Consider the following 247,146-nt stretch of genomic DNA (forward strand, 5'->3'; position numbering starts at 1 on the left):
CAAACACTTGGTGTAAAAAGCAGATGCACCCCTGTTGGTGTGCAAGCCCCCGTTTGCAGGTAATTAATTCACAGTGTGGCGGCCCCTTTTCAAGCTCCCTCTGCAAGCCGCGCCGGCCTCCTCCCTCTCGAGTGGGGTCAAATCACTTAGTTTATTTCACCCGCTGGCACTTTCTTCCCTGTCACGAATTCAGCCTGGCTTCCTTTGGCCTGAGACAGCGTCTTCAGGCGGGTCGGCTCGGACCTGCCCAGTGGGGCGCCCACCCGCACCCGCATCCGCACCCGCACCCGCGGGAAGGGGCGGCGCTGGCCGGGGTCTCTCGGGTGGACTCGCGGAGCGGCGGCGGCGGTGGCAGACTGCAAGTCACGTGCGACAGAGGAGGCGGAGCCCGGCGGCCGGGTGGGTGGAGAAAACAAAGCCCCCAGCTGTCAGCAGAGGAAGGAGGCGACAGCGCCGGAGCAGGTGAGTCAAGTGCATTTAAAGCGGTACCGCCCTGGCGCACCCCGACACCCCCTGCCCTGAAGCAGTCCCTCCCAGGCCAAGGGCTGGCTGCGCCTCCTCCGGCCGCTGAGGTCTGCCGCCCGCGGGGCTCGGAGCAAGCGGAACCGGGGGTCCAGAGTCTAGCAAGAAGTTGTGCAAGGGTCGGCTAGGCGGTCTCCGGGTGTGCACCCCGCCGCTCTCCCGCGGGCCACATCTCTGGTTCGGTGCCCCAGCTCTGTGCACCCCAGGAAAGGGGAGGGAGGGAGTTGGGGCTGCCACGCTGGCAGAAGCGAAGTGGACTGGTTCTGAGGGGTGAGGCTGGGGCTGTCCAGGGTAGGAAGACGGCGTTGGTGAAGGAGGGGGGCTCGCGATTACGCGACCGCGGCGCACGACCCTCCAGGCTCTAGTTGGGGCGCCGGGACTGAGAGAGCTGGGGGCGCTGGCAGGGGCTGCGTGCTTGGAGGCAGATCAGGAAGTGCAGCGCGCTGGCGCTCGCCCGCTTGGGAGCATCCCCTGGACCCCGGGCACTTCCCCTTCGGCAGCCACCACTCTACCACTCCGACGCCGGCCACCATCCGCGCTCCCGGGACTCAGGAGCCGGGTGGGTGCAAAAGGAAGCGGGTTGTTATTCTGCGCCCAAGCGTCTCTTCTGCAGGGAGCCCCGGGAGCGCAGGGCGAAGGCTACTCAGCGACTTCGCACTGGGCTTAGTGGGAAATTCTTCGGTCTGCCCTTAGAAGGGCTGTGCGGAAGCCAGAAATCCCACAAAGAGCCGGGAGAGGGGTGGACGCGGAAAGCCGTCCCCTCTGAACCTGGGTCGCTCGATAAAGCTGACTTTCAGACCCCAAAAGGGCTAGTGGGTTTGGTCACTCCTCCAGTGACTTCGTCAATCCAGTGCTAAGGGCAGAGCCGTAACCTCGGAGAAGGGGCGCTGCAGCCATTTGATCAGGAGAAGCCTTTGTCTTAACCCCCAAGCCCCTCCTGCTAGTCCTCGCTGGGTCAGTAGCGCTGGGAGTAATTAATATTACGAACATTAGCCTTTCCTTCACCTCCGCACCAGCCAACACTGCTGTCCCCTCCCTGAGTGTGTTCTCTATCACTTGCTCACATCTCCTTTTCCAAAAAAAGAACAAAAGGAAAATAGTGTAGACCCGCTAGGCAGGAAGAGGTCACTAAAAATACTATCGTGCTGTCAATGTAGAATGAAGGGTTAAGCGCTCAAACCCGCGCCCGCGCGCACCGAAACGGAAGAACTTCCTTGATTAGCATAGTATCGACCCTGGGGCCGCGCTGCGAGGCGGAGGTTCGGTCCCAGCTGGGGTGAAGTGTGCAGACCGGTCGCGATTGTGGTCAGACGAAGCACCTACTTCTAATCTGAGGACCCGCGATTTACACCTTTGCTGAATAGGACACTGTGGAATGAAACAGAACAGAGATCAAAAGGTAATCTGAAGAATGGCAACATTTCCCCTGCTTCTCCTGAACGCTAAATTTGGCCAAATTTTTATCAAGCAAAAAGGGGTATGGTTCTTGATTAGCCAGTGTCCCCTCTGGAAATGAAATGCTTCCTTACTTTGCTTTCGTTCTTTTCTGCCAAACTGATTAAAGACATCAGTTAGGGGTAAGATAAGAGGTCCGGGAGCTCACCGAGTGATTGGTAGATAAGCTTAACTGGTAAATTTTCCTTGCGTGGGTAGAGCTATGCTTCTTCAAAGCACTGGTTCTCAAATTTTGCTGCATAGTGGAATCATCTGGGGAGCTTTGAGAACTCCTGATGTCCTGATCACATCCCAAACTATTTAAATCAGGTTGTTTGGGAGTGAGAAATAGGCATAGTATTCAAAAGCAAAAACAACTCCAGGTAACTTCATTGTGCAGCCAAGTTGGGGAAACTCTGTAGCAAAGGAAGATTTCAGCGGCCAGCAGCAGCAGGCATTGCAAGACAAGATGCCACTTTAACTACTTGAGTGGGTGAGAGGAAAAGACGCTGAAACTGGAGTGCGGATGACTAACACCCTGGGGCGGGGAACTGTCATCTAGCAGCCTAGCTGGTGGTGACACCTACCACATCATTTTTCCCTTCCCTGGCTAGGGTCTGATTGGAAAGATCGAAGCTTACTTCAATGCCTGGTTTCTGCACTGTTGTTAAGGGAGACGGATAGAAACTTCCATTCCTGTGATGACTCATGTGTAGCAGGCAGTAGGGAAACCCAGCAGAAACATACTCCAGCAGCCTGGTGAGTCAGCAGGCTGCACTGCGATCCCAGTGAATAGGAAGTAATTACAGCGAGTAGTTTGTTGACATGCACAAACTGCACTCCTTTGAAAGCGTATTTTAATATCTGATGAGGATCTACTTGCTTGCAGGAGCCACTCCCTTTGTGGCACCCCATTCTGCCTGTTTCATATAATGCTCTCTTCTGTTAGAAGGGGAAACACAAAGCTAACTAGACATCCTGTAACTTCCTTGGTGGGAAGCATATAAAAAAAATTGTTGGGAAAGTGTAAACTGGTTTGGGTTATTTCAGTTATGTGAAGTAGAAAGGTTGAATATGTAACACATAAATTTTGCATACAGAAAAGTCAAGTACTACTTGATTATACATCCAGGAGTGAATTAAATGATCTATTTAAATAGAAATGGTTACACTTAACATTTTACATAAAACTTCATGTTGGCTATTAACCAAAGGTTTCCTGCCTTTAAAAAAGTCATCCCGAAAGGATTACTCCAGGATAACCTGTTATCTCTGGTTCTCTGGATCTTTAAACAGGTTATCTTAGAGTCATCAAAAAACAAACTTTCTCTTTCTTCTTTCAGTTTTAATACCTCTTCACTATTTTTAATGTCACTATCACTCTCTGTACTGTTATCTAAATGCTTTCTTCCCCATCCTCAATTTCTTTTTCTTTCTTTTTTTTTTTTTTTTTTGAGACGGAGTCTCACTCTGTTGCCCAGGCTGGCATGATTTCGGCTCACTGCAAACTCCGCCTCCGGGTTCAAGTGATTCTCCTGCCTCAGCCTCCTGAGTAGCTGGGGTTACAGGCACACACCGTCATGCCCAGCTAATTTTTGTATTTTTATAGAGATGGGGTTTCGCCATGTTCGCCAGGCCGGTCTTGAACTCCTGACCTGAGGTGATCCACCCGCCTCGGCCTCCCAAAGTGCTGGGATTACAGGCGTGAGCCATCGCACCGGCCCTCGATTTCTTTAAGGAGGAACAACAGTGTCTTGCACACAGCAAGCACTCAATATTTTTGGCCGTTGAAATTTATCTGAACCTCTCTTAGAGCATCTATTGTAGCTTGCTTGGTATTCTATTTTCTCATAGGGGCCTTAGTGTCTGTAGCCCCCAAAGCAGGGACACAGACTCTGTGAGTTATTGATACTGCTTGTTCGTACTGAAGAGTATCAAAAGATGGGGAGAATATTGAAAACCAAAGCATCCTGAGTACATTCAGTTTGTTGTTTTCCAAGACAGACATTCCAGATATATAGAAGCCAAAGTCCTGTTACAATTCTTACTTGCTATGATAGCTTATTTGTTCACTTACATTTTATACCCAACAATTTAGCATTTTGAGCATAACTAATAATTGTTATCACATTTAACCACACTCTGATGGGCCAAAAAGCACTTCACAAAATTTCACTCTCTACCCTTTATTATGAAAAAGTACATATGAATTTATTGAGCTAGGAGAAACATTATAGAATAGATTAATAGTTAAGTAGCTTTTATTTTCACCTGTGTATTGCCCATTAAAATAGCATAAGTACATTTAAATAGCCACCATATTAAAAGTAAGAAGTTGGATGTATTTTATGATAAGTACAACCAAAACTAAATGTTAATAAGAATTTCCAAAGGCCAAAATGATATAAATACATTCATTCTCACTTCTTTGCAGCTTAGAAAAAGAATGGGGGAGGCACTTCTGAAATGTCAACACCTTTTTGGGAGGCATAAGAGATAAAGTAGTTTAGAAAAATAGAATTAACTTTGGGAGGCCCAGGCAGGTGAATCACCTGAGGTCAGGAGTTCAAGACCAGCCTGGCCAAACATGGTGTAATCCCGTCTCTACTAAAAATATGAAAATTACCCAGGCATGGTGGCACACACCTGTAGTCCCAGCTACTCGGGAGGCTGAGGTGAGAGGATCGCTTGAACCTGGGGAGGCAGCAGAAGTTGCAGTGATCCAAGATTGCACCACTGCACTCCAGCCCAGGGGACAGAGAGGGAGATGCCATCTAAAGAAAAAAAAAAAAGGCTAATCGGATTACTCCATATTAATCAGAAACTATTTCTCAGAGTATGATATATACCTAGCTCTGTAATATTTACAAGTAGGCTAAAAGAGGTAGAGTAGAAGAAAGTGTGTCATCTCAATTTTATAAGCTCTAAACTGTCTGAGAACAGACGAGAACCACCCAGTCTTATTACCTTGAATTTATACAGCCCTTTGGTCTTACTAACATATCAGGGCTTAAACATAATTGGGTAAATGGTATTCCCAGGTGCCAAATTACACAAGTGAATCCAACAAGTTAGGTGATCCTGGCAATGCCAAGGCATTGACTCCTGGATTATTGACTCCTTTTCCAGTGTTCATTGCATCATACAGGTTTTGATGTAGTCTTGCCTGGAGGCTTTGGCTACACAAGACTTGTTTGAATTAACTCCTTCCTCCTTAAAAAGTAGAAACTTCACATACATCATTCTCTCAGCGACTTTATTCTTCTTTTTTTTTTGGTGGGGGGGTGGGGGGGCACGGAGTCTCGCTCTGTCGCCCAGGCTGGAGTGCAGTGGCGACATCTCGGCTCACTGCAAGCTCCGCCTCCCGGGTTCACTCTATTCTCCTGCCTCAGCCTCCCGAGTAGCTGGGACTACAGGCGCCCGCCACCACACCCGGCTAATTTTTTGTATTTTTAGTAGAGACGGGGTTTCACCGTTTTAGCCAGGATGATCTCGATCTCCTGACCTCCTAATCCGCCCACCTCGGCCTCCCAGAGTGCTGGGATTACAGGCATGAGCCACTGCACCCAGCCAACTTTATTCTTGAATAATTAACATTTGGAATTAACCAACCCCAAACATGTTGAGCCATCTTTAGCTTTTTATCTAGGTAACCAAAATAATAAGTTCTTCAAATCTTTTTCCAAGTCATAGAAGCATAAACTTCACTAGAGACCCTTAGAGATTAGTTCCACTGCCCATAGAAATCTTAAATGCCTTGTGCTTCTTCACTAAGGAGTCCTCCAACTTATGCTTGACTGTCTCCCTCAAAGCACATTCCCATCTCTCCTTGCAGCATTCACCTATCGGAGGCCACAAAGAATAAATCCAACTCTACATAATTCACCCACAACCATCTTAGACATTGAAAGAGAATTTATACTCTTTAATCTGAGATAAGGAAAAGTCTGGCTTTGGTATTTCAAATCTCTTAATTTCACAAAATTTTTGTTCCAAATTTGCAAGATTTGAGAAGTATCCAAAATTGTGTTTCTTAAACCAGAGCTTTATAGAATAGAATTAATTGGTAAATTTGCTTCCAATAAACCTAATCTAGTAATCTATCACTTCTAAAATCACTGACAAACTTCATACAATTACATTAAGCTGTGTTGAGATAAAACTCACGACTCCATCTGTTTCTAGAATCAGCAAACTATGACCCATTGCTTGTTTTGTATGACCTTGAAGCCAAGATTGGTTTTTATATTTTTTCAGTCATGGAAAAATATCCAAAGAAGAAAACACTTGAGAACACTTGAAAATTATATGAAATTCAAATTTCTGTGTCCAAAATAAAGTTTTATTGGACTGCAGCCATACTTATTTGTTTACATCTTGTCTGTGGCTGTGGCAGCATGGAATTGTTGAACCAAAGACTGTATGCCCACAAAACCTAAAATATTTACAGCAAAACTGCAGACCTCTGATTTACCCCAGTTTAACATACTTCAAATTTTAAATAAAAATTTGTTCACTTAATGCCTTAGTCTTTTTTGTTTTTGTTTTTGTTTCCCTTAGAAAAGGTTAAGAAAAAAAGTAGTTACCAACCATAGGTCAACTAATCACTAAAAATAAAAGAGAGTTTATTTTCATAATTTTCTTGTGTATGTACTTTGTGAAAAGCAGTATATTTCTAAATATATGAATTTTAGTGATATGGTCAACCATAAAACTTCTGAATCCAAACAAGCCCAAATAGTGCAATACTAACTAGTAATAGTTTCCAGAGCTCTAGAAAATGTGAAAACATGTCCTTAAGAGCAATCCCAGTGTGAACAGTTGCCTTAACTCTTTAGTCAATGTTTTTCCAACCTATGAGGGCCTTCGTATGCTTGTTTTAGTATATGAAGACATAATTTGGAAATTTATTCAGATTTAGAAACTTTTTATTGACTGTCACTTCAAACACTTAACATGATGTGGAAACTTGCTGTTTTTGGAAATAGCTCTACTATTTTATTTCTTTTCGTTTAATTTCATTTATTTTGAGACAGTCTCATTCTGTCTCCCAGGCTAGAGTGCAATGGTACTGTCTCGGCTCACTGCAACCTCCACCTCCCAGGTTCAAGTGATTCTCATGCCTCAGCCTCCCAAGTAGCTGGGATTACAGGCACATGCCACCATATCCAGCTAATTTTTATGTTTTTAGTAGAGATGAGGTTTCACCATGTTGGCCAGGTTGGTCTCAAACTCCTGACTTCAAGTGATTCACCCGCCTCAGCCCCCTTAAGTGCTGGGATTACAGGCATAAGCCACAGTGTCTGGCCTGGAAATAGCACTCCTTTTCTAAAACATGCATTTAATGTAAATTGCTTGCTACTTGTAATGGCAAGGATTACTAAATACGAAAAAGATATACACGGTTACTAACACTGCTAAAGCTGACATTATGCTGCGGACAATTTTGTTTAAAATTTCCAAATTCAAAAGTAGACCAGATTATAATCCAGAAATTCAAATTTCATCTTAAATTATTTCCAGTCAGCTCAAAGCTGGAAAGATTACTATTAAGATTCTAGAAAGGATATTTGAAAATAATAACTACATTAATGAGAACTAGTCTCAATTTTTTATTGTAAGTGTTGCTTGTCATAAAACTTCCTTCAGCTAAAAGAACTTCCTCCTTTTGATGAATTGTTAATGCCACAGAATGGGAGTTTGCTATGAGTTTCACTTAGATAATAGAGCAACTTTAAGAGTTATATATAACTGGTGTTCTCTTCACCCCGTCCAGAATCAGCTGCAATTTATAGACTGAAAAGACAAAGGGATTCCTTTTTCACCAAATTAAAAAACACATTATAATTAATATAAGTTTTGAGGTACCTAACGTCAGCTAAATTATTTCTAAAAGCAAAAACTTGCAATTGTATTTAATCCCACCCTAACACTATTGATAGTAATGGCATGTTAGGTCACTAACTTCCACGTTAACCCCTAGTGCATCTGATGGGGGAAAGGAGGAAAGGGATGGCTGGAGATTGATATATAACTCCCATGCTGACTGGGTAAGGAACCAATCCAAGTAAAATTAACTGCCCTCGTTTATCATAATCTACATTCACATTTTAATAATGTATTAATATATACAATATATATTTATAATATATTATTTAATATATAGTTATATATTATATAATGTATAATATATAAAAATATATAAAATATATTATATAATATATAAAATATATTATACAATATATAAAATATATAATATAAAATATATAAAATATAATATATAATATATATAATATATAAACTATAAACTATAATATATTATACATAAATATAATAATTAATATATAACATATAAATATATAATAATATAATCTATAATATATAAATATATATTATATAATGTATAAAATATAAAATATATTATATAATATATAATATAATAAATAAATATATATTTTATAATATATTATATAATATGTAATATATAAATATATATTATATAATATGTAATATATAAATATATTATATAATATGTAATATATAAATATATATCATATATTTGTTTAATACCTTGTTGAAATAATCCTTAATAAGCTGTCTCTTTTAACCCCCTAGAAGAGAGGTAAAGTATCTTCCAGGTATGAAATATATAGCCTATTCTATACATGTAGCACTAATAGTTCTCTCCAAATTAATTTCTATAATTAGAAAATAGTTAGGCTTACTATATTTTTACTAGAGCAGGGACTTCGTAATTATCAATTGCTTAAACAGAGGCAAATATCCAAAAGTCTTCTGCTAACAGGCAAATCTTGGTCCCAACTTATTATAAACATCATGGCAGGAATGACTATCGGTATTTGAAGTAGGTAGGAGGTGGGTAAATACACAAGAAAAGGTACCTAGAAATGAGTAGATTCCTTTGTTTTGCTGAAGTACCTGAAACTATTTACTGCACATCATACATAAAAATGAAATGAGATGATTAGCTTGCCCCTTTAAAAGCTGGTAAAGGCTTTCAAAAACCGGTAAGAGATAACAGGGCCTGAAACCACCTTGTACATTCCTTCCTTCTTTCAAAGATCATCTTAAATCTGATCAATTTAACAACACTTGATATTAAGAAGAAAAACCTTTCATGATTCTTACCAAGAAACTACTATCTTAGCTTTCCCACTGAGCTGCTTCAGCTCTCCATAAAGTGGAAAAAAACAGAGATCTTACAAGAAAGACCTTGCTGGTTTTGCTCCACCTGGTTCTTCCTGGGAAAGAAGCTATTGATATAAGTAAGGCTCTTCGGTAGTTTCACTTCCAGCTTGCCCTCTATTGTGATTTTTTTAAAAGTGTGGTCTCCTGGGCACAGATCCCCTAAAAGGAGCTTCCACAAATTAGCAGCAGTAATAACCAAGTGTGTGATGTAGTATTGGCAAATCCAGAAGCAAGTCCCTCTACAGTTGAAATGTTTAGGCAACACGGTCAGTGGGTCTGTTAATTCTCCATCCCAGCACCTGACCTTCAGCACTTCAAGATAAATTACAATCTGGAGATATGCTTTTCTCTAGGGTTGCCAGGTAAAATACAGGATAACCAGTTAAATTTGATTTTAGATAAGATTTGTTTTAGTGTATCTGAATTTGAATTAACCAAGCATTTCATTTTTCTGTTATTTGGTTTTTAATTTTTATTTTTGCTAAATTCAGCAATCCTACTTTTATGATACAATAGATTTCAAAATGACTAGCTTTCCTGGTCTGTAAAAGATCTGAGGTTATATTTATGAGATAATGAATTAAAAATGTCTTAGCTGCCTTCACTTACTAAAGGAAAAAAAGCCATTAACTGAAGTTTTTTTGCACAATTTACTAGATTGAGAGGAAATAAAAAGTAAAACAAGAACTAGAGAATTAGCAATCTTTTTAATTTTGTAAGATATTTTAAAGTACTTTCTATTCTTTCACCAATTTTTTAATAGAATAAATACTTCAGTAGGTATACAGTTCAAGTAGGGCTAACATGAGAAATCCATCAACGATGTCAACAGTATGTTCCTAATCAAAGTGAGATTCCAAGTGGTTGCAATGATGCCTTGCTACCTAGATGAGGCATCAGCATCACCTAGGAGTGTCTTAAAATGCAGAATGTGAGACTCCATTCCAGACTTCCTCAATCAGAATCTTCATGTTAACAAATGAATACAGGTGAATCATATGCATGTTGAAGTTTGAGAAGCCCTGAACTAGAGGATTCACTTTTTCCACACATTAAATTGGTATTTTTGTTTAATACCTTGTTGAATAATCCTTAATAAGCTGTCTGTTTTAACCCCCTAGAAGATAGATAAAATATCTTCCAGGTATGAAATCATTGTATTTCTATTTTATTCATACAAAATTCCTAAATGGCCATTTATAATATTATGAATCAATGTGAAAAAATATTTTTTTTTTGAGACAGGCTCTCTCTCTGTTGCCCAGGCTGGAGTGCAGTGGTACAATCACCATTCACTGCAGCCTCCACCTCCCAGGCTCAAGTGATCCTCCCACCTCAGCCTCTTGAGTAGCTGGGACTATAGCCGCATGCTGCTATGCCCAGCTAATTTGTGTATTTTTTGTAGAGACGGGGTTTCACCATGTTGCCCAGGCTGGTCTCAAACTCCTGGGAACAAACAATCCACCCACCTCGGCCTCCCAAAGTGTTGGGATTACAGGCGTGAGCCACCACGCCTGGCCTACAAGTCAACTTTTTCAAAGACCTCATGGAATAAATGAACAACCTAATATATAATTCTGGATTGTCCTTGATTAACCTGTAAATTAGGTGGATCACAATTCCTGGCACTCAGATCACCAGCAAATCTCTTTTGTTTTTCATTTTATTATTGTAACTTACAGAACAGTATTTATATACCAATACCACATATTCATATACTTGTATCTCCAGATTCCTCTAAAACTGGACAAAAGGAGATCCACTTGGGTCTATGGGAGATTCCAAACTATTCTTGTGAAATTTAAAGTTTTTAAAAGTAACAAAAAGAGTCCATAGATAATCCTTTTTGAGTTCTAAAACCTCACTTCTTTATGCCTGCTTTCCTGTCTTTTAGAAATTATGGTATTGTATCATAGAATGAATTCTGAAATTGGAGCAAGAATGCCAAGTAGCTTGAGTTTTAAAACTGATTCTGCTGCTAACTGGGTAACTTTAGAGGTGTTATTAACATCCTTCATCAACATCCTTCAAATTGAGTTTTTTCATCTGTCAAATAGAGAAAGCGAAGTCTGACAAGAGTTACAAGATCAGATAACATCTGTGTACATCTTTATGACTGTAGGATGTACAGTGATGTCCTAAGACTTGTTTAATGATCTGCTTCATATAGGGCTGGCAGTTGACTATTATAGGATGTGGTTTCCTGCAACATGCCTGATTTTGAAGAAGGGTGATGTTCATTTAACTGTTCCATCTACACACTGGGAACAAAGCCACAGAGCATGTATCTTACATGTAGCTGCTGGCTATATATGTCCATGTCAGCCACACACTCCCTTCTGCTCCTCAGAACCTTAAAGTTCTCCTCATGGCTGGGGAACAGTGATGTGCTCCAGGGCACCAAGCAATGGATTCCTCAGCAGACATTGCTCTGTGAAATCAAAAGACAGGTTTTCTTTTGTTTTGTTTTTTTTCTTCTAGAATTCTGTATAATCTTGCCTGCACTCTCTCTCAGGAAATGATTATTACCACATTATTACATAATTGTGATTAGTTATTCAGTAGCTTTTTATCTTATCCAATCATACAACCCCAAATTGGAAGAGCCTGAACAGTCATTTTCTTAAAACATCCCAGGGCAGAATTTCCACCACTAGCACACAAAGGAGAAATCTATTTATCCTTTTGTTGTTTTAATAAACATAGATTCATTAGTGAGAGCTCAAACCAAAAAAGGAAGGAGGGGTGTGGGAGGAAGTACTCCTAATGTTAACCACCCTCATGCAACTATTACAAAAACTATTTTTATTATTGTGTAAAGTTCTTCTTGTCTGTACTTACATTCAACAATGTCTTACGTAAAATGTTCCCTTAGCATTTTTAATGTTCCCTTTATCCAGCTTAATGTCTCTAGCTTTGGGGTCTTTGCCTGTGCCTTCTCTCGCTCTTCTGTCTTGGATGTCTTAGTTGATTCAAGCTTGGACTTTGTCTTATCTCAGGTTCTTGGTATGCAAAATGTGTGGTTCACCTGTGTGTGGTGGCTCATGCCTATAATGCCAGCATTTTGGGAGGCTCAGGCAGGAGGATTTATTGAGGTTAGAAATTCAAGACCAGCCTGGGCAACATAGTGAGACCCTATGTTTACCAAAAAATTTTGAAAAAATTGCCAGGCATGGTGCTGTGCTTATAATCCCAGATGCTTGGAAGGCTGAGGCAGGAGGATCACTTGAACCTGGGAGTTTAAGGCAGCAGGGAGCTATGATCACGCTACTGCACTACAGCTCGGGAAACAGAGTGAGACATCCCCTCTCTGTCTCTCTTTTTTTTTTTAATTGCGGTCCACTGACCAGTGGCATCAGCATCACCTGGGAGCATCTCATAAATGCAGAACCTCAGGGTCTTCTACAGACATTCTCATTCAGAATCTGAACTTTAGGAGGATCCCCAGGTAATCTGTTGTTTGGTATTAATATCTGAGAAACATTGATATGGAAAGCCTTTCCTAACCTCCTAACCATGGTCTCCACCCATCTCAATGGGGTGAGTTAGGTGGCCCATATTTGGTTTGCTTTTCATCCCCCCTGCATGTCAATCCATTGAAGATTGCAATAAACTTGCATTCATCTCCACATCCCCAGATTCCAGCACAGTGCTTGATACAAGATTTTAACTTTGGGAATTGTTTCATTTTCCAATACAATGATTTATAGATGAAGAATTGCAATGAGAATCTTCTTGTGCACTCAGAAAGGGTGCTCTCCACCATGGGACTGCTGTTTGTTAGAGGGTCCCCTTTCACTGCAGTCTTTCTTATAAAAAACATGCTTGGTGGAGAATGCTTCTCTGTGAATAATTTCTGGAAATCCACTGCCAAAATTTCATTTCTTCTGTTTTGTTAAATACTAATACCTCTGGGAGGTATGGCATTTGAGGCTTGGTGTGAGGGTTGACCAATTTGCAGGTTTTGGTAAGTGTTTAGAAGGAACAGAATGCTTATCTGACAGGAGAGGGTAAGGAACACTAGGAAAGATATATGGTGGACTCTTGGAGAATTGATTTCTAACTCTGACAGGTGTTGGGATATTTTTGTCTGGAATCTTAATGTAGGTCATTTTTTTCATTTAGAAAAACCCACATTTCTTATCTAAAAATCTCAGATGTGACTTTTTTCTCCAATCCTGACTCTCATCTATGACAAATTTCATCCGGCGCTACATTCAATGTAAACCACTGATGCCCTAGGGAATTTTTTTAGATGTTTGTTTTAAAATTTTAGACAGTCAAAAGCACGGTACTTCTACACTGATGTTTCTAAGTTATATTAAGATTTATCAGGCTGGGCATGGTGACTCATGCCTATAATCCCAACACTTTGGCAGGACAAGGCAGAAGGATCACTTGAGGCCAGGAAATCAAGGCCAGCCTGGACAATATACTGAGACTCCATCTGTATAAAAAGAAACACACAAAAAATTAAGCAATAACTGAACTATAGGGAGCTTTCACTGTATCCATGGATCCCTTGGTCTTTTCATTGTGGAAGGAATGTTTTGTGAACTTGGGGACAGATAATCTGATGTGGGGAGGATCAGCTCCTGAGCCTCTGCTTTTTGTTTTTCAACTTCTATTTTAGATTCAGAGGGGCACCTGCAGATTTGTTATAATGGTATATTGCATATGCTGAGGTTTGGGGTACAGCTGAACACATCATCCTGGTAATGAGCATAGTACTCAACAGGTAGTTTTTCAACCCTTGTCCACCTCCTCCTCCCTCTTTCCTCCCCTCTCTTCCTCTTCTCTCTCTCTCCCAATTCCCTTTTGTAGTCCCCAGTGTCCATTGTTCTCATCTTTACGTCTATGTATACCCAGTGTTTAGCTCCTACTTCTAAGTGACAGCATGCATCATTTGGTTTTCTGTTTCTGTGTTCGTTCCCTGAGCCTGTTTTGAGTAACAGGAGAGACCGAGTAGAGCTTTGGAACCAAGTTGTGCTCAGAAACAAGAAACGTCTGTCCTACAGAACTATTATTTGCCTTATTTGAAAGGAACGAGAGGCTCCTGGTACTGCTTACCCACAACTCTCACAATTAGCCACACAGACTGCAAGACTAAAAGGAGTATAATTATATTCCAGAATGTGTGGCCTTTTTTCTCCTCTTGGGAGTCTACCACTATATTATACTTACCCATCACCATGGACACAGCTCCAGGCGAGTTGTGAATTGGAGGTAGGTTCATCTCTTTAGTGGAAGAGTATGTCAGGCTGTCTTTCTGGAATCTCTTATCTGAGTGTCTGTGATGATGCTATTCATGGTAATTTGCCCAGACCTGGGACCTTGGGTGGGGTTTGTTAGGAGTCATCTGGCACCTTTAGAGTATAACTTGTTGAGCAATCTGATGCAGGTAAGCCATGCGGGATAGGTGAAACAATTGTTGTGTTCTGTGCTCTATAATATCAAGTCATATTTTGAGTCATATTTTCCCATGGGGTTTGTGGCCCATCCCAATGGGAAGAGATTTTTAACATTATGTTCTTGTGAGGCCTAGTGGTGTTTTAAGGGTTGCTATTGGAATCTGAAAGCTGTGTGAATTTTTTTGTTTTTTATATTTTGGGTTTTCTTTTAACATTAAAGAATGATTCATAGCCCTGAGCTTTGTTACCACCCTGTTAATAATTTTGTGTGACTTTGGTTGAGTGACTTTTGGACTCTGATTTCTCTAGCTGAAAAATTATGTAAATATTGTTACTAATCATGAGTAGAGGCTCTAGAGATTAAAAAAATTAAAACAGCAAAAGTATTACAGACAAGTAAAATTAGAGAAATGATAAAGTGGAGGCAGCAATAGCTACTAAAATATTCAAAAGAAAACATGAAGTAAGACAAAGAATGGTTGTCTCTAACTACCCCTCTTAGTTCAAAGTCTGTGCAATGATCTTCACTCAAAACTTTTGCAAGTTGAGCACAACATCATTCTTATTGTTCTTTATTATATGAACAATAAGTTAATTTGAACTGATTGTCAAGGGACCTAGTTCTTGCCCCAGCTGTGCTTAAAGTACAATCTAAGCCAACTCAATTCACTTTTGTGACCTCTGGTCTCATAATAAAATGAAAGCATCCTACATAACTTTACCCATCCTCTCTCCACAAAATATCCCAGTGCTTGGAAAGGTGTTTGTTAATTCATTTTCTTATAATAAAATATAATAGAAAATAGAGTGGGAACTATATTTTTTTCCTTTGGGGAATCCATAAATTACATTTTAAACGTGAGGAAAACATGCAGTTTTGATAGTCCATTAGCACATTGAATTCTTTAAATTGGAATAGGCAGATGCAGTGATAAGTTTAAATATCCATTTAACATATGGAGAATGCCATTATAGCTGTTCAAAATACGAAAGCGGTGTGATTTCCGGCAGATCAGACACATTTTAAAAAGCACCCACTCAGAAAACTTCCTGAGCTCACGTTTCCCTGTGCATGTGGTTTTTAGTGTTGGGTTGTCTCTCCCTCAGTTGGTCTAGGCTGACAAATAAAGAGTCCATATATCATATCCCATTAGAGATAAGGGAAGACATGGAAAAAGCAGAACCACTGATCGAGTCCAGGAGTGAGTTGGATTGTGCTGCCTCAAAATACAGGTCAAGACACTAAGGCCTGAATCTTGTGATTTTGTGCTACTGCACAATTACTGGACACTGATTTATTTATAAATGAATGAATGAGTGAGACAGGATCTCACTCTTGCTCACATTGGAGTGCAGTGATACAGACATAGCTCACTGCAGCTTCAAACTCCCGGGCCCAAGTGACCCTCCCAAGTAACTGGCAATATAGGCATACACCACCATTCCTGGCTTTTTTTTTTTTTTTTTTACTTTTAATAGAGACAAGGTCATGTTTTGTTGCCCAGGGTGGTCTAGATCTCCTCGGCTCAAGGGATTTTCCTGCCTCTGCCTTCCAAAGTGTTGGGATTACAGGCATGAGCCATTGTGCCTGTCCCGGGCACTGATACAGCACCTGCCTGAGGCACTAGAGCAAGCAAGAACAAGAAGAAAATAGACTTAAAACACAGGGAGTGAACCAACTATAACAACCTTTTCTTTGAGCCTAATCAAAGGGACTTCCCCTTTTTAAGACTGTAGTTGTGTCATGCTAGTGAGTACAGAAAGACCATACATCAACAGTTGTGAACAGAAGTGGGAATCATTTCTTCTCTTATGGCCCTGGCACCTAAAAATTAATGCCAAATGATGCCCAAAGAGGGATCTGTGATGAGCAAAGCCTTCTCCTGGCCAGGCCGTGTTGTTACTGTACTCTGGACCAGAGGTACAGCTCCACGACACTTTCTCACTCCTGATGGGAACAAATGAAGCTAGTTGTGTTTCTACCCATCTTGAATGTCTGGTATAATCAGAGGGTTGACAGAGAGGGTCTCACAAAATCAGTACGTAACTCTTGAAGTATACACCCTTCATTATTTATGCCGAATAACAAATTAAATGAATCATGGTGTTTTAGAGCTGAGAGCAACCTTGGAGATGATCTCATTTAATGCCATTTTATAGATGAAAAACTGAGGCATGGATTTTCTTTTCTTTTTTTTTTTTTTTTTACTAAAACCACTAGTAATTGCAAAGTTTTAAACGTTTATAGCACATCATTTGCTTTTGACAGTGCTTTGCAGATCATCTGAGCTGCTTCCTGGCTCTCCAGTACATTGTACTAACTGGGAGCATGGGGAGACATTTGCTGTCCCCATGGGGAATGAAAAAGGAAACCATGTGGGATGGGCAGGGGCAAGAAAGAAGAAAAACAAGCTCCTCTACGCTCCAAAAAATTTGAAGGAAATAAAGATATTAAGAACCGTGTTAGATGAAGTGATAGCTACAAAACATGTAATCCGTATAACAATCTTATGACACTATTCAACATTAAGCTAACAGAAGAAGTCTCAGTTGTGGTCAAAAGGTAGTTTTGTTTTTTGGCTTCTGTTTTTTGCTTTTTTCTTTCTTTTCCTAGGCTGCCAACCTTAGAGAGATGATGGTCAAACTGGGGCTGCCAAGGTCATGTATTACAGAAGAGGCAGCAAAAAAGGCCTTGGCAGGGCCAGAAAGGCCAGAGAAGGTCCTGTTCCAAGGATTTCTTGGAGCCCTTTTCATCGAGTCCACATCCACATGATCCCTGAAGATAGGTATTCCCTCCCATTCTGTTTAAGCTGTTAGTTTTCCCTAGATTTGATTCTATTTTAATATTTTATGTCCCTATAATCAAGTCCAAGGAGATATTTTCAAATTCAATAATAATAATGATAAATTTAATAAGTATTTTCCATGTACATAGAAATTTATAGTTGCTAAAGATTTTTATATGTAGCAGCAGCTCTTTAAGGAGCTGTACTTTACAGAAAACTGTAAAAACTGGGTCCCAGAGTTTAAGTGGCATGCCCAAAGTCACATAATTGGGAAAACCTCAAACCCAGGGAATGATACCCCAAGTCCCAATGCTGTTTATACCAGGCAGCTTTACAAATGATAGTTGAATTCTCAGGGTAGCCCTCAAAGATCCCTTTAACCCATAAAAGTATTAACTTATACCAGTATCTTAACCTCTGACCAACTCATATTTCCATAGAAACAGGCATAGGGTTTTAAAAACTTAGGTAAATACATTTTCTGGACACATCTCCCTGTGGATGAGGACTCCTGATATTCTAGCATCAGTGGTCACTTCTTTTCCCTCAGTTTGAAAATGCAAGTGCACCAAGAGAGGAATGTTATTATAAAGTGCAGACAATCTCAAAAGTCATTTTGAGCCTGACACTTTTAGGCAGAATAATGGTCCCAGTACGTTATACAGTTGTGGAATCAAGTAATGCAAAGTTTTTAAGTTTTTTAGCTCATTGTTTGCTATTCACAGAATTTGGCAGGACATCCAAGCATCTTCCTATCTCTCAAGCACTCTGGATATATGTGTGGCAGCTTCATCTGATCCAATTGCCTACACAAAAAAATAACAGTGGCTTCACTGAGGGTGCTCATGTAACAAGATCCAGAGACAGCCATTTGAGTCAGCAGAGAAAAAATAACAAATTTTTGCTAAAACACTCTCTAATGCATTTGCACAAACTAGTTAATCAATTTGATACATATCATCTTCAAAAGGGGAGAACTTCCCTAAGAACCTGGAACTCTGGCTGAGTATGTTACCACTGGGGGCTAGGAATAAATACAGGAAGGAGGAGCAAGAAGAAAGTGGTGTGCACCAAGGATGGACTTCACAACCTTAGTTTTGCTTGCTTGGTGGTAAGGTCTAAGCTGTATGTTTGTGTCCATTGTTTGGTAGTAAGGTCTAAGCTCTACATTAGTTTATCTCAGTTGGGATCATGTGAGTGAATGGCTCCTTTACCAAGCGCATGTTAATCTGTCACCATAGCAGATTTTAGAAACAGCCTGAAGCACAGAGAGTGTGTGTGTGTCTTGCAACTCAAGGTGTGGTCTTTAGACCAGCAGCATCACCTAGAAGATTTTAGAAAGGCGGATTCTCATACCCCTCAACCCCTAGACGTACTGAATCATAACCTGCATTGTAACAAAATTCCCAGGTGATTCATAAAGTCAGGAAAACGCTGTCACAGATGAACCTGATAGTTAAAATGCTTGTTTTCCTCAAATTTTCAGAATGAGAAAAACAAATGATCTTCAAACTCTATATGCTCCCCAAGAAAACAGCAGTCAGGAATTTTTCCACCCCTGCTGTCAATATCATTGCATTCACAGCCCTGTGATATGATTATTTTGTGTTTATTACCTCGGTGGTCCTCAACCTTTTTGGCACTAGGGACTAGTTTCGTGGAAGACAATTTTTCCATAGACTAGGGGTGGGGTGGAGGATGAGGGATGGTTTCGGGATGAAACTGTTCCACCTCAGATCATCAAGCATTAGATTCTCATAAGGAGCGCGCAACCTAGATCCCTCATGTACACAGTTCACAATAGTGTTTGCGCTCCTATGAGAATCTAATGCTGCAGCTGATCTGACAGGAGGCAGAGCTTAGGTGGTTACCCAACTAGACTTAAGTCCTGGGTGCCTGTTCTGTGTCTTGTTCACCCTTAGAATCCCAGCACCCAACATGGTACCTGGAATCTAATAGGTGTGTATGGTGGTACTCAAGAGTCCCGGCTTCAAAGTACAACAAACATGGGTTGGAAGCCTCAGTTCATGCATCTATGAGATGGGATAAAGAATAACACCTCTTATAGGGTTATTGGGAGGAGTAAATGAGCTGATGCATGTGACATAGCAGAGCCCCTGGTGTTTTGTAGCTACTCATAAGTGGCTAATATGTTGAACAAATGAAAGAATAGAAATCTTGTATACAAAGTCTTCAGAGGTCTGTTGCTTCAAATATATGAAATTGAATTTAAAAACAATATGCAAAGGAAGCCTGATAAACATAAGAAAACGGTAGAATAGATCCATGAGAAAAGCCTGTGATTTGGAATCACAAGACCAGTGTTTGGGTTTCAACTCTCTCCTTTACTAGCTGTGTGATCTCATGCAAGAAACAAGCTTCCTGAGCCTCAGTTTCTTCACCTAAAGGGTGGAGTTAATAATCCTCTTCTTTTCATGGCGTTATGCTTAAAAAAGGGGGGTGGGAGGTTTACAACTTGCAACATTCATTCATTATTCATTTTTGTATCCCTTATTCATTTTTGTATCCTCCTTATTCATTTTTGTATCCTCCTTATTCATTTTTGTATCCCTACCTCTCCTGACAAATAGCGATGCTTGATAATGCCTGTTTGCTCGAATGGATTACAGCATAAACTCTCAAGGGGAATGAAAATTGGATATTGCAATGGCTTGTGGCCTCCAAAGGTTAAACTTCATGGACAAAATCTTATTCCACAGCATTTAGGGGATCCTAAAGGATTTCTTAGCATCCTTAGGGGATACAAAGTCTCCTTGTGAGTGGGGAGGAGGAGTGAGGAAGATGATTTTTAAAAACTTTGAGAAGCACAATTAGAGCTCTGACTCTTCAGCTTGGTACCACATGAGAGCTCTTCAGGAAAAAGCATAAGGAGAGAAAAGCAGCTAACTAAAAGGCAAGCAGAGTGAACCTCTAGAAGAAGTAATAAAAGAATTACCATTTCAGCTGGGCACGGTGGCTTACACCTGTAATCCCAGCACTTTGGGAGGCCGAGGTGGGCAGATCCTCTGAGGTCAAGAGTTCAAGACTAGCCTGGCCAACATGGTGAAACCCCATCTCTACTAAAAATACAAAAATTAGCCTGGCATGGTGGCAGGCACCTGTAATCCCAGCTATTCAGGAGGCTGAGGCAGGAGAATCTCTTGAACCCAGAAGGCTGAGGTTGCAGTGAGCTGAAATCGCACCACTGCACTCCAGGCTGGGCTACAAGAGTGAGACTCCGTCTCAAACAAATAAACAATCAAAATGAATTACACTTTCAAGATCTGGGTGATGTGATATATATAAAATAATTTTGCAAAACTAAGAGTTATAAACAAGTATAATTACTAAAGGAAAAGCCTTTAAGAAATATTTTCAAGTTGTATATGTTACCTGGATTTATTTCCATTAATATATTGATTTCCCCAGTAGTTGTTTTATCCCTGACAGTATAATTGGGGTATCTGCTCCACAACTTCACCGGGATATTTCCCAGTGGAGTGGAATTTAGCATGAATTTTTTTTCTATCAAGGAATTTAGTTACTGATGTGGCCCCCAAACCTTTTGAAAGTAGATTCCTTTGTAAGGCAGACCCCATAGCAGGGACCCCAAGAGCAAAGCTGTTTGTTGTTATATCAGCATCCTGGGGTCTTCACATTGGCTCAAACAGGCAACTTATGGACGGAGGCTATGCAAACATTCCCACAGGTCTCTACAAGTCCCATTCACTGAACAGCATTTTTCTTTTTTTTTCTTTTCTTTTTTTTTTTTTTTTTTTTTTTGAGACGGAGTCTCACTCTGTCGCCCAGGCTAGAGTGCAGTGGTGCCATCTCGGCTCACTGCAAGCTCTGCCTCCCAGGTTCACGCCATTCTCCTGCCTCAGCCTCCCGAGTAGCTGGGACTTCAAGTGCCTGCCACCACACCCCGCTAATTTCTTTATATTTTTAGTAGAGACAGGGTTTCACCATGTTAACCAGGATGGTCTCGATCTCCTGACCTCATGATCTGCCCGCCTCAGCCTCCCAAAGTGCTGGGATTACAGGTGTGAGCCACTGTGCCTGGCCTAATTTTTTTATTTTTAGTAGAGACGGGGTTTCTCCATGTTGGCCAGGCTAGTCTCGAACTCTTGACCTCAGAGGATCCGTCCAACTCGGCCTCCGAAAGTGCTGGGATTACAGACATGAGCCACTGAGCCTGGCCAAGGCCGAAGTTGCAATTCTTTTTCTTTTTTTTTTTTTTTTAGACAGAGTCTCACTCCAGACTTGGCCAAAAATGCTAAAATATAATTTGAAAAGATTTCCACAGAGCACAATACAGCGCAAAAGGTCACAGTAGCCCTTGATACCCAATGTCTTTTCAGCCCTTTTGCTACTGTCAGTCTTACTTAGATTTCACATGTAACTCTTAGTATGTTACTGTGTTCCTTCTTTGCATGGTCAAAGGAATTACAGACTATAAAGACGGCAAGCATGGAAAGCAGGGCTTTAGTTTCCACTATGACCCAAACACTAAACTTGAACCCTGAGCTCTGAAATCGAACCTCTCTCTGTGCTACTTTGACACATAACATGCATTCTGCCACGTAACATGCATTCTGCCACATTTCATTATTAATTGCACACATGAGGAGAGGAGCTATTCTATGCTTACGACTCTATTTTCAAAAATATCTGATTAAAAATGGATAAAAGGATAAGTGAAAATAATGTAATTATAGAAACACTTTACGGAACTATAATATATGTGTTATTTCCCATATATGTAGTTTTGTCTCATGTAATTTTTTGAAAGAATTTTACTTTTGTACATTGAACACTATAAATATTCTATTCTAAAATAGAAAGGGCAATCTTAAAAAATATTTTAATTCTGATTCACATGGAAAGTACCAGATGGATAAATGATGATTCCAAGAAGAAAGGGCTCGGCTACATTTGTATGAAAAGAACTGAATTTTTATTTTATTGTAGCTATCATTTTAGGTATTTTCTGGGGATTATCTTTTATTTTTATAGAAACCTAAATCATATGACCATCAGTTTATAACATCATTACCATTCTTAATATATACCACCAAAATCCATTTAGCAGTGAACTGTAATTTTTTTGATGTCCTTAAATATACAATATGGGTCATTTGGTAGTTTGTCTTTCTTAAGGAGAAGAATGAGTTGTACCAGACTTAACCCAAGATTCAGTGTAATCTGACCTCCTTTACTTGCCAGATACGCTCATTTGGTTTTTGGTTTCCCTGATGTGTGCTCAGCTCTGTGCTTCCTGGCAGTCTTGCCCTGGGGGAGTTGCACAGGAGAGGGGAGGGAGTCTGGGCTTCCCCTCTGCTGCCCCTAGAGAAGGCCCTGAGCCCAACCCAAGACCATTAATTGAGGCAGTGCGTGGCGGAGGCAGAGCTCTCTGAAAGATTAATATCTAGTAGGCTCCACCTCAGGATTAATGGCCTGTGACCTTCTGCTAATGCTGCAAGCTGCTTTATTCCTAGAAAGCTATGGACCTCCCACACTAAAGAATGTGATCTACAACTGAAGGGATTCAATATCTCAAAGTGGCCATGGGGAGTTTGGAATTCAGGATACAGCTTATTCTGGAGATCCAAAGACAGCTTAGTAAACTCCCTAGACGAAAACTTGGGCTCAGGCCCCAGTAATGTTCTCTTCTTGGAAAAGCTGTGAACAGCTGGGGAGGTGGTAATGCTGTCTCTTTGTGAGAAGATGCTTTAACCTTGTGTTGACCAGAAGCCTCACTGGTTAAACACATAGCAATGAAGAAAGAATGAAATCTTCTTTCAATGGCATGGCATGATTCGAAATATTTTTACAAACATGTTTCTCATTCTGATATATCTTTCATGTTCCCGTAGTTTTTGTGGCCAGACATGAAAGTAGTAGTCTTTGCCAGAGGATGGGGGGACTCCCTAGCTAGGATAGAGGTTCTGCTGCTATGCCTTGGACATGGGATGCTGGAATTCTGGATTTGTTTGTCAAAGAAAGAGGATTTGACATTTCTAGAGGATGGGGAAAATGGACCTTTGTAGAAACAGAGAATGTGCTTTGTTAAAGAGTCATGACTCTTATCCTAACAAAGATATTTGGTCTTTTCAATGAAAACAAAACCAACAAACAAGCAGAGCCATAAGCCAGAGAAAGCAGTTGGCTTATGGCTGCTCATTTCTGAGGAGCTGCCCTAATGCTCAGAATGGCTAAAGAATAAAAGTCAGTATGATCTTTCCAAACGTGAAGGGGGATTTTGCAAGTTCCTCTGTGTGTGTTGGCGATTAAAATTCTGTCGTTATTTAGTGTATGGTCCAGTTTTGAATACAGAACACCTGCCTTGTCATCCATAAAATAGTACCACAAAGGATAAAATTCCACTCCATACACGTACCTGTAGTCCCAGTGACTTGAGATCGATCTGGAGGCAGGTGGATCACTTGAGCCCAGGAGGTTGAGGGTGCAGTACATTGTGATTGTGCCTGTGAATAGCCTCTTGTACTCTAGCTTGGGCATCACTGCAAGACCCCATTTGTAAAAATAAATGTTAAATATTCCATTTCTATGCAAATAAGATGTGGACATTTTATAAGATTTTGAAAATTCCTAGATAGTGTGAACTTAAGGGTATGAGTGATAAGTTAAAAAATACAGGATTTATCAGCTGGGTGCCATGGCTCACACCTGTTATCCCAGCACTTTGGGAGGCCGAGGCAGGCAGCCTCACTTAAGGCCAGGAGTTCAAGATCAGCCTGGCCAACATGGTGAAACCCCATCACTACTAAAAAAATACAAAAATTAGTGGGGTATGGTGGCACATGCCTGTAATTCCAGCTACGCGGGAGGTTGAGGCATGAGAATCGCTTGAACCCAGGAGATGGAAGTTGCCGTCAGCAGAGATGGAGCCATTGCACTCCAGCCTGGGCAACAGAGCCAGACTTTGTCTCAAAAAAAAAAAAAAAAAAAAAAGATACATGAAGTATCAAGCTGCTATTTCAAACTCACTTCTTGTTTTGAATATGTGTATTGTGAATTTTAATGGATTAAGAAGGTACATGAGGGAGAAAGGGGAATAACAGCAAAGAAAATTCCAACATAGGCAAGATTGGATAGCAGAACATTGGCAGTGGTTTCTGAATGCTAAGTTAGTGTGGGTGATTTTTTTTTTCTTGGATCTGTGCAAAATGGAGCAAACTCCTGGTCCATCTTGCCCACTGCTTTGGAGCTTTTGCTTTTCTTTGAAAAGGTAAGAAAATAAAACCAATGTATCTTGCTCAATTCTAGTTCCTGTACAATTACCTGATTTAAAAATATATACATTTTGAGATAATTGTACATTAAGATGTAATTGTAAGAAATAATATAGAGAGAACCCATATATTCTTTATCCAATCTGCCATGGTAGCATCTTGCAAACTTACAGCACAATGTCACAACCAGGATATTGATGTCAATACAGTCAAGGTTCAGAACATTTCCATCACCACAAAAATATTTGTGTTGCCTTTTATAATCACACTCATTTCCCTCCAGCCCTCACCCACTCCTCTTAACCCCTGGCAACCACTAATCTGTGCTCCATTTCTATAGTTTTCCCATTTTAAAAATGTTAGATAAATGGAATTATGCAGTATATAACATTTAAGGACTTTCTTTTTTCACTCAACCTAATTCTCTGGAGATTCATTCAGGTTGTTACTTTCTATCAATAGTTGGTTCCTTCTTATTGCTGGGTGGTATTCTGAAGTTTGGATGTAGCACAGTTTGTTTAACCATTAACCAGTTGAAAAATATCTGGGTGGTTTCCAGTTTGGGGCTACTATGTATAAAACTGCTATAAACAAGTTTTCATTTCTGTGGGGTATATGCCAAAGTGAGCAATTGCTGGGTGATATGGTAGTTGCATGTTTAGCTTTTAAAACTACAAAACTGTTTTCCACAGTAGCTCTACCATTTTGCATTCTCAGAAGCATTGTATGAGTGATCTAGTTTCTTCAAACCCTCACCAACATTTGGTGTTGTCGCTATTTTTTATTTTAGCCATTCTGATAGGTATGTTGTGATGTCTCATGTAGTTTTAATTTTCTTTTATCTATAGGCTAATAGTGTTGTATATCATTTAATATTATTTGCTCTCTGTATATCTATATCCTCTTCAGTTAAATGTCTGTTCATGTCTTTTTCCCATTTTCCGACTAAGTTGGTTTATTTGGTTGCATTTTGAGAGTTCTTTATTTTAGACACTAGTTCTTTGTCAGATATTGGGCTTGCAAATACTTTCTTCTAATTTATATCTTGTATTTATATCTGCTTCACATGGGCAAAAGTTTTTAATTTTGATGAAGTCGAATTTACCAATTTTTCCTCTTACAGACTGTGTTTTTGGTGTCAAGGCTGAGAACACTTTGCCAGCCCCAATACTAAAGATTTTCTCCTGTTTTTTGTTTTTTTTCTACAAGTTTTGTAGTCTTACATTTTACATTTATGCCATGATCCATTTTGAGTTCCTTTTTATGTAAAGTGTGAGACTTGCAGACAATAAGAGCTCTACTCCTACCAAACACAGCAGGAGCAAGCTTTGCCTCACTCCTATCCCCACTAGCAAAGGCTGCATGGGAAGGCTAGACCTCTATCCTTGCAAGGCTGGGACTTCTTGAGCACCTACCGTATGCTAGGTCCTGAACTTATGATGGTGGAGCGAAAGCTCTCCAGGTATTTCTAATCTACGTCAAATGACTGCTATTAAGGTATTTTAGTGTGGACATACAGATGAAAGAGAAAGGAGATAGATACTGGTCTGCCAGACTCAATTAAGATCTATCCCTTTCTAGCTGCATGATATTGGGCAAATTGCCCCACTACTCTGAGCCTCTGTTTCTTCATTTATAATAAGATAGTTTTGAGGATTAAATTAGATAAAATATGTGAAATGACTGGTGCATAAGGTGTTCAATAAATAATGTCATTCTTCTCCAAACTGATCCATTGCGGCTGCTGAAAAACTAGCAATGGATCATTGTCAGAAAATAGAAAAAGGCCAGTTGTATACAGACAATTCTGAATTTACTAAGGGCTAATTATCTGCTTTATAGATAAACTAGAAACCTTATATTCCTGCTTCGTATCTTGGTGGCCAGTGGCTTGCACAGCTACTGGGTACTATTAAATAAAGTAGATAAATGAAAATTTCATTCTGATTCAGTTGAAATTTCTGAAAAATTGAAGGACTTAAGAATAGAAACTGACATGGATGGGAACCAATATTGTTAAAATCTGAATTTAGGTTTATCAACTATCATTCAATTATAGAAAGATATAAAGTATTCATAAAATTAAATTCTGCCGCAAAATATGTAAGGAAATTCAACTTCTTGTATCTGAAGGAAAAACTTAGATTGTAGTCAATATATCTAGATTTAGATATTGACACTATGTACACTATTCATGTTAAGTTTTCTGATTTTTAAACAAGCCCAAGTTTATTAATTATTTTTGAGATCCTTCACTGAGTAGTATAACAATTCAGTTGTCACCTTTACTTTTATTCTCTTGACTCTTGCCATTTTGTTTTTTGCCTTTTTTTAACTAAACATCTCCTTTTTCCCTTAGAGAAAAACTATAAAATGCCACCTCCTCCCTTTTAATTAAAAAAAATAATAATTCTACCAGCAACATCTCCAGAACTGTGTCTGGGAATAATCACATCGTGTTGGATCTATCAGAAATATTTTATTTTTACACAATTGATTTTAAGCTAAATAAACACCAAGTCATTTCTGAAATGGTCATAGAAAACACAGAAGAGCAATGTAGGGCTTAGGTGGAAAGTGGGGAAGAGAGTTAAGGCTCATATGTATATGCAAGTCAGGTCATTTATAGCAGCATCCGATTAAAACATAGCAACCTCCTCTGTAACCGTTCATCCCCCAAACACTGGATTCTCAAAGCAAACTCAGACTCCTGCATTTCTTAGCCTCCAGAATTGGATTTGTCCCTCATCAGTTTACTGTCTTACTGCCTCATTTAGTCAAAGCATATTTTGAAAATAAATAGCTAATTCATATAAAGAAAGTCAATTGGCCGTGCACGGTGGCTTACGCCTGTAATCCCAGCACTTTGGGAAGCCAAGGCAGGCGGATCACGAGGTCAGGAAATCGAGACCACCCTGGCTAACACGGTGAAACACCGTCTATACTAAAAATACAAAAAAATTAGCCGGGCGTGGTGGCGGGCGCCTGTAGTCCCAACTACTCGGGAGGCTGAGGCAGGAGAATGGCATGTGCCCAGGAGGCGGAGCTTGCAGGGAGCCGAGATCGCGCCACTGCACTCCAGCTTGGGTGACAGAGCGAGACTCCATCTCCAAAAAAAAAAGAAAGTAAATTACTGAATTACTGCTTATTGGTATGTACATTTTAAAGTCGTTTATAATGCTTATCCTGTCGAAATTAAAAATCTTTTCGACTAGAAAAAGCCTGTGTTGATACTAAATATAAAACCTGGATAAACCTAAGTTTGGGGAATTCAGTACTTTAATTGATGTTGGTATTTGATACCCCACTAAAGGCACTGCTCCTTGGGGTTATCCGCCGACATGATTCCCGTCACATCAGACTATCAGGGCAGGAGAAAAACAAAAGAAAAATTATTTTCATAGGACTGACATTATACTAAATTTTTATCAACTGTTAATCAATATAAGAAATGATCTAATAATATATATTGAGAGTATAATTCTATTGTCTGGCTGACTTAATCGCTTTCGTATGGTAAGATCGATTGACTTTTGGATATTTGGCATGTATTTTTTCTTTATTTTTTTTCCATTGCTGGCCACACACACTAAACTAAATTATAACTCTTTGCTTCCATATTTTCATCATATTAAATGCTTGCACTCTTTTTTTTCTTCCATTTTTACTATCCCAGTGTCCTGTTTCCCAGAGGAACAGTTCATTTCAACAGCCAGGGAGAAAGCCTGGATGCTCAAGGTAAGGCTTATATAAATTACATTGCATGACTCCTTGCTTAAAAATTAATTTAAAGTGAGTAGTAATATTGTTATTGTAACAAATTTATTTTCAAAATTCCAGTACACAATTAAAGCCAATATCTGAGTAAATATGCTCTTTTAAAACACTATTTTTCAAACCAAATTCCATTTCCCAAGTGTACGAAGGGCTAATTAATTGCTATTAGCAATTCCTCCAAAAATGGTCAAGCCAATTAATTAAAGTTTAATTTTGAAAAATCTTATGATAGGTGGGGAGGATAAAATATCAAGATATGGTCAAAATGAACTCATGACATCGCTATTTATAAATAAATGATTTTTATTTGGTATTGTTAAGAATCAAGAAAGCCACTCCGTTGGCTTTGAGAGGCAGAAAGAGTGAGAGTGTGCGAGCGTGCTTCTGACAGAGATGAGGAACCTGGAAAGCCTCATTTTTTTCAGTTTGGGATTTGTCTTTGAGATGCAATCATTTTGACCCTTAGTTATTTCGAACTAAGACTCTAAGTCTCTGTAAGTAATGTCTTCAAGAGTCACCTCCAGGAGCCCTTAGAACAAAGGAACAATTAACTGAAATTCCACCAGATGGCAATATTTGGAAAGCCATTCAGAGAGGTCCCAAAGCTACAAGCTATTATTGTTCACACAGAATAGTCTCACAAAGTGTGGTGTAACATCCTATATTTCATCAAAGGTACTCTAAACATCTTTTGTTTTACTCCTATTTCTCCACAGCATCAAACATTTTTACTTAAAAAAAAATGTGTGGGGGCATATGTGTTTTCTTCTTTTAAAAAAAAATTCTGGAATGATTAGAAACCTCATTCTTGAATAGTAATTCTCTAAACAGTAATAGTGACTATTAAAAGCTCAAATCATGAATAATATACCATATTTGTTTTGGGGCCTCATTGTAATAAATGCTGTGACTGGTGGTAATTTTTTAAATATTTGAGAAGAGAAACTGAAATTCTTCCACTTAAGAATAGCATTTTAAGAAGTTGTCTTGATATTAAAATTTGCAGGTATAAAATTCACTGTATTGACTTGGAATAATTAGTTTATTTAGTGTGGAAGAATAGGTGTTTTCTCCTGTTGCTCTAGTGAAAGTGGAAATATGGAGCACTTTTGTAGGCTGAGGTGGGCAGATCACCACAAGTTAGGAGTTCAAGACCACTCTGGCCAACATGGCAAAACCCTGTCTCTACTAAAAATATAAAAATTAGCTGGCATTGTGGCGCATGCCTGTAATCCCAGCTACTTGGGTGGCTGAGGCACAAGAATCACTTGAACCCAGGAGGCAGAGGTTGCAGTGAGCCAAGATCGTGCCACTGCACTCCAGCTTGGGTGACAGAGCAAGACTCCATCTAAAAAAAACAAACAAACAAAGTGGAGATATGGTACCCTGTATGATGTCCCAACAGCTGGAATATTCTGGGGCCAGAGCAGGCTCTAGGACAGAGTTGGGACAGGGCTCAGTGGAAAGGTACCTGAGGGCATTAGAAATAGGAAGAACCAGGAAGAGAAACCACCTAAGCTTTCTGTGTCTATAGCCACAGATCATAAGTGCCCTTTGAAAACTGATCTTGTACTGCTAGCCCTTATAGTAGATGATCCATATGTTGGGTTTGTATGGGACAATCCTGGTTCAAGTCTGTGTTCCCGGAAAATAGTCTAGTTAGTACTGCCTTTCACCCTCAAAACGTTTCATTTTGGATGATAAATCATATGATCAACTATCTTCCAGGCTGGTGAAGAAAAAGTAACAGGAAAAGGTGGCCCATTATCTAAATAGGGTGTTGCTTTATAAATCTCCTTATATATGGGGGTATGGGACAAATGTGTCTTTAAAGAGCCAAATTGTAAATATTTTTTGGCTTGCTGGTCATACAAGTCTCAGTCAAAACTGTTCAACTCATTGTAGTGTGAAAACAGCCAAAGATAATACATAAAGAAATGGCCTTGGCTGTGTTCAGTAAAGCTGTTTACAAAAACAGGCAATGGACTATACTTGGCCTGCAGGCCATCATTTGCACATCCCTGATAGATAACAGAGATGAGTTAAGGTGGTAGGAGATGGCAGAGAACCAAAGAGACAACCATCATTAGTCCCTCTCCCTTCTCTCTATATCCCTTCTGGGTTGCACCCTCCTTTATTTAACCCTTTCAGGAGCTAGTACAGTTGACCCTTGGACAGCATGGGTTTGAACTGCACGGGCTTACTTATAAGTGATTTTTTTTTCAATAAATGCAGCCGAACTTCCATATCCGTGGATTCCAGATCCGCAACCAAAAGTAAACTGAAAATACAGTATTTATGGTACATGAAATCAAAGGCAACCAGCTTTTCATATCGCTGGATTCAGTGGGCCAATTGGGGGACTTGGGCATGAATGGATTATTGTGGGGGAAGGAAGGTTCTGAAACCAATCCCCTAGGGAAAGCTGTATTGATCATTTCCTTGAATGAGTAATCCTATCTGCTATTAAGTGGTTCCTGAGATTCCTTTACTGGGTGTCACTTCTTGTTTCTCATCCAAATCTGTTCCTGCACCACACACAACATGCTTGTACTTTATACCTCGTGATGTATAAGACTCAGGTGACACCTGAGTCTTAGTGTTAAATACTGAAGCAATAGCTCATTAGTAGGCAACTTCATTTTATGCTTTGATCCTCACTAAACAGTTATCTTTGGGAAATATAATCAGTCACATTAAGGAAAAGTTCATGTTGACTATACCAAATTTTTTATTATATTAATGAAAAGTAACATAATACATTTAAAGAAAACCTTGAGGAGAAAATCACCCATAACAACACCATCCTAAAATAACTATTTTTCTATTTTTGCATATTTGGTCTTCTCACAGGCATTCCTAATTTTCCACAGTGCATATCATAATGAGTGTGAACTTTGTATTTTACTTACTGTGAGTCACAGCGTCTTTTACTTTCATGGGTCATCAGAACTATCATTGGAATAGCAGTATAATGTTATATCAACATGCCATAGTATATGCTTTAATTCTTACTATCTTCCCATTTTCACTATAAAAAATGCTATGCTAAATTTTTATACAGATCTTCTTGTTGGTTTGATTTGGTTTGTGTCTATTCATCTATTTTCTAAGGTCACAATCCCAGAAGTGGGATTATTTGTCAAGGATAGACCATTTTTATGACTTTTAATCTAGTTTACTACAGAGATTTGGAATAATTTACAAACATTTATAGTTTTAGGGTACTAGTTTCGCCATAACATTTTCAGAAAGCATTTAATTTATTCAATAGCATTCACTGAATGACTACTAACTGTAAAGCATTGTGCTGAGTTGAGTGTTTTGGGGTGTGTGTGTGTGCACGTGTGTGTGTGTGTACATATTATATGTATATATATATGAATGATGTGCTCATTCTACATTTATTTTGTGCCTACTATCAGCTAGGTATTATAGTTTTTCAATGGTGAGCAAGAGATAGCTTCTATCTCAGAGCATTTGACTTTACTGGGGAACTAAGATATATGTAAATGACTGTAATAAGAAAATAAGATGCACCATAGGAGAAATACAGTTACAATATAATGGGAGTTTGGGGAGGGGGAGGTACAGGTGACATCTGAGCTGAGCCATGAAGGTCAGTTGGTGTGGAATACTCAGGGATGGTGAGATTAGCTATTCATTCCATAAACATGTATTGATCACCAACTCTATGCCAAGTTTTATGGTAAAAGCTAGGGATATAGAGGTGACCAAGGCAGAGCTCTTAAAGCATACCGTCTAATGGAGTAAAGCATATTTTTAAAAAAATCATTATAAGGGTGATAAGCAGGCTAGCTTGCCTGGCAGAAGATACACAAGGTTAGGGACGAATGCGAGTTTCCCCTGGAATGAAACTTTTCCATGGTTTCTCTTTTGAAAGGCATAGCCTTCTTCATCAGTTATTGTGTCAGAATCTGTGGGAGCATCTGCTTCTGGAAGTTTGAAGGTTCTTGTAATTGCACTTGTACTGACCAACATTCCAACTAAAGTTGGCCTGCATTGACAGTCCCCCAAATGAGTACATTTACTGAGAATGCACAGAGGATAGGCCTGGGATCAGTGAGACCTACAACTTCGCCCTCACCAGATGATGATGGAAGTAAATCACTAAGAATTGTAGGTTTCATTTGTGTTTTGTCTTTAAAACAGCTGGAAGGAACCTCATTGATAATCTAATCCAACATCTCATTTTACAGGTGAACGTTCCTGAGTGAGGAGAGTTTGAGTGACTTTTCTAGGGATAGACAGTGGCATTACCACAGCACCAGAACCTTTGCTTCTGATTCTTCTTGTTCTATGGTCACTGCTTTAATTAGCCCTGCCTCATCTATACCATAGAGGTAGTAAGAATTAGGACTAGATTAACCTAAGCATCCCTTATATAATAAAAGCAATAAGATAAATTTTACCCATCTCATACCACAGTAAAAATTTTTTAATTTACAATTTTTAATTAAAATTTTAATTTAGACCAGGCATGGTGGATCACGCCTGTAATCCCAACACTTTTGGAGGCTGACGCTGGAGGATCATTTGAGGCCAGGGGTTCAAGACCAGCCTGGGCAATATAGCAAGACCTCATCTCTCTACAAAAAAAAAAAAAAATTAAAAATTAAAAACAATTAGCCAGTGTGGTGGCCCGTGTCTCTAGTTGCAGCTATTCAGGAGGCTGAAGCAGGCAGATCCCTTGAATCCAAGAGTTCAAGGCTACAGTGAGCCGTGATCGTACCACTGCATACCAGCTTGTGAGCTGGACAAATAGCTTGACCTCACTAAGCTCCACTCTCATCTTAAAAGTAGAGATATAATACATCTTGTTTGTTGTGAGAATAATTAGAGGTAACATAATTGTTGGGTGCATCATGGACACTCAGAAAATACTGAAATATTGATTTTCTTTCCCCTTCCCTCCTAGAGCTACAGGTTCTTCATGGGATTCCTTTTGTTTATTAATCAAGTTGCCTTATAAGACTTCTGAGAATTAAATGATGGAATGAGGGTACATTTATAAACTGTGGTGCAGAGACTAACGTTCTCATTTCTGAGTTTTACTTAACTAGGCTTAAGTAGAGGTTTAGAGATTTTCTTTATGGTTCCTTTTCCTCCTTTTCTTCAGTAGCTTATCTTACGTGTTGTATGCATGTGTTGGTAAGACTTAAGAATTCACTTGTTTTCTCTGTGCTTTACCTTAAAATAATGTGTCAAATAAATATAGAGAGGTAGATGGTTAGATAAAGAAAATATGGCTAAATGTTAACAATTGCTGAATATAGCTGGTGGGTATGAATGTCTGTTATACTATTATAAGATTTTTTTTACCCTTCTGGAGATTTGAAATGTCTCAAGCAAAATTTTTTAAAGCATTATGTATCAGGTATTAAGCTTCTACCATGGCTGCATCACTGTTCAGAGGCAGAGGGTAGATTTTGTGTGAGACAGTCAGAGTTCTCAGCCCTGATGGAGATATGGCCCACTGTAGGGAATGTTAATGAAATAGGCAGTTCCATTCCAGAGTGCTGAGTGCTGTGGTGGGAGAAGTACAGGATACTGTGGGAGTCCTCAGCGCAAAAGCTAAGCCAGAACTGGTGTGCAGAGGCCAGACAAGGCTTCCAAGTTTTGAGGCGTCTAATCTGAGACCCGAAGGTAAAGGAAGAGCTAGCCAAGTGTTGGGGAGAGGAGGACTTCAGAGAAAGGGAAATTGTTTGGGCAGAAAGAGTAGCAGCTTCAGAGATATGGAGGGAAAATAAGAGAAGCATTTGGTATATTAATGAAATTGGAAGAAGTTAGGTAACGAGCTGCGGCATTGAGGGAATAGTGACAGGTAGGGCTGGAAAGACAGATCAGGAAGGGCCTTGCCAGGCTAAAGAAGAACTCTGGGTTGTATCGTAAAAGATGTTGAAGTCCTTGAAGCGTAGAGGTAAGACTACCTGTTTTATATCTTCGAATGGTCACTCTGATGGCTGTGTAAAGGAAAGATCAGGAAGGACATGATCAGACAGCAGACAGACCAGGTGGAAGATGATTAGCATCTGGCTATGGTGGTGACAGCTGTGGTAGAGGTTAATGGGTGGATTTGAGTACTATTTAGGTGGCAAAAAAAGGAAAAAAACCACAGTTACTTTTGCACCAACCTAATAGAAAGGATTGGGGAAGGAAGACGTCAAGGAGTTATTCATTCATCTAGCAAACGCATAATGAGTACTTGCTATGTGTTAAACGCTGTTTCAGTGCTATGAAGAGAAGTAAAGAAAGGGGGACAGGAATACAGCCTGGGGAGGCGCTATTTTATGTAGGGGGAAGTAATGGAGAGGGATTTTCTAGAGGAGAACACATTGACCTTTAAGGACCCTCTTAAGGGATGGCAAAGTGAGAAGTAGTCACCTAAAGATCTTGGGGTTCAGTGGGATCCCTGGGAGCTCCACAAGTGGCAGTGCTGTGGTTGGCAGAAGATAGTGCCCAGTGTCTGGCATGAGTAAGTGGGGGCTTTGGTGAGTGTTATTTACTGAGACAGGACACATTGTAAATGTGAGGACAAGAATCAGAAGCCCAGTATTGCCCATGTTGTGCTTAGGGTGCCTGTGACATTAAAAAAGATATAGATATAGATATCTTTATATATATATATGGATTTGAGACCTGAACTCTAGAAGAAAAAGAAATGAATTACAGCTTTGAGAGTCACTAGCATGTAAGCAGTAAGCCACAAGTATAGATAAAATTGCCCAAGGAGAGTATAGAATGAGAAAGGGAGTCCAGAGTAGAACCTTGAAAATCACCAATATTTAAAATGTAGATTAAGAAAAAGAGAGAGTACACCTATGTTCACAGCAGCAGCATTCACAGTCACCAAAAGGTGGAAACAACCCAATTGTCCATTTAGAGATGAATGGATAAACAAAATGTGGTATATGCATACAATGGAATATTGTTCAACCATAGATAGGAAATTCTGACTCGTGCTACAACATGGGTGAATCTTGAGGCCAATGCGTTAAGTGAAATACACCAGTCACAAAAAGACAAATACTGTATGATTCCACTTATGTGAGCTATCTAGAGTAGTCAAATTCGTGGAGACAGAAAGTGGAATGGTGGTTGTCAGGGGCTGACAGGAGGGGGAAATGGAGAGATAGTTATGGAGTTTCAGTTTAGGGGAATGAAAACGTTCTGGAGAAGGATGGTGGTGATGGTTGAATGAGAATGTTAATATATGTAATGCCACCAAACTGTACACTTAAAAATGGTTAAATTGGTAAAATTTTGTTACATGCATTTTACCACAATTTGAAAGTGAGAGAGACGAAGATTAGCCAGAAACACAAGAGAAAGACCAGTTGAGTATGCTATCTTGGAAGCCAAGGGAAAACAGCATTTCAAGAATAGCAGGGTCGGGAAATACACATGCCCATAAAGGTTATATAAAATAATAAGGACTAAAAATGCCTATTGCTTTAGCAACAAAGAGGTTGTTAGTGATCTTGGTGAGAATAATTTCAATGGCATGATCAGAATGGGAGCCAGATGCAAGAAGTTGAGGAGTGAGGGAGAAATTGAGAAGTGGAAAGGGCAGGTTTAGATAACCCTTAAGATATTGACTATAAAGATGGAGACAGAAAGCAGGACCTGTGGGGAAGAAGAGTTGATTTAAGGTAGAAGAGACCTGAGTGATTTAAACACTACCTGGAGGCAGCCAGTGGACAGGGCATAGGAGAAGCTGGTAGAAAGTTACAAACTAGAGCTTTTTAATTTTGTTAATTGACAAATAGTACTTGTACATATTCATGGGGTACATAGTGATGTTTTGATATGTATAATGTAAATAATTACATCAGGGCACTTAGCATATCCATCATGTCAAATATTTATCATTTCTTTCTGTTAGGAACATTTAATATTTTCGTTCTAGCTATTTGAAACTATATGTTATTGTCAACAATAGTCGACCTACAGTGGTATGGAACCCTAGAACCTATCCCTCCTGTCTAGCTGTAATTTTGTATCCTTTAACAAATCTCTCCCTAACCTTTCCTTCCCCAACCCTTCCCAGCCTCTAGTATCCTCTCTTCTACTTCTTACTTCTATGAAATCAACTTTTGTTTAATAATAGCTTTCGCATATTAGTGAGAATATGCAGTGTTCAACTTTCTGCTCTTGGCTTATCTCACTTAATATAATGACCTCCAGTTCCATCCATGTTGCTGTGAAAGACAGGATTTTGTTCTTTTTCATGGCATTGTGTGTATATACTACATTTTCTTTATTCATTCATCTGTTATTGGACAGCTAGTTTGATTTAATATCTTGACTATTGTAAACAATGCCACAATAAACATGGGGGTACAGATCTCTTTGACATAATGATTTACTTTCTGATTTAAATATACCAGGGCTTTGAAAAGGCAGGAGGCAAGAGGGGAGGACATAGCCCTTTATTGCAACAAGCAAGAATCTGAATAGGATGACAGTCCTTTAGGTAAATATGTAGGTTTGGGGACAGAAAAGTTAAATTCTGGTCTAATGGCTTCAATACCTTCTGCAAAGTCAGATGCAGGGCCATCTGCTGAGGGAGGTGAAGGTGGTAGGGTCAGAGATATAAGAACACTGAAAAAGTATCTGGTTTATGAATAATGACAGAACCCAAACTAGGGAAACAGAAGGGTGATTTAGAAGCATTGAGACCCACTGGGTTTGGAGGCCATCAGTTTACAGTTGTGCTAGTCTCCTAGGCAGGGTGATTTTTTTTTTTTTTTTTTTTTTGGTCCCAGCAGGTCTCGGCAGTCCATATAAGGCATATGTACCTGGCAGATAAAAATAGTATAAAAGCTCTTCTTTGGGGAAACGTGAAAATTGATCATGAGGGTGATACATTTATTTTTAAATGGACTAATGCTTTATTTCTTTCTCTTTACAATGTTGTAAGAGCCAAATGACTGGGTTAAGAGTTGCAAATTGTTTGGTTTATAATGAGTTTGTTATTGGTACAGAGATTGTAACTAACTCTCCAGGGCCCTCTGTTGACTACAGAGATAATTGGAGACCAACCTTAATTATCAATTGATCACTGATCAGAGTGAAACTTTGAACAACTTACTGAGTAGTTTGACGGTGTTACATCCCCCCTCACAAACTTGTATTCTCTTTTAAGGGTACTGTGGCCCCAGAGACAAGCACTGTGTTGCATATACAAATACCTCTGCACTCTGCTTAGTGCACCTTTACCAAGTTGTAAATCTATGGCATTGCCATAGATTTTTGCCTTTTGCATCGAGTACCAGGATCTAGTTAAGTAATAGTCATTTTTGCTAGCAAAAATGTCACTAAAATTACTCTGAAGTTGACATGTCTTATCAAAATTTTCTGTACAAGTAGGCTGTGGTATGTGGAAAGAATGCTACTGCTGTCTCACAGGCCAGTGCCTAGAATGCTTGTATATATTCAGACCCCTAATCAAGAAATGTGTTTCCTCTACCCCCCTTCACTTTCTGACTTTACTTTCCTGGCCAGAGAGTCACTAAAAATAACAAGTCCTGCCATCAACAAGTTGATGATAGCCTAGGGATTCTGGTCCTGGTGAGGGTGAGTACAGGGGAAGGAGAAAGATCTGTAAACAATCCACCAAGCCAAGGTGGATTCACCTTCATTTCCTAAACTGTGTAATACCTGAACACCAGACCCCTGTATATAGGGGAAAACATGTGGGAGAATAAACTTTATTTGATGCCTACGGTGTACCAGATACTCTGCTAGCAACTTATCCTCATATGTTCTACATGAAACTTTGTTATTGCTTTTTGCAAATGAGGAAATTGTTTCAGAGAGGTTACTGACTTGTTCAAGGCATATAGTTAGCAAGTGGTAGAGCCAAGATTAGGACCCAAGCTGGTGTGAATGCAAATTTGTTATCTACCCTAACAAATCACATTTTTTTTTCCTTCTAGTCCTCATTCACATAATTTTACACAGTTGGTGGGTGTGTATAGGGGTGGCAGTGTGTGTGTGTGTGTGTGTGTGTGTGTGTGTGTGTGTGTATTTTTGCCTTTAAGCCCTGGTCGGGAAGAATTTTTTCCTTTCTACAGTTGTCAGATCATGAACAAAAATTCAGAACAAACCCCAGTAAATTGCAGAAACACTAACTAAAATCAAATGCTATTTTTTACAGTTGTACTTTTATTTTAGATTCATGGGGTACACGTGCAGGTTTATTACCTGGGTATATTGCACGATGCTGACGTTTGGGGTATAACTGATCCTGCCACTTGTGTACTAAGCAAAGCACCCAGTAGTTTTTCAACCCTTGCCCCCTTCCTTCTGCACTCTAGTAGTCCCCAGTTTCTATTGTTGCCATCTTTATGTCCATAAGTACCCAATGTTCAGTTCCCACTTATGAGAATATGTGGTATTGGTTTTCTATATCTGTGTTAATTTGCCCAGGATAATGGCCTCCAGCTGCATCCATGTTGCTGTAAGGGACATGATTTCATTCATTTTTACGGCTGCATAGTATTTTATGGTATATATGTACCACATTTTCTTTACCCAGTCCACTGTGGATAGACTCCTAGGCAGATTCCACATCTTCACTATTGTGAATAGTGCTGCAATGAAGGTACAAGTGTATGTGTCTTTTTGGTAGAATGATTTATTTTCCTTTGATATATATATATATATCTCCAGTAACGGGATACCTGGGTTGAACGTAGTTCTGTTTAAGTTCTTTGAGAAATCTACAAACTGCTTCCAACAGTGGCTGAACTAATTTACATTCCCACCAACTATGCATAAGCATTCCCTTTTCTCGACATCCTTGTCAGCATCTGTTGTTGGTTAACGTTTTAATAATAGCTATTTTGATTGGTGTGAGATGGCATCTTATTGTGGTTTTGATTTGCATTTCTCTAATTAGTGATGTGGAGCATTTTTCATAAGTTTGTTTGCCACTTGTATGTCTTCTTTTAAGCAATGTCTGTTCATGTTTTTGCCTATTTTTTGATGAGGTTATTTGTTTTTTGCTTGTTCCGTTGTTTAATTTCCTCAAAGACTCTGGATATTAGACCTTTGTTGGATGCATACTTTGTGAATATTTTCTCCCATTCTGTAGCTTATCTGTTTACTTTGTTGATAGTTTCTTCTGCTGTGCAGAAGCTCTTTCATCTAATTTGGTCCCCTTATCAATTTTTGTTTTTGTTGCATTTGACTTTAAGAATTTAGTCATAAATTATTCCTCAAGGTCAATGTCCAGAATGGTGTTTCCTAGTTTTTTTCTAGGATTCTTACAAAGTCTTCACTTAAATCTTTAATCCATCTTAAGTTAATTTTTGTATATAGTGAAAGGTAAGGGTCCAGTTTTATTATTCTGCTGCATATGGCTAGCTAGCTATCACAGTATCATTTATTGAATAGGAAGACCTTTCCCCATTGCTTATTTTTGTCAATTTTGTTGAAGATCAGGTGGCTGTGTCCCTTTATTTCTGAGTTCTCTACTCTGTTCTGTTAGCCTGTGTGTCTGTTTTTGTACATGTACCATGTTCCTTTGGTCTGTATATACAGCCTTATAGTTTAAAGTCAAGTAATGTGACACCTCTGGTTTTGTTTTGTTTTTTTTTGCATAGGATTGCTTTGACTATTTGAGCTCTTTTTTGGTTCCATATGGAATTTTATATATATTTTTTCTAGTTCTTTGAAAAAAATGATGTTGGTAGTTTGATAGGTATAGCATTTAATCTGTAGATTGCTTTGGGCAGTGTGGCCATTTTAACAATATTGATTCTTCCAATCCATGAGCATGGAAAGTTTTCCATTTGTTTGTGTCATCTCTGATTTCTTTCAGCAGTGTTTTGTAGTTCTCCTTGTAGAGATATTTCAACTTCTTGTTTAGATGTATCCGTAGGTTTTTTTCTTTTGTTTTTTGGTGTTTTTTTTTTACAGCCACTTTAAATGGGATTTCAACCTTGATTTGAGTCTCAGTTTGAACATTATTGGTGAATGGAAATGTTACTTATTTTTGTACATTAATTTTATATTCTGAAACTTTATTGAAGTTGTTTATCTGTTCCAGCAGTATTTTGGTGGAGTCTTTAGGATTTTCTAGGTGTAGAATTTTATTATTCATGAAGAGAGATAGTTTGACTTATTTTCCTATTTGGATGCCTTTTATTTCTTTCTCTTGCCTGATTGTTCTGGGTAGCACTTCCAGTACTACGTTAAATAGGAGTGGTGAGAGTGGGCATCTTTGTCTTGTTCCAGTTCTCAATGTGAATGCATCCAGTTTTTGCCCATTCAGTATGCTGTTGGCTGTGGGTTTGTCATAGATGGCTCTTATTATTATGAGGTATGTTCCTTGAAGGTTTTTATCATAAAAGGATGTTGGATTTTTATCAAAAGCTTTTTTCTACATCTATTGAGATGATCACAGGGTCTTTGTTTTTAATTCTGTTTATGTGGTGAATCACATTTATTGACTTGCATATGTTGAATCAGCCTTGCATCCTGGGAACGAAGCCTACTTGATCGTGGTGGGTTAACTTTTTGATATGCTTTTGGATTCAACTTGCTAGTATTTTGGTGAGGATTCTTGCATCTATGTTTGTTAGGGATATTGGCATGTAGTTTTCTTTTTTTATTGTGTCTTTGCCAGGTTTGGGTATCAGGTTGATGCCTGATAAAATGAGTTAGGGAAGAGGTCTTCTTCCTCGATTTTTAAAAATACTTTCAGCAGAATTGATACCAGTTCTTCTTTGTATATCTGCTAGAATTTGACTGTGAATCCATCTGGCCCAGGGCAATTTTTGGTTGGTAGGGTGTTGTTTTGGTCTTTTTTTTTTTTTAATTACTGATTCAATTTTGGAACTTGATATTGGTCTGCTCAGGGTTTCAATTTCTTCCTGATTCAATCTTGGGAGACTGTGTATTTCCAGGAATTTATCTATTTCCTCTAGATTTTCTAGTTTGTGTGCATAGAGATGTTCATAATAGCCTCTGAGGATCTTTTGTATTTCTCTGGGGTCAGTTGTAACGTCACCTTTGTCACTTCCAATTGTACTTATTTTGATCTTCTCTCTTTTTTTCTGTGTTAATATAGCTAGCAGCTATTGATCTTGTTTATCTTTTCAAAAAACTACCTTTAGGTTTCACTGATTCTTTGTATGGATTTTTGGGTCTCAATTTTATTCAGTTCTGCTAGATTTTAATTTATTTATATTCTTCTGCTAGCTTTGGGGTTAGTTTGTTCTTGTTTCTCTGCTTCCCTTTGGTATGATGTTAGATCATTAATGTAAGGTCCTTCTTTTTGAGGTAGGCATTTAGCACTATAGACTTTCCTCCTAACACTGCATTTGCTGGATCCCAGAGATTTTGGTATGTTGCATGCCTGTTTTCATTTATTTCAAAGAATTTTTTTAGAATTTTTTTTATTTCTGCCTTAATTTTATTGTTTACCCAAAAGTTATTAGGGAGCAAGTTGTTTAACTTCCATGTTATGTACCTTTGAGGAGTCTTCTTGGTATTGATTTCTATTTTTATTCCACTGTGGTCCAACAGTATGTTTGGTATGATTTTGATTTTCTTTTAATTTATTGAGACACTTTATGGCTGAGCATGTGGTTGATATTGGAGTATGTTCCATGTGCAGATGAGAAGAATGTATATTCTGTGGTTGATGAGTGGAGTATTCTGTAGCTGTCTATTAGGTCCAATCGTTGAATTTGAGTCCAGAATTTCTTTGTCAATTGTGTATTCTGTGGTTGGTGGAGTATTCTGTAGATGTCTATTAGGTCCAAGTGTTGAATTTGAGTCCAGAATTTGTCAGTTTTCTGCCTCAATGATCTATCTAATGCTGTCAGTGGGATGTTAAAGTCCCCCACTATTATCATGTGGCTAGTTTTATACAGTTGTAACCAGGCCTTGTCATATTTCATTTTCTTCTTTTTACTTTATGTCATAAGCAGTTTTCCATGCTACAGTACATATTCATGATTGTAGACATGTTTTAATGTCTGTCAAATACTCTGTACAGTTGACCATTATTTATCCAACTTGCCATTGTTTGCCATATGGAGTGTGTTTCAAAGTTAACTTTGGTGTGCCTGAAACTTATAGATCATAACTGGTTAAATAATACTCTGAGTGGCAATCTCATACCTATGTGTCCCCATATCCCTGTGAACATAACATGTTTTCTATTATAGCATGGAATTCCTGATTGGATATTACCTCAGATTTTTAAAACCTTTTTCACATGTATAATTTTTGCTTTCCGAATAATAATATTCTTAAGAACAATGGATGAGGCATTCTAGTTTACTTATCTCCCCAGACATTAGATACTTAATACATACTTCTGAGTTCTGTGTAGTCTATAAAATCAGCTTGGCCTCAGGTTGCCTGGCTACTTGTACTGTGGATGACACAGATTTTCAGCACCCCTTACCTCAACTATCATTCTGCTTAAAATGTGTGCATGACGTGTTTGTCTCTGTTCTAAAATTAGCTGTGCTTCAGTCTTCAAGAAAGCAATTCAGATGAATCACAGATTATCAGGATAACATCAAACTACAGAAGGAAAAATGAATAATACAGGTCAAGATAAGCCCCAGAGTGCCTCCCTAAAGAACTCGATTCTAGGCCATGAGAATATTTTATTCTCCAGCTGAACTCTAAATCCTACTTTGGATGCTGATTTGTTATTGTTATGATTTTTCAAGGCAATGACTATGCTTTATATTTGCTTGATAGTTTCTCTCATGGAATTCTTTAGCTTTATTTTCGCCCTTGGTAAGTGCCATGTTCAAACCTGTGTCAGGTAATGCCATTCATGCAACATTACTTCGGTTTATAAGCTGGCCTGAACCATTTGCACCCTCTTTTAGTGAGTGCTTAGCTTACAGAAAAGCTTTCCTTGGCTTGTCAAAAAAAAAAAATGCGCAGTGAGTGCTTAGAACATTTGTATACTGATATTATTGCCTCTGACCAGAAGCAACCTATTTCTGTAAAGGTGTCTTCGAATAAGACTATCTAACCACTCTTGCCTCCTACTCAAGAAAACATATCCCCTCAATTATAAAATAAAAATTTCCTGGGTCAAGAACACTACTTTATTTAAAAAGCTGTGTCCATAAATTTGATATTTTCATTGTATAGTGAGACATAAAAACATGAAGCATTTGCTTTTAAAATTTCATTTAGGTAAAATGATTTTAGATTGTATACTAAAAATGGCAGAGAAGAAAATTCTGGTTGGAAAAATTGCCATTGCTGGCACAAGAAACAGAATTATCTGGATGGAACTCAATACATATTTTTAACTGATACAGAATTAGAGGTATCCTGGAATGTTCAAAAAGACTTCAGAAGATGTGGTCTTTGAGCTGAGCCTACCTGTGTAAAATGGTAGATGAAAGGAAAAAGGACATTCTAGGCGAGAAATGAAATGTAGGCCATCTCAAGGGGGCAGAGAGAACCTGATACTTTAATGTGAATAATGGAGGATTAAGGAAGAAAGATGCTAGGGTCAAACTGTGCAGAGTCCCAAATACCAGACCATTACTTAAGCTTTATATTTTAGACAATGAGGGAAATATTGAACATGATGCAAGTATATTCTAGAAAAATTCGTGAGTTTTAAGATGACAGTCTAAATACAGTTTTGCTCCCATCTTCCCAGCTCTTCAACTGAAATAACAAAACTTAAAAAGGAGAGCAAATCCATGACACTTATGGAAACATGAATGGGGACCAGAAATGTACAAAGTTCTGGAAGATGGAAAGGGCATAGGATTATATTACCAGCTAAATAAGAGCAAAAACTGAAAAAAAAAATAAAATAGCTAATTTAGATGAAGTAATTCAGAGAATAGAAGAGAACATTTAATAAATATCCTTAAACAGACAAAAAGTATTGCATCCCTTAAACTTCATGGCCCCACTCCTCCCAGAAAAAAAGAGTTGCTATGAATAAGAGGCGATCAGAAAGTGCAAGAGCTTTGGCGAATTAAAAATATAATTAAATCAAAAATCAGTTGGACTTAGTGTGGCTCAGAGTATCACAGGGTACAAAGCAAAAGATGAAAAGACAGAAAATACTAGAAAAGTATTAGAGAAATAGAAGAATGATCTAAATGGCCCGGCATTCTTTATGAAGAGTTTCAAGAAGACATTGAAGACAAAGAAATAAAGGCATAAAGATTCAGATTAAAAGAGGCTACTGAATGTTGACCACGATGAATTAAAAAACCCAAACCTAGGTCCACCCTCATGAAATTTCAGAATAAAAGAGACGTTAGAGCTTGAGGGTCAGACAGAAGAGTGATTACATACAGAAGAGTGATCACCTGAATGTTATAGACGTCAATATGCAATTCTGAAGCCTCAGAAACAGTGGAACCGTGCTTTCAAAGTTCTGAGGGAAGTGATTTTGGACATTTCAACTATCAATAAAATATAAAAACAAATAGATAACTTCTAACATGAAAAGGCTTGAAAACTTTACCTCTCTGTATCTCTCAAAAAATAATTTCTAGATGGACTCCAGCAAAGTAAAAGAGAAAAAATAAAGAATAACATAACATCTAAAAAACTATGAAACTAATGAAAGAATCCAATTACAAGAAGTATAAGAAATACCAGGATGCTAGCAGGGATATCAAAGCAATTTGTTCAAATTAGTAAGTTTCATGAAGAATGTTTTGAAGAAAAACCCAGATTCTATGGTTTATACTTAGACCTAGAATCTGAGTATTTTTTATCATAAGATAATGGTATATGCTTCTTCTGTCAATAAAAAAGTAGTTAAGAGCTCTAGAAAAAAATATATGTTAAGATTCAAGTTTAATCTTAAATTGAATCATGCTTTTGAACAATAAATGGCATGTGAAAAAAATCCATTTGACTTTGATGTTTTCATTGGAATATTCTTCGGGTTGCAAGATTTAATGAGAGGATTATATTGCCTTCTCTATGGAGGTAATACCACTTGATTCTGGAGAGGATAAGAAATTACATAATCATAAATCCTCTTTACTAGATTTCAAGCTTAGAAGCAATCTGTGTCAAAACAGGGAAGATAACCATAGTCACAGAACATAATCTAGATGCTAGTCATTTTTATAAAGAAAACACGATGAGAAAACCATACAAATTAAAAGTAGGAAAGGCTGCAAGAAAACATAGTAGAGAGTCAATAGGTACTGTGCCTTGGAATCAGCCAAGAAATGTAATTTTAAGAATTTTACTTAAAGGTTGTAAAAGTAACCACTAGAATAATTAAAACTATTACCAATAAAATTCAGAGGGGAGGTGAGAAGTAATTAAAATGTGTAATAGAAGCACTATCAATTTCTTTTATAATACAAAATAGATACTATGTTGATAAGAATAGAATATACCTGAATTTTTAGAGTGACACTCATAAGCTCAGAAAAACTAAAAGCAGAAATAATTTTAAAAACATTAACTCTTTAAAATGGGATTGGGTAAAGGCAAAGGATAATAGTTAAGAAAGATGTTCACTTTTCATATTATACATTCTGTTCCTCAATTTTTAACATGTGTCTGTCTTATTAAAAATATAAATTGTTGGCCGGGTGCGGTGGCTTACACCTGTAATCCCAGCACTTTGGGAGGCTGAGGCGGGCAGATCACGAGGTCAGGAGATCGAGACCATCCTGGCGAACACTGTGAAACCCCGTCTCTACTAAAAATACAAAAAAATTAGCCGGGTGTGGTGGCAGGCACCTGTAGTCCCAGCTACTCGGGGGGCTGAGGCAGGAGAATGGCGTGAACCCAGGGGACAGAGCTTGCAGTGAGCAGAGATCTCGCCACTGCACTCCAGCCTGGGCAACAGAGCGAGACTCTGTCGCAAAAAAAAAAAAAAAAAATATATATATATATATATATATATAAATTGTTTACATATATTAATGGATTGGAAGGAAGGGGAATAGAAGTAGAGAGATTCTTGGAAGTTATTGCAGTTGTCTACATTTCAGGTAATATGAATCTGTTGGAAATGAAAGATTGAGAGAGGCAATTGGAGAAGAATTGGTAAGATTTTGTAGTCCAGTAGATGTTCTAAAGAGGACAGGTTAAAAAATGAATATGAAGCAGAGATGAATAATATTTTTAGATTCATTAAAGAGATAACTGAAACTGAAGCCACTGACAAAATGATGCCCAGGATAATTCTTAATTTTTTTATTTACTGATGCCTTGCTGTTTTTCAGAGTACTATGTCTCCAGGATAGCTGAGAAATCAAAATATAACCATTTTACTATATTGTCAAATACTGTCAAGTATGTACCGTAATAAGAATATGATAACCTAAATTTGTTTTTTATTTAATCACAAGTGTCAGATATACTACAATAAAGAACCACCATAGGGCACAGTAAAAAAATAATTTAAATAACATAATTTTTTGGTCATAATGTTCATATAAACAAAGCGTTGATGCTTCAGGCTAACAGTGTATGCTGGCTCTATCAGACACCTTTCAATGATTTGGTTTGTAGCAGGGGGAAAGTGCTCAAGTGTTATTGCATTAGAAGCAGTCAGAGTTCTGGGGCTATCTTGTTCTGGTACCATGAGCTGGGATTTTTAGGAACTTTCAGGTCTTTGTCCTCATTCCTAAAAACCTAAAGGTTTTTAAACTCCTAACTTGAAACTAGGAGGAATAGAGATTTTCTCCAACCCCTCTGTAAATGATGAACTGTGTGTCCCTCTCCCTTTTATTCATGCCCCGACAGCATCCTTTACTCATGAAGTATCTTTTGCAATAGTTGCTGAAAGTCTTTTGACTATAAATGCTGTTTTCTTCAGACTGAAGTAGAACAAAGCATTTTATGCAAATGAACCTATTTCAGTTCTATTGATAACGATATAACTTGCTTTTCTTCAGTAAATGAAGAAGAGAATCTGAAGATGAATAAAATTTACTAAGAATATCTGCAGTTCAGGATCTGAAAGTTAATTTAACCTTCATTTCCCATTTTGGAGAGAATTATAATCATGCAAAAATTTGGTTCTTACATTTGCCTGGCTGATATTCAAGAGGAATTTGGAAATAGACCTTTTCAGTAAATTTAGTATTGGCCTTTATATCATAGACAATATTAAGGATGGCAACATTTCTCATTGCTATAGGACATTCTCTTTTGTCAGATAAACTAGTGTTAACCTCTGAGGGGACCGATTCTTTAATTTGTTGCTGCTTGTTTTCTTTCTCCATGTTGTGCATAGCTATTAATACTATGATGAATTTGCTTGGAGGGTGAGTGAGAAAAACATAAAAAAATACAGGTTAACTATAAATTTTAGAATTATATAATTGGGAAACACTAGAGGGTTATTCTGAAGTCTTTTTAGTGAAATCCAGCTTCTCACCTTGATTAGTACTAGCAAAGCCATTTTTCTGCTCTTGATCAAATGTGTCCTTTATAGAGTATTTGTACAAAGCATGACATAAGCATGGATTTGCAGCTGTTTCATAACCACTGTGAAGTTTCTTGGCTCCGCTCCACAGCACTGTGTCCAAGTTTCAGGAACTCTTCTCAAGTACTGTGAATGTGGAAGGAGGCCACTTGTGGAATGATTTACTTTACCCAGAGTTGAGTGTTTTGCGTGCAGAATGTGAAGCTGCTGTTCAGCTGGTTGTGTCCAAATGTAAATGACTGGCCAAAGAAACTTTTTTTGGAGCTTGTCATCCAGCCTCAAAACTTACCCTCTGTGGATCTTTGCATGTTCTAACCATCAATAGGAAATAGCAATGCTATAACTTTTCATTTCTTCCAGCCAATAATCCCCTATGAATTTTTAGCTGATATTTTAATGAGCTTAAAACATTGTGATTCTGACTTTAATGATGTACTCAATTGTAATTAAAGCAGTTATAAAGATGATACAGTCGCGGCTGAATGTTCCCAACTCTATGTCCTCTTCACCCTAGGAGGACAGGAACCCAGCGGTAACAACTCAGATACTGTTAACATTTACATTTACATCATCAGAATTCATTTCACTAAATTGCCATCCTCTCTGTAGCTTTTTAATAAAGCAAGCTGAAGTTATTTTCAACAGTAGCTTAGAAGTCTAGCAGTTCCACTGAACATAGTCCAATGGAATAATCAGATGTAGTAATAGATTCTTCCAAGAGCATTTATGAAGGATTCCAAATAGGAATGTTTACAGGTTCTTCTCTTTGTTTACCAAGTACAGAGGAAGCTTTGCTTATGCTGATACCAGGTGGCAAAACTAACATTCCAGGTTAGGCCGAAACCAAATTCAATCTTACTCTTTCTATACATGGTGGGGAATAAGTTTCTAAAGGTAGTTAGTTTTATAGTGCCAAAAGAAAAACTTAGAATTTTTGTCTTGAAATGATAGGGAACCCCTGAAGACTTCTAAAAATGAAAGGAGGGAAGATAGAGCTGGTGGTGAGATGTGAATTGATTGTGAAGCAAGGAAACCTCTCCAGAGAGACTCATGAGGTAGGTGAGAGGAAGGAGCGTGTCTGAAGCAGGGTGTGAGCAGCGGGAGAGGAATGGGTGGGACATACGTGTCCCCCTGTGAAATGAACAGGTATGATGTCTGAATCAGACAGATGGGTAGAGAGGGAAAAACATTCTGAGGATTCAAAACTAAGTGCTGGCTATCAGTTTAGTTCAAGCAGGAGATCTGGAGAGGGAGCCAAGTAGGAGAGAAGCTTCCTCGTTAAATGTACTGTGTATTGTCTAAACCAATGGCCGCAACCTAATTTCTGTGCATGCCTCTGACCTGCTTATTCAGTAAGTGAGAGAATGCAGCGATGAATATAGACACCACACCACAGTCTCACATTTTTACAAGGTGCTTCTGGAAACCTGAATGGAGATTTGCCTTTTTTTTTTTTAGTTGCTTCCATGGCAACCCTCCCCATGGAAAACAGGCACAGTCTGCAGAGGCCTGTTCTTTTCTGTTGATGTTTGTCACTACCACATGGGGTCAGGTTTGTTCTTTCTCCCTCCCCAAAAATATTTGCTAGCTCTGCGGAAAAATTGCTCTTGCCCTAAACAGTTTACCTGAATCTGTACCCCCCTGTTCCTGTGCCAAGGTGACTAGGGACCTTCTGTGTGGCTTTGGCATCCCTCAGGGTTCCAGATATAAAGCAGAGGACAGGTTCCCTCTACCTTCAAATTCCCATGCCAACTTGGGGCATGGCTGGGGATAGGAGAGCAGGCAGAGTCCCTCTTCAAGGACACTCACCAGCTCCTAACCCAACATCTCTAACCAGTCATGTAGTCTCGTGGCTTATAGTACGAACTTTAGGTTCTGAGTCTTTGAAAGATCTTAAGCTTTTGATACTTGAAAATCAGACTCTGGGCTCATAAATATTTCTTCAGGGTTTTTTTCTCTGCCATGGGCTTACAAGTTGATTTTGAAACTGGGAAGTTGAACATTGATTCTTTTCTTCCTCTCTTGCATTCCTGCCCCATGCTGAGAACTCAGCGACTAAAGAAGGTTCAGCAGGTGTGTGTGACAGGTTTTCCAAAGTGGGTTACTACAATCTCTCCCATCCCACAAGGTTTTCTTGCAGTGTGAGATTGACATTCCTCCTAGTTATGTTACCAGTGGTGTTGATAGCCCTTCCTCTTGAATCTGGGTGGACCTTTGTGGCAGCCCTGACCAGCAAAATACAATGGAAGTGATGCTCTGTGACTTCCAAGACTAGGTTTTAAAACTGCCATGCCCTTCTGCCTGCTCATTAGGGATGATTGTGTTAGGAACCCAGCCACCATGTTGTAAGGAGCCCAGGCCACATGGGGAAGCCTTGCATAGGTATTCCAACCAGAGCCCCAGCTGAGGCCCCAACTAAAAGGCAACATCAGCCACCAGTCATGAGACTGAGGAAGCCTTTATGATGACTTCAACAGTTAGTCACCTTCCAACCATAGCTACATGAGAGACCATGGGTGACAACCACCTAGCCAAGCCCAGTCAACCTCCAGAATGACAAGAGATAATAAGAAAATGATTATTGCTATTTTAATCCACCAAGTTTAGAGTCACAGTAGAGAACCAACACGGTTTTTCTGTTATCTGTTAATGCATAACAGCCTACCACAAAACTTACTAACTTAAAATAACCATTTGTCATACATTATGGTTTTGTGGACCAGGAGTTCAGGAAGGTCTTGGCTAGGTGGGTCCTCTCTAATCCATATATCCATATAGTGTCAGCTGTGTTGGGTGAAGATGCAGGATGCTTCTTCAGTCACATATTTGGAGCCTTGGTACTCTTTGTGGTCTCTCCTCTCTTACCCTCCCTCTCCATGTGTCCCATCCTCTGGGCCTCTCTACATGGTTGGTACTTCCCCCAGAGTAGCTGGACTTCTCACAGGGCAGCAGACCTGCCTTCTTACAGAGCAGCATGGTAGTCCCAGGATAGCTGAACTTCTCACAGGGCAGCTGACCTTTAAGAGACTAAGGCAAAAGCTGCCTGTCATTGTAAGGTCTAGGTCAAGAACTGGTTGGCATCATTTCTACCAAAATCTATTGATCAAAGCTGCCGTGGTGATTCAAAGGGAGGAGAAATAAATCCAACCTCTAGAATGGAAGAGTAAGAAAAAATTATGGCCACAGGGGGCAAAGCAGGAACCTAGGTTTATATCTCAAACTGTTACCTTGCAAATCTTATTATACCTGTTTTATGGGTGAAGAAGCTGAAGCTAGAGGAGTTAAGTAATTTGGCCAAGGTTACACAACTTGTAAGCACCTGGATTCAAATCCAAAGCATATGCATCGAAACCATGAACTCTGAATTTTGCTATTCTTCTCTGCAAAATATAGTAAATATATAATGTATACTATATTTTCTTAATTCCCCAGTACTAACTTTTATAAGTAAGATACCATCCCCCAACCCCCCAAACACATACACATTACAGCTCTGATTTTAGAAAAACCTAGAGAACTATTCTAAATGACCTGATTTGGGTCATAGGCCTATTTCTGAATCAATCCTCAGGGTCTGGACGATGGAATAATTATATTTGGCAAGCTCTGCTACAACACAAGGTTTGAAGAAATAATTTCCCGAAAGAGGGAGGAGCAAACAAAATAATGTTCACTGTGCATGCTCTTTATACTACAAGGCATTATTTCTCATTCATGATTTCACTGCATCATTGAAGGCAGATAGGATCTGTCCCAACAAGACTGGAATCGTGGGCTGGTGGGAATGGCGTGAAGACAGGCTGTGTAGAGAAGTTCATTCCAAGCATTGATTCTAGATCTATCAGCTAACTATTAACTCATTATGTCTCACATATTAAGACTAAGACCTCTGGTTTTTCCTAGGGGGCTCATTCCTTTATGTAGAAGTTAAATGGAGGCTTCTTAAAGGAGGCCCATTATGTTTTCATGTGCTACACTATGCAGTTGGACCCTTCATTTCTACTTTCTGTACATGTTGAGTCAATGTGAATTGAGAACAGGAAGATGCTTGGTGTCTAAGCACTTGAGGAAACAAAACATAAGCTCTAATTAAAACATTTCTGATGGAAACTTAGTCTTACTTCATGATTTCCAGTTGCATTTTTTTTCCTAATGAAATAAGCTGCTTTAATTTTCTTTTTTAAAATTTTATTTGGATGAGGTCAGAAAATGAGGAATTTCTCTTCCATTACTCACACTGCTTTCCAGCTGCCGGCCTCATGTTCCCTTGACACACTGTCAAGGAGCCATCCACAAGCCATAGCTCCGCCGTGGACTTGACAGAGAAGTTCCAGGCTCAGGAAGACACTTCCTTCCAATGTCCCTGGTTGCCACTTGATGGCCTGAGTTCTGAGTAGCTCTGGAACTCTGGAAGTCCCTGGTACCTGATGGAATGACCATTTCCCCACTTTCTCCTGACTTCCTTTGTATGTATATTAAGGAGTTGCCACTCAGCTTGCACTCTTTAATATCAAAGTCACAAATAAAGCCCAGTGAGTTAGTTGATTTTTAAGAACCCTAAGGAAATCTTCTCTGGGAAGCTTCTGAATCATCTGCAAGATAATTTATTTGTTAGCAGTACTTGGAGTCTCTTCATTTCTCTTGCCACCCAACTGAGCCCAAGGTGCCTTTTAATCCCTTTTAGCTGTCCTACCCAGTCACTTCAACAAGATGCATTTTATTTTAAGATGGAAATAAAATAGAGAAAGAAAATAGAGGAATTTCATAAAATTGGACATAGACACATTTTAACGAGAGCACTCAAATAGATATGTCTGTAGCTGGATGGTTGAATTATAACAGTCTTGGCATAGTGAAAATGAAAGCAGATTGTAGCTTTGAATACAAATACCAAAAAAATGCCTGCGGTTTCCTTTCCCTCCAGAAGGTATCAAAGAAATGGACATTGCTAGCTGAGGCTTACTGAGAAATAAAATAGCTAATCACTATATAAGGATAAGAAAATTATTTTTTTCTTTATCAATCACATATACTGCTAACCCCAAATCCTAGCATTTCTTCCTCCTTCCCCCTCCTGTTTTCTTAACCATAATTTACAGCTCCTCTCCCTCCATTTCTTCCAATCTCTCACTTTCATGGACACTGCTATCCTGTACAGCCTCCCATCCCTGGGTGCTTTTTATTCTCTCTGTCTGTCAGCCCTTGTATGGTTTTATTTCCTTGCTTCCTACACGGAAGTGCCGTTTTACGGCAGCAGTCTCTTCCCTCTGCAACCATCTGCTATCTCATCCCTGCCACTCCCCACCCTGGATTCTGCATTCTTCCTTCCAGGTTAATCAGACCTTAGTGGAAGGTAGACAGAGCTAGGGAAGAAGAATGACATGTTTGACATCTGGCAAGTGTGTTTGTGCTCAGCTCTGCCACTTCCTGTCTGGTTCTCTGGCTAAGTTATTGAACTAGTTACCTCCTGTGACAATTGGGACTTAGAATAGCCCCTTTCTTGTGAGAATAAAGTACCCCCTCATTGTTAAGCATAGCACTTGGCCCATAAAAAGTATTCAAATATTAGGTGTTGCTATTAATGTGATTAGAGAATATTCCACATCTCTGTTGCCACTACTAACACTCCTGCAAATGCCTGGTTTCTAACTTTAGTTTTAAGCCAAGGTCTTTACAATAGACTTTAAAAGCCCTGAACATTCTGGTTTCTCTGTGATCTTTCTGACCTTATCTTCTACAGTTATCTCTCCCATCCCCACAATATGCACACATTCACACTCACTGTGCTACATACATGTGACCTGACTTCCTTAATGTTTCTTGAACAAATCATGCTCCTACCTCAGGGCCTTTGCACTTTCTGTTGGCTCTACCTGAAATGTTCTTCTGATATCACAGGTCTATGTCCCTCACCTCTCTCAGGTCGTCGATTAAAGATTATCTTTTCAGGAATGTCTACCCTGGTCACCCCATTTAAAATTACAACACCCTTCCTCTGCAGTCCAAGTCCTCCTTCCTTGCTTTAGTTGTCTCTATAGCATTTGCCACCATCTGACACGCTACATATTTTACTTATGTATTGTCTGTCTCCTGACCCTACCACATACACTTGCTCATACACTCAAGTGTAAGTTCAGGGAATTTTGTCTACAAATTTCTGCATCTCTGATGTCTAGAATTGTTCCTAGCACACAGTAAGTGCTCAATAAATATTTGTAGAATGAATGATTGAGGCCTAATTAAAATATTACTATCTTAGTGAAGCTTTTCTAGTATCCCCAGGCCTGGTTACTTTCTTTCTATATTCCTAATACTTAATACTCTTTTCTATCATAACTTTTATCACATTGTATTTTTATGGAAAACATATTTAAAGCTCTTAAATTTAGCCAGATGGTATAATTCAAAAGTACATTTTTATTTAATAGACTGAACCCTCACATTGTACAGATTTGATTGAATGATTACAGAAATCATAATGCTCTGAGTGTTTTTAAATTGCATTCACATCATGTTCTATGAGTTATTCTACAAAATTAAATCCAAGCTTGAGAAAATCTAAGAAAAAGCAAATTAGAAATAAATTCCAACACAGAGAGAAATCTTATCTCATGCAATGGCATGTTCTGTGTTTTCACATCATGGACACCTTACTATTTTGCTAGCAAGTAGGAAACTTAAAAATTCTGCCTTTTGAGCATAAATAATCTGCAAAGACAAGAAATCTCAAAAGTCAATTCTAGAGGAGCATACCTGTGCATGTTGGTTTTGAAGAGGGCTTTCTTCATCTGGAGGAAAATATTATTCACCAATTTTTCTTAAATAAAATGCTATTACTTAAGGCCAGGAGGTATTTGCATGTCGTGGAAATCTCACCAGATCCAGAAGAACTAATAAAATCTTCCTATGCCTCTGGGTTAAAGGTAGTGAGGAAGAACCAATCTCAAATACATTCTGTGACACCAGTAAAATTTCAGTGCTGGTACCACTGGCCGGCCAATCATATACTTTTTCACTGCTATCATTTTGGCTGTGGAGCATGTATTTCAGCCATTGATAACTACTATACCTGCCATTCCCTATTGGAAAATATCTTAAAATATACACATGGGAGAAATGGCTTGTCCTGAGCCAGCAGAGGTGACTGCTAAGTGGAATCTTCTGTCTGTATTTGAGGTGATAATCATCTAAGGAAGCCCCGATCTAAGGTGATGTGACAGCTGTGAATGCCTTTGACAGCAGTGATTATCAGCTTCAGCGAACACATTTTTAACCTGAAAAAAGGCATTCATGTGATGAGTAGGTGTTTCTGGGATTGAGTCAACATTAACATTCATTCCTGGCTAGTGAATTCATGTCTTCTCTGCTATCATAGTTGAGAATTCCTCAAGTCCAAGGCAATGCAAAAATCCCTGTTCTAGATGAACCATATGTGTTAGAGAAGTGGAGGGATGGAGGGATGATGATTTCTATCAATACAGAACTATTTGTACTCTCTGGCCTAAGTTCTAAGAGAAACATGATTGCGCTATAAGCTAGGGACTCAAAATTAAAATTCGAGTTAATGCCGGGGTTCAGTCTTCCTCGATTGCACCTGTGTGGTGGGACCTCTTGCTGGGTTTTTTTTGGTTCCCTGTTCTCATGCTTCCAGCTCTGTATCCTCTGGGTCCATTTTAGAAATCCAGCTCTTCAAACAGGCACTTTAAACATTTGTTTGTTTGTTTGTTTTTTATTTTTGGTGGATCTAGACCTCAAGAGGGGCCTGAAAGTAGGATCAATTCATCTGATGCCTAACAGTTGGTCATTAATTAACATATCCTTACTGTATTGCTGGGAGCTTTTTAGTACAGATACTTGCTGATTCCCATTAATTGCAGATACATTAGATACACCCTTGATTTAGTATATCTCTTCCTGGAATATCTTGCTTCAGTCATAAAATTCATGTTTTTATGAAAAATTGCAGTGCCTCCCACCTGTTGAAAGATTTCATTATTTTCTTCAGTAGTTATTGATGTGTCTGACCTGAAACCCAGCCTCTTAAAAATATCTTTAAGAACATCTTATCAAATCTTGTAAACATATCTCTTTCCTTATCTGATTCATACTCTCTGTGACGTTTGACCTTAGAGACCTCTCCCTCCTTTGTGAGACCTGCTTCTCCTATAGGCCCACTGAAATCACTCCTTCCTGTGATTTGCCCTACTAGGTAAAACCCTTCACAGTCTCTTTTTGCAGGTTTCTCTTTTATCATCAGCCTTTAAAGAGTTTCATCTTGGGTCTTCTCTTTCTCCCTGAATGAGAGCGCTCACAGCTGTAATGACCACCTCTTACATAACTTCCTCCAAATAATATGTGTCTCCAAGTCAAACACATCTCATCACATTAAGACCTATATATTCCCTTATTCAACAAATACTTAGTGAACACCCACACTACATGCTAGTATTGACCACTAGCATGTTCTAGAGGTACTTCTCTATGTCCAAAACGCATTATGAGAACCTTTCTTGCAAAAGAACAATTTAATCTGTATTCCTTAGCTTGATAAATGGTACTGTTATCTACTTGGCCACTCAAGCCATACACTTGGGATTCATTTGAGATGTCTCTTCCTCCTTCATTACCCACTCTTAACTCCCACCAACAATTGCATCCACATCCAATTAGTCACCAAATCCTGAGTTATACCCTATGAATTTTACAACACCTTGCCTCTGTCTTAGTTTAGGTCTTCAAAATGAGTCAAAGAGTGATGAAGACCTAAACTGCTTCTTCAGTATATCCACCATACTACTGTCAACATCAGACTTTTTTGTTATGATGCAAGTGTCACCATAAATTTCCCTTCCTACAGCACTTTGTGGTTCCAGGTCACCTTCAGAATTAAGATCGAGCTCCTTAGCTTGGCCATAAGACCTTTCTGCACCTTCATCCTTGCCCCATCTCCTGCCACTGTGTTCTCTGTCCATACTAAACAGCCTGCTGTTTCCCAGAGATGTTATAACTTTTCCTACCTCTGTATGTAGGAATAGTTGCATGAAAAGCCCTTTATCTTCCCTCTACACTGCCATTCCTCTTTTAAATGACAATATAGCCTAATGGATAAGCATGTGAACTTTTGGGCTAAGAAAACCTAATATCCAATCCTGAATGAGTTGCTTCTCTTTGAACTTAATGTTTTCTCATTAGGGTTGTTGTGAGAATCAAATCAAATGATATTTGTTGAATAAATGAATTGATTATATATTCATTGAGTGCCTACTATCTGCCAGGTCCTGTTCTAGGAACTGCAGATAGAGCAGTGAACAAAACTCCTGAAGCCCTTGCTCTAAGGGATCTCACATTCTGTCTGGTGCATAGAAAATGAACTATAAAGAAAAAGGTTACTATTACTATTACTCATCCAAGATTTTAGGTGTACTTTTCGGACCTACTTCCAAGTTTCCATTCTGACTTAGGTGCTCACCTTTGACGGTCCCATCCCACCCTATGTTGCACCATTGCTATAGCACTTGTGTTGTAATCATAATTGACAATTATTTTTACCCTTGCTCACCTACAACACTGGGAGTTCCTTGAAGTGAAAGCCTGAGACTTTTCTTTTTTTTTTTTTTTACCAGCTCCTAGTATACAAGGAAGCCAGTTTTAAGTTTCAAATGGATGAATGAATGTTTTAGGATAGGCCTAACATATTACTTAAAAATTACATTTACCACTAAGAGCATTTGCTATATAGCCACTGGGTTAAGTGCTTTAAATACGTTATATAATTTAATCTCCATCTCCACAGCAGCACTATGAAGAAACCAGCATTATTACCCTACTTTAAGGATGAGGAAACTAAATGTTAGAGATACAAAGTAACTTGCCAAGGTCATAGAACCTGCACCTGGTGAAGTCAAGCCCAGGACCCAGGCCCCCTCTTTAATGCTGATGCTTGGTGACAGGAGTTATTTTCCAATAGGCAGTTGGAGATGAAGGGCAATGGTCAGCACATGCTTTATTTTAGATATGCCCGTGTACATAAGACAAAACCTAAATCCACAGTCATATGTACAAACACATTTTAGATTAGTTTTTTTTTTTTTTCCTTAGGATGACCTGGATAGTTCTCCCTACCCTGCTGGGTAGTGGGGAACTGGAAATAGTCTTAAACTTGCTAGTTCACAGTATTACAGCCTCTTCCATTTTAGACCATCTTTGGATGGATGGCTTCATCTCTTGGGTGACTATTCGGTCTCTATATATCTTTCCTTTCCCCAGCCCCTCTGCAGGTTGGTGTCTGTAGGAATAGGTGAGTGGGGCTTATAGGAGCACAACAGGGTTGGGAGAGTAGGGGCTCCTAGTCTCACACTGGTTCTTGGGCTTGTAATATCTGAGTCTGCTGAGGAGTCACTGGTCTGACCTCATCCATGGGCATCCTGCTGGTAGTCTATGCTGACCCCTACAGCTGTAGTATCTCTCTGTCTACAGGTGTGGCCCTTGCCCCTGTGTAGATTCCTCAGGGGTAGCTATTTCTCCTATTTGGGCTCTGCCTTAAATGTTCCATCCTGTGGACCTACTTAAATATCACTTCACCTCTGCTGTAAAGACACTCCCTCCTGACACCCTCTACCACCACCACCATCACAAACTCAGCTCTCTGATAGCAACATCTCCTCCACTTCCTGATTATCCTCTTACAGGATGGACAGAAACTTCTAGATACCTTCTACATTGCATGCTAGCAAAAGAAGAGTCTGAGAGTGAAATTTAAGCCTACCCTTTCCTTAACCATACTAAGCCACTGATTTTAGTCTTTACTGTGATGAAGCTACACCTTGCTTGGTGTTGGGGAGACCCTCTTTATGGTAGTGGTTTCCTAGAGTATCAAATGGGAAATGATGCAAAAGGAAGTCCCTTAGGTTTAGGCTTTGCCTTTAGCCTATCCAATGTCTCTCTTCTGGGATTTGAGCCTGGAGACCTGAATCTGGGAGGCCCTTCCTTGTTCTGCCTTCATCCATTCTTTCTACCCTCACTTGGGGCTGGAAAGAGTGAGTTCTTCCCTCATCCTTCCTGAATTTTCTGTACTTTCCCTATATCATACCATTCTGCTTCCCAAAGTGGAATTTGCCCTCCCTTTTCCCTAGGGCTCAGCTGGAAAATGGCTGCCAGGTAACCTGATTTATGAGGAGAGGAACAAAAACACATCTGTTTAATATTTTCAAATTATTACCCCTGTTACCCCTGCATCTCAGAGGGTAATCACTGGTCTCTGGAGTTCTGTGGGTCCCTTTATAGTAGTGTGGCTCAGAGCAGTCTTAGAGGAAGATTTACAGGGCCCTTAGGGCCCTTCACCTGACTCACAGACCCTCCCTTTTTAGACCATCAGCCCAAATTCTTGGCCATCATCCCATCCCTTCCTTCATGAGCAGACTAGAAACAAAGTGGGTGTGTTCTCTCCACAAAATTAGTTGGTATGATCAATGAACTATGCATTCAAATTCTGACAAATTTAGTCCCCACAATGACACAAATTATGTTTTACATACTACTTAAATATGGGATCATGGAAAAGTGATCTGTACTAAAGAACCCAGATTGAGAACATACTCTGAGGACATTAAATATTTGATTTGTAGACTGTGCCTTTCAATTTCAGACTGTCCCCCCAAAAAGGGGAAGTTTTGTGAAAGGAAGCAAATTAGTAAGGAAATTGACAGCAGCAGGTCAAGTAACAGAAACAGTAAGAGGAAGCATGGGTCTTTGCAAGAATGACTACACTCTCATACCCCTTTAGCTCGTAGTGCAATGTGAAGCTTGGTGTGTGTCTTTGGTACTTAGATATTCATCTGTGTACCTTGTAAATCTTAGGTCAGAATTGGATCTGATTGTAAAAGAAAAAAAATCTTATGTAAAGTGAGATGTGGACGAAGGAATCAACTTGTGCACTGTGGACTAACTGGAGAAGCAAAAGATAAAATTATTAAAATAATAGCCCAAGAGGAAAGTATAAAATAGGAAGAAAAAAAGTAGAGCCCCTTGTTTGAGATTATCATTACCATCTGGGTTGTAAAACATTTGATTCTAATTCCAGAAACTTGATACCAGAAATAATTTATTACCAGGGACATATGCTGAAGAATTGTCAGGAATGACAAAGTGTTTACTTGTTTTTAATATCTGTATCACAAAATGATAAAGCTGATAAACCATACAGTGATGTGAAGGAGTGAGTCATAGCTTAATACTTTATGACACATATATTTATGCTGTATCTTTTACACCCCAATTCTTCCCTTTTCATCCTATAAAAGGTCAGAGACCACTGCTGATAAGCAAAGAATCCTTCAAAATCTCTCCTGGCTGGGCATGGTGGCTCATGCCTGTAATCCCAGCACTTTGGGAGGCCAAGGCGGGTGGACTGCCTGAGCTCAGGAGTTCGAGACCAGCCTGAGCAACTCGGTGAAACCCTGTCTCTACTGAAATACAAAAATTAGCTGGGTGTGGCGGTGTGCACCTGTTATCCCAGCTACTCAGGAGGCTGAGGCAGGAGAATTACTAAAACCCAGGAGGCAGAGGTTGCCGTGAGCTGAGATTGTGCCACTACACTCCAGCCTGGGTGACAGAGTGAGACTCCGCCTCTAAAAAATAATAATAAAAAAAAACATCTCCTCTCTGGAGGACAGTAATGAACATATGCAGGGTCTTTTGAGTTTATAATCTAATCCGTAGACTGCACAGTGCTAGCAATTCTGTTCACAGTTATCTTTTCACAACAGTCATCTTGGAAGTACTTGATTCTTACCTTGATTTATAATATTTATTGAGCTCACATTACAGATCATTACTGTCCAGTCACATTGATAAAAGCATGTCACTTGGAAGCTCCAGTTCACCACTCCTAGCTGTGTGACCTTATGCAATTTACTTAATCTTACTAGTTTACTCATCTTTAAAATGCGAATAATAATAGTATCTGTCACATAGCGAATATATTTGAAAGCTGCATTGCAAGGATATAGAACAGCTTGAATGTTAAGCACTTTCAAATACTAAGTGAGGTGATCACTTGTGTAATTCAAATGGAAATAGAATAAATGGCAACAATTAATGATCTGTATCAGGAGGCAGCATAAAGAATTTGAATTGGAGGGTTTTGGGTAACTGGTAAAATGGTGGTTATCTTTTTTTAAAAGAAAAACCCTCTTTGAGGATTCCTTTGTACAGATGATCCCTTAATTTGCCATCTTTAATCCTCACATTATTAAAGGCTACATTGATTAGAAGAAAATACAGCTTCCTTGTAGGTTTTTAGCTTTTTGGCTTGTTTTGGGGGAGATGGTTGCTGCTATTTGGAGAAAGGGAGAAAGGCAGAAATTTTAACCTCTTAGTCTGATACCTTTTCTACAAGCTGGCCACCAGGTCCTTTTTAGGTTTTTCTGAAACCTGACCAAGTTTAATTGTCATGGCATAAAAACTCGGTATTGAAGGAGTTAAAGGGTCTCCCACACCCCTTTGCATGAATCGTTCTTTTGTGTACACAGCTGCAGTTGGAGCACGGGTCGGAAAGGAAATGGTTAGAGGAAGAGCTGGTTTTCAGACAAGGAGAGTCTGCGAGGGGGGCTGCAGGGTGGCCTGGGGTTTTACATGCCAGATGTAGGCCTGCCCCGGTGCCTGCCTGGAGCTGCTGGCGTGGTCACGCCGCGGCCCTGTGCGAATTGAGGCGAGGTGATGAGTTAGCGGGTTGCCATGGCGACAGGCCGGCCACGTGACCAGGGTGCTGCTGCCGGCGCTCTGACGTCAGCTGCCAGAGGGCGGGGCCGCAGGAGGGCGGGGCGCGAGCGAGAGCTGGGAGAAGGCAGTGAGCGAGCAGGCGGCAGGCACGGTCCGTGCGGAGCAGGCGAGCGAGCGGGAAGACGCAGCCACCTTCCTCACCAGCCAGCCAACAGCAGTTTGTTCCCCTTCTCGGGAGTGCGCCAATGCCTGGGCCGACCCAAACCCTGTCCCCAAATGGCGAGAACAACAACGACATCATCCAGGATAATAACGGGACCATCATTCCTTTCCGGAAGCACACAGTGCGCGGGGAGCGTTCCTACAGGTAATGGGGCTGGCACGAGAGCAGCGCCGGGGACCGCCGTGAGGGCGCGCGGAAATCCAGCCCGTTATATAATGGAGCAGACACTGCCTGCGACCCCTGCTGCAGGCATGCATTTGTGAAGGCGGTTGTGATTATTTGGTATCTGTTTCCATGTGTCATGTTGGGTTTGCATTGAGGCTCCGCGACTGCAGATGGAAAGCATTTTGTGAATAGGTTTGCTGCCTTCGAGGGGTCTCCCTCCATCTCTTTCCTTCCACACTGATAAAAATGCATGCTGTTTTCCCCCGCTGTCCAAAGGGAGACAGGCAATAGCACTTCCTTTCCTCCTTCCCTTTTAGATTTTAAAGGAGCCGTTAGGTAGCAGTGCCAAAAGGCAGAAAACGGGAGGATGGGGAGAAAAACGTTTGCGCTTAACCTGGAGAGTGTGCAGGAAAGATGGAATCCTCTAGATTAAGCTGCAGTCTGTGATGTTAAACCGCCAGATTGATGGAGCTTTGTAAGAATTCTGCTCGCTGATTGGTGCAGGGATTGACAGCAGAGGTCATAGTGTCAGACATTCACCAAAATTTTCTCCATAGAACCCTAGGTTTATTAGAAAGAGACTGGACTGCAAAGGACTTGAAAAAAACTGGGCGCTGTTATGCATTTTCTAAGGAGTTTATGGCCACCGCTTGGGTGGGGGAGCCTTTCCTTCTTATTTACAGTAGGAAGGTGATTCCTGGTCTTTTGCCGAGGTCTGTTTTGAGGATGGGACTGATCTTGGTCATTGTATTGTGAGCCTTTTGATTAATGAGTTGGCCTGTACGGTTGGCATCATTTTTACATTAACATATCTGGCAATATGTTCCAGTAGATAAGCTCATTAAAATTGTTTGCATTGTTTGATAAGGATAACAATGTAATGGAGAATGCAGCTAGAGTCTTATGCAGCTCAAGGCCAGACTTGAAGGGAGAGTGATAGCTTCGGTCATATTTCCCCTGAAGTTCTTTTGTACTGGGGAAGTTATTTTTAAATGTTACCTTGATAAATGCTAACAATGCTTTTGCTTTGAGGCAGAGCACACATACCTCTAAAGCGCATCCTCTCAGCTAATGAGCAACAGGAAATAACTCTTTTTTTCCTTTTTAGAGCCGTCATCTAAACATTCAGATGGTATTATGGGTAGAATATTGTGTGTGTAAATGTTGCATATCACCAAATAGGACCAGAAAGTACCCTACTTCCTTTATCTTTGGCCAAAGAAATGCACTATTTGTTGACTCAAAAAAAAAAAAATTATAAGCAACCTTTGCCCTGTCATCTCTGGCAGTTATATAAATACTTGGAGTTGATTTTGGCTGTGCCCATGAGGGCACCAAAATCTCATGCCTTATGGTTCCAGCTAATGTGTTGATATGGCATTCTTACAGATTTCAAGTGCTTGTTATTCTCTTAATATAAATCAAAATTGGTCCACAACTTCTGGGGCTCTCCTTTCAGAGACCCTGTGATTGGAAATTTGGGCCTCTTCTCTTCTTACTCCTCCACCTTTTTCCTCTGTGACCATCCCAAAGCCTAAAAATAGAATTTAAAAACAAACAACTTGAAGTGATTTTAAATCTCACTAGTTTGAACTTTTTTTATAGAAAATAAATTTGAAGCCTTCATTTTCTAAATGATTTAATCCCTGCTGTATAGGTAGCAGTTGCTTTTAAGACAGAATTCGAATTTTACCCCATGGGCCAAAGGAAGTTGCCTGGTTGGGTTTTATTACTCATGTAAACTAACTTGAAATGGCAATGGAAAATCATTTGACAGAAAGGTTAAATGTTACGTTTTGGTGACAGATTATTGCTTTAAAATGAAATTTTATTTACCTCTTTAATTCAACCCAGGCTCTTATTTGCATTTCCTAAATTATTTCCAGTTTGCTTTCTGAGTCCCTATAATGGCATTCAAAATTACGTTTAAAAAAAACTGAATTTTAATAAAGATCTTACTGAACAAATTCTTAAGTCCCTAAGAGCATCACTGCATTTGTATTTGATATAATAGGATTACTGGATGATATAGTGAGAGGTGTCATAGGCTAAATGAAGAAGGAAGCCTCTCAAATTGCATTTATCTTGTGTTATACAAAGGGTGCACATGGAGACAGACACATTCGATGTTTTCCTTCGTCTGTTTTTCTTTCAAAGTGGATGTCCAGTGTAATAATTACCACTTATTTTTTTGGAGGGGCATAGGAAAAGGAAAAATGTGACACATTTTTCTATCCAGGAAGCATTCCATCATTATTTTGGCATCCCAAGACTGGAATAATATAGCCATTTAATTGCTGAGGAAACTTGGAAGGCAATTTGAAAGTGAGAGTAGAGATTTAACCAAATAAAAGTTTTGCTTTGGCTATAGGTTTGGTATAGCCCTCAACAAGGAAGATGTGCCTGGAAGTTCTGGATGGAGTCCCTTATGGTGGGGTTGGGGTTGAGTGAGCCCAGTTCCCTGGCAAGATCAGAGGGAATTCTCTCCCTGGATCCTTTACTGACTTCTAGGTAGGCCCCCCACGCCGCCCCCCACAGGTCTTTATCTTAGGCTTTCTTTTCTTTTCTTTTCTTTTGTTTTTTTGTTTTTTTGTTTTTTTGAGATAGAATTTTGCTCTTGTTGCCCAGGCTGGCATGCAATAGCGCAATCTCTGCTCACTGCAACCTCCGCCTCCCAGGTTCAAGAGATTCTCCTGCCTCAGCCTCATGAGTAGCTGGGGTTACAGGCATGCGCCACCACGACCAGCTGATTTTGTATTTTTAGTAGAGACGGGGTTTCACCATGTTGGTCAGGCTGGTCTGTAACTCCTGGCCTCAAGTGATCCACCTGCCTTGGCCTCCCAAAGAGCTGGGATTACAGGCGTGCGCCACTGCGCCCAGCCTTAGGCTTTATTTTCTACCTTTGCCTGTTATATATAAAAATATCTAGCCCCCATTCTTAGAGAGATATTGTGAGGCTAAACTCAATATTTAAAACAAATAATTTCCTAAAAGAGCTATGTAACATAAGAATACTGTTGTTACTGAAAAAGGGCTCTTGCAGGGGCTCTTGGACAAGAACACGTCTCACCTTGCTGGCAGCACAGGTGAGAAGAGGAGAGAACACCTAGAGGATAGGGTGGCTCTCCTGAGCATTGTTAATGGGCAAGCAGTCACTCTTTGGAGAAGGAGACATTACTGTTATAGCATTTGCACCATATTGTTCATAAGTAAGTCAAATTTGGTTCCTGACCCACATCTCTTAACCCAGGTATCTGATAGTGTAAACAAAGCCCATTTTCACAGCATGGAACAGAGTGGGCGGCAGCTCATTATTGAAACTAGCGTGCACCTTGATTAGAAAAGCAAGTTTCCTTTAGAAAATTACCCCTGGATTAGTAATTCCAATTGAAAAGAGTAAGTACAAAAATGGCTTAGCAGACTCATAGAGACATGTTTTCACTCCTGTGTGATCTCCTTCTCAGCCTCAGCTTCCTCACTGTGTTTATGAATGCTAGAAATCTATGTATTTTAAGAGCTGCTTAAAAAATAAATGTGGTGTGGGCCATCTGAGGTGACATTGTTTAATTCACAGAGCGAATGAGTCGTGCTCTGGATCTCCCTGGAGAGGATACTCCCTATAGCTCTGTTTCATGCAGATGCTAGTCGGAAATGAGATTTATTAACTGGCTCTCTGCCCACTGCATCTTTGTTTGTATACTCCAGGCTTTTAAGAATGAATGTATAAGTCTAGAGGACTATTTCCACATGGGTGTTTTGAGCATGCGACTACAGTAGCACATGTTTCTGAATACTTAAAAAAAAAAATTACTTGGCCCCAGGAAATGGATTGCAAAGAAAAGCAAAACTAAAATTTAAGCCTAAAGCATTGGCCATAACATCCAGCTTTGCCAGTTTTAAAAAACATACTGTTGTTAAGAAAAACAAAGAGAAATATCATAATATCGTGCATGTGTGTGTGTTTTTTTGTGCATGTGTGTGTATAAAAGAGTTGTGAAAGTGTGTTCCATTCAGTAGAGGCTATTGTAACATGGCTCACTTTTATCAGAACATAGGCTTCACATCACATTCCCCAAAACAGCAGTTATAGATTGCAAAAGTCTACGTTCATGTCTTTATTATGTATTTATTAGTATCATCTAGGTTTAATACTGTCAAAGGAGGTTTTCCAAAAATAAAGATTTTTGTCCTTACTATTTTTCTTAGTGTTTGTAAAAATCAGAAGATTACTTGATGCTTTAGTACATGCCCAACTCTGGAACTTCTTTTACGGATTTTCAGAGCTTCTGTTAATGGGATGGTCTTCCGGGTGCTCTTGCTTTGGGGAGAGGCTCACGCCTGCTCTGTAGCTGGTATCTGTTGACAGTGCATTATCTTAGAGCAGTGCTGTGAGATTGTCCTCTGGAATTCAGAAGGTGATTTCCTTATGCAGCATCTTTTCTTTATTTATAGGGACCTCTTGAAGCTGCAGTGAATAATTCTAAGATTAATTGGAAGTGGAAATTTGGAACTAATTTAAATATTCTGTTTGGTTTAGAGAATTAATTAATTGTACAAATATTTGAAAGTCTGCTCTGGCCAAGGTCTGTGCTAGATGCCCCTTGAAGGATCTTGAGTCCTAGTAAAGTCCGATGGAAAACCGCTCATTTTGTAAAAGACTTACAGTGTTGTCGGTATTTTGCTTAGTCTGATAGCGAAAGTGGTTTGCATTTCCTGAACCCCCAGTGACCCAAAGGGGGAAAAAAGTTTCTCTGAAGTCCAGTATGCTGTAGGAAGCTAAAAGACACTGTGAGAAACCAGAAATTTTGCTGAAAAGAATGTAGGCTTTAGGATCAGGCAGAATTTTCATGGGCCTGGCCAGGTGTGTTGGGCAGTGGTAGAAAATAAAAGCATTGAAAAGCAGGCGGGGTAGTTGGAACTTGGAAATAAGAAGCTACTGAAAGTTTATTGATTGAAGATAGTGTAATGAAAACAGATGCCTACTGCAGTGGATCTTCAGTATTGAAATGAGAGCTGAAAAGAAAATGGGGTCCACCAATGCCCCACTGTGTGGGTCTAGAATCACTAGAAAATACTTAATGCCATGCGAGAGCTTGAGCCCCCTAATGTGCAGAGATCAGGACAAGGTAGATGTTCTCTGGCTCAGGATGTCTTTCCTTGAGTAGAAGCAATGAATGCAGCTTTGTTCCATAATGAGACTGGTACTTAGCTCAGACAGTGGCTTTTATATTTGCAGATGCCCACTTCATAGCTATCAGTCTAACTTTTAGGAGTGGCAAGTGTGGAGAGCTTCCACTATTCTGATCTTCCCAAACAATGAACCAGGTTTCTGGTTCATTATGAAGCATCTTCCCTTGGCATTTAATGCTGTAAAAAGTACAGATGTGGCTGATGAAACTGCTCAGAGCAGTCCCTGTGACTTTGGGGCCAATTCCTCTGACAGTTAGAAGGTTATCACCTTGGTGGCAGACTCTAGAGTGGATGGAGTTTACCCTAAATAGTGTGTGTGTGTTTACTTCTTATTTTAGTCTGTTTCACTTTAAAGGAAAAATTGATTTTCTTCTCTCCTATGAGAAGTATCTTTCTTCTACAGTGAATTAAGTTAGAATATATATCTAAGACCAGTTTTATTCTTCCTGACTTCAGGCCATCTTTCAGCCATCTGCCTCTGTAATAGTACATTGAGTATGTCAAACTTAGCCAATATCTGAAGCACTATTCCAACAGCCCTTTTTCTTTCTAACACTCCACACACATCCCATTGGTATCATACAAACCTTGTTTCTTAGCTTATTTTAAAATTCTGATTGTTTATCTTAGTGTTTCTGGCCCTTGGTCTTTATTATTAGATTGAGAGAATTCTCTCAAAGTGGAAACCTGCAATTCACATAGGCAAGAAATTATGCAACATTTGCCTTATAGCATAAATCAAAGAAATTTCTCCTAAATATGTTTTTATAAAATGCCTCTCCAAAGATGATCATTTACTTTAATGAAAATAAATCATTAGCAAGGTAAAGACTAAACAGAGTTTTATAGGCCACCAATAAATAATTTCTTAGTAGGTTACTTAAAAAAAAAAAAAAAAAAAAAAAAAACCCTGTGTTTTCAGTGTCAAATCTCCCCAAGTGAATTAAGATTTTACTCACTTGAACCAGGACAGAGTTTCTTAAAGAATTACTGTCTTTTCTAAAGGAGCAGAAGTTTGTGATAAATACATGAAATGATCAAGTTGACAGCTTTGAGTGATGGTGTCCTCTAATGCTTATCTAGTTAAGAAAATATGGCAAAAACTCAAACTTTCTGTAATTTCTAGGCCTCTCTTGGTTCCAGCAGGTAGAATGACCATGCTGGAAGAATCTGATTTTAGCAATGACTTTGGAACAGAAAGACAACATGGCAAGAGGTTTAACTGGCTTACAGTTCTGCAGGCTGTATAGGAAGCTGGCACCAGCATCTGCTCAGCTTCTGGGGTGGCCTCAGGGAGCTTTCACTCATGGCGGAAGGCGAAGCGGGAGCAGGCATGTCTCATGGCCAGAGCAGAAGCAAGAGAGAGGGAGTGGAGGGGGAGGTGCCACACACTTTTAAGCAACCATCTCATGTGAGAAGTCACTCAGTATCATGAGGACGGCATTGAGCTATGAGGGACCCGACTCCATGACCCAAACACCTCCTACCAGGCCCCACCTCCAACACTGGGGATTTTAATTCAACACAAGATTTAGAGGGGACAACATCCAAACTATATCATATATTTATATAGTATTAACACATATACTATATATATGTGTGTGTGTGTATTTATACATATGTACACTATAGAAAGTATATATACACATACATATATACTTTTAGAAAGTATAATTATATATGTTACATATAGTATTAACACATATACTACATATACATATACTATATTCACACATATAGTAGTAACATATATGTATTATATATGTGTGTATGTATACTACATACACATAATATTTATAGTATTAACACATATACTATATGTGTATATGTGTGTTTATAGTATATGTATTAATACTATACATACACTATACACTATACTATGTGTATATACTATTATATTTAGTGTGTATATAGTATATATGTTAATACTATAACACAGTAATGGTGAGAACTGGGCATATATAGTATGTGTTAATACTATATATAACACATATATATGTATATATTATTATACTTTCTAAAATTATACCTCCTAAAGGCGTTTTGGCTATCCATAAAAATTTATGCAGCAGAAAATACAAATTTTTATAGAAATTCAAATTTTAATTGCACACAGAATCGATCCTGAAGTTTATGGCCAATGTTTGTTGTTGTGTATGACTAAAAAGATGGTGCTGTTGATTTGAGACACCCTTTAGATTTCTGCGATCCTATTTCATTTTTCATAGAAGTAACACTTGTTTTTGTTTTGTTTTGCTTTAAAGACATTAATTTTTTGTTCTTTATTTAGTGTCAGACTACCCTGGCAAAGCCCTGATAGGTAATTTGTCAAAAATGCCAGGTAATTTGTCAAAAAACATCTCTGGGAGGCTTTCTTATGTTCACAGCTATAGTTTGATTATAAACAGTGGTATCCCTCATTGAAGGGCCCTCTGTGATTCCCTGCGAGGTCTTCATTTGGTGCTGTGCAAATCAGGAGAAAGTGAAGCTAAGTGAGCTCCTTCCCCCACTCCCTCACGCCATCTACTTCCTTTTTATCATTTTGGAATGCCAGAAAGTGTTTTCAGGTTCTAATAATGTCATTTTAAAAATCCCCACTCTTGGGTTTTTACACAATTATTGTTACATCAAAGTTTAAGCCAAATATCCTTCTTTCAGTAGACTTACCGAGTTCCTTTAATGTGCCAACCTTCCTCCATGCTGGGCCCTTGGAATACAAAGATAAATATTGCACAGCCCACCCTTGATAAGAGCCTCCATGGGCCTGGACAGTGGGCGAGAGTACGTGGTGGGAGGGATGTGAGATGGAGAGGTTCCCACACCTGACCCCAGAGTATACACAGGGTGTGTTTTGTTTTTTGCTGAGGTGTGGCTGTCATTGGTTCAGAAGTCTTCCTGATACTTGTCTGAATAAAAGTAATTTTGTGATTATTGTGTTGATACTTGGGAAGGGCAAAATTATCACTCCTATAATTTTCAAAAGCTTTCAGAAATGGAGCGTGTAAGTAAAAATGTGTGTGTGCCTTACTATGACCTCTATATTTGTCTTACGAACATAGCCTTGAGGCACAAGCTTGGGCATTATTGAGTGATTTTTGTGGCAGGAAGTTCATTTCTGCTTTTCAAAAAGTCGAGGAAAAGTAAAAGGCTTATTTATCTGTTTTGCACCTCCAATTTTTACATTTGTATTGGTCATCACTAGGTTAAAAATATTTCAGTATGCTATTACAAAAAAGTGAAAATGAGATCATATATTCATACTTTATTCATAGAGAAACTGAAAGGATATAAACTAATAATGGTAAGAACTGGGAAGATTAATCACTGTGTACGTTTTTATGTTTTTTTTCTAAACTGAAACTAAATGCATTACCTCATCAATCAGTGATGTTTCAATTAACCCTTTAATAGCATAGTTTTTTTAAATTAAATAAGTTTCAGTTTGAACTTAATGAGGTTTACATGTTGAAATATGTTAGGAAACATCTCATAGATACTCATGGACTTACCGAAGTCACATGGATGACAGTAAAGATTTGCTTAATGCAAGTACCATTCTTACATTAAACATCAGTAGTCACAAATGAAATGTGCTCCTATAGCATCTGCCTCATTTAGCCCTTTGAGGTTTCACACATAGCAATCCATAGTGGAGATTTTGTTTCATTTTCTCCAGAGTACATTGAAGCTGCCTGTGTGTTTTGTGATGTGTCCAGCCTGTTTAGTATGCTCTGTGAATCTTACACTAACTGCAAAATAATACTCTGTGAGGATTATTTTAAAATATCCTCTTTGCATTTTTGTTTTCTTCTCATTTATCAAGCTCCTGCCATTTATCAAGTAACAGCAAGGGGCCCTAAAGGTGAGATTGCAGGTAATTGCCAATTTTTTGGCCACTCTGAGTGTAGTCCTCTGTCCTCCTCCAACGCAGCCTAACCTCCCACCTTAGGGAACTTAATTGGGCAATATCTGGCCTTCATGTGACCCCTGTATGTGATGATGGCCAGGAAACAAGCCATCTGCATTCACCATGCATTTCTGTTTCAGCCCCCTCACCCAGGAGTCTGGGTGAAGACTGAGAGAACCCCCAGGGAGACTGACCAATTAAGAAAAAACAAAGAAGAACAAAGCTTTGAATATATTATCCTCAATATAGGGACCTGCTCACTGTCAGCAACTCTGAATTAAAAAAGCTTGTGGAACTTAAGAGCTGAATGTCTCTGCTAGAAAAGGAGGAAGCAGAAGACAGGATCATTGGGAGATGGAGTGTAATGGGAAGTGAGTGCAGCATGGAGGAGGGTGAGGGTTTCTTGGGGTGAACATGCCAGCCTCTAGAGAGAGTTTAGTTCTCTGCCTCCCTACTCCTACCCCATCTCTCTCCTGCTCTTTTCAAGGGCAGAGTAAACCTTCCCTTCAATACTTGTTCTCCAAGGACAGAAGAAAATGAAGAGCTCTGTGTTAGCCTAGGTAGGGGTCTGGCAGCAGAAGGGAAACAGGACCAACAAGTCTCTTCCAAGGCCCTTAATGGGGCCTGGAATACACAGTAAATTGTTAAGTTTGAGTTTGGGAAGCCAATTTGGGAAGCCAAATTGATAAGTTTGGGTTTGGGAAGCCAATTTCTTTCCCCTGAAATTTTTGACAGGCAGATAGCATTGTCATAACAATGACTTTAAGATGTCAGCATGTACCTATTTCCAGCCTGTATGATAAGTGTGTCACTGCTACCTCTACTCCAGTTCAAAATTTGGTCTGTACCGAAAACGGAACCTGGATTGTCCCCTACCTCCTTTCCTAACCTCCAGGAGGACCAGTTGGGGTCCTCAAAGTGCACAGCTAGGAAGTTGCTTGAAGAGGCAGTGAGGTGTAGTGGGCAAAGCTTGGCTCTGGTGTGAGACTTTTATTTTCTGTCCCAGCTCCATCCCTTTCTAGGGCAAAATTTTTTTAGCCTTTCTAAGCCTCATTTTCTTACCGTGCATATGGAAATAATAGTAGCACCAATTTCCCAGGGTTCTTATGCAGATTAAATGTGTTACAGAACGTAAGGTGTGCCAAACGGTGCCTGGTGCAAAGTAAATGCCTCAAAGAATGTTAGCTAGTATTATTGCTTGCAACTTAAATCTACTCTTTTACCCTGTATTGATAAAAATCTATAATCTTTTTGTTCTAAGTACCCTGTACAATACTTTGCACATAGCAGATGTTCATTAAAAGTTCAAATTGAACCTGGAAAAAAGTCAAACAAATGATGCTATAGTCTTTTTTCCCCCTCATCAACTTTATTAAGAATTTATGTACAATAAACTGCAGCCATTTAAAGTGTCTGATTCAGAGTTTTGGCAGTGTGTCCACCCTGAAGCCATCACCACAGTCAAGATGCAGAACATTTCCATCACCCCCAAAAGACTCCTTGTACCCTTTGCAGTCCAAATCTTCTCTGCCCAAAGCCCCAGGAGCCAGTGATCTGCTTTCTGTCACCACAGATTAGATTACATTTTATATAAATGGGATCACAGAGAATGTACTCATTAGTGTCTGGCTACTTTGACTCAGCACAATGATTTTAAGATTCATCCATATGGGGTGTCTCAGCAGTTCATCACTCTATTGCTGAGTATTTCATTGTATGGCTATACCATGTTTTGTTTATCTGCTCACCAGTTGATGAACATTTATATTGTTTCCAGTTTTCAGGAATTATGAAGGAAGTTTCTATGAATATTGTTATACAGGTCTTTGTGGAGGTGTTTTCATTTCTCTGGGGAAAATACTTAGGAGTGGAGTGATTGGGTCATATGGCTGGTGTTTAACTTTTTAAGAAACTGTTTGGCAAACAGTTGTCCAAAATGGTTGTACCATTTTACATTCCTAGCAGCACAGTATGAGAGTTCTGATTGTTTCACATCCTTGGCAACACTTACTATCAGTCTCTTAAATTTTGGCCATCCTTTTGGATGTAGAATGGTATCTCATTGAGATTTTAATTTCTATTTTCATGATGACTAATGATGGGTATGTTTTCATGTGCTTATTGGCCATTTGTGTGTCTTCTGTAGTAAAGTGTTCAAATCTTTTTCCATTTAAAAAAGTAGGTTATCTTTTTAAATAGAATTATACACATATTCTGCATAATAATACAGAATTATATTTTAATATGTACAGGTCTTATATTCTTAACTTGAATATAAAGTCCCCCACACACACACACACACAAAAAGACCTAGTCTTTGTTCACAATGACTTTTACAGCAATTAGGTACATGGCCCATCCTCAGTAAGTACATATTAAATGAGTCTATTTAGGCCAGGCACTGTGGCTCACGCCTGTAATCCCAGCACTTTGGGAGGCTGAGGTGGGTGGGTCACTTGAGGTCAGGAGTTTGAGATCAGCCTGGCCAACATGGTGAAACCCCATCTCTACTAAAAATACAAAAAATAGCTGGGAGTGGTGGCACTTACCTGTAATCCCAGCTACCTGTTAGGCTGAGGCAGGAGAATCACTTGAACCCAGGAGGTGAAGGTTGCAGTGAGCCAAGATCACGCCACTGCACTCCAGGCTAGGCAACAGAGCGAGACTCCATCTCATAAAAAATAAAATAAAAATAAAAAAACAGTATTTAATATGTAAATAGAGGGTAAAATAGTGACAGAATAATTATTTTAGCTGAGAAAAAAAAAAAAAACACTGAATCTACCTTAGAAGTTTTATATGAACATGTTACATTTGGGAGGTAGTCTTGGTAGATAGGAGATGCTCTTCTAGTTCTGTGGAGAAGAACCCTATAATTAAGATATTCTTTTCTTTGTATTGTGTGTCCCCTTCTTGCTAGATTCCCCTATTAAATTTAAGAGGAAAATGTGCATAGAAAAATTTTTTTCTTTAATTGTAACAAGGATACCATATGTTCTCACTTACAAGTGGCAGCTAAATGATGAGAACTAATGAACACAAAGAAGAGAACAACAGACATCGGGGTCTACTTGAGAGGAGAAGGTAGGAGGAGAGAGAGGAGCAGAAAAAATAACTAATGGTTACTGGGCTTAATACCTGGGTGACGAAATAATCTGTACAGCAAACCCCCATGACATGAATTTACCTATATAACAAACCTTCACATGTACCCCCAGACCTAAAATAAACATTTTAAAAACCAAGTAAATAAAAAGAGGGAGGAAAAACAAATGTAACAAGGAGCCATTTGCATGCTTCCAAAATTTTGCCAAGAATAGCCAAAGCATTGGATACCCCCCTTTTAAAAAATTACGTGGTGAAGATCCCCAAACTTGACCTTGTTCCATTCCCATTCCATCTAATTTGGCAGTTTTGTTGTTGTTTCGCTCCTGACTTCTCTAACTCCCTAAGAAGAAATTGTCTCAAGTAAAATTTAGAGACTGGGAAACAAAAGCTTAGTAAGGTCATAGGTTTGCCTAAAAGGATCGACTGAGGGACCTCGTTTTGGAGAAGATGAGGATCCTTGGCTCCCAGAATCTGTTCAGAAATTTTTCCAGCTAAAAGCCAGTTTCTTAACTATATATGTTTCAAAATCCAAAAATGCGAAGTATAAGTTCACTAATGATTTCACAAATGTCCTAGGCCTATTACTAGATTTCGTGGGTGCCACTTATTTCATTTAACATTTATTCATTTTATTGCCAAAAGGTTCAGGCCGAATTTCAGGTGAGTCGCTGCCTCCATGATGGCAGCAGTCAGATGATTCTCTGTGTTCTCGTTGGGACTGAGTGGACCACAGCCACTCAAGGATCCCTTGAGAGTTGCAAGTGTTCTTTTTGATTTGAGGATGTGCCATGAACGGAAGCCAAATACTAATAGAGAGGACATCCTGTGATTCCCTTAGTTTACGATGGCCGAGGATATGTGGGGTTTTTTTGTTTGTTTGTTTCTTTTTTTTAATAAGATGATTACTTGCTTTTTTTCCTGTTAACAAGGGAGCCCAGATGATGATGTCCATTTGGCTTTTAGGACTCTAACTAGCAAACAACTAAGCCCCTGCAAAATCACGTGAAGACGTTGGAGAATCTTTTTATGTAAGACAGAGATGATTTGGTCATAGTTCACAATGAAGTGACCGTCAGTTCTATTGGCTTGAAATAATAATGAACCAAAGAGGGGAAATGACCGAAGTCGAAGTTCTTGAAATTAAGGATGTTAAAATAAAATACTGAAACCTAGTATACTGTGGTATACCTATACAGTTAAGTATTATGCAAATATTACATGTGAAGAAAATATGAAAAAAGTTCACAAATGTACAAATGTTAACAGAAGCAAGATGATTATTACAAACGTTTATATGGATTATATTAGTTTTCCAGGGCTCCCGTAACAAATTACCACAAACCGGGTGGCTTAAAATTGATCCTCTCACAGTTGTGATGCGGGAGGCTAGAAGTCTAAAACCAAGGTGTTAGTAAGGCCATGCTCCCTCCAACAGCTCTGGGAGACCCTTCCTTGTCTCTTCCGGCTTCTTTTGGCCCCCATGTGCTCCTTGGTTCGCAGCTTCATCACGCCCATCTCTGCCTTTCATTATCACCCGGCCTTCTTCATCTGTGTTTTTTACGTGGTCGTCTTTTAAGGAACCAGTCATTAGATTTAGGGCCCACCTTAATCCAGTATATCCTCACTTTAACTAATTATATCTGCAAAGACCTTTTTCCAAATAAACTTATAATCTGAGGTTCCAGGTGGATATGAATCTTGCGGGGACACTATTCAGTTCTCTCTCTCTCTCTGTGTGTGTGTGTGTGTGTGTGTGTGTGTGTATACATATGAACCTATTTTTATAAATAACTGTATGTGTGAAACACATACACATGTACCCCTCACCAGACACACATAAAAGATGTTTAGGGCCAGATGTGGTGGCTCACTCCTGTAATCCTAGCACTTTGGTACGCCGAGGTGGGCGGATTATGAGGTTAGCAGTTCAAGACCAGCCAGCCTGGCCAACATGGTGAAACCTTGTCTCTACTAAGAATACAAAAATTAGCCAGGTGTGGTGGCGCGAGCCTGTAATCCTACCTACTGGGGAGGCTGGGGCAGGAGAATCACTTAAATCCAGGAGGCAGAAGTTGCAGTGAGCCAAGATCATGCAACTGCACTGCAGCCTGGGTGACGCAGCAAGACTCTGTCTCAGAAAAAAAAAAAAAAAAAGATGTTTAGGAAAATATGAATATGAGTGTTATAACTGGGTGATGGAACAATGGAAATTTTAATTTCATTTTTTAACTGTATTTTCTGCATTAGTGAAAATGGACAGATTTTTTTAATAGAAAAATCTGGCTTTTTGAATAAACAATAGGACTTTGACATCTTAAAAAAATTGTAGATTTTTATTTTTACTAGCATCCTACTTTAAGTTTGTTGTTACTTTGCCTCATCCAACTTTAATGAAATATTTTAACTTTAAATAATTAATCCTTTGTAGCATGTATACATATATAAATATACATAATGAACCATTAATATATTTGTGATATTAAATGTTTATTATGCTTATTATTGTAACAATAGCTAAAGCTGAAATAATATAAAGTAAAATAGGTCTTTGAGACATTGAATCAACCAGTGTGATTGTCAGGTTTTTGGTTTAGGTTTGGAAAGCCAAAAAAAGAAAAGAAAACTTATAATTCTTACTCAATTGCTGAACTCAAACCTTTTTTTCCTTAAAAATGTTTTTAAAGTCTCTAACCCTAGGAACCTAGAAACTCGGTATGGAGGCAGAATGGGGAGGCACTTTACCAAATTTTTAAATTTCATCTGTTCAAATTGGCTCAAATACTGGGTAACTTTTAACACATGTATCTACTCTAGAACTACTTCATCCACTGACACTTCTTATTTAGACATTTTTGCCTATAGTAACATCTCTAGTTATTTAGTCAAAAAGTTTACTAGGTCTTGTGGTAATTTCCTTTTTCTTAATTATCTTTGAATGCTTATTAACTAATTGTTATTGTTCTGTCTTTATCCCAAGTTTAACAAAACATTCTCAATTCAGTAGTGACCCCTATCCCTAACATTTGTTAAACTACTGCAGTATACTGTATTAAAAATTTTGTCTTTTGCTCCTGTAAGTCCTCATAGCATAGCACTGCAGAATCTAAAGAGGAGACTGCAGTTCAAAAAGCTTCCCTGCTTCCACTGTCCTTCCCAAACCCATGGTCTTACCATGTATCTGCCCCTCTGTTTTTTTTGTTTGTTTGTTTTGTTTTGAGACAGAGTTTTGTTGCCCAGGCTGGTGTGCAATGGCGCGATCTTAGCTCACTGCATCCTCCACCCCCCTGGTTCAAGGTATTCTCCTGCCTCAGCCTCCCAAGTAACTGGGATTACAGACATGTGCCAACACATCTGGCTCATTTTTGTATTTTTAGTAGAGATGGGGTTTCTCCACGTTGGCCAGGCTGGTCTTGAACTCCTGACCTCAGGTGATCCACCCACCTCAGCCTCCCAAAGCACTAGGATTACAGGCATGAGCCACCATGCCCTCTGTTATTTCTATACCTGATTTGGTTCAAACATGGCACAATTTTTATCTGCTTTTTACTGGAATGCTCAGTTTCTGTACTTCCCTTTGAAAATCGTAGTGATATTACACTGATGCTAGAAATGTTGTAACTTTACGTATGACCTGTGACAAGGTAGTAGAGGAGAGCAGAGAGATACTGCGAGGAGTGTGTGCGTGTGTGTGTCTGTGTGTGTGTATGTGTGTGTGTGTGTAAACTGATTTTTGTCAGGGGCTGCTAGGTACTTCTAATGCAAAAGTCTGTCAGTTCATTCTTTATTCCAGTAAATAAGTAGAGATGTTTATTGATTTAAAAAATTCTTCTTCTGTTCCATATACGATATATACAATGATGGTACCTGATTGCCCAAACAAGAGTACCAGAAGAATAGGGAAGGGAAAAGAAGGATGAACTCTGATCCTGGGATGGAATTTTAAGAAGATATGGGGAAGTCCATTCTCTGGCTGAAATGAGAGAATCATTTCACACGGGAAAAGAAGTTTTGGGGACGATGCCCTAGGGAGCTGGTAGTGAAATAATGCTCCTAGTTTTGATAGTATTTCCCCACTGCTCCACCAACTTAGCTGAACATCGTTTATCTTAGCTCAGCTGTAGCAATGACCAAAATTTCCATTTGCTACTCCTCATAAAGTGCAAGAGAGATCCTGTCTTGTATGTAATTCGCAGTTTCTTCTTTGGGGTTGGAGCATGGGTTTGATGTAGAAACAGATCAGTACCTTGCCAACTGAACCCAAGGAGTTAAGTTTAATGTTGTGCTATTTCCCAATTTGAAGTTTTCAATTTTGTTTCTGTGTCAGAGTCTACTATGGAAATAATTAAGAAGAGTATATAAGCACAAATATAGCTGGGGGCATAAGGATGTCTTTTGGAGTCAGATTCACTGGAATATTTTTTGCCACTGGCCTGTACTTTGCTCGTCCTGTTAATAAGCTTAATTTTATTGGTACTTCATTTTCCATTTTCATTTCAAAATGTTCTCATGAGTTTAAAAATCAATTTTACCATAATGTAAATAGAGACCTTTGGATAGGCACCAATCTCTAAGAGTAGAATACTGAGAGGCTTGTCTATTTTTTTTAAGGAATAGATTTTTCTAAACACATAGTCAAGATACCAATCTGAAGTCTTTCATTAGCTTTGAAAAATTATAAGCAGTATAATGTACATGGTCTCTGTCCATTTTGACTAATTTACCACAAGAAGCAAATTGAGAGGCTTGAACCCCAAATCTGTAGTAACTAGAAATGTACGATGTGATGATTCCTACGATATTAACATAGCTTATATGTTACAGCTGGCAGATTTGCCAGCCAAAAATTCATTCCCAGCGATAAACTGAGTAACTACCCACCCAAATCTCTACATTTTGAGCTTTTCTTCACAGAAACTTAAAATCATCTTGGTAAAAGTGAAAATGTAAAATGAGATCTTAGTAGAATTTAAAAAGACAAAATGGCTTTATTAAAGACCACAATTGTGTCCTCACTTGGAATTATTTTTTCTTCGTGCTTAATCTCATGACATAAACACAAGAGCAGGGAGAGTCTTAATTAAAAGCAAGAATCCTGGAATTCGTCCTAGGTCCAAATCCCTGCTATTCCGCTTAATAATTGTGACTAGACAAGTCACTAAACCTCTCTGAGTCTGTATCTTTTCCTATATAACATAAAAGCAGCAGGGATCACATGGCATTGTTGCAAAGATTAAATGAGAAAATTCCTGTTTTACTCTTTCATTAGGCATGTGGAAAGTTTTCAATAAATATTAGTTATTGTAACTTCTAATCTAGTTCCCCTTCTTTACTAGTGAAGAAAAGGAGATCCCAAAGAGTTGAGACACATGTGCTCACATTTATCCAACTGGTTGATAGTTCTGAAACTAGAAGCTGCTGCCCCTGATGCCTAGAACAGAGCTCTCATTAAGCTGCAGGGCAGCTAGGGAGCTTTTGGTATCTGTGTTCCAGACATTTCCCTACTCACCTTTAAAAAAAAATACCTAGAAGACAGGGTCCTTTACTCACCTTTAAAAAAAAAAAATACCTAGAAGACAGGGTCCTTTAATTCACTCAACCCTAGTCTGTTCCTAGCCATCTCACATAGCACTAGGGGCACATATTAATAATTGCCTTTTGTATGATTTGGCACAACTTTGTTTGCATTCATTCAGCATTTATTTATTGTGTACCTACTGTGTGCCACACACAGTTCCAGACACAGGAGATAAAGCTGTAAACAAAACATATTCTATAAAGTTTCTGCCTTCATAGAGCTTACATCCTGGGGGCAAGAGGAGTGGACAGATGGTAAACAAACAAGATAATTACCAATGGTGTTAGTATCACCGAGGGCAGAGTAGAGAGATGTGGGAGTAACTGGAAGCGGCTATTTCAGAAGTGGGCATGGAGGGCTCACTGGGGAGTTGACATTTGAGCCAAACCTGAAGCATGAGATGCAGCCAACCTTGCCAAGTGCTGGAACAAGCTGCTCTTCCGTTGCATGAGGTCTTGAGCCCCAGTTATCCCTAAGGATGAAACTTGAGGCTGTGGTCTGTCATTTTTTTCTTATTATGAGAAGGTTTAGAAAAAGCAGACACTGAAGTACCTGACAAGGAACTAGCACCACCAAGAGTACAAGAGAGCTCAGAACCAGGAGGTGGGGACCACTCCTACAAAATGAGTGCACCACAGGACTTTGCCTAGTGGCAGCATGATTGTTTGATGACCGCATACGCTTCTGCTATATCGCATGCACCTGATTTTATGCAGTGGACTAACAACTGAGCATGACCACCCACTATGGTACCAGCAGCACCCATGTCCCGAAAGGTTGACCCAGGGCCCTGCTGGTTGGGGGCAGCGTGGGCATGACTGGAAAAGACTTGGGATCATGGGAAAGAGCTAAGGTCAGGGTAAGAGGGAACGAGGCCAAGTAGGGCTGGGAAAGTAAACAGAAGGCATATGGTCAAGAAGGAGTGCATGTGCTGGGAGCTGAGTTGGCGGGGGAGGGGGTACTGAGAAAAGTTGGTGCCCTGAGGAGACCAGCCAAGCCCTGTGGCATGGGAATGAGCTCTGGGTCATTGAAATTATTTTCAGAGCATGGATGAAGCCACCCACTGCTAGAAACAGATGGACATTTAGGCAAATATAATCAGCTGCATTTCTGACCATATGAAGAAGCGTATGTCTATGTGGGGCAGGGAAGGGTTAGCCTTTTACTCTGTCATTGTACATGTCAAGTTTCATTCACATCCATGGACATTATGAATGCCACAAAGAACTTTTTTAGAATTCCAAAATTTCGTCATACCCTGGATAAGAGCCAAATTTCCAAGTCATTTCAGGGCTGTAGCTATTGACTTGTTAAGTCTGAGTTTAGAAAACAAAACAAAAATCCACCCGTATATGCTGTTTTGAAAGTTTGTCTTTTTTGTTTAGTTACCATAGGGTGGCTAGCCAAACTAAGCTCTGTGTGCAAGGAGCTGCCTAATGAATAGTAGTGGATGAGGTTAATGCAGATAAATAACAATGAGGCTGTTAAAAATTGAGTTGATTTTCAAGGTGACTTATGGAATGTCCTATTGTAGGCAGTTGGAGACATCTGCGTTTTAATGATATGCTGTTGTTTTTTTTTTAAATCGTTTGTAGAATACTTCGTGATATGGCAAGAAAGAGCTTAATCTCCGTGTTTTGAAAAGTAATCATTAATGGTAAAAGAGATGGGCACCCTGAAAAAGAGTATTATTTTTCTGTTCATTCTCTCTCGGAGGTGGCAGTTATTAGCTGTCGTTAGGAGTTCTGATTGTCAGACTAAATGGAACTTTGTATGCACATTAAAAGCATTATCATTAAGCAGTGACTGATAATGAAGAGCACATTCATATTGGAATGATAGGCAGCCTGGAAAACCCTGCAGTAGAGAGCAGGCACCTCAACCCTGATAAAACTCACATTTATCTCATCTTCCTCTAAACAGCATAGTTTTCAAGATTCTTACATTGGTTTTCTTCACTAGTTCTAAACCATCAATGCCTAATTTTGAGAGAAAAAAATAGTATATTTCAGTGTCTATATTTTAATAAAGTATGTGTATGTTGTCATATGGTCAGTGTCCTGATGTTTCTCCATCATCCTTGTGTGAAGTCAGTTCCGTGCTCACACCCCTGCCACATGGAGAGGCCTGGCTGCAGGGAGGGTCTGTGCCTGGAGGAGTTGGTCTTGCATTGTCTGTCTAATCCCATCACAGTCATAGAGCCCCGTAAAAATAAAATACGTGCAGGTCTGCCCACAGCAGCTTATGTGTGCTATTACCTGGAGACAATAAATGACTTCTTAAATTCCCATTCCAGCCCTAGAATCCATGCATACGGCAGTTAGTCCACAAGTTAAACAGAAGCTTTAATACCCAGTTTTAGGCGAAACTCCATAGTTGCTGTAATCTCTCTCCAGGAGATTTTATCCTGTCAAGGTTTGTCTTTCAGAGACACCCTCTTTGACTCCCTCTTTGCTCCATCCTGATCTCCCTCCTCAAATACTTTCTCTGTGCCCCACATTGCAGGTCACAAATGAAGAGAAAGTGATGAATCTAGAATGATCTGGTGATATTCTTTCCTTGGGTGAAATGTTTAAATCCTGCCTCTCGAGGTATTGAGCCTAGAGAATGAATTATGCGCAGATGAAAAGCGGGATGTTTCTGGTTCAGGAGACACATTTACACTGTCCCTCCCTGTGGAAGCCCAGTTCATTATTAGGGGAGGCTGTGGGAGATTTAACATCAGCCTTTTGTGGTGAGGACGCTGGGAAGGAGGCACACAGGCAGGATCTGTGTTTACAAGGCTTTTCAGAGGAAAAGACGTTTGGGGGGATGTCTGTGATGGGACTGAATTTCTTCATTCCCCTCGGGAGGATAACATATATTCTAATGCAGAAGTAGTCTTTGAGAAAAACTTTTGAGGTTTCTTCCTTTGGCTAAGTATTTAATCTGTGGGCATGAATGTACAATTTGCAGGTTATTTTAGAAAGATGCCACTTCTAAGAGAAGAAAATATTGGAGATTGATAAATCTCTTTTTAAATTCTCATAATATTTGCAGATACTTAGAAATGTTTACAAAATGGCTATTTCTGTTAGAATAACACAAAATTCTTCTAAGTAAAATGCCTTCTTTACAAGTGCATTTGAAATAATGCACCTCACTTTACCTGCTACGCTGGAACAGGCCAACTTTGACAATCCTAAAACCTTTAACCAGGGAACAACTCTGTGAAATGAGAGCTGACAGTGTAGCCTTGACCTGGACTGAACGAAAGTCCAGTGACTGGCAAAGAAAGCCATTCTTTTGGATCACAGGTCCTTCTCCCCTGTTGGCATGTGTGGAAACACTTTGAAAGGATCTCAAACACTTGGTCAGTTGGACTTAATTTCCAAGGAAGCATCGATATTTCTAACCATTACCTTAATAAACCGCTTGGGTTATAAGAAATTCAGAAATCATTATATGCTCAAGCCCAAAGAAATAAGTTTCTTAGGTGAAAGGAAAATATACTTTTTCTTTATATCTCTCATCTAGTCTGCTCGTTGTTTCATTTATGTGAAACTGGGTGAAGAATGCACTGCATGTATTTACCCTAAACTGTTGGTAGTGGATTACTTTCCCCAGTGATGGGAGAACATGTTGAAAATAGAGATTGTTATGAGAGAAAAGAAAGACAGTCACACATATCACACATATGGGTATGGTTGTCGCTGCAACATGTGTGAACAGAGTACATTGACATGCGGTGGGCTGAACTTTCAGAACTTTTTTTTTTTTTTTTTTGAGACGGAGTCTCAGTCTGTTGCCCAGGCTGGAGTGCAGTGGCGTGATCTCGACTCACTGCAAGCTCCGCCTCCTGGGTTCACGCCATTCTCCTGCCTCAGCCTCCTGAGTAGCTGGGACTACAGGCGCCTGCCACCATGCCCAGCTAATTTTTTTTTGTATTTTTAGTAGAGATGGGGTTTTACCATGTTAGCCAGGATGGTCTCGATCTCCTGACCTCGTGATCCGCCCACCTTGGCCTCCCAAAGTGCTGGGATTACAGGCGTGAGCCACCGCACCCGGCCTCAGAACATTTTATGTTGAACATGAAGTTTCCAGTTGAATGTGGACTCCTTTAAGGAGTGACATAAAGAAGGTAACTTAAAAAAAAAAAAGAAGGAGAAGAAGGTAGCTTAAATCCAAAAGGCCCTTTAAAGGCTCAGCCTCCAAGTGGGTTTGGTGTAAGTAAATCCAGGCCAAACGGGGTCTTCTTGCAGAGCAGCAGATAGCAGTCAACCACTTATGGAGGCTGTTCTTCTGCAGATGAGCTTGCCTGAATTTGGGAAGTTTGGTAAACTCAGACTTTAGATGATATAAAAACAAAAAAGTCAGGCTGGGTACTATGGCTCATGCCTGTAATCCTAGCACTTTGGGAGCCCAAGATGGAAGGATTACTTTTTGAGCCCAGGAGATTGAGCCTGCAGTGAGCTATGATGGCTCACTGTAGAGAGACCCCTGTCTCTACAAAAAAATGAAAAGTAAGCCGGGAGTGGTGGTACACGCCTGTAGTCGCAGCTACTTGAGAGGCTGAGCTGAGAGGATCGCTTTAGCCCAGGAGATTGAGCCTGCAGTGAGCTATGATGGCACCACTGCACTCCAGCCTGGACAGCTGAGTGAGACCCTGTCTCTTTAAAAAAAAAAAAAAAAAAAAAAAATTTGGCCGGCGTGATGGTTCACACCTGTGGTCCCAGCTACTCAGGGATGCTGATACAGTAGGATTGCTTGGGCCCAGGAGGCAGAGGTTGTGAGCCAAGATCTCACCACTGCATTCCAGCCTGGACTGCACTCCAGCCTGAACAACAGAGCAAAACCTCATCTCAAAAAAAAAAAAAAAAAAAAAATCAAAATAGGTTCCACATTAAACCCTTTTCCTTATAGCCACACACCTCAAATGGGACCAGAGCCAGATCCCGGGACAACAATTGGCCTATCATGAACCCTGCTGGAAAAAATATACATATATGTATATATACTGTTTTGTCCTCCAAAATGAGTGATCAGTGAAAGTGTGAAAAGAGAAAATGAGGACAGGCAGCCCCCTCCCCTGAAGTATGGCTGATAGTATGTTTGCAAGGGGTGGGGCAGGGCAGAGAGACAAAATGAATTACATAGGAAATAATTTCAGTTAACACTCATAAATGCCAGCTAGCACATTTTATATATTTGCTTAATTTGGAAGAGCCACTTCTCTGGAATAATTCACAAACCTTGCCAAATTTGTTCTTGAACAAAATTGTTGAATATTTTGTAGTTAAGTTTTGGGTGCAGAACTGGTAAAGGTGGTAGAATTCATATTTTGCTCAGTAGGCTAAAACTCAGGTCTCATTGACTCACATAAAACTCCGTTTATTTTAGTAAGCAGAAATACAGTGTCTAATGTGTCTGATTCAATCACTACTGCAAAGCATAACCTTGCTGTACCTCTCCACCCAACACCACTGCCAAATAGCAAAATCTACACATTGGCCCTCAGCCAGAGGCTGTCCTTTTTCTAAAGTCATGTGTATCAGTGGTCACTATCCACAGACAAGCTAGAATCGTGACTTTGCCTGCTAGAGGTCTGAAGGGATTTTTGTTTTTTCTGTGTGTTTTTCTCTCTTCTGTTTGCAAAACAAAACAAAAAACCGGCTGGGTGTGGTGGCTCACGCCTGTAATCCCAGCACTTTGGGAGGCCAAGGTGGGCAGATTGCCTGAGGTCAGGAGTTCCAGACCAGTCTGGCCAACATGGTGAAACCCCGTCTGTACTAAAAATACCAAAAAAATTAGCTGGGTGTGGTGGCATGTGCCTGCAATCCCAGCTATTTGGGAGGCTGAGGCAGGGGAATTGCTTGAACCAGGGAGGTAGACGTTGCGGTGAGCCAAGGTTGCACTGCTGCACTCCAGCCTGGGCGACAGAGTAGGACTCTGTCTCCAAAAAAAAAAAAAAAAAAAAAAAAAAAAGCGTATTTCCACCTTCCAAGAAAGATATTCTAATATTCATGTAAAAAGTGTGTAACTATATTGTGATTATTAGTTTATTTTCAAGTAGGGGCAATAAATGCAAATTTGTTTTAAAATAAAATTTAAATACAATATTAAAGTATGGTGACCCAGGGACTGCAGTGCTAGGAAAGTGTTCCTCCCTTATCTCCTACTTGCTGTGCTGTTGCACTGACCAGATCTTTATTTTTATTGATTTATTTTTTTTTGAGACGGAGTTTCACTCTGTCACCCAGGCTGGAGTGCAGTGGCCCAATCTCAACTCACTGCAAACTCTGCCTACCGGGTTCAAGCGATTCTCCTGCCTCAGCCTCCCTAGTAGCTGGGACTACAGGTGCATGCCACCAAACCTGGCTAATTTTTGTATTTTTAGTAGAGACAGGGTTTCGCCATGTTGGCCAGGCTGGTCTCGAACTTCGGACTTCAGGTGATCCACCCGCCTTGGCCTCCCAAAGTGCTGGGATTACAGGCATGAGCCACCGCGCCCGGCCTGCACTGACCAGATCTTAAACAACACAGTGATCCGGTTGAGATTCCAATTGAAAGCCACAAAGTGGGAGACAGTGCTTTGACTTTCTCCTTTGCAAGGATGGGACAGAGAGATGCTTGTGTCCCAGAGGCCATGTGGCAAGTCACCTAAGAATAAACTGTTGTTTCCATGTAAAAGACATGCTGAAGATTCAAACATGAGAATAAACCCCACACAGTGAGTTGCTCCTTGTTCTGTAATAGTTAGTATGACCTTACCTTTCATAACCATTTATCTTTCTTGACTGAGTCTTTGGGAAGTACTCAGAACTCTCAGGCCTAAAATCGGAAAAGCTGGCTTGTTTGGGTTGGGGGCAAACAATGGGAGCAAAGACAGCCACAGAGTGAAGTGCGTTTAGAAGTACCTTGCTGAAATTTGGGAAGAGGAAGATCGATTATAAGAATATTCCCATCAGCAGGGGTGTTAAATAGAAATTAACTATATTGACTTCATTGCTATTAATTTGAAGTAGGTATTGAAGTCTACTCATTTAATGTGTTATTATTTTATTTTAGGAAATGGTGAAAAATTTCTCACCTTCGTTGGTTCACTTATTCTTAATCTGTCTTCTAAACTAGATATCCCACAGGTCCCTTAACACATGGTAGCCCCTGCCACAGGGCTTGTGGGGACTACAGCTGTGTTGGCTAGCAATGGTGGAGATTTGAGTGGTATGCCTGGTAACTAAGTACCCAGAATTTTTCTAAAGCCCAGATCTGGTGCTGTTTTCATTGTTTATCTGATCATCTTAATGAACTGCTTGAAGGCAAATAGTGCTTTGACTTGCCTTTGTGAGCTGAATGTCTGTTTACATTATGAAAGGACAATTGTTGTCCTTAAGTGAATGTTATCAACAAAGACCTGGAGGAAAGTGTGATTTATTGACAAACTGCAGCAAATGACTTGCTTCCTTGTTTATATGGATTTTTAAAAAGTTGTCATTACTCTTCTACCTGTACTTCTATTGTATATTACTTTCTCTTATGTAATCACAGAACGTTTTTACTCACTTGCATATGGGTTATTTTTCTAAAACACAGATCTGTTTGTGTCTTTTCTGCTTTGCATTTAGATTTTTTTAAAATCATCTTGATTAAAAATTTCGTCTCAATTTGGTTTGGTGCCATCTAGCATAACCCTGGGCCTCGACACCACATCCTCCATCAGTACATTGCCCGGTAATGCAGAAGCTTTCCATTACTGCCTGAAGAAGAAATCGCTAGAAAAGCCCATCAGCTGCCAAAAGTTATGCCAGTATATGATCATTTCATCAGTCCAAAATATTTTAAATTTTGTATTATTTACCCTAAGATTATACATAATTCACATAGGTGATTTTAAAAATTGACTACATTTAAAAAGCAAATGGTTTCGTTTAATAAATGATAGACTAAAGAAAACAGTGGAAGTTATTAACCAAAAAGTAAAAAACCTTTAATAATAGTGTAGAAAGCAGTAATTATGGTCACACTATCTGAGATTCCAATGCTGTGAGACTTTTCAGATCTTTACGAGAAGACAATTTAGAGAAAAGGGTGCTTCTGGGAATGGAGGGATAGATATTTATTTTTACATTTATTTCTAAATAAAACCTTCATTTAGCACTTTAAAGTAGAAAGCAGATTTTTATTGCTTTCATGAACATAAATAGGAACTCCAAGCACAACTATTTCATAAAATATAGATTTTTGTCTAAAACCTATATACTATAGATTTTGCTATTATATCTAGTCATGTTTAAAAATATTACTTCTATATCTCTAAATACCATTTTTCACTAAAAGGAATCAGGAGCCCTTGGAGAAATTACTGGTTTTAGGTCTGAGGCAAGAAATACACAAGTTGGGCTTGGAACATCTCGTCATATTGGAAAAGAAGAAGATTATCAAAGACCACTAAGACTGTGTCAAAAGAACTTAGAAGCTAGCTTAAATAAGCTCTTGCAAGCTTTTATCAATAAAGGTATAATTTCAATGGATTGAAACATATCAAATATGTTTAAGTCTGTGGATTCATAATTATACTTCAAAATATAAGAACAAAAACTTCGTTGGTCATGTTTGGAGGATATTAGTGAACTACTCATCACTTTGAAAACTGGCAAATAGAGAAAAAGAGTTAGGCACCTCTCCTGCCTTTCCTCGATGACCTGTATCTCAGGGTACCTCAGAGGGAAATTTCTCTTTGTAGAATTATTCCAGCTAATAAATCAGGGATGAATAATAGAATATCACTTTGAAGTTTTAGTGAATTATTGGATTTAGGCAAATATCAGAGCTAAAAATATCATGGAAGCAGGCTGTCAGAGGTAATAGTTATCTGCCTTCTAATGGAAGTTCAAACAAACATGGCATGAAGTAGTCTGTTTGATGTAATTGTCATATACTGGCATAACCTTTGGCAGCTGATGGGCTGTTCTATTGGTTTCTTCTTCAGGCAGTAATGGAAAGCTTTTGCATTACCAGGCAGTGTATTGATGGAGGATTAGGTGTCAAAGCCCAGAGTTGTGCTAGATGGCATCAAATCCCCATCCCATTAGAACTTGAATAAGATCAAGGCTCTAGATGGAATTATCAGTCTATAGGTATGCAGAGGGCAGAGGAACATGTTAAACCACAGCAGTGTGATACAATGAGAAAAATCCAGAATGTGGAAACTATCAGACAACCCAGTTCCTTCAACAACAACTTTTTTTTAATTGCAAGGAAAGATTAGAAATAGAGAAGAAATTTTATAAAGAAATTTAAAGAACATATCAAAGAATCGTAACGTATGAACCTTATATGAATCCAGATTCAAGCAATCTGAAGTTAAATTTGTATTATAATATATTGAAATGCGTATTTGATATAAGTAATTATTTTCATTTTTAGGTGTGATAATATTGTGTTTTTTAAAAAAATTGTTTTTCAGAGACACACTAAAACACTTATAGGTGAAATTATGTGATGATTGGCACTTACTCCAAAATAATCTGGCTTGGTAGGCTAGGATGGGATTGACACAAGGGGAGTTGATAGGAGTATAAATCAAACAAGATGGTCAAGTATTGATAATTCTTGAATCCAAGGGGTAAACCTAACTGGTTATTCTCTGGAATAACAAACCAGAGAATAACTGGTTTGTTATTATCTTCTCTCTCCTTTTACATGTATTTGAAAGTTTCCAAAATAGAAGTTAATACATAGCTACAATATATACATATACATACATATACAATATATCAATATATATATATTCCACAAACTAGGTAAAATTGCGAAGTTTCATCCGGGTTTAAATATTAAAAAAAGAATCCTTTATCACTGCACACCTACTAGAATGGCCAAACCCCAAAACACTAACGTTTCCAAGTCTTTGTAGTGTATGAAACTAGCAGATTACTCTGGCGTATACTGCTACAAACCTGGTAACTTTTTAATATCACACGTAGACTTACAGTCAAAAGGGAGACTCTAAATTGTGTTATAAATTAGGAATCTCAGAACCTGAAGAACATTTGGATTTAGTTGGAGAGATATAAAATGGTACTGCATGAAAAATATGTGAAATTTAATAATTTTAATGCAAATATGTAAAATAGAAAAAGATGCTAAAGGGCTTAGCCAGAGCAGGACTTTTACGTGCCCTGGAGTCCTGCCAGGATCTTGACCTCGAATGGGTATCTTTTGTGTTTCTGAGTTAATTTCCTTGTTGGTAAAGAAACTTCTTTGTTTTTTTCTAGTTGGGGCATGGCGGTCAATGTGTATTCTACCTCGATAACCCAAGAGACTATGAGCAGACATGACATCATTGCATGGGTTAATGACATAGTATCTTTAAACTACACAAAAGTGGAACAGCTTTGTTCAGGTAAGACATATTCTTTTAAGTGTTTACCTAAATGTTTACAGTCTGTCACGTGGAATGTGATTTTATGAACCACAGCTGCTATATTTTGGGTAGGAAAAAGTATATATTGCTATTGGCATGTAATTAAAGGGGGAAAAGCTCAGATATAACTAAAGAACATATTGGGAAAAGTGTTTATGAGCATCCGGGAGCACAAGCACAGCCACGTGGACACGTATTGGAAAGGTCTCTTGCTTGAGCTTCGTAATGCGTCTCACTGGCTCCTAGCCTCTTCTCTGTCATCCCATCTGCCATCACACTTGCCTCCTGAAAACACCAATTGGTTCTTACAACACTCCTCCTTTAAAATCTCCAGGGCTCCACGTTGTCCTCACTACAGGATAAACTTCAAACTCTTTTCATAGACTAATGAGGTCCTTATTAGTCTCAATTCCACCCTCCACATCTCTCTCCCTTATACCTCAGACCCACAAAATAATCTTTGTTCCCTAAAGACTCTTTCCCTTTTGTATCCCATAGCTTTTTTCATGGTTCCTTTGCTGAGATCTTTCCCCTTCTTTTCATTTGTGGGAAAATCTTGCTCACACTTTAAAATCTGGCTCACCCGCCACCTGCTCTGGGAAGCATTCCCCAGCCTCCCAGGCTCCATGGTGTTCCTGAAACACTGTGCTCATCCTCCAAAATGAAACTTGCCACGCCGTGTTAGGATGTCTGACTCCTTCTAGCCCAGAAGGTGCTGAGAGTCCTTGAGGACAGGACTGCATTTTGTTCTTTGTCGAATGCCTGTAGTTGCCTCTACTTGGTATGAGGTAGGTCTGCAGGGAATATATATTGAGTTAAACTTGTTTAAAAAATAAAAATATTTGACTTCAATGACAAAATAGGAGGATGTTTTAAAAAATGTGCTGCTAGGCCAGGTGTGGTGACTTATGCCTGTAATCCTAGCACTTTGGGAGGCCAAAATGGGAGGATCGCTTGAGCCCAGGAGTTCGAGGCTGTGGTGAGCTATGATTGTGCCACTGCACAAGAGCCTAGGTGACACAGTGAGACCCTGTCTCTAAAACAAAACAAAACAAAAAATATGCTGCTAGTAAATTAATCCATTCTTAGGTCTGAGTATTTATGAAAGAAATAAGCAGTCCTCCTTTGGAAACGGAATGTTTCCTTCCAGTAAACAAATAGATAAGAGATTTCTTCTTTCCCTTTGGCTTCAACATGAAAATGGTATTAGAAAATACCACTGAAATGTATTTGTGTGAAATTTCATGAGTCAGAATAGGTATGAAGAAGTCAACATTGCTCTTTTTCCCAGAGGGTCAAGTATAAAGATTTTATACAGTGCAGTTAGAATTTCAAAAGCCCCCAGTAGTCACTTTCAGATGTTGTCTGAGTCCAACACCCACCAGTGTAAATATTCTCCCTTCACCAGGTCTGGATTTGATCAGAATACTCCTAGAGAACTAACTTTGAGTATGATTGACATCTCTTTCCCTGGGATCATTTTTCCCACGAGGAAGACAGTAAGGTTGGCCAGAACTTAGGCGTTGCCTCACTCACAAATCTGTGCCTAGGTCTCAGACATGAAGTCTTGTGATTTATGAGGTCAGTAGTGGGTGCTAGCTAACCACTCCTTTGCCCTTCAATTCAAGATAGAGAAAAGCTGACTTAGACTACGATAATGATGTACGAGGCATATATATTGTTGATCTACTGAAATGTCTCTAAAAGTTACTTTCAGAAACAACTTGTATTGCAACTTATGCAACTTCAGATCTCTACATACCCAAATATTACTGTGCTGTTCTTGCTGTGCATTCTTGAGCTCTCTAATATTTTATTTTTAACTTGCTGCCAAAAAAGAAGCCAAAAACAGTTTCTGTTATTAGCAGTCACTTTGTTGATAACACATACCCGTTTGTATTGTAATTGTGAAATTGTCTGTTTCTTCACAATGTCTAACACATGGTTTTTCCTCAGAAATACTTATTTTGGAGATGAATGAACTGCAATTTGCAACTGCTAAGGGGCAAAGACAAAAATGTGTATCTTACCCACAAAGTGGGTATATGTGCATTTGGATAAGGGAAACAAGGTTGGTTATCAAGAAAAAGAGACATAGGAAGGAAGGGGATAAGGAAAAGGCTCACAGAGAAAATCCCCAGGCATGAGTCTTAAATGTTAAAGGAAACCGTGAGGAACTTCCTATGCTGAAATACACTTGGAGAGTTTTTGGTAGCAAATGAAATAAGAACAAATTGTAATTTTTAGATACTGTAGTAAATGTATTTATAAGCAATATACATAATCTTTGCAGATCTTTGAAATTTCTCATAAAGCAAATTCAACAAAATTTTAAGGGACGTTTGTAAAGGATTCATATATGGTGATCTTAAAGCATTGGTATACATTTACAGCCTTTGTAGCTACACTGCCATCAAGTGTGGCTTGATTTAAAAACACAAAAAACCTGTAGAAGCAATTTTGATCACTATTAAACAGATACACATAATTACCATTAGGATAACTTACTGGCTGCCTAAAATTACAGGATTGATGGTTCAGAAGAATGAAGTAGATTTAAAGTTTCCTTTCTGCTCTGAAATATGTTTCTTGCTAGAAAAAAAAAGGAAGTTAATCTCCATAGTAGAGAAACAGGTCTTTTATTTTAGGTAGCAGTTTTCTCAAGGTATAAACTATAGACTCTAGGCTTTTATAATTTCCTGGGGAGCTGCTGAAAAAAAGCAGATGACCTTCTAAATCAGTACCTCTGAGTATAGCCTAGAAATCTGAGTTTAACAAGTACAAGTTTAAGTACTTTTGTGCTGCAGCCTAGAGCTTGCAGTACATTTTACCCCAAACCAACAAAAATGAGGTTAAATTATCCAAAACGTCCTTGGAAGTTTCCTTGTTCATAATTTAATCTGTGACTTTAGTCTTTAGCAGGAGGAAGCTATCCTTCTATTTATTTATTTATGAAATTATTTATTTATACCCTTCATTGTTCTAGAAAATATTTAAGGCAGCTAGGACAGTGCTATTAGGATAGGAACAAAGCCAAGTATTATTGACTTAAGTGACTTATAATTCCTCTTACTTATGAGTAGTCAGATTTTTTAGGTAATGTTTTTCTTCAATGTTTATTTTAATTTTTTTAGTTTACTGTGTGGGGTTTTATTTTAGCAGTAGGCCCAGGAAAAACATACAGGAAATACTTTCTCATATTTAAAATGATTTAAAATGTCAACATCATTTCTTACTCTCTTTCCTGAAGACTTACGCTCCAATCCTGGTGGTTCCCATTTTGAATTTTTTTCCTATTGCATTATTTCCTATTTCTGTTTTTAAAATTTTCCAGCTAAGAGATCTCCCTCCAGCTCAATATTAAAACTAACACCAGCTTTTCTTTAATTCATGAAGAGCTGAAAGATTGCCTCACATTGGTGTTGTGTTTTACTCGGTATTTTCTGCCTTTATATAACATCTAATTTGCTTCCCTGTAGGCATTTTTAAAAGCTCTTTAAAGGAAAGATGGTGTGAGAAAGTAGAACACTTGGAAATATGTTTGTAGTAAGTTGCAAAACAATGAAAATGACTCACTGTTATCTCCTGTTATTTTATCCCAAGAATATAACCTCATGAAAATTTTCTTTGAACATTAAATCTGGGTCATGTAATTATATGTGTATCTGGTTTTCATTTATTTCTTGTGACAAACAACCTTTAACTTTCAAGTAAAAAGGTAAGCTATATAAATGGAGAGTGGGCTATCAATGAATGTGAATACTACCTATAATAATTCAGCAATCTGTTGCTCACCTAAATCTATTTTGAAATGAATAATTGTAGATTTTCCATGGTGGAGTGAGAAGGTTGAACCACATGTAATATCAGATTGGTTCAGCTTATAAATATTTCATATTTTAATTCAATTGCTTTATAAAAGTTATAGAGCTTCAGGGGAGGTGATAGGGAACTTTTTTTTTTTTTTTTTTTGCTTTAGTACTAGCTCAAACTAATTCACTAAATCTTTTGTAAGGTAGGATGAGGGTGAATGGACAGCATGGTGCTAACTTTAGATACATTTAGCAACTTTAGATACATTAGTGGAGGTGATAGAGAAGATAGGGGACTTAGAGGGGAAGAAAAGGAAATGAGGAGGGAGGAGTAGGGTGGAGTGGGAGAAAGTGCCTCTTTTCCTTCTTTTCCTCTCCCTCACTCCTCACCTCAAGCCTCCTTTGAGACTTCTTTGTGACATTAATTTTCTGTGTCCTGATCCTCTGCCCTAGGCTGGAGCTAAGCAGCAAAGTCACTGAGTCCAATGCTGGGTCATCCTTGCTGCTTGGCAGACTGAGCGCCTGCCTTGACTCCCATCCTCACAAGGCTAGTGCAGCCTGCCCTTTTCTCCTTGTGCACCTTCCCTCCCTCCTCCCCACCCCTCCACTAGCCGAGCAGACACCTGACTTGGGGCAAATGCTAGATACAGTCTGCATGTAGGGCTGGCACTGCCTGGACTGTCACTATATCCTGGACTGTCACTGTCTGTCACTGAGAGCTGTTATTTTCCTGAGCATTTGAGTATTTTAATAAAATGTCATTTGAATTAAACCATTTTTAGATGGAAAATTGAGATATTTTCTTGACTTGCTTTAAAAAAAAGAGAAAATGATCAGGATTTGATTCAGTTTCAATTTGTGCTTCAACAAATTGGTGCAAGCTTTGTCTTGGATCAAGTCACTGGTATTTTGTTCTTCCAGGAGAGCTTCTGAATTTGGCTAATGATGTTGTAGTCACATTTGCAATTCTGGTTACGTGATGGCTGTGTGGAAGGAGCTGGTATTTAGAGTACACTCTGGGATTCACACGGTTGTAGCCATCAGATGGCCCTGGGACCTGTGGTGCAGGTGCTCCGGGCCCCACCCTGATGGCCGTCATTCCTGAGCCCAGCAGAGTGTTCTTTGTGACCATTTTTGGCCGCATATTTGTGCCTGTTAAATAGGTTGATCCCAGCCTCGTGTGTTGTCCCTGTGCCTCCTCTCTTCCATCCACAGAGACCTCTGTCAGGACAGGTTACTGATGAAATCAGCTCAGAGTCTAAATTTAGTAGGGCTTCTCTTATTGGCTCTCTGGTATTGAAACCAAGTAAGGATATTCTGTCAGTGTCTGTAAGCATAAGAGTTTACTTAGCTTTATAAAATCATTGACTGTTATTTGCTGTAAGAAAGTTAGGTCATCTTAGATTATATTACTACTGTTAGGGAGGTAATTGTAATGGAATATTATTCATACTTGTGATATATTACATAGAGTCTTTTTGGTTTTTTTGTTGACAGTTTTTTTCTCTAATTATTTGACTTACACTAATTTTAAAAGTTTACATGGTCTCAGCATATCAACTAATTGGAGAAGGGAACAAAAAAAAAGAGTTGGATAATGGTGGGGAGGGGTCCAGCCTCATGTTCAGTTGCTTCAGGCAGTAATATATGGTAATATACTCTAGTGTCTCCACTAATGCACTGGTTGAAAGGGAGTTTATTTTTAGAGCAGGATAGATAATACAGTAGGTTTTTTTTCCCTCTGAATTTGTTCATTTACGTCTTGACACTTTGCTCCTGAAGATGAATGTAAATTGATGTTTCTATTTTTCTTGGGACTTTTTGTTTGTTTACTGTCTTTTGTAATGCTGAATACCATGGTAGTGAAAAGTGTGTATGCATTCACCTTCATTTACCAAACTGCTCTATGATTTTTTTTACACATATGGAAGATATATCTTTGAAAGCAACCAGCCACATCTTCGTTTATGTCCTTACTACATTCAATTCTGATAATCAATTTAGTTTTATTTAACAGGCATATTTTGAGCCTTTCTTTGGACTAGGCCCTGGGGACCCAGTGATAAATAAAACATAGTCATTGCCCTCAAATAGCTCAGTACAGCAGAGTACTGTCCTACAAAAGACCAGAGACCACACTGTGGTAAGTGCTGGTTTGCAAGTGCTTTCAGCATACAAAGAAGGAAGTAAATGAAGGGAGGTAGGGACATAGGGAGTCAGTAGAGAGATTTACTCAGATTCTTTGGGAGTGGCTGGGTGCTTCTGGATGACTTAGAATGGCCATCGTTTGGGAAACACCTCAGAAATGCCGTCCTCCCTCTTGAGTCAGATGGAGTGATGAGTGTGTATGTAGGATAATGTGTGGGGTACTTAAAGTTTAATCTACCCTGACAGACTCCCCAGGCTAGGGTGGCCTTTGTCTTATGACACAGGGACTCTAGTCAGTAAAATGCATATGCTTTAGTAGGTACAGCCCTTAAGTACATGAAGCATATTGTCATCTCTAAAGAAATATAAAGGATTTTCTTGATGATCTCATCACATGAGTATGTGAGAATTGTTTTTACTCTACTTGTTTGAAGGAACTAGGCATGCGTGTGGGATATTCTCAGGAAACCATAGAATTGGCCACTTCTTTGGGAGGAATGCACCAGATACTTTTAAATACTAAAGCCAAACCTCAGTGATAACTGCTTGGGTCTCTAACTGGATAGATGTCATGTGACTGCATTAGTATTTATCACAGGAACAGACCTACAGATACATTCCTACATCCTATTACCCATTTCTGCTCGAGCCTCTCCTGGTTAGTGATGAACACCATAAATGAGGGGAAATTAGAAAAACAGGCTTAAGGAAAAATAGATCACCTGGAATGCCATTATTTTATTGAAGACTAACAATATATATACTGAACAAAAAATCAAGGAACATGTGATCACAATTAACTTTATATAGTGCCTTAACAGGAATAAGCGAATCAGTGACATATTAGAAACAGGATTAGTAATTGCCTTTGAGAAGTCTCAATAAGTTCTCTCTCTCTCTCTCTCTCTCACACACACACACACACACACAATTTGTACAAAGCAGTACCATTAGTGGGAATCTCATATTTTTTCCCCCATATGTGGGAAAATTCCCAGATGTCATAGTTGAGTGCAGTCTTCGAGGTTCTTATTGATTGTATCACTAATTCACAAACGCTGTTGTATCTACCCTACTATAGTAAGACCCTGCTGAGATTTACCTGCCCCAAAACTATGAATAGGTGGGTTGTTGTGAGCCTAGAGATGAAAACTGTTGTACCAAGGGATGGGTCATCAAAAGAAATCTAAGTTGGATACAGTTGATGAGTGATACTGACCATAGTACTAAGGAGTCTCTAAAGCCTCGTCATTGATTTCATTAACTTCAGTGACTAGACCCCTAACTCCATAGCCCCAAGGATCTTGGCAAAGGTTGTGAGAAACCTTGCTGGAGTCCAAGGACATGACAGGTTTTAAGACTCATTTATAATTCATAATTCTAATTACAGAAACCTTTAGAGCCCTTTCTCTTCTGATTTTGTCTCTGTTATATGATAAGTTGCCTTCTTTTAAAGTACATAATGATATGCTTATTTTGAAATCATTCACCAAGATCAATAAAAACCAGTATCTTAACAAGAAAAAGATTTATCTTTCAACATATTGAAAATTATTTTGAATTTTTAAAAACATGTTAGTCACTTTATATGATGGATATGTTCCTTATAAAACACTGTTTTGTATTTACTATGCTACTTTTTCTTTTTCTTTTCTCCCTTTCAGTTTAAATTATCTAAAGACTTTAACAGGAAGAGTGTAAATTTGGGGAAAAATAGTCATTTCCTTTTATAAATGAATTAATGATTACTTAAGCACCTCATATGTTTATCTGAGGAAAGACTTAAGAATTACAGAAACCCTCAAATGTTTTTCCACAGATGAACTGGAGGATCTTAGAAATGTGTTCATACCCTTTCTTGTCTGGTAGGAAGCCAAGGACCTCATTTTATTCTTTGGTTCCTTGTCCTTTGAATCTAAAACATGCATTTTGGAGATTCATGTTTTGTATCTGAGACAGTCTAGTTCAAGCCCATTCATTTTTATAGCTCTGATTATTTTAACCAGTTACATACTATATAGTTTCATACATTAGGGGTATAATGATGTCATAATGCCTCAGCTTTTATTTCTCTCTCTCTGCCATTTTCAGTGTGTTTTTATATGTATTATTTCTTTTAATTCATATAACAACCCCATGAGGAAGAATAGGAATATTTTATTCCTGTTTTATGAGGCTGAAAGCTCCAAGAAGCCATGTTCACAGCTGATAATGAGAATTGAGGTGTCCTTGGATCATAGCCCAGTACTCTCATTGCTGTATGTGTGGCAGCTGTGGATGCAACGAAGGGTTCACTGTATGTTTGCCCATGTGGATGTGTTTCTGATTCTTTCCATGTCCATTTAGCAGAAGTCCTTTAAGCATCTCCTCTAGGAAAAGAAAGAAAGTCTTTGTCTCCATCCTTTACATTCTACTTGAAGAAATGAGACATATCTGTTAATTCTACTAATAACAAGGATGTGTCCCAATGGTATCATCATTAAGAACTTTCTTACCAAAAGTAGCAAGACAGAGACATTTGCTCCTAGTCTTATGAAATTCTTCCTTCTCCACCTGCTGCAAGTAGAGTGGGGAAAGAGCCGCCTGTTCTCTCTGATTGTTCTCCTTGTTCCTTTTCTTCCTCTAACTTCTTTTCCTCCAAGCAAGATGAGGTGGCTCTGAAATTTTTCCACCTGCCCTGGAGGAACTTTGCAGCTCTCTCAGAATAATTCTTGGCCAGTGAAACAACAACCAGGATGATGCCTCCTTAGACATTTGCATGTGCACATCTCTGCACTGTCTACATTTGAATCCCAAGAATATGGTCCTTTTCTTATTTTTATCCCAGGCTAGCTTTTGAACAAGCTTGTACCTGAGAGGACTACACATCCTTATTTCCTCCTTCCTATGCTATTGAGGAAATTACAACATCTCCTAGGATAATTTTCTTACAAGCTTGGTTCCCACAAAGGATTTACTTATCAAGTTATCACTGTTTTCCATGTATTTAATCCAGTTCAATAAACCTGTATTGCAGTAGCCATGCTAAGAGGCTCCATCAGTACTCCTCCAACCCCTTCTTTAATATGAAAAGTTGATGGTTTCTTAGTCTTATCTAAAAGGACTTACTAATCCAACATTTAAGAGTAGACACCGATTTCCCATCCAGCTCTATCCCTTCCTTCCCGTGTCTGGTTTCCCAACTCCAGCCAGATTGTAGCTCCTGAACTTTTTCCATATAGCCATTCTAGATCTGCCAGTGGGTATGGTAGCAGACACTGTGCTAGTGAAGTAGAAAGATGAATTGAACACCATCCCCAGTCTTAAAGATTTACTCACCAGTTAGCCAGGAGAGATAACTAATTAAAATGTAAGTCAAATCCCTGTTAGATTTCTGTATCCAGTATAGTGAAACAATTCTGTGTTGGAAACAGGAAAGCTTCGTAGAGGAGGTGATGTTTTGACTAAGCTTTTAAGAATGAGAAGTTATTCAAGTATAAAAGAGGACAAAAGGACATTTTAGACAAAAAGTTTGATCAAGGCAAAAAGAAGTTGCAGTGTTTTGTGCATGTACATTGCATGTGTAAGATATCTGTAACATATTAAAATTCAAGGCAGCAAAAGAGGGACAGTAATGCTTCAAGTAATAAGTGCTGTATTCAAAGAAAGGAAAGATTATTTCCATCTAGAAAAGCTTTTTGTCTTACCCTTGTTTGGGTCTTTGGCCAAACAGTCATTCAAATTTAGTGGATGGTCAATAAATATTTATGAAGTTGAATTGAATTGAAATGCTATTCAAACTAGGATTTTAATATGGATAGGATTCAGACGGAGAAGAAGATGGTGATTTTGAGGGAAGTTACCATTTAGATATCATTTTGATATTCTGCACATTGCTTTATTTATTCCTGCCGTCAGCAGATATTTTTTGAGTACCTGCGATGTGTCAGGTGGTGGATTAGGATTGGAGGATACACCACTATACAAAACACAACACAGATCATATCCAGTTAGGACCTATCCCTTTACTACCAAAGTTCTCCCTGACAGGTCTTTTCAGAGAGAGCAAATTCCTTTTTCTCAGCTTACCTGAGTACGAAGCAAAGGCAGAGAAAGGCCCCTGGAGAAAGGTGGACGTCCAGCCTGTCTCGCCATTGTTCAGTGTAGGACACGAATAGGCAGTCTGTACATGGGAACATCTGAAATATTAGCAGGCATCTGGTTTCTACACAGTTAAGATAATCAAGCCAAACATCTCCAAATTCTTCTGCTCTTCAAAAGAAAACTTTTTTCCTAACCAATTTTTTCTCAATTGTGTTTTTAAATTTCTAGTTTATCAGACATGTAGACACTATTAAAAAGGAGTGTCAGAAATCACTGTCAAATGTTTGGGCATGTTAGAATTGCATACCTGGAAACAGAATAATGAAATTGCTTGGCGACTCGTAAAGTCACCATCATTTTTCAGATTGGGTTTTTTTTCCACCCTGAAACCATTACGTAATTCTGACAAATAGCAAATTACCTCTGTTTATCCCCTCCCTCCCAAGGGTGTGTTCTTACCCAAATATTAATACTCATAAGCTTTTTATAACCAAATTATTTGACATGAGAAGCATATAAACGTGAAACTAATGCCAGTCCTGTTTCCTGCAGTTTCTCTTCGCGTTCTGCATGAGGAGGATTGTTCTCCATTTTCATTTCTTCTAGATTATATTTGTATGACAGCTCATGGAAGAACTTTACAAAACTGTAGAAGGAGCCAAATTTTAATGAAAAGATGTATATCAACTTTAAAATTGCACAGAATTGTGTTAAAATCCACTATTTAAAAACCTCACAGAAATCCTTTCCTGCTTCTTTTTTTTTCCAAAAATTATTCCATTCTTTTATTTCTACTGTGGTCATATGATTGAATCCCTGAAGTAAATACTGTACATTCTTCATACTGATTTGGGATCCTTCTGATACTAGAGTGTACCTAGAAAGCAAAGTATATTTTGGGATTAACCTGGGAAATATAAAGAAAGCAACTCATGAAGAACAATATTCTGTTATGTATCACAGTCTGCATGAATGTTATGTGGTGCCTGAATGTGAGTTCCTCTCTCTCTGTAATTGCTGGAGGCTTCCTTTGGTGCCACACCTGGCCTTCTGGGCTTTCTCTAGTCAGGACTCTTCTCAGGGAGCTGCGGGGGAAGGAGCACCCTCCTCTGGAAAGTGGTAATAGGGGATATTATTGGTGTAGATGAAAGCTAGCGGACTGGACTGGGGAGAGTGGCCATACTTATGGAGTTCTCACCTGCAAGTCTTGGGGAGAGGGTGAAATGGCTGAGATCTGGGGAAGAATCCTGGAACTTCTAGTCTCTAGTCCCAGGGATAGTGACCTCAGCCTCAAAATGAGCAACTTGAGAAAAGGGCGCATTGTGTAGACGTGGACCATGGGTTTGCGCTGGTCCACTCATACCAGTATATTTTACCTTATACTAAAAGCCTCTCTGTGGGCTACCATACATAGAGTTCATGTAGTGGCCTGGCCTGTATAACTGTTGATAGTATGATGTGGGTAATGGTCCAGTAGAAATTCTCTGAGAAAATGGGGAAAAGTGATCAGCCTTAGGTTTCTTACTTGTAATTTAATTTGACCTAAAAATACATATGTTCTGAAAATTAGAACTTAAAAATGGCATTCTCTAAAGACGTTTGTGCCCAGAAATCAGCATTGGTTTGCCTACCAAATTAGTTAAGCTTCTTCTTTTCCTGGCATTTAAAGCCTTGAGCCAATCTAGCTGTATTCCACCTTTCCAACATTTATCCCCACAGCCTCCCTACCCATAACCTATATTTCCTCAAACACACGTTTCTCTTATGTGCCCTGATTCGCTGTCTTTGCTTGGAGTATCTCCTTTGAAATTCATATCAAATGCAACTTTGCCCTATTCTTCCTGATCACATTCAACAAAATGTGAGCTCTCTCTCTCTTTTCAATGATCAGACCTTTACAAAGCCTTAGGCTCATTGAGTACTTGTTTTAAGTCTTCAGCATTGGGAGTTAAGCTCCTTGGGGACTGAAATGATCATGCAAGTTTGGCTTGATTTTATCTGTTTGATAATACTGATTACTCTTTGTTGTTTTTTTATTGGGCAAACTTTGAACTAACTGTATGGCCTAGATACTAATATTTATATATCTATATTTATAAATATTACTAATATTTATGTATCTAGGCCATACAGTTTAGCACTTATAGTTGTTTTGTATTTTTGCTGTTTTTCCATGTGTATTTCTCAAGACTAAGTTACTTGGTTCTTATTAAGACTAAGGTCATATTCCTCAATAAATATTTGCTGGTTTGTTTTACATTGCTAAATAAACAAAGTGACATCTCTCCATGCCACCTACAGATGGGCATTTCTTTAGAGGTGACCTATAACTACAAAAATTAGGTAAGATCTCATATTTTTTCAGATTCTTACCTTCTACTCAAGCTCTTCTTAAGTCTTACCTTAAATTTGACCTTACATATTTAATCAATACTTTAAAAAAAAAAACACCTTTTTGTCCATTAAAGTAGAAAGGTAATACAAGTGTGTGAGAATATGTGAGTGAACATGTGGAGAAGCTATATCCCATGATATTACAGCCTTATGAAACTTTCTATTTTCATGACCCTAATGAGAAAACTGACTTCTTCAGAATGGGTTTCATATGTAACTTTCGAACTTGTTTTTCATTTGTAATAAAAGCTTTTATTGTCCCCTTTGCTCCTCTATCTGGAATGTCAAATTCTAACTTTAGCTCCACTCTCAGACTGTAGCCTGTGAGACATCACACTGCCAGTTTCAATATCAGCCTCCCTGGAAGCCAATGACATTTTGTTCTGCACACCATTCCTGCCGTGTGCTCCCAGTGCCTCTCCTACTTCTTCTTTCTTGGCTCCTCTGGAGAAGCCAAATCATATTTTACCAAGTCAGACACCTTATTTTGTTAAAATTTGATGAGCACATTATCCTACAAGAAATCACTGGTATTAGAATCTAGGCATGAAACTGAGCACTGGCCACTGGACCATTAATCAGCAGATGAAAAGAAGTCTTTGAAACCAATGAGATATTTTACTTGCCAGTAAAATCTCTATTTTTCTAAAATTTACTTTTTAATAAAAATATTGGTACCTAAATCTTAATCAAGGGCTATTTGTTATATAGGTTTTTACTCCATTGAAATTCCTTTTGAAAGATAGAAGAAAATATTCTTTATTCTTCATGATGTTTCTATGAAGAAGCACTTTTAAAGTCAATTTGTTACAGTAATATTAATATCTGATCAGTGTTCTCTACAGCAGGCCTAACATTTAATGTAGTTCTGCAGGCTTCTTAATAAAATTCAGATTTAAACATAACATTACTTTTTGGTGAAACCCTCTCTCTACTAAACATACAAAAATTAGTCAGGTGTGGTGGCACACACCTGTAATCCCAGCTACTTGGGAGGCTGAGGCAGGAGGATCACTTGAATCTGGGAGGTGGAGGTTGCAGTGAGGCAAGATTGTGCCACTGCACTCCAGCCTGGGTGACAGAGTGAGACTCCACCTCAAAAAAAATAATAAAATAAAATAAAATAACATTACTTTTAAAAAAGTATTCTTGGTTCTTGTTGAAAGCAGGTTATAAATAGAGGATACTGGCACCTTTAACTGCAGTTTGGTGCAGCCTTATAAGATTCTTAAAAAGGTTTTAAGATCATATGAGTTAATGAAAAACTGAGGGCATTTATGGGATAAAAGACCAATCACATGGTTTGACAAGGCCTTTTAATTAATCTGCTGATACTCTTAAAAATCTGCCTCTCTGCCTGAATGATTATTGCTAGCTTATTTCTTTTCCTGTACAAGAAAAGAGATGAAAATGTCCTTCGACAGTTTATTCTGTGTGTTCAAGGGAAAAGATGGGGTGCTTTTCAGCACTCTCTTCAGTTCACATAAGCCGCCTCTGTGTCTGCAGGAGTTGAAATCTTCCTGCTGGCTATTACTCCTTTTCCTCTACATGGGATCGGTTTGAAAGCTACTTGTCTTTGGACTTATTTGCAATAGGAATAAAAAGTTTCTAACAATGTCAGGCAGTGGAGAGAAGCAGGAAGCTCAGCTGAGGACCATGGGAATTCAAAGGAGCAGTCTCAGTTGAAACCGCATTTCTGAACTCTTGATCTTTATTTTTGCATTTGTGGGTCGGGGCAGGTGAGGTAAACAGTGTCCAAAGTTCCCCTTAACAGACCGAAATAATACTGTGGTAACTGAAGCTATCAAGCTGCTCCTCCATGCCAGGAATGTGAAGGATGCCTGTGAAAACAACAAAAAGCCACTACTAATTTAATCAGATTTTTGTTAGATTAGAACAATACAGTTGAACTTTGGGATTTTAAATTCCTTTAAAATGTTAATATTTCAAAGCATTATTTCACAATTGCCATTAAACTCCTTACACCATGTATTTCTGTAGGTAGAGAGATTTCTGCTGATGTGCTGGAAATATGTAACCTTGTATTTTGCAGCCTCACTCTCCTCTTTAGTAAAGCCCTGACTTCCCAAAGGGGAATGCTTCCTTCAACACGAGGTTTGGGCTTAGGTAATAGTTGCAGTTCTGCAGGAACATCAGTTCAAGGAATGATGAGCTGAATGCCAAAATGAAGCTGGGATTACTTTATGATTATTGCATATGAACAATATTCTAATATGAAGGAGATTTTTCATTGCTAATATTCAACTATTGGACAGAAAATATGGCTATGTTACTGAGTTTGTTAATGTCAAGATCTCAAAGAGAAGTACATGGAAGATAGGGTCACCAGAACTGAATCTGGAAAGGGTGTGTGTGCCCCCAGGAATATTCCACCAGAGGCAGCAGTGTTATTAGTAAGTCTCCTCTTATGTTAACTATGACAAAAGCCAGTGATGGCTAGAAGCAAGAGCACTGGCAAACATCTTGGTCATATGAAGATGAGCATCATTGTCTCCTAATTAGCAGAAATATCAAGTATCCCTTAAAAGAGAACTTGGTGACAGACTGAGAATTAGAAAATCATCTAATTTTAGAGACCAGAGATCAGTCCAACACTGACGTTTTGCAGATAAGAATACTGTTGGCTTAGCAGAGTATGACGACATGTCACCGTTCATTCAGATGAGAAGGCTCAGATCCAAAGGCCAACATAGTTTTCTGTTTCCCGCCTCCCCATTCTTTGTTGATACTAGCTTGAGATAATAAGCTTTTTTACAAATCATTTACCTGTAATGATTCACATCAAGAAGAGTATGATCACATGGATGTGTCCAGTTAATTGAGGTTGTTGTGCTTTTCTTCTAACCCTTCATCAGTACCAGATAAGATTATGGAAAGTGAAAAGTTGTAACTAAATCCCTCAGTGATATAGGCATCTCTGTATAATAGTTCCTTGGCCTGTGAGGAAATCAGATGGGCAATTTGAGTGGCTGTTTGTGGCAGAACCCAATCTGGCTTGATGTGTTTTCCACAGATTGTGTTGCATTTCTGGAAAAGTGCTGTAGGACTTTTTTTGACAGCAATAAGATATATACATACATGTATATATGAGATACATATATAGATATGTATCTCATATATATGGGCGATCAATAAGATTATATATAGAGATGACATTTATTTTTATATACACATTGTATATATGTAAAATGAAATTCTTATTTGTATATATACTGAAATGGAAAGTCATGACATTGGAGCAGATTAATGATCTATCAAGCCCAAGATTCTACTAATAGGAAAGGTATAGCTGATACTCCTAACACCAGTCCAAAAGATTTATATGTTCTCTTGCATTGTCCTTTATATTTCCTTTTAGAATTATCTATAAAAATCTATAAAAATTTCTAAAACTTAATCTATAAAAATTTCCAAACACTCTTTGAACCTTTTAACTTTTACATATAATTTCCTAAAAGCAGCATAGAAAAAAGGAATGTTTTTCTTAAAAAGAAAAATGAAGTTCAGATCAGAGTTTAAATTCCACTCTGCAGTTTCTTAGCTGGGTGACTTTCTGAGCCTTATTCCCATACCTGTAAAATATGGGAATGATAATAAAAATACTTACCTCTTAAGGATACTATGGGATTCACAATGTTTAAAATACATATGAAAACGCTAACAGATTTTACACAAATGTGGGTGTTTTTATGTCTTACATTTCTTGCATAATATATTCCATAAATTTAATTTCCACTTTAAAAATGTCCATTTATTCTGATATTACTCTATGGTTGAAATTCTGGGATCTGGTGAAAATGAGATTGTCTTATGCTTTTCATGATTTTATAGACATAAATCATACACTCCTGAATCCTTTGAGTATGAATGTTCATTTTTGAGCTCTGCCATCTTCATACAGCCTCCCAGCTGTTCATTTTTTATTCCTGTCCCCACACTTGTCAGCTTCATTATGTCACTTTTGATGTATAACAACTGAAACCAATCTTAGGGCTATGGGGTACAGACAATGTAGAAAGACAGAATAGTTTTTTTCCCCCTACTTATTTCCAGGTCATTTCAGAATCTTGTAGGCCTTCATAATTGCAGCAGCACCATGAGCTTATGGGCTCAGAGTATATCCCATCATAATTAACCTCTTGGTAAGCGCAACATCCTACAATTTAGGTTGTGTTACTTGAATGTGTTACCCTATGCTTAGCTTTTAAAGCTTATCTTTCACTTCTCTGCAGACTTGGTCTCTAGGGTCATTCTTATTTTATTTAAGTGGCTTTAAAAATTTTTATTTATACCTCATCAATTCTTAAAAGAATTTTTAGCAACTCTTCTCATAATATCTCTTTGGGGAGTTTGGCAACATAAGAATTTTACTGTTTACCAGCCCTTGTTGTGGTTCAACTAGTATGCAGATCTTCATTCATTAGCCAGATATTTATTGAAACCCACTTATGCCAGGTACTGTATTAAATAAATGTTTAGATATATAGGGGACCAAGACAAATAAGGCACAAGTATTCTTGAAACTTACATTGCAGTGATGGAAAAAAATAAGCCACAAACTCTCTTAGTCTGTTTTATGCTGCTATAACAGAATACTTCAAACTGGGTAATTTATAATGAACAGTTATTTATTGTCTTCCTCTTCTGGAGGCTAAGAAGTCCAAGATCAGGGAACCAGCATCTGACAAGGGTCTTCATGCTGTGTCATTCCATGGCAGAAATGCAAGAGAGAATAGGGGAGAGAACAAGAGCCAAATCTGTCCTTTTATAATGAATCTGCTGTCCCAAGAATGGCATTCATCCATTCAGGAGGGCCAAACCCTCATGGACTGCTTACCTCTTAGTGGTCCCACCTCTTAATTACCATCACAATGGCAAATAAATTTCAACATGCATTTTGGAGGGGATATCCAAACCATAGCACCAACATGTGAGTTAATACAATGCCAACATAAGAGTTAATAAAACAGGATGAGGTGAAAAAGAGTGACTAGAAGGCTACTTCATATGGCATAGTAAGGGAGGACCTCTCTGAGGAGATGACATATAAGCCTTCATCTGAATGTCAAGAAGATCACTATGTCAAGTTCTAGATGAAACTGTGTAAAGGTCCTAATTCAGGAGCAAATCTAAAGTGTTCTAGGAACAGCAAGGAAGCCAGCATGAAGGGAGCTTCCTAGAAGGAAGTTAGACAAGGGAGAAATAGACAGAGGCCTGATAACAGGGTATTTTAAGCCAGGGAAGGAATTTGGATTTTATGATGGTTTCGTAGAAAACCACTGTGATATTCTTAGCAGGAGAGGGATGTGATCTGAATAATGGTAGCCTTGGCATAATGAGATAAAAGTGGGTTTATTCAAGATGTATGTCACATTATTGCAAGGGTAGTTAAATGGTACAAAAGTCTGTATATCTATTGATGAGGAACATTCTGATTTGTGGCTGGGTAAGACTTCCAGGACACTGGCAATGATTCCTGAATTTTTCAGTTTGTTGACATCTATTTTTATCTGATTAAAGAAGAAAATATAGAATTTCAAGAGCAAGAGAGGTGGTCAATAAGGCCAAATACTATTAAGAGGTTGAGTAGGATGCAGAAAGAAAAACAACTGTTTGATTTGATAGCAGAGAAGCTTTTGATGACCTTGACCAGAACATGGTGAGGTTGGAAGACAATTGAATTTGTACTAAATTGAATTGGATGTCAGACAAAACAATGAAAACAGGGACAGTTTGAAGTTTTACTGTGAAGAGGAGGAGATAAATGGTACAATAGCTCAAGGATGATGTGGGATCAAGAAACTTTGGTTTTATTTTGTCAAAGTTGAATGATACTGGAGCATATTTGCAGGATTTAGGAATAACATATGCAGGAAGAAATGTGCATTGCAGGAGAGAATGAGTATAGCAGCAGGAATGACTCAGTGAGTAAGAGGAGATGTGACCCAGAGCACAAGTAGAGAGTTGACCTTTGATAGGAACTATGCAGTTTCTAAAAGAAAGTGAAGTATAAATCGTCATGACCTTGGATTATACAGTGGTTTTTGGTTATAACAACAAAAGCACAAGTGACAAAAGAATAGCTAAATTGCATTTTATTAAAATGTAAAACATTTGTGCTTCAAATGATACCATCAAGAGAGTGAAAAAACAGTCCACAGAATGGGAGAAAATATTTACAAATCATATATCTGATAAGGAAATTATATCTAGAATATAGAAAGGATTCTTACAACTCAACAATAAAAAAGCAACCCAGTTAAGAAACAAGCAAAGAATGTGCATAGACATTCCTCCAAAGAAAACATACAAATGGCCAAAAAGCACAAGGAAAAGATGCTCTATGTCATTAGTCATTAGGGAAATCAAAGCAAAACCACAGTGACATACCACTTCACATCCACTAGGATGGTTAGAATCAAAATGACAGACAAGTGATGATGAAGATGTGGAGCCCTCATCTGTTGCTGGTAGAAATATAAAATAGTACACCTGCTTTGGAAAACAGTTTGATAGTTTTTCAAATTGTTAAACAGAGGTACCACATGACCCAGCAATTCCACTCCTAGGTATATTGCCAAGAGAATTGAAAACATGTCCATGAAAAACCTTGTACACAACTGTTTGTAGCATCATTACTCAAAATAGTCCAAAAGTGAAAGCAATCTAGATATTCATTAATGAATGGATCAGTAAAATGTGGTAATTCATAAAATGGAATATTATTTGCTGTAAAGAAAAAAAAATGAAGTTCTGATACATGAAACAACACGGATAAACCTTGAGAAGATTTTGCTGAGTGAAAGAAACCAGACACAAAGGCCACATGTTATATGATTCCATTTATATGAATTGTTCAGAATAGTCAGATCCATAGAAACAGAAAATAGATTAGTGGTTGCCAGGGCCTGGAGGGAGGAGATCATAGAGAGCGACTGCTAATGAGTAAGAAGGGTTTTTTTTGGCAGTAATAAATATCTGCTGGAATTAAATAGTGGCAATGGATGTACAATTCTGCGAGTATGTTAAAAACCACTGAATTTTACATTTCAAAAGGTTGAACTTTAGGGTATATGAATTATATCCTAGCTTTACTAGGATAAGATCTGGAACAAGACAAGGATGTCCATTTTAACCACTTCTAGTCAACATTGTTCTGGAAGTCCTAGCCAGAGTAATTAGACAGGAGAAAGAAATGAAAGGCATCCAAATTAGAAAGGAGGAACTCAGGGCCGGGCATGGTGGCTCACGCGTGTAATCCCAGCAGTTTGGGAGTCCAAGGCAGGAAGATCACCTGAGGTCAGGAGTTTGAGACCAGCCTGGCCAACATGGTGAAACCCTGTCTCCAGTAAAAATACAAAAATTAGCCAGGCATGGTGGTGGGTGCCTGTAGTCCCAGCTACTCAGGAGGCTGAGGCAGGAGAATCGCTTTAGCCCGGGAGGCAGAGGTTGCAGTGAGCCAAGATCGCGCCACTGCACTCCATCCAGCCTGGGAGACAGAGCGAGACTCGGTCTCAAAAAAAAAGAAAAAAAATAGAAAGGAGGAAGTCAAATTGTTTGCAGACAGCATGATTATATATTTATATCCCTAAAAACTCAATTTAAAAAAAGCTGTTAGAACTAATAAACAAATTTGGTTGCAGGATACAAAATCAACGTAACAAAAGTCAGCAGCGTTTCTATATGCTGATACCAAACTATCTGAAAAAGAAATTAAGAAAGCAATCCCACTTACAATCACTACCAAAAAAGTGAGACACGTAGGAATAAACTTAGCGAAGGAGGTGAAAGATTTCTACAATGGAAACATATAAAACATTGATGAAAGAAATTGAAGAGGACATAAATAAATGGGAAGTCATGCCATGTTTATGGATTGGAAAAATCAATATTGTTAAAAAGTCCATACAGGTTGAGCATCTCTAATCCAAAAATCATAATGCTTCAAGATCTGAAATTGTTTTAGTTCTGACATACCACAAGTGAAAAATCCACACCTAATCTCACGTGACAGATCACAGGCAAAACGCATTCAAACTTGTTTTATGCACAAAATTATTAAAAATACTGTATAAAATTACCTTCAGGGTATGTGTATAAGGTGTATATGAAGCATAAACAATTTTCATGTTTAGACTTGGGTCCTGTCTCCTAGATATCTCATTATATGTATGCAGATATTCCCAGATCTTAAAGTATCTGAAATCTGAAAACACTTCTAGTCCAAAGCATTTTGGATAAGGTGTACTTAACCTATACTACCCAAAGCCATCTATAGATCCAGTGCAATTCCTGCAAAAATACCAATGGCATTCTTCACAGAAATAGAAAAAGATAATTTTAAAGTTCACATGGAACCACAAAAGACCCTGAATAGCCAAAGCGATACTGAACAAAAAGAACAATGCTGGAGGGGACTGCAGCAGACGGGTGGGCTCCTTTGACTCCACTTTGCTTCCTTGGCAATGAGTGGGCTATCCCACTCTCCCACGGCATCTGTATTTAAAAAAAAAAAAATACCGAGGCATCACATCGCCTGACTTCAAAATACACTACAGAGCTATAGTAGCCAAAATAGCATCATACTGGCATGATGTATTAGCCTATTCTTGCATTGCTATAAAGAAATATCTGAGACTGGGTAATGTATTAATATTAAGAAAAGAGGCTTAATTAGCTCACAGTTCTGCAGGCTGTACATATTGGCTTCTGCTTCTGGGGAGGCCTCAGCAAGCTTCCAGTCATGGCAGAAGGCCAAGGGAAAGCAGGCACATCTTACGTGGCTGGAGCAGGAGCAAGAGAGGGATGAGGGAGTTGCTTCACACTTGCTACACACTTTAAAACAACCAGATTTCACGAGAACTCACTGCTTACTCACTATCATAAGACAGCACTGAGGGGTTGGTGCTCAACCATTCATGAGAAACTGGCCCCATGACCCAGTCACCTCCCACCAGGCCCCACCTCCAAAACTGGGGATTACAATTGAACATGAGATGTGGGTGGGGACGCAGATCCAAACCATATCACCTGAAAATAGATACATAGAACAATCCAACAGAATAGAGCACACAGAAATAAATCCACATGTTTGTAGCCAACTGATTTTTGACCATGGTGTCAGGAACATAGGGAAAGGACAGTCTCTTCATAAATGATGCTAAGAAACTTGGCTATCCATGTGCAGAAGAATTAAACTAGATCCCTATCTCTTACCACATACAAAAATCAACTCAAAATGGGCCAAAGACTTAAGTGAAAGACTTAAAATGATAAAACTACTAGAAGAAAACATAGGGGAAATACTTCATGACATTGATCTGGGCAAAGATTTTTTGGATAAGACCTTAAAAGCACAGCTAACAAAAGCAAAAATAGACAAATAGGATTATATCGAACAAAAAAAACTCCTTCACGTGAAAGGAAACAATCAGCAGAGTGAAAAGAACCTACAGAATGGAAGAAAATATGTGCAAACTATTCATTAGCAAGGGGCTAATATAAGGAACTCAACTCAGTAGAAAAAAGAACTAAATAAAACTTAGTTAGACATTTCTAAGACTTGGTTAGACATTTCTCAAAAGAAAACGTACAAATGGCCACAGGTATAGGAGAAAATGTTCAACATCACTAATCATCAAGGAAATACAATGGGAACCACAGTGAGACATCACCTCACCCTGATTAGAATGGCTATTATCAAAAAGAGGCCAGGTGCAGTGGCTCATGCCTGTAATCCCAGCACTTTGGGAGGCTGAGGTGGGCAGATCACTTGAGGTCAGTAGTTCAAGACCAGCCTGGCTAACATGGTAAAACCCCATCTCTTCTACAAATACAAAAATTACCTGGGCATGGTGGCGGGTGCCTGTAGTCCCAGCTAATGGGAAGGTTGAGGCATGAGAATCACTTGAACCTGGGAGGTGGACATTGCAGTGAGCTGAGATCATGCCACTGCACTCCAGCCTGGGAGACAGAGCAAGACCCTGTCTCAAAAAAAAAAAAAGAAAGAAAAGGAATGGCTATTATCAAAAAGGCAAAAAAAAAAATTGTTGGCATGGATTTGGAGAAAGGAGAACTCTCATACACTATTGGTAGAAATGTGAATTAGTACAGCCATTATAAAAAACAATATGGAGGCTCCTCAAAACATTAAAAATAGAACTACCGTATGATCCAGCAATTCCACGACTGGATATATAGCCAAAGGAAATTAAATCAGTATGCCCAAGAGATATCTGCACTCATGTTTATTGTAGCACTGTTGACAATAACCAAGAAATGGAATCAACCTTAGTGTCCATCAGTATGATTAATAGATTTTTTAAAAGTGGTATAAATACACAACAAAATACTGTTTAGTCATATAAAAAAATGAAATCTTGTCATTCGTGGCCACATGGATGAACGTGGAGGATGTTATGTTCAGTGAAATAAGACAGGCACAGAAAGACAAATACTGCATGATCTTCCTCATGTGGAATCTGAAAGAGTTGATCTCATAAAAATAGAGAGTAGAATAATGATTTCCAGAGACTGGAAAGGGGAAAGCAGAGGGAGGAATGGAGAGAGATTGGTCAGTGGGTACAAAGTTACAGTTAGGTAGGAGGAATAAGCTCTGGCATTCTATTATACAGTATGGTGACTACGGTTAACAATATTGTGTTGTATATTTCATATTCCCCTTGTCTTCAAATCCCAGGAGTGTACCCTATTTAGAGCCAACATCTCCCTGACCTATGTTGACCTTTCTCAAGACAAGAGTTTTTCAAATCATAGCATTATTTATAATTGAGAAAAATTGGAAAACAAGCACAAGGTTAAATAAGCAATGGTGAAATACCAAGTAAAATATTTTGCAGCCACTTGGGAAAAAAATAGCGACTTTGAATGTTCTCACCACAAAGAAATGATAAATGTATGAGGTGATGGATATGCCAGATACCCTGATTTGATCATTACACAATGTATATATGCATTAAAACAACACACTGGTACCCCACAATGTATATAATTATTTATCAAAAACAAAATACAAATTAATAAGTTACCTATTTTTTGAAAGCTATTATTTTTATATGCCATGAATAACAAATTCAAAAATATAATGGAAAGAATAAATGGCATGATAAAATTTAGGAAAATTTTGAGAATAAGAGGAGGGGAAATTATTCTATAGATAGTAATACATGTTATAGAATTTTAAATAAGAATGTGGAACTGCCATGGAGACAAAAAAGGCAATTTAAAGTCTAGAAAGAGATCTAAGTGCATGTATTAGGAAGGCAATATATAGTAAAAATAGTGCTTCTCATTGGTGGGGAAAGAATAGATTATTACATTGTGATGTTCAACACCTAGCTAACTTTATCAGTTAGTGGTTTAGGTTGAAAATAGTAGTTAATCCTGGCAGGTGTTAAGTAGAAGAATAATCTATAGGAAAAATGTTGGGTAGCTCAGAGTCAATGGAAAGCTGAGCTCAGAAGATGGACAGGAACCAAAGGATGCTAAGGAGCTGGGAACACAGCCTCCCTTGTGTCACAAGAATAGGATGGCACTGTGCTGCTTTTGCTGCTCAGGACGCTAGACCCCACCACTCTGCCACCACAACTGAAGTCTAATGGTCCCTGTGTGTTTATATCATTCCCTCAACTCAGAGACTGAGGCAGGATTCAAACACAGAGCCTAGGTCATGGGCCTGCATCCTTATTGCTATGAGAGAAAGGGATGCCTGGCCACTTTCAGCTTCTGTGGTGGGAGGCAGGGCACTATAGCATCTCCCCAGGTAGTAGGTGTCCAAATCCTGGGGAGCCAAAAATGACAGATTTCCACCAACATTTGGAATGACTAAAATTAGAACCATACTTTATATCATAGACAAAAATAAATTCCACATGGATTCAGAATTTAAATGTAAAACTTGAGACCATACGGAAATATGCATGAATATTTATGTATTCTTGGTTCTAGAAAGTTGATAAGCAAGATATAAAAATAAGAAAGCCATTAAAAATATTGATAGAGCATATTAAATGACTCAGAAAGAGAATTATGGTCTGTTGAGTTTCAGAAAGTTTACATTAAAAATGGGTATAATGTGATTACATTTTTAAAACAGGATCACATTTTTAAGAAAACACACACATACACACACACACACACACACACACACACACACACTCTCCCTTCCAAAGAGGATTAGAATGGCATACACCAGAATATTTCAAGTGGTTATCCCTGGATGATGACACTAAAGATTATTTTTCCTTCCTTCCCTCACTATATGGAAGAGCGTTTTTTTTTTTTTCAAAAGCTGTTATTTCTTTTTAAATCTGAAACATGAGGAATTTGGTTGGTTGGTTTGTAAGAGTATATAGTATCTGGGTCTCCATAGATAAATTTTATGCTAAACTCTACAAAAGCGAAAATAACGTCTAAGACCAGGTAATGAGGCAGTTGTGTTTCAACAATCCCATCCATATAAAAATAATGTTAAAGTGGCAATTGGAATTTGCTCCATCTGGTGGCCCTTCAAAAGAAAGAACTGGATAGTGGGTGATGACTCAAAGAATACCCTCCAGATCATGATGTTTCTCTTACCTCCCCCAGTGTCTTTTTTTTTTTCCTTTGATTTGTTTTATTTTGTCTTCTTTTTAAGAGAACCCATCTGCTTGACTAGGAACTTACTAGTTAGTATTCAGCGTATGTTATCTAAAGGGACGCCAGATGCAGAGACTCTAGAGATATTTGTTATGGCCTATGTTTCATCACTTTACGCTCTTACCTACAAAATAGGAGTTGCCCGAACATTTCATGTTTTAACAACCCTTAGATTCCTGATGTCTTGTTCTCTCTTATCTCAGATTCCTGTCTCAGTAAAGGATGCCTAACCTTTATTTCATATAAGAGACAAAGCAGGTCTTCCTTCCTAAACTGAGTCACCCAAGTAGAAGGACTGGCTCTTCACAGAAGTCTTGGTAGTGTAAAGGATGAGGGGAGGCACTTCATGTTCCAGAAATACTGATCATGAGCACATCATAGAAATAGACCAAGAGATCTGGAGATAGCAAAGAAAGAACGAACCTAAAAATGGTGGCTTGTTCCTATTCTTGCCACTTGGTTTTCTTTCTTGTAAAAGAAAAGGAATCATTCTGGCTTCCAGTTTATTTTCCTAAATGCCATTAGCCTATATTAGTAAGAAGATATGAATCAGTAAACACAGCTTGCCAGAATTTCCCAGTTGTAGTGGTCATGTTCTAAGAGCTCTTCATATATTTTTTTAAAAGTCCCCTTTTTCTATGATCATTTCCCCAGGGGGCTCATTGGACATTTCTGTCATGTTTCTTAGTCATAAAAAACATGACTCTGAACTTCTATAGCTTTCAGTATCCATGTTTTCATACTTCATGTTAATATGGAAACCCTATTGCTCTGGACTGGAATTACATTAGTATTAATTTGGCTTATAACAAAATTTAACAATTAAATTTACCAATTTAATACTTAATGATTAATAAGTAGAAGTAATAGTTAATAAGTATAAGTAATAATAGTTAATAAGTATAAGTAATACTTATAAGTAATGTTTAATACTTAGTAATACTTAATACTTAAATTGGTGTTAATTGGCTTGTAGTTTTCACCTGGGTGGGGGTTTGTAGTTTTCACCTGTGTGGTATTTTGTAAATACCACAGCTATAGATAGAAAACAGCTTGAGCATATGTGTATTTTTTGAGCTACACATTTCATGAGAACTTTTGTAGTCTCTCATGTTTTCCTCTTAACTTTATTTTGATGACTTGGAGCAGGTGGTAGCCAGGTGGAAGAAAATGTATATTTCTTTTCTCTGGTAGAAGCTAGAAAGATCTCCTCTTACCCTGGTTTCCTTGGCTTTATAGTGTGAGGTTCTGTTTGTTGATTGGGGAACCTGGTGATATTCTGATGCGTGCAGTACAATACACAGAGTTTAGGGTTGGGAAGTGGCAGGTGCTGTGTTGTTGAGGTACAGTCCCTTCCCTCTAGCTCCCAGATCCTGTGGACAAGGAGATATAAGTGCATTGGCAAGAAGGATGCACTCTGCTCTGAGTGATGATGGTGCCTGTAAGCACAATCCCCTTCCAGCCTAGCAGTCCTCTACCACATCTGGGTACAGTGAGACTCACTCCAGTACTGTTCTTGTTTCTTTCCAGGAGCGGCCTATTGCCAGTTCATGGACATGCTCTTCCCTGGCTGCATTAGTTTGAAGAAAGTAAAATTTCAAGCAAAGCTGGAACATGAGTATATTCACAATTTTAAACTTCTGCAAGCATCATTTAAGCGAATGAACGTTGATAAGGTAGGAGACTTGTACCTCCAGAAAATGTGTTGTTTTTTCTTAAAATTGTTTTTGTGCATAAATGCAAAAGTCCAGGAGCGTAGCAATGGGATATATCTTGATGTCTCAACAGTAGGCTGGGGTCTGTACCTAGCATAAAGCATTGCCCTAAGTTCTTGTATTTTTATGAGGTTTTCATTTCAGATTTTCTAAACTTGTAGCCAGCAAACTAAAAACTAACAGGGCTCACAAATGTTAAAGTGTTATTAGTTAAATTTAGCATTGCAGATGAGAAACTTTTAATGTTTGCCAGATGCCAGTGTGGTTCTTTGTATTTTGTTCTTTTGGAGAAACATCATGTCATGGCAGAAACAGTATGGTTTTGAATCCCAGCTTCATGACTTGAGCAAGTTATTTAAATTCTGAGTCTCAGTTTACCCATCTGTACAATGGGACTAAAAACCCCTTATTCATGGTTGTGAAGTTGACATGAGAAAACAGTGTCCAGTATAGTGTGTGTGCTCAGATTCTCAATGTCCGTAATTTGCCCTTTTTTTCTCCCATGAATTATACTTTCGTCCTAGAGTGGTACAAATGGCCTGGAGTACTTTTTCTCTCAATAAGGGATTATTGCTAAAACTCAGTCTCTTTCTGCATGTTTACTGCTATTTAAATACATACTTAATCTATATTCCTTATTTAGGATATATCTCTTAGCATGAATGAGCTTGGAAAGAAATGAATTTTGAATAAGGGAAAAGAGATAAACCAGCAGGGGAGAAATGGAAAACTGTTCTTTGCATAAACAAAGGTAATAAATAGGCTATGGAAATGAAAAATAAAATACCAGGTTATAAAAGATAGAGATTAAAGGGAAGTTTGATAAACTATGTATTTTGTAAGCTAAGGCAATTAATGTCTTCTTTGCATTCTTATCAATATATTAAGAAAATCCTGACTTCCATTGTCTTGGAATTTTTATTTCAAAACATACATTCTCTTCAACATCTTAGCCCTTTGGATTATTTCCAACTTTATGTCCTTTGTCATGGTTAATTTCCAATTAGCTCTTTCCATATGTATTTAAAACTAGGGATATATAGGTTCTCCTTACTTTTATAATACCTCTTGTGTCTTTGTCATTCATTTCTCTATACATGCTTCTAGATTAGAAAGAAAAGAAGCACCTTGTCATATGTTTATTGATGGAACTTGTTATACATCAAATTAGTGGGCTCCATATCTCTCTAGAAGTATATACACACAGAATGGATAAGCAGTTGTTAAGAATGTTGAAGAAAAAAATTACTGCAGTGGAAGGAGACTGGCCATGATGGCCTTCGTTAGCCTTTCTAGCTTTAGTATGCAGTGATTTGATCCAAAAGTACGGTGAGAGACAGCATTAAGTACCCTCATTCATGTGTGTCATAGCCTGATGGCACGATGGAAAGTTGTATGCTTTTGCTTGCCACCTAGGATTTTGAACTTTTGCCCTGAAGCTTTCATGTTGATAGGGAATGCAAAATTAAGTCAACAGAAGTAAATGCCTTCTTTTAACAGCTAATGTACCACCAGTGTCTAAAACTATTTACAAATTTTCATGTCTGGCAATAGACAAAATATAGTAGTTTGTTAGTTAAAAGCTTTTTATGCTCTAAAAAGCCTTTAAAAAGTTGATTTCTAACAATCAATATCAGCATAAACAAAAATTTTAAACTCAGAAGACATAAAATTGATTAAATAATACAATTAAAAGTCAATTGAGGCTGAGTGCAGTGGCTCACACCTGTAATCCCAACACTTTGGGAGGCCAAGGTGGGAGGATCACTTGAGGCCAGGAGTTCCAGACCAGCCTGGTCAACATTGTGAGACCCCATCTCTACAAAATTTTTTTTTAATTGCCAGGTGCAGTGGCACATACCTGTAGGCTCAGCTACTTGGGAGGCTGAGGCAGGAGGATCTCTTGAGCCTAGGAGTTAGAGGCTGCAGTGAGGTATGGTCGTACCACTGCACTCCAGCCTGGGCAACAGAGTGACACTCTGTCTCTGAAATAAAAAATAAAAATTTTAAAGCAATTGAGTTTACATGTGGCAGGAATTCTTCCTTGTAAGCAGACTTCACTGAAGTTTGGGGGAAGTGAGAGAAGAGCAACATATCACCACCAAAGTCTATTACCCAAAGAATCTTCATGAAAACTATGGTATCTTCCAAAAGATTCTCTTCTCTTTTTTTGCTCTGTACTTGGTTTAGTTTCTATTTTAGCTGCATAAAAAACATTTGTGCAAAATTTATTGCTAATTATTTAGTTTAATGCATGTTTCAGTTGCTTTTTTCTTCCAAGTTTTCATTGATATGTAAGGTCTTTCTACATTTTCTAAAGTGGTCTTATTGATACATTTTAGGATATCAATGATGTATAGCTCCCATAGTGGCAAAGCCTTGTTCAAAGTTTAATTTCTATAGCTTCCATTCATATTGTCACATAGCAAAGCTGTGAGCTGTGTGCTTGTCTGAATCACATGCTCACACACTCACACACATTCACACACTCACACACACAATCTGACTCACACTCTAGCTTTGTAACTATCTTGTGATTCACATTCAGCTAGTATTCCCACCCGAAGATGTAAAAGGTAAGAATCCAGTGATAATATAATTCACATAGCTAGATATCTTTCCATTTTCTTTAAAAAAACAGCGAATTACACCAGTCAGAATGGCTATTACTAAAAAGTCAAAAAATAACAGATGCTGGTGAGGTTATAGAGAAAAGGGAATGCTTATACACCATTGGTAGGAGTGTAAATTAGTTCATTGTGGAAAGCAATGTGGCGATTCCTCAAATAACTAAAAACAACTACCATTCGACCCAGCAATCCCATTGTTGGGTATATACCCAAAAGAATAGAAATCGTTCTACCTTAAAGACATATGCATGTGAATGTTCATTGCAGCACTATTCACAACAGCAAAGACATGGAATCAACCTAAATGCCCATCAATGACAAATTGGATAAAGAAAATGTGACACATATACACCATGGAATACTATGAAGCCATAAAAAGTATCTATTTTATTGATTTAAATCTTATTCATCCCCACTCTCTAGTAACTATAATCTTTATATGAGTTTATCTCAACACAACTGGGCTACATATTACAAAGAAATTTAGAAAGTTTATCGGCCAGGCACAGTGGCTCACACCTGTAATCCCAGCACTTTGGGAGGCCGAGGCGGGTGGATCACCTGAGGTCAGGAGTTCAAGTCCAGTCTGGCCAACATGTGAAACCCCGTCTCTACTAATAAACAAAAATTAGCCAGGCATGGTGGTGCATGCCTGTAATCCCAGCTACTCGGGAGGCTGAAGCAGGAGAATTGCTTGAACCCAGGAGGCAGAGGTTGCAGTGAGCCGAGATCGTGCCATTGCACTCAATCCTGGGCGACAAGAGTGAAACTCTGTCTCAAAAATAAATAAAATAAAAATAAAAAGCTTATCAGTCTTGAAATAGCACAACATCTCAGGCCTCTGTTTTTCCAGAGAGATGTTTTGATGATAAATGTACTATGAGTGGGACCAGCCCCTCTTGACAACTAAGGATATTCCTATTGTCTGGCTTGTTCAGAAGTACCAAATATTCCAAGAAAACCAATAATGATGTTTTGATTTAGTTCTTTTTTTTATTTTTAATTTTTGTGTGTACATAGTAGGTGTGTATATTTATGGGGTACCTGAGGCATTTTGATACAGGCATGCAATATGAAAGAAGCACATCATGGAGAATCGGTTATCCATTCCCTCAAGCATTTATCCTTTGAGTTACAAACAATCCAAGTATACTCCTTAAGTTATTTTAAAATGTACAATTAAGTTATTATTGACTATAATCACCCTGTTGCGCTATCAAATAGTAGGTTTTATTCATTCTTTCTAACTTTTTTGTACCCAATCACCATCCCCAACTCCCCCTTTCCAGCCACTAGTAACGGTCCTTCTACTCTCCATGCCTATGAATTCACTTGTTTTGATTTTTAGATCCCACAAATAAGTGAAAATGTGTGATGTTTGTATTTCCGTGCCTGGCTTATTTCACTTAGCATAATGATCTCCAGCTTCATCCATGTTGTTGCAAATGACTGTGACTCATTCTTTTTATGGCTGAATAGTACTCTATTGTGTATATGTACCACATTTTCTTTATCCACTCATCTGTTGATGGACACTTAAGTTGCTTCCAAATCTTAGCTATTATAAACGGTGCTGCCACAAACTTACAAGTGCAGATATCTTTTTGAGATACTGATTTCCTTCCTTTTGGGTATATACCCAAACATGAGGTTTGTAACTCACATAGTGATTTTTTATTGCAGGTAATTCCAGTGGAGAAGCTAGTGAAAGGACGTTTCCAGGACAACCTGGATTTTATTCAATGGTTTAAGAAATTCTATGATGCTAACTACGATGGGAAGGAGTATGATCCTGTAGAGGCACGACAAGGGCAAGATGCAATTCCTCCTCCTGACCCTGGTGAACAGATCTTCAACCTGCCAAAAAAGTCTCACCATGCAAACTCCCCCACAGCAGGTATTGTCACAATGAGATTGCGGGAGTTGCTTTCATCTTAGAGAATGGCTCAGACCCTTCTGTGCTTTACCGTGTGTTTCTGATTGATTCTTCTCAGCAGTCAATATTTTAATGCCTTCGGATGGTTTCTACTATTGTCTGTTTCACCACATTTATCTTCCTGTGACCCATTTGTCATTAGTCTAACCATCTTCGTTTAAACTATTAAAAAGGCAGAGCTATTTGCATTGTATCACTGAAGCTGGTAGTGAAAATAATGCTCCCAGGATAGATTTCTTTTTCCTTTTAGTTTTTCGAGAAATTTCAAGTAGCCTGTTTAGATTTTGACTGAAGTATTTTTACTGCTTAATTGCTGGCAGTACAGACCAGCATATGTACTGAACTCTGTTGTTAAATATGGATCATCATCTCTAACCCTTCAAAGGAAATTCATGAACTGTACATCCTACCTCCTCTGTAGGCAGTGGCAATTTTTATGCAGTAACATTCAGCAATACCCTATTTATCCAGCTGTGTCCAAAAGTGAAGTCGTTGAGGAAAAATATCTGGAACATTAAAACTTTTAAAACTTCTGTGGATAAAAAAAAAAACACTTTCTAAAATATATTATAAACATCCTTGCCATAAACAGCAGACTTTACCAAGCAGAATGTATTCTTATAAAATTGGGTCATTATTAGAAACACAGTTGGGTACTGCACAATTAAGCATGAAATCATCCAAAATCATGTTTCCATCTCAGTTGTGGAACCCAGTGTTCAAACTTGTTAAATCAGTAATTAATTTTGTAAATAAAACAAATTTCTTATTTATGCTCAAACTACAATCAGAATGAAGTAGAAATGGTTAACAGGACCACGTAGGTGGTAATAGCTTTGAAATCACAGTTTTGCTTACTGTTAAACAGCATTTTTATCATCTTATTTCTGGATTTATGGCTTTATTCCAGGTAGACTGAAACCATTGGAAAACTGGCATTACTTTTTGAAATTTTTTTAATATTTAAAAATAAATATTTTAAAAATATTTTTAAGGATAACATGAATACTCATACTCACTAGTATGAATTAGATGAATTCTTCATCTGCCTTAAAATAGTACTCATGTAGATGAAGAGGAATGAACAACTCTGGGAGAGTTGTTAGGAGGCAAAATAGACTGGATGTTGGTAATGGCTGAATACTGGGATAAAAGAGAAGATGTTAAACATGACTTCTTGTACAACTGGAAGGATTTGGGGTTTTGTTCAAGAAGTGCTGAAAGAGAATCAGATTTGGGAAGAAATCTTGAGTTTGTTTTGAACATACTAAGCTTGAGATTCTTTTGTGACGTTTAAGAGAAGATCTACATAGGCAATTTTTGTGTTGGGGGTGGTGCACATGTGTGTCTGGAGCTCAAAGGAGTTATAGGCTAAAGATAAACATTTGTGATTCTTCCATATATTGATGTAATGGAAGCTGGAAGCAAATACTGAGTGATAAAGGGTAGAGTGTCTTGAGAAACTTGGACATTTACTGGTTGAGTAGAAGAGGAAGGGCTTGCATAGGAAGCAGGGAAGGTGCCAGAAAGAATGAAGAAAACTAGGAAGTGATGTGTCAGAGAAGCAGAAGGTAGGGAGCATAATGGTCAACAATGTCTACATCTGCTGAGAAGTCAAGTTAAATGAGGCCTGAAAGAGTTCATTAGATTTCTCAACTTGAATGATTTCTCCATTCAGTAGAATGGTAGAGCCAGGAAAAAGTTGGAGGAAGGAAATTGAGACAGTGGAAAGATCCAACTTTGGAGCCATAATGGGTGAGCCTATATAGAATAAAGAAAACTAAGCACAGGTCTTTGGAAATACATACATTTAAGGGGGAGGAGGAAGAAGAGGAAGCTGCAAAAAAGATGAACATCAGGAAGAAAACCAGGAGAGCTCAGCATTGGAGAACAAAAACAGTAGGAAATTTGTAGAAAGAGGGGTCACCAACAGTGCCAAATATTAATTGTGGCAGCATCAAATAGGATGAAGCCTGAAAAATAGGCCAAAGTCTGACTCTTAGGAGGTGATTAATAGTCCCTCAGAGAATTGGTCCATTAAAATACTGAGGGCATAGGCCTAGATTGGAGCAATTTAACGAGGGCTTGTGGAAATGGAGGCAGTAAGAGTAGATTCAACCTTTAACAAAGTGTCAGGAAAAAAATGGAGGAAAATAAAAACATTTGGTTTGTGTAGGGAAAAGAGTGATGTAGCTTCAGGAGATAAGATTGGAAGGAAGATGGTATTCTTTTTCAACTGTTCTTGTTTGCTTTTAGGATAAGGCAATATAAGCAGATTTGTAAGATGGGAGACATGTCTGTGGAGAAGGAATCATGGAACATAGAAAAAGAGGGGAAACTGGAGTATGACGCTAAAGCTGAAGGGAAAAGATGAGATGTCAAGGGCATAGATAAAGGGTTAGAAAGGAAAAGAGAGGATATTTATTTTCTTGGAGCCAAAGCAATAGGAGAGGCTGGGTAAAAATTAAGCCACAAAGAGTTTGGGAAGCAAACATTGATGGCAGTTCAAATAGGCCTTCAACTTTTGTCAGCAATTTTCATCAGTCTAGGAGCTGGGGTGAAGAAAAGGAGGATGTTGTGCACTCTCCAAAGTCTGGGATTCAGGAGGTATGTGGGGTGGGAGGACAAAAAGGTAAGAAAATCAAGGGTGTCTGATATTTCTCATCTTAATGTCATTTTCTACAGCTGTGAATGATGGATAGCTTGGACTCAAAACTCAACTGCCATTTTTTCAAGTTTTCGATAGTGAGATTGGACAGAAATCAGAATATTTTCTTCCACAATCATAACCTGTCCTTAATTTTTTTCCCATTGGTACCAGTATTCCTCCACCCCCAAATAGCACTGTTACTATGCTACCTTAGCCTCGTTTTCTAGGAATTCCCTCATCTGTCTTTCACAAAAGCTGCAGATAAACGTGTGCCATTTTGATAGAATGTCCATGAACCTGAAAGAGAAATACATATTTTCTAGAGCTTAACCTCTTGGGTGACAATGCTCTGGAAACCCATTAAAGTCAACAGATAATAAATTTTATTTTTAATGTTCTGGAAGGCAGTAATTTCCTGAGACTATGTTCCTGATACCTTGACCATGTTTACGTTATTGGTCTTAATCAGGGAGAAATGATATTTTCAGAAGTCAAACAGCCATTCCCTTTTTAATAAAATATGTTCTGATTTTTGGGCATTGTGGGGTAGTAAAACTATACTGGGGGTGTATCACATATAGAGTGTTATTATTAAAAGCCATGATAGGAGAAAGGCTCCTATAAATGCATTAAGACCTCATTTTTTCTAGAAGTCATATATCCAGTTATTGGGAATACAGCCAAGATAATATAAGCCAAAATGTCTTCTAAGAGTCAGAATAGGTGCTATAAAATGTATGCACTTTAGTCTTCATTCATGAGAGTTTCTGAGGTACTTACCCAGAGTGTGTTTGCTCTTTCTTAATTTAGACATAATTGTAATAAAGATGGGGATGTGGTTTCTTAGCACATAGTTCATTAGGGCAAGGAATATACAGGTATCAATAGAAAGTACAAACCTCAGTTAAAAAAAAAAAAACTTAACAAAACCGTACTAAAGAGCCTCATAGTATCTTGGGATCTTTATTACAAAATCAAATCATTCCATTGCCTCTCAGTAGTCTTTAGTATATGTATGACACCAGCAGGCAGTCATCAATACTCTCATAGGTCCCTTACATTTCTTAGAATTGTCATAATTCTCTGTAATATTGACCCTGATTTATTTCCCTCATGAACTCTATTTTTACATTATCTAAACTGGCGCCCCTGCTTCTGGGAGTCACTCAAAGCCGTTCTCTTTATACACAGTCTGTTTTTGTTCATCTGAAATTTAGAGCAAATGAAAGGTGATGGTCAGCAGTCTGGAAAATTCACATATCTGTATCACATTTATCTCACAGTGTTACGAGGTCACTAACATATAGCAGTAATTTTGTTCCCACCTCTAAGCCTTGGTCATTTCTTAATTATCTGCATTAGTGGACATAAGCAGTGCTGGTATCATTAAAAACAGGTGATAGTCCTTAATTTTTTTTTATTTTGAGTTTGGAATACTTCATTTATTTTTTTAGTGGACTTATCTGTCTCCCAAAATTTCCTTAGGCCAATATTAAAATTAGCTTGCATGTCCTAACTATTATACAGTAAGAGCAGTAAGTGGCAGCTCCCAAACATTTTGTATGACAGAGGGACCAGATTAGAGTGGAAAAAGTGATCCTGGAGTAGATTGTCACCATGAAAGGGCTCAGTCTACATTAGCAAGAAAAAAAAAATTGTGCTTTTACATTGTACAGACTACTTATATAAGCATGCACCAGAGATTGCTTATGTATGAAATAGATATATTCTAAATACTTGGTGCATCCTGTTTTTGTAAGAACATGCTAGATTTTTCAACCATTTTGATACAGATAAAAGCTTTTCTTTATGATTGAGAGAAGCCTTAGAATAGTTTGGCTGTGGCTTCTCTGTGTGTCGTTGGGGACTTTACTGTAACAACCTTACTGTATAAGCAGAGGCTATCACCTAAGGGTAAATGGCTGCTTGGTAAGTTTTATTGTCTACTTTCTGAGGAGTTGCATCTTGAATTGGTTTTAATCTACCAACCAGGGGCATGTATTAAAATACACATTTTCACAATGATAGATATATAAGTACATGCTTCATTGTGAATCATGATGTTTGTAAATTTATTGCTATGAGCCATATCTGCACCTGAAGATAGCTGTTGGTGGGGATTGCTTTTTATGTGTGAACACTTACTAAACATAAAAGGAAATTCAAAGTTATGTAGTTACTATAGCAACGACAGCTAAGACACATTGCAGATTCACATACATTCATGTATTTAAATCAAACGCCCATATATAAATATAGTGTGATAGATTTAGAGTTGCTATGGAAATTGAGTTTGAGCTTTCTGCTTTCCTTAGGGACTTCAGTGTTTTAGCCTTAAAATCAGATTAATAGGAATGCTAGAAAAGTGGTTTCAAAAGGAAGCAACCTAAGTAGAATAGAATAAAGTATTTGAACAATCATAATTAAATCCCTAAATGTAGATTTGAATAAATCCTAAAGTGTTTTTCAAGAACATTGTTGAATATTTGAATATTCTCACTCAACAATTACCTTTAATGTTGGGTTTTCTACGGCTGTTTGTATGACTGTAAAATGTAATCATGTTTATTCATTTGTTTAGCAATGTATGAGCATTTGTTGAGCACCTGTCATCTTAAGTACTCATCACCTCTCACCTTCTTTTGGGAAATAAGAATTGCTTTACTTTGTTGGGTTTTTTGTTTGTTTGCTTTGCTTTTTACGAGAAGTAGTAAAAAATAGCAGTAAGGAGTGGTTTTTATCCTTGTTCTGATCTTGGCTTTGTGGCCCAGAATATAGTCTTTTTTGGTCAACGGACCACATGCACTTGAAAAGAATGTGTATTCTGCAGTAATTGGTTGTATAGTGTTTTAGAAATATCAATTAGATCAAGGTGTTTGATGGTATTATTCGGATCTTCTGTGTGCATTTTTTCACTCACCTAATACCAGCGTCAGAGTAAACAGATCTGTATTTTATGGATTTTTTTGTTGTCCAGTTCTAACATTTGCTGCAGAGTCTGTTGAATTTTCCTGCATTGATCATGGAATTGTCCATTTTTCCCTTTACTTCTCTCCATTTTTGTTTCTTGTATTTTAGTGCTCTATTACTAGATGTATATGTATTTACGAGTGTTAAGTCATCCTGTTGAATTGACCTTTTTTGTCTTTTTTTCTTCTAAAAAAAAAAAAAGGGATATATGTGCAGAACGTACAGGTTTGTTACATAGGTATATGTGTGCCATGATGGTTTGCTGCACCTATTAACCAGTCCTCTAAGTTCCCTCCCCTCACCCACAACACCCAAACAGGCCCCAGTGTATGATGTTCCCCTCCCTGTGTCCATGTGTTCTCATTTTTACCTCCCACTTTGAGTGAGAACATACAGTGTTTGGTTTTCTGTTCCTGTGTTAGTTCGCTGAGGAAGATGGCTTCCATCTTTATCCACATCCCTGCAAAGGACATGATCTCATTCCTTTTTATGGCTGCGTAGTGTTCCATGATATATATGTACCACATTTTCTTTATCCAGTCTGTCATTGATGGGCATTTGGGTTGGTTCCATGTCTTTGCTATTGTAAATAGTGCTGCAATAAACATATGTGTGCATGTGTCTTTATAGTAGAGTGATTTATATTCCTTTGGGTATATACTCAGTAATGGGATTGCTGGGTCAAATGGTATTTCTGATTCTAGATCCTTCAGGAATCATCATACTGTCCTCCACAATGGTTAAGTAATTTACATTCCCACCAACAGTGTAAAAACATTCCTATTTCTCCACAGCCTCGCCAGCATCTATTGTTTCCTGACTTCTTAATAATCACTATTCTGACTGGTGTGAGATGGCATCTCATTGTGGTTTTGATTTGCATTTCTCTAATGATCAGTGATGTTGAGCTTTTTTTTTTTCATATGTTTGTTGGCTGCGTAAATGTCTTCTTTTGAGAAGTATCTGTTCATATTCTTTGCCCACTTTCTAATGGGGTTTTTTTTTTTCTTGTAAATATGTTTAAGTTCCTTGTAAATTCTGAATATTAGACCTTTGTCAGATGGGTAGATTGCAAAAATGTTCTCCCATTCTGTAGGTTGCCTGTTCACTCTGATGATAGTTCCTTTTACTCTGCAGAAGCTCTTTAGTTTAATTAGATCCCTTTTATCAATTTTGGCTTTTGTTGCATTGTTTTTGGCGTTTTTGTCATGTAGTCTTTGCCCATGCCTATGTCCTGTATGGTATTGCCTAGGTTTTCTTCTAGGGTTTGGGTTTTACGTTTAAGTCTTTAATCCATCTTGAGTTAATTTTTGTATAAGGTGTAAGGAAGGGGTTCAGTTTCAGTTTTCTGCATATGGCTTGCCAGTTTTCCCAGTACCATTTACTGAATAGGAGATCCTTTCCCCATTGCTTGTTTTTGTCAGGTTTGTCAAAGATCAGATAGTTGTAGATGTGTGGTGTTATTTCTGAGGTCTGCTCCATTGGTCTATATGTCTGTTTTGGTACCAGTACCATGTTGTTTTGGTTACTGCAGCCTTGTAGTATAGTTTGAAGTCAGGTAGTGTGATGCCTCCAGCATTGTTCTTTTTGCCTAGAACTATCTTGGCTATACAGGGTCTTCAATTCCATATGAAATTTAAAATAGTTTTTTACTAATTCTGTGAAGAATGTCAATGGTAGTTTGATGGAAATAGCTTTGAATCTATAAGTTATTTTGGGCAGTATGGCCTTTTTATTGTATGAAGTGTTCCTCTTTGATAATATTCTTTGTCTTGAAATCTATTTTATCTGACATTAATCTAGCTACTCCAGCTTTTATATGCTTACTGTTGCATGGCATCATCTTTCTCCATGATAAGTTAAATTTATACCTGTCTTTGTCTTTATAAAGTGTGACAGCATGTAGTCACGTCTTGCTTTTTTATTCATTCTGATAATCTTTACTGTTTAATTGGAGTGTCCAGCCCATTTACATTTCATATAATTATGTAATTATTGCTTTGGTTGGATTTAGATCTACCGCATTATCATTTGTTTTCTGTTTGTCCCCTCTGTTTCTTGTTTTGTTGTTTCTCCCTTCGTGTCATCTTCTGGATTTTTAAAGTATTTTTTAGAATTCTATTTTAATTTACTTACCGCCTTTTAAACTACACCTCTTTGCACTAATTTTTTAGGGGTTGCTCTAAGGATTACAATATATATTCTTGTTTTTTCACACTGTCCTTTAAATTAATACTGTACACCTTTATGTAAAATGTGGAAACCTTGCAGCCACCCCTCCCCTTTGTTCTTTGTTATAGTTGTCATATGTATTACATTTACATACATTATGAACCTCACAAGATAATGTTATAACTTTTGCTTTAAACCTACACTGTCTAATACACGTTGGCTTTTGAACATTTGAAATGTGCTTATTCATCATTAAAATGTGCTGTGCGTATAAAATGCATGCTGAATTTAGAAGACTTAATATGAGAAACAGAATGTAAAACATCTAATAATTTTTGTATTGATTACATGTAGAAATTATATTTCATATATGTTGTATATATTTTGTATATGTTAAAATCAGTGGAGTTTTTTTACCTTTTTGATGCAGCTACTAGAAAACTTATGTGGTTCACATATTTCTATTAGACGGTTATGCTTTAAACAGTCATATCTATTGTAAAGAAATTACAGGAAAAGTTGTTTGTTTCATATTTTTACTATTTTCGATGTTCTTCATTTCTGAACACCCAAGTTCCCTAGCGGTTTCATTTCTCTTTAGCCTGAAGGACTTTCGTTAACGATTTCTTATACTGCAGGTCCAGTGGCAAAAATTATTTTAGATTGTCTTTTTCTGTAAATGTCTTTATTTTACCTTCATTCTTAAAGAATATTTTCACTTGATAAAGGATTCAAGCTGGGTTTTGTTTTTCCTTTTGTTTTATTTTTTGCCTGTAAGCACTTTAAAGATGTTATTCCACTGCATGTGGCCTCCAAAGATAAGAAGTGCATACTCATTCTACCCTGTATGTAATACATAGTTTTTCTCTGAGTGCAGTCAAAATTTTCTCCTTATCTTTGGTTTTGAGTAGTGTGACTATGATGTGCCTAATTATGGTTCTGTTTGAATTTATCTTGTTTCGGAGTTCATTATGCTTCCTGAATCTGTGAATTTATGTCTTTGGGAAGATTCCAAGCATTATTTTTTCAAATATTTTTTTCAGCTCCATTCTTTCTCCTATCCTTCTGGGACTTCATTTGTCCATATGTTAGAGCTTTTGAAATTATAGCACAAGTCCCTGAGGCACAGTTGATTTTCTTCCCAGTACTTATTTTCTCTCTTCTTTAGATTAGATGGTTTCTGTTGATGTAAATTCAAGTTTACCCTCTCTTTCCTCTGTCATCTTCATTCTACTGTTGTAGAAGTCTTCATTTTTAAATTTCAGCTATTGTATTTTTCTGTTTACTTTTTTTTCTTTCTCTGCTGGGTTTGCCTACCTTTTCATTCATTATGAACATATTTCCTTTACTTCACTAAACATGCTTATGGTAGCTGCTTTGAAAGTTTTTGTCTGCTAATTCCATTATTCTGGCCATCTCACAGTTGACATCTGTTGATTTTATTTTTCTTTGAGAATATGTCACATTTTCCTGGCTCTTTATATGTCAAATAATTTTGGGTTATGTCTTAGTTATTGTGAATTTTAGTGCTCTGTAGACTGGATTTTGTTATATTGCTGCAAAGAGGGTTGATGCTTGTGAGTTAACGGCACTTAACTCAATTAGAGTCCAAGGGAAAAATACTCAGGAAGTTAACTCCCATTCAAGGGGATCTTTAAGGGGATCTAACCTTGGCCTCAGGCCTGTGCCTTTATGCAAGACTTCTTTTTCCTTATTATCGCAAAGTTGCGCTAAATCTTCATTTACCTTTTGAGAAGCTCCTTAATTTAACCACAAATGTTGGTCTTTCCCTAAAGCCATTATTTACTCTAAGAAATTCACTTTAGGACAGTCTATGAAGGCATTTGACTTCCCGGAGCCCTGTAGGGTGGGCACAGGTACTCTTCTTGTCCCTTGATGGTCTCGCCATCAAGATGAGTCATGCCTGTTTATTCTTACAATTTTCCAGTGGATGCCTGCTTGATACTGCTATTTTACAGTCCCCAGTCACTTATCCACATACCATCCTACCCAAGTACCTTACATGTGTCTTTAAGGATCAAATATTAATTTTAGAAATCATGTAATAATACAAGGAAAAGATGCATTTTTCTTACTAGCCCCATAATTAGCAAGACTTCTCTTCAAATAGATGTTAGTAATTCTCATTATTATGTAGAACACTGTTTCTTTCTTTCTTTCCTTCCTTTTTTTTTTTTTTTTTTATGGACTGAGTTTCACTCTTATTGCCCAGGCTGGAGTGCAATGGTGCAACCTCCGCCTCCTGGGTTCAATCAAGCAATTCTGCTGTCTCAGCCTCCCGAGTAGCTGGGATTACAGGCATATGCCACCATGCTTGGCTAATTTTGTATTTTTAGTAGAGATGGGGTTTCTCCATGTTGGTCAGGCTGGTTTTGAACTCTCAACCTCAGGTGATCCACGCGCCTCAGCCTCCCAAAGTGCTGGGATTACAGGCGTGAGCCACCATGCCCAGCAGAACATTGTTTCTTTTACCCAACCCCTACCCCATATTAGCATTGCATCCTTTTGACCTGTTCATATTAAGAAACTATCCCATTGCTAAGCTGCATACCATTTAATGCCTACTCCCTTAGCTACATCAAGACTTGGAGCAAATAGAAAGAAATATTCTAACGGCCCAACTAATTAAATTATTGTAGGAGATCCTCTACTCCCTGGAAGAAGAGAGGTAGCAGTGGTTTTGTTCTTCTGGTTACATATGTAAGATGTATAAAAGACACTGCTAGACTTTTCTCCTCAAAGAATAACTGAAACTGCATTTCCCTACATTTTAGTCTGTTCAGGCTTCTATAACAAAATGCCATAAACTAGGTAGCTTTGTATAAACAACAGAAATGTATTTCTCACAGTTCTGGGGACTGGGAAGTCCAAGACCAAGGCACCAGCAGATTCAGTGTCTGGTGAGAACTTGGTCCACATACATGGTGCCTTCTCATTGTTTCCTCAGATGGCAGAAGAGGCAAGCCCCCTTAGGCCTGTTTTATAAGGGCATTGATCTCATTCATGAGGGATCTGCCCTCACAACCTAATTACCTCCCAAAGGCCCCACCTCTTAATACTACTTTGTTGGGGATTAGGTTTCAACGTATAGATCTGGGGGGGAGCACAAACATTCAGACCATAGCACCTACCTCTTATGATGATAAAAACTCCAGCATAAAATATGAGCAGTGCTCTGCCTTGCCAGGACACTGAATATTTCTGAGTTTAAAATATTGAGCAGAGAGAAGAGCAGAAAATTATGAAGAATTCTGGAGTTTCAAATAGGAATCTCCTGGCAGTGTCTGTAGAAAAGCTCAAGGGCTTCTTCCTAGGAAGAGCTATACATTTTTCATTGCCATCCTAATTTCTTTGCTTACTGAGGTAGCATTTTTGACAGATGATTTACTAATTCACTTTGCAATTTTTAATTATTTTGGCTTTCTGGGTCAAAGTATGTACACTGTTTTGTTTTGTTTTGTTTTGTTTTTTAAACTAGAGTGTTTTAAAGCTTAGAGATCAAAACCTACAGAATGTTGTGATACTATTACTTTGTAATTCAGAATCTGAATCTTAATATGAATAGAATTTTTCATGAAAGTTAAGGAAAATGAAAACAGTTAAAATGTAGAAGGAAGGCCAGGCACATGCCTGTAGTCCCAGCTCTTTGGAAGGCCAAGATGAGAGGATTGCTTCAGCTCAGGAGTTTGAGAACAGCCTGGGCAACATGGCAAAACCCCATCTTTACAAAAAATACAAAAATTAGCCAAGCATGGTGGCACACACCTGTAGTCCCAGCTACTCAGGAGGCTGAGGTGGGAGGATCACTTGAGCCTGGGGTTCAAGGCTGCAATGAGCCATGTTCATGCCACTACACTCCAACCTGAGCAACAAAGTGGAACCCTGTCCCAAAAAAATAAAATATAGAAGGAGTCATCAGTAATATTAGCAAATATTTATTGAGCACATATTAAGTGTCAGCTATTATCCTAAGAACTTAATATGTATTCAGCGATTCTAAAAGACAGATCATATTATTACCCTCCACTTTAAAGTTGAGGAAACTGAGGCACGGAGAGGTTTAGTAACTTGCCAGGGTCACACACTAGAAGGAGAGGACTTAAGATTTAAGGCCTGACTCTTTGATTCCAGAATCCATGCTCTTTCATCATTATATTATATTGCGTCTCTCCTGTGTCATGGATGTGGTCTTGTTTTCTCCTCTTACCTCCTCCCCACACTATACTGAACCACAGTAAATTTCACAACCAAATTCAAATTACATGGTGTATGGAGGATATAAAAAGCTCTGCAATGTTGCTTAGGCTTGAGACAACAGAACACATGCTGTTCTATTGCGATGACATTTATTTTTTTTATCGTGTTTTTTCAAAAGTTCAAAAACATTTCCTTTCATCCTTACAGTAGGTTCTAGGGTGAGAGAGAGTTACTATACTGTAGAGTTACTGTCTACATTTATAGATGCAGGAAATGTTAAAACCATTTGTTCCAGGCCTCTTATTAGCTCAAAAGCAGAAGTGTATAGAAAGCCAAGAATATTGAGCCCTAGATTAGTAGAATTACTAATCTCTGATTTCTTAATCCTTCAAGTCAATTAGCTCTCTGTGTGAATGGTCTGGGTGATTTGAAAGTGAAGAACAGATGCGATTGGCATGTATTTGGACACACAGAGTCTGTTCCTTCGCACAGAGCTCTGCAGAGGAGGGCGAGGGTCTCCATTGTTGTCCTCCCTGCACTGGAAGGCAGACCATCCTAGCCCTTTTTAAAACAGCATTGGGTCATTAATCTTATATAGCTGTTCCTGATATGTGTTGAAATATTAATTCTATAACTAAACCCCATGTGCTTATCTGATGGATCATTCCTTTTCTCTCCATAGGAATAATATCAGATTTTACTTCTCAGCCTAGCTGTAAACCTCGCCAGGCCACACAAGACAGTGACTTAGCATTCATTCTTAGTTTCCACAGCAGCATATCATAGATTGTCTGTGAACCTATTTTTCTTTATTATTGATACTTTTTTGTTGTTACTTAGTATATTGGGCAGGAATAGAAAACAGCTTTGACTTACAGAATTTTCTAGAATCCCTTTGAATTGGGTGAACTACACTATAACTCAACTCTGTCTTGTTCAATCATTGTTCCCCCTTGCCTGCCTGTAGAAGGTCCTCATATAATTATTGAGTTGATGAGTTTAAGTTGAATCATTGCAGCATTCATCTGGATCAAGGAAGATGTAGTACTCAGTCAACACATGGCGGTTTTTGAAGGGCTCTCCAGTCATTTCCATCACCTGAGAAGTCCCTTACACTGTAACTTAGAAAGTATGCTAGCACACTACACAGTAGCTCAGAAAATGTTTCCTTTTGAAATTTTATTTCAATAGTTTTTGGGGTACAGATGGTTTTTGGTTATATGGGTAAGTCGTTTTATGGAGATTTCTGAGATTTTAGTGCACCCATCACCTGAGCAGTATACACTGTACCCAATATGTGGTCTTTTATCCCACACTCAGCCCCCAACCTTCCCCACCCCCAAGTCCCCAAAGTCTATCATATCACTCTTATGCCTTTGCATCCTCATAGCTTAGCTCCCACTTAGAAATGAGAATATGCACTATTTGATTTTTCATTCCTGAGTTATTTCACTTAGAATAATGGCCTCCAGCTCCATCCAAGTTGCTGCAAAATATATTATTTCATTCCTTTTTATGGCTGAGTAGTATTCCATGATGTATATATACCACATTCTCTTTATCCACTCATTGGTTGATGGGCACTTAGGTTGGTTCCATATCTTTGCTATTGTGAATTGTGCTGCTATAAACGTGTGTGCATGTGTCTTTTTCATATAATTACTTCTAGAAAATGTTTCTTACCAGTTCCTACTTTTTGGATTCCTTGCTCTTTTTGTGAAAGCTTTACCTGAATTCTCATTCATTCTTTTTTACTAATTGATTTAGTTTGTCAAGGAATGTTTGTTGATGCACTGTAAGAGATTCTGGAGATACACAGTGATTCTGACAAGACCCCTGTTTTCAAGGAAATTACATCCTAGTGGGAAAATCTGACAATAAATAGGCAATAATAATAAAGAGAGGCGAGTTCCCTCCGCATATATAGGAAGAACACCTGGGCTAGTCTTAAACATCTTCTATAAAGGTTTCTGAAAAAAGTAAAGTTCAAGCAAAACTTAATGTATAAGTAGATGTTAGCCAAATGGAGGTGTGTTGAAAAGCATTCCAGGCAGAAAGACAAGGATGCTGAAGTCGAAAGAATGTACTCCATTCAGTAAAGTGCATGTCGTTCGGTGTGGATGTTGAGATATGAGACTGCAGAGGGAAGCAGGGCTCTTCTTATTGCTACAAAAATAAAATCACAAACGTAGCAGCTTAAAACAACACTTATGCATTATTTCACAGATTGTAAAGTCCAGGCACAACTTAGCTGGGTTCTCTGTTTTAGGATCTCACCAGACTATAATCCAGGTATCCGCTAGGGTGGTGGTCTCATGAAAGGCTCAACTGGGGAAAGATTTGTTTCCAAGCCCCCTCAAGTTGTTGACAGTTTCCTTGAGGCTGCAGGACCAAGGCTTCAGTTTCTTGCTGAAAGCCACCCTCAGTTCCTAGAGGCTACTTGCACCTCCATGCCTTATGGGCTTTTCCAACAAAGATGCTTACTTCATGGCAACTACTTCTTCAGGGCAGTAGGGGAAGTCTCTCTGGTGTGTTTGCCAGCAAGACAGTCATGTAGTAACATAATGGTAAGAGTGACTCCCATTACCTTTGCCATGTTCTGTGGGTTAGAGTCAGGTCACGGGTCTTACATACACTCAAGGGGAGGCTATCATACAAAAGCATGAACACGAGGAGGTGGAGATCATTAGGGTAAGGGGATTACTGTAGGATTTGTTTGTCACACCGAGGTTACACTTTATGGTAGGGAGTCATGGAAAAGTTTAAGCAGAAGTGTGCTTTGTATTATAGAAAACACATTAGAGAGGGCACAGTTAGAATGTCATAAACCAGCTAAGAGGCTTTGCAGCAAACCACGTGGGAGAAGACAGTGGCCTTAATGAAGGTAGTAGCCATGTGGGTGATGGAGACCGTAAGATGATACAGTCAGCAAAATTGGTTGATTAATGGGTTATGGGAAGTAAAGCAGAGGAGGAAATCGGGGATAAATGTTACACACATTTCTGACTTAGTAGTCGGTTGATAGAAGCAGAGATCCCTGGACCAGGAGCCTGGTGAGCATGGGGCTCACCTCGGAGTTCTCCCTTCCCTGAGCTCCAGCCTGCCCTGTGGCCTCAGACTATGTCTCTCTTAGCAGGAGAGTCTGGATAAGATGGTGTTAATGGAGCACAACAGGCTGGCCACCATCAGAAAAACAACCGCAAACACTGGTCTTGCTAGTTATTGGTCAACAGGGGCTCTGACTGGAGTCTAAAGGACAAGACATTATAAACTTAGTACTTATGTTCCCCCAAAATGACCATCCTAGTGTATAAGCTTTTTGGTTAAATGACTGCTGCGTACCAGGAGTGCAGTAGCACCCTCGATGTAGTTGTTGTGGTAACACCTGTGTGTCGTCTGCCCAGTGGGCTGGCTCAGTGTGCTGGGCTCTGTCACCATCTTCCCCTGTTACTGCAGTAAACAGGCGAAGGGGTACTCCTCTAAATTATTGTTGGGATGTGGTGTGTGTGGTTTTCACTGGGGTAAGTGAGCCTCACCATTTCTGTTGCTCTGAGAATGATCAAAAAATAATATTTTAAATGAAGATAGTGATTGGATGTGATACCTAATGTGTTTTAAAGGACACTTAATATTGTACCAAGATGTGAGGTGTGAAAAGTCAGTAGTTTATCGAAAGAAATAGCATGTTGAAATAACTATTTAAAAGAGAATTTTTAATACTTGAGCCATTTTAAGATGCAGAACGCTTTCCTGCATTTTCCCCCTGTGAAAAATTCTCTGAAACCAGAGTGACTCAAGCAGAGCCTGGAAAATACTGGAGAATCACATGATGGCTAAAAATAAGCACATCATCTCTAGCAGGGACAGTAAGCAGCAGGGCAGAAGTAACTCAGTATGTGAAGGCTCACACTCACTGGACATGCTCAGGAGAGTCAGTCCCTCTGTCCTTGGCAGGGGCAGGCTTTGAGACCACCAGTCAGCGAAGAGAGGTCCTCAGGTGCTGGCCACTCTGTGCCACAGCAGCCATGCCCTCGGCAAGCCCCCGACCTGCAGCGCGCCTCACTCGTATGCTCTCCCAGGGGCAGAGCCATTTATTTTACACTGTAATGACCCCTAAACAGTGGATTGGGAGGGAAACAGGCTGACTCATAGCTCTTGTTACTGCCCGTTTTCTCTTAAGCCCTCCCCTTAGAATCAATAGCACATGCCATTGATCACAGAATGTCTTTTGTTGCTGTTAACATTGCAAAACATAGGTTTTGTGAAATCGCTGGACATTTGGCGACTGTTCTGTAGGGTATAGAATAGGGTTTCCTAAACTATAGCATTGCAAGTACTTTACCAAAAACACAACAAATCTTGTCTTGGGCACTCACTGCTCATACCCAGGAAAATTACTGCAATAGCCACCTAGCTGGCCTTTCTGCATCTCCCCTCAGCCTCCCTGGTCTGTTCTCAACACAGCAGGCAGAGTGAGCCTTTTGAAAGCAAAGCTAGATCGTGTCACTCTGTTCAGGATCCTGCAGTGGCTTCCCTTTTCCCTTGCGAGGTCCTTTGCGACCTGCCCTTCCAGTACATCTCTGACCTTCTGTCTACCTACAGTATCCCATTCTTACCCTGCCCCACCCACCTGACCTGGCTCCTGAGTGGAGAAGGCAGGGCCTTTGCACCCCCATTCAGCATTTCCTCTGCCTGGCCTGCTCTGCTCCTGGCTGTCCAGACGGCCACCTTCCTCTCCTGCCTCAGGTCTTGGCTCAGGTCTCACACTCACTGTGAGAGACCTTGAAGAAGGAAGGGTTACTCCTGCAACTGGCATGTTCCCTGCAGGGAACCTGGAAGTTGTGACTATGGAGTTTGTTACAAGAGCTGTTGGCTTCTGTGAAGAATGAGACTTTTGAGCCACGGTGACCCCACACAGGAGGTTCTCGCCTCCTGTGTCTGTGCCAGACTGCTGCAGAACTCCCAGTAAGAGGGGCACCTGGCGCTGCCCTGCTGGTGCTTGGTGTTCTGACCTCTGTTCTTCTGGGTGGCCTTGGTGTGAGTGTGGCCCATGAAAGTACCATGGGTCTGAGTTGAAAAACTGAAACTGGAGGAAGACCCGTAGTGGATGCTTAGGCCTTCCATGAAATTCCTATTTAAAATTGCTACTCACCCACCCCCAGCCCAGCTCTCTCTACCCAACCCTGCTCTGCTTTTCTCTTGTTCATAGCACTTATTTTCTAGTTTATTCTATCACTTACTAATTTATGTTATTATTTATTGTCTAGTTCCCCTGTTAGAATGTTAATTCCACAAGGACAAGCATCTTGTGTGTTTCATTCATTGTTTGATCTCAACTGCCTGTTAGCTTCCCAGGTACATAATAGGGTTATGGCTCAATAAAAATTTGCACAAATGAATGAATTAGGATAATTTAGAAGAAGCACAGACGAAGATAGATAGGGAGTGCATGGAATGGAAGGAACCTATGCCTTGGAGCCCATTGGTGGGTTATGGGTTAATCACATTTTTTGTTTCTAAAAACAAATTTATTGAAGCTGAGCATATTTACATGATGCAGTTGTGCATCTTTATACAGTAGTTGTTCACTGTGTAAAAACTGGGTTAATCAATTTTTATAAAAATGTTCTTTAAATAAAAATAAGCCTTATTTTCTTAGTATTTCAGCTGTTTTTAGTAGTATCTAGAAATGGGAAACAAGTGCACTTTTGCATCGTTAGTTGAATCAGGTCTCATTTGCTGAGTAATAATAGTAATGTAAGCTACCATTTATTGAGCACATACTATGTGCCAGACCCTTATGTAAGCATTTTCCATGTATTAAGTCATGTACCCCTCCCAACTCTGAGAAGTTGGCACTGCTCCTCCTTTCTTAAATGTAAAGCAAGCAAGGTGGCCACAAAGCCACACCAGTCAGGAAGTAGTGGAGCTGGGGCCCCTAAGAAGGCTCTCTGGCTGTAGAGCCCCCACTCTTGAACACTGCACTCACTCCCTCCCTAGAGGCAGGTGAAGGATGTCCAATTCCATACCAGGTCTTCATTCCCACGAGATTGGTGTGGCTAGTGCCTGCTGTGTGGAGCTGCCCCTAGCTGCTGAAGGAGGACTGCCCACTCTTAAGAGCCTCCACTGAAAAGGAAGAGCTGCAAACCTCACCACTGGCTGCATTGGTCAGAACAGAAGTCATAAGGGCTGTAAACTGCCAATTTCAGAATTAAAAAACCAGCCTCCTAGTGATCTCATGAGACAGAGCATCCCAGAACCCTGTTAAAGTTTCATTTAGATGGAAATCTCTCCACTGAGATGCTTTTCTGCCCTCAGCTCAGAGCAAATTACAGAATCTACAAAGTGACAGTATGGAGGCAGTTTTGAAGGAAAGACCAGGTCAATATACCTTGAATTTGCAGTAATCAGAATTCTGTAGGGACTGGCAACCCTATTGCAGTATGAGGGCTGTGGTGTCAGTTCAGTTACTGAGGAAGTCCTCTTCCTATGGAATTCACTCTCCTCATCAGTCGCTATAGCCCATACCCTTTCTCCAGCAATGACATTACTTTTTTTTTTAACCAAGCTCATTATCTGTTAAAAAATATAATCTCTTTGCCAAGGTGCAGGGGATAAGAAAGTAATATCAGATCCATCCACAATGAATCAATACAGATGCAGTGTATCTTCTGCCATAGTTGTTCAGCTCTGGGTTTTCTTCAATTGAGTGAGAAGGGCTGGGGGGATGGTTTGGGAGGGGAAGGGGCTGTCAAAGTAGAGAAAAATTGGGAATGACCATGACCAGAAGAGTGGTGGCTGCCTGCATGTGTGTGTGCACACGCTCATGTTTTTAATGTCTCTTATCAACAGTATTAATGTCATATTTTTAGCTCCTCTGTTTATGATTTTGGCAAAAGGAATAATATGGCAGATTATGTGAAAAGAATTTCTAAATTCCAGCACAGTCTTGGCCATGAAGGATAGAGCCAAGTCCAGTGCTTTGATTTGCTTCATCCTTCTGAATCCATTGGGCCTCATATGCCCAACATGTTGCAGCATTTTCCATAAACATTAAGCAAGCTGCTAGTTATTGACATTAGACACGGCAATGCCCTGGCTTCACTAAGGCAGTGAATCCGACCACTCCGAATTTTTTTACAACTATGGTTAAAATGTCTTAGAATCATATTTATACCCCCAAATCCTAAAGGCATTAATTAAGACACAACTGCTCAAAGACTAGCATTGTAAATCATGTCCGGTGAGCAAATTCAGAGAATTACAGGGACTTGGACAGAATTTATGCTTATTTTCCTCTGCTTCTGAGATTCCTTTTTATTTTGAAAGGTAAAATTAGGGAGGTAGAAAAGCTTGAGGGCAAAATGGTTACTTGTAAACAGGGCCACTACTAATTATGTTCTCAGGACATCATCAAATGCAGCTTGAAAAAAAATTTGAAATGTTTGAATCAGCTGCAAGAAAAAAAATCTATATCTGTATTACAGCCAAAGTAGGTGCACTCTCTGTGAAAGCTATTATGTAAATGTTTTCCACATAAGCATCATTGAGCCAAGAGGCTTGGTAAAGGTACAGAAGTCAAATCACTGATGGAGTGGGGCATTCTGGGAAGCAAGAAGATAGCTATTGAGGACTTCAGTATCTAAAACCAGGATTGGATGCTGTCAGAGACATGTTTGGAGCAGTTTATGAGGTTGGAATACAGATGGTAGCTCACATAAAAGTATTCTATCAATGTTAAGTTTATGACATTGATAACTGTGCAGTTTTGTGAGAACATTCTTGTTATAGTGCCCAGGTAAGGGGGAAAGAGTATCTGGCAGCCCCAGAAACTTTAGAGTGTGGTTGTTAGAAGACAGCGAGACCTAGAAAGCAAATAAACAAAAACAAGTTCTTAACTCTAAAAAGTTACGCTATATGTTAGGATATTGTCTATTATTTATTCTGAAAAGGAAAACATGAAATCATTGAATATAATGAGGACAAAAGGTTTCATTTTTATTTTTATACATTTAGTATTTCTGAATCATGTGACAGCTGTGAGGAGTAAATTACTTCCGTTTCAAATTGCAGCTTGTGATGATTTAATGAGCCCACTTTACATTTATTTGAAAACGAGCTTTTAGTTTAACTGTTAATTATGGGGTGTTTTTGTTGTTGTTTTACCCAAACCTCGAAAGATACTAAGATCTTTCCCATGCCTTTCCTGTTCTTTAATTTCTTCACATTTATTCATTTGAAGGTAAAAATGTAGTTAAGTAGGCCTGATCTCACATATCCTCATGCATCATTTATTTTCCTGTTATCAGTTTTTCTCTGAACAATAGAATTTCGAGATCCCTCTCATTTTAAATATCAAATACTAATTACCTAAGTGATTGATTATTAAATGTTTAGAATTTTTTTTCCATTTCTTCCTTCACTCAGCCTGCACTGTGTCCCCGTTAGTGAGGCTTAACCGTGGGGCAGAAATGGTGCTTCCATCCCACATGTGTGTAGGTGGTGGAGCAGCAGAGTTTGCCAAGCCTGATTTTCATCGCCTGTACCTCTCTCATCTCAAAGGGATCCAGGAGGTGCACGTGTGTGTGCCAGTGGGAAAGCCCTGGGGCCCTAGGCCACCACCTGACCTTTGCCCGATTCGTGAGCACAGATGCCATTTTAGGGCTGAGACTGCTGAACCACAGCTTGGTGCGTCCAAGCCACACAGGCAGGTTGAAGTTGGGCTCTGTTAACAGCAAGGGATATTTCCTCAAGGGAAGAAAACAAAACAAAACCTGTTTCCCCAAGTGGCTGTGTGTGGCTAGAAGAGGGAGAGCATCAGTAACTGCAGCAGCTGTGCCCTGCCTCCCTGCCATGAGCCATGCTGAGCGCCTCCCGCGGCCGGGGATTCTCCCTGCGTGTCTCGCTGCTCTCCTGGCCAGTGTCCTCTACTTCTTCATAGTTGCTCTTCCCTGATAATGTGTCTTTGCCCAGGAGTTTGGCTTGCCACGACCCGTTCTACATATTATCAAACATTTCAGTTTTTTTTTCAAGCTCTATTTGATAATACCCTGAGAATATAATTAGTGGTAGCCCTGTATTGTAAGCAATCAGCTTCTGTTTCTTCCATGATTTTTTCTTTTTAAATTGACATCAGACTGGATAAGGCCAGATACCAGAACATGAGTGTGTCTGATGATCCTAGCTCAGTTACTGTAACCACTTTGTTATTGCTGACCTGCCTATGAAAGACTGCCAGGGTGGGTGGGTCATCACATGCTATCTAGGGAAGCCCCCTCTGCAAGGCTGTGTCCCTCAGGAGGGGCCAGTGACCATGGCACAGGCTTAGACAGCCCAGCATAGACCACTCAGAGTTAAGCATATACTGACTGAGTTTACTCCACCTCTCCTGATTGTGTAGGTAAGGAGCCTAATTAATTTACAGAAGGTAATCTTGAGAGGAAACCAAAGAGGAGCTCTCTGTCTGGGAGGCTGATGGTTTTTATTTGGTTTCCTTCTTGTCTTGCTGGTTCTTTGTGTCTGTGACTTTGACATTGGCATCAGCTCCTCAAGCTTCCCCCAGTGTCCTTACCCTGGAGAGATGCCTCTGCTAGGTCTTATATAATGAATTATAAAAACTATTATTGAATTTCTCTGGGTTAGGCACTGTGATTGGTGGTGAGAGCATAAGGTGACTAAAACAGATGAAACACCTATGTCCTGGGGTTTATGCTCATGGGAGAAGTAGGCATTAAAGAAATAACTGTACCACAACAGTGGAAAGTGTTCAGGGCACTGTGGCCTCCCAGACAAAGTGACATCTGAGCTGAGACTGGCAGGGTGGTAGACCTACTTGCTCAGAGGAGGTAGGGGACAGGAAGGAGGCAGAGAGAATACAGCCTGAACTGCATGGTGTATTAGTTCTTACAGTGCCATAAAGAACTGCCCAAGATGGGATAATTTATAAAGAAAAGAGATTTAATTGACTCACAGTTTCTCAGGGCTGGGGAGGCCTCAGAAAACTTAAAATCATGACTGAAGGGGAAGCAAACATGTCCCTCTTCACACGGCAGCAGGAAGGAGGAAGTGCCAAGCAAAGAGGGAAAAAGCCCCTTATAAAACCATCAGATCTCGTGAGAGCTCACTCAATATCACGAGAACAACATGGAGGTAACCACCCCCCCATGCTTCAATTACCTGCCACAGCGTCCCTCCCACAACATGTGGGGATTATGGGAACTACAATTCAAGATGAGATTTGGGTGGGGACATAGCCAAACCACATCACATGGGATGGTCATGGAGTCATAGAACCCTGGCTTATTCCTGAGAACATTGAAGGTGCCATACCGGAAATTCTTAGATAGCTGTTCCTCTATGTGAGACTGAGCTGGAGAACAAAGACTGCATCTTAGGCATTTTTAGGGGCCTCCAGTGCATGGCCCATGGCAGGCACTTAACAAATATGTGTGTAAGGGGTGTTGATCATAGGTAGTCTTCGCACTGCTTTCTGTTAGACTTCCTTTATATTAAAATATGAGGTATTGCTTATAAAAAGATCTGAAAGAACTTGATATTTCCGAGCTGTCTCCCCAGCTGTTAGGCTGGTGGCTGCCTCCGAGAAGATTCTTTGCCAGATCAGGTGTCCTCACCCTGCCTCCCCTGCCTGCTTGTCTACATTGTTTTCTTTACCCAGTTGGTTTGCCTTTGGGTTAAAGAACTTGGTCAGCGGGACATGGAAGTAGTGTTCCAGTAGTGTTTTATATGGGCTTCAACAGAGATGAAGCCCACATACCAGTCACATATACCAGTCACAAAGCAAAACGCCAGCTCTCTAGAACCCTTGGGAAGCTCTTCTGCACAGGTGAGTTTTCCAGGGATCTGCAGATTTACCCTGAGAATATTCAAACTATTTTAAGTCTTTCCCAATTTAACCATTCTCATTTTAAAGTATATTAGGCACCTCCCTGTGTTTTTAAAGAAGTTTATTTTTTAAAAATTTTTAACAGAAAGGCTTATATTTAAAGGCTGTAATGCTGTCAGTGCTTCTAGGGGGTGTGACTTGCATCCGGAGCTAATGACCCCAGGCACCTGAAGACACAAATATAAATTTTATGGTCTTTCTGTTTGCTACTTTGTAATTAGGATGTTGGTTGAAACTTGTAACTGCTGTCACATACCTGTCTTTATAACCCTTCGGCTCTTGCTAATATGTTGGTACTAATAAACTGTGAAGTTGGAAATAAACTGTAAAATTGGAAACCGCATCACTAAAAGTTTTATTTACTTGTTTATATAGTTAGTTAGACTTTTGCTCTTTAACCAAATACATGTTCAGCTGAGCATTGTGCTACGCACTGGGGTTACAAAGATGAATAAGATGTGTTTCTTGCTCTAAATAAGAGCAGGGGTTGGGGGATTAGGCCAGTGGGAGCACAGAGAAGGAACACCTACACCAGACTGAAGGGGTAGTAGAAAACAGAGATGCCACTTCACAGGGACTGTGTTCAGAGGAAAAGGGAATGGGCGGGCCCCCGGTAGTGGCTTGGAATTTCATAATCCATGAAGTACATTGCGTATACATTGGGACTTCTATTTTGGCCGCAGAGGCCATTCTTGTGTCTGTGCATTGTTCTAGGTAGTGAGAGTCTGTTGTGACCTGAGCTCCAGATAGGCGAGGTCTTACCTGAAACCAGTGGTTTTTCTTTTTTCCACTTCACAACATTATTAGTGATGCTAAGTGGATCACTTCCTTAAGGTGCTGACTCTCAGATCTCCCCATTGTAAGGGTGTGTTTTCCCCTTTAGAGTAACACATGTAAATATCTTGTTCCCCAAAACCCTCTCACCTAAAGTTTACATGTCCAATGATGAGCCCTTTGTGAATCGCTTATTAGTTACGGATGTTGCAAAATTGTGATTTATTTTCTAGTTCCAGCATTTCTTGCACATTTAGTGGCTGCCAGTGTTCCTTAAAAAGGATTGAAAAGATCTTTATATTCTTTTCTCTTCTCTCTCCTTCTCCCTGTCTTCCAGCCCATCTCTTTTTCAGTCATTATAGATTAATAGATTTTTATTTATCCAGTGCATTACAATAAATGAAGCTGTTATTCTTCCTGATATTCAACTGTCCCAAGTGTGACTAGTTGGGAGCCCCTTCAAGCTCTTGATATAAATCCTGGAGCACATCCTTGCTTTTTGACACAAGATTTCCTAAGCTTACCCTGAACATTCCCTGCACCATCCCTAGAATCAGCCATTTCTCAAGAAGCCCTTTTATTGCAGAATAACATTTAGAAACCAAAGTTTGGGCATCAGGAGTGCCCACTGCTATGGAGATGTCATTGCTCTTAGGTACTTTAGTGGCTAAAGCTAGGAAATGTTTTAAAAGAGAAAAAAATACATTTGGATTGATATTTCTTCTGAAGTATTAATTGATTATAAGATCTTTTCTCTTGTTTGTTAGAAATTCAATTAGGGTGATGCTTTTAAGTTTATCTAAAAACCTTTCCTCTTAAAAATCTTAAAATCCCTTTGTTCTCTTACATCTCCAGAAGGAGAAGGGACAATGTCATTAACCTCATGTTACTTGGGGAAAAAAAAAACAGCACTCACAAAGGTGAGATAAGTTGCCCAAAACAACCGTACTTTAACTGTGTACACTCCTGCTGAAATATTTATACTCCTTCTGTATGGGAAGGGATCACTGGAGGTATCTCTTATATGTTGTTGTAAGCTCCTTTTATATCATTCATTTTCTATGTATCTAAAACATACTTTTAATGTTGCCAGTATTTATCATTTATTCTGATTGCTTTCAGGTGCAGCTAAATCAAGTCCCGCAGCTAAACCAGGATCCACACCTTCTCGACCCTCATCAGCCAAAAGGGCTTCTTCCAGCGGCTCAGCATCCAGATCTGATAAAGATTTAGAAACGCAGGTCATACAGCTTAATGAACAGGTAATGCATCAGCTCTGGCCACGCCTCTAGGAGCAGTGACGTGTGTAAGAGGTAGGGGGCCTAGGATCCCCTAGGACTGGGGTAAGGGAGGGAAGGTAAGGAAGAATCCTTGGTTTCAAGTAAGAAAGAATAAAAAGAATTGTTCTAAGACAAAATCAGTAGCCCATGATGAATGAAAAGTGTTAGTCACAAATCTCAAAGCTGTACATTAAGATGGGGCAGATGGCTCAGCCTTGCTGCAGACTTCAGGCTACCTTCCCCTCCCCTGCTCCTCAGGGCTGTCATGAGCTCCAGGCTAGACCGTAGCCCATCCTGCCCACTTCTGGCCATTCTAGATAGTGCTGCATTAGGGTGAGTCTGTCTCCCTCTCTCTCCCTCCCTCTCTTTTTAAAGGCTGGGTCAGGGTTAGTCTGTCTCCCTCCCACTCTCTTCTTTTTTCCCTTCTTCCTTCCTTTCTTCAGCTATTAGTAGTTGAGCTTATTCTATATGAAAGATATTACGCTTAATTCTGGTAATATAATGGTAGTAAACTGGATACCTTTCCTTCCTTCATAGAACTTGGAGATAGCAGTTGCACACAGTAAGTTATTACACAAGCAAAACAAAAAACCTGATACTTCCCACAATGGCAGAAGTTGGGTGCTGCAGGAGCACCGAACCCAATATTTGGGGGATCTGAAAGGCCACAATTGTGTTTTAAGTAGAAGAGCTTTCCTTTTAATTTAATATTCCTCACAGTTATGGTAAAATCTAACTAGCTCCACTGTCTTTGAAATTTTCATTATAAAATCTTAGGTACTGCTCATCTTTCCTAAGATTATATGTAGCTTAAAAGTAATAAAAGCAACGGGTAGTTGGAGGGCCCATCGAGGAGAGCCTTTTATCCTGGCTACCCTGCCGCTATGAGAGGAGCCTTTACTTCAGGGCCCCAGGCTGTTCCCAGCCGCTCACTGGGCCCGTCGTGGTGATTAATCTTATTCTTGATGAGCCAGCAAGAGTTTAAAAACAGCTTTTGTGATAATTGTATATTTGTAATCAAGAATCTAGTTTAATGTAGGCAGTTTCTTAGCTAGGGTGTTTCTTTACAATTCTGATCACTTTATGGAAAAAGGTATAAAAACAAGCCATCCAGCAGGTAGGACTTGGATTTGGAAACTAGAATGTTCTAATTACCTGCTGATTCTCAGTTTGAGCTCTGTTTCCAATAATGACTTCTTCTCAATTAAAAGGCAGTAAGGACAGTCATAATGAACCTTGGTCCACATGCCTCAGGCTCCAAGAAAATCAGAGTAGACCTAAAGGCTGTAATGCCTTGGACCTAAAGTTGGTCCTCCCATATCCATGGGTTACCACATCTGTACATTCAAGCAACCAAGTATTGCAAATATTCAAAATAAAAAATAGCAATACAAACATAAAAACTAATACAAATTAAAAACAATACATCATAACTTTACATTGTATTAGGTATTATAAGTAATGTAGAGATAATTTAAAGTATACAGGAGTATGTGCATAGGTTGTATGCAAATACGATGCCATCTTGTATCGTCTTATATCAGGGACTTCAGCATCCATGGGTTTTCATATCTGAGGGACATCCTGGAATCAGTTCCTCTCAGATACCAAGGCACAACTGTAGAACTCTTTTTCCTTAAGGAACCCAAAATCTTTTGGTATCTTTCTTATCTTGTATTTCTTCATGACTCCTCCCTCTCTTCCCCATCTGCCACACCCAGTGTCCCACCTCTCTACCCAAAATATAACCACATGGAAACCTTGAGGTTCTCTCCCCCTTATAGCCTGAACCGCCCAGCCCCACTTCCCCTCCTTGGGGCTGGCTCTAGGCTCCCGCTAGCTCTCCAGATCACACACAGAGCCCCATCCCCAGGGAACTCAGACCTCTAAAATGCCTCCACTAAACCATCCTACTATCCACAATGCCACTCAGAGAACTGAGTGAGAAGAGAGAGGAATGGTCCAGTGCCGCCTTCCTGTTATAATCCTTTCATTACTTCCAAAAGGCCTCCCTCCCCGTTTCTGCCCCCGACACCTTCACACCGAGGAATGTGCCTGCCCCTGTCTGTCCCTCAGAAGGAAGACACACCCTGAATTGTGAGTCCTTCAATCAGTATTACTGAGCACTTACTCCAAATTTATATCCGTGGTTCACTGTTGCCGTTCCCTCCTTTTTCTGTCTTGGAGCCAACAGGATGCCCCCCGAGCCTGGTAGGTGGCCCCACAGGCATCATGGTGTTGGAACAAAGAACACTCGGGTGAGGAGAGGCTGAGGGGAGACCCTGATGCTGAGGGGAGACCCTGATGCTGAAGGGTGAAGCACAGTCATCATTGAGAAAGAGACAAGTGCCATAAACTTAGAGGAGTCTCATTTGCTTGGCCTCCTGCATTTTCTCAGGCAATTTCCCATGATGCACTAAAGAAGTACCACTATGCTAGACCATTCCCATGATAGAAACGAATCAAAAGATTTAGGAAAAGTCATAAAGAAAATAATTAGGAACTCATTCTGTACAGTGGGTTAGCCAACCAGAAGTGGGTTGGAGTCAGTGGATTAGCCAACTGGAAGTAGGTTGGTCATTGCTCAGGGAGGGCGGGTGGGGCTGGGGATGGGTGTCGGTTAGCCCAGGCAGAGACTATAGCCATGACTGAAACAGCAAGGCCTGCAGGAACCTGCAGTCTATGGTCACACTGGGGGGAGTTGGAAGAATCGTAAGAAGAGTGCTGCTTCTCGTTTTCTAAGATCGATCTACAGCATCTCCTTCATCGCTTAAGCATCTGCCACAACACAAGAGGGATGAGGCTGGCATTGGTCTTTGTGAGGGGGACTATGACAGTGGAATTTTGCTTGCCAATTGATCTTTCATCATGTAAGTTAGCTAGTGTTGGTTTTTACTAGGGAATGTTGGTAGTGGCAGCTGTTACCTAATGCATGTGGAATATCACTGAAGCCTGATTTGCACTAAAGGCTTGTCTGGAAAAGCCTCAGCTATTTGTTCATTGTGCAGAACAAAGCCCTAGGGAGCCAGACAGACCTAGTTTTCGTGGGTTGGATATGTCCTTGCCTGGTACAGGGGGCTGGGGGGTGGTGGCACATCTAAGCTGCCACAGATCCATCTGCTGGCACTAGCACAGGGTTGAGATAGATTTTGTGTCCAAACCTGGGGAGAGGTTGGTTTGTTTTAAAGCAGGAAAGGATTTCTAGAATAAGATTTTTCTTTTTTCTGGAATTTAAGCTGGTCGCCTTCAGTTTTTTGTACATCTTACAAATGTGCAAGCTGTAGTATTGATAGAAATGAGTTAAAAGCAGACTGGTTCTCCCCTGCTTTGCAAGCAGCCACATGGGGGCGTCAGTGAGGGTAACCCTGAATCTACAGGATGGATATGGTTTGCCAGGTGCACAGGAAGAGTAGGGATGCTGCATGGGCTCAGTGTGTGTTTGAATGAATCAGTAATTCCAGATGGATAAAGCATACACAAAGGCCCAGAATTAGAAGGAGAGAGGAGGGAATTTTGCATTCCACATATAATTTTTTGAAATTCTATTGGGGTGATTTTTAAGATCATGACAGAGATTTTACCTAAGGAGGGCTATGAAAGACTTAATTTACCACCTGAAGCATATACCCTACATACAAATAAACAAAGGGTTTAAATAAATGGGGATCCTCAGAGACCAGGAACGGGGTAATAGTTTGGGCCTGAGTGTAGCTGCTGTGCCTGTAGGACTATGGTAGATTGAGATTTGAAAACAGATCTAGTCACAACCCCGTCAGGGTTTCTTTAGCTCTGGGTGTCCGAGTTCTTGGACCCTCTTTTGACCATTGCCTCCTCCCTTCACTTGGACTGTTCTGTAGCCACCCTGAGAAGCTGCACAGCCCTGGAAACTCTGTGAACCAGGATCGAGGGGAAGAAAGAGGAATGAGGGCTACTGTGGTGAGGGAATAGGCCTTCCTTGCCCTCCTGCCTTCCCAGTGACGTACCCAAAGCCTGAACTAGAGAAATTGAGACAGATCCACTCAGCCAGGCTTTGGGTCTCACCCAGTTTTCCTCGTGTCACGAACCCTGTTTCTCCCTGGAGAGTGTTTGTGTAATGTGGCTCAGTATCATTTGTGAAAGGGTCTAGCTAAGGGTGGCTTCCATGTAAGTGATCTAAGGGAGGGAGAGTCCTCAACATAAATCTAAATAGCCGTGCTTACAGCCTCTCTCTTCTGCTTCTCTTTCCTCTTCCCATTCTCCATTTCCTGCAGAAGATGAACAAGTATTTCAGTCTGTTCAGGCCGCTAGAGCAGAGTACTGTAGACAGGGTGGCTTATAAACAACAGAAATTTACTCCTCACAATTCTGGAGACTGGGATGTCCAAGATCAAGGCGCCAGTAGATTCAGCGTCTGCTTGAGGCCCCATTCTTCATAGATGGCACCTTCTCACTGTCTTCACATGCTGAAAGGATGAATGAGCTCGCTTGGGCCTCTTATCAGGGCACTCATCCTATTCATAAGGGCTCTACCCCCATGACAGCCACCTCCCAAAGGCCCCATCTCCTAACACCATCACCTTAGGTGTTAGGATTTCAACATACACATTTTGAGGAGATACAAACTTCCAGACCATAGTAACAAGTTAGAGGAAAGATATGTTCCAGCCTATGTTAGCAGGAGACGAAAGCTCACTCCCAGCCTGCAGGGAACCGCACAAGCAGAAGGACCACTCTGTCCCTGGTTAATAAACGCTCAGTTGCCTGAAGGGAATGACCAGAGTGCTGTGGAGAATTGGACGTTTTGGCCCAGGGTCAAGCTCCAGACAACAGCCCTGTTGTTTCTCCCTCAGACTTACACATTGGTTATATCTGCTTCTCTCTCTCTCTCTCTCGGGTTTTATTCACAGGAATTGCTGGTCACTTCTTATACTATATTTTGGGTGGTTTTTTTTTCTTCATTCTCACCCCCTTGCAGGTACATTCATTAAAACTTGCCCTTGAAGGCGTGGAAAAGGAAAGGGATTTCTACTTTGGGAAGTTGAGAGAGATCGAGCTACTCTGCCAAGAACACGGGCAGGAAAATGATGACCTCGTGCAGCGACTAATGGACGTCCTGTATGCTTCAGAAGAACACGTAAGTGTGAGGAGCATGTGACTCCTGTGTTCTAAAATGACTCTCTTGGTCAAAGCACAGTAGATCAGCACGCCTTAGAATACTTCCCCAGGACCTCAATGGGAATTACTGCTCTGCCAAGTGCACTTGATAGTCCCAAAGGAATAAACATCATTATCGTCATGATCCATTGACCCATGCCTGTGGGACAGGCAGTCATAAATTAATCTGGGAAGAGATGGGTGGGGTGGGGATGGCTTTGACAGAAAAATATGCTTATGCAGCCAAACTGCAAGTGGTCTGCAGCTCTCTGAGAAAATGAGCATTAAGAATTTGTATTCGGATTCCTCCTTCTTCATGCAAATACAGAGTGTAGTTAAAGGAGAAAATAATCTAGATGCTTTTCCCATCCCCAGAAGCCCCATAATTGACTGTTTTTAGTTCGTGGCTGGTTGTCTTGGTTGCTCATTGCCAGGACAGACCAGAGCTGTGGGACAGCCACATGCACACCTCCTTTATGGGGAGGACCTGCCACCAGAGTTGCTATTCACAAGTGCTGATGGAGACCCAGGATGTGGCTGTGTCAGGGTGATGAAAAGCAGATGTGAGAAACGGAGGAGGAATAAGAATCTAGGAGGCAAGGAGAGAAAGGGGGGCAGGATGCATGGCAGAGACTGAGGCAAGGCACCCTGGGTCTGCCAGTGCCAGGAGAGAGAGGCCCAGCAGCCAGAGGTGGAGGTGGGAGCCCGATGTGGCTTCACCTTCCACAGAGCCAAGTTGAGGGGTTGGGGTGTCCAGCTTCTCTTATGCCAGGCTGATGCTAGTGGAAGTGTCCCAGTCTCTGGGTGTTCTGAGCCTGTGATGTTCTGAGGGCCTCCAGTGGAGTTGTATGTGTTGATATTTCTATAGGACGTAGCAAGCCATCAGCAAGTTTACTCTCTTATTCCAGCTGAATCCCAGGCAAATGTTTACTCCATTTATGCCTCAAAATACTAGCAGTGAAATTCTCCTAAACTGTAAGGCACTGTATCTGGTTTGGAAGCTCTCTACCACTTTTTTTTTTTCATTTCTTCCAAATATTTTGGTTTAAATTATTTATTGGTTATCAATAGCTCAGAATTTGAAGCCCTGATAATCCACCTGGTTTCCATGATGGCTTCATAAAATATGGTTCTCAGTATTTTCAGATCTGATGGAAGAAACCAGAGACTGATTTGTAGTATGTCTGCAGCTGCCACAGTGTCACATATATGACGTCCTGTGTGTACAGAGTGCTTGCCCTCTGTAAGCACTAGATGGACTATGGTTATTCTCTTCACAAGCTTATTTGAGGCTAAATCAGCTGAGATCTCCACAGCACCGTGAGACTGAGCGAATGGCGCTGCTGTCTGCGATAACGCCTGCTAGTGGGAATAAGGCCGGCGTGCAGGATCAAATCTTCCCAGCCCTGCACTTCAAATGGGGAAACCCTGAGTCTAACCTCATGCCAGATTTTGTCCCAAGAGGGAGTCTATGTGCAGGAGCACTGTCCGACAGTGAACTCCAAATGAAGTGTTGGAGAGGTCCATTGAATTCCCGGCCAAGGATAGGTGGACAGCCTCAGGCAAGAGCTCTTGCCTCCTGGGTGTGATTTCCAGGGGGTCTACCTAGATGACCGCACTCAGTTTCTGTTCTGCCATACCCATCACCACCCGACCCCACACACACATACATCCCACCACCACCTTGCCACCATCTGGATTCAGAGAGCCATTCCTGCAATGTACATGCAACTAAAATGCAGGCACCCCAAGAAGAAATAACACTTTAAGCCCTCATCATTCATTAAGACTAAATAATAAGTTTAGCAGACACCTCTTCTGAGACACCTGGGTTGGGGTTTGAGGTAGAAGGGGTCTAGGACTTGACGTGTATTAGCTTATTAGCTCTTATAATTCTCTAGAGAATCCTGTTAGGTAGCTATTGTTGTCATCCCATTGTACAGATGAGGGACACTAAGGCAGCAGAGAGGCTGAATAACTTTCCCAAGTCTAGGAGCAGCATAATTTCCATTTGAATCCTGAAATCTGAATCCTGAGTTTATGTTCTCCCTTCTCCAAGTCTGAGCCACCTTTTAAGTGGTATTGTGACAGTAGTAATGGCTAATACTGATGGAGCATGTAGCATGTGCTAGGGATTGTGTTCATGTACTACGTAGATTTCTGACCTTAACCACATCCCTGTGAGGTGAGTAATTACTTATCTACATTTTACAGATGAAATTACTCACCCAATGGCTCATAGTTAATAAGCTCCAGCACTAGGATTTGAACCCAGGTTTATCTAACTCAGAGGCTAAAATCATCAGGACTGAGTTACCTCCCTCGCCGAGTACTGGGTACCATGGAGCAGGGAGGAAACGAACATAGTACCAGTTGGGGAAAGCCTCAAGATTAACTGTCTACTTGACAGTCTTCAGTTGAACACGCCCTGTGTGTGAAGAAGAAAGTTTCCAAATTTTTATGTGGGTTTTCTCTAAATAACTCCCCTTACCTCGTTTTGTTGATTTTCACCTTCAAAAGCCTGGTTGTGGCCTCTTTTTCTGGGCATTCATCTGATTTTAAATCAGCATCCACAAAGAACTTCAGTTTTCTTCTAGCCAGTTTGTAACTTTTTTAAACCCATTTTGTTGTTGTATCTCTGGCACTGTGCTGACATCATCAAATAGATTTAAGGAAAGGAAGAGAGAGGGAAAGAGACAGAGGCATTGCCCTGTAAGTATATGCAGGGGAGTACCCAAAATTCAAGAAGAGAATTACTCAGAGTAACCAGGCAGTTGAATCTGGCAGAGAAAACAGCCTTAACATAAATTGCATGTGTGGGTTACCAGAGCAAGATGTTCAAATGCAGTTGCTGGCTTAATTTTTCTAGTTCCAGGATATTTTTATTGCAACTTTGTGTCTGTAAAACTCCAAAAGAGACACATCAGGCTATACTGAGTTTTCTACAGAGAGTAAGCCGTTGGATGTGGAATATGCCAGGTGTCCTTGTTTGGAATGTGACAAGACCCATTTGTTTAAACCTTGGTTTTTATGCAGAAAGAAAAGGAAGACTGCAGTGGGCCTGGACGCCGTGCTGGGTGCTTTCCATATCCTGTGCACGCATGACTCTGCCAAGAGGCTCAGGAGCAGCTAGATACTCTCCTTTCTGCCCCCTAGCACTCCACCTCCCAGAGGTCCAAGAAATCATCCTAGATACCTTAAAGCCTCCAAGCATTTTCGTTTCTTCCGGAGAATATGGAATCTGGTTTCTCTGGAACCACCCAGAAGCACATAGCCAGTCCTACACTGGGGGGAGTGAGCCTTCCTAAAGCTGTACCCTTGCCTGCCTTCCCCTATGTCTATGGTCTGGACAAGCATCAGTTTTGAAAAGAAATGTGCTTAGTGGTTACGATGCCACCATACACCACTGCCCCCATCTCTGGGAATCCTGCTTTTGTCCCACTGTGCTTTCCCCTGACATTGTGTCCTGTTTTCTGGCCAGCCCCACACTTGTGTGATGGGTAGATTTGCACCCATGTGCAGGGATGATGTGGATGGTGTCTGGGAGGAAGTGCCAGCACTTTGTTCATGATGCTGTTGGTACAGCTGTGTGTACAGAGCTGAGATGGCACAGATGCCTGGTGGTCTGCCTTTCCCAGAGCCCTCCTGGAGCTAGAAGGCCAGGTTGCAGCATGTGCTGTTCAGCTAAACATAGATGGACATGCTTTGCTTTGACATTTGAGGTAGGAGTATTTGCTGGGGAGATCTCTTCCCCTGAGTGATTACTTAACACTCTTATTTGGTGATGACTGGCCTCTGATTCTTATATTTAAGCCATCCCAGAATATGATGTTTGGAAGATGTGAAAATCCAGGTGGGAGTTTTGAGCAGAAAATCAACAGAGGTGGTTCAATTCCCAGTTGTAGAAACCTAATGGAAGTTTCCAGAGCAGATACTTATTCTCATTATGTTTTCCCCTGATACTTAACTTGGAGCCACAGGAGTCTGGGCTGAGGCATTGGCTACCTGCTCCCTGTGGATTCTGTCAGCTGAAGGGCACCAGCTTATGAACAGTTACTTGTTGCCTGCAGGGACAGGCTGTGCTTCTGTCACTGGAGGGCCTCTTGTCACTGGACTAAGTGCTGGCTATAGAAAAAGACCCAACCCTACCTCAGAGGAGCTCCCAGTCCCAGTAATGGAGACAGACAGGGACATGACTAACTGGAATATGTGTCAGATGATGACAAATGTGATAATGGAGACATAAATAAACTTGCGTGGGGAGCAGATAAAAGCTGCCTGGAGGACCACGCAGAGACTTCATAGCGAAGATGGCATTTGTGTTGGATGTTACAGGGTGACTGGGAACATCAACAACTATAGAGCTAAGGTAGGGAGAAACTGCATGAGCAAAGCAGAGAAGAAAGACCAGCAGCCACAGCTGGCATGGTGGCAGGAGACAAGGCTGCAGGGTGGTGCCTTCCACAGCTAGGAAGCCAGGAGCTGTTGGAGCTTCCTGATGGGCCTTCCTCTCTCCTTTGCCCCCATTTTCCTCCCACAGTGGCCTAGATCCTTCTTCAATACCATCTTCCAGTTTGCCTATCTAATGATTATAAGGAAACTAAAGAATGATAGTTTTTTACAGTCACTCACAGCTAAACGGAAGGATGGGAATAGATTGATACGCACATATTAGAACTATTAGGTGATGCTCTGGTGCATTAGTCTCATATTTGGTATAGGTTTCGCCCGGCCTCCTACTTAGACATGGGTTTAAGTTCTTCATTCTCGTATAAGGCATAGAAAAAGATTGTTTTTTCCTGTGAGCCTGCAATAGCATTGTGTGGGCTGTGAGCTCTCAGTTGTGATTTGTAACACCCCAGAATTACAGATGTGTTCTGCCAGACTCTCAGACTGCCTTAACTTGCAGGCCAAGCATGAGCAATCCATTGATAAATTGGGAGCTTTGCTGGTATTTCCCGGTGAGAGTTGTCTGGGGTCCACAGTTCCTGCAGATGCATGACATCACAGAGGGGTCCTGTGACTGAGACTTAAGCTGGATGTGCATGAGGAGCAGCTGCCCTGGGCATCTGGAAGCCTCAGAGCCATAGACGAGGCCAGCAAACCTGCTGCCTTGTTGGATGTGTTTGGAAAGGAGGCCTAGCCTAGTGGCTTCCTGGCCCTCTAGTTTATTACAGGCTCAATGATTACTTGAATCTAGGTCTTTCAACTTTAGCTCCATTAGCCCACAATAAACTCCCAGTTGTGACGTGAGCAAATGAGAATTTCTGCAAAATGTAAAACAGATCCTCATTTCTGAAATCTTCTTTTCAGCAGTCTAACATGCACAGAAACAATTATATAAAGAAAAGCATACTTTAGACCAGCTGAAGTTTGAGCAATACAATATGGAAGACACCACACTCACGTTCAAGAGTTAGGATGCTGAATAAAACAACATAACTCACCGTGGGGGGCTCAGAGCCCGGCTGGAGAGACAGATGTGTAGCCACCCAGCAAGAACACACGCGGGACTGTGGTGCACCCTCCCACGGAAGCAGAAACTGAGGATAGGAAGCTTGGAGAGGGAAGCCATTATCTCGGGGCTGCAGGCAGTGAGAGAGGCTTCAGGGAGGAGTGACTTTCTCATAATTTAGAGGAGCATGTGGCGGGACAGACAGCTGGGAGTTCCCAGCCCACCATTCTTGTTAAACTCCCATGAATGTTAGTTTCATTCTTCTCCCCTGGATGAGAGGAGAGCACTGGCTTAGGAAGGCCAGTAACTGTTTCTTGTCCTGCGCTGGCCCAAGAAGAAGTTCTCTCCTGCTCTCCTGAGCATGTATGGCCACACTGTCGGTGAGGCACTGACTCTGAGCTGAGAGGACCAGCCTCACGTGTGCCAGGCAGAAGGCAAAGCAGTGTGCAGAGGAAGTGCCAAGAGCACAGCTGCTGTGATGCCCAGGGGTCTGGGGTCGATCTGGCAGAAGGGGAATAAAGAGGGGATCAGGGCTCTGAGATCTCCCTGAGGTCAAAGAGCACCTGCAATTAAGGAATTCGGGAGTGCAAGCGTCAGGAAGACACATGATGTGATCAGAGAGAGCAAGAGATCGGGCCTAACATTCCAGAGGTGGATCCAGTTCCAGGTGGTGAACACAGGGTGGCCATGGGATAGGGAGAGCTCAGATTTGCTGAATAAGGGGCCTGTTGGCACGGTAAGAGACAATGCCAGATTTTTTCCCGAGTTTTCAACACAATGTCACTGTCTACTGTTGGTTGACACAGAAAGGGTTACTTTTTTAAAAAAATTGCTTGCACTTCTAGAATATATTCCAGAGTTCTCCCACTAAGGAATAATAATCACAGCTCACATTTCTATTTGCCATGTGCCAAACACTCTTCTAGGCACTTTACCTATTTTAACTCATTAACTCCTCTGTTGGATTTGAGGAGTCCTTTGATTCATTGACTAATGAAATGCATTGAAAATGCTCCTACATGGATACTCTTATCCCCAACTTTACAGATGCGGAAACTGGGACCCAGAGCAGTTAAGTTCTAGACCCAAACCCACACAGCCTGTAAATAACAGAGCTGGGATGTGAACTGGAGTCCATATTGTAACCTTGACATTCTACTTACTGCCTCTCAGAAAATAAGTGGCTTGTGACCTTAGCTGATAGTCTGATAGTCTCAGTCATTCATTCTTGAATCCACTGCAATTTGTTCCTCTCAACATAACACGGACTGAGTCTTACATAAGAAAGATGTGGCACCTATCCCTGACCTCAGTAACCTCAGCATCCAGTGGGTGGGGCCAAAAGGGTCAAGACAAGATTCCAATCAGTGTCATAGCAGAGGAAGAAAACAAATGCTGCAGGAGAAGAGAGAAGGAATTCTGGCTCAGTGATCATGCCATATTTGAATTGGCTAAAGATGGGTTTGTCCTAAGCTCCAAGGAAGAGGGGCCCGACAGACAGGGAAGGGCTTGGGCAGTTCAGTGCTCAGGAGCCAGCGTGCCAGGTGTGGGCACTTCCGTATGTCCCAGCACATGCTCCAGACTGCATCACAGAAGCTGTGTGCCCTTACTGAGGGAACAGGGAACGCCTTTGATTAGCCATGCTCCCTCAGCTTGGGTAAAAAACAGCAAATATTTTGTGTGAGTTCAGAAAATGAATGAATGTGCAGATACGGCTGACTGAGGCTAGTGCTCCCTGGAGTTGGTGTTCATGCCATGCTTCACTGGTTTAGATAAAGGAATAAATAGGGCTGTTTATTTCTAAATAGTGGGAAGAACAATTCACCTATCTGATCCTCAGTTGATAAACATAACCTAAGCCAAAAGGGCCCCAAGCAGTCTAAGTAGATGTCCCAAAGTCCCTGAGCTAAAGCTCCTGAGCTCCCTCATTGGGAGGGGCCTCTTTGCCTGGGGCAACCCATGAAATGTGGCTGCTGTCCTTTCCTTAGCCTGGGAACTTCTAACACTGCTGCTCTGGTATCTAAGCCTACATCAGGTTAGTAACATAACAAAGGGTCTCCTTCAGGCTGACACTACCGAGCAAGAAGAATGACAGCGAGGGAGGGACTAGGAAATGGAGCAAAAGCCCACATCCCTATCCATTAGTGAGGAGTGACACCCCCCACCAACATACCACGGAGGCCAGGGGTGCTGCTTTTATATTACAGCAGCTTTACTCATGGTTGTCATGATGCTCTTGGGTCATTGTGTTTGGTTTACTCTTTTACAAAAGTTAGGAAAGTATGCCATGTAGTCTAAGAAGATTTCTTTCCAAAACAAAACAGTTGGGTGCCTTGGGTGCCTAAAGCCTGATGACTGTGCTTTCTAGAATGATCTGTTCTTTGATCGCATGGGGAAGCTAAGGCGCCCCTGCACATGTATTGGACACCGGAAGCTAGGAGACGTTTGCATGGCGAGTTGTGCCTAACTAAGCCTGGTGCCCTCCACAGCCTTGAGACGCCATGCCGGCAGTGGCGGTGGGCTGGGACGCTGCAGAGCCCCATTCCCAGTCAATTATCTCAGCTGAAACTTCTCCTTTGCCCACAGGAGGGCCACACAGAAGAGCCGGAAGCAGAGGAGCAAGCCCACGAACAGCAGCCCCCGCAGCAGGAAGAGTACTGACCCACTCCGGCTGCTCTTGACACTTCCATTGTGCGTGGGAACGTTTCTTCTGGAGAATTGGAACATGTGTGGCCCCAAGCTCAACAGAAACCAGTTGTTCCCAATCTGCCGTTACCATCAACGCACTGTTGCATATGCCAGCCACTGCGCTTGGTTCCCATTTTCTTTGCCAAGGTATATTAGCGGACGGCCCTCTGGCCGCCTACCCGAGAGATCGTAAGGTCACATACATCCAACTTCACCACTTGGCTGCTTGAGATTGGTTCTGCTCTTTTCTTCATTTCTTTCCAGAACAACTCTTTCCCACCCCAACACCACTGCCACCACCCCTCTTTCTATCCTGGTGTGAAACAATGGTAATTTGATATATGGTATTTATATTGGCATTTTTCAACCCAGTGTCACTAGATGTCACACACATTTGTGGTGCTTTGATGTTTGCAAGTCTAACCTCTGAACATAAATTTGGTCAAATAATTGGAACAAAGGGAAACAGATACTTGATATGAAAGCCATAATGACGGTGACTTGTGTCGTGGGGGAAAACATAAGGTCAGTTTCTCCCTCTACTCACAATGCTAAAGGGAAAAAATGGATTCAAAGCTAGGATTTCCGGGCCCAGCAGTGTTCCTCCATCAGCATGTTAGACAACTACACAGTATGTTGTTAGTTTTGAAAGACATTCACTCAAGGAAAACACCATCTCAACTTTGCCCTCTCACCGTGTCCCTTGCCCCCATGTAGCTCATTTCCCAGGTTACGCTGTTTTCTTTCTCAGGGTCCTCTTTGGTGGGCAGCCACTCCCCGAGATGTTGCCATCAGTTTTCTGCAGTCCAAAGAGGGTCTGGTTAGGTACAGGTCTTCCTGCCTCATTCCTCTTCCTCTTTGTGTAGGTTTCAGTCACAAAACTGTCATTCACTCTAGGGGACCCCTACTAAATGGTAACTTCAGGTGTGCAGCCCTGAGCTCCAAGGCTCTGCACCATGCCACACACTTGCTGTAAAGCTAGAAGTGAAGACCTTATTAATAGGAGCATAATTGCAAGGGAGAATCATGGTTCTGCAGTCTGGTGTAGACACTGGACTAACAGCACAGAAAAATCTATGACTCCCAGTATCTTCTAGAATAAAGAATTTTCCCCCTTTAACACAAGGGCCCTCCTTGTCATTGACCTTAGCTAAACCATGGCAATTCATAAATAGAGGAAACATTAATGAATTAAAAGCATTCCTTATTTTTTTAACTAATATTTGCACATTTTCTTAGTCTCTTTCCAAGTCTTTGCCTCTTTTTTTTCTTTATTTTTATTTTTTCCTTTGACAGATGGTATCCCTTCCTGGATCATTCATTTCACCTTGGTTTCTAACTTTAGGTTTACTTTCACTTGTTATTTGACTTAGCAGGTGCAACAAAAACAAGAAACAAATGTGCCCACCCCACTTTCCGCTTAACTGAAAAGCTTAAAATAAATTTCTGAATTACGTATCCTGAAGCTTTGAAATTTCTTTATTAATCGATGAAATATGAATTCTAAATTCTAGCATTGAAGCTTTTCACCAAAAGAAGTCTCTCCAAAATAAATCTTTTGCAGCAAAGTGATATTTATTGAGTTATGTGGAAAAGATGATGGCTTGTATTTTTGAGATTATTACAACACACTGTGCAGAATTGGACAGATGTTCCGTGGTGTTTGGTTTCCCTTTCTTCTCTCTCCTGCTCACTCTGCATTATAGCGGCAGCTTATTTCTCTAAGGCTGGACAGCCTGGCTCTCGGCAGTGACGTCCTCCCACACCTGGTCACAAGTAGTAGTGGCTGTGCTATACACAGCATCATGCTTAACAGCGTGTTGCCCTTCTGAGCCTGTTGTACTCACTGATCTCTTTAAAAAAAAAAATAGCTCTTGTAAAAGGTCACAATAACTCTATGCAGCTGATACTGCAGTGGTTCCTAGGCCATTCTTCATCTGCTCTGGACATCTCAGTCATACCCAATGCTCAGTGGATCATGACCAAACTCCTGTCATGTGGATGCATGTGAATGGGTAGCAGGGAGTCAGGATCCTGCCTTCTCCAGCAACCCCTTACTGCTGTATAACTTGCATAAGCCTCCCTGGTGACTCTTGCAGGAACCACTCCATTGCCCTCCGGCTCCGCAGCCTTCTCAGTTATAAACATGCTGGCCAGATCTCTTAGCCTGCAAAGAGAACTTTCCCCAGTCACTATAGACCATTCTCCTTCCTGAAGGCTTGGGGCAGACCATTCGTTTATTTAGAGAAGAGCTATACATTCTTCTTTCTGGTCCCATCTTACACGTCTTCTGTTGTGCTGCACCCCAGATGGTGTCTCCGATGCTTTGGGGAATCTTTAACAGCTGAATTTGAGTCAATCCTCTTAGGCTGCACCTCCAGCCTCTGTGCAGACCCCCGCTCATTTCCCATGGATGGTGGGACCCCATCATTCTCTCATCTCGGCATTCAGGGAACACTTTCCTTGGCGGCCCCTGGTCACATGTCATCGGGCTGGGCAGGAAGCGTCCCTGGGTGCGTGCTCTGCTCCTCCCTCTCAGGAAGCCCAGTTTCATCCTTAGTCCCCGCTCATGCCCGCTGTCAGCTGGTTATAGCACTTCCACTGCTACTGGCAGGAAGTGATCGAAGCAGGGGGCAAAGAGAAAGCCCATACTTGTTCTAAGCAGAAAAGCAGGGAAAAAAAAAAAGAAAGAAAAACACCTGTTGACCTGAGAGAAGTAAATTCCAGAAGGGAACCAAGAACTCTTCCCTTCCCTGGTGAGTATTTCCATTATTCCGTTAAGGTTTAATATGCATTCAGATTACTTTTACTAAATAGTACACCATAAAGCTTTTGTTATATATTAAATGTAAACTGAAAGGAATGTAAACATATGTATTGTTAATTATAAATATAGATAAGTAATGACATAATAGATGAAAAAGTCTTATTCAGATGTATCACATTCATTTTACATTACCCACCTATTGTCGCATGGTAGAATAGTTTTTTGTCTCTGAATATGTGAATAACTTGACTTGCATTGATCTTTTTACATATTTAATAAAAAAAAAGTATATGTTAAAATCTGCCTGGAGTTACAGATTCTTAAATTTTTATGCTGAAGCTTCCCTTTTCAGTCAGCATGTGAATAGGACTAGATATGTGTGGATTTACACATCTACCCACATTTTATTATGATTTCCCCAGGGTGGGGGTTGTCTTTGTTTTTATTGATGGCAAATGTTAACAAGAGTTACAGACTCGTATTTGATATCAAATGTAGCAGCTATAATACCTTTTAAAAACTTTACCAAAAAAAAAAAAAGACATAAAGAGAAAACATTCCCTTGGGAAACATTCCACCTGCAAGCAAACAGAATCCTAGCTCCCGCAGGCCCAGCATACTCCATCTGGACAAGACAGTGCTGGGCAAATAGGAAACTGTGGGAGAAGCAGGCAGATGTTTCTAAGTACAGCTTTGTGGCAGAATGACCTGCTTGACAAAAACCCTTTGAGTAAGTGTTTGTTGACTTTAAACGGCAATGATTTATCGACATGAGCTATAACCGTAATAACAATTTAACAGATACAGGAATAGGTGAAAAGAGAAATGTATTTCAACTGGCCCAGTAATCACCTGTGGAGACTGCAGAGCAGGCCACAGTGGGATGCAGACGTTACCCGGGAGCCTGCAGGTTACTGGGCTTCAGCTAATACCCTTTTCACCCTGAAGAGTGCCAGCCTTCCCTATGCTGCTTCCAAGCACCACCTAGAGGCCAGTTTGGTTTCTCTACTGTCCTTTGGCCACTATTTTCCAGTCACTTGCCTTTAGGCACATTTCTATTAAAATAAGTGGGAAAATAACAGAAAGCAAAGATGTTACCCCTCTTTTCCATCTACATTCATTTCCTCCCAAGGTACACTTGTGACAGAAGTTTGTGAGCCATTACCTGGGTTTGAAGTCTCATGCTCAAAGTCCATGTGTGTTTCCCATTTAATCCACGAACTCGGGTTTTAAACACTTGATCTTATACTTAGACATTTGTGCACAGACAAAAATACATGTGATTCATCTTACAAAATGTACACTGGTGGACTCTAGTAAATCTGTCACTGATGGTTCAAAGGTGGTGAAATAACATGCTTGTTCTATTTTATTAAATCTGACATCATTTCTAAAAATTTGTTGCTTCTGGTACTATGGATAGGCTCAAGTCCAGAGACACCCCTTCCCAAAAAAAAAGTTAATGGAATTCCATTGAATTTGAGTTATAAAATGCCAGTTCTCTAAAACACACACACAGGCAACTTGGTTTCTGACTTGTTTTATTCCTTTTAACTGCTAGAACACAACTATGATCATTAATTAAGGCTGCTGTCACTAGTAATAACTTTTACTGACCCAGTTTCTCAGCACTGAGGCCATGTTGCCAAATAGCACAAATGATGGATAAAAACATCTCCGTGGATGTCTAATAGCTCCTGTCTTGCCGAACTAGGAACTCATAAAAGACGTTTTCCACTCATTAGAGGAGTCCTGGCTTTATTTGCCTAAAGGAAAGCAAAGCTAAGGAGAAAATCCATTGATCCCTGGAGGACCCTCAGGAGGCATTGGGACTTTGGATCACAAGACTGCCCCACGGGCAGACCCCCCCAACTCTGAGCCGGACCCCATGTCTTGTATAGATTAGGAGTACACAGAAGGTGCATTTACTGAGGCTGTGCTTCTGTTTTTGGGTTTACAAATGTAATCAAAATGGAAGGCCCAGCTGAAGTTAATTTGTTGGATGCCTTTTTCTCTCAATTCACTGGAAAAAAAAAATGTTTAACTTTTTAGCTTCCAAGTTTTAATTTCGAAAACAGGTTTCTTGTGGTATTTTGCAACGATTTTATCATCAAGCCTGGTGATAAATTGTTTTTAAAGGGTAATGATTATTAATGTACCTTTGAATTTACGACTCTCAGTAGGCAACTAGCCCAAGACCTAAATGTTTTCTTTTCTAGAGAATAAAAAAGTTAAGTACATGTTTCCTTCTGTGTAGCTAACAGCCCTCATATTTTTACACTATGGTATTTCTTTAGGTCTTGAAGGTTATCCATATAAAATAAAAAAAATTAAGGTATGTTTAGTAAAATAGTTTTTGTCAAATCTGAGAGCTTAAATGAAACTTTGGAAATTAAAAAGTAATGAAAAGGTCTCATAAATATGTTTGGAACTTACTACTAGGATGCTGCCTTCTAATCTGGTATATTTATTATGCAGATGAAACATGAACTTCTGACGGAACAGTTTTTCTTCCAGCTTGAAAGATCTTTTAGAGAAAGACCACAGAAAACCAGGCCAAATGTTAGTCTCTTTTAGGCTAAGTTATGTCAAGATAGGCTCAGAGGCCATCCTGTCCTGCAAACAAAGACATTGTCCAGTCACCTGAGCTTTAAAAAAAAAAAAAATGCAGAGAAGGAAAATGTGAATTTTTACCTCAGAACTTTTTTTTTTATATTTTACTTTAAGTTCTGGGATACATGTGCAGAATGTGCAGGTTTGTTACATAGGTATACATGTGCCATGGTGGTTTGCTGCACCTGTCAACTCATCATCTAGATGTTAAGCCCCACATGCATTAGGTATTTGTCCTAATGCTCTCCCTCCCCTTGACCCCCCACTCTGCAATAGGCCCTGGTGTGTGTTGTTCGCCTCCCTGTGTCCATGTGTTCTCATTGTTCAGCTCCCACTTTCGAGTGAGAACATGTGTTTGGTTTTCTGTTCCTGTGTTAGTTTGCTGAGGTTGGTGGCTTCCAGCTTCATCCATGGCCCTGCAAAGGACATGATCTCATTCTTTTTTATGGCTGCTTAATATTCCATGGTGTATATGTACCACATTTTCCTTATCCATTTTCATTGACGGGCATTTGGGTTGGTTCCATCTCTTTGCTATTGTAAACAGTGCTGCAATAAACATACATGTGCATGTGTCTTTATAGTAGAATGATTTATATTCCTTTGGGTATATACCCAGTAATGGGACTGCTTGGTCAAATGCTATTTTTCGTTCTAGATCCCTAAGGAATCACCACACTATCCTGCTCAATGGTTGAACTAATTTACATTCCCACCAACAGTGAAAAAGCATTCCCACTTCTCCACAGCCTCACCAGCATCTATTGTTCCTTGACTTTTTAATAATCACCATTCTGACCGGAGTGAGATGGTATCTCCTTGTGGTTTTGATTTGCATTTGTCTAAGGATCAGTGATGATGAGCTTTTTTTCATGTTTATCGGACACATAAATGTCTTCTTTTGAGAAGTGTCTGTTCATATCCTTTGCCCACTTTTTTTTTTTTTTTTTTTCCTGAGATGGAGTTTCACTCTTGTTGCCCAGGCTGGAGTGCAATGGCGCAGTCTCGGCTCACTGCAACCTCCGCCTCCCGGGTTCAGGCGATTCTCCTGCCTCAGCCTCCTGAGTAGCTGGGATTATGGGCACGTGCAACCACACCCGGATAATTTTTGTATTTTTAGTAGAGACAGGGCTTTGCCATGTTGGCCAGGCTGTTCTTGAATTCCTGACCTTAGGTGATCTGCCTGCCTCAGCCTCCCAAAGTGCTGGGATTACTTTTTGATGGTGTTTTGTTTTGTTTTGTTTTGTTTTGTTTTTGTAAATTTAAGTTCCTTGTAGATTCAGATATTAGACCTTTGTCAGATGGGTAGATTGCAAAAATTTTCTCCCGTTCTGTAGGTTGCCTGTTCACTCTGATGCTAGTTTCTTTTGCTGTACAGAAACTCTTTAGTTTAATTAGATCCCATTTGTCAATTTCGGCTTTTGTTGCAATTGCTTTTGGTGTTTTTGTCATGAAGGCTTCACCCATGCCTATGTCCTGAATGGTATTTCCTAGGTTTTCTTCTAGGGTTTTTATGGTTTTGGGTTTTACATTTAAGTCTTTAATCCATCTTGAGTTAATTTTTGTATAAGGTGTAAGGAAGGGGTTCAGTTTCAGTTTTCTGCATACAGCTAGCCAGTTTTCCCAGCACCATTTATTAAATAGGGAATCCTTTCCCCATTGCTTGTTTTTGTCAGGTTTGTCAAAGATCAGATTGTTGTAGATGTGTGGTGTTATTTCTGAGGTCTCTGTTCTGTTCCATTGGTCTATATCTCTGTTTTTTTACCAGTACCATGCTGTTTTGGTTACTGTAACCTTGTAGTATAGTTTGAAGTTAGGTAGTGTGATGCCTCCAGCTTTGCTCTTTTTGGTTAGGATTGTGTTGGCTATACAGATCTTTTTTGGTTCCATATGAAATTTAAAGTAGTTTTTTCTAATTCTGTGAAGAATGTCAATGATAGTTTGATGGGAATAGCATTGAATCTATAAATTACTTTAGCAGTATGGCCATTTTCACGATACTGATTCTTCCTATCCATGAGGATAGAATGTTTTTCCATTTTTTTGTGTCCTCTCTTATTTCCTTGAGCAGTGGTTTGTAGTTCTCCTTGAAGATGTCCTTCATGTCCCTTGTAAGCTGTATTCCTAGGTATCTTATTCTCTTTGTAGCATTTGTGAATGGGAGGTCATTCATGATTTGATGCTCTGCTTGTCTATTGTTGGTGTATAGGAATGCTTGTGATTTTTGCACATTGATTTTGTATCCTGAGACTGTGCTGAAGTTGTTTATTAGCTTAAGAAGTTTTGGGGCCGAGATGATGTGTTTTTTAAATATGGAATCACATCTTCTGCAGAGACAGTTTACAATTTGACTTCCTCTCTTCCTATTTGAATACCCTTTATTTCTTTCTCTTGCCTGATTGCCTTGGCCAGAACTTCCAATATTTTGTTGTATAGGAATGGTGAGAGAGGGCATCCTTGTCTTGTGCCAGTTTTCAAAGGGAATGCTTCCAGCTTTTGCCCATTCAGTATGATATTGGCTATGGGTTTGTCATAAATAGCTTTTATTATTTTGAGATATGTTCCATCAATACATAGATTATTGAGAGTTTTTAACAGGAAGGGATATTGAATTTTATCGAAGGCCTTTTCTGCATCCATTGAGGTAATCATGTGGTTTTTGTCATTGGTTCTGTTTATGTGATGGATTACATTTATTGATTTGCGTTATGTTGAACCAGCCTTGCATCCCAGGATTGAAGCCGACTTGATCGTGAGGCGTAAGCTTTTTGATGTGCTGCTGGATTCCGTTTGCCAGTATTTTATTGAGGATTTTCACATCAGTGTTCATCGGGGATATTGGCCTGAAGTTTTCTTTTTTTGTTGTGTCTCTGCCAGGTTTTGGTATCAGGATGATGCTGGCCTCATAAAATGAGTTAGGGAGGAGTCCTGTCTTTTCAGTTGTTTAGAATAGTTTCAGAAGGAATGGTACCAGCTCCTCTTTGTCCCTCTGGTAGAATTTAGCTGTGAATCCATCTACTCCTGGGCTTTTTTTGGTTGGTACGCTATTACTGCCTCAGTTTCAGAACTTGTTATTGGTCTATTCAGCAATTCGACTTCTTCCTGGTTTAGTCTTGGAGGGTGCGTGTGTCCAGGAATTTATCCATTTCTTCTAGATTTTCTAGTTTATTTGCGCAGAGGTGTTTATAGTATTCTCTGATGGTAGTTTGTATCTCTGTGGGGTCAGTGGTGATATCCCCTTTATCATTTTTTATTGTATCTATTTGATTCTTCTCTCTTTCTTATTAGTCTAGCTAGCGGTCTATCTATTCTGTTAATTTTTTCAAAACACCAGCTCCTGGTTTCATTGATTTTTCGGAGGGGTTTTTTTTTTTTTTTTTTTTTTTTTGGTCTCTATCTGCTTCAGTTCTGCTCTGATCTTAGCTATTTATTTATTTTTTTGTTTTGTTTTGTTTTCTGTTTTGGATTTGTTTGCTCTTGCTTCCCTAGTTCTCTTAATTGTGATGTTAGGGTGTCAATTTGAGATCTTTCCAGCTTTCTGATGTGGGCATTTAATGCTATAAATTTCCCTCTAAACACTGCTTTAGCTGTGTCCCAGATATTCTGGTACGTGGTCTCTTTGTTCTCGTGGGTTTCAAGAACTTCTTGATTTCTGCCTTAATTTTGTTATTTACCCAGGAATCATTCAGAAGCAGGTTGTTCAATTTCCATGTAGTTGTGTGGTTTTGAGTGAGTTTCATAATCCTGAGTTCTAATTTTATTGCACTGTGGTCTGAGAGACTGTTTGTTATGATTTTAGTTCTTTTGCATTTGCTGAGAAGTGTTTTACTTCCAATCATATGGTCGATTTTAGAATAAGGGCCATGTGGCACTGAGAAGAATGTATATTCTGTTGATTTGGGGTGGAGAGTTCTATAGATGTCTATTAGGTCCACTTGATCCAGAACTGGGTTCAAGTCCTGAATATCCTTGTTAATTTTCTGTCTTGTTGTTCTGTCTAATATTAACAGTGGGGTGTTAAAGTCTCCCACTATTATTGTGAGGGAGTCTAGGTCTCTTTGTAGATCTCTAAGAACTTGTTTTATGAATCTGGGTGCTTCTGTATTGGGTGCATATATATTTAAAATAGCTCTTCTTGTTGCATCGATCCCTTAAATGCCCTTCTTTGTCTTTTTTGATCTTTGTTTGTTTAAAGTCTGTTTTATCAGAGACTAGGATTGAACCTCCTGCTTTTTTTTTTTCTTTTTGGCTTTCCATTTGCTTGGTAAATTTTCCTCCATCCCTTTATTTTGGGCCTATGTGTGTCTTTGCACATGAGATGGGTCTCCTGAACACAGCACACCAATGGTGCTTGACTCTTTTTCCAATTTGCTAGCCTGTGTCTTTTAACTGGGGCATTTAGCCCATTTACATTTAAAGTTAATATTGTTATGTGTGAATTTGATCCATCATCATAATGCTAGCTGGTTATTTTGCACACTAGTTGATGCAGTTTCTTCATAGTGTCATTGGTCTTTATATTTCAGTGTGTTTTTGCAGTGGCTGGTACCAGTTTTTCCTTTCCATATTTAGTACTTCCTTCAGGAGCTCTTGCAAGGCAGGCCTGGTGGTGATGAAATCCCTTAGCAATTGCTTGTCTGGAAAGGATTTTATTTCTCCTTTGCTTATTGAAGCTTAGTTTGGCTGGATATGAAATTCTGGGTTGAAAATTCTTTTCTTTAACATGTTGAATATTGGCCCCCACTCCCTTCTGGCTTGTAGGGTTTCTGCCGGGAGATCCACTGTTAGTCTGATGGGCTTCCCCTTTGTAGGTGACCTGACCTTTCTCTCTGGCTGCCCTTAACATTTTTTCCTTCATTTCAACCTTGGAGAATCTGATGATTATGTGTCTTGGGGTTGATCTTCTTGTGGAGTATCTTAGTGATGTTCTTTGTCTTTCCTGAATTTGAATGTTGGCCTGTCTTGCTAGATTAGGGAAGTTCTCCTGGATAATATCCTGAAGCGTGTTGGTTCCATTCTTCCTGTCTCTTTCAGGTACTCCAATCAATTGTAGGTTTGGTCTTTGAACGTATTCCCCTATTTCTAGGATGCTTTGTTCGTTCCTTTTCATTCTTTTTTCTCTAATCTTGTTTGCATGCCTTATTTCAGCAAGGTGGTCTTCACACTCATGGAAGCTGAGGCAGGAGAATCACCTGAACCCAGGAGGCAGAGGTTGCAGTGAGCTGAGATCGTGCCATCACACTCTAGCCTGGGGGACAAGAGCGAGACTTCGTCTCGGGAAAAAAAAAATATTCATGTGTTCTTCAAGTCACTTGTTCCTGTTTTTAAAATAGCATGCTGAGGGATTTGGTCATATCATTAGCCCAGACATAGCCTGACAAGACCAGCCCTTGTGTAATGAGATTGGTTTGAGGTAGGAACTGTACTTGCTTTCTGTGATGGGCAAGAGGAGACCCCAGGCTCTGGATGGGAAGCTGAAGGCTGACCAAGGGTGGATGAGGCAGAGGACCTGCGAAGGGGACTCCACAGAGGCCACACGCAGGACAAGAGCAGCACTCGACTCCAGGCTTCATCCATCGTATGGAGGTCTGTGGTCATTTTGCCCATTCACCTTGCTCCTCTGGAGAACCCAAGCCCCGGAAACCACAAAGGGAATGGACTGCTGCTTCACAGGAAGGGTTTCATTCATGGTCACATTTCTTTACTGAAAAAGATGGGTATATTGAAGCGTTGACTGCCTCCTCAAGAAGAAACAGGAAGCGATCACTACCAAACAGAGGCTCCCTTTAAATTTAAAATATATAGCCAAGAAAGCAGCTAACACTACCTAAGAAACACCCCAAATAAATGTTTAAGCTAAAAAAAGCAGAGGGTTGGGGATAGGGCATGTTTTTGTTTTGTCTTCCAATTTCACTGTTTTTAAAGGCTGAGCACCAACTATGGGCGAAGCACAGGAGTCAAAAGTAACTTTACTCCTAAAATATCATATCATTATCCTTTTTTTTTTTTTTCTTGCTCTGTTGCCCAGGCTGGAGTGCAGGGGCACAATTTGGGCCCACTGCAACCTCCACCTCCCAGGTTCAAGTGATTCTCCTGCCTCAGCCTCCTGAGTAGCTGGGACTACAGGCGCATGCCACCACACCCAGCTAATTTTTTGTATTTTTTAGTAGAGACAGGGTTTCACCATGTTGGCCAGGCTGGCTGAAGTGCTGCGATTAGGCGTGAGCCATCATGCCCGGCCTCATGTAATGATCTTTAAGTTATTCTAATGGAGCTCTATAGAAAGGGGTATTCTGAATCCATTAAGTTAGGTCTTGCCTTAATCCAAAAAAATAAACTAAAGCTGTCTGCTTATTTTTAAGGCAGTATATTACATATAAATGAGGAAATCAGCATGAAGGGAAAGTAAGGCAGGAGGGAAAAGACAAAGCCAGAGGTAAAGTTAGGAGCCTTACACATGCCCTGAGGTCTTCTAGACTTTACTAGGACTAAAGGAGGAAAAATGACCTCTGTGCTTCCTAGTAGCCAACAGGCAGGAAAGTACAACCAGCCCTCCGTATCTGAAGGGTCCACATCTACAGATCAACCATGTATCAAAAATATTTTAAAATAAATAGAAAATAAATAATACAAATTTTTAAAAAATACAATATTAGAACTACATATAGTCCCTGATATACAATGGTTAAACTTACAATTTTAGGTCTTTATGATGAGTTTATCAGGATATTGAATGCATTTTCAACTTATGAAATTTTTGACTTAAAAATGTGTTTATTGAGAAGCAACCCCATTATAAGTGAGAGCATGTGTACTTAACTTTTACATTGCATTAGGTATTATAAGTAATCTAGATATGATTTAAAGTATATGGGAGAATGTGTGAGGGTTGTATGCAAATACCATACCAGTTTTTACCAGGGACTTGAGCATCCGTGGATTTTGGTATCTGCAGGAGAAGTGTGTGTGGGGGCGGAGGGGAGGACGGGTGGAGGAGGGGTCTTGTTTAAACAAATCAGTTACTTGGGAGCACAGATATTTCTTGGTGTTACCTCCTAGGAAGAAATTGAATGATGTAGGGAGCCTAATCTTAACAACGTCTCACAGCAAACACAGTAACACTGTAATAGGACTGCTTCCAACTATCCCTGATGATATAATGCCAAGATGCGGTTCAGTCGAAAGCAATCTACCAGGGACTGGAGCTGTCTGTGCCTGTAAACAGCTCTTGGGAGGTCGGGCTTCATCCCAGGATAAACTATAGAATCATAGGGCAGTGATGGGGGCGAGGGGAAGGGCACTGCAAGTGCTACTCCCTGCAGCCTAAGTTTAGTAAATACTGAATGGCAGTGTGACCTTGGCAACTACTAGAGGACAGACGCTGAATGCTGCTGATCAACACCCGGTTCCTTTCCCAACAGTCAGCACATGGAGGGGAGGGGCTGTTCTCAGGCTACAGGCTGAGGAGCCCAGCCAGGCCACAAGCCACAGGCCACCCCACCCCTGGTGGGTGGGAGGAGGGGGCCACGGTCCGGGTCACACTTTTCCCCAGAAGCATCATAAGGGTTTGACTTTTGTGAGTCTGTTTTGCGTTTGGTTTTGGTTTTTCAATTATCCTTGGCAATTTACTGATAGGGAAATTTTCAGTGTAGATTGTAGATATGAAGCTATTAGCTGTTCCGCACTCCTGTAAGCCTTAAAATTGTCCTGGAGAAGGCCCACTGACAGATAGTATGCTTCCTAAGTCAAAATACAAGTCTGTGGGGAAAAGAGAGTATTTTAATAAAAATCTTATTATATCTATAAAGCCCTTTACAGTTGCAAAATGGCTTCAAAGATGATAATTATTAGAAGAGAAAGAGAATAGGCTTTGAAAATTACCTAACTGGATTCCAATTCCAGCTACACCACTTCTACCTGTGTCCTTTTAAATAAATTACACATAATTTCTGAGCCTCAGTTTCCTCATCTGAACATATAGATACCTACCTTGCACAGTTGTTTTGAAAAATAAGTGAAGATGGTGTGTATAAAGTGCCTTGCACATAGTCGATACTTAATAAATGGTGGCCGGGCGTGGTGGGTCACACCTGAATCCCAGCACTTTGGGAGGCCAAGGTGGACGGATCATTTGAGGTTAGGAGTTTGAGAACAGCCTGGCTGACATGGTGAAACCCCATCTCTACTAAAAAATAATAATACAAAAATTGGCTGGGTGTGGTGGCATGCGCCTGTAATCCCAGCTACTCAGGAAGCTAAGGCACGAGAATCAAACCCAGGAGGCGGAGGTTGCTGTGAGTCGAGATTGCGCCACTGCACTCCAGCCTGGGTGAGAGTGTGAGACTCTGTCTCCAAAACAAAAGGCCGGGCGCAGTGGCTCATGCTTGTAATCTCAGCATTTTGGGAGGCCGAGGTGGGCGAATCACAAGGTCAGGAGATCGAGACCAGCCTGGCCAATATGGTGAAACTCTGTCTCTACTAAAAATACAAAAAATTAGCTGGGCACGATGGTGGTCGCCCATAATCTCAGCTACTCAGTACGCTGAGGCAGGAGAATCGCTTGAACCCGGGAGGCAGTGGTTGCAGTGAGCTGAGATCGTGCCAGTGCACTCCAGCCCATGTGACGGTGTGAGACTCCGTCAAAAAGAAGAAAGGAAAGGAAAGGAAAGGGAAAGGACAAAGAAAGGAAGGTTAGCTATTATTACTAATTTTGGCTTCAATAGCAATCCTGTGAGGGAGGTAGTACAGATATTATTGATATTATAATAATAATCTTATTAGCCTGATGCTAAACATTTCAACACTGCCCACTGCTTTCACTGCCCTGCAGCAAGAGCAGTTCTAGGCAGCCATATGTTACATGGTTCAGAGTGGGCGTCTAACCCAGGGCCAGTCAGTATTTAGGGTTTTCAAGTGACCACATGGTCTGCCTCTCTGATGGCAATTAGATCCTCCCTCTGCTCTCCCCTCCCCTCTCATTTGCACTAAGGATTGAGAACCTTGGCAGTGAATACCAGAGCTTGAAAGGATGCACAGGGAACGAAGCCATGAGGAAGGATCACAGCATGCTGATGTTATATATGAGCAGTTGCTCTGAAATAGAAAAAAGGTGAAAGTGGTCAAAAGAGAAGAGAGGCCTGGGCACAGGGACTCCCACCTGTAATCCCAGCACTTTGGGAGGCTGAGGCAGGAGGATTGCTTGAGGCTAGGAGTCTGAGACCAGCCATGTCAACATAGCAAGACCCTGTTTATACAAAAAATGTAAAAATTAGCTGGGTGTGGTGATGCACACCTGTAGTCCTAGCTACCTGGGAGGCTGAGGCAGGAGGATGGCTTGAGCGCAGGAGATTAAGGCTGCAGTGAGCTATGATTGTGCCACTGCACTTCAGCCTGGGAAGCAGAGCAAGACGCTGTCTCTAAAAAAAAAAAAAAAGAAAAAGCAAACACTCAGGAAAGAACCAAGGAAGTTTTTAAATACGATTTTCTGGAATCTAGTTGACCAGATTTATAGAGCTCACATTTATGTGTAATTAACATAAGTCAGAGGTAACTTAAATGAGTCGCTTCCTTGCAACCTAAGACATTCTCATGAAGTGAGGCTCTTGAGAGGGAATAACTTTCCCAAGTTTATAGAACAGAAGGGACCTTCAAGACAATCCAATGCCAAGCCCAGCTGAGCACCCAGATGACAGCTAGCATCACCTGCCAGCCCTGTGCGGGAAGAAGCCAACTTGGACATCCAGCCTCCTTGGGCCTTCAGATGACTATGAGCATCTGTCCATCTGACAGCAAACACAGGAGAGACCTCAAGCAAGAACTGCCCCGCTATCCCATGGAACCAAAAGAGATAATAATAAATTGGTTCAAGTCACTAAGTTTAGGGTGGCTTCTTGTGACACAGCAATAGAGAACTAGAACAATGTAGTTGACAGTGAAGGATAGATTTCATTTTGTTATTTTGTACAGGCATTATGCAAAAAGAATGTGAATTGAGTCACATTTATGCTGTAACAGCTGTGAAATAATTTGAGCATATCACTTTGGTGAGCTTCATAAAATTAAGTGTAAAATGAGGGAATGAGACTAGGTGATCTTTGACATCCCTTCTGGCACTTAAAAATTCTGATTCCCAATAAACTACACAATGAAAAACAACACGGCCCCCAGGGGATAGTTCCCTGAGCTAGGCAGAGCTTTCCTACCCTAGAAGCGGAGGATAGGGGGGTGGGGAGAAGGAGGATAGGAATCAAATACAAGTATTTTTTACAGGCTGCTTCCCAGCACATAGTAGATGCCCAAAAAAGTTGTTTGAATGAAATGTCCCTTTCCTGGGTGCTTTGATTTAATTTGTTTTTCTCACTCAGTTATTTGATCTGAGGTCACTTCCCATGCAAATGAAATAAGAAAGAGGTATCAGAAACACGGACAGGTCGTAAGTGAATTTTTGACAAAAATGAGTTTTTAAATGATCTCCATGTTGTTCCTTCACTCTCCTCTATCGACTTGTACTGAAGTTCCCAAAGTGTTCCAGGCAATGGGCATGTCTAAGCAACCTGTTGCCTCTTGGCTTATCCCTCTCAGGAGGCTGAGCAGGTGGAAGCCACAGAGAAGTCACACAGTATATACAACACTCATTCTTCATACACCCCCCTCTCCGCAATAAGGAAGTGGCCACATCTGCCTCCACCTCATTTGTGGCACTTTTTTTTCCACTTCCTGAAAAGAAACAAAGCATCATATATTTACCATGCACGCTGTCATGGCCATTACTCGGTTTTTGATGCAGTGGATGGGACAAGTGTCAACTCCTCCAGCCTTTCCAGAGACCCTGTAACTGCAGAGAGGAGGACCACCGGGCCAGGAGAAACAGGGCCAGTGAGAGACTCTGATGTCACTCCTCAGACCAACGTCACTCTGCACTGTTCAACAGCAAACAAGCACATATTATGATGACCAGGGAGGTAGCTAGGCTAAAAGAAGCTCATTAAAAATCACCTTTATCTATAAAAATGTCCTCTTCTTCCTGCCCTGCTCTCTCCCCACAACTTCCTTCTCCTGCAAATACCTTCGTTGAACTAAGGACTAGAAAACCTGGGTTACTTCCAAAGGGAAGGTCATGGGAAATGCTTCCTTTGGACAGATTTCTTCATTGGTTATGATTTAAAAAACAGCTCAGGGGTAATTTAAAACACATATTTTACTGGACATGCTGTTCACTTTCAACACAGAAATCATGCTGTATACCTTTCTCCGTATTCCCAACTTCTGAATATCCAAGGAGGAAATCCAGTCATTGCCTCATTCATGAGGATAATGGCTCCCAATTGCCCAGTGAGAACCCACAGCACACTCTGCTTTAGCCACCTCTAATGATAACTAAGGCAGTGACCCACAGATGGTCTATTCTCTGATCCTTCCCACATGCACTGAGTCATTCTCCTACCAGCACAGTGAATAAGGACTCATATTTTAAGTGTGGCAAGTTGTTGGGTTATTTACTGAAACTTACTCAGCTTCCTTCTCTGGAACCTAGAGACAATAGCAGTAGTCTTGTTGTATGCCCACAGCCTGGTATACAATAGGTGCTCAATGAATAATAGTGACATACATGTGCAGGGCACAGTGTCTCATGCCTGTAATCACAGCGCTTTGGGAGGCTGAGGCAGGAGTATTGCTTGAGGCCAGGAGCTGGCCAACTAGCCTGGGCAATGTAGTGAGACCCCATCTCTAAAAATACAATAATAATAATAATAATCAACTAGCCAGTCATGGTGGCATGCACCTGTAGTCCTAGCTACTCTGAAGGCTGAGCCAGAGGTTCAAGGCTGCAGTGAGCCTTGATCAAGCCATTGCACTCCAGCCTGAGTGATCTCTTAAAAAAAAAAAAAGTTACGTACATGAGCACAGTGTACAATTAACTACCTATATATAATTACTAGTGAGATTATTTAGCTAATTTCTTTTCTTTTTTTTTTTTTTTTAATAGAGACAGGGGTCTCACTATTGTTTAGGCTGGTCTTAAACTCCTGGCCTCAAACAATCCTTTCACCTCAGCCTTCCAAAGTGCAGAGATTACAGGTGTGAGCCACTGCGCCTGACCCATTTGGCTAATTTCTAACCTTTTACTGCTAAACTCCATGCACCATCACCATGTAGACTATGTCTGCCTGGCTCACCATCCTATCCTTAGCACTAGCACACTTAACTAATACAAACAAGGTGCACAATATACTTATGAATGAATGGAATGAAAAGTGCCTACATGTAAGAGGATGTAATAAAATAATACATGCAAAGAGCTTATTATTGTGCCTGGCACATAGTTGTACATTGTTGCCTGCTGCAATTAGTGGTGGTGATGGTGGTATTGGTATAATTTCTCTCAGTCCATACCCAAACTAAAGTGTGATGTGCAAGAGAGATACTCTCTCTGTTCTCCAGAGACAGCCACCCAGAGATAGCCCCTACACTACTGCTCCTTATTAGGCCCCCGGCACAACCATTAGCACTTATAGCTCGAAATTCCTGCCTCCCCTTCCCACAGTTCATGCGCCTGCCATACATTCAACTTTCTAATGTGCGTTGAGTCCCCAGAAGAATAAAGACTTTCATGGCTAACTGCTAGGTGGTAAGCTTTCTGCGCAACACTAGGCACTGGATCTACAGTGCTTTTTGGATCTACACATGGTCTCTTTTGACAGAAGTGGATTGGAGATCATCAGTCACCTACCATTGCTTTAGAAGTCAGAAGTACCTTGCCTCAGGTCACCACAGGTTTCTTCTGAAGGGGTTAGATCTTCTGTTTTAACACATTAGGTTGTGATTGCTGGTGCTGAAGACTGTGTTCACCCTAGGGCATGATTTTAGGGGTGGGACCATTTTGTCTACGAATTTAGTGTCCCCAGCACCTAGCAGTTTTGAGCACATAACAGAACTCGGTTTACCAAATAAAAATAAAAGAGAGAAGGGAAAAGGTGCAGTGGTGAAGTTTAACATCAGAGTTATTTCCTGTATATTCATTTTTCTCTCCATTAACACAGAGAACAAAAATTTAATTTTACATCAGAGAAAATTTACAATCCAGGTGGTCAGAACAAGAGAGATGAAAATGCAGAATTGCAGAGAGCCATGAAGCGTAACTTGACTCTCACGAGCATGGAAGTTTAACATCATGACTTTTAAAAATCTGTCATTTAACATATGATGTGTTTTCAAGCCTCAGAGACTGAATTCCATCAATGAATATTATATTCTGACTGCGTGCTTGTGTTTGATTTTGAACTTTCCTTATATAAACCTCGAAACCAAAATTGAAAAGCCGTGTACAAGAAAAATAAAATGTCAAATTAGAAAAAGATTTAGCAACACTGTATACCAATGATTTCAAATGTGATTCTGAGACCCTTGGGGAGGCCCCAGGAGCTTCTTAGGAAATCTTCCAAGTCAAAATTATTTTCCCAATGAGCCTGAGATGTTATTTGCCTTTTTCATTCTTATTCTTTCACCAGTATACAGTGGATCTTTTCCAAGGTTACGTAAGGTGTGATATCGCAGCAAATAGCATGCAGAAGCAGATATCACAGTCCAACTGTCTAACAGTCCAACTGGCAGAAAAGTAGTGCTTCTAGCAGTTGAGAGCAGCCACATTGAGATTGGTGAAGTCAATGAACCCAGTGCTGGATGGCAGGTACTAAAGGTGGAGATGTCCTGCCGATATCAAGATACAGAACTGCAGTGGAGGTGAGTGGTCAGAACCAGTGATGTGGATTTAAAGGTTAGTCCTCTGTAATGACAAGTAGCACCCCGGCAGTGAATAATCCTATGGAGTAATGAATGCAAAACATGGAGCTGTCCAAGGCAGAACCTGTGGAGACGGGCACATTTTGGAGTGGGAGATAAATAAGAACCTAGATGTTGGGAAAGACTCATTGAGCAACCAGCTATGCAGGGCCCTGAAAAAAGTACCTTGGCATGACATAGCTGATAGACAGAAGGAAGGACAAAAGAGAGAAAGATGGAAACCAGAGGGGACAGCTTCAAGGAAGATTGATCAACAATATCAAAGTCACATGAAAGACGCGAATGGTAAATTCCGATAAGCTAATGGATTTGAGAAGAACTGGGTCGTTGTCAGCTTCAAAAGAGAATTTTTAATAAAGTAATGAGGTCAAAACAGCACATGAAAACTGCATGGGGAAAAGTCTAAAAGCAGAGCCCAGCATGATGGCTCAACTCTGTAATCCCAGCACTTTGGGAGGCCGAGGCAGGAGGATTGTTTGAGCCCCAGGAGATCCAGGCCACAGTGAGCTATGATGGCATCACTGCACTCCAGCCTGGGCAACAGCGTGAGATCTTGTCTGTAAATTTTAAAACTTTTTAAAAATAAAAATATCTAAAAGCAAAAGGAAAAAAATAAAAGGGATACAAAACCCAGGAAAAAAAGATTTTTGGTTTAAACCAAGACCATATACGGACATGAAGGCAATCCCCAAGGACCTCAGAGCCACTGAAGGTGCTGAAGGCAAAGGAAGGGTACCAAGGTATCTTGTGGGTACCAGGACACAGACTCTTCTCTTAAAACCACCCTGCTCATAAGACTACTTCCTGGTCCATCAAAACAGAATCCTAAGGAATCCTATTATTCACAGGTCAGCAAATATTAGGATGATGATGTAATGGTTAAAAGATCTACTCTAGTCAGATATCATTTAAAAGGCAACATTCAGATTTGAATAGGTCTTTTCTTGACATGAAGTACAAATAATATAAATCCAAGTATCAGAATTTCATGTAGGAAAAGAAATTTGCTATGACAACCACAACTCAGTCTCCACAGAAAATATAAATAGGAACCAGAATGAGAAAATTATAGAGAATTTTTTCTGATTTGGAAACAATTTCAACTATGATCCTTTAATGTTTTGCTCATTTGGCTCTAATATGAGAACAAGAAAATATTCTTCCACTTCAATAGCTTCTTTGTATTACAAATTAAAATGACCAGACCAGCACGTATTGGAGTGAAACTAGAAACCAACACCATCTAGTGACTTACTCCACCAAGATACCCCTGTTCCCTTCACTGCTAACTTCTAATATTTAAAGGACCACACCTAAAATTAAAGAATAACTTTCATCAAATGCATTATATTTATATTACAGGCCAAATAGTAAAAGCAGATAACAGGGGATATGAAATCACTGCATCTTCAACTGCCAGGTTGTAAAGCTTCAAGTCAGTTGTAAAGGACCAAAGTTTCCTACCTTTTCTCCAGCAATTGCCTTTAACCATGACTATTCTGGACTCCTGCTATGAGGTTTGCTATTATTTGGATGACAAGAGAAGGCAGAGTAGGGCAGAGTCCAATATTCCCACTTCTCTCAGGATAACCGAGGCATTCCCCGGAGCTCACTCTCCCGAAGCCAGAACAACAAGACCTGCAAGCCCAGCTGGGGTCTCCAGGGATTCGATCTTTTGCACAGTGCTTTTGACTTAAGACTTTATTGCAAAGTGAGTGAGCGGGTTGCATATAGCTCTGTAATTAGCCAGGTTGTCCAATGCTGCCCAGGGCCCTTTAGAGTTCTGCCTCCGACCTGCCCTTGTATATGCCCTCACTCAGTCCAGTGTCCTCAGATACAGTGCCCTCGCTTCAAGCCCAGTTTTTCTCTCCCTCCACTGGCGTGCTTCTCATCTGGTCTGGCACCTTACTCAAGCTTTGGCCTCGATTCTGTCATTTAATCGTCCATGGCTCTGTGCTGTGCAGCTCACGGGCCAAGCCAGCCCTGCTCTTCCCCTAAACGCATCTCCACCTCCAGGAATCTGTTTGGAACTTCAAGCCACTTCCTTGTTGGGTGGAGTGGTTTGGACATGGACCAATTCTAACTACAGGCATTCTCCAACAGTACCGAGCTTCCTCCCATGGCGCCCAAGTTCAACACCTTCCCAAACAGAAGGAAAATGATTCACTGATTCAGTGTGCCTGACAAAAACAATCAGTACATGAGAGAACTTTTGATGCTGCTATTGAACCATAAGGAGAATCATCCCCTGTATTAGCCAAACTAATTAAAATCTGTCAGTTATGCTATAATAAATAAATTATAAATTAAAACACTACTGTCATCATATTCAGAGTATATTTTGATAGATCTTCCATAAATAAACTTACATAACTTGTAATCATTAGCAGGTACAAATGTCAAAACATACAAGTCATCCGAATTAAGTTCAAGTTCTATGAATCCAAGATCTTTAGTTTTGAGAATCTTCTATATACCAACTCATATAAACTCCAAGTCTTAATATAGGATCATCAAAGCTCAGGGCATCCTGAGATAACTTCAGCCATCCCTAGCACCTGAAGGCCTGGGCAACAAAGTAAGAACCCCGTCTTTACTAAAAATTGAAAAAAAAAACCAAAACACCCAAATAGCTAGTTATGGTGGCATGCGTCTGTGGTCCCAGCTACTCAGGAGGCAGAGGTGGAAGGATTGCTTGAGCCTGGAGTTTAAGGCTGCAGTGTACCATGATAGTGCCACTGCACTCCAGCCTGGGAAACAGAGTGAGACTCTGTCTCAAAAAAGAAAAAAGATAGATAGCTAATAAATATGCAAGGTATATTCTGCCTGGATTTATCAAAGCAAGCCTGGTTCAAGGATTCACATCAAACTTTGGAGGAGCCTTTGCCAGGGAAATGACAGTAGTGAGGCCTTGAGATCCTTATCGACATTGGAGAAAACATCACCAGATATGAATATAAACATGGGATAAAGCCAAACATAAAGTAAGGACAAAAAACAAGAAGGCAGGAGACACCAAAGGGAGCAAAGCTTCCTGCAACCTATCTCTCTTCAGGCTTTTCTACAGATATGCCCTGCAAAGAAAAACACATAAATTAGCATTAGAAGACTTACTAGTGATCATGCTAACTCTCAGAAGTCTAACATGCTTTCACCTTTGCCACACAGAAGTATTTGAGCTAAATACCATCTTTTAAAAACATCAGGATCAGGCCAGGCACAGTGGCTCATGCCTGTAATCCCAACATTTTGGGAGGCAGAGGTGGGTGGATCACCTGAGGTCAGGAGTTCGAGACCAGCCTGGCCAGCATGGCAAAACCACATCTCTACTAAAAATAAAAAAAAAATAAAAATTACCCAGGCGTGGTTGCAGGTGCTTGCAGTCCCAGCTACTTGGGAGGCTGAGGCAGGAGAATTGCTTGAACCCGGGAGGCGGAGGTTGCAGTGAGACAAGATCACGCCATTGCACTCCAGCCTGGGTGACAGAGCAAGACTCCATCTCAAAAAAAAAAAAAAAAAAGAATCAAGATCCCTATTATTGAGCATACTCCGGTTTTCCTGCCTCAGGGCTCTTTCCCCTTCCACCTCTGATCTCCTAGCAACCAGTGAACAAGGTGCAAGCCAATAATGGAAAAGAAAAAGGAGGATGGGAGAAGTTCCGACATTGCCTTTAATCTGCTTCACTGCTCTTTGTTCCCACTAAGGCAGCAGGCCCGGCTGGGAACTACAGTTTGTCTTATGAAAGATCCCTCTTACTGGACACAGAACCTATGTCAAGCAGAATTTCATGAGACTCAGTGTCTTTTTTTTTTTTTTCTTTTAACACACCATTGCTGGCTTGAAGACTATGTCTTTTTCCAGAGGATCTAAGACGGAAACTGTGCCACACAGCTAGTGAGTTTCACAGCTGAGCTTCAAATTCAGCCCGATCAGAACCAACAGCCCCTTACTTTTTCCTCTAGTACCTTCTATTTTACCTTTTTAGGTTTAAATTTACCCGTAAATGCTGTGCAAAGTCTGCATAAAGGCAAGAGATGCACAGCAAGCTGACAGAAAAAAAACCAGACATTTATAAATGAAGACTTGTTTTAATTCCACGATAAGTTGTACCATAGTAAAAACAACAGAAATATTTTACTGTCTTATTATAAGATAATATAGTTCTTGACCAGACACACTAAATTGCTCCCTGTAGCAGTAATGGCATCACTAACATAATAATTGGTATTGTTACATATATATGTTATTTTAGAAGTACCAACTACAGGTTGTTAAGGTTTTTTAAAACCAGATGCCCAGTATTCCTAATGAGAACATGATAGAAATCTTAAATTTCAAAGAAAATGTCAATGCCAAAACAATAAATGATTTTAAATGTTCCTCCCACAGAATGCTGATTCTACATACCATGGCCAAGTGTACACATGTCATCATTAGCAGCTTCACTGGCACACAATGGACCAGATGCGAATGGGACTCTAAATCACTCATTTAAGAATTCTGCACGTGTACCCCAGAACTTAAAGTATAATAAATAAATAAATAAATAAATAAATTTAAAAAATAAAAATCATAAAAATTATTTTAAAAAAAAGAATCAAGCTCTCCAGATGCTGTTGGTCCTGAAAGACTGAATCAAATCAACCAATAGAGCACGTACAGTGGGAAGGGGGATGTGGACGTCATCCAGACCAACTGCCCATTTGGCACATGAGTCTCCTTGTAAGATCCCCAACATTCAGTCACCTGGATGCATGCCAGAGTGAGGCCAGTCACCCAGTGACACTGACGCGGAGCTCAATACATACCGGAAGAGGCCACCGCTCCCCCTTTGAACAGCTCTGTTTCATAATTCGTTGTAACCATCAGAGTAAACAAATCAGTGATTGGTCTGAGGGCATAGCATTGAGTTTATTTTCCTCAGTAACACAAATAAACAAGAATGTCTCCAATCAAGTAAATCTAAAGGTAATTGTGACACGTATGTTTAGCCTAGTTGAAACAGATCAGGTAACTGGGCCAGCGAAGAAAGGATACCTAAACCATATGAACAAGCTCACATGTGGCATCCACATTATACAGAGTTTTGTCCTCTTAAATAAATTTGCCACCGACATTAAAAAAAAAAAAAAAAACCCTCAGATTGCTGATTCAGTACTGATCAGTAAATGCAGCATTTCGGCCAAAGGAGCTGGGTTTCATCGTTTGTATTAGAGTCATTGGGTATAGTGGATCTTTCTCCAGCCAGCTGACCTAGAGAGGGGGGATGCGGCGTGGAGCTGAAATTGGCAACGTTAAAGTTGCTGAACTGCTTGTATGGTTTGTGCAATTTGCTGAAATAGTAGAAGAACTAGCTTTCTAGATAGAAAATATAGGCATTGTGAACTTGGAATGTAGAGTGTTAAAAGTAATATCTTACCCATATTACAGGCTGCCCAGGTAATGAACTGACACTCATACCAGTTAAACACACACACACACACACACACACACACACACACGTGCACATTTTAGAGAACCACTTTTTCAGTTCTTAAGCACTATTTTCATCTTTAATATTTTTGTTTGTTTTTCAGTGTCTTTTTCTCAGAGGGAAGGTTTCTCCCTGAAATAGTGGAACAGTTTAAGGGTTTGTAATCTAAGTAAATAACCTAAATATATCTTCTCCACATGTACATGCTCAAGATTACAACTTGTATTCTCTAAGTTTAATAAGCACTAGAGTTTGACTGTTTCTCATTAAAAAGAGAATGGGAGTAAGGCAGAAATTCAATAAATGTTCAAGTAAAATACAGCCATCCTAACATCTGTATTATATTAGAGGAGACACAAGACAAAACATTGACTCTTGAGGTTAAATCTAAATTTCCTGCTGCAGTCCTGAAAGAGTTTGAGAATCTAGATCAAAAAAGCAACAAAGAAAATGGGACCAAAAATGTCTTCAAGCATATTTCAAAAGCTATTAAATGCCTACACTTAGTTATTTCTTAGAAGCACCAACTTAGTCAGCAGTTACCCAATAGCCACAAACAAAAATCAATAAAAATTATGTGCCATGCTCAAATCCTCTTCCAAGTCAGAGAATATGCACCTGGAGTCTGTGTATCATAGGAGGTGTCAAAGCACCTCCTCTGATTCTCATCTGTCTTACGAGATGTTATTGAATTTCCACATCTTCCTCTGTAATATATTTTTACATCACCCTTGAATTTCAAAAGATATTATTTCAGCCTCCTTTTGGAATTGACTGATCTTTAATTTTATAATTCATACTGCAAGAAGAAAATCCAAGCTCTCAATGGGTTAGAGGGCAATAAGCTACAACCTCTTCCTTGTCAAACTGGAGAGGGAAACTGAGTTTTAAGGAAGTAATGTTGATCTACTGTGTGGCTATGTGGAAGCTTCTCTAAAATGCTGCCATTAGTCAAAAGCATATATATATATATACACATATATATATATTTATATATTTATATATATTTTTATATTTATATATTTATATATATTTATATATTTTTATATATTTATATATTTATATATCTATATATATTTATTTATATATTTATATATATTTTTATATATTTATATATTTATATATTTATATATATTCATATATTTATATATTTATTTATTTATATATTTATTTATATATCTATATATTTATATATATATTTATATATTTATATATATTTATATATTTATATATGTATATATATTTATATATATTTATATATTTATATATGTATATATATTTATATATATTTATATATATGTATATATATTTATATATATTTATATATATATTTATATATTTATATATTTATATATATATTTATATATATTTATATATATATATTTATATATATTTATATATTTATATTTTTTATATATTTATATATATTTATATATATATTTATATATATTTATATATTTATATTTTTTTATATATTTATATATATTTATATATATTTATATATTTATATATATTTATATATATTTATATATATTTATATATTTATATATATTTATATATATTTATATATATTTATATATTTATATATATATTTATATATATTTATATATTTTTTTATAAATTTATATATATATTTTTATATATTTATATATTTTTTTAATATATTTTTATATATTTATATATTTTTTATATATATATATAGAGAGAGAGAGAGAGAGAGAGAGACAAAGAGTTTGTTATTCTGAACTCAGAATGAAATAGCCTCTCATACCAAATTCCAGGGGAGAATGAGGTGTATCTTTCTAAACCTTGCACATTAGAAAAATTTTCTCAACCATGAAGATTCTGATTTAATCAAGGAACTAGGATTAGAAGGAGAGATTTACCATGAAGTCATTTTAGACAAGTCTTATATCAATTTTTTTTTTTTTGATGGAGTTGTTGCCCAGGCTGGAGTGCAAGTGGCACGATCTCAGCTCACTGCAACCTCTGCCTCCCAGGTTCAAGCAATACTCCTGTCTCAGCCTCCCGAGTAGCTGGGACTACAGGCACATGCCACCACACCCGGGTAATTTTTGTATTTTTAGTAGAGACAGGGTTTCACCATATTGGTCAAGCTGGTTTCAAACTCCTGACCTCAGGTGATCCACCTGCCTTGGCCTCCCAAAGTGCTGGGATTACAGACGTGAGCCACCGCAGCCGGCCCTGTATCAATTTATATTTCAGTTTCAGCATCTAAGAAATCTAGATTCTATGCTTGATCTTCAAGACCTTTTACTAATTTATTTATTGTCCTATCTCAACAGATTATTAGCTCTCCACTGGAGTCAAACACATCCTATCGCTATTCCTTCTACCTCACTGGTTACTCCTTCTCAGTCTGTTTTGCTGGTTTCTCCCCGTAATATTGGAAGGTCCCAGGGCTCAGCTCTTGGTTTTCTTCTCTGTCATTACTCACACCCTTGAGAGCTCATCCAATCTATGTATGCCCAGACTCTCAAATTTATGTTTTCAGCTCAGACCTCTCTCCTGAACTCCAGACTTCCATCAACTGCCTATTTAAAACTCCAATCAGATGTGTAATAGACATCTCAAGCTTAACATGTCCCAAATTGAACTCCTGATTTCTCCCTAACCCATCCTGCAAACATACTACCCCTACAGGCCTCCTGTTCTCAGCTGATGACAGCTCCATCCTTATAGTTCCTCAAGACAAAAAACTTAGTGTCGCACTTGACTCTCACACTCCACATTTGATCTATCAGAAAACCTGTTCTGGAGGCCAGAAATCTGAAGTCAAGGTGCTGGTGTTGCTTTAAGCCACCCCTGTTCGTTCTGTTGTTACAGCAGCCCTAGGAAACTAATACACCCATTATTTGGGGTCCATAGATTGAGCTGAGACCTGGTTAGATAGTCACATTTTGAAATTATGCAGGTTGTAACACATTCCCTGAAACTGAAGTTCTTCAACTGATTGTCTTATTTCTGAAGTGACTTTGTAATTATTACTTTAGAATCATTTCATTGATAAAATACATCATTGAGAATAAAGGAATTGTCTTTCTACTACAGTTATCATAAAGATCCTCTCATTGCAGAAAAATGGGAACACTTATACACTGTTGGTGGGAGTGCAAATTAGTTCAACCATTGCGGAAAGCAGTGTGGTGATTCCTCAAAGAGCTAAAAGCAGAATTACCACAGCAATCCCATTACTGGGTATACACCCAAAGGAATATAAATCATTTTATTATAAAGACACATGTACAATAATGTTCACTGCAGCACTATTCACAATAGCAAAGACATGGAATCAACTTAAATGCCCATCAATGAGAGATTGGATAAAGAAAATGTGGCACATATACACCATGGAATACTATGCAGCCATAAAAAAGAAGGAGATCATGCCTTTTGCAGGAACACAGGTAGAGCTGAAGGCTGTTATCTTTAGCAACTAACGCAGGAACAGAAAACCAAATACTGCGTGTTCTCACTTACAACTGGGAGCTAAATTATAAGAACTTATGAACACAAAGAAGGAAACAACAGACACTGGGGTCTACTTCAGTGGGGAGTGTGAGAGGAGAGAAAGGAATAGGAAAGATAACTATTGGGTACTGGGCTTAATACCTGCGTGATGAAATAATCTGTACAACAAACCCCCATGACACGTGTTTACCTATACGACAAACCTTCATATGTACCCTCAAACCTAAAAACCAAAAAAATAAAAAGTTTAAAAAAATAAAAACCAAAAAAAAAAAGATCCTCTGTTGTGAGTCCAAGAGAGGATGACTAAATGGCCTTATAATTTCTACAGGCAAGCTGGCCTACAAAGCTGAAGGTTAGAAAACATGCTGCACTATTAATTGGCAAGTACATGTTTGAATTGGATTCACAAAGGGGGAGAAACTTTGGAAAATCATTCAAATTTTCCAAGTATGACTAAATTCAACCTAATTGGATCAAATTTTAGAAAAATGTCTGGCTTGAGTTACCTGGACCAACTGCCTACAGTTCCTTACTTTCTAGAATAATACGCAACTAAGTTCTTGGCTTTGACAGCGTGGTACAAACCATATTCTAAAAGGCAACAAACAAGAGCTACTGTTTTAAAGTTTATACTTCAGGAATAAACTCAGTTCCTTTGCAGGCTGAGTAACTCAGCTTATGAGACCTTTCATAGATAGGAGGATGAGAACTGAGTCACATTTGGGCATGAAGGACTTTGAATTGTTTTCTTCCTGCTGTGCCTTCAGATCAGATGACATCCGCCCAGCCTCATTTCTTCCTAGAGCTAAATGTCAATAACTAAGTATTTCCACGACTGGACTGTGCACAGGTCTATAAAGAGAATAGTTAAAGTTTAAACACGCCTGTCAGTTACTGGATATTTTCCAGCAAATGAAGAATCACAATTAGCAAATCAGATAAACAAACGTCTTACTAACACTGCAAATTACAATATAAGTCTATCATCTATTGAGCAGTTTTACTAAAGCTCCAGATGTTTTTTAGACATTATCTCTAATCATCACAAAAACTATGCAAGGAAGATGTTATTCTCCATTTTACTAGGGAGAAAATGAAGTTCAAAAGGCTGACTGGCAGAATTAGGGTTTAAACCGAGACCAGCCTGGCTGCAGACTAAGCCACTGAACAACTACCATTACAAAGAGCCAGTTCCCACTACTTTCCAGAGCTTTACCTGTATTACCTGGGTCTTTAGTTTTCAGAATAACCCTCACAGATGGGTATTGCTATGATCCTATGTCACTTATGACAGGACAGGAGCTCAGGAAGATTAAGGGACTTCCTCAAGGTCTCACAGCTAGTGGGCTATGGAACTCAAGTTGAATTCCAAAGCCTTTCTTTCATTAATATAAATACTTCCCTGTATTGAGCATTGGACTAAGCTACTTAGAACCATTATAACCCACTCTACAAGGTGGTCCGTCTTCTCCCCATTTGCCATATGAAGAAGGTGAGGTTCACAGCGAGGACTTGACTTTTTGTGTCACAAAGCCATCAAGTGGCAGAGCTGGGGTGCGCAGCCGGGTCCGAGGATTCCAAGCCCATGCTCCCGCCACTGCCCCAGGGTCCCTTGCACAGGACATTTAATAATTAAGCCAGTATCTTGTAGAACACCAGGCTAACTGTCAAGGGCCTATTAAGGCAAAGGAGAGCACTTGAGGTAGCATAAAGGATTCAAGTGAAACAATTTGATGATACAGTAACAGGAAGAAAAAGTAAGATCCAAGGCAGCAAAAGGCAAGTTCACACTGCCAATGCACAGAGCAGCAAACATTCTCTGTTTTCCAAGTAATCATGCTCTTAATTTGATTTGCATAAATTGAAATAAATAAATAAATAGGTAAACATACATAAGTAGAGGAGGAAGGTATACCTTGCAAGAAATGAGCTAGGTATCAAGTGAGAGGGGCCAATATCAAGAATTTCTATTTGTTTTATTTATTTTACTTCAGTTTCAGAGGCTCATCCCTGTCCGTATTCCAACCCTTGTTTTCAGTAACGGAATTCTCCTGCCTCTAACCACAATGTTGGTTTGGCAGGAAACGAGGAGAAGGTTCCTTTTGAATTCAGACTATTGCTCTATGATAAACTCTTCTCCCTTGGGTGAGAATCTGAGGTCCCTTTGCCAAAAAGGCAAAGAAAAGAGTAAGTTTACAAGACAATACTAGTCTTTCTGTGACATATTACAGTGTTACAAAATACTTCCGCATACATTCTCTCACTGGATGCCTCCTCTCACTTTAGCCTTATGAGGCAGACAAAGCCTACATCATAATCCTCATTTTACTGAGAATAAAACTGAAATCCAATTAAGTGACTTGTTCAAGATCATAATGCCAGTAAAACCCAGACTGGGACCCAGATATTCTGTTACTAAACCTCAGGTCCTTCCCATCCCACAATGGCACTAGGTTTTGTTTGTTTTGTTTTGTTTTGTTTTGAGGCAGGGTCTCGTTCTGCCGCCCAGGTGGGAGGACAGTGGTGCAATCACCACTCACTGCAGCCTTAAGCTCCTGGGCTCAAGCAGTCCTGCTGCCTCAGACTACTGAGTAGCTGGGACTACAGATGCACACTACCATGCCTTGTTAATTTTTTTTATTTTTATTTTTTGTAGAGATGGGGTCTCACTATGTTGTTGCCCAGGGTGGTCTCAAACTCCTGGCCTCAAGTGATCCTCCCACCTTAGCCTCCCAAAGTGCTGGGATTACAAGCATAAGCCACAACACCTGGCCAGCATCAGGCTTTAAATTACCTGTGAAGTATCTATAATCATGATTACTTTGGGAACTAATGTTACCTAGGTCTCTGTCCTCCACCACTATATCCACCAGCCTCTTCACCCCACCGCTCACTGAGCATGGGGTTCCCAGTCCTCTTAGTTCTGTCTAAACCCTCACTAAATCAGAATGCATAGTTCAGGCCAGACTGATTGGGGAAACTGAGACACATTTCTAACAGGACTTTTGCTTTTACAGCCTCAGAATAACTGCTATTGCAACATTATACTAAAAATAGTGCTGATGTTATTAATAATAATGATAATAATTTATTAAGTTCTGATTATATGCCAGGTACTTTACATATTTAATCCTCTCCAAAACTTTATGATAAAAGGTCCACAATCCTTATCCACAATTCTGAAATACAAAAAGCTCTGAAAACCCAAGTATTTTTCCGTAAGTATATGGCAAACTCTTCTTGTGGTAAAACTTGACCTGAACCAACATGAAATTTAAAAAAATAATCTTCATTTATCCACTTAGAGTGAACATTCATACATTTTGCTACCACAGAGGTCACATGTTTGAATTAGGGAGTGCTGTCCTAGGCCCTCTTGTCATGTCACATCTTATGTTCTTTGGAGTATATACACTTTTTTTCTTTCTAAAATCAAAATTATCTAAATACCAAAATACATCCGGCCACAAGAATTTCAAAGATCCCCACTTTTCAGATAAATACCTGAGATTCAGAAAGAATACATTTTTAGTACACATCTCCTCTAAGTCATCAGAGCCCTTTTACTAATGTAATAGTCAATACTTGTTACAGGCTGAATTGTGTCCTCCCAAAAGTCATATGTCGAGACCCTAATCCCCAGCATGACCGTATTTAGATATGGGGCCTTTGAAGAGGTAATTAAAGTTAAATGAGGTCATAAGAGTTGGGCCTTAATCCGATAGGGCATGTGTCCTTATAAGAAAGGGAAGTGAAACCATAGCACTCTCTCTCTCTCTCCACCTTCCTCTTTATCCACCTCTCCCTCCCTTCCTCCTTCCCTCCCTCTCTCCCTTTCCCCCAAGTACCTCCCTAACCCACTCCACCTCCATCCCCACTGCCTTCCTGCACAAACACAGAGGAAAGGTTGTGTGAGGACACAGCAAGAAGGCAGCCATCTACAAACCAGAAAGAGAGGCTTCACCAGAAACCAATCCTGATTTTGGGACCTTGGTCCTGGTTTCCTAGCTTCCAGAACTGTGAGAAAATAAATGTCTATTGTTTAAACCACTCAGTCTGTGGCAGTTTTTTTTTTTTTTTAGTGGCAGCTCTAGCACACTAATACAAAATTTATTTTTTTTTTAATTGGGAAAAGGGTAGCTATTATGTCTGCATATAAACTAATAGTTGTAGTTAAGTGGACCACTTCAATGTATATGCTCTTCAAACTATTTTAAAGGCCACTGGCTCATGGCTGATCTGAGAGAGCTGGGATTGCATTTATCATCTGTTGTCACCCTATCCAGTCTTTCATAAGAAAAATTCAGCAAACAGCAATGATTTACTGTGTGCCAGGCGCTGTTCTAAGTGTTTCATATATATTAACACATTCAGCCTTCACAACAACCCCTTGAGATAGACACTATTATATCCACTTTACAAATGATGAACTTGAGGCACAGAAAGGTTACATATATTGTCTCGCTAGTAAAACTGGCAGAGCAAGCATCTGAATCTCAGCAGAAACCAAACAGAAAAAAATCCTTTTCCTCATAGTGCTTATAGGGAAAGGTGGGGCAGAAGGCAAATAAATAAAATAAATAAGCAAATTATATAGTAAAGTAAAAGGTTATAACTCCAATGGAGAGGAATTGTCTGTTTAATAACTAGACCGGGCACTGTGGCTAGCTGGGCACAGTGGCTCACACTTGTAATCCCAGCACTTTGGGAGGCCAAGGCCAGTGGATCACTTGAGGTTAGGAGTTCCAGACCAGCCTGGCCAACATGGTGAAACCCCGTCTCTACTAAAAATACAAGAATTAGCTGGGCGTAGTGGTGGATATTTGTAATCCCAGGTACTCAGGAGGCTGAGGCAGGAGAATTGCTTGAACCTGGGAGGCAGAGGTTGCAGTGAGCCAGGATTGCACCACTGCACTCCAGCCTGGGCAACAAAGTGAGACCCTGTCTCAAAAAAAAAAAAAAACTGTCTCACAGTGAATGGAATACCAGGTCTGGTGTCTGAAGGGTAAAAGAGAAATTTCAGCACTATTATACTAAATAATAAACTCAAAGCAATCAAAACAATGCCTAAAAATAAATGTATTTGTTCAAAAAATACATAAGAACGTTATGTAAAACTACAGAATAACTATGATGGAGTCACAGGGACCAGATTGTCCCCTCCTACCTGAAGGAATAAAAATTTTTAAAAACCAGACTATATATATAAAACAATGATTCTCAAGACATACTGGATATCAGGTGATGAAGGACAGTGATTTCTGAGAGATGAGAAACAAATGAAGTGAGCCCTGTGATTTACCCGGCCTACTGGCTTAAGAGAATTTGCAGGCCACGGTGCAGGGATGCAGAACCACAGTAGAACCCATTATGAGATTCCACTAAAGCAGTACTTGAAGTCAAATGTGTAGCTCTAACTGCCTATAAGAGAAAGAGAAAAGAAGAAAGGTTTTCTTTGAAAACCTTTGAATCAATAACCTCAGCTTCCACCTTAAACTGGAAAAGGAAGAGCAAATTCAACCCTAAGTAAGATGAAAAAAAGAAGATGATAAAGATAGAGTTGAAATGATAAAGAATAGAGTTGAAATGATAAAGTGGAGAATGGAACAACAATAAAGAAAAATAGATGAAACCAAAACCTGGTTCTTTGAGAAGATGAATAAAATTGATAAATCTCTAGCCAGGCTTATCAGGGAAAAAAAGAGAGAAGAATCAAATTATCAATAATCAAGAATGAAAGTGGGGCTATCACTACATAGTCTACATATATTTAAAAGATTATAAGGAAATATTATGAACAACTTTATGCCAATAAATTCAACAACTTAGATGAAATTAACATACTCCTTGAAAGACATAAACTACCAAAGCTCACTCAAGAAGAAACAGATAACCTGACTACCCCTATAACTACTAAAGAAATTTAATTTATAGATTAAAATATTCTGACCAAAAACAAAACAAAGAAACAAAACTTTTCAAGCCCAGCTGGCTTCACTGGTGCACAGGTGGATTCAACATTTTCTCAGCTACTAGGGAGGCTAGGGAAGATCACCTGAGCCCAGGAACTTGAAGCTGCAGTGAGTGGTGATTGTGCCACTGCACTCCAGCCTGGGCGACAGAGCCAGACAGTATCTCAAAAAGAAAGAGGTATCATAGACCAAAATATAAAACCAAAAACTATAAAACTTCTAGAATAAAACATAGATGAAAATCTTTATGACCTTGAGTAAGACAAAGACTTCCTAGATACAATACTAAAAGTGTTATCCATAAAACAACAAGTTGATAAATCAGACTTCACAAAAACTAAAACCTGTTGAGATTAAAAGAAAAGCCACAGACTTGGAGAAAATATCTGCAAAACATATATCTTATAAAAGATTTGTATGCAGAACATAAAAAGAATTCTCAAAATTCTAAACTGAGAACACACAAAACCAAATATAGATATGGGCAAAAGACATGAACAGACACTTTATCAAAGAAGATATACTAGTAGCAAATGAGTACATGAAAGGATGCTCACCCTCATTAGTAATTAGGGAAATACAATTAGAACAACAAGAGTTAGCACTACATACCAAATAGAATGGCTAGAATTACAAAGACCCACAATAGTGAGCGTTAGGGATGGTAATGAGTACCCTTCATACACTGCTGGTGGGAATGTAAAATAGTATATTCACTTTGGAAAACAGTTTGTTAGTTTCTTCAAAAGTAAAATATATACCTACCACGTGATCCAGCCATTCCACTCACAAGTATTAATATTTATCCTAGAGAAAAGAAAGTGTACATCCATACAAAGACTTATCCACAAATGTTCATAGCAGCTTTGTTTGTAATAACTAAAAACTGGAAATCATTTAGATGCCCATTAACAGGTGAATGATTAAACAAATTGTGATATATGCATACAATGAATTACTCCTGAACAATGAGAAGGAATTTACTTACGATACACATAACAACCAGGGTAAATCTTAAAACAATTATGCTAAATAAAAAAAGACAAAAAAGCTTTCATATATATGAAACTCAAGAAAATGCAAACTAATCTACAATGACAGAAAGCAGATCAGTGTTGCTGCCTGCGCTGAGGAAGGGGAAGATGAGGGTGGGAATCAGGAAGGAGCAATTATAAAATGGCACCAAGGAAACTTTGAGGGATGATGGATATGCTCATTATCTTGATTGTGTTGATGGTTTCATCAGTGTATACATAACACCAAAACTTACCCAGCACTATCTGCACATACTGTAAATGTGAAGTTTATTATATGTCAATTGTAACTCAATAGATCATTTTTTAAATTAAAACACAAAAAACTAAACTGAATTTTTCTGTCAAATTTAGTGATATTATATTCCTTTTACAGATAGGCATGACTGACTGCAAATAAACAAGTGGGCCCTGTACAAAAGCTAGGAAGGATTTAAAGTTCTTCAAAAGATTGTTATTAATGGGTCAGATTCAGAGACAATCAACTAATTCTAGTTCAAGGAGGAAGAGATTTGCTATCTTTCTTTGCCTTCCTTATAAAAAAAAATCAAGATTTCAAATATTTTATAAACAACTTTTAGCACATTCAATAAATTTGTTTATTATGTATTCTGATTATCTACTGCTGCATCAAAGCCCACTCTAAAACTTGGTGTCTTAAATGCAGTTTGGACAGAACTCAGCAGGAACCACTCATCTCTGCTTCACTCAGAGCAATTTAGACTGGGAGCTGGGACTATCTGAAGGTTCACTGATTCAGTTCTGATGGATGAAACTGGCTGTCAGCTGAGACCTCAGCCGGGGCTAGACCCACAACACCAAGCCTCTCCATGTGGCCTGGGCTTCCTTCCAACATGGTGGCTCATCCCAAAAGAGAGTCAGTCAGAAGCTGTGTCACCTCTTTTAACCTAGTCTTTTAAGTCAAAGAATTTGCAGACAGTTTTTTAAACCACCATACTGTGCTTATCAAAAATGCAGATTCCTCACCATTCCTTTCAAATACATGGCCGTATCAGGAGCCATAATAAAAGGAGCACTGCACCAAGACTCTGGGAAACTAGATTCAAATTCTGATACAGATTCAACACTTTCAACATTTATGGATGTTAATTTTCCATGTTCAGAATAGGGACTAGAAAACTGGTGCGTTACAGATGAAGTTGAAGTGGGACGGAAGAACAGAGAGATGCAAGGAGACAGATTGCACAGTTCAAGTATTTAGCAGAGAAAGGCAGTGAAGGCAACTGGCAAAACACCGTATCTAAACTCCAATAAGATGCTTAAAACCACTGATGGGTCAATCCCATGAAAGCAGAGTGGAGAAGAGTGGTAGGCCTGTCAGCAGCTACCAGCAGTGACATCTTGCAGCAGATAGCAGATGGCTTTGAGGCCACAGTTGGGTTTTGGTACTCCTGTCCCTGGGCAGAACTGTGCTTCCTCTGGACCCTGAACTTTCTGCTATTATTGAATCAAATCATACAGAACTATCATTGCATGCTTATATGACCAACTCTCCTGCTAAACAAATATGCTCCATATAGGCAGGGAATGTATTTTATTCATTTTTGAATCTCAGCACCTGTCATGTTACCTTCATTGCCCGGGACTCAGCAGGTGCTCATGAACAAATGGAACTGAACTATCAAGGTCAGAATGGAAAACCAGTCTCAAAGGAGTAAGAGTTTAGGGCAGGTTGTCATGCCAGGATTTAGAACTCAAGATAATAAAGGCCCAGTTATTAGATGTTGTGTTGGTCTAAATTCTATAACCAAGACAGAACATCAGTGACCTGATTCAGTGCCAAGGTCCTGAGTATGAGTGGCAACAAGGCCAATCTGCCTGAACTCTTAAATAAGGGCTCCTTAATTTCCCCCAAAACGAATCCTAAAGCCTGGGGTATAAGCCCTCAGGAAGGGAACAAGTAGTAGGGATAGGAAGATCTGTAGCTATCCCATGTGAAAGAGAGCAGCAGGCAGCCTGTGAGCCTCTTTCTGTTCTTTGCTTCTAAGATCATTCTGCTTGGAAACGGGGCTGCCTAAGACCCAGTACACTCTGGATAACATGCCTGGGCAACTCCCATTGTGCCATGAGGCTTCTCCAGGCCAGACTTCTCTGCCGTGAGCCCATCTATCTGACTGCTTCTAGACACCCACAGGCATCCAATAGAGCTCATCGCCATCCCCCAAACCGCTGTGCTCCTCTGCATTCCCTGACTCTGACTCCGAGCAACAGAATCGCCCCCAACTAGCTGGCCAAGCAGAAGCCAGGCCTTGATCATGACTTCTTGCCTCACTCATTCCCAACTTGCAGTCCTGTTCCTTATCATCACTCAACATGGTCTCCTCTTCGAAGACACCCTTCCCTGACCCTGAAAGAGGTGCTGTGCCCTCTCTCCTGTCTTCCCATGGCATACCTTGATCCTAACCTGCCGTACCTTGATCATACCCTGCCATACCTTGATCCTAACCTGCCATACCTTGATCATACCCTGCCATACTTCCGACTTCCCCACTGGACCGGAAGTATCTTCAGATCCTGGACCATGTGTTACTACACTGACCAAATGAAATGTTTGCTCGACAAATGTTTGTTGGCCAATGAATGAACGAACAAATTAATCCACAGTTCTTGTAAACCATGCCACCACCTAGCACTTCCTAACCCCTGACCCTTCTTCCTTTTTCTCCATAGCACTTACTGCCTTCTAATATATCATAAATTACCTTCTTTCTTTTGTGATCTCTTTGTCCTCAACACCACTCCTTGAATGTAAGCTCCATGACAAAAGGGATTTTTTTGTTGTTTTACTTCTGTATCCCAAGGGCATGAATCGTGCCTGGCACTTAGTAGGTACTTAATAAATATGAATGAATGCTGAGCCTGTGCTGCTCAGCAAGGTTCAGATGGCCATGGCATTGTCTCGGCAGCTATTCCCCTAGGTTCTCTAGCAGTCATGCCTCCCAGTGTGCTACCCTTTCCCCATCTGAGACTTACTTTCCTCGTTGGCCTGAACAACAGCTTATTTTAGGGCAGCTGCTACTGCTGCAGAATCAGCTACCAAAGAAAACACTTCTCATCTTAGCATCTGGAAAACTCACTTGGTGTTTCAACTCTTATGTGCTCATGTGCTAGCAACAGTACCTTTTTCATTTTTTACAGTCAAATACTCGAGTGACTAGAAAATATTATTTTCAAAATGCATTTATGAGGAACTAGTTGGTTCCTGAAAATTCAAATGTTTGTCAAATTTTAAGATTTTTTTTAGAATTTGGTTTCAGGGAATATTAAATTTTGATGTATGTTCCTAAGTCAGTACTAGGAAAATCACCTCTATTTTTATAATAACAAAGTCAAGGTTAGGGGCTGCCTACAGTCAGGAAAATTATGTTCTCTGTCTTTTTAAAAAATTCATATGAGGTCTAAAATGCCACTAAAATGATGTTTTCATGATTCCTTACATAAGAAAGGAAGAAACTACTGTTTTTCAGCACTTACCATATGCAGACACTTTAGATATGGCATACTGTTTAATTCTCATGACTCTGGAATATAGGTATGACTACACCCATTTCAGAGTTGAAGAAACTCCAAATCAGAGCAGTTCAGTAATTAATGTGAAATGTTAATCTTCAACAAAGAGATCTGAAATTAATATGGCAAAATAAGATTTGACACAGATAAAGGGTGGGTAAGCAGTTGTTCTCGTACATATTTTTCTGTGAGCTTTGAGATACTTCCTAACAAAAAAAAAATCAATAAATGATGGCAATACTTCACCCTCATTACAGTGCCAGTTAGGAGCAGAGCCCACATGCAAATTCACACCTGTTTGATTCAGAAGTCTATGTTTTTTCCACAATATTGTGCTGCCTCCCCCGAGTAGAAGCTATTATATATGCTTGAAATAATATATAACCAAGTTAGAAGACCTGCAAGGTCAGTGTAACTCATCATTAAATAGAATTCGTATTAGCAGTTCTAATAATACAAATGTATTATTGTATTATTTGTATAATAATATACAAATATTATTGTATATCCAAAAATATTTTGGATTCATATACTACCTTTTATCCAAATCATGAGATGATTCCATAACCCTAGACAAGGAGATTTTGAAAAGTACCCCTGTTCCTATGCATCTTAGACTGTTGCCTATAAGCTTAAAAACCAGACTCTCTTTCTTACAATTCAAGACAGAATTAAAAATAAGGAGCATTAAATTTAGGAAATTTTATGGTCAAAGAAGAAAATGTGAATAAACCAAAGAAAGTAAGTAGGTAGGAGGTAGCTGACAGTGAGTTCTGGAAGAGGAATGAGAGAGAATTTTGATACTCAAAGAATAAGAATAGGAAAGAGTGGGAAGGAAATGATTATATAAAGAAAAAAAGCATTAAAACAAGCAGAAAGTGAGGTGAAGTCTGAAGGTGGAGAAAGACAAGGGTTAGAGAAAAGAAAAGGAGAAGAAAAATTAAAAATTAAAGAAAAGAGAGGGGTAAAGAAATCGTGAGGTAAAATGAATGGCATAAAGGAGAAGGCAGACACAGCCTGCCAGTCATTTCAGAAATTAGTCCTATGTCCTGCCATGTGGGTTTTTCCCGCCCTTTACTTATAGTTACAAGATAGCAACTTTGAGTGATACATTTTGCAATAGCAAGGTGATAAATTAAAAGCATCAATGAGCAAACAGACCTCTCACAATGAAAATTAAGCACTGAGGAATGCTAATTTCAATTCCCACATGACGTAATGCTTAGAAATCTGGCGTGTGGCACCTAAACATGATGTTGTTCTGGAACCATTTTCAATTCTGCAGTGAGCTTCCAGACCGCAGGCTGCTGCTACAGACTTGATTTCTTCCATCCCTAGTCCAGTCCACCAAGCTGCGGATTGGAATCTGACTCCATCTTTACTACCAAACAAGCAGGAGGAATCTTCATAGCATACCCCTAAACCCACACCGTCTCCTACCAGCATTCTTAACCAGCATGATGATGCGTGGAGCATTGCATCACATCAGCAGGAACACACATCAGTGAAAAGGTGCACTGTTATGAATGAGTTTTTCTTTCTCTTTTTCAGGGGATTTTTTTTTCAGAGATTTGCTCTGTCATACATACAATTATAATTTGTCAATTAAGAAAATTTTTCAAAAAAAATTAACCATATGCCAGATGATCTATTAAAGATGATCTTTATGTATAGGCAGTTTCTTTTCTTTTTTTTTTTTGAGATGGAGTCTCGCTGTGTTGCCCAGGCTGGAGTGCAGTGGTGCGATCTCGGCTTACTGCAAGCTCCTCCTCCTGGGTTCTCCTGCCTCAGCCTCCCCAGTAGCTGGGATTACAGGCGCCCGCCACCACGCCTGGCTAATTTTTTTTTATTTTTAGTAGAGACAGGGTTTCACCGTGTTAGCCAGGATGGTCTCGATCTCCTGACCTCGTGATCCGCCTGCCTCGGCCTCCCAAAGTGCTGGGATTACAGGCATGAGCCACCGTGCCCGGCCCTGTATAGGCAGTTTCTAAGGAAAAGTGACACAAACATATATACAACATACACACACATATGTGAACATATAAGCAATAAGCATAGCTCACCCACTTTGCCATTATTTCAACCTCCTACCATTGAGAACCACTAACTCCCAACCTCCCATTGTGATGTTGAAAACTACACTAAGCAGTACAACCACCTGGATCTTCAACAACACCCTGGATCTTCACTCCCCTGGCCCTTTCCTTGTACCTTCTGCCCCATCAACACTGCAGCCCCACTTGGCATATCCCACCCATCTCCATGACTGACCCAGCCTCCCACCTGCCCAGCCAGCGCTGTTTCCTGCATGGGACACCTCGTGTGAAGCCCTGGGGCTGCATTGCTGCTGCAGGTCAGGGGCGGAGTGGACACTGTCCTCAGGCTCAGAAGAGCTGGGGTGGAGCCTTACTTACTAATTGTGTGGCCGTGGGCAATTGATTTAACCTCCGGAAACTTCAGTGTCTTTACGTTTAAAAATGGGGACAGGATCTCCTCTACTGTCTTCATAGGATTGTAGTGAAGATTTTGTGAGTCTAATGTATGGGTAAGTATTTTCTAAGTGCTAAAGTGATATATACCTACTCAGAAGTAACCTTTTTACAGATATAAGGTGGTAAACAGTGGCTCAGTTTTATAAATTACAGTATAGTGGAAAGGTCACTAGCCTGAAAGTCAGGAGATGTGGATCTGGTCTTGCCTCTGCTGGATAACTCTAAACAAGTCCCTTAACCTCTCTGATCCTTTGTACAGTTTAATGGTGTTATTAAATTTGACGATCTCTGACAACCCCTCAAGTACCAATAATCTGTGAGTTTAGAGCAGCGTTGTTCGACTGCGCATGTATTAAGTAAGCTTTTAGGAGCCAGCCTGGGAATGGAACTAACCATATAACATTGCTTATATGGAAAAATGAGTTCTGAGTGCCAACAACTAGGTTACAAGTGAATTTTTGGAACAAAATCAATTCACAGTTTGGAGATTGCTTGTGTCACTACGATAGACTTCCATTAAAAACAAAGAAAAAACTGAACTTGGGAAATATCTCCATGCTGTTCTGGAGTTGATTTTCCACAACATTGGGGCTTTGACACTGGATGAGATTCAATTTTTAGTTAACCAAACCACCACCATTTCTAAGGACAAAGTGGATTTCCCCTTTGGCACATGATTGTGTGTTTGTGCGTGTGTGTGTGTGCGTGTGCATTGCAGGGGAAACGGAGGGGACTGACATAGGATTTTATTCAAAATGTGACATTATATGAAATTATGTTATAAAAAGTGTACTGAATTTTTAGAAAAAGAAAACTGCAATAGCCAAACACACTTTTATTGCTAATCTTTATATTTTTCCATATATTATTCTGACATTACTCTTTAAAGTGAAAAAAGAAAGTGGGTAATGTATCCCTTAAAAATTATAATAAAGGCAATGGGATTATTACTGCTCTCTGGAATTAAAAATTAATATAAAATTAAAATACTTCCTTCCTCAATTGCCCTCCTCCTAGCAGGGAAGATGTGAACTTACATTAATCCAAGGGTCCTGAGTGCAGCAGAGAATCTCTGGGCTGATTGCCCCTATTACAGTGATGAACAGATACGAATGTGCTGATGGATGGAATCCCAAAACATAGAAAAGTAAGTCTTTAATTTGGCTGGCCAGATTGAGCAAAATTTCAGTGGGGTTATTTTCTTACTATAAGAGAGACTCAAACGGTTGTAGTAACCATTTGAGGGTATGAAGGAGAGTGGAGAGATCCTAGGATATTGTTGTCATAGAAGCTTAGGGATATAGAACAAAATCTTATCCTTGCCAAGCTCTGAATGGGGGACAACCCAGATGGAGGAAGAACCAACAGACCCAGAAACCTGATTTTAAAATCCCATGTAGAGTGGCTCCCATCCAATTTCAGAACCCAGTTCAAGTGCAGCCTCCATTCTGCCAATGGGTGCTGTCTAACTCAAGGAGATCTGGCAAGAAAACAAAACAAAACAAAACAAAAAAACCCTTTTGTTCCTCCTCCAGAATCAAGAATCCAAGGAGCAATGAAAATGTAACTAAGGCAATATAAAGAAACCTCACTATTGTGACACTGGAAAATAATTCATTTACCCAACTGTCGATCCATTCCCTTCGAGGTCCTAAAGATCCCATGCTCTTCCTGCTCCCCCCATCCATCATAAACCTCCATGGCACAGGCAAAGTCTCCCCGAATATTCATGGCAGAAAGCCATTCCATCATGACCCAATTGATCACAGCTGCTGAGTGGCAGAGGCACCAAATATATCATCAAAAAAGGAAAGTTTATGGACGTACAGAGGGAAATAATAGACACTGGCGACTCCAAAGTGGGGCGTGGGATAGGAAGGGGGAAAGGGTTAAAAAGTTACCAGTTGGGTACAGTGTTCACTATTTGGGTAATGGGTACACTACCCATTATACCTCACCTCACCATTATACCATATACCCACGTAACAAACCTGCACATGTAACCCTTGAATCTACAAAAATTTTTAAATTTTAAAAAATAAAGGAAAGGTTGTAAACACTGCTTCCAATCTCATAGCTGTTTCGTTACCTAAATTGATTGTGAAGATGGCAAAATGTAAGTGGTAATTTTTAATTATTCTAGAAACAGAAAAACATTCTCCACAGAACACTATTGGAAATAATTAAATCAATGCCCCACAGACACAAAGAAATTATAATATTCTTTTTCTGGTGTATTAGTTTATTTCTCTATGCTGGATTTCATTCCAGAAAGGACTTATGGTAATCAGAATGCCTTACAATCGTGTGTTAAAGGCCCTGTTCTTAAAATGGCATTGAGTTTGTTCTTCAGGGTGAAACTACTTTGTTCTTGGCATTTCTTATGGGAACTGAAGTCAGGCCAAAGTGTTGCCAAACCAGAGCTGAGAATCTCTGGGCTGACTGCTCCTCCTACAGTGATGAACAGGTAAGAAGGTACTGATGAATGGAATCTCAAAACATAGAAAAGTGAGTCCCTAATTTGGCTGGCCACATTGACCAAATTTCAGTGGGGACGCTTTCATATTATAAGAAGAGAGAATCAAACTAAAAGAAACACAGAAAGGGCCTGTTGTTTATAATGGAAAAATTGAGTGTATATAATAAGTAGCTAAAATGCAGTGTTCATGGGCTCATCTTACATGTTCCAAAATTAATGTTTTGGTGGATGGTTTTTAGGATAAAAATAACCACAACCTAAGAAATCACAATTATGAGGACATGTTACTCTAAGACATTTTTCTCACGTATTTTCTTTCTATTGTGGATTAAGCTGTATACACTGTTGAGAAGTTAATGCCTTCCCATTCAACAAAATTTTATGTTCTACTCATTTTGTGGCTTATAATGAGATGCACAGATGTTTTTCCCAAAGTCATGTTTAAAACATCATATTTCTAAACAAAAATAAAATGAACTATCCATGGTTAGGTTCCAGAAATAGTCCGCCACACAGTTTTTTAGAAACAGTGCCAAGAATCCTGGCAGCTAATGTATAAAAGTCATTATCTTTTTCCCAACCATGGTGGTATTCTGTGTCTCATGTACTTTCCAGAAATTATTACCATCCAGTAGATATTAACACTGTCACCCTCTGACAGTGTAACATATTCATGGAAATGAAAAATCAAAAACAAAAAAGGTGAGTAATATCATTTTGTCAATTGTCAGACCTCTATCTAATAGGAATCAAATTAGGGCTTCCAAGATTTAGCTGACTGGGCACAATGCTAGGCAAAGCGACAGCACTAGATGCTACATCCCCTCTGCAGGAGGTCAAAACAGCCCCTCAGGGGAATCTTTGTCTTAATCAATAGATCCTTCTGCGATTAAGACCAAAGCAGGCATGTGTTAAAAATATGATTGTTGGAGGATTTGATGAGCTGATTACAACAAAGATGACACTGAAGTGGCTAGCATGTACTGATCATTGCATGAGTGAAACATCATACCAAAGGCTTTATATAAATTAGCTTGTTTAATCCTTACAACAACCCCTTGGGATAGGATTATCAATGCCATTTTACATATGGGGAAATAAGCTTGTAATGACTAATTTGCCCAAAGGTACATGGCTAAGAATTAGTAAAGCTGTGATTCAAATTCAGATGGGTCTGTGTGCCGACCTCTTCATTTGCCAGATTCACTCTCCACCTAACTTCAGTGCTAGGCGGTCAACCTCTATAAACTGCATCCATGGGTGTCGGTGTCTTTCCTTCTGGATTCCAGTTGATTCATCCAATGGGAGCCAATCAGGAGATCAGAGGCTGGGGTGCTTATTCCCTGGGCTCCCCTGCTGTGGAGTCACCTCAAGCTGTCTATGTCCCTCAACTGAAGATCACTGTGCTTCCCAGGATGGCACTCTCTACAAGACTCTCTCCCTCAGCTTCCAGGAACCAGTCTCTCCACTCCTTCACCCCTTCAAGCCAGAGGCAGTAACACCTATACTGTTGCTAGCTCTGAGGTTCTGCACCATCCAATGTGATTTCACTTTATCCTTGTATATAGTCCCTGAATTAAATCTCACATAAATTAAAATAATTTGAATGTATCTGTTGATTCCTGCTGGGACCCTTATTAATAGAGTCTGATTCCAAAAATCATGCTCTCAACCACAAGGTTAAACTCCCCACTAAGTTATTTGAGAGTCTTAGGTGTTTGTGCTCTAGGATAAAATTAACTGGACCCCAGTATTACCTTATGTATAGCTTTGAACACTGTGAGGTCCCTGGAATTAGAGTCTTTGTTAAATCATTTCCTTACACCTTACTTGTATTACTTTATTCCTTTCTAAATCATATTACATTTTATATTATGGATGGAATTATCAGTTTAAATAGTAATACTTATAAAATCGATAATTTCTGATGAAATTTGATCTTTCAGAAAAAAATGGCATGTTTTTCCTTTCTATGTCTCAATTGTCTAGGACTTGGCTTTCTTTCTTTTTTGAGAATCTAAGCAGTAAAATAAAGACTGCTGTGAATATTCGTGTTCAAATTCTTTAGAATATTGAATGGCAAAGTAGCTTCTGCTGTCTCTTCCTCTTTCTTTTAAGGATAGTGGCCATATTGGATTAGAGCCTCATCCTTATGACCTCATTTAAACCTAACTACCTCTTTAAAGGCCTTACTTCCAAATACAGTCACATTCTAAAGTACACACAATTTAATCCACAATAGACACATTACAGATTTTGTTGTTATAACAGCTTTTTATTGTTGTAACAATGCTGCAATGAACAGTCTTGTAAATGTATCTTTGTACATGTGTTAGTATATCCATATAACAAACTCCTAGAAGTAGAACTGCTGAGTCAAAGAAATACATTTACATATATACTGCCAAATTGCCCCAAATTTGAACCTCCATCGACAGTGTCTGCGAGCAGTCATTTCCCCTCACACCAAACACATGGCATATTATTGAGCTCTTTTTTATCTTTTCCAATCTGTAAGTGAAAAAATACCTTATTTTAATCTGCTTCTTTTAATTATAAGTGAGGTTTTCTACAATATAATTTTTTATAAGATGATACCATCCTTCTTTAATGCATGTTATCATTTTTATAGTGATTATTTACATTCTATATATTATTTTAGGGAATTAAAATTGCTAAAATATATTTACTTGAGTCTTACAGGCCACTATTGACACTTTGGTTCCAATATAAAGAAGCAAGGCCACACATGCTTTGCATAGAGTCTGTTCTAAATAAGTACTTGCTGAATGAAACTGGTAATGATCCCATTTACTATCAGTTCTCAATGCTAACAAAACAAGTCCCTAATTATCAGTCCATTGTTGAGTGGTTATGCGTCTCTCAATATCTTTAAATTAAGTCAAGTCTTTTTTCCTCTAGGGATTATTTTCCAGTTGGCATGTAGGTATGACCTAACCTACTGTTGTCAAATTGGTTGAAAGAAAAAAAAGATTGGTTTTAACTTTAAACTTACCTGGAAAAGTTGGGCAAATAAATCAAATTTAATTTTTAGCCTAGGACTAGAGCACACTAAACTGTTCTTGTGCACCACTATGCTTTTAGAGCATCTGTAAGGCATGATACCAGAGCAGCCTCAAGATAGGAGTCCCTATTGGAAATGGGCATTCAATATGAACCAGGACAAGTTCAAATGAATAGGCAAGTTGTCAGGAGAAAGATAAATATGTTTACTATAGAACATAAAATTTAAAAAGAAAAATTGCCTGCAAGACTTTGGTGTGAGTGTATTTATTGGGATGGGGGCCCCACAGTGAGGGAGGAGATCATTTTTATATTTAATAGAACTGTCCATGTTTCCCAAGTGCCTCTTAATAGCAGCAGTAATATTTACGAACAGATACACTAGTCAATTCTGTTTGCCACATGTAAATCTAAAAGTGCATGTTAAGTTTCCCATGTTCCAGGATTTCATCATGTTTTTGGCAAGCATACATACACATAAGGAGACCTTTTGTTAAACCACATAACTCTGATCTTGTTTATGAGCTCTAAAATTAAATTATCTTGCATAAATGCTCAGAAGGTAATTTTCATATTAGTCTCAATGGTCCACAGTACCACCACAAAAGATTCAGTCACAATTCATTCTGTGACACTGGGCAGCCTGTCAGCTTCATTGGTGGTACAATGTGCTGCTTCATGGGAGTTTCATGACCTACAGACTCTCAGGCATTTGCAGAGGGAAAGAGTAGCTGGAAACACTTTTGCCAGATCTGTGGCAAACACATTTACCATTGAATAAAGAAAATATACTACATACCAATGCAACAGAAGGAAGACTATAGTTCAGAGCCTGCAAACTTTTTCTGTAAAGGGCCAAATAGTAGCTATTTTAAGTTTTGCAGACCATACAGTCTCTGTCACAGCTACTAAACTCTGCTTTTGTATCACAAAAACAACCATAGACAATACATAAATGAACAGGCATAGGAGTGTTCCAATAAAACTGTATTTACATAAAATGGATGGCAGGCCAGATTTGGCCTGTGTGCCACAGTTTAACAACTCCTGCTTGAGACCGTCTTGATCCCTCTCTTCTCTAGGATTTTCCCTTGTAAACATACACAGTTACTATGTGTCAAGCCCAGCTGAGCTTTTTAAAAATAATTCCATCCTCAAAACAACTCTGCTATTATGATCTCCCCAATTTCATAGATGAGAAAACTTAGGCACAGAAAGGTTGAGTAACTTTCCCAAGGTTGTACAACTAGTAAGTGGCAGAGCTAGAATTCAAACCCTGGCAATCAGACCTCAGAGACCACAGCTTGCCACCCTCTCCTGTGAGGTTTTAAACTGCGCTAGAGTTTGCAAAAATTCATCTGCCCTTCCAGGCTCTTCAACTCTGGCTGGTACCCAGAGCAGATTGTTCTTGGGGTCCCAGGTTGGCTCTAAGCCCTTGTTAGACTTCTAGAAAAGAAATACAAGGAGATTCTGAGGTTTCCAAGTCTACCCTGGTATTTGGAGTTTCTCAGATGCCTTGTAATGGGCTCTGGAGCTTTATCCAGCACCTTTTCTCAATTTGCTATAAGTCAAGATGTTACTGTGTTCCCTAAGAAATAATTTAGAACAATATTATGCTACCAAAACATGCTATTTAAAAAACAAGAGAAGACACTAGAAACTTGCCATATTTCAGGTAAAATTAATGACTCTAGAAATAAAAATGTAGGCCCGTTCATCATGTGAGGACATAGCTAGAAGGTGCCATCTATGAACCAGGAAGCAGCCTTCACCGGACCCAAATCTGCAGGCATCTTGATCTCAGACTTCCCCGCAACCAGAACTATGAGAAAAAATATCTGTTGTTTATAAACTAGGAGGGAGAAAGAGATTTACCCAAAGTTCTCCTATAACCCAAATGTATGGTTCATCTGAATGAAAACAGATGAACTTTGTCATCTTAAGTAAGGGGATACCATCATGAGGTTTGGAATTTATCTCTTGTAAATCTGAAAAAAGTAAACAAATCCTAACTATTGATATTCTGATAGCACTGAGAACAGGAGTTGAATTGTAAATTGCTGCTTACCTAGCATTCTGCATGACTTGGTCTTCCCTCACCACCCTATCTTACCATCTGGATTTTTCTTTTGATCGACACTTAACTCTTTCAGTAGGATTAAAACCACCATCCCAGATAATTAAAGATGAAAGTAAACTGAACATTCCCTTTTGGAACTTGGAAACTCCCTGCGGTTGCCAAAAAGAACTTGAAATGCTTTAAGATAGAGATTATACATTCAGTCAAATCAGCAATTATAAGTTACTAGCTTTGTGCAAGGCCTTAGAACATAAGTAGAATGAGAAAAGAGGTTATTCTCTGAAACAGCCTCTGGGAAGGGGAAGTGGGTGTTTTCATGTCCCATTCATAAAACCCAAGGATAAGTCCATAAACTTTTCTCTGGTCTTTACTGCAGAGCAAAGAAAATCCACTGTTTCTATTTGTTAAAAAGCTTCAGCTTTTATGTCTTGTGAGAACAGACAATGCTTGACCCTAAGGGGCCCACAAATCTTACGCAGGACCTTTTTTGTAAGTTAAAAAACAAAACAAGGATACTTTATCATGCAAATGTGTCTTGTCATTCATTAGAAAACACCACTGTGGTATTGTGACCTGGGTTCGTAATAAGCTCTGAAGTGTTCATCGAATAGGAAAGATATGAAAGAGTGGAGGAGGAGGAAACATGTGAGGCCTACTATGTGCCAGACGCTGTACTAGGAAATGTAATATGCACTGTTACACTAAGAAAATAGCTAGCTGTGGCCTGGCTGAGTGGCTCATGCTTGTAATCCCAACACTTTGGGAGGCAGAGGTAGGCAGATTGCTTGAGGCCAGGAGTTGGAAACCAGCCTGGGAAACATAGTGAAATTAAATTAAATTTATTTTAAAAAAGAAAAAAAAAGATAGTTGAAAATATCTTCTGTCTTCACTTTTTGTTTCATTTTCATTTTGAGATGGCGTCTCTTTATGGTGCCCAGGCATAAAGAACTCCTGGTCTCGAACTCCTGGTTCAAGGGTTCCTCCAGCTTTAGCCTCCAGAGTAGCTGGGACTAGAGGCACACACTACCACGCCCGGCTGTGTCTTCAATTGTTGAAGACTGCCGATGATCATTTCAACTGCTCTCCAGAAAATTTTAATTTTATTGGGAAAGCATTTCTTTCTTTTACACTAACACCCTCATTTAAAGCAGGCCGAGGAAGACTTCACTTTGAAGTCTTTATCCTGCTCGAGGTCAAGGATTGTACCTGCCCATTTTGTAACTGCTGTGAGAGCAATGGAAGCTCCGCAGCACTTTTAGTTATCAAGCCCTTCCTTTCCATTCTCCCAATCCCCATTATAGACTAATATACTTTTCAATATGAAGGCTTTTGTGTGTTCATGACTGTGATAAATGAAGCATGGCTGAAGTGGCTTTGCAAGCAGCTGGAATATCCCCTGGAGAAGTCATTTACATAATTAAACCTTGGAGTATCTGAACATTGTTCAGACCGTGACCTACTCTTGCATCTGAGGTGCCACAGAAGCAGTGTCGTATCATACACATCCTGCAGCTGCTTGATCAGCTTCACTTCTCTATCAAGCCTTCTCATTGTGACCTGGAGAGCTTCTTCAAATACCACCTACGAGCTGCCTTTCCTTCTCATTTCCCACTTTGATTTTGCTGAAAACTCACTTTCCTTAACTTAAACTAATTTAATCTTTTTGCTGTTTTCTGTGTGCCCTGGATATCGGAGGGATTATTTAAGCGGTTTTAATTTTTAAAATAAAGAATATGAGGCTCTGATTATAATCATTTACTGAGTACCTAGGAATGAATGTCATACTCTTTGCTCTGCTTGGACAATTTGTGTTTCTTTATACAGATAATTCAGCTCCCTCATGTAATCCCCATAGCAACCCAGAGAGGTACATATTATTATCCCTATTGTACAGAAGAGGAATCTGACCCTTACAAGTTAAGTTAGAAATGGGTGGGACAGTGATAATGATTGAAACCTAAATTTTGACTCCTGAATCCCACTGCTCTTAACCTTTAGGCAATATTGCCCATCAACTTCTCTTTATTCAAAGTGCCTAACACAAAACCACACATAAATGCATCCTCATAAATTATCTTCAGCTATATATTTAAACTATATCTTTTTAAAATTACTGTTGTAAGGCTACATGTAGATAAGCTAGTTCTCAACATTATTTTGTTTGTGGATGCCATAATTTGACAAACACTACGGACCCTCCACCCAGACAAAAGCACACATGCCACATACACAACAGGTCTAGATGGCTGCCAACTTTAAGGGTCTCTTTCTGACAGATTAGACTCCTTCTCAGTCACAGGCTAATGTTGCCAGGTCATCTCTCTGCAGAGGTGAATGGCAGGCGCTCTCATTGTTTACTTTCATTTCTACTGAAGTGAAATGTACCCTTTCCATTACTACACCCTGGCCATGACACAGGGAGATGACTTACAATAGGCTTTCACACTGCTGAGTCCCTATGTCTCTAACAATGACATTAAAAACATTGTGACCTTCTGCTCCATCAACCTCAGGGATGTGGTGTTGTTTTGCTATGCCAGTACATTTTTCCCTCCTGTTGAAATAGTCTTGACTTGTATATTACAACACATATAATAATAAGGCACAATTCGTTTTCCTAACATAGAAACTTTCAGAGAGAAAGGGTTTGACCACAAGGCATAATAAAAAAAAAATACGCAGATATGAAAGGCAGTCTAGAATTGTATTGTAGTTAAGAGACCAAATTTTGGCTTAAGGCGGCTATGAATTCAAGTCTAGGTTCTGCCACCTACTTCCTATGTGACCTTGAGCAATTTACTTAACCTCTCTGAGTTTCTTAATCTGTGAAACAGGGACAATACTACATTCTGCATGGTGTGAGTTAATGTTAAATGAGATTTGATGAGAAATACACGGAGCATGGCATAGAGTAAGCACTTAATGATGGGTGCTATTATGATGTTATTCATAATAACAATTTTCGATGCACTGGCTATCTGGCATGATTATTAAAAAAAGGTATTCTAGTCAATAGACATTTTCCATATATATATTTATCATTGTTAAAAGTAATATGTGGAATTAAACTGCGGACTTTTTGCCTGTACCCAAAAGGAAATTCAATCAATTGAATTACTTCTTTTTATGGAATTAGAATATAATAAAAATGCTTAAAAATGAAATTATATGATTACCCTATATTTTAATCATTTGGAAAGATCCTCTGGGCCTAGGGGTATAGTAAGAAATATTAATCATCATTATTATATAACAGATAGGAAGAAGTACAGAGTAAGAGAGGCTACCTGATGATAAAATATAAATTATTCTTTTACTGTAGTAAAATATTCTATGATGTATCCTTTCATTAAGAAGTCATCTGGAAGATTTACTTTTATTGAATTAAAGGTCAAATTGAAAACTATACATACCAGGCACTGCCTGAGCAACTTTATGTATTCTCTGTTATCATGACTCACAACTCCCTAGCAGGATAAAGATTATTATGACTCCTTTATGTTCAAAACAATTGTGTAGTACACTGTGTAAAGTAACTAGTACACTTGGCCCTCTATATCAAAGTAACTAGCACAGTTCTTCCTGGATATTCATGGGGAATATCCTCTGTAAATACTAAAATCCAAGGATGCTCAAGTCCCTTATAAAAAAATGGTGCAGTTTTTTTTTTGTTTGTCTGTTTTGAGATGGAGTTTCACTCGTCACCCAGGCTGGAGTGCAATAATGCCATCTCGGCTCACTGCAACCTCGCCTCCTGGGTTGAAGTGATTCTCCAGCCTCAGCTTCCCAAGTAGCTGGAATTACAGGTGGCCACCACCAGGCCTGGCTAATTTTTGTATTTTTAATAGAGACAGGGTTTCACCATGTTGGCCAGGCTGGTCTCAAACTCCTGACCTCAGGCGATCAGCCTGCCTCAGCCTCCCAAAGTTCTGGGATTACAGGCGTGATCCACCATGCCCAGCCTAGTATTTGTATATAACGTACACATATCCTACCATATGCTTTGTTAAAATAAAATAAAATATAAAGAAGAATCTCTAAGCAAAAGGTTTTATTTGCGAATATATATATAAACAGAATTGCAATTCGAGGCGTACTCACAGACCAGGGTGGTCTTCAGTATGTCCAAAGAACAAAAGAAAAGATTGAGGTTTCATTGGGATAGACAAATGTAAAACATTTCTAAAGAAAGTTCATTGGCGCTAATGAGGTCTTTCTGAGTGGACAAACTGTGATTGGTGAGTGATGGCAGTAGGTAAAGCTCTTAGAGTCAGGGCAGGTCCATTCCGCAGCTACTAAAGCTGGTCTTAAGATTACAGCAGGTCATTTCAGGGACTGGGCTTGCAAGACAGTTCCTGCAGCAGGCACTTTGTGCCCTGAGTGCTTTTTTTCCCTGTTCCTTTGAAGCATAACTCCAATTTGTATAATCAATTTTCACAACTTTATATACTCTCTATATTACTTATAATACCTAATACAATGTAAGTGCTATGTAAATAGTTGTCATACTGTATAGTTTTTTATTTGTATTCTTTTTTATTGTTGTATTTTTTTCCCAAATATTTTCCATCAGCAGTTAGTTAAATCCATTACGAGAAATCCACAGATATAGGAGGGCCGAGTGTAATTAGTACATCAAGATTCCAATCTCAGCCTAATTTCCAAAACCATGTTGTTGCTACCATTCTCTGCTGCCTGCCAAATTATACAAAGAAAAATACATAAGTTTCTTTTTCTTTTTTTGAGACGGAGTCTCGCTGTCGCCCAGGCTGGAGTGCAGTGGCGCAATCTTGGCTCACCGCAAGCTCCGCCTCCCAGGTTCACACCATTCTCCTGCCTCAGCCTCCCGAGTAGCTGGGACTACAGGCACCCGCCACCATGCCCGGCTAATATATTTGTATTTTTAGTAGCGACGGGGTTTCACTGTCTTAGCCAGGATGGTCTCGATCTACTGACCTCGTGATCTGCCCGCCTCGGGAAAAATATAGAATTTTCAAACCCATCAGGATCTCTGCAAACAAAATGTCTTACTAGTTCCATCATCAATCTGATAGCCTCCTGAGGGGGGAAATGGCAAATTTTAAAGAATATGTATACAGAATCTTCTCTCTCTAGAGTAAAGAGGGAGATTTCAAATTTGAAAAATAGAAGGTAAGAAGTTCAATAGAGGCTGGAGTGGTGGCTCACACCTGTAATCCTAGACCTTTGGGAGGCAGAGAGTGGAAGATTGCTTGAGGCCAGGAGTTTGAGACCAGCCTGGGCAACAAAGTGAGACCCCCCCTTCCCTACAAAAAATACAAAATTATCTCAGCATGATGATGCACAGCTGTACTTCCAGCTATTCAGGAAGCTGAGATGGGAGGATTGTTCGAGCCAGGAGTTCTAGGTTATAATGAGCTGTGATCGTGCACTCCAGCCTGGGCACTCCAGCCTGGGCAACAGAGTAAGAACTTGTTTCAAAAAAAGAAAAAGAAAAAGTTCAATAGAACTCTGATCTGAGACAACAATTCAATTCAAAAATACAATGCTCTTTTTCTGGTTTGTAATGTGTCTTCATATGAATAAGCTGCCATCCCAAACTAATTAAAACATCAGTTGTAAACCAAACTTGGCAATTTGATTACTTACTAATTTGGATAAAGCATTGCAAAGGGCACATAACTGTATGCATAAATCACAAGAATTTCTCCAATTTTAATGAATCATATTTTTAGGAGATAAGCCACAGTTAAAAGTTAGTTTATGTGCCAATTAAGGAAGCTGTAATCATAAATAATTTGCCTATGCCTGGAATAAAATTTAATCAATTTAGAATCATTTCCTTTTCTTCTGTGCAAAGAAAAGAGTACCAACTTATTTATGTAATTATTACCAAGAATTTGAAAAAATAAAAAGTATTAGAATTCAAGGACTAGAGTAGAACCGAGCATCAACTGGCAATCTAACATGAACTAATAATTCAGGCACTTCTATAGGTGCTGCTTAGCCCTTGAAATGTCTCCTGTATAGCCAAGAAGACTAATGAAAGATAAAGATCTGCTATGAGTTTTGTTAAGTCTCACAGCATACAGAGAATAAAGAAATTCTGTAGATTTAATTGATTTTATCCCCATGATACCCCTGGCTTCTCAAAATGGTACCGGGCCCCTTTGTTGTAGACGTTATCTGACTTAATTTTTCTGTTAGGATCAAACTGTTATCAAGAGCCACAAGTGTAGGTACAAAATGAGGTAAAATGTCTAAAGGTAAAATAATGCAAGTTAAGGCTTAGTTAGAAAAGCCAAGAAAAGCACTTAGATGCTTTGTTTTATTCATGAGACTGTGCCAGCAATCACTGACAGAAATGAACCAGTCAGGAAATCTCAGCCAAAGCCAAAGATTTCTCGAGAATTCAGTCTTCTCTCTTGAGCATAGCTGTGTCATGCAAACTAATAATAAAGTCCAGAAACCATATTTTTCATAATTTTATGACAATACACAGACATGTTCAATGCTATAATGGCTGTATTAATAGAAATCAAAGCATAGCACTCTGTCTCTGAATATAACAGAGGCAATGAAAACTTGCAGCCTGCACAACTGTTCTAAACTTTAAGTAGCAACAGAATTCAATAGTGTAGGAAGGGGTGATCAGAGTTTAGGAAACCTCCCCTCATGGTTGCTTAGGCATTCATTTTTCCAGCTCTTCATTTTTCCTTAATTTTCCTTTTTAAGCCACAGAAGCACTAAAGAAAGTTTGGGAAATAATTAAAGATCATCACCCATATCCCTGCCACCTTAAAACAATTACCACTTGTAATATTCTCATGTAGTCTTATTTCTTCATATATATAAAACCCCGTTTTTTACATCAATAGGAATATATTACATGCACCTTGCTTTTTTTCACCTAAAATGTTTCTTAGAGAGAATTTAATATTGGCATGTAGAGCTGTCTCATTCTTTCTAACAGCTACGTATTTGTTTGATGTATGGATGTAGCATAATTTATTTACCCAATTCCTACAGAATAAAAGGAATTGGGTACATTTTGCTGTGACAAATAATGCTGCAACAAGCATTCTAGTACTTAAATCTGTATGCAGATATGCAAGATATTGGTGGGATAAAATCCTAGGTGTGAACCTTTCACTTGAAGCTTTATGTAATTAAAGTCATTGAATAGACATATAGTATCTATTCAATTTTGCTTCCTGGATATCTCATATTGGATATTACACACAGTGAACATTTTCTGTGGTGTTGTATAGCCTCCAAGATTAAAGTTTTAATGGTTTATTATTTCTTATTATGCAGATACACTCAACCTTTCCTCTATTGTGAGACAGTTCAACTGTTTCTAATTATTTGCTTCATAAAGAATGCAATGACTATCCACATCCCCTGTGTCTTACCCTTGGCCCACTTGCACTCTCTTCTCACTGCATTTTTCTTCACAGGGAGAGGCACCCCCATTCTAGAACATGGGAGAGGCAACCCCATTCTAGAACACGCTCCAGGTCCCCAAGACCCTGGAATTCCCTAACTGATCCCAAGTCCAGTTTCTAGGCCCATGCATCCTTCTTCCCTGCATGCCAGGGGTGGCTGTTTGGGGAGGTGCAGCGGGATGTGGAACTAGGGCTGCCAGCTGGGTCTCCACTTGCATGCACACAAGGCCTATGTCCAGTAGGACATAAGCTAGGAGTGGCAGGAGAAGCAGGGAGCAGTCCCTGGACCTCCACTTATACTAGCTTACCCAGGCCCCCTAAATGTTGGAATGGTTCTGCTATGACATCCTTACCTTCTTTTCCCAGATTCAATAGAGTTCTCTAAAGTAGATCGCTGGATTAAAAGTAAAACTGATCAACCAACCAACAACAACAACAAAAACCCAAAACTTCATTTTCCAAATTTATTTGTAAACTTACCTCTTTTGCACACCTGTCATATATTGCCAAAAATTATCATTTGCAAAATTTAAAGTCCTGTGCCATGAGAGATGATTTGAAATTGCAAAAAGGACAGTGGCAGGGGGAGCAGTTGACTTCACTTCTGATCAGTAGTATCAAAATCCTGCTCTAGGGCCGGGCACAGTGGCTCACATCTGTAATCTCAGCACTTTGGGACACCAAGGTGGGCAGATCACCTGAGGTCAGGAGTTCGAGACCAGCCTGGACAACATGGTGAAACCCTGTCTCTACTAAAAATATAAAAATTCGCTGAGTGTGGTGGTGCACACCTGTAGTCCCAGCTACTAGGGAGGCTGAGGCACAAGAATGGCTTGAATCTGGGAGGCAGAGGTTGCAGTGAGCCAAGATCACACCACTGCACTCCAGCCTGGACTACAGAGCAAGACCCTGTCTCAAAAACAAACAAACAAACAAACAAAAAACCACCTTGCTCTATGAATTAGAGATCACTTTTCATGCCTGCATTTTGTTTATTTTTTATTTTTTTTGGAGATTATATGAACTCCAATGTCCTTTTTTATTTTTAATTTCTATGATTCTACATAGCCAATTCAAACTTAAATTTTAAAATGCATTACTTTTTGTTCAATCTCCTGGAGACTTTTACTGATCCCCCTATTTTGTATACAAATGTTTGGGTGTTTGTTCTTCGCTTTTCATAGTTCATTTGAACTTGAGTTCCTCTTACGTGAAGAACACTATGGTGAAGAGAACAAAGACGAAATGAATGGCTTCTCTCAAAATACTTATAATGAGGCTCACATTAAAAATGAGGCTCACAACCTGACACTTAGCTTTTCTACTCCTAGGCAAACAGGGGGCAATGTACATCTAGTGCTAATTAAATTAAATACCCAAATACTGGGTTTTCAACAAACACAGACAAATTCAGAAGAGTGAACTATACTACTTTACTTGGAATATCAATGATAGCCTAAGTAACAGAAGAATAAACCTGGATAAGAAAAACACTCTGCTTAAGGACTTTCCCTGGTTATATGCTGATTACTATCGCAGTTGATGCTGATCAGCGGGGTTTTCATCCCTAGGAAAGGAATATCTATTTCCATCCCAGGATCCAGACTTTTACTCATGACTACAATTAAAGCCACTGTTCAATTAAGGCTTGAACAGTGGATGGTAACTACATAGTATAACTATTGGCCAATTTGGAGAATTTGGAACATAATCAATGAAACAATATCAATATTTACCATCCTAATTTTAAGTGACCTCCAAAAAACAACATGATATTACATAATCCCTTTTTACTCTATAAATTATGAGAAATTCTTAAATTATGTTTTCTGTAAATTGTTAGCAGAAACATGATTTTCCCTGAGACTTGTTGCTTGGTATAGATCATAACCCTAAGGAAAAAAGGAGCCTCCAGTGTTGTCCTTCTCTGGTGGGAAGTTAAATAAGACAGTGCTCAGGAAGGGAACATCGTATGCACAGACATTTGTTCTCCCAACACAGAACTAGACTGAGATCTCCTCACATGCTTCTAACTATGGAATCTAGAATGAAAAAGAATTTTAAAAAGAAGTCAAACTCGAGAATGTTTAAAAAAATTCTACTTCGTGGATTTTTACAGTCAATACAAAATAGTCTTATGGTTCTTTCGGCGTATATACTTAAATTCAGCCTATTAAAATACTATAAGATGAATTAAACCTATTAACCAAAATTAAGAGTACATGGTGCTAAAACGATTGGTTGATTCAGTGGCAGTATTTATAAGTACACTATAAACAATTCCCAAACTGGCAATCATCTTTAGAAACTTTAAATTTTTAATGTGGCTCAAGTCTGACTCTAAGCTTTTGGGTTTTCCATCTTAAGAAGCTTCCCTCCCTTACTCCCACATTGCCGCCTACTACATTATAGAAATATTCTCATATAGCTTTATTTGTTACATTTATATCTTTATTGCATCCCACTCATCTGTATTTGAACAAGCATTGCAAAAAGATACACAGCAAACTGTTAACTTTGGTTATCTAGACTTTGGCTTTATACTGTATAACTGGATCTGTTATAATATATATATATATATTGCTTAATAAAGAAAGAAAACAGGCTGGGTGCAGTGGCTCACGCCTGTAATCCCAGCACTTCGGGAGGCCGAAGCTAGAAGATCGCTTGAGCTCAGGAGTTCCAGACCAGCCTGGACAACATGGCGAAACCCCATCTCTACAAAAAATACAAAAAATAGCCGGGCATGGTGGTGTACACCTGTAGTCCCAGCTACTATGGAGGCTGAGGTGGGAGGTTCACTTGAGCTCAAGAGGTGGAGATTGCAGTGAGCCATGATTGTGCCACTGCACTCTAGCCTGGGCAACAAAGAGAGACCCTGTCTCAAAAAAAAAAAAGCAAGTAAGAAAAGAAATGAGAAGAAAGAAAAAACAAAAACAAAAAACAAAGAATACTGTCTAGCTCTAAAAAACCATAAATGTAAACATTACCATGTTCACTGCCAAAATGAGAAAAATAACAACATAAAACAATTCACTGGGGAATATTCAAATGTAAAAGCCAAATATTAATCCAGATTCTAAACAACCAGTCCTTGTAAACTATAGAATAGTAACTTTTTTTTCTTTTCCCTCAAATGATTTAACTAAATGGAACAATAAATAAACCCATATTCCATGCCAGATAAAATTAAACTGTGGTTCACCTAAAGATCAAGCTTAGGCTAATTAGTAAAAGGGGCCAGACCAGACGGTGATAACCAGCCCAACAGAAAGAGAAGCACATGATTAAGCAAACAGATGGCCACTTGCAATTTAATGAGCAGACACTTTTTGATTTGGTTTGATGGCCCAACTAGGGAAGGTCTTTAGCTTAAACTTTTCCCTTGAGAGCCCTGTATGGCTGGACTCCAGTGAATTGTTCAGGTTTGAGCCCTTTTCCTCCTGGAAATGGCTTCCACAATTCATAAAAAGCTTAATGTTTATATCAAACAAACACAGACCAGGGCTCGACACTCCTTTAGATGGCATGCTAACTTACTCTTCACTTCTGGCCTCCAGGAAAAGCAGAGTGGAAGGAAAAAAAAAATGCTTTTTCATCTTCCAGCGATCTTGTTTAAAAAAAAAAAAGATTCGACAAAACTATATCTTACTTAAATCATTTCAAGACCCACCTTAAGTCAGTGTTAGCAAAAACTTGTTGACAGCCATATGAAGGTAGAATCAGGCCACAGGATAAGGCCCAAGGATAGAAGTGGATGAATTCAGGAGAGAGAAACAAGGTATAGATTTAAGAAGGGGCCAAAAACATGCCTTCATATATTTCTCAATTTTGTTTAAAATAAGCATATCCTGTACCATTTATGATCAGCTCCAAAAAGTCTTCCCTGGAGCGAACTGTCCATACAAATAAAAAAGTGCCTGTTTATTAAATTGCAAGTGGCTATCATATGTAATAGAAAGAAATTCCAAACAAAATCATAGATATTTCTGACAAGGTATAAGCAGAATATATACACCTTTAAGTATTTTCTCTTTCACATAAACACTTATAAACACCAGGTGAAGAAACAAATGTGTAGAAAAGGAATTATGGCTCAGTCCAGCTATGAATTTTTCAAGGGGTTGCAGCTCAAAAAGTATTTAAATAAATAAAAACTGGTGGTTTTTAAAGTCAGTCTGAAGTTACTGCCATAGTCTCTTGGGTTTTGTTTTTGTTTTTGTTTTCTAGATTTATATATATACAAAGCTAGGGAATGTAAAGAATATAATACATATTATAATATATAATATAATATATAATAAAATATATATTGTATTCTTTTTCTAGCTTTATATATGTACATATGTGTTACATATTTATATATGAACATATATAAAGCTAGAAAAAGAATATATATTTAAGTGTATATATAAAATATATAATATATGAAATAATATAATACATAATATATATTTAATCATACATATATATAATTCTCTGTATTAATTCCCCTTAAAAACCAAAATTTTCCAAATTATTTCTCCCAGAGTCAATATCCTTTTCATTCACAACAAGTTCTAAATTGAAGACTTACAAATTAAAACTCAAACATTTTTTTCCCAAATAACTTCACAAACATGTTAAACAGGAAAAGGAAGTTAGAGTTAGGAATTGCGAGGCTATAAGAATTTTTCTTTCCTAAAGGATTGGATATGACTGCCAACAATTCCGTGGTTTTAGCTGCTTTCAAAAAAAGGAATGTGATAATAGCTCCTGGGTGGAATAATTTTGGCTGGACTTGATTAAATCTAAGCTTAAAACTTACAGAGAACAGCTTGGACTGCATTTTTTTTTTTTTTTTTTTTTAAGAAACAGCATTGCATTTCATTTCACTGTGTCTTTGCCAGATTTGGGCCTTTGGGGAGTCTGGCACTAGATTAGACACTAACAAAGCGAGCTGTAATACCCTGGGTAATATGAGTTACATAACTCCAGTCAACACTAATGAGTGTGTGTCTCTCTAAAACCCTGCACGTGTAATTTTGGAAAGGAGTCCTAAATGATTTTAAGGCCCCTTCCTTTCACAAAGCTCTATCTTATTCAGCTCCCAGAAAGTAATCATTCCAAAAAGCGCTAGGCACACCCAGCTGGTATTTTTGTTTGTATTCTATTATCTTTTTCTTTTGGTAAATAAATCACCTTACATTCCCTAGAAAAGCATCTACATTTTGCATCCAATATCTTAAACTTTGTTCTTGACATTTTTCTGGTGACTTCAGGACACATGATTTTAACACCACTGGTGAGAATTTTAGAATACTTGAAAAAAATCAACTATATATTAGAGAGCTCCTCAACTCTTTGTTTTCCAAATTCTAATACAAATAATATTCAATACTAAATATTGTTGTATTAGTTTCTGGGTCCAGTACAAGATGGATTCCTCCCCACTCCTTCTGCTAAGTATGGCTAGAATCTCTGGATATTATATATTAAATACACATAAAAAGACTCTGAAAGGTAGAACAAAAAAAAGCAGCCTGTCTATGGACCTCATGATCCAAGAAAGATGCAGTGATAAGTTTCTTGGGTTTTCTTTTTCTTCACTTACTCCAGACGTGGAGCTGGAAAAGCCAGCAGCTTACAAACACCAAACAGCCCAGAAAAAAACAAAGAAAATCTCTCAAGAAAAGCAAGCACTCTCTAGCCAAAAGACCTATAAGAAGCAGCCTAGAAGGAGAGAAAACTTTTTAAGACAATAACTACTCTACTCCAACCAAACACCATGAAAAAAAAAATGTGAACCCCACCAAGCTCCATTAGCAAAGGCCAAAGGGCAAATGGGAAGCCTACACTTCCATCTGCATCCAGCTGTAATAAGGTATCACTCCCTCTGCCAAGCCTGTGTCAGAGAATAAGAAGTGGGGAGCTGGGACTTTCATCCCTGCTTGACAGTAACAAGGTACTCTTCTCTCTACTCAGGTAGTTTCAGAGAAGGCTGAATGAAAAGCCTGGACTTTCACCAGCACCCAGAGTTGATGACACCCCCAACAATACAGCATCAGTGGAGGCCACCTGGAGAACAGTAACAAGATGCCCTTCCCTGTCCCAGCCAGTGTGGTGTCAGCAGAGGTCTAGCAAGAAGACTGAACTCCCATCTCTATCCAGCAGTAACAAGGCAGCCTCTCCATCCTGGGTGTCAACAAATGCCAAGTGAGGAACCTGGACTCCAACTCCAATATGGCAGTAACAAGGTGGTACTACTCTTGCTCCACCAGTGTGGATTCATAGGAGGCCTGCTGAAAATACAAGATTTAAATAGGATCCAGAGTAGTCTCACAACAAAATACCTAATATGTGCTGGATATAATTGAAAACTCACTCATCATATCAAGAACCAGGAAAATCTCAACTTCAATGGGAAAAGATAATCAATAGTCACTGACGCCGAGACGATACAAATGTTGGAATTATCTGACAAGAATTTTAAAACAGCCATCACAAAAATGGCTACGAACCCACTTGAAACAAATGAAAAATACAAATGAAATAAAGCAAGTCTCAGCAAAGAAACAGAAAATATAAAGGAGAACAAAATGGGAATTTTAGATCTGAAAAATGCAATAACAAAAATTTTAAAACTTACCAGATGGAATGAACAGCAGAATGGAGAAGACAGATTAAAGAATCAGTGAATTTGAAGATAGAGCAATAGAAATGACCAATTTACCAATCTGAACAACAGAGAAAAAATAGACTGAGAAAAAGATGAAGAGAATTTAAGAATTTGTGGGACTATAACAAAAGAACTAACATTCATGCAACTGTGGTCTGAGAAGGAGAGAGAAAAAAGGGCAGAACTGAAAGGTAGTTTTTAGATGTATGCCTAAAAATTTCTCAAAGTTGGCAAAAGACACAAACCTACAGATTCAAGATGTAAATAAACTGTAAACAGAATAAACACAAAGAAATCTACACCATGACACAGACTGGTCAAACTGAAAACTGAAAACTAAAGATAAAGAAGAAAGTCTTGAAAGCAATGACAGGAAAAAAATCTTACCTATTTTGGGTGGTGAATGGGAGACGGTGGAAGAAACAGTTTCATTGACAGCAGATTTATCATGAGAAACCATGAAGGCCAGAAGGAAATGGCACAATATTTTTCAAATGCTGAAAGAAAAAAACCCCTTATCTAGTAAAAATGTCCTTCAAGAATGAACAAGAAATCAAGATAGTCTCAGATGAAAGAAAAGTAAGAGAATTTATTGTTAGCAAACCTTCTCTAAAAGAATAGCTAAAAGAAGTTTCTGAAACAGAACAGAAATGATAAACGGTATCTTGAACATCAAAAAGAACAAAAAAAGTAAAAATTGGAGTAAATACAACAGATGTTCCTTTACCTCTTGAGTTTTCCAAATTGTGTTTGATTGTTGAAGCAAAAGAAATGTTAACATCATTTGATTTGTTTCTTAATATAGGTAGGGGAGATAATTTAAGATCATTACATGATAAATGGGGGTAAAGGGGCTTTTAAAAAGTAAGGTTTCTATACTTTATTGAACGGTTAAATGTCAATACCAGTAGACTACAATAGGTTGTATATATATATATACACACACACACGTGTGTGTGTGTGTGATATAACACCCAGAGCAACCACTAAGAAAACAAAACAAAGACATACAATTAAAACGCCACAGATAAATTAAAATGGAATTTTTTTTTTTTTTTTTTGAGACGGAGTCTTTCTCTGTCGCTCAGGCTGGAGTGCAGCAGCGCCACCTCGGCTCACTGCAGGCTCCGCCCCCCAGGTTCACGCCATTCTCCTGCCTCAGCCTCCCGAGTAGCTGGGACTACAAGCACCTGCCACCATGCCTGGCTAATTTTTTTGTATTTTTAGTAGAGATGGGGTTTCACCATGTTAGCCAGGATGGTCTCGATCTCCTTGTGATCTGCCTGCCTCGGCCTCCCAAAGTGCTGGGATTACAGGCATGAGCCACCGCACCCGGCCAAAATGGAATTATTTTTAAAAGTGTTTTAATAACTCACAATAAGGCAAAAGAGAAAAACAGAGGAAACAAACAAAAATAAAATGGAATAATTAACTACTAACATAGCAATAATTGCATTAAATAAAAATAGTCTAAATTTACCAATTAAAGAGATTGGCAGAGTAGATTTTTTTAAAAATTAAAAGCAAAAACATGACCCAACTATATGCTGCCTACAACAAACTGCACAACAACTTGGATGGCGCTCAAGAGCATTATGCTAAGTGAGAAAACCCCTTCTTGAAAGAACACATGATATATGATTCCATTTATATAACATTCTAAAAATGACAAAATTATAAATACAGAGAACAGATTAGTGGTTGCCAAGGGTTAGGAATAATAGGGCTGGAAGGTGGAGTAACTATAAAGGGGTAGAATGAAAGAGATCCTTGTGGTGACAAATAGTACTTTATTTTGTTTTATTTATTATTTTTTAAGTCCTCTCTCCATCTGCGCTGAGGGAAGCAGGAGGTGAAGGGCTAATTCTTTAATTGCAGCGAAGGTTACACAAATCTACACATTATAAAATGGCATAGGTCTATACACACACATTGTATCAGTGTCAATTTCCTAGTTTTAATACATTTTTCCAATTTTTTATTGTGGTAAAATACACATAATACATAAAATAAAATACATGTAAGAATAAAAATCTTAACCATTTTTAAATATACACCTCAATGGCATTAAGTACCATTCACAATGTTATGCAACCATCATCTCCAATAACTTTTCATCTTATAAAACTGAATCTCTATATCCAGTAAGCAATAACTCCCCATTAAGTAACCCTTTCCTCCCCCCCATGCCCTGGCAACCACCATTCTACTTTCTGTCTCTATAAATTTGACTACTCTAAGTACCTCATATAAATGGAATCATGCAGTATTTGTCTTTTTGTGACTGGCTTATTTCACTTAGTGTGATGTCCTGATGGTTCATCCATGTAGTAGCATATGTCAGAATAGCCCTCTTTTTAAGACTGAATAATGTCCTATTGTATGGATAGATCACATTTTGTCTATCTATTCATCCATGATGGACAATTGGGCTGCTTCCATGTTTTAGCTATTGTGACTATTGCTGCTATGAACATGGGTTTAGAAATATCACTTCAAGTCTGTATTTTCAATTCCTTTGAGTATATACCCAGAAGTGGAATTGCTGGGTCACGTAGTAATTCTATTTTAAATTTTTTGAGGAAACCACAATATTGCTTTCCACAGCAACTAGACCATTTTACATTACCACCAACAGTCCGCAAAGATTCTAAGTTTTCCACATCCTCACAACACTTGTTATTTCTGTTTTTTTTTTACTTGGTAGTAACTATCTTAATGGGTATGAGATGGTATCTCATTATATTTTTGATGTGCATTTCCCTAATAATTAGCTTTTCATGTGCATATTGGCTATTTGTACATCTTCTGTGGAGAAATGTCTATTCAAGTCCCTTGCGCATGTTTGAATTGGATTGTTGTTGTTGAGCTTTAGGAATTCTCTACTTATTCTGAATATCAATCTCTTATCAGATATATAATTTGCAAACATTTTCTCTCATTCTGTAAGTTGCCCTTAGTTTTCTTTTTTTTTTTTTTTTTTTTTTTTTTGAGATGGGATCTTGCTTTTTTGCCCAGGCTGGTCTCATATTCTTAGGCTCAAGTGATTCTCCTGTCTCAGCCTCCTGAGCAGTTGGGACTACAGGTGTACACTACTGTGCTCAGCTATAGGTTGCTTTTTCACTCTTTTGATATCATCTTTTGATGCACAAAAATCTTTAATTTTTAAAAATTTTTTTTATTTTTTGAGATGGGGTCCTGCTCTGTCACCCAGGCTGGAGTGCAGTGGCATGATCAAGTTCACTGCAGCCTCGATCTCCCAGGCCCAAGGAATCCTCCCACCTTAGCCTCCTAAGTAACTGAGACTATAGTCCCATGCCCCCACACCCAACTAATTTTATTTTTTAAGTAGAGATGAGGCCTCACTATGTTACCCAAGCTGGTCTGAACTCCTGAGCTCAAGCAGTTCTCCTGCCTTGGCCTCTTGAAGTGCTGGGGTTATAGGCATGAGCCATCATGCCTCGCCAGTTTTTAAATTTTCATGTAGTCTAATTTGTCTACTTTTTCTTTTGTTACCTGTGTTTTACATATCAGCCTACAGAGTTCCTAGCCCTTCTGCTAACCCCCAAAGTTTCTAATGAGAAATCCGCTGATAATCTTATTGAGGATCCCTTGAAAGTGATGAATCACTTCTTTCTTACTGCTTTCAAGGTTCTCTCTTTATCTTTGTCTTTTCATGGTTTGATTAAAATGTGTTTCAGTGTAAGTCTCTTTGAGTTCATCTTACTTGGAGTTTTCTAAGCTTCTTGGATGTTTATATTGATGCTTTTCATCAAATTTGGGGGACTTTCAGCCATTCTTTTTTTTTTTTTTTTGAGATGGAGTCTCACTCTGTCACCTAGGCTGGAGTGAAATGGCACGATCTGGGCTCACTGCAGCCTCCACCTCCTGGGTTCAAGCAATTCTCCTGCCTCAGCCTCTCTAGTAGCTGGGATTATAGGTGCCCACCACCACGCTCAGCTAATTTTTGTATTTTAGTAGAGACAGGGTTTCACCATGTTGTCCAGGCGGGTCTTGAATTCCTGACCTCAAGCAATCCACCTGCCTCAGCCTCCCAAAGTGCTGGGATTACAGGCGTGAGCCACTGCACCCGGCCAAGCCATTATTTTTTTCAAATATTCTCTCTGTCCCTTTCTCTCTTCTTCTTCTAAAACTCCTGAAATGTGCATAGTCATCCATCTGCTTGATGGTGTCCTACAAGTCCCTTAGGCTCTATTTACTTTTCTTCAATCTTTTTCTTTCTATTTCTCAAACTCAATAATTTCCATGCCCTACCTTCGAGTTTGCTTATTCTTTCTTCTGCCTGCTCAAACCTGCCTGTGAATCCCTTCAGTGAATTTTTAATTTGTTATTGTATTTTTCAGCTCTATAATTTATTTATTTATTTTAGCCTTTCTATTTCCTTACTGATACTCCCATTTTGCTCATGCATCATTTTCTTGACTTTCTCCACATCTTTCTTTTGTTGTTTGAGAATCTTTAAGACGGTGGTTTTTAAATCTTTGTCTAATAGATCTGCCATCAGGTCTTTTTCAGGGACAGTTTCTGCTTATTTTTTAAATGAAACAAACTTTCCTGCTTCTTTGTTTTCCTTGTGATTTTGTTGTTGCTGAAAACTGGACGTTCAAATCAAATAATGTGGTAACTCTGAAAATCATATTCTCCCTTTGCTGTTTGTCTGCCATTGTTTCTGTTATTCTTTTTGTTTTTCTGATTGTTATAGGCTGTTCCAGTGCCTTTTTCTAAGCAAGTATGGTCACTTTCTAATTGTGCTCATATATCCAGTTCCTTTTGAATGTTCCAGTCTTTAATGTCTGGCTCCCAAAAGGGAGAAAAAGAAAAACAAAAAAACAAAACTCAAGAGTAAGGGAAATATAGAACTGGCCCTTTAAATCCCCTGGATGTCACTTCAGCCAGAAGGAGAAAGGCTTGCAACAATGGGGGAGGTGTAGCAGAAGCAGCAACAATGGAGCCAGGTGATCAGAAGCAGCACTCAGCAATCAGAGCACAGATCCCCCATATTTGTAGAACAGGGTCCTTTTTGCCCTCCTTGGCTTCCACAAGCTATGTGCAAGCTGCTCCAGGAATACATAACTAACCATCCCAGGACTGGAGGTGGGGGATATGAACTGTTACTGTCCTAAGAGCTGAAATTGATTTAACTTAACTGCAATTTACTTGTGCAAGCTATTCTATAGAAATTGTAAGCCTTCAATTCAATAGATGCCAGAGTTCCAAAAATATTTACATCAGACAGATTCTGCCAGTGCAGTTGCTGTCTAAGTGAGGAGACAGATTCCTGAGACTTTTTACTCTGCTGTCTTCCCAGAATCCTCCTAGTTTTAATATTGTACTCTCTAATGAGATGTAACTCTTTACCCAGTTTCCCCAATTGCTACAACTTATGGTTAAATAAGATGGCTATATAAGTTACATAAATGTTTACATCTTATGTGCATCTTCTCCAATGACAAAACCACTGGGGAAAACTTGGTAAAGTGTACATAGGACCTCTCTACCATTTTTGCAGCTAACTGTGAATATTTAGTTATCTCAAAAACAAAACAAAAAACAGGAAAAAAAAAATTGCCAAACTTGAAATTTAGGCTCTAACACTGTCTGTGTGAACTTGGGCTCATTTAACCAATCTGTGACTTGGTTTTGTCATCCATAAAATAACAGTATCCACCAAGTTATGGTAAGAAATAACCGAAATAACATATCAAAAGAAAAACTGTTTACTTAGGTCCCAGTTATCACTTTTCACTTTCACTAAGCCATCATATCCCCTGTGACCTGCATGTACACATCCAGATGGCCGGTTCCTGCCTTAACTGATGACATTCCACCACAAAAGAAGTGAAAATGGCCTGTTCCTGCCCTAACTGATGACATTACCTTGTGAAATTCCTTCTCCTGGCTCATCCTGGCTCAAAATCTCCCCCACTGAGCACCTTGTGACCCCTACCCCTGCCCACCAGAGAACAACCTCCCTTTTTTCCTTTACCTACCCAAATGTTATAAAACGGCCCCACCCCATCTCCCTTCGCTGACTCTCTTTTCGGACTCAGCCCGCCTGCACCCAGGTGATTAAAAAGCTTTATTTCTCACACAAAGACTGTTTGGTGGTCTCTTCACACGGATGCAAGTGAAATTTTGGTGCCGTGACTCGGATCGGGGGACCTCCCTTGGGAGATCAATCCCCTGTCCTCCTGCTCTTTGCTCTGTGAGAAAGATCCACCTACAACCTCGGGTCCTCAAACTGACCAGCCCAAGGAACATCTCACCAATTTTAAATCAGGTAAGCAGCCTCTCTTTACTCTCTTCTCCAACCTCTCTCATTATCCCTCAACCTCTCTCCTTTCAATCTTGGTGCCACACTTCAATCTCTCCCTTCTCTTAATTTCTGTTCCTTTCCTTTTCTGGTAGAGACAAAGGAGACCCGTTTTATCCATGAACCTAATACTCTGGCGCCGGTCACAGACTCGGGAAGTGAGTCTTCCCTTGGTGTTTAATCACGAGGGGATGCCTGCCTGATTATTCACCCACGTTTCAGAGGTGTCTGACTATGTGGGGACGCCTGCCTTGGTCCTTCACCCTTAGCAGCAAGTACCGCTTTTCTGGGGGGCCAGAACCCCCTGACCTCTTCTCTCTGTGTCTCTACCCCTTCTCCACTTTCCTGGAGGGCAAGCACTCCCCACCCCTTCTCTCCATGTCTCTATGCTCTCTTTTCTCTGGACTTGCCTCCTTCACTAAAGGCAACCTTCCACCCTCCATTCCTTCTTCTCCCTTAGCCTGTGTTCTTAAAAACCTAAAACCTCTTCAACTCACACCTGACCTAAAACCTAAATGCCTTATTTTCTTCTGCAATGCCGCTTGACCCCAATACAGACTCCACAGTGTTTCCAAATAGCCAGAAATGTCACTTTCAATTTTTTCATCCTACAAGATCTAAATAATTCTTGTTGTAAAATTGGCAAATAGTCTGAGGTGCCTGAAGTCCAGGCATTCTTTTACACATCGGTCCCTCCCTAGTCTCTGTTCCCAATGCAACTCGTCCCAAATCTTCCTTCTTTCCTTCCCACCTGTCCCCTCAGTCCCAACCCCAAGCATTGCTGAGTCTTTCTAATCTTCATTTTCTACAGACCCATCTGACCTCTCCCCTCCTCACCAGGCCGAGCTAGGTCCCAATTCTTCCTCAGCCTCCGCTCCTCCACCCTATAATCCTTTTATCACCTCCCCTCCTCACACCCAGTCCGGCTTACAGTTTCGTTCTGCCACCTGTCCACCAATTTCCTCTTAAAAAAGTGGCTGGAGCTAAAGGCATAGTCAAGGTTAATACTCCTTTTTCTTTATCTGGCCTCTCCCAAATCAGTTAGCGTTCAGGCTCTTTTTCATCAAATATGAAAAACCCAGCCCAGTTCATAGCCCGTTTAGCAGCAACCCTGAGACACTTTATAGCCCTAGACCCTGAAAGGTCAAAAGGCCATCTTATTCTCAATACACATTTTATTACCCAATCTTCTCCTGACATTAAATAAAGCTCCAAAAATTAAATTCCAGCCCTCAAACCCCACAAGACTTAATTAACCTCGCCTTCAAGGTGTACAATAATAAAGTAGAGGCAGCCAAGTAGCAATGTATTTCTGAGTTGCAATTCCTTGCCTCCACTGTGAGACAAGCCCCAGCCATATCTCCAGCACACAAGAACTCCAAACGCCTGAACCGCAGCTGCCAGGGGTTCCTCCAGAACCTCCTTCCCCAGGAGCTTGCTACAAGTGCTGGAAATCTGGCCACTGGGTCAAGGAATGCCCACAGCCTGGGATTCCTCCTAAGCCATGTCCCATCTGTGCAGTACCGCGCTGAAAATTGGACTGTTCAACTCACCTGGCAGCCACTTCCAGAGCCCCTGGAACTCTGGCCCAAGGCTCTCTGACTGACTCCTTCCCAGATCTTCTCGGCTTAGCAGCTGAAGACTGACACTGCCCGATTGCCTCAGAAGCCTGCAGGACCATCACAGATGCTCTGGGTAACTCTCACAGTGGAGGGTAAGTCCATCCCCTTCTTAATCAATATGGAGGCTACCCACTCCACATTACCTTCTTTTCAAGGGCCTGTTTCCCTTGCCTCCATAACTGTTGTGGGTATTGACAGCCAGGCTTCTAAATCTCTTAAAACTCACCAATTCTGGTGCCAACTTAGACAATACTCTTTCAAGCACTCCTTTTTAGTTATCCCCACCTGCCCAGTTCCCTTATTAGGCTGAGGCAGTTTAACTAAATTACCTGCTTCCCTGATTATGCCTGGGCTACAGCCACATCTCATTGCCGCCTTTTTCCCCAGTTCAAAGCCTCCTTCACATCCTCCCCTTGTATCTCTCCACCTTAACCCACAAGTATAGGACACCTCTACTCCCTCCTTGGTGACTGATCATGCACCCCTTACCATCCCATTAAAACCTAATCACCCTTACCCCGCTCAATGCCAATATTCCATCCCACAGCATGCTTTGAAAGGATTAAAGCCTGTTATCACTCGCCTGTTATAGCATGGCCTTTCAAAGCCTATAAACTCCTCTTATAATTCCCCCATTTTGCCTGTCCTAAAACCAGACAAGTCTTACAGGTTAGTTCAGGATCTGCACCTTATCAACCAAATTGTTTTGCCTATCCACCCCGTGGTGCCAAATTCATATACTCTCCTATCCTCAATAACTCCCTCCACAACCCATTATTCTGTTCTGGATCTCAAACATGCTTTTTTACTATTGCTTTGCACCCTTCATCCCCGCCTCTCTTCGCTTTCACTTAGACTGACCCTGACACCCATTAGGCTCAGCAAATTACCTAGGCTGTCCTGCCGCAAGGCTTCACAGACAGCCCCCATTACTTCAGTCAAGCCCAAATTTCTTCCTCATCTGTTACCTATCTCAGCATAATTCTCATAAAAACACACATGCTCTCCCTGCCAATCATGTCTGACTGATCTCTCAAACCCCAGCACCTTCTACCAAACAACAACTCCTTTCCTTCCTAGGCATGGTTGGATACTTTCGACTTCAGAGACCTGGTTTTGCCATCCTAATAAAACCATTATATAAACTCACAAAAGGAAACCTAGCTGACCCCATAGATCCTAAATTATTTCCCCACACCTTTTTCTGTTCCTTGAAGACGGCTTTAGAGAATGCCCCCACCCTAGCTCTCCGTGACTCATCCCAACCCTTTTCATTACCCACAGCTGAAGTGCAGGGCTGTGCAGTCGGAATTCTTACACAAGAACTGGGACCACGCCCTGTAGCCTTTTTATCCAAACAACTTGACCTTACTGTTTTAGCCTAGCCCTCAAGTCTGCATGCGGCGGCCGCTGCCGCCCTAATACTTTTAGAGGCCCTTAAAATCACAAACTATGCTCAACTCACTCTCTACAGTTCTCATAACTTCCAAAATCTATTTTCTTCCTCCCTCACACCTGACACATATACTTTCTGCTCCCCGGCTCCTTCAGCTGTACTCACTCTTTGTTGAGTCTCCCACAATTACCATTGCTCCTGGCCCGGACTTCAATCCGGCCTCCCACATTATTCCTGATACCACACCTGACCCCCATGACTGTATCTCTCTGATCCACCTGACATTCACCCAATTTCCCCACACTTCCTTCTTTCCTGTTCCTCACCCTGATCACACTTGGTTTATTGTTGGCAGTTCCACCAGGCCTAATCGCCACACACCAGCAAAGGCAGGCTATGCTACAGTAGAAGCCACTAGCCCACCTCTTAGAACCCCTCATTTCCTTTCCATCATGGAAATCTACGCTCAAGGAAATAACTTCTCAGTGTTCCATCTGCTATTCTACTACCCCTCAGGGATTAATCAGGCCTCCTCCCTTCCCTACACATCAAGCTCGTGGATTTGCCCCCACCCAGGAATGGCAACTCTTAACTCCCTGTTAGAGTGGATAGATGATCTTTGCTGGCAGGGGACCCTCCAATACTTTCACCCCGATGAAGTTCTATTCTTTACTTTTATACTCACTCTTATTCTCATTCCCATTCTTATGCTACCCTCTACCTCTCCCCAGCTATCTCCACCACACTATCAATCTCATTCACTCTCTCCTAGCCGTTTCTAATCCCTCCTTAGCGAACAACTGCTGGCTTTGCATTTCCCTTTCTTCCAGCGCCTACACAGCTGTCCCCGCCTTACATGCAGACTAGGCAACATCTCCTGTCTCCCTACACCTCCGAACTTCCCTCCTGAAGAACTCATTTACTTTCTAGACAGGTCCAGCAAGACCTCCCCAGACATTTCACATCAGCAAGCTGCCGCCCTCCTCCGCACTTACTTAAAAAACCTTTCTCCTTATATCAACTCTACTCCCCCCATATTTAGACCTCTCACAACACAAACTACTATTCCTGTGGCCTCTCCTTTACGTATCTCTGGGCAAAGACCCACTGGAATTCCCCTAAGTAACCTTTCACCTTCTCGATGTTCCTTCACTCTTCATCTCCAAAGCCTAACTACACACATCACTGAAACAATTGGAGCCTTCCAGCTCCGTATTACAGACAAGCCCTCTATTAATACTGGCAAACTTAAAAACATTAGCAGTAATTATTGCTTAGGAAGACACCCTGTATTTCACTCCATCCTTCGCTACCTTCCCGTTGCTCATCAGACTCTCCTCCCAGGCCCTCTTCTTATTTACTTATACCCAGCCCCAAAAATAACAGTGAAAGGTTGCTCGTAGACACTCGACGATTTTCTCCTACACCATGAAAATTGAACCTCCACCTCTACGCAGTTACCTCATCAGTCCCCATTACAACCTCTGACAGCTGTCGCCCTAGCTGGATCCCTAGGAGTCTGGGTACAAGACACCCCTTTCAGCACTCCTTCTCATCTTTTTACTTTGCATCTCCAGTTTTGCCTCACACAAGGTCTCTTCTTCCTCTTTGGATCCTCTACCTACATGTGTCTACCTGCTAATTGGACAGGCACATGCACACTAGTTTTTCTTAGTCCCAAAATTCAATTTGCAAATAGGACCGAAGAGCTCCCTGTTCCCCTCATGACACCGACATGACAAAAAAGAGTTATTCCACTAATTCCCTTGCTTGTCAGTTTAGGACTTTCTGCCTCCACTATTGCTCTCAGTACTGGAATAGCAGGCATTTCAACCTCTGTCACGACCTTCTGTAGCCTCTCTAATGATTTCTCTGCTAGCATCACAGACATATCACAAACTTCATCAGTCCTCCAGGCCCAAGTTGACTCTTTAGCTGCAGTTGTCCTCCAAAACCACCAAGGCCTTGACTTACTCACTGTACTCACTGCTGAAAAAGGACAACTCTGTATATTCTTAAATGAAGAGTGTTGTTTTTACCTAAATCAATCTGGCCTGGTATATGACAACATAAAAAAACTCAAGGATAGAGCCCAAAAACTTGCCAACCAAGCAAGTAATTACGCTGAACCCCCTTGGGCACTCTCTAATTGGATGTCCTGGGTCCTCAATTCTTAGTCCTTTAGTACCTGTTTTTCTCCTTCTCTTATTCCGTTTAGTTTTTCAATTCATACAAAACCGTATCTAGGCCATCACCGATAATTCTACACGACAAATGTTTCTTCTAACAACCCCACAATATCATCCCTTACCACAAAATCTTCCTTCAGCTTAATCTTTCCAACTCTAGGTTCCCACGCCACCCCAATCCTGCTCGAAGTAGCCCTGAGAAACATCGTCCATTATCTCTCCATACCACCCCCAAAAATTTTCACTGCCCCAACACTTTACCACTATTTCATTTTATTTTTCGTATTAATATAAGAAGACAGGAATGTCAGGCCTCTGAGCCCAAGCTAAGCCATCATATCCCCTGTAATCTGCACGTACACATCCAGATGGCTATACACATCCAGATGGCTGGTTCCTGCCTTAACTGATAACATTCCACCACAAAAGAAGTGAAAATGGCCTGTTCCTGCCCTAACTGATGACATTACCTTGTGAAATTCCTTCTCCTGACTCATCCTGGCTCAAAAGCTACCCCGCTGAGCACCTTGTGACCCCCCCCCACCCCTGCCCACCAGAGAACAACCCCACTTTTTCCCTTTACCTACCCAAATCTTATAAAACGGCCTCACCCCTATCTCTCTTCAATGACTCTCTTTTCGGACTCAGCCCACCTGCACCCAGGTGATTAAAAAGCTTTATTTCTCACACAAAGACTGTTTGGTGGTCTCTTCACATGGATGTGAGTGAAAGGGGATATGAACTGTTACTGTCCTAAGAGCTGAAATTGATTTAACTTAACCGCAATTTACTTGTGCAAGCCATTCTATAGGAATTGTAAGCCTTCAATTCAATAGATGCCAGAGTTCCAAAAATATTTACATCAGACAGATTCTGCCAGTGCAGTTGCTGTCTAAGTGAGGAGACAGATTCCTGAGACTTTTTACTCTGCCATCTTCCCAGAATCCTCCTAGTTTTAATATTGTACTCTCTAATGAGATGTAACTCTTTACCCAGTTTCCCCAATTGCTACAACTTATGGTTAAATAAGATGGTTATATAAATTATATAAATGTTTACATCTTATGTGCATCTTCTCCAATGACAAAACCACTGGGAAAAACTTGGTAAAGTGTACATAGGACCTCTCTACCATTTTTGCAGCTAACTGTGAATATTTAGTTATCTCAAAAACAAAAAACAAACAGGAAAAAAAAATTGCCAAACTGGAAATTTAGGCTCTAATACTGTCTGTGTGAACTTGGGCTCATTTAACCAATCTGTGACTTTGTCATCCATAAAATAACAGTATCTACCAAGTTATGGTAAGAAATAACTGAAATAACATATCAAAAGAAAAACTGTTTACTTAGATCCCAGTTGTCACTTTTTGCTTTTGTTGCAATTGCTTTTGGCGTCTTCATGATGAAATCTTTGCCTGTGCCTATGTCTTGAATGGTATCATCTAGGTTGTCTTCCAGGATTTTTATAGTTTTGAGTTTTACATTTAAGTCCTTAATTCATTTCAAGTTAATTTTTGTAGATGGTGTAAGGAAGCGGTCCAGTTTCAATCTTCTGCATACGGCTAGCCAATTCTCCCAGCATCATTTATTGAATAAGGAATCCTTTCCCCATTGCTTGTTTTTGTCAGATTTGTCAGAGATCAGATAGTTGCAGGTATGTGGTCTTATTTCTGGGATCTCTATTCTGTTCCATTGGTCTATGTGTCTGTTTTTGTACCAGTACCATGCTGGTTTTGGTTACTGTAGCCTTATAACATAGGTTCAAGTTGAATAGTGTGATGCCTCCAGGTTTTTTCTTTTTGCTTAGGATTGCCTTGGCTATCCAGGCTCTGTTTTTGTTCCATACGAATTGTAAAATAGTTTCCTCTAGATCTGTGAAGAATGTCAATAGTGGTTTAATAGTAATAGCTTTGAATCTATAAATTGCTTTGGGCAATATGGCTGTTTTAATAAAATTGATTCTACCTATCCATGATCATGGGATGATTTTCCATTTGTTTGCGTCTTTTGTGTTTTCTTTGAGCCGTGTTGTTTTGTAGTTCTCCTTGTAGAGATCTTTCACCTCCCTAGTTAGCCGTGTTACTATGTATTTTATTTCTTTTGTGGCAATTGTGAATGGGAGTTCATTCCTGATTTGGACCTTGGCTTAACTGTTGTTGGTGTATAGGAACGCTAGTGACTTTTGCACATTAATTTTGTATCCTGAGACTTTGCTGATGTTGTTATTATTAAAAAAATCAAAAGATAACAGATGCTGGTGAGGCTGTGGAGAAAGGGGATAGCTTATACACTGTTGGCGGGAGTGTAAATTAGTTCAGACATTGTGGAAGACAGTGTGGTGATTCCTCAAAGACATAAAGACAAAAATACCATTCAACCAGCAATCCCATTACTGGGATCCCATTATACCCAAAGGAATATAAATCATTCTACCATAAAGACACATGCATGTGTATGTTTTTGCAGCACTATGCACAATAGCAAAGACACGAAACCAAGCCAAATGCCCATCAATGACAGACTAGATAAAGAAAATGTACGTATACACCATGGAATACTATGCATCCATAAAAAAGAACAAGATCATGTCCTTTGCAGGGACATGGATAGAGCTGGAGGCCATTATCCTTAGCAAACTAACACAGGAACAAAAAAACCAAATACCACATGTTCTCAGTTATAAGTGAAAGCTAAATGATGAGAACACATGGGCACATAGTGGAGAACAACACAAACTGGGGCCTTTTGGAGGGTGAAGGGTAGGAGGAGGGAGAAGATTTTTAAAAATAACTAATGGGTACTAGGCTTAATACCTGGGTGATAAAATAATCTGTACGACAAACTCCCATCACACAAGTTTACCTATGTAACAAATCACTTGTACCCCTGAACTTAAAAGTCAAAATAATAAAATAAATAAAAAATAATAATAAAAGAAAAACCGTTATGTGAGTACTAAGTGATTACTCTTATATTTCTGTTTTTCCTGTGTTGTAGAGCTGGGCAAGATCAATCCTTCTTTCAATCTTTGATTATTTGCATGATCTAGTGCATGTCCAAATTATACAACTATTATCCAGAGCCTACATGACTAATAAAATGTTTTCAGCATTTCTCCATCACATCTTAGAAAACATTATCCTTCAGGATAAACACAAAAGGACTAGACACTGAGTATACCAAGGTGCAGGCACAAGCAGACTTATCATCTGACTTTATTCACACCCTACTTTAATGATCAAAATATGCCTTCCAAAGCACAGAATGCTTACAACCCCATGTTATTCATCCAATAAAAATGAACAAAAACCATATTAATGTTTAATAGATCAAAAGACAATTAGGAAAACTGGCACATGTATAGCCAGACAAATCCAGAGGAAAAGAATAAAACATGAAGCCAAGAAATAAGTCAAGCACATATGGGGAGTTAGTATATGAAAAGGTTGTCATCTGAAATTAATGGGGGGAAAGATGAACTATTTAATAAATAGCATTGTAATAATTAGATAACCACCTAGAAAAATATATATGTTACACCCACATTCTACATCAGGACAAATTCTAAATGGATCAAATATTTAGATGCAAAAATATAACAATAAAATTCTAGAAGAAAATAGAATTTTTTAAATAATCTTGAAGTAAGAAAGACTTTTCTAACCATGACACAAAATGAAGAACCCATAGAAGAAACAAATGATAAAATTCACTATGTGAAAATCAAAAAGTTCTGCATGGTAAAAACAAAAACAAATCCAAAAACCAAAACACAAATACTCATATAGCACAATAACAGAAGGTCAATAATCTTCTTTTGAAATGCATACAGTTATTTCTTATAACATTGCTTATAATAGTAAAATATTGGAAACAACCTAAATTTTCATCACTAGGAGGCTGATTGAATAAATTATGCTTTCATAAATTATATGTTATAGAATATTAGGCAACTGTAAAAAAACTGAGAAAGCTCTTTAAGTAAATAATATGGAAAGATCTTTAGGTATATTATTAGCTTTCTAAAAAGCAAAGTGAAAACCGGATGTATAGTATGCTACCTTTTGAGTAAAAGGGGTAAAATAAGGAGACGTATTTTTTCATTGCTTCTGTAGACATAAAGAAACTCTGGAATGATTTATAATAAACCAATTATGCTGGCTATCCAGAGGGTAGGCAGGTAAGTGGGAAATGAATCGGTAATTACAATTTTTCATCTTATACCTTTTGCAATTTTTTGAACCATTAAAAAATTTATCTGTTCAAAAACTGGATTACAACAACATTTAAGCAGACGAGAAAATATTATTTTATTCATTTTAACCTCCACTAAAAAATATCCCAAGAGATTCTTTTTTAGACTGAAAATATTCTGGAAAACACCTTCTAATCAGAGACCAGGAGACTTAAGATACTACAAAAAGCCCCTGGATTAAAATGCTGAAAGATGACTTCCCATTCAGCTGTCTAAGACATTAGTTAAAATTTACTTTAAAATATGAACAATGGGCTGGGCGCAGTGGCTCACGCCATAATCCCAGCACTTTGGGAAGTTGAGGTGGAAAGATTGCTTGAGCCCCGGAGTTCAAGACCAGTCTGGGCAACATGTCAAGACTCCGACTCTACAAAAAATACAAAAATTAGCCAGGTGTGGTGGCACATACCTCCAATCCCAGATACTTGGGAGGCTGAAGCAGGAGGATCCTTGTGCCCAGAAGGCGAAAGCTGCAGTGAGCCATGATTATGCCACTACACTCTGGGTGACAGAGCCAGGCCTTGTCTAAAAAACTAATAATGGTAAAGTAAAATAAAATAAAACATGAACATCGTATAATTTTTTGCAAATCTTAAATGTATTAACAATTGAACCATATAAAATTCTGAGACCTAGCAATGCCATACTATATTAAAGGGACATAAAATATAAGAAAAAGATAACAATGAAGGTAAGCAATTGTGGGAGGGGAGAAAAAGGCTTTGCAGTAGACAGGTGAATAGTAGAAAAATATCAAAGATCTGCAGTTCATTACAGGAGTAACTAAAGTTTGAGAAAAATATTCCAGCAGGTCATTATATGTGTGTACTCTGTGTGTGTGTGTGCTTGTTTATTTGTTCATTTATTTATTTATTTATTTTATTCATTTATTCATTCCAAACTGGCAACTTTTCCTTTCATTTTAAATACACAATTTAAAAGCAGGAGGGAACTGTATTCCCAAAACTTATACATCTACAGAAATAAAAATTGACTTAGAGGCCAGGAGCCCTGGCTCATGCCTGTAATCCCAGTGTTACTGGTGGAGGGTGTCCAGGTTCTTGGCGTCTTGAACGAAGAATTGGACAAAATGCACAAACAAAGCAGGAAAGAATGAATCAACAAAAGCAGAGATTTATTGAAAACAAAAGTACACTCCACAGGGCAGGAATGGGCCTGAGCATAGGGGCTTAAGAGCCCCAGTTAAAGAATTTCTGGGGCTTAAATACCCTCTAGAAATTTCCTATTGGTGACTTGGTGTACACCCTATGTAAATCAATCAGTCCTAGTGGTTGCAGAAAGCAGCCAATCAAAGGCTGAAGTGAAGTTACAGAGTTACATCCTATGCAAACGTCTGATTGGTTTTGGAAAGCAACCAATCAGAGGCTTAAGTGAAGTTACAAAGTTATACTCCTATGCAAATGAAGACTTGGCCCACTACCAGCCTGATTGGCTGCATGAGGGGACCAATCAGAGGTACTTTCAGTTTTTCATCTGCCAGGCAGAAAAGCAGGGGCAATACAAAGGGAATAGCCTCTCGTCCTTTTGTTACTTGGATATGAAGAGTTGGGGTTTTCCTTTTGCTTTACTTCTAGGAAGTCAGTGTGAATTGGTCTTAGGTTCTCTGCCTCCAGTCCCTATTCTTCTGCCTTGCCAGCACTTTGGGAGGCCAAGGAAGGCAGATCCCTTGAGGCCAGGAGTTCAAGACCAATTTGGCTAACATGGCAGAACCATGTCTCTACGAAAAATACAAAAATTAGCCAGATGTGGTGGCACATGCCTGTAATCCCAGCTGCTTGGCAGGCTGAGGCATGAGAATCACTTGAACCCGGGAGGTGGAGGTTGCAGTGAGCCAAGCTCACCCCACTGTAATCCAGCCTGGGTGACAGAATGAGACTCTGTCTCAAAACAAACAAACAAACAAAATATATTTAGAGAAGAAGTCTTTACAAAACATTAACCTAAATTATAAGATGGGGAACAGCATAATTATAATATTGGTAAGTGACCACAAAAAGTAAACATGATCATTCCTGAAACACCATTAAGTCCAGAGACATTATAAACATACACACTTTTATAACTGCTACTCATTTCTGTCTAAGCTTTAGTTATTAAGTTAAACTATTTACATCTAAACCATGAAAAGAATTCACAATTTTTCTGAAGTTAAGTTTTTTCTTCAAGAGAAGAGAAGGAAATTTTACAATGAGTAACATACACTTTAGATGGAAATCTGACAATATAAAATTGGAGTTTTAATTTTTTGTGGGGCTGGGCACGGTGGCTCATGCCTGTAATCTCAGCACTTTGGGGGGCTGAGGTGGATGGATCACGAGGTCAGGAGATCGAGACCAGCCTGCCTAACATGGTGAAACCCCACCTCTACTAAAAATACAAAAATTAGCTACGCGTGGTAGTGCACGCTTGTAGTCCCAGCTACTTAGGAGGCTGAGGCAAGAGAATCACTTGAACCCAGGAGGCAGAGGTTGCAGTGAGCTGAGATCCTGCCACTGCACTCCAGCCTGGGCAACAGAGCAAGACTCCGTCTCAAAAAAAAAAAAAAATTGTCGAAGATGTAAATTTAAGTCTGTATTTGTCAGCTATAAAGTAGCTTACCAATTAAAAAATATTTACATTAATCTGGTGATATGGTTTGGCTATATCCCCACCCAAATCTCATCTTGAATTGTAGTTCAAATAATCCCCACATGTCATGGGAGGGCCCCAGTGGGAGGTAACTGAAACATGGGGGTGGTTACCCCATGCAGTTCTCATGATAGTGAGTGAGTTCTCATGAGATCTGATGGTTTTATAAGGGGCTTTTTCCTCTTTGCTTGGCACCTCTCCTTCCTGCCATCATGTGAAAAAGGATGTGTTTACTTCCCTTTCCTCCATGATTTTAAGTTTCCTGGAGGCCTCCCCAGCCATGCAGAACTGGGAGTCAATTAGACCTCTTTCCTTTATCAATGATCCAGTCTTGGGCAGTTCTTTATAGCAGCATGAAAATGGACTAATACATCTGGTTTGTTTTTTATTTTCCATAATCTAAGTTGGGGTTCAGAGTTCTTCCTCAATTCTTCCCAAGCACTCTATATATACTGTACCTACTTTTGTTGTTCTAGAATACTCTTGATGTCTCTATCTTACCCTAGATGGATTCTAGAGGCCCAGTCCCTGTGTCTTTTATTTATGGTTGACCCTTAAACAAAAAAAAATTTTTGAACTGTGTGGGTCTGCTTCTATGTGGATTTCTTCAACCTTTGCCACCCCTGAGATAGCAAGACCAACCCCTCCACTTCCTCCTACTCCTCAGCCTACTCAACATGAAGACGAGAAGGTTGAAGACCTTTATGATGATCCACTTCCACTTAATGGACAGTAAATATATTTCTCTTCCTTATGATTTTCTTAATAACATTTTCTTTTCTCTAGCTTACTTTATTATAAGAATACAGTATATAATCATATAACATACAAAATATGTTAATCAACTGTTTATTTATGGGCAAGGCTTGCAGCCAACAGTAGGCTATCAGTAGTTAAGTTTGGGGGGAGTCAAATATGGGCTTGGGCACGGTGGTTCATGCTTGTAATCCCAGCACTTCGGGAGGCTGACGCCAAGGCATGAGGAGCACTTGAGGCCAGGCATCAAGACCAGCCTGAGCAACTTAGCAAGACTCCCCCATCACTCTCCTCATAAAAAATGTATATGTATATATGTTAGTCTGGCCTGGTGGTACACACCTATAATCCCAATTACTCAGAAGCTGAGGCAGGGGGTTCATTTGAGCCCAGGAGTTCAAGGCTGCAGTGAGCTATGGTATGCCACTGCACTCCAGCCTGGACAACAGAGTGAGATTCTGTCTCAAAAAAAAAAAAAAATTATATGCTTTTTTTTTTTTTTTGAGACAGGTTCTCTCTCTGTCACCCAGGCTGGAGTGTGGTGGCATGATCTCAGCTCACTGCAGCCTCAACCTCCCAGGCTCAGGTGATTCTCCTACCTCAGCCTCCCAAATAGCTGGGACTGAGGTGTGTGCCACCACGCCTGGCTAATTTTTTATATTTTTAGTAGAGATGGGGTTTTGCTATGTTGCCCAGGCTGGTCCTGAGCTCCTGGACTCAAGCAATACTCCCACTTCGGCCTCCCAGAGTGCTGGGATTACAGGTGTGAACCACTGTGTTTGGCCGATATGCAGATTTTTTACCTATCTGTAGGTGCATGAGTTCCCCTAACCCCCAAGTTGTTCAAGGGTCAACTGGTACTGTGGTATTCACAGAACCTAGTAAAGTGCCTGGCTCATGGATGCTTAATAAACATTTTTTGTATTTAATTATTTAAAAATTAAGACATAGTAATATTTTGTATATTAATGACATTTTAAATACCCAACATTTTCATTTAGGCCAAAGTTATTCAGTTTTCACATACACCATCACTTAATAAGTGATGCTGAATTTATAAGACTAAATAAGTTTAAGAGAAATTCAGCCTTAGGAGATTCACTGTAAAATTCTAGTAAACAAATTCTTCAGGGCTAATTTTCTTTCTCTGTTCATATAACTCAAAAGTAGCTATAATAAAATTTGTTGCTTTTTGTTTGTTTTTTGTTTTTGTTTGGACAGAGTTTTGCTCTTGTTGCCCAAGCTGGAGTGCAATGGTGCAATCTCGGCTCACTGCAACCTCCATCTCCCAGGTTCAAGCAATTCTCCTGCCTCAGCCTCCTGAGTAGCTGGGATTACAGGTGCTCACCACCACACCCGGCTAATTTTTTGTATTTTTGGTAGAAACGGGGTATCACTATGTTAGCTAGGCTGGTCTCGAACTCCTGATCTCAGGTGATCCGCCGGCCTCGGCCTACCAAAGTGCTGGGATTACAGGAGTGAGCCACTGCACTCAGCCATAAAATTTATTCTTTTACAGCATCCTTATATTCAAGTATTTTGTAGAAAGTATTCAAGATTATTTAGTTCCTTAGGATGTTATATAATTTTTATTTATAATTAAAATATTTGATAAAGACTTTAGACATTTAAAATCCAAATTTCTATGTCCAGAAATTATGTGTTATTGGGAATGAGAAATTACACTGCAGGCTTCGCCAGGATCCTTCTGAACGTGCCCTGCTTTAAATGGCCAACAGGGGGCAGCATGTTCTAGGGAAATGTCTCAAATCCTGCAACAGTCTTTGTGACGAAAAACAGTCGCAGAACTGCCACCAGAACTCTTGGACTGTGGAATGCAGGGTAAACAAAAATCTATTTACTGGCTCCAGTCAAACTACTTCTAAAGCAGTAGAGGTCATCTTATGGTTTCAATCATTTTACAATTAGTTTCAATACCACCACTAATTATCACCTGCTTGTTAATGTATAATAGTAGGTGAATATAATACAAAATAGCAAGTTTCCTGTCAAGCCAGCGAGGAGAGAAGAAAGAGCTAAAAGAATCTTGGGAACATGAAATATTGAAAAATGCTTAAGTAACCTGGAACACTTATTATTTGCATACTTTATGACCTTTCAGTCTAATAAACATGATTAATATGTGATTTTTACTGTTTATAATACTAACGCCTTATATATATTATTAACATAGATACTACTAATAGTAATGCACTCAAATAACTATAAGAACTAGTGAGGATTTTTAGGCTAATGTATTCATTCTTTGTACAAGTAAATTCTGTAAAAACAGAAAAATTTATCCTATGAAATAGACTGACATTCAATATCATATATTTTACTATAACTGTAGGATGTTACTAGTATGGGGTCCTTTTATAGACTAATATACAGTAGTAAAAATTATGGTAAAATTGTAGGCAAGTTAGATTAGAAACATAATTACTTTTTTATTTTGTTCAATTTAGTTAGATTTGTTCTTTAGCAAAAGGCATTCATTTGTGTATATTCTTAATTTTACTCTGCTATGTTGTCATGCTTACCTACACAAATTTAATTAATAGTACCCTTGATTTTGAAGCTTGAAAAGATCCTGACATTCCCTCTATTTAAAGAGTCTTTGAGTCCCTACTTTTGATGCAGTTTCCTAGGATACTGAGAAATCAGTTGCTATTTAAACATTGGCTAGACTTGTCTAGCTTCAAATAATTTACTTGAGAATTGTTTAAAATTATATTAGCCACTAAGCTTAGAAATGTGCCAAGTAGGAGTCAGGTTATGACCTCACTCTTCAAATGAAACTTGAAGACTTGAAGACTTGGTTGGCTCTCATAATCTCAGCTAGTCCTCACTGATGGCTCTATGGCAGTGCAGCATTGAAGAAGTACAATCAGGAAACATCACTCTAGCTCTATTATACAGTTCACTTAGTTGATGAGTGTTGAACCAATTATTAAATTTTTCTGTACCTCAATTGTATGTAAACAGTGTAGACATTTGTTAAATGTTTGTCAAAGTGATTATGACGATGATATTACTTTGGTTTTCTAAGAAATCAAAAAGGAAATTTACAAATAAAGAACTAAGTGGTAATGAAAAGTTCCTTTTAAGGATAATTTCTAAATATGAGTAATTTTAATTTTAAAAAGAAATTAACAGTATGCTCAAAGTGCTTTGCCAGGTCCTGAGAAGACTAACATAAGTAAGTCAAGACGAGCAGCGGCTCACGCCTATAATCCCAGCACTCTGGGAGGCAGACATGGGTGGATCTCTTGAGCTTGGTGTTGGATCCCAGGAGTTCAACACCAACCTGGGCAACACGGCAAATCCCATTTCTACCAAATACATATATATACACATATACGCTTATTAGCTGGGTGTGGTGTCTCACACCTGTAGTCCGAGCTACTCTGGAGGCTGAGGTGGGAGGATTGCTTGAGTTGGTGAGGCAGAGACTGCAGTAAGCAGAGATCAGACCACTGCACATAGCCTGGGCAACAGAGTGAGACCCTGTCTCAAATAAATAAATAAGTCAAGAGGAGCATATCATAACAGAGCCCTTCCTAGGGAGCTGAGGAAGGTTTCACAAGGAAAATAACATAATGTGGCCTGAAGGATGCTGAAAATTTCAACTAAAAGCAAAAAGATTATTAAAAATAATAGGCCCGGCGCGGTGGCTCACGCCTGTAATCCCAGCACTTTGAGAGGCCGAGGCGGGCGGATCACGAGGTCAGGAGATCGAGACCATCCTGGATCGAGACCACCCTGGCTAACACGGTGAAACCCCGTCTCCACTAAAAAATACAAAAAAATTAGCCGGGTGTGGTGGCGGGCGCCTCTACTCCCAGCTACTCGGGATGCTGAGCCAGGAGAACGGCGTGAACCTGGGAGGCGGAGCTTGCAATGAGCAGAGATCGCTCCACTGCACTCCAGCATGGGCGACAGAGCGAGACTCCATCTCAAAATAATAATAATATTCGGAGCAAATTCAAGGAAGTTGGACAGAATAGGATAACAGAAATGGCATATCACCTTTGGTGCCTGAGTATGTGGGGTGTACATGAGTATGGGTGAGAAGAAGGAAGATGTTGGATGGTGTATCAAGGGTATGTACCTTATATTCAGTGGACATGGCAAAGCAGCAAATATTTATAAAATAGCATGATTACATAATCAAATTCATATTAAGACTCTGGCAGCAATCTGAAAGATGCATTGGAGTAAGAGGAGAGATAGGAGACAAGGACTAAAAAGCTATTACAAGAAAGACAGCAAAGACCGGAATTGAAACAGCAGTAAGAAAAAGAAGATAAATTTGAGTTATTTCAAATGATGCTTTAATAGGACCACAGTTAAAGAATGGCCAATTTTTCTGGTCCCTTACTACTGGCCCTAAAATTTCTACTTAGTCTTGACAGTGTGAGGCAAAAAGGAAAGTTAAGAAAGTAAGATAATTATTCTATTTTAATAATTCATAAGAATAACATGATTAATAATAAAATTTAAGATAGAGGAAGGTAGTCGAATTGGATTTGGCTGTGTGAATGTTGAGGCATTGGTGAATTGTCCAGAACAGATGTTCACACAAATTGGATATTAAGATTTAGGGCTTGGTAGACAAGTCAGTGTTGGAAGTACAAATTTGGGGATAGTTTATGCATAAGTGGAAGAATGAAATCACTGCCAGAGAAGGAATATATATGGAGAAGAGAGGAGTGTTGAAGATGACCTCAGAAGGAAGTAAGCAGAAAAGAGGAGGCAGCTAGCTCTAAGGCAAACGTGTGGATGGAGACGTAGAGAAAAAATAGTGCCCTAGAATCTAAAAAAATGGACAAGTTATCAACAGTGATAAATGCTAAAATGCAGGAAGGCTAAGGATTGAGATGTCATTATGTTCAAGGATGCAACTTAAGTGGAATGGTAAGAGGAAAGTGGATTGCCTCAGGTTGAATAGTAAATGAGAAGTGAGTTTGTATCCTTATTTCCATACTTCCATAATTTCCAAAAATCATACTTTGTGTGAAAGTAAATTATAGCCCTAAGAGTGTTCAATATACTCTGTAAAGAGATGGAAATGTACAACATAACTAGAATGTGCAAAAATGTGATAACTCTGGCTCTTGAAGAGGTAAGCTTCAGCTATCTAAAATGCCACTAGAACGAACATCTCATTTCCTCCACAGCAATGTCCAAAATGCATTTTTGCTTTTAATGTTTTTTAATACTGTACTTAACGCATGAGCACCAACAGTAGAAAGAATAGAAAACCACCATAGCCAGTGGGAGATATATCCAGAATCTGCAAATCAAAGGATAAAAACTGCA

At 39.4% G+C, this 247,146-nt stretch overlaps 1 protein-coding gene across 4 annotated transcripts; it reads left to right on the plus strand.

The window, feature by feature from the left end:
• Positions 1-379: 379 nt before the first annotated feature.
• MAPRE2 (microtubule associated protein RP/EB family member 2) lies at positions 380-161,238 on the plus strand. 4 transcript variants are annotated; one of them, XM_054461370.2, is made up of 8 exons: positions 380-462; positions 28,295-28,356; positions 89,986-90,113; positions 116,780-116,925; positions 121,278-121,491; positions 146,340-146,479; positions 151,452-151,610; positions 159,672-161,238. In XM_054461370.2, the coding sequence occupies exons 3-8, from the start codon at positions 89,993-89,995 to the stop codon at positions 159,744-159,746; spliced, it is 855 nt and encodes a 284-aa protein (XP_054317345.1). In that variant the 5' UTR covers positions 380-462; positions 28,295-28,356; positions 89,986-89,992; the 3' UTR covers positions 159,747-161,238. The 4 variants fall into 4 exon arrangements, with proteins under 4 accessions (XP_054317345.1, XP_054317344.1, XP_054317342.1 ...); XM_054461369.2 differs by lacking the exon at positions 380-462 and adding an exon at positions 1,747-1,921; XM_054461367.2 differs by lacking the exons at positions 380-462; positions 28,295-28,356 and adding an exon at positions 61,630-61,928.
• The last annotated feature ends 85,908 nt before the right edge of the window (positions 161,239-247,146 follow it).

Source organism: Pongo pygmaeus, chromosome 17 (assembly GCF_028885625.2).
Source record: "Pongo pygmaeus isolate AG05252 chromosome 17, NHGRI_mPonPyg2-v2.0_pri, whole genome shotgun sequence".
NCBI lineage: Eukaryota > Metazoa > Chordata > Mammalia > Primates > Hominidae > Pongo > Pongo pygmaeus.

Excerpts from the sequence above, each read along its gene's own strand:
- MAPRE2 (XM_054461367.2), top strand. The coding sequence starts at position 61,807 with ATGCCTGGGCCGACCCAAACCCTGTCCCCAAATGGCGAGAACAACAAC. Across the intron at positions 146,480-151,451 it reads TCATACAGCTTAATGAACAG|GTACATTCATTAAAACTTGC; the intron begins GTAATGCATCAG and ends ACCCCCTTGCAG. Across the intron at positions 151,611-159,671 it reads TGTATGCTTCAGAAGAACAC|GAGGGCCACACAGAAGAGCC; the intron begins GTAAGTGTGAGG and ends CTTTGCCCACAG.